We start from the raw sequence: 288,358 nt of genomic DNA on the forward strand, positions 1-288,358 counted from the left end.
ATTAGTAAAATAATTATTACTACTTTAGGTTCAGTACATATATATTATATATTTAATTAATGTAGTATTATTATATATATAATATTTAATAATTTTAAACATTATTAGATACTTTTAAGTATGTAGATTGTATTTATTAATGTTATTTACTTTATTTGACATTTATATTTTAAAAGAAAAAAAACAATATTTTTAACATCTATATTATATTTTCGATATTTTTGTACTTACCATGATGTAGATAGGATGTCGATATTCTTGCCCTTTTAGACTCGATATTCCTGTAGGTCGATATTTTGTAGGTCGATATTCTGTTAGTGACCCGTAAACTTAGACTTCTGGTCTGAGTTTAACTTTTTAAGTTTACCTTTGTGAATTGGGCTCTTAGGCTAAAGGTCTAAACTTAGACTTCAGGTCTGAGTTTAATTTTTTAAGTTTACCTTTGTGAATTGGGCCCTTAGGCTAAAGATGTAAACTTAGACTTCAGGTCTGAGTTTAACTTTTTGAGTTTACCATCGATTATTGGGCGCTTAGGCTAAACGTGTAAATTTAGACTTCAGGTCTGAGTTTAACTTTTGAAGTTTACCTTTGTGAATTGGGCCCTTAGGCTAAAGGTCTGAACTTAGACTTCAGGTCTAGGTTTACCTTTGTGAATCGGGCCCTCCGTGTGTAGGAGTAACCCTCCATAAATACATTGTTTTCTTAAAATGAAGGGAATCAGGGATTGTGTCTAGTTTATATTTAATTTTGACTTATTTATTGAAGTAAACTGAAATAAACCAACAATAAAAAAGTTAAGATTAAAAGTATCAAGTATTTCAAAGATAGGCAATTTTCCAACAGTAGTAAGACATGGGAGAAATGTTCCAGAGATAGAAATATAATGTATATTGAAATGATATAGCTTTTAATTAGTACATATCAGAAGTCTCCTTAGAACATAAAGCAAGATATCTAAGACATGCTTTATGTGAATTATTTAAAACAAACAAACAACATATAAAAAATATGCATTAATTTACATAGTATGAAGAGGCAGGTCCTACAAATGTTGCTAACAAACAGTACTTAATAGGTCATCTTTGTCTCAGTTTGCCAAACCCTGCAATACAAATTTTGTCAAGTCTTTTGTGGGAGGCTATATATGCAGCAGGATCGCTCACTACTGTATGGGATTGTTGTCAATTGAAGCGTTGGAAGGCAAAAGGGATAATGCATGGAGAAGTCCATACGCAATTTGATTCACTAACAGTTTGGTAAATTTAACTCAGTGAGAAAAGATATTGTATTTAACAGGGGTATTCTTAGAAATACCTATTTGACAGAAACGTAGGTTAGGGTGTTGTTGAAAAACATTCTTAAAATGAGATATTTGGATCACCTACTTTATTAAATTTCCTTTTGAAAACAGAAAAAAATTGCTTGAGAGGCCAGACAGGATGTTTGCAAGAACATACCGTGTGAAAGATCCATATTCATATTGGTAAGATGTGGTAGACCATTGAACAGACTGTGTGGTCTTCTAGGACTTCTGATCCCAGCATCCTCGGACAGTGGCTGTTTTGTCTTCTTTAATAAAGGCACCCACCTGGATGGTCTATTGTTTTTCCACAGGTCTTCTGAAAGACCACAGACATGTCCCGGTGAAGCTCCGTCATGGTGATCATGGAGGATTTCCAAGAAGGCTTCACTTGACTGATGTCGCTCTCCAATGGTTTCGGTCCTTTCTGGCTGACCGTACTTTTAAAGTGGCTATACCACCTGGCCAATCCACCACTTACCCCCTGAAGATGGGGGTTCCACAGGGATCTTCGTTGAGCCCTACAATATTTAACCTCTATGTGAAACCGTTGGCTGGTGTCGTCAAACAGTGGGGTCTTACGATGGCCTCATATGCGGACGACACACAGCTAGCGGTGACACTTAGCGGAGACCCCGAGGTAGCAGCTCCGAGATTCCGTGCGGGTCTTTTGGCAGTAGCCAGCTGGCTTCGCACCAACTGCCTCCAGTTGAATGCCACCAAAACTGAGGTATTGGTTCTAGGGAAGCACGCTGAGCTATGGGGTAACCAGTGGTGGCCGTCAGAGCTTGGTGTCACTCCTATTCCAGTGGCTGGAGTGAGAAATCTAGGAGTCTGGGTGGATTCTGCGCTCACCTTCAGGGACCACACCAAGAAGGTGGCTGCCACGTGCTACGGAATATTGCGTGGTATTAGGCCAGTCTTGAAGTACTTTGATCCCCCTACCAGACAGCTTGTAGTTCAGGCCTCAATACTATCTAGGCTGGACTACGGCAGTTCACTGTTGTTAGGGGTGAATCAAGCGGAGGCCTCTAGGCTCCAAAGAGTACAAAACGCCGCGGCACGAGCCATTGTGGGCCTTCCCAGACACTGTTCAGTGTCTGGTACCATCACGGCCTTGCATTGGCTCCCGGTCAGACAGCGAATCATGTTCAAGGCGCTGTGTCTGGCCTTCAAAATTTTGAAAACTTCTTTGCCACCTGCACTTGTCACTCTACTCACGCCCTATGTGCCGTCGAGATCTTTAAGATCTGAGGGGCTTCATCTGGCTGTCTGTCCACGCTTTAGGTTGAGCAGGATGGGTGGCCGTTCTTTCAGGGTGCTAGCGGCAGGCCTATGGAACTCGCTCCCAGTTCACATTCGAGCTCTTGAGGATATGTTCGCCTTCAGGCAGGCGATCAAAACTTTCCTCTTTCCAGTTTCTAGCTAATTTCTTTTGTGTGTTATGTTACAGCATCTGTCAAAGCGCCAGGACGCCCCTTTGCTGGGGCAGCTGTGCGCTATAGAAATTTTAATAACATAACATAACATAACTTGATCCTAGGGCTTAGGGGATGTTGCTGGGTTTAGATTTCTTAGACTAAAGCATTTTAGGGGAAGACCACCTGATGACCTGCGAGTCCATTTCCATTCACTGAATAAAAAGTACAATTTTCAGATCAAGTCTTTGGGTCCTTCGATGGCTTGTTGAAGACAAGTCAATTGATGGCATGGCAAAAGAAATAGCTTTTGATCCTGAGCACCTGGGCGCTTTTTGCCCAGTTACTTATTTGCTTTGATTGGAGAAACCCATGCAGTGCTGAGTTTGTGTCTAGTCAAAGAGGAATGTGGGCTGATAACTTTCTGTGAGCTCTTGTGATTTCTTGCAGATGCATCCTAAAGATCAGGTTGCGGCTCAATGAACCTTGGATTCCTCTGCTTTCTAATTGATGGCTTCCACTTTTTGAAGATAAGTGAATTTGGCTGATCTGTGCCCACACTAAAGTCTCTTAGGATTTAATTTTATCTCTTTTCATTTATACTTTTAGGAAATTGTTATGAAACCATGCACATCAAGGCCAGCAGCATGCAATGTATATCCAACAATCTTTTAAGGTATCATCTGTTGGGGGCACCAGACACCTGGGGTTGCTTTATCTGAACCATTGGTGACTTCAAGGTCATTTTTCACATACAACAATATCCTTAAAGAGTTACTGTTACTCCTATTTCCATCTTTCTCTGTTACTGTTCATCAATATTTGATCTGCTGGCTATAGATGGCATTTCTTGCAAGCTGGAGCCTCCGGCCAAACCACTGTTTTCACCATGGATCCATGTTAGTAGAGTCTCAGATCAGAGGTCCTAGATGAGTTTTCAAGCCATTGACCTTCTCACACCAGAATACTGTGAACTCAGTCATGATGGAGTGGCTCAAGTTCTCTGAGGCCAATTTGATATATTGCCATCAGTCACCAGGTAGGTTGAAGGAACCAGTGCGTGAAATCATCCATCTCCTATTTCACACTAGTTTCACTGGCTTTCAGGTTCTGCAAATCATCTGTTTATGCTGCTTTGGCTAACACAGAAGACAATACATCTGGGACATCAGTCCCAGGATGTTTGTTTCCGGTCCAGGGAGGATCTGGCCTGGCAGTTCGGTCTGGACTGTTCCCAGGAGGCACAGGGTCAAGACTGATTTGCATATGGCTGGGTCCAGACTGGGGTGGCGTAGTGGGCAAAATAACAATGGATTTAACCTAGATCTTTTGACTGGGGGATAATGTTTGCATTGTCAGCATTCCATCCTTCATTTGTTTGCTGTAACACTTTTCACCCTAAGTGGAATGGGTATACCTAGACGTGGGTCCCTTGCTCACTGCCAATGGATTCAAGCTAGACTGGCTGAAGAATGGTGACATACCCTGAAACCGATCCCAGGATGCTTGTTTCCGGCTCAGGGAGGTCCTGGCAGTTCGGCATGGACTGTTCCCATGAGGCACAGGGTCAAGACTGATTTGCATATGGCTGGGTCCAAAGTGGTGTGGTGTAGTGGGCAAAAGAATGATGGATTCAACCCAGATCTTTTGACTGGGGGAGAATGTTTGCTGGAACACTTTTAGAAAGTTGGCATTTTCTTCACTTAGTCATTTGAGGCTAGATGTACAACCGTTTTTGCAGTCGCAAATGGGAACTCAGCCCGTTTTCGACTGCAAATAAGGGTGATGGTATTTACAAATCCTATTTTGCAAGTTGGTGACTCGCAATATAGTCTTTGTGAGTCGCTATTAGGAAGGGGCATGCCAAGGGCGTCCCTTCTTAATTCCAAGTCAGAATGGTATGTACCATTGTTTTGCAACTGCATTTGCGGTTGCAAAACAATTGCAGTTCACCACCGACTTCAAGTAGTTGGTAAGCCACTGGCAAACAGGAAGGGGTCCCCAGGTGACCTCTTCCCCTTTGTGAATAGATGCAAAAATATTTTTTTTATAAAATGAAACAGAAACGTTTAATTTTCTTTTTTAAATGCAACCCGTTTTCCTTTAAGGAAAACAGACTGCATTTTTTTTTAAAACCTGCTTTATTAAAAAGGAGCCACAGATATGGTGCTCTGCTGACGCCAGCAGGCCACGATCCCTGAGGGTGCTGGCCACTCCTAATTGGTCACACAGTGCAATCTGCCTCATGAATATCGATGAGACAGGTTATTTGCGACCTCATTAGGAATCGCAAACAGTGTCTGAGACACTGTTGAACATTCCATTATGCAAGTCTCAAATTGCGAGTCGCAAAATGTCACAATTTGCGACTCGCAAAATGGAATGGTCGTACATCTGGCCTTTGGTGCCTGCGCGCACACAAATAAGAAGTAGGAGCAATTGGATTCACACTGTTATATGTGGTGGCACGTGCTCAGTATTTGAAAAACTTCCCTCACCCTCCAATTGTGGCATTCCTCATCATAGGGCTCGCTAAACAACACCCCTGCGCAGACCAACTCCTGGAGTGGAGCAAAAGGGAGTGGGGAAGACAATCCAAACAACAAATCATAGGGATCCAAAATAGAAATATTTGTGCAGAACATAGAATTTAAAACTGGCTCAACTGCCAATATACTTTATTCTGGATTTCCGGATAAGGATTAAAATAAAGATAGGATGGATGGGGTTGGGGGTTTCTAGTACCCCCTCGCCCCTCCTAACTACATATTTGTCTATATGTTTCATCCAATTGGATGTGACCCTAACACAGGTTTTTATGGCTTTTGTCAGGACTTAAGCTCCCCAATATTCCCCCTCTTTCCTTCCTTACTTATGTAGGTTGAGGATAGACCCACTCTGGTTTGGGGCTGCTTAAACACATTGCGGTAGTACCTGTGGATAAAAATGTGGCCGTCTTAATCAAAGATTCATGACGAAGGAACTGTCTGTCTGTGTTGTTCAGACAGATATCATGCATAGGTTCTATCATGATGCACTCATGCCACTCAATAATTATTTCCAACCGTGGTTTCCACCAGGTCTAGTACACATATCCCCCCCGGTAGCATAACTAGAGGATCTTCATATTGATCTGTATGCTACAGTACTACTGATGGCTTTTCTATTTAATAATATTGGTTTATTTTCTGTAAAAAAACAGAGACCCATAGAAATCAGCATCCCATGATGTAGTTACAAAGTAGGTGGGGCATCCACACCATCAATGTTTTGTAAAACTTCCTTTTTTTCACAGTAGTTGAAGCACGAAAAGTCGCGGGAGTGATGGCAGCTTCCTGAAGACAAACACTAGTTAAATTAGGAGATAATATACACAATTTAAATTTTTTATCCAGTGACCCCGCTTGGGACTGTATATTTGTCCATGTATTCTTAAGATGAGTCATTGCGACATGCGTACACCATTGCCGGTGTGTTTAGTGTTCTAACAGTTATCTGAAAGACCCGCCCATATCCATGTTTGTTTTTATAGTTAGAATTTAAAGGGGGGAGCCGTGAGGGTTGTGTGTTTTTATTCTCTATCAACTCTGGTTGCCCATCCCCTCCCCACCCTCTCCTTTTATCGCCAAGGTGAGGCCACCATCCCTGCACATCCCTCCTTGCCCCATGTAGATGCTTGTCATTTGACTCGGTTATCCTATTTGACGCGTTGATTCATGTCACGTGGTCTATGATTGCGGTCACGTGATCGTGATGGTTTTGGGGTTAGCTCAGCATGTCATTGCTGGCCTGGCCCTTTCCCGCCCACATTCTTGAAAGGATACGACTTCATTTCTGACAGTAATTTACTCACCAATGTTCCACTGGTTTTAATCTAATGAAAGCACTGTTGTTTTATTAGATTAGATCTGTTGCATATTGCCAATATCGGCAACACTCCTCAGTTGTCATACAGCAACATACATAAATAAACCACAAGACACCTTGTTAGTGGAGAATATTGCTGCAGGTTTATTTGCATAACAAATATGCCAACATGGTGGGTTATTTTAAGGGCGATCCAAGGGCAGGCCAGCCCCCTATGCTGTCTTCCTGCCTGATGAGCTAAATTGCACCGTGGCCGTCTCCAATCGGTGGTTACCAATTTTTGGAGGGGCCACCCCTCCCATTAGCGGACCGTCAGTCCACGCACTTACTCATGCCCCCCAAAAGGGGGGCGGAGCGTTCCAGGCAGCCCCCGGTTGCTCAGGCCCACAACCACCCGTAGGACAAACGGGGCGCCGTCGTACTTCCAGGGGACACGCTAAGACATCCCTGGGTATCCTTGGCTTAGCACCTTTTTATGTGCTGCTGCATGTAGTACCCTTCTGTACCTTGCAGACCCTGGATCGCCCTGTAACTCCTCCTGCAAAACAAAACAATAAGTTAGATTCTTCCCCTCCCCTTACCACCCTCTGGCCGTCTGCAGGGTAAGCGGTCGAGCAGGAAACAGCTAGACGGGCAGCAGACCATCAGACAAGAAGCTGCACGGTGGGCCGGGGAGGGTATTTGTACCCTTGTCCTCCCCCCACCACGGCCGGAAGTGTCACAGCCGACAGAAGCTGTTCCAGTGCCTGCACAATTACACCACCCCTCACGGGGTGGCTTACAGCTGGCTGTCCCATTAAATGCTTTGGGATTCCCATCCCCCCACCTGTTAGCATGTCCTGCTGAGTGTTCAACTGGGAAGTGGACACAGTATCCGTGGTACCCGCCTCGCCCAGCCCTTCATGCATATGTGCCCAGGATGACTGTTAGAACCGGCTGTCTCTAGTTGGCAGAGGTATACACTTCTAACAAATAGGGACACGCCTTTTCTAGTCAGGGCAAGGGGATCACACCCTTTGATAACCCCTGCTCACCCCCTCGGTAGCTTGGCAGAGCAGAACAGGCTTATCTCAGAGGCTGTGCGTTAAGCAATTATGACCACATACAGTAACACAGTGAATACACTACAAATGGACCCGACACCGTAGTATTATAAAAATAAGTATCTTTATATAAGACTTAGCACAAGACCAAATAACGGCAAAACTGTACACAATCGGAATAAATACGTTCAGGAAGGAAAAAGGATAGTTCAAAGGTAGTTTCTTCTGTAGCACAAAAGTCTTTTAGTATCAAGCAAATCTTCTTCTTGGAAACACAGTTCTTAGCAACAGGGTAACTCACACGGGAGTTACACAACGTCGAGGCAAAGTTAATCCACAGGTTCGGCGTCGACCGCGAGGAGCGCTACGTCGGGCCTGGAGTCACACGGACCCCCCAACAACACAGTACCTTAGGAAAATGAAGCACACGATGATCAGCGGCGTCGAGCACTCCGGCGTCGCGTCTTCGGTGTCGATCAGGCCTCAGCAGGCGTTGTCGATGATGTAGTTGCACAGAGTGAGCAGCGCTCACGGCGTCGAAGGGCACACGGTTGATGCGATCAGCAGCGGTGCAGACACGAGGTCCTCTGGAGCTAGAGCCGTACTCCCACTCACTGGCGTTGCTGCTGGCGTCGGTCGGGCCCAGCGTCAGGTCGTCGTGATTGCTGTTCTTTTCAGAGGTGCTGGACTCACACTTCCAGCGGATAGCACGTTGAGCAGATGAAGTCTTTTGGCCCTGTGACTTCGGCAGGAGACTGGCACTCTTCCAGTCCTTGGAGATTTTCTTAGCAAGCGTGAGAGTACACACACAGTTCCTCTCTCCTGGTTCCTTGGCAAAAATAAAGAAGCACTGCAGGATTCCCCCAACAACAGCACACTGGCAGAAGGGGTAGGCAGTCCTGTAGATCAGCAGGCCTCTTGTCCTTGGTTACAGGGTTCCTTGTCAGAAGTGATCTGATTTCCTAGTTCAGGGGCCCTTCTCTTATACCCCTTTTCGTCTTTGATCCCTTTGTCCATGCCGGGGGTTTCCCAACATCCTGGGTCCGTTGTGGGTGGAGCCAGGCAGAAGCACCTGGCCTATTCACTGAGCAGGGCTGGGTCCTCAGACGCCCAGCAGGAGGTGGAGCCAGCATTGACACTGGCAGGGGTAGAGCTATCGGCCACCTGGCAGGAGGTGGGGCTAGGATCGTCCATGGCAGGCACAGGACCATCAGTCGCTTGGCAGGAGGTGGAGCCAGCATTGTATCAGGCAAGGTAGGCTATCAACAACTACTCTCCCCCTACTCTCAACGTAATGTCCCACTCATCCACACTGACTCATCCAGACCTCTTGGAGCCACCCAGCTCCTGTCACACACACGCAAGACCAGCAGAGACCAGATATGGTTAGACAAGAAAATAGATACTTTCTGAAAGTACCATTTTCGAACCCAGAGTCCAAAAACCATCCACACCACCGGATGCGTAATTAAACCCCGAGTTCAGGGATACCAAACTCGACATTGCACCGTACTCTCCGAGCCAGCTAGGATCATAGCATTAATAATCCCGGCGGCCCATTCTATCCAACGGAGAGCAGGCTACCTCGCAATAGTGAAGCACTTAGATGGCGGCACTTCACTATCAGGACATGCCAACTTGGTCGGGCTTGTCCTACCTTACGCTTACAATGCACCCTGCCCACGGGCCTACCATAGGGGTGACTAACATGAAGTTAAGGGAAGGTTGGAGGGGCTGGCAAGTAGGTATACCTGCGCAGCCGGCGTGATAGTACAGGACTGCATGTGGGTCTCGCAATGACCGACCCGTAGACATTCTTTTACAAGGCCGCTCCTGTGGGTGGCACAACACGTGCTGCAAGCCCACGAGCGGCATTTGTATTTACAAGCCCCGGCACTCCTGGTGCACTAGACTAGGGACTGACAGTAAACCAAATAAGCCAAACATGGATACAATAGACACATCAATTTAACATAGGGAGCACTTGCGCTATGGCACTGATCAGCAGTGACACAGCGCCCAAAGCATATACCAGCAAAACATCGTAAAACAGTAGAGGCAAACAGAAAAAATGGAGGAGAGACTCGAGCCAATGATGTCAGGTCTAACACGTGTCCCCTCCAGCTGAAATGTGGGGAGAACTACCCTTAACCTAGGGAGTCCTCATCACTAAGGCGGAAAAATCTGGACAGACCATCAGCATTGGCGTGATCTGTACCAGGGCGGTGTTCCACCGTAAAGTCCATCCCCTGTAGAGCAATGGACCACCTCAACAGTTTTGGATTCTCACCCCTCATTTGCATCAACCATCTGAGGGGCCTGTGGTCTGTCTGAACCCGGAAGTGAGTCCCAAACAGGTAGGGTCTTAGCTTCTTCAGCGCCCAGACCACAGCAAATGCTTCTCTCTCTATCGCACTCCACCTCGTTTCCCTGGGAAGTAACCTCCTACTGATGAAGGCTACGGGCAAGTCTCGGCCCTCTTCATTCACCTGAGCTAGAACAGCCCCCACGCCATGCTCTGAAGCGTCCGCATGAACAATGAATTCTTTCGAAAAGTCGGGTGCCTGGAGTATGGGTGCTGTACACATTGCAGTTTTCAGGGTGTCAAAGGCCGTTTGACAGGCATCAGTCCAGATCACGTTTCGTGGCTGCTTCCAGGAAGTCAGCGACGTCAAGGGGTGCACGATGTTACCGTAATCCTTGACGAACCTCCTGTAGTAACCCGTGAGTCCTAGGAAGGCTCTCACCTGAGTTTGGGTTTTGGGCGGTGCCCAAGCCAGGATGGTATCAATCTTGGGTTGCAGGGGGGCAACCTTGCCGCTCCCTACTTGGTGCCCCAAGTACACCACAGAACCCTACCCAATCTGGCACTTACTGGCTTTGATTGTGAGGCCTGCTCCGCGCAGGGCCAACAACACTTCCTGGAGGTGGCGCAAGTGTTCCTCCCAGCTGGCGCTGAACACTGCAATGTCGTCCAGGTAGGCGGCGCTGAATTCCTCCAGCCCAGCCAAGACCTGGTTAACCAACCTCTGGAAGGTGGCGGAGGCATTCTTCATCCCAAAGGGCATCACCCGGAACTGGTATAGCCCATCTGGTGTGGAGAACGCTGACCTCTCTTTTGCCCCATCAGTCAAGGCAATCTGCCAGTACCCAGACGTTAAGTCAAACGTACTAAGGTACCGGGCAGCTCCCAACCGATCGATGAGCTCATCAGCTCTGGGGATGGGGTGCGCGTCAGTCTTCGTGACCGAATTGAGTCCTCGGTAATCCACGCAGAACCGGAGTTCTGGTGAAGCACCAGGTGCTGCAGCCTTCGGGACCAAGACCACTGGGCTGGCCCAAGGACTGCTAGAGGACTCAATCACCCCTAACGCGAACATTTTGGAGACCTCCTCCTTAATGTACGCTCTGACCTTGTCAGTCACCCTGTAAGCCTTGTGCTTCACAGGAGGGCTGTCTCCGGTGTCAACGTCATGGACACACCAATGCGTGACACCCGGAACCAAGGAAAACAGATCCGGGAATTGTCCCAACAGGTGGCGACAATCCTGTTTCTGCTCAAGGGTCAGTGTGTCAGAGAGGACCACACCATCCACTGACCCGTCTTGCTCTTTAGCATACAGGAGGTCAGGAAGAGGCTCACTCTCCTCCTCCGTTCCAGCATCTATAGCCAAGAGCATGCCCACTTCGGACCTTTCTAAGTGGGGCTTCAAACGGTTGACATGCAGGACCCGCAAGGGGTTCCTGGGAGATTTCAAGTCCACCAAGTAGGTGACATCGCTCTTCTTCTCCACAACCTTAAACGGTCCAGTCCACCTGTCCTTGAGCGCACAAGGTTCCACAGGGGACATGACCCACACTTCCTGACCAGGCTGAAGCTCTACCAGAGTGGCATTCCGGTCGTACCATCGCTTCATCTCCTCCTGGCTGGCCTCCAGATTTGCCTGAGCAAGTTCTCTGAAGCGCCGAGTCTGGTTCCGAAAGGCCAGCATGTAACTGTATACATCCTGGGGAGGTTTCCTGGGAGATTGCTCCCAGCCTTCCTTGACCAGACTCAGAGGTCCTCTTACCGGGTGACCGTATAAGAGCTCAAAGGGGCTGAACCCTAGAGACTTCTGCGGCACCTCACGGTAAGCAAACAACAGGCATGGCAAGAGGACGTCCCATTTCCGCCTCATTGGTTCTTCAAGACCCATAATCATGCCTTTCAGGGTCCGGTTGAATCTCTCAACCAGCCCGTTTCCTTGAGGGTGGTAAGGAGTGGTGAACCGGTAGGTTACCCCACACTCCTTCCACAGAGACTTCATATAGTTCGAAATGAAGTTGGTGCCTCGGTCGGACACCACCTCTCTGGGGAACCCCATCCGGGAGAAAACACCCATCAGTGCCCGTCCCACCACGGGGGCTGTCACTGTGCTGAGAGGGATGGCTTCCGGGTACCTTGTGGCATGGTCCACCAAGACCAGGATGAACCTGTTGCCCAGGGCTGTCTTGGGGTCCAGGGGCCCAACAATGTCAATACCCACCCGGTCAAAGGGGGTGCTGACCACCGGAAAAGGTTGGAGGGGAGCCTTCTGCTTCCTTCCGCTTTTCCCACTTGCCTGGCAAGTGTGACAAGTCTTGCAATGGATGTCTACATCCCTACGCATCTGAGGCCAATAGAAATGGGTGACAAGCCTGTCATAGGTCTTGTCCTGCCCCAGATGTCCAGCTAACGGTACGTCATGAGCCAAACCCAGTAGGAAGGCTCTGAAGCGCTGGGGTACCACCAGCACACGGGCTGACCCAGGTTCAGCAGCCTTAGGCTCGCTATACAGGAGATCGTTCTCCCAGTACACAAAATGTGATCCTGACTGATCACCTGAGGATTGGGCTGAGGCCTGCTGCCTCATGCCCACAAGAGAAGGGCACACTTTCTGTTCCGCACAGAATTCCTCCCTGGAGGGACCACCATCCTGCTGCCAGTGGGTCAGCTCGGGCAGATCTCACAGTTCGGCAATTTGTTCCCCGGTGGGCTCCAGGGCATCCCCCTCAGGGTCTACCTCCTTCTGGACCACGGGAACGACGGGGGCCGGTTTCCCGCGCCTCCTGCCTCTTCTCTTCACAGCTGGGTCATGGGCCGTACTTTCAGGCTCCGGGACCCCATTAACACCCTTACTCGCTGTCATGGATCGAGTGGTTGCACACACCCACTCTGGCACACCCAACATTTTCAAGTGCGCCGCTCGCTCCACCTTAGCCCAAGGGGAGTCTTCCAAATCATTGCCCAGGAGACAGTCGACAGGCATGGCGGGCCTCACAGCAACCTGAAGAGTACCTGAAACTCCCCCCCATTCAAAGGAAACCTGAGCCACCTCACACTCTTTCTGGGAGTTATCGGCAGCTATCACGGGGTAGAATGCGTTGGGAACCACCTGCTCTCGGGACACCAAGTGACACTTGACAGCTGTCACACTCGCTCCGGTGTCTCTGAGGGCTTCCACTCTATGGCCATTAATGGTCACCCACTGCCTATATTTACTAGTGTTACTAGGCAGAGGGGGTGGAGGGACCATTTGCATGTCTCCTAGCGAGACCAGGGACATTTCTGCGGGACCCCTCCCACCATGGACAACCATCTCCTCCCCTCCCAAGGCTACACTTGCCAACTGACGAGGGGGTGCACGCGGCGGTGCATTCGAATCCTTTTTGGGACACTGGGGGTCATAAAACCGGTGTCCCACCTGCCCACAACCGTAGCAGGTTAGGGGGCCCCTATGAACAGGTTTACCCGTCGGGGCCCCTGACTTCTTCTTAGGGGGAGGCTGGGAACCTTTCCCTTGGTTCCCTTGGGGATTACTTTGGGGCCCTTTCTGAGACTCCTTCTGTTTACCCTTGTCCCCCCCACTCTTCTGCTGGGGACCCTGCCCACCTTTGGCTGAGTCTCCCACTGGACCCTTGTGGACCCTGGTACTGACCCAGCGGTCCGCCTCCTCAGCAAGTTTTCTAGGGTTAGATATCTTGCTATCAATCAGGTGCTGGCGCAGCTCTGGAAAACAGTTATTGGACAAGTGCTCCCACGCAAACAAATCATATAGAGCTTCATAACTTTCCACTTTGCTGCCCTTTACCCAACCATCCATGGCTCTGCAAAAATAAGACACATATTCAACCCACGTCGTACCAGGCAACTTCTTACATTCTCTAAAAGCTTGTCTGTACTGCTCGGGGGTTAAGCCATATCGCAACATTAAAGCATCTTTCATATGAGCATACGACATCCTATCTGCAACAGGCATGTCTAACAGGGTATCTCTTCCCTCATTCACAAAGCGGCCCCACAACCCCGCTCCCCAATTCTTCTCAGGGACCTGGTGGGCCAACAATGCTAACTCATATGCTTTAAACCACTGACCAATATCTTCATTCTTATTGTAATCTTTGATCACATCTTTCGGGAAGTAAAACTTACTTTCTGCAGGCTCGGATGGAATGCTGCCACCAGAGGGATTCAACTCTAACTTTTTAGCTTGGATATCCAGTTCCCTCAACCTGGCTTCACGCTCCAAAGCTAACTTTTCTCGTTCAAACTCCAACTTTTTGATCTCTAAATCAGCTTCCCTTCTACCTCTTGCATTTTCTAACTCCAACTGCCCATTTATCTTTAGCCTTGCCATCTCCATGTTGTAAGCTCGCTCTTTCGCCCTTTCTTCTCTTTCTTCAGGGGAAAGACCTTTGGAGGAAACACTGCTTCCGGGAGAGGGCACAGGTCCATTCACTGGCACCTCCTCATCCCCTTCCTCTGTGGGTACCACCACCACATCAGAGGGATTTCTCGATTCCCACCAGGCCTGCAATGCTTTATAAAAATCATCTTTTCTCGAGAGGCCGGTGGTAGGAACTTCAAACTGGCTGCAAAAGTGTTTCAGCTCATCTTTCTTGTATTTCTTTAGCTTACTCCTCTCGAACTCTTCCACAACAACGATAGCAGGGGCAGTGACTCCGTTGTCACTCATGGCTAAAACTGGCAGTGTTCAGAAAATCAAGTCTCAGAAAAGCGGAGAGCAAAAATAGGATCCTTCCGAATCGGATTGTGACTGCGCTATGGTCTGCTTTCACTATGTAGCGTACACTAATCACTGTACATGGGTCATAAATGCAAAGTCCAAATCCTCACCGCTGACCCACCAATGTTAGAACCGGCTGTCTCTAGTTGGCAGAGGTATACACTTCTGACAAATAGGGACACGCCTTTTCTAGTCAGGGCAAGGGGATCACACCCTTTGATAACCCCTGCTCACCCCCTCGGTAGCTTGGCAGAGCAGAACAGGCTTATCTCAGAGGCTGTGCGTTAAGCAATTATGACCACATACAGTAACACAGTGAATACACTACAAATGGACCCGACACCGTAGTATTATAAAAATAAGTATCTTTATATAAGACTTAGCACAAGACCAAATAACGGCAAAACTGTACACAATCGGAATAAATACGTTCAGGAAGGAAAAAGGATAGTTCAAAGGTAGTTTCTTCTGTAGCACAAAAGTCTTTTAGTATCAAGCAAATCTTCTTCTTGGAAACACAGTTCTTAGCAACAGGGTAACTCACACGGGAGTTACACAACGTCGAGGCAAAGTTAATCCACAGGTTCGGCGTCGACCGCGAGGAGCGCTACGTCGGGCCTGGAGTCACACGGACCCCCCAACAACACAGTACCTTAGGAAAATGAAGCACACGATGATCAGCGGCGTCGAGCACTCCGGCGTCGCGTCTTCGGTGTCGATCAGGCCTCAGCAGGCGTTGTCGATGATGTAGTTGCACAGAGTGAGCAGCGCTCACGGCGTCGAAGGGCACACGGTTGATGCGATCAGCAGCGGTGCAGACACGAGGTCCTCTGGAGCTAGAGCCGTACTCCCACTCACTGGCGTTGCTGCTGGCGTCGGTCGGGCCCAGCGTCAGGTCGTCGTGATTGCTGTTCTTTTCAGAGGTGCTGGACTCACACTTCCAGCGGATAGCACGTTGAGCAGATGAAGTCTTTTGGCCCTGTGACTTCGGCAGGAGACTGGCACTCTTCCAGTCCTTGGAGATTTTCTTAGCAAGCGTGAGAGTACACACACAGTTCCTCTCTCCTGGTTCCTTGGCAAAAATAAAGAAGCACTGCAGGATTCCCCCAACAACAGCACACTGGCAGAAGGGGTAGGCAGTCCTGTAGATCAGCAGGCCTCTTGTCCTTGGTTACAGGGTTCCTTGTCAGAAGTGATCTGATTTCCTAGTTCAGGGGCCCTTCTCTTATACCCCTTTTCGTCTTTGATCCCTTTGTCCATGCCGGGGGTTTCCCAACATCCTGGGTCCGTTGTGGGTGGAGCCAGGCAGAAGCACCTGGCCTATTCACTGAGCAGGGCTGGGTCCTCAGACGCCCAGCAGGAGGTGGAGCCAGCATTGACACTGGCAGGGGTAGAGCTATCGGCCACCTGGCAGGAGGTGGGGCTAGGATCGTCCATGGCAGGCACAGGACCATCAGTCGCTTGGCAGGAGGTGGAGCCAGCATTGTATCAGGCAAGGTAGGCTATCAACAACTACTCTCCCCCTACTCTCAACGTAATGTCCCACTCATCCACACTGACTCATCCAGACCTCTTGGAGCCACCCAGCTCCTGTCACACACACGCAAGACCAGCAGAGACCAGATATGGTTAGACAAGAAAATAGATACTTTCTGAAAGTACCATTTTCGAACCCAGAGTCCAAAAACCATCCACACCACCGGATGCGTAATTAAACCCCGAGTTCAGGGATACCAAACTCGACATTGCACCGTACTCTCCGAGCCAGCTAGGATCATAGCATTAATAATCCCGGCGGCCCATTCTATCCAACGGAGAGCAGGCTACCTCGCAATAGTGAAGCACTTAGATGGCGGCACTTCACTATCAGGACATGCCAACTTGGTCGGGCTTGTCCTACCTTACGCTTACAATGCACCCTGCCCACGGGCCTACCATAGGGGTGACTAACATGAAGTTAAGGGAAGGTTGGAGGGGCTGGCAAGTAGGTATACCTGCGCAGCCGGCGTGATAGTACAGGACTGCATGTGGGTCTCGCAATGACCGACCCGTAGACATTCTTTTACAAGGCCGCTCCTGTGGGTGGCACAACACGTGCTGCAAGCCCACGAGCGGCATTTGTATTTACAAGCCCCGGCACTCCTGGTGCACTAGACTAGGGACTGACAGTAAACCAAATAAGCCAAACATGGATACAATAGACACATCAATTTAACATAGGGAGCACTTGCGCTATGGCACTGATCAGCAGTGACACAGCGCCCAAAGCATATACCAGCAAAACATCGTAAAACAGTAGAGGCAAACAGAAAAAATGGAGGAGAGACTCGAGCCAATGATGTCAGGTCTAACACGTGTCCCCTCCAGCTGAAATGTGGGGAGAACTACCCTTAACCTAGGGAGTCCTCATCACTAAGGCGGAAAAATCTGGACAGACCATCAGCATTGGCGTGATCTGTACCAGGGCGGTGTTCCACCGTAAAGTCCATCCCCTGTAGAGCAATGGACCACCTCAACAGTTTTGGATTCTCACCCCTCATTTGCATCAACCATCTGAGGGGCCTGTGGTCTGTCTGAACCCGGAAGTGAGTCCCAAACAGGTAGGGTCTTAGCTTCTTCAGCGCCCAGACCACAGCAAATGCTTCTCTCTCTATCGCACTCCACCTCGTTTCCCTGGGAAGTAACCTCCTACTGATGAAGGCTACGGGCAAGTCTCGGCCCTCTTCATTCACCTGAGCTAGAACAGCCCCCACGCCATGCTCTGAAGCGTCCGCATGAACAATGAATTCTTTCGAAAAGTCGGGTGCCTGGAGTATGGGTGCTGTACACATTGCAGTTTTCAGGGTGTCAAAGGCCGTTTGACAGGCATCAGTCCAGATCACGTTTCGTGGCTGCTTCCAGGAAGTCAGCGACGTCAAGGGGTGCACGATGTTACCGTAATCCTTGACGAACCTCCTGTAGTAACCCGTGAGTCCTAGGAAGGCTCTCACCTGAGTTTGGGTTTTGGGCGGTGCCCAAGCCAGGATGGTATCAATCTTGGGTTGCAGGGGGGCAACCTTGCCGCTCCCTACTTGGTGCCCCAAGTACACCACAGAACCCTACCCAATCTGGCACTTACTGGCTTTGATTGTGAGGCCTGCTCCGCGCAGGGCCAACAACACTTCCTGGAGGTGGCGCAAGTGTTCCTCCCAGCTGGCGCTGAACACTGCAATGTCGTCCAGGTAGGCGGCGCTGAATTCCTCCAGCCCAGCCAAGACCTGGTTAACCAACCTCTGGAAGGTGGCGGAGGCATTCTTCATCCCAAAGGGCATCACCCGGAACTGGTATAGCCCATCTGGTGTGGAGAACGCTGACCTCTCTTTTGCCCCATCAGTCAAGGCAATCTGCCAGTACCCAGACGTTAAGTCAAACGTACTAAGGTACCGGGCAGCTCCCAACCGATCGATGAGCTCATCAGCTCTGGGGATGGGGTGCGCGTCAGTCTTCGTGACCGAATTGAGTCCTCGGTAATCCACGCAGAACCGGAGTTCTGGTGAAGCACCAGGTGCTGCAGCCTTCGGGACCAAGACCACTGGGCTGGCCCAAGGACTGCTAGAGGACTCAATCACCCCTAACGCGAACATTTTGGAGACCTCCTCCTTAATGTACGCTCTGACCTTGTCAGTCACCCTGTAAGCCTTGTGCTTCACAGGAGGGCTGTCTCCGGTGTCAACGTCATGGACACACCAATGCGTGACACCCGGAACCAAGGAAAACAGATCCGGGAATTGTCCCAACAGGTGGCGACAATCCTGTTTCTGCTCAAGGGTCAGTGTGTCAGAGAGGACCACACCATCCACTGACCCGTCTTGCTCTTTAGCATACAGGAGGTCAGGAAGAGGCTCACTCTCCTCCTCCGTTCCAGCATCTATAGCCAAGAGCATGCCCACTTCGGACCTTTCTAAGTGGGGCTTCAAACGGTTGACATGCAGGACCCGCAAGGGGTTCCTGGGAGATTTCAAGTCCACCAAGTAGGTGACATCGCTCTTCTTCTCCACAACCTTAAACGGTCCAGTCCACCTGTCCTTGAGCGCACAAGGTTCCACAGGGGACATGACCCACACTTCCTGACCAGGCTGAAGCTCTACCAGAGTGGCATTCCGGTCGTACCATCGCTTCATCTCCTCCTGGCTGGCCTCCAGATTTGCCTGAGCAAGTTCTCTGAAGCGCCGAGTCTGGTTCCGAAAGGCCAGCATGTAACTGTATACATCCTGGGGAGGTTTCCTGGGAGATTGCTCCCAGCCTTCCTTGACCAGACTCAGAGGTCCTCTTACCGGGTGACCGTATAAGAGCTCAAAGGGGCTGAACCCTAGAGACTTCTGCGGCACCTCACGGTAAGCAAACAACAGGCATGGCAAGAGGACGTCCCATTTCCGCCTCATTGGTTCTTCAAGACCCATAATCATGCCTTTCAGGGTCCGGTTGAATCTCTCAACCAGCCCGTTTCCTTGAGGGTGGTAAGGAGTGGTGAACCGGTAGGTTACCCCACACTCCTTCCACAGAGACTTCATATAGTTCGAAATGAAGTTGGTGCCTCGGTCGGACACCACCTCTCTGGGGAACCCCATCCGGGAGAAAACACCCATCAGTGCCCGTCCCACCACGGGGGCTGTCACTGTGCTGAGAGGGATGGCTTCCGGGTACCTTGTGGCATGGTCCACCAAGACCAGGATGAACCTGTTGCCCAGGGCTGTCTTGGGGTCCAGGGGCCCAACAATGTCAATACCCACCCGGTCAAAGGGGGTGCTGACCACCGGAAAAGGTTGGAGGGGAGCCTTCTGCTTCCTTCCGCTTTTCCCACTTGCCTGGCAAGTGTGACAAGTCTTGCAATGGATGTCTACATCCCTACGCATCTGAGGCCAATAGAAATGGGTGACAAGCCTGTCATAGGTCTTGTCCTGCCCCAGATGTCCAGCTAACGGTACGTCATGAGCCAAACCCAGTAGGAAGGCTCTGAAGCGCTGGGGTACCACCAGCACACGGGCTGACCCAGGTTCAGCAGCCTTAGGCTCGCTATACAGGAGATCGTTCTCCCAGTACACAAAATGTGATCCTGACTGATCACCTGAGGATTGGGCTGAGGCCTGCTGCCTCATGCCCACAAGAGAAGGGCACACTTTCTGTTCCGCACAGAATTCCTCCCTGGAGGGACCACCATCCTGCTGCCAGTGGGTCAGCTCGGGCAGATCTCACAGTTCGGCAATTTGTTCCCCGGTGGGCTCCAGGGCATCCCCCTCAGGGTCTACCTCCTTCTGGACCACGGGAACGACGGGGGCCGGTTTCCCGCGCCTCCTGCCTCTTCTCTTCACAGCTGGGTCATGGGCCGTACTTTCAGGCTCCGGGACCCCATTAACACCCTTACTCGCTGTCATGGATCGAGTGGTTGCACACACCCACTCTGGCACACCCAACATTTTCAAGTGCGCCGCTCGCTCCACCTTAGCCCAAGGGGAGTCTTCCAAATCATTGCCCAGGAGACAGTCGACAGGCATGGCGGGCCTCACAGCAACCTGAAGAGTACCTGAAACTCCCCCCCATTCAAAGGAAACCTGAGCCACCTCACACTCTTTCTGGGAGTTATCGGCAGCTATCACGGGGTAGAATGCGTTGGGAACCACCTGCTCTCGGGACACCAAGTGACACTTGACAGCTGTCACACTCGCTCCGGTGTCTCTGAGGGCTTCCACTCTATGGCCATTAATGGTCACCCACTGCCTATATTTACTAGTGTTACTAGGCAGAGGGGGTGGAGGGACCATTTGCATGTCTCCTAGCGAGACCAGGGACATTTCTGCGGGACCCCTCCCACCATGGACAACCATCTCCTCCCCTCCCAAGGCTACACTTGCCAACTGACGAGGGGGTGCACGCGGCGGTGCATTCGAATCCTTTTTGGGACACTGGGGGTCATAAAACCGGTGTCCCACCTGCCCACAACCGTAGCAGGTTAGGGGGCCCCTATGAACAGGTTTACCCGTCGGGGCCCCTGACTTCTTCTTAGGGGGAGGCTGGGAACCTTTCCCTTGGTTCCCTTGGGGATTACTTTGGGGCCCTTTCTGAGACTCCTTCTGTTTACCCTTGTCCCCCCCACTCTTCTGCTGGGGACCCTGCCCACCTTTGGCTGAGTCTCCCACTGGACCCTTGTGGACCCTGGTACTGACCCAGCGGTCCGCCTCCTCAGCAAGTTTTCTAGGGTTAGATATCTTGCTATCAATCAGGTGCTGGCGCAGCTCTGGAAAACAGTTATTGGACAAGTGCTCCCACGCAAACAAATCATATAGAGCTTCATAACTTTCCACTTTGCTGCCCTTTACCCAACCATCCATGGCTCTGCAAAAATAAGACACATATTCAACCCACGTCGTACCAGGCAACTTCTTACATTCTCTAAAAGCTTGTCTGTACTGCTCGGGGGTTAAGCCATATCGCAACATTAAAGCATCTTTCATATGAGCATACGACATCCTATCTGCAACAGGCATGTCTAACAGGGTATCTCTTCCCTCATTCACAAAGCGGCCCCACAACCCCGCTCCCCAATTCTTCTCAGGGACCTGGTGGGCCAACAATGCTAACTCATATGCTTTAAACCACTGACCAATATCTTCATTCTTATTGTAATCTTTGATCACATCTTTCGGGAAGTAAAACTTACTTTCTGCAGGCTCGGATGGAATGCTGCCACCAGAGGGATTCAACTCTAACTTTTTAGCTTGGATATCCAGTTCCCTCAACCTGGCTTCACGCTCCAAAGCTAACTTTTCTCGTTCAAACTCCAACTTTTTGATCTCTAAATCAGCTTCCCTTCTACCTCTTGCATTTTCTAACTCCAACTGCCCATTTATCTTTAGCCTTGCCATCTCCATGTTGTAAGCTCGCTCTTTCGCCCTTTCTTCTCTTTCTTCAGGGGAAAGACCTTTGGAGGAAACACTGCTTCCGGGAGAGGGCACAGGTCCATTCACTGGCACCTCCTCATCCCCTTCCTCTGTGGGTACCACCACCACATCAGAGGGATTTCTCGATTCCCACCAGGCCTGCAATGCTTTATAAAAATCATCTTTTCTCGAGAGGCCGGTGGTAGGAACTTCAAACTGGCTGCAAAAGTGTTTCAGCTCATCTTTCTTGTATTTCTTTAGCTTACTCCTCTCGAACTCTTCCACAACAACGATAGCAGGGGCAGTGACTCCGTTGTCACTCATGGCTAAAACTGGCAGTGTTCAGAAAATCAAGTCTCAGAAAAGCGGAGAGCAAAAATAGGATCCTTCCGAATCGGATTGTGACTGCGCTATGGTCTGCTTTCACTATGTAGCGTACACTAATCACTGTACATGGGTCATAAATGCAAAGTCCAAATCCTCACCGCTGACCCACCAATGTTAGAACCGGCTGTCTCTAGTTGGCAGAGGTATACACTTCTGACAAATAGGGACACGCCTTTTCTAGTCAGGGCAAGGGGATCACACCCTTTGATAACCCCTGCTCACCCCCTCGGTAGCTTGGCAGAGCAGAACAGGCTTATCTCAGAGGCTGTGCGTTAAGCAATTATGACCACATACAGTAACACAGTGAATACACTACAAATGGACCCGACACCGTAGTATTATAAAAATAAGTATCTTTATATAAGACTTAGCACAAGACCAAATAACGGCAAAACTGTACACAATCGGAATAAATACGTTCAGGAAGGAAAAAGGATAGTTCAAAGGTAGTTTCTTCTGTAGCACAAAAGTCTTTTAGTATCAAGCAAATCTTCTTCTTGGAAACACAGTTCTTAGCAACAGGGTAACTCACACGGGAGTTACACAACGTCGAGGCAAAGTTAATCCACAGGTTCGGCGTCGACCGCGAGGAGCGCTACGTCGGGCCTGGAGTCACACGGACCCCCCAACAACACAGTACCTTAGGAAAATGAAGCACACGATGATCAGCGGCGTCGAGCACTCCGGCGTCGCGTCTTCGGTGTCGATCAGGCCTCAGCAGGCGTTGTCGATGATGTAGTTGCACAGAGTGAGCAGCGCTCACGGCGTCGAAGGGCACACGGTTGATGCGATCAGCAGCGGTGCAGACACGAGGTCCTCTGGATCTAGAGCCGTACTCCCACTCACTGGCGTTGCTGCTGGCGTCGGTCGGGCCCAGCGTCCGGTCGTCGTGATTGCTGTTCTTTTCAGAGGTGCTGGACTCACACTTCCAGCGGATAGCACGTTGAGCAGATGAAGTCTTTTGGCCCTGTGACTTCGGCAGGAGACTGGCACTCTTCCAGTCCTTGGAGATTTTCTTAGCAAGCGTGAGAGTACACACACAGTTCCTCTCTCCTGGTTCCTTGGCAAAAATAAAGAAGCACTGCAGGATTCCCCCAACAACAGCACACTGGCAGAAGGGGTAGGCAGTCCTGTAGATCAGCAGGCCTCTTGTCCTTGGTTACAGGGTTCCTTGTCAGAAGTGATCTGATTTCCTAGTTCAGGGGCCCTTCTCTTATACCCCTTTTCGTCTTTGATCCCTTTGTCCATGCCGGGGGTTTCCCAACATCCTGGGTCCGTTGTGGGTGGAGCCAGGCAGAAGCACCTGGCCTATTCACTGAGCAGGGCTGGGTCCTCAGACGCCCAGCAGGAGGTGGAGCCAGCATTGACACTGGCAGGGGTAGAGCTATCGGCCACCTGGCAGGAGGTGGGGCTAGGATCGTCCATGGCAGGCACAGGACCATCAGTCGCTTGGCAGGAGGTGGAGCCAGCATTGTATCAGGCAAGGCAGGCTATCAACAACTACTCTCCCCCTACTCTCAACGTAATGTCCCACTCATCCACACTGACTCATCCAGACCTCTTGGAGCCACCCAGCTCCTGTCACACACACGCAAGACCAGCAGAGACCAGATATGGTTAGACAAGAAAATAGATACTTTCTGAAAGTACCATTTTCGAACCCAGAGTCCAAAAACCATCCACACCACCGGATGCGTAATTAAACCCCGAGTTCAGGGATACCAAACTCGACATTGCACCGTACTCTCCGAGCCAGCTAGGATCATAGCATTAATAATCCCGGCAGCCCATTCTATCCAACGGAGAGCAGGCTACCTCGCAATAGTGAAGCACTTAGATGGCGGCACTTCACTATCAGGACATGCCAACTTGGTCGGGCTTGTCCTACCTTACGCTTACAATGCACCCTGCCCACGGGCCTACCATAGGGGTGACTAACATGAAGTTAAGGGAAGGTTGGAGGGGCTGGCAAGTAGGTATACCTGCGCAGCCGGCGTGACAGTACAGGACTGCACGTGGGTCTCGCAATGACCGACCCGTAGACATTCTTTTACAAGGCCGCTCCTGTGGGTGGCACAACACGTGCTGCAAGCCCACGAGCGGCATTTGTATTTACAAGCCCCGGCACTCCTGGTGCACTAGACTAGGGACTGACAGTAAACCAAATAAGCCAAACATGGATACAATAGACACATCAATTTAACATAGGGAGCACTTGCGCTATGGCACTGATCAGCAGTGACACGGCGCCCAAAGCATATACCAGCAAAACATCGTAAAACAGTAGAGGCAAACAGAAAAAATGGAGGAGAGACTCGAGCCAATGATGTCAGGTCTAACAATGACGTAAAACCAATAGATTGGTGTTCGTTCACTGTTAACTTTGCCTGGCTGAAGAGATATACCTTTGACAAGCCACTTCTGACAAGTGGCAATGAGGGTGGAAGACTTCACAAGCCCGCCTTACTTCCTCTTTTACCCAGTTATCTGTATATAGCTCTTGTCGAAGTATATCCATCGCATTCAGTCAGTCACCACTCTAGGTGATGCCTTGCCCTCCCAAACGTCAGCTAGTATACCAGGGACCCAACAGGACAGTGTGAACCAGAGGGAAACCAAGTATAAATACCTGCCCTTTCTTGAATACTAGGAATGCCAAGTGTTCTATCATACTATGTAGCCCATTTGTGTTTAACCCAGGGGTTTCCCCAATATTATGGACCATAGCCCACTTGCTGGATGACAACTTCCACAACCTGAATGGCTCCCAGCCAAGGCTATAGGGCGGGAGAATTTGCACCTGATATTGTTACTCAACCTAATGGTACTTGTTTAATTGACCTCAGAGGATGAACTGCTTAGTGGACCTACCCGGATCTGAACCTGGGATCAGCGCTCAACCCAAGCCCCTTTCAGTTCCGCTGCGCCACCTGCCTGTGAATTTGAATCCCAAGGCAGACTTCAGGCACTATAACCCATACTTGGACCTGCCTGAGCTATAAACCCACAACTAAACGGCCTGCCAACCGCCTAACCACCACGGCCAGAAGGGTCATGACCGACTGACCCCCTGGTCCCTAGACCGGAGGCACTAGTGTGCTGGCTAGTGTGCCTTCCTGTGGCACTAAGGCGGCCGCCCTGTTGGAGGGTCCACTACGTGCCCCCCCGGGCAGCCTTTGCAAGGTTATGGTTTATAATGTGGATAGAGAAAAGGGGAAACCAGAGGGATGCACTACCTAAGTCAAAATCTTATCTAGAGTGTATAGGTGGTATTCAATCCATATCAGATCATTGTGGGTGACTGCAACCGCCTCTGGTAAAATGACTGGGTGTAGTATGTTGTTGTGCTTTGTGTATTCCTCATAGTATTTGTTAGTCTGGAGCCGGAGCTGGAAAGGCAGGACACCTGTACACATCAAAGGCATGCCTCTAGAAGCTTCTCTGCAATTTGAAGGCAGAACTAGGTATAAAAGAAGGACTTCAGACACCACCACTTCTGTGCCTGCGGATGCTCTGCCAAGAATAAGTACGGCTATGCTTCTGAAGGACTCCCACTCTGCTGTGCTGCACGGCACTCTGCTGGACTCCTGCTTTGGTGCACTGACCTGCTTCCTGCTACCCTCTTGCCTGGGTGAGAAGGACTGGAACTGTATCACTTGAATCAAAAGTAACTCCAAGGGCTGGAAAAAGCCTTTTGGGATGTATCATCCCAAAATGCCCTAGCAAAATAGTGAATTGCAAAAATTGCGCTTCCCTATTTTGCTAATGCATTTAAGGAATCGCAAAATTGCGATACCTTAAATGGGCTGTAGAAAGAACCCAAGTTGTGCGATTTCTCCTTAAGAAATCGCAAATTACCACCAACTTCAAGTTGGTGGTAATTTGCGATTTCTTTGAGAAATTAACTTTTTGGCGTTCTTCAAAGTGCAATGTGGCACACACACATGCCCTTAGGGCATTTATGTGCATCATATGTGCACACATGCTCATTTCAGGGATGCAACAGGGCGCCCTTATGACACCCTGGCACCCTTGAAATTGCATTCACAATTTTTCGAGTACCTAATGGGTACTCGCAAAGTGCGAATGTCTTCCCATTCATTCCTATGGGCCTCTAGGCAACTCACAATTTGTGGGTCCCAATTCAGGCATCCCAAGAAATCGCAAAATATTTGCACATTTTTAATTACATCTCGTTTTGTGATTCTCAAAAAGAGATTCTCCAAAAATCGTTATTTGAGAATTGCAAAAACAAAATTTGATACATATTTTTATTTTTAATTTATTTTTTATTTTATGAGTTTTCTATAGCGCTAGCCAGACCCAAAGGTATCGGAGTGCTTTACAGCATGAATCACTCGTAGGATACATTGAGCCAATAAGTATATACAATGTCCCAAGACGCATCACATAATATCGACGTAGAGTGCAAAATGTTACTCATAAAGTAAGTTATCGCAGTAGAATGTACAGGGAGCATATGACCGTTATCACAGTAGAATGTACGGGGAACAAATGACGCCTCACTTAGGTGGTCGTAGAGAATCCAGTGACTCATGGAGGGGTTCAACCGGTTAGGGGGAGGGGCGGGAGGTAGTCATGTCAGGGGTGAGGTAGAGGTCTTTGATGACCGAGTGTCCATGTGCTACTGTGGTTTGTCTTCGTCGACTGGTTTGTAGCTATCCGTTTGGGCGAGATTGGGTGAGGAGGAGGTCCTTGAGCTGCCTTTTGAATTTTATGTAGGAGGGGTTAATCCTGATATGGACTGGAAGGGAGTTCCATAATTTCGGCGCACTTCGTGCGAAGCATCGAGATGCGTTGTTTTGTCTGCGAGATTTCGGTGGAGAAGTGTGGCTCACTGGTTAGAGCAGGCAGACCCTGAAGCAGAGGTCAGACCCGGGACCAGGGTTCGATTCCCGACGCGGCAGGGTGTTGAGCTCAAATGTCCACGGACTCGATAATTCTCGCTTCGGTGCCTGACCTAATCATGGGTTCACACTCTGCAACTCTGGGCATTAAGCTTGCTTAATCTCCACAACGGCCCCCCCGCGGCGGGATGCCTGGCTTTCACCTTGGGGATGCCCTGTAGGGGCTATCTCACAGGTAAAAACCAGGACGGGTTCCCAAGGCAAGCGCGGAGATACCCCTTTGGGGGTCGATTCTGGCGCTATATAAGAAATACAATAATAATAATAATAATAATAAGGAGTAGAGTGTTTGAGCTCCTTAGGGTTCTTGACTGAAGTTTACCAGCCAGGTAGGTGGGTTTCCCTGTGTGCAACACTTTGTGCGTGAGGCAGGCGGTTCTGAAATTGGCACGCATTTCAACTATCTTAGTGTAGGCTAGATGTGATCATTATTCTGGTGACCATTCTGGCTGCTGCGTTCAGAGTTGATCTGAGTGGAGCTAGGTGGGATTTTGCTGCTCCTGTGAGGGTTGCAATCCCATAGCCAAGACTGGACAGTACCAGGGGATGTGTAATTTGTTTGAGGTCACTCGTAGGAATGAATGGTTTTATTTTTTTGAATAGTTTAAGGATGAGTAAGACGCTCTTTGCGGTGTTTTTGACGTGTTTGTTCATATCTAGTTTGGGGTCCAGAGTAATCCCCAATGATTTTGCAGAATCAGCTAGGTTGAGGTTGTGGTTGAGAACCTCAATGGCTTATATCCATTCTGTGATTTGGGGGTTCTCCTCTTTGTTGGAGATTAGGAGTACTTCCATCTTGCCCTGATTTAGTTTTAAGTTGTTGCGAGAGAGCCAGTGCTGGACTTCTCTTAGAGTGTTCAGTCTCTTGATAACTTCGATGGAGGCGGTTTCCAGATAGATTTGTGTATCGTCTGCATAGAGGTGGAAGGGAATGTTGTGTTTTTTTAGTATGGAGGTAAGGAGCTCCATATAGATTTTGAAAAGTTGTGGGGAGAGTACTGATCCTTGGGGGACACCCTACCCACGGGAAGTGGGTCAGATGAAAAGTTCTTGATTTTTATACTCTGTGTGCGGTTCTGTAGGAAAGAAGTGAACAACTGTAGGAGCACCTCCTCTGCTCCTGCTCTTTCTTGAAGTGCTTTGATGAGTAGTTTGTGGTCAACCATGTCGAAGGCTGCTAGTTGGGTCGGTAAGGGATCCATGACGTGTGCTGAGGGTTTGGTGTTGGAGATCAATTTGATGACCTCTGCTTCAGAGATGGGGTTGAAGCATTTCCATAAGTTAGGAGGGCACTTGGGTGTGAAATCTTCTAACTCAGTGGACGATTTACTGTCATGTTGACTGCTTTGTATGTCCAAGGAGAGTTCTATCTTGGAGATTTTGTTAATGAAGAAATTGGCAAAGTTGTCACGTAGGTCTTTGGAGGCCATAACTTGTTTCATGGGGGGTTTGGAAGTTAGTTGCCTGATGAGGCTGAAAAGTTCCTTAGGTCTGTTCTTTGCTTTGTCAAGGGCATTGAAAAAGAAGGACTTTTTTCATTTTTTACTTGTTTATTGTATCTCCCTCTTACTGCTTTGAGTCTACCTCATAGGATTGTGGATGGGTTTTTGTGCCGCTGTTAGTTCTCTTCATTCTGAGTTTAAGTCTGTATTGAACCATGATCTGGACGGAATGTTTCTGGCTCTTTTTAGTTTCAGGGGGGCTATTTGGTCCATAATGGAGGTCATAGTGGTGTTGTACCGAGAAGTGAGCTATGCTACTGAGAGTTCACTCGTGAGGGTGGAGAAGAGGGAGCTTACTCCAGGTCTACAAGTGGAATTTGACTTAGATTTCTCACCCAGCGCGGAGGGTGCCCCTTTATCTGTTGTCGGGTTTTTTGTGGTGTGTTTTCAATGATTTGCTCTTTGAAGTATTACACAAATACTTTGCACATTGCCTCCAAGTTCAACCTGACTTCTCTGTGCCAAGCTCCGAATGGGGAGAACACAGGTTAGCTTGGGGTTTCTTGTGCCTTACCCTGACAGAATTGTGGTTGATGCTTGACCAGTGCTCACAACTCACTCACTAACAACCCAATTTCCTACACTAATGTTCAGCGTTGGGATTGGATTTGTGTTTGTGCAGTGCTATACAATAATTGTTTTTTACACTACCACCTCACATAAATAAATTAACACCAATTTGTTTTGTTCTTAAAATTCTACCTGATTGGCAATGTTTAGCTTTTTCTAAATACTTCCTCTGACTGTTATGCTTCAGACCACCCCTGCAAAAATGGAGTTAGAGCTGCCCAACATGGATGTCAACACTGTGGTCAAGATCAAGGAGTTCTGCAAGGAAAGGGGATGCCCTGCCAAGAGCACCACCAAATGTAAATTTAAATGTAAATGTACTTATATAGTGCAAATCACCCACATCGCAGGTATCTAAGCGCTTGCTTGCAAAAGGTGCCGAGGGCCTTGGCGGAAATCCACCAAACACTAGTTGAAGCCGCAGGAGAGGATAATGGGTTGGAGGGGCCTGGAGAGGACCTTCCTGAGGAGTCATCTGCGGTGGAAGGGAATGACTTGCCCCCTAGAATGAAGCCTCCTGCCATGGCAGCAGGGTCAGTGTCTCTTCCCACAACCTGTTCCCAGAGAAGCTACTGGAGAGGGAATTCAAACTGCTTATGGCCCAGCTAATGATGGAGGAAGGAAAACTGCCCATGGAGGAGAAAAAGGCTGGTATTAGCTCATGAGATAAGTTTGAAGAAACTGGGCATCAATGCCAGGCAGGCAGAGTCCAGCAGTTATGGTGGATGCATACTTGCAGTGACTAAGAGAGGCAAAAAGGGTTTGCATCCCAAGGATCTGGTCCCCAGTTATGTGGTAGGGAATGATACTCACACATGGAATTCAGCCTATGAGGTATCCCTGAGAGTGCACAAGAACCCAGAAGACCATTAGGGGTGGTTTGTGGAACCACATGCCTACAGTGGGGCAGGACCCACTTCTCACTTTAGAGGTTGGGGACCACTCCCATGAAAGCCATTTTGATTGCCAAGTTTGTACTGATCCCTGAAAAGTACCGTCAAACGTTCAAGGACAGTCACAAGTTCCCCAACCATTCCTGGGTAGATTTTGTAGATTGCCTAAGCAAGGTACTGAATGGTTGTAGGCAGGGCAGTAAAGTTAATAATTACAATGTGCTGTACAATCTGATAATGAGAGAGCACATGCTCAGTATTTGTTTTCCAGAGACGTGCCAGCACGTAGTTGATAGCAAGTTGACTGATCGCAGGAATCTTGCTGAGGAAGAGGACCTCTGGGCTACCACCAGAGTGTCCAAAAAGGTACCCGGGGTGGACTCCAAAAGGGTGGTAAGGAGCCCCATCAGTAGAAAGAAGGGGGAGAAAAATGTAAAAATAAGGATCACTAAAGGCCCCCAAAATTATTCCCAATGGAGTTGTGCTAACCAATCCCAGTCTGAGACTGGGAAGAAGGGGTTCTTTGACAAGCAGACCGGGAGGTTTGCACCCCAATGCACAGAGTACTACAAGTATGGCCACTACAATGGTGACTTTAAATGTCCGAAGAAAGCACAGCCCGTCACCAGTGGGCAGACACCTGGGTTGGTGAGTGTAGCGCTCAGGGATGAGGCAGTCCCAGCTAGCTTTCGGGGGCAGAAAGAGGTGACCCTAGTGTTCCCGGGGGATACGGATATGGTGCCAGAAGCTCATATGCCTGCCAAAACCTCCAAGCACAGGCAGTGGATCAACATCAAAGGGCAATGGGTGGATGCTCTGAGGGACAAAAGAGCCAGCATGACTGCAGTGAAGTGTCAGCTGATGTCCTCGGAGCAGGCCTCCCTAACACATTCCACCAAGTCATAGTCGCCAACAATCATGACAGTCGCCGACCAGTGGCTCTGATTCCCTTTGAGTTTGGGACTCCCAGGACCTCAAAAAGTAGCTGTGAGCCCGGCCATGCCCGTAGATTGGCTGTTAGGCAACGACCTGGAACACACTATCTGGAGTGGATCAGGGGTCACTTGAAGATGTTGGGATTGCCTGAATGGGTCTGTATGACAAGACATTCTGTGGCTGCTCAGGAAGGGAGTGAGGTGTCACCTCTGGAGATCACCTAATCTATTGGAACAATTACTTCCTATATAGTGAGCCTAAGGCTCCTGGATCTGGGCAGCCCATGTGCTGGTGGTCCCCTAGTGTTATAGAACCTCTTTGGGGTCCCCAACATTGGCCGCCTCAAATGGGTGATCTCCCCCAACCGTCACAATCAGTCCGAAATCTTGGCATAATCATAGACGACCAACTTTCTATGAGGTAGCAGGCGGTTAAGGTCGCCTCAACCTGTTTCACCATCCTAAGATGGCTCCGAAAAATACTTATATGCTGGCAAAGTCAACGCAAAGAACAGTTATTATTCAGGCCTTGATTGTATCCAGACTGGACTATGGCAACGTTCTATATTTGGGAGCCAACAAGGAGGTGGTTCGAAAGCTACAAGTAATCCAGAATTCTGCGGCCAGACTACTATGCCAGTTACCTAGAAAGGCCTCTATCTCAGGTTCCCTCTGTGACCGTCATTGGTTTAGGATGGAGAATTGCACTAAATTTAAAGCCATATGCTATATACATAGGATGAAATTACGTGTAGCACCACAGTATCTCAGTACTTTGGTACGCCCTTACCTCCCCATGCATCTTCTTCGATCCTCTACTCAGGCAAAGTTTCAAGTCCCCAGGAACAAACAAGTACATATGGGTGGTCAGTCTTTTGCTTGCTTAGCTCCTTCATTGTGGAATTCTCATCCCTTACAGCTCCGGCATGAACCTATTTATTACAAGAACTAAAAACATGGTTGTTTAACCAATAGGGTAGCTCTTTTTTCTTGCGTGGGTTTGATGGCGCCGGGAAACCTCTGGGTAGCTGTGCACCTTAGAAATGTAATAAAAATAATTTCTTCTGATTTTGGCTCAGGACATACCCCTGGCAGGATACTGGGGGCAGGACGATACCTTTGCCAAGCTTGATGCCCAATTGTATTGACCCCCGATTAAGAGGGCCTCAGATGCATTCTGTAAGTCTTGTCCAGGCCAGACGGAAGCCAGGGAAAGCAATTTATATTCACAAAACATTTAAACAAGATAATTCAACTTTTTTTAAAAATAATAATTATAATTATGTCATTTAAAAATTAAAAACTTACATATAAATATATGAAATAATATAACTATTAAAATAAAAAATATACAAACAAACCAATTGTGACAAAAACATTTCCCACCCACAATATTAAAACATAATTTAAAGTTATGTTGCAGTAAACTGCCCTCAAAAACAAACAAATCCATGGTAGATAAATCTAAAAACAAATTCATCCAAACAAAAGCCCCCAAAAAATTGCAAAAATACAACGGTAGAAAAAAGGCTCCAATGACGCAATCCTCTCAATAACAAAACCCTCAAAAACCCGAAAATGAGTTAGAATAGAAGGATACAACAAACCTGTAGAAAAGGAAATGTAAATTAGTAACTTGTTTCAAAAAAACAAAATACATTTTCCTTTTTTTTAAAAAAGAAACGTGTTGTCAGCACCATCCATTCACGGAATGGGGAACCTGTAAAGAAAAAAAAACGCAGTAAAATGTAAAAACCCACATACATTAAGTTCAACATTAAATACAACATAACTTAATTAGACAACACAACTAACACTACATAACACTCTACTTCTCTTCAACACTACGTCAAACACAAAAAACAATAAACTAGTAAAACAACACCTAACTACCCCAAAAACGAACAATTAACACCCTGACAAATCTAACTACACTACTACTACCTCATCCCTACCCTAAAACAACCTTAAAAGTAACTTAAATCAAACTTACCTTAACCGGCAAAACACAGCCAGGGCCGGACTGGGAACCAAAACCAGCATTGGCAAAGTGCTCTGCCGACCCCCCCCCGCCCCTCCCAAGGGGTTTGTGGGTGCCACTGAGCTCTTTGCCGGGGACGGTTTTTGGCCGATTTTGTTACAGGGCCAATTTCTGCAGCTATGCTGGAAAAAAGGCCCTGTAACAAGAACGGCCCCTAGGGGCCCCAAACCGTCCCCCCACCCGTGCAGCACACTAGGGGATTGCCTGGTGCCCGCTACGGCCAGTCCGGCCCTGAACACAGCTCCCAACCGAGAGGTTCCGTCTTGCAAAATGACCTAATAAAAAAAACACAGAAAAGTGAGAAAAAGGGGAAAAAAATTGTGCGTAATAAAAATGAAAAAAATACTGACTCCTCATAAATAAGAAGGGAGCAATAATAAAAAATATATAAAAAAATTAAATATCTTTTTGTGTATCAGTTTTATTTTTTTTAAATGTTAAAAAGATTGTTAAATATATACGTTTACATGTTTTAAATAATGATATGATTGTTCATCTCTGGGCTTTATTTCTCTAGAACTTTACATCTTTTGTAAAGCAATCGTATGTATGTGCCTTGGTCCCAATGTTTGAGTGTAGTAAAAAAAATAAAAAATACAATGGTGTCCCCGCAGCCCTCAACCGATTTTCTTTCATTGCTTTGAGCATATTGTTGAAGTGTCCCCTGATGTTTCATCTACCTCTGATCTTTTGCAGCCTGCATCACTCAAGCGTACAGTGATACAAATTTTCTAGGAAATGGCGAGCGCACTCTTCCCACAGCGACCTTTGAGTTGTGCAGGGATGCGTGTACACAGGATCCTTCCTGCCAGTTTTTCTCCTATGCCACTACTGGCTACGCTGATGCCTCTAAGTGGTAAGAACATTTTCCATCCTGACCTTTTCCATTCAGTAAATAATATTGATCTTTTTTCAGACATTAAGGGGCCGATTACGATGCCGGATGGATTAGGTCTGTCCGCTAATCTTTCCGGGATTGGGACCACCCACCTATATGAAAATGGTCCCACACCTAAAAATTACAATGCACCCCAAAGGCAATCCACCACCAATCTAGGGATGCGGGGTGGGTCTGACTGGCAATCGTAATGATTGCCTCTGTTGGACCCTTGGTGGATGGGCTTTCTGTCTGCCAGGCACACCACCCACTATCCTGATCTGGTGGGCAGAAAATGGCCTTACGATGGCAGGCTGCCGGTGGCGGGTTCACCGCCATCGTAAGCAGGCCCTATGCTCTCTGTTAATGTTCTCTGTTAGAATGTCATGAGGATAGTAGAAAAACAAATTAGGTCCATTGATGCATTTCATGAGAGAAGTGCTCCAAACAATCAATCAAGAGCCTTTTAAAGTGCGACTCCTCACCTGTAAGGGTCTCAAAGCGCTGGGGTGTAGGCGCGACGTGGAAAAGAGATTAAGAGTTCAGTAGCCACAAAGTTTCCCCTGTCTTTCATAAACACAGCACCTGAAGTATGGCTACAAGCAGGGATGGCCCATGCAAGTTCCATCTTGTAGGAACGAGGGGGAAGAAGAGTAGTTATCTAGTGTTAACAAATGTTATAGAGCACTCTATACCAGAAAGTGTCTACGCGCTTTGGGAGGCAGTACATAGCACCCTGTAGTAGTGCAGGGGTCTAGGAAGAAAAAAAAACATGTTTTCAGAGGTTTTTGAAAAACAGAACAAGCAAAAACCCAGAGATGGGTAAAGAGCAGCCGAAAGTATTGTTCGCTGTCCTGTTTGACAAAATAGCAGCCGTATAAGTAAAGTATATACGGTACATCAGTGTTGGAGCAGAGTCACAAACATGGACCGGTTGCAGGAGAGATGCTGAAATATGGAGTTTAGGCTTAAAGACCCACTATGTTACACAGGAAGGATTTACATGACTTGGCGTGTTCCTACTAACTGGCTATAACCTAGGTGGGGTTACAACTAGTGATTAGGAATGGGTAATGAAATGTGACTCTGGATTCTCTAGCCTTTGCCCTAATGTGGACAGCACTGGGTGAGATGTTTATAATATTATCATTTCTATAAATTCCCCAAAATAAAAAATATAAATAAATGCAAACCTAATTAAAAAACATTGAATTTCCCACAAATAATAAGATTATGAAACAGTGACATTACACTATAAAATACCTTTATGGGCAATGGTTGAGATGTAGTTTCAATAGACAGATACGAATAGCACACAGATCACACTGTGACAGTGGCAGCTAATTTTTTAGACCCTAGATCCATTGTAATAAATTTTACGTAAGTTTCCTGCTGATTACAAATAGTAATTTTAAAACATAGTGATATGGGATATTTAATGATAGTCATGAATCCGAATACCTACTATGTGCCGGATCCACTAGTATCTTTATTTAAAAAGATATATTTAAAATTTAAACTTAGAAGCCTATCATCAGGCTTTTAAAATAAGCTGCCTTTCTGGCTACATTTCCATCATTTAAAAAACAAAATTCTTGCTTTTAAATGAAAAGTAATGTCAAATATAGGAAAATATCCTGCCGGTCATTTTTCAAGGTTCTATATATTTTAAAAGCCCACAGAGTTCACACACCCTGATGGAGAATTTGGTGTTTCAGTAAGTTGTCTTTTCAGTTCATTAACTTAACTTGTCAGCTTCTATCCTATTATTAAAATCTAAATCACGATAAACAATATTGCTTGCCCGTATCAAACAGATGTAATTCCATTATTTAATTTCAAACATGTCAGATGAGGTATTAAGAAGAATAAAATATTATGCTAGAATGTTTGCAAGGTCTTGTGAAATATTAAACAACCCAATTTTCAATAAACAGAAATGGTCAGTAATTAACTTAAACATTCAATTAAAATCGGAGTAAGTTATGATCATATTTAAATGTCATTCGCATTAACTAATATAAACAGGATTCTTGGTGCCATAGAAATAATAAGCATTGGCAAAGCCAATAGGTCTTTGCAATCCAAGAGCTATTGGCGTGGTCATGGGTAATGTCTTTTAGCGATGTCGAATAACAGCACGTCTGCTGTTCAGCATGGCTGAATGCGAAGTAAAAAAGCATGAAACCTGAGCCTGTAGATATGTAGATTGACTGTTGGTTTGAGTGTGTGAATTAACTTAGAGCGTAATAATTTTTTTATTCCAAAATCGTAACCATTCCAGAGTTTTCAGCAGGAAATCACTTGTCTTTTTGCAATTTTATTTAGCACAAACTCGACCCGAAGGTATTAGAGTGCCGTACATGAGCACCAGTTGCATTCATTTTTATAAACAGAGAAAATGATTTGCCATGAATTACAGGATGTTGATCCTGCTGCCAAGACTCAAACCTGGTTCCCCAGCTTCAAAGTCAGGTGATCAAGCAGTTTTGCCACATCCTCTCCCAGTGCTTATAAAAGGAAGCATTGGGTAACAGTAAAAAGGAATGTTTTTAACAAATTACAATGCAAGCTTTTCCACTGCACACACTTATAAAAAATCACATCAACAAAGCGTGTTGTTTTGTAACCCATGATGGAAGTTTGAATTGTTGATGCAATCATACTTGGTCATAGATCAGACTTAAATAGTGTACATTGAAATCTGACTCGTGTTGTAGAGGCGCAGCGCCGTTATGCTCCCCTCATATGTGCAGCTGATATCAGAGAGGGCGAGCAAGTAAAGGGGGCAGTAACGTGCACACCGAATATCACAGAAGCAATATTCCAGTGGTATGCTTGATCATAAATAAAACAAGCAAGTCAAGGAAGCAGTAAAGCACGCTGTACTGTTGGAACAATACGTGGGGGTGTGAGCTGGTAAAAAGCATGAGCACTGTGTAGAGTGCTGAAAAACAAAGAAAAAAGTAGGCCATAAAATAGTCCTAAAAACAGGAGCAGTGGACCTGGGAGTGTACAAGTACTTGGTTCATGCTCTGGGGGAGAGCTAAACACAAGACGAGGCATGACTGTCCATGCCATGGACAAATAGTGACAAAGAATATAAGACAGACAATGGAGCGAGCAAATGGGAAGCCTGTCTGGAAGAGTTGAAGCCCACAGATTAAACACAACACATCACTTCAAGACAGTGCACGTGCTGTCTAGCCAAGACCTAAAAAACACACCTTTGTGTTTAAGAGTCCTGGAAAACAAAGATTGCGTAGACAGAAACTTTAATCCATCATAGTTCCCGCTTTCTGAACCCCTGAGCACCAATAAATTATGCATATGTATGCAAGTAAAATCTTTTCGCTGAAGCAAATTCAAATGCTATCAAATGCTATATATAAATAATGATTTCCTTAATTGCAATATAATTTGATATGGGACTTGATACTTTTCGTAAACCTTTTGTAGGTTTATTCATAGAAGATCTATGAGTACGAAAAAGGTGCTTGCAGGCATAGTGGCTTCCAATGTCAAGTAAACTATATATTCCAAATACACCTGTAAACATTCCAAGGAAAATAGTTGTTTATCTAAGTATATTAAGTGCCACAGACAAGGCATAATATGAGACAAATTGACCAGACTAATCATGACTGTTAGTAAAATAATTTACGATGCTGGAAAAATTGGGTGAATACCTAGCTAATCTTAAATGAAGATGAAAACAGACTCAAAAAGGCTAGAGCGGATATAACCTCTACATTTTCAACACTAATCTGGATTTATCTCATTAGTCCATACACAACCTCGTATGAATACCATAGGTTCACATGCATTAAACTGCTAATTCCATTAGATACAGATGTCAGCAAGAGATTCAATCTTCAACACAATTACTTATTTATGAGGTATTAATGAAAGGAAAGTATGCTTTATATCAGCTGGCCTAGTGTGTTTTGCATGGTTTGGTTCCACACAGCAAGATCTTGCTGCCAAATTTGCAGCATCAAGGAGATAGGCTAATGTCACACAGACAACTTACTAAAAATCCCCTGAACAGATCTTTGCGCATGGTAAGTCATTCGATGTGTCCTTTCAAACCATGCAGAAAATGTTTAAGACAAATCATTTGTGTCAGAAAGATAAAAACTACATCAGAACATACATAAAATATTTTGTTTGATTAATTTCAAAATGTATTCACTATACTTGTATATGTACATGTTTTCTGATTGTTCATTTTGAATGCTGATATGGATGTGGTGTGTATGTGGTTTGCTTCTTTTTTAATGTTTGAACAAGGGAAACTTTATTATCAATAAATAACTATTTTGGTACCTCTCTACGTATATCGGTTTGTGTGTCTCCTGATATTCAACTTGTTCTCTTGTTTTCTCCCTGGCTTTTAGAAGTCATCTTTTTTTTCCTATCACATTCTTGCATAACTTGATATGAGAGTTGTATACAATTATGTCCCCTGTATTCTATTCCTGCCAGTGATCTGACTTTGTTAAACTGCTCCCAAAGGCCCTTTGTTCATTAATAGGATTTGCTCATATCTTTTATCTGGGCTGGGGAAATCGGATTACTGCCAACCCAGGAGGAGGAGACTGGCAGAACTCATTCAGGCATCAGACATAGTAAATAAACAATGTTCTTTCATAAATTCTTTTTGGCAAATCTATGTCAATGTCTACCAAAAAAATCATTTTTTTGGTACACAGCACAATGACTTAAATATACTTTTTGGGCTTTTCCTGGCATATGAAATTATGAGTTTTAGTTTTGAAGCAGGTCTTCACCACATGGAGATCTGTCTGTTCAGTAAAACACTCTTTGTATCTTGTTCTTGTAAAGACTTCCAAACTTAGTATGTGGCATGTCTCATTTTCACACAGCCTTGTAAGCTCCAAGCCAGTACTTATACGTGACTTAGCTAATGTGTGGAACAGACTCTTAGACATATCTAAAAGGTGTATGTTGGCATTTGAATTTTGTAGCATTTCTGGTCTACAGTGTCTGCACACACTGAATTCCACATATTACATCTGACTTTGGGGGCAATGGTGCAATTTCCCTGCTCCAAAATTTGGTTTTACCTAAAAGTCGTATATGACAATCACGATTAGCCAATTATTTACCATGTTTAATGGTCAAAGCTTGTGCTGTGGTTGGTATTTAGCAGCCTACCAGTACCTAGAATCCAAATTTGCATCCAATGCCAACTAAACCAAAATAATCAGGGAGAACATGCCGTAGGGTCAATTTCCTTATATCAATCACATGAGCTTGTGGACTTATTCTTTGTATGTATAAGAACAAGAGAGAGAGGGAGCAAGGCACTCTTATCCCCCCGTGAGTCAATATATAACAACAAAAGAGTGACTAATGATGCAACCTGGGAATGGTTGCTCTAAACAGACAGACAAAACCAGTGTTTGTAAAAGGAACCCTCACTCACCGACCTGATTGATGACATGCTTCATCATAGGGTTCCACCAGAGAAGCTGAATACTTCCCTGGTGCACTTCTCCGCCTGGTTTACAGTGGAGCAGGATGTTCAAAGGCGTATGTGCATGGGTGATGATAGTGAGAAGGTGAGATTAAAAGGTGTTTGGTACTGGCCTCTCAACTATTTTATTAAAGGCTGACGAAAGACCATTAAAAGGAGTGAGACGGATGTGGGCTAGTTCTGTAAAGTAGTTAGCAACATCCGATTTAGGTGCTTAGAAAATGGTCAACATGTTTCAGCAAAGCATTCGTAAGGACCTATATGAAATTCCACAGCGGTATGCGCTCTCTAAGGCGCACCCTAACCTGTGGAACAATTCATTGTGGTACAACTCACGGTTATACCAAGAAGGTCTTGCATAGATTTGTAGACCTTTAGAACGTGAACTCGTGAAGCCAATTACTTCATGGGACCGGCAGGGAGGGGGAACAAACACCCGGGCATTTCCCGACTTGTTTGTTCCTGTGATACACCTGATCTGGTCCTCCCTGGCCCGAATATTCTTTGCACATATGGTCCAGACTTTCTTGCTAAACTAAATTTGCTGCAAACCCTGACCCTCTTCACTGCCGCCCTAGCATAATGACTCCATTGCATTCGGTTGTGGTCTGCTTCTAGATTCTCAATCATGGGCTTAGGTGTATCTATGGGGCGCCCATCATGTACAATGCTCTGACCTACCTACGCCTTGTCACCAAGTACGTTTTACCATATCTCTGGTGCTGTCCAGTGCAAGCAGTTTGTTCTCTTGCTGTCCCAGCTGTTCACTATGGCATGACCTACTCAAGAAGGGATGGACATCCACTAAAGTTTGACTTGTTGTGTCTTCTATCAGCCTTACCTGGTTGTCCAAGTTACCCTGTATTAGTTTCTCCATATACAATGCTCTGGTATGGAGGCACATGAGTAATAGCGTCATAAATGTCACGTCCAGCTCTCCTTTTCACATCTGCTAATAACACCTCAAAGATTGCCTTACATTTCAATGTTTAGCTGATATTGCAGGTAACACTTTTTTTTCTTTTCCAGGGGTATGTGCTATCCAAAGAATGTCATGAGCCTCCCAAAGCCTGATAAGCTGGATCTTGTTCCAAATGTCACATCTGGATTCCCTCTCAGGAAATGTGAGGGGGATATTCAAGGTAATGAGAGTCCTTTGGATCACTTTGATTGGCCCTCCCTTTCCTTCCATTCTACCTATGCCTCTTCTCACTGTGCAAGACCTTCCAACAATTTTTTTCTAATACAACCTCTTGTTCCTTGAAAATCAGGCCCCCGCAATCTAATAATACCTATTCTCTAGCGCATCTATAAACCAAACCACCCATATTCATCAAAAGCATCCAGCTATAACATCAGGATCAAAACACAAAGGCAACACTAAAGTAATTATAAAATAAAATTAAAAACACTGGCACTGAAGGGAGCTTCCTTGTGTGTTGAAGTTTTCTTTGTGAAAGAGCAAAATGCAGTCACTCAAAATGAAGTTGACCAGTGGCTTAAGTAGGCTAACCCACTGCCCCATGCTATATGCTGTAGTCTGTGGAAGCAAAATATGAATGACATAATAACAGATCCTTTTAAGTAAGTATATTATGCTTATAATTTTAGTAAAATCAAAAGGACTTGGCTAATGCTAGACCTAAAAAAATTATATTTCTTAAAAAGACATTATAGAAACAGACATATGTAAGTAGTAGGTAGGGATACCTTCACTTGAAACTCTGGCCTTAAAAGTGACAGGTCTGGTCTTACACTGCTGGTCATACAATTGACAGGTCTGGTCTTAAGCTGCTGGTCTTAAAATTGACAGGTCTGGTCTTAAAATTGACAGGTCTGGCAGCAAACTGCTGGTCTTAAAATTGACAGGTCTGGTCTTAAAATTGACAGGTCTGGCAGCAAACTGCTGGTCTTAAAAGTGTCAGGTCTGGTCTTAAAATTGACGGGTCTGGTCTTAAACTGCTGGTCTTAAAAATTGACAGGTCTGGTCTTAAAATTGGTGACCGCATGCACAGATGGAGGCTGCAGAGAACCACGCCTCTGCGTAGTCTCCCGTGACCCGGAATCTGGACTCCACCCCCTCAATGGCGATAGCGGGACGCTAGCTGCTCTTGTCCGGAGCTCCCCGCTCGAAATCCAGGCAGAGTAATCTTTTACATAAAGTCATCGGAAATGGATAAGAAGCAACGCCGAGAAAACGCAGAGAAAAGCTGCTGCCGATCCAGTTTCTGTCATCACGCGTGTCTGGACCAGAGCTCTCTGTTTAAGGTTAGACAGAGTAATTGCTCAGCAAAACGCTTTGGACACTAGGAGGAGGTAAAAATTATACAAAGTTGCTGCTGCTGCAGCTTTTTGTCACCCCGTGTATTGGATGGACTGTGGATGGTCTATGGAGCAGTGTCTATGTTTTACAGGAGGTGCCTCATAATTTTTTTTAGCTATCAGCTGGGAAACTCGAGCACATTTTTCTGTCTTCTTTATGTCTTTGAGATGAGCAGCTGTCTGGGGTGGTAGTTACTTGGACTGTGGATTGTTATGGACATCGGTCACCCCCGAACCAGCTAGACCAATAGATCTCTGGATCAGGACCAGAGTGCACCACCCGGATTCCGTCAAAACCCGGTGCGGATTTCTTTTTTTTTTTTTGTATGAAATGCCCAATAACAATAAAAAACCTGAAATAACCTTGGAATCCTGCAGTGAAGGAGAGAAGAGGGTGAAAGGAAGGTGTAAAGGCAAAGAAAAGGAGAGACCACAATGGGCAAGCCCATGAAAGAGGGAGAGGATGTGGTAAAATTAAGTAAAGTCGAAATGGCCGCCCGTTCAAAGGCAAGGACCCGACTTGTTCAAGCCAAAAAAGCTGCACGTAAGGCAGCCAAAGAAGAGAAAGGTAAAGATAAGATTAGAAAGGAGAACTCAGCTGAGGACACTACACCGGTGTCCTCGGAGGATGAACTTTCTCCCTCCTCTCCCTCCCTCCCTCCCTCCAAGATGAAGGACATATGAGAATAGCCGTAGAGGGGTGTAAAAGTTTGGGTTCTCTGGATCAACCTGAGGCAGGGGTTCAAGCACAGAACCCCACTCCTACCCCTACCCGGGTCTCAGTCTCAGTCTTAACACCATTCCAGACAACGGAGGAAAAAGGAAGAGTGATAATGGAGCAAAGGAACTGAGACACTTCCCTCTATTTGCCAAAAAAGTTTCCCCGAAATCTCTAGCGCCACCACCTCCTCCACAATCTTCTATTGTCTCTATTGACATTGTTGATCCCAGAGACTCTGTTTTAATGGAGGGGGAGGATCAAAGCTCTGAGGCTCTATTGATATCTGGACCCCAAACCCACCACATGGCAATGAAGGAGACAGCCATGAAAGGGGAGACTCGACAGAATGAAGCATCAGGAGCAGAAGAGGCAGAAGATTCTAGTATACCCACGGAAGCAAGATATCAGTTAGATGTCCGTGAGATGTTAAACCTGATCCTAGACAAAATCCGGGAAATAAAGAACAACCAGCAAACCGAGATAGCTGCTCTCCATGCTAGGATGGATAAATTTGAAGAGCTATACATGGTGCTCTCGAGCAGAATTCAAGAGGAAGAGGGAAGGATTTCTGTCCTCGAGGATCGTATGAATCTAGCCTCGGGGGAGGCCAAGGAAGCAGCAAAGAAGAGGATCTCTATGGAGAACAAGCTGGAGGAGCTCGAAAATCACTCACGAAGATCGAATTTAAGGATTGTGGGGGTTCCGGAAGGAACAGAAGGCTCTGATACTGTCCAGTGGGTCAACTCCTTCATCCAGAAATCAGTTCTACCCGATTTTGAAGGAGACCTGACCATAACTAGGGCCCATCGAGTTCCAGCACAGAGGTTCGCAAATTCAACATTCCCAAGAACTATTTTACTGAACTTTGCGGATTACAGGATCAAGGAAAGGATTCTTTCAAAGGCCTATCAGCAACGCCAATTTGCAGTGACTGAAACTACAAAATGTAGGATCTTTTCCGATATGACAGCGGCAGCTGCAAAAAGAAGGAAAGAATTTGTAAAACTTCTGCAGTTATTCAAAGCAAACGGTGCTCAAGCCTCGATTGCTCAGCAATCAAAGCTGAAAGTCTTGGTCAGGGGGAAGTGTTTCTTATTTTCGGATTTAGATGAGGCGCAGTCTCTTTTGAAGTATATATCAGGGGGTAGGGAGTGAAAAGGAGGGAGAGGAATTTACTTTTTTTTTTTTTCTCTTTGTGCGTTCACCTTCTTCTTCCCCTTTCCCCTCCCAGCCCAATGGTTTTTTCTCTTCGTCTTCTCCTGGTATCTTGTGGGTAACTTGCGGGGAAAGAAGAGGCATAGGGTGAGCTAGCGTTCTATAAAAGGGGAACATTTTTTTTTGTAAAAAACAGGGTGGGTCCAGTCAGACGGGCCACTAAGGGTGTAGGAAGAAGACACCCAGTTGAGAAGGAAAGGAGGGAGGAATGTGGTCAGCGTGGAAGTACAGGGTGTTACCACATTCCTGTGGTGGGGGGCGCAGGGGGAGGGAAATGCAGTAAAAAGGTACATAAGCAATGGATGTAATAGTTATTTTCTCAGTATTTGGTACTTAACAAGGACAAGGCACTTCATTCAAGATTAATCATGATATATGTAAGATACTGTCAATGAATGCTAATGGTATGTTGAACAAACAAAAGTATGGGGCTCTCTTGAAGTGGGCAATCTCACTAAATCCTCAAGTAGTCTACTTTCAAGAGACACATCTGAAAACGAATGACCCTAATTTATTTATTCTGAGATATTTTAGTCAAGGTGTTTTCTCATCTGCAGGGGTTGCCCAGAGAGGGGTAGCAATTTATTTCTCTAGGAATCTACCCTGGGAGTTTATTCAGACCAAAAGGGACTCCAAAGGAAGGTGGCTTTGGGTTACAGTTAAACTTCATGGGAAGGCTCTAAATTTTGTGAACTATTACGGCCCAATTCTTGATGATGTTTCTGCTTTGAAAGAAATTCATAAGGCGTTAAGAGGTGTCCCAGGACAAATTATTTGTGGAAGGGATTTTAATTTTATCCAAGACCTGAAAAGGGACACTTCAAATAAAAATAAAAAACAGTCGAAGCCCAGAACTAAAGGCTCTCTCGAAGCATTCGTAGTTGAATACCAACTACGGGATCCCTGGCGCTCCAAGAATGTAGAGAGGGAGCTGTTCACATGTTATTCTCATCGTTTCCGGACTGCATCCAGAATAGATTTTTTCTTGATATCTAGATCTCTGCAGATCTCAAATAATCTGATTGGATGCAATCCTTTCTCCGATCACGGCAGAATCAAATTGGATCTTGTTCTGGGAGGGGCCGATAGGGAGCGCCCAAGATGGCAGTTAGATCGTACTTTGCTTCAAAACCAAACCTGGGTATCTGGATTTAGATCATGGATTGTGGAATATTTTGAAATAAATCAAGATTCAGCGGAACCCTTCTCAGTCTGGGGCGGGTTTAAAGCAGCAGCACGGGGCAAGATAATCGCTTTCACAAGCGCCCAGGCGAAGGAAAGGAAACTAAAAATAGCTAAATTACAATCTACTGTCGAGGAGCAGTATTTATTACAGCTTCAGTCTCAACCAAACCATTTGGAACAAGCTAAAGCATGCTTAAGGGATTTTTTTATTCTCGAAGAAATAAATAACTCAAAAACTTTCCAGCAAAAAATCTACGAAGACAGTCAGATGGTTGGGAAATTACTAGCCAACTCTGCAAGAAAAAAACAGGAGTCTTCTCATATACTGAAAATTCAGGACCCTCTGAGTGGGATTGAAGTGGTAGAAAATGAGAAGATCTCTGGGATTTTCCTAGACCACTTTAAGAGAATCTATTCCACAAACTACCAGGTAGAGGAAGAAAAGATTCACGAGTATTTCGCGAATTTAGAGATTCCTAAAATCTCGGAATTTCGGAAGACACAAATAGATAGTGAATTAACTGTTTCAGAAATTCGTACAAGTGTTAAGGCAACGGCTGGGGCAAAGGCTTGTGGTCAGGATGGGTACCCTATAGAATTTTATAAAGTATTTCTTGCGGAATTAGAACAACCTCTATTAAAATTATTTAACCATATTAAATTAGGAGGTACCGTTCCTGGGGTTTTCAAAGAATCGACAATTATATGCTTTATAAAAAAAGATAAAAAAAAGGATGATGTAAATTCATATAGGCCAATCAGCCTTTTGAACTCTGATTATAAAATTTTTATGAAGATATGGACAGAAAGATTTGTTCTGGCAGCTCAGGAAGTAATCCGTTATGACCAGACCAGGTTTATTGCAGGACGTTATATGGCCACAAATACGGAAAATCTAATTCAGGCATCGGACTATCTGAATACCAATTCGGTGCCAGCTTGTATTTTAATGGTCGATGCTGAAAAGGCATTCGACTTGGTGAACTGGGACGCCCTATTTTATTCTCTCAGCCAATTTGGATTCCCGGCTCAAATAATTAAGATGTTACATAATATATATTCTGGAGCCTCTGCTCAGGTAATAATTAATGCACAACAGGCCGGGAGGATCAACGTAACTAGGGGCACTAGGCAGGGCTGTCCCTTATCTCCCTTGCTTTTTACCTTTTTTATTGAGCCCTTAGTGGCAAGGATTAGGGATAATGCAGCTATCATGCCCCCCATCATTGGCATGTCTAAACTAAAACTATTTGCCGACGACATTATTCTTTATCTTGCTCCTGAAAAGGAGGTAGTTGAGAACTTACTGAAAGAGTTTAAAGCCTATGAAAAGATTGGGGGATATAAGATAAATGCCAAAAAAACTGAAGTCCTTGCTTTAAATACAGATACAGGATTTCTCCCTAATTTCTTGCAAGTCCAAGCTGCGAGAAGAGACCCAATAAGATATCTGGGTATTTTTGTAACTGCAGAGTATGATATGCTTTTAGATCTAAATTACATTAGAATGAAAAATAAAATCAAGCATATGTTAGATAAATGGCTCTTGCTACCTTTGACAGTGATTGGTAGGGTGTCAATGGTTAAAATGTCAGTTTTGCCTTTACTTATATTTTTGTTTACTAATATACCGATAAAAATTAATCTGTCTTTTTTTAAAGAATTAGAAACAATGTTAAGAGGATTTATCTGGGGTAATAAAACTCCTAGAATTAAGCTCCCGGCGGTACAACTCTCAATAGATCAGGGAGGGTTAGCGTTACCCCACTTAAAAACATACTACGAAGCTGCTTTTTTTGATATAGTGGCAGGTCTTTTGAGGGTGTATCAGACAAGAGACAATTTTTTTTTGTTGAGAAGATGGTTCAAGAAGCAGATTCGCAAAATCCCAAATTTTTTAAAGACCGCAAAACTTCCCAAAAAATCGAGGTATAAGACGTTGAAAGAATATACAACGCGCTTATTGCTGCTTTTTAAAAAACATGGTTCTGATGGTTCCTAATATTTAAGTTTGTCCGAATGTAGTAGAATAGGCCTTCCGTTAAGTTTGTCGAAGATTAAAAAATGGGATTTGTGTGGGTTTCGGGAATTGAGAGACTTGTTAGTCCAAAATAGGGTTATTAGTTGGCAAGAGGTGACAACTAGAACCAACATTTTAAGGCGACCGTCCTTTTTTGAATATCTTCAGGTTATTCATTTTATTAAAAAGGAAGTAAGTGGTCTGTTGAATAACCCTAATAACTTACTAAATACCCTTTATGGAAGGAAGAGCAGCTGGATAGGGCAGTGGTATAAATTGCTCCATTGCTCTGGTCAATCCCCACTCATTGTTAAACATTTGAATAAAGTAAGTCTCTCGACCCAGTGCTTTTTTTCCTTGAAAGATTGGGAGGCTCTCTGTTTACTGGGAAACAAATCCTTGCGCGCTGTCAACTATAAGAGGATGGCCTTCCTGTCTCGTTGGCAAGCCTATTATACACCTGAGGCTATGGAAAGAATGTTTCCTGAAACAGAAAACAAGTGTTTTAGATGCTTAGCACACGGTCAGGGAGAATGGTATCATATCTTTTTTGCCTGCCCGATGTTGGAGTCTTTCTGGAAAGAGATATTCGCGGAAATTGAATTGGCCATTGGAAAATCATTTCCGCCTATGGTAGAAGTAGCCTTGTTTGGCATAAGCAAGGATAGAAGCAATATCAATAAATCAGAAGAGGTATTTATATTTATATCATGTGCGGTCGCTCGCTCTTTAATACTACAAAACTGGAAATCAAGGGAAATTCCATCTCTGATAAAATGGTTTAATTAGATGAGGAGAACCTGTCTCTTTGAAAAAGCATATGCGGGCAGAGTAGGTTCTATTAGGAGGTTTGAAAGGAATTGGAAATATTTTGGGGATTTGGAACAACTGAAGGAGGGATGAGCAGCAAAAGAAGGATGAAGATAAGGAAAGGGTCAATACATTTGGCTGCACTAGCACTTTTTTAGATATCACTTTATCATAGTTTTTTGCACATGCAGTAGCACTTTATTGCAGGTTTTTGCACTTTTTTGCAGTGCCACTTTATAAATTGCGGATTTTGCACAGACCCTTCTTGATAAAATTGTTGTTTGTATTCCTTTTTTGTGCTTGATGAATCTCTTCCCCCTTTCCTAATTCTCATGTCTGATATATATATGTATATAATTTTTTTTTTTTATTTAATGTTTTTTAAGCCTGTTTAACCATTGAAATGATTATTGAAAAAGAAAAATTGAAAAGATGCGTTGTACCATTGATCATTCATTGCTATGTTCAATAAAAAATTTATAAAAAAAAAAAGGTCTGGTCTTAAAATTGATAGGTCTGGCAGCAAACTGCTGGTCTTAAAATTGACAGGTCTGGTCTTAAAATTGACACGTCTGGCAGCAAACTGCTGGTCTTAAAATTGTCAGGTCTGGTCTTAAAATTGACAGGTCTGGTATTAAACTGCTGGTCTTAAAATTGACAGGTCTCGTCTTCAAATTGACAGGTCTGACAGCAAATTGCTGGTCTTAAAATTGACAGGTCTGGTCTTAAAATTGACAGGTCTGGTAGAAAACTGCTGGTCTTAAAAATGAAAGGTCTGGCAGCAAACTAGTGGCAGCAATCACTCTAAAAAAAAAGGTGACATGTAGGACTAGTCCCATACGTGACAGGTCTGGCTGCAAACAGGGGTAATTGTGTATGTGCTTAAAAGTGTGTAGAAAAGTGCATGCATGTAGGAGAGAAATGTCTGGGCATGTTTAAAACTGGGGGTTGCAGACAGCTGGTAACTTGACAGCTGCGGAGCAGTCCTGAGTACCCAGCCCAGGGCCTGGGAGGAAGGCTATGGCATGTAGGTGTCAAGGTGATAAAGGGTCCTCACAAACCTCCCTATGGCAATTCTCAGCTTAATACAAACCCCTTATAAAATAATAAACCACAGGCACCCAGGAGCTTTGAGATGTGAAATAAAAGACAGGTAGCATGTAGAGCCAAAGCTTGCCATGAGACCCTGAAACAGGGTGACAGATGGTAGGATGTAATTCACACACACCGCAAAGCCCAGGGTTCCCAAAAGTGACATGCCTGGCAGGAAAAGTGACAGGCTGGTCCCAGAAATGACAGGTCTGGCAGGAAAAACTCTGCCCTTCAAAATGACAGGTGATGGGGCTTGGATGTCTCAAACAAAAATAGGTGTGCTAGGCCAGTCGTGACTGGATTAGAAAAAACAAAATGTGTCAGGAAATTGGAGAATAGCAGCACAGTTAAGAGGGGAGATAAAGAGATTTGCTCTGACTGCAAAATGTTTTATCTAGTGCAGAAGTGACATTTAAAACCCCGGGGTCCAGGTCAAAAGGCATTAACATTTTACAGACATGTAGCATTGCATATAGATATAATTCGGTTTTGTGGAAAATACTAATGATTCTATGTGTCTGAATGCCCAGACTTCTTGTAACACACTGTTTTGGTTTATCACAGTCATCACTGATTTATTAGACCCTTAAACATTCCCCATTTTCAACTGGATTCAGTATTAATGACAAAAAATTGGCAACATCATAGATTGTGGAAAAAGAAGGTCTCGATTGAGAAATCTATTTTATCATCAAGCATAAAAATTGCCTTCACATTGTGCTTTAAATGGTGCACTTGCTGTCCATTTGTTGAACACCTGTCTCTGAATTACGCTGATTATTTTCGTTAAGTAGAAGAAAGTTAAAGAAATACTGTGCTATTGCAATTTATGGAAAGCGTGTTTTGTGCACTAATTGCTCCTACTGACTCACTTCGATCTCCTCTCCCCACATCTACATTCCTGTAGTGCAGAGTTTGCCATGAGTAGCTTGCTGCCTATCAAACACTTATTGCTGCCAGGGTGTGAAGCAGGCCGAGATGTAGCTGGGAGGGTCAGGCTCTCGGGCCTTTGTTATGCTGAACCTGGGAGAGGCACATTCACACCTGATTCGCAGCCGTGGCCATGACAACGGAGGCTCTCACCAGCTACTTCACCGTGTGATTGGGGAGGGCTGCCACAGAGGATGGGGCATTGAAGGTGTTCTTACCTTCAAAGAAAAAAGTCTCCGTGGCGGTACATTAAATGAATGTGTTCTACTCATATGTCATCCTTTCCCTGCAAGTTATCAGGTTAGCAGAGCTAGCAGACACTTCCATTCCCAGATTTAGAAAACGGGAATTTGGGCACTTTTATGTATGTGCTTCAAAAAACAGTATAAAATCAACTACTAACTGTAATGCACTTTTAGCAATGTAAACCAGTTTACATCCCTAATTGAAATAGAAATTGCTGGTGAAAGGAAACTTCTTTGACATCAAATCAGTGCGTAAAATTAATGTTACTTTTGCACATGCATTAATGAGAGGATAGATTTTTCATTAGATGCTTTAACCATGTCTTCTTGGCATAAACGAAAAACTGCAATCAGCTCCTCAAATGATGGTGTTGGTTTGAAACTTGTCCCTTTGCTTTTCACATTACGAATATGGGGCTGGAGGCAGCAGAATGCAAAAAGAAGTTCATGTCGATACTGAATATCCTAATCTCAATATGTGTGTGTACCCAACCGCGAAGGGCATAAGGTGCAAACTGGAACTGAAGTAATTTATGTGTGTATATATGTTATGTATGTATGTATGCAGGTATTTATACATTCAAAGGCAATGCATTTAAGCGCAGATCACTTACAGGGTGGGAGGATGGGCAGATGTGTAATGAGAGGAGATACATTTTGGTCTAGTCCTCAATGCCCAGAGCTCTAACAATTTGGCACATATTTTTAAAGCACCTAAAAGCAATCTTTCACCCATCCATAATCCCATGGTTTCATGATCCGTATGGTCATCAAACAAAAGTGCTAATCTGCCCCCATATTCAGTTGCCTGTAGATCATTGCATCTCAAAACACCCTCAGACTCCTGGCATATAAGACATCTATGTTGTAGTTATCTCTGGACTAGAAGCCCACCACTCCGTCTTTTTGGATGCTTGAGATCTCTGTAGCATGAAGGAGGTTATTATTGGGTTTCATAATCAGTTAAACATGTGTTCCATATGCAAGAGTCTTTCTACCAGCTTCTCAGGACTCAGCAACCTCAATGCTCTCTGCAGCATTAGTTTTAATATCAGGATTTGGGCCTACAGAACAAGGACAGGATCATATGTGTCTAATTTGGCCCAGATGGCTCTTCACGTACAATCGGTCACTCATGAAGGGGGGCATTGTTTAGATCTGGTATATTCCAACTTTAACATTTCTACCGATACACCATGCCCCATCTCACGGACAGACCACTTTCCGGTACACTTTTCCTGGCTCATTAACAAAACCTGTGTGGTTCCCACACCTAAAACTGAGGAACGTCCCAGAAAAATTAATATTCCGGATTTAGTGAAGGCCCTCTCCCATTCCACCCCAATGAAAGCTCACAACCTAGACGAAGCTGTAGACAACTTCTCATCCTGGATAAACTCCTCCATCGAGTCACTACCAAAAAGCAAGGGTAATAACAACCATAGGATCACCCCCACCTCCCCCTGGTATACTGATCAACTAAAAATTTTAAAAACAGGATGTAAGGCACTAGAGCGAGTATGGAGAAAGAACTATTGTCCCGCTGCTAAAACGGAACTTCGCGCAGCCCAAAAAAGTTACTACGCAGCAATAAAAACCGCTAAAGGGGAATTCTATGCTTCTAGAATTCAAAAGGCCAAAAACAACAGCCGAGAAATCTTCTCCATAGTTAAAAGCTTTACTGCCCCGGTAGCAGAGAAGACAGCAATTCCATCCTCCACAGACTGGTGCGAACAACTCTCTACTTTCTTCATCGAAAAAATCCCAAAAATTCAAGACAGTCTGAGTATCCCTGACCACCCCCTTGCCCCACAATCAGACCTAGCCTTAACTGGCCAACCTCTTTCTCCTTTACGTCCCCTACTATCAAGGGTTAAAGCAGAACTGACCAAATTTACTCAGGTAGAAAGTACAGATGTAATGGCCATATTAAAAACTCTGAAATCTGGGTCACCTATAGATCCTTGCCCTGCAAGGGTCCTGAATGGAATAGCTGATATAATCACCCCCATGGTCACCACACTGGTTAATGAATCCCTATCCTCAGGAACTGTGCCCACCAAGTGGAAACAAGCCAAACTTCTCCCTCTAATAAAAAACCTTCCGCAGATCCGTCGATCACCTCTAACTACAGACCCATATCACTCCTACCAGCCCTTGCCAAAGTCTGTGAAAAGGCGGCATTCCGGCAACTAGAGAGATTCGTGGAATCCTCTGAAGCTCTCCATCCTGCCCAATCAGGGTTCCGCACCTCTTTCAGTACGGAAACTGCATTGGTGGAAGTGGCTGAGGCCATCAGGGAATGCCTTGACGGAGGCGGCAGAGCGGCAATTATTCTTTTGGACCTCTCTGCCGCATTCGACACGGTGCCCCACCTCCAGCTCTTTGCTAGACTGGAGGACATAGGCATCTCTGGCACGGTCTTAGATTGGATTAGGTCTGTTCTATCGGACCGTACCCAACAGATTTGGCTTCCCCCATATCATTCCTCTAACAGAAGGGTGGAAACTGGCGTACCACAGGGGTCGACCTTAAGTCCCCTTTTATTTAATATTTATTTAACTCCTCTTGTCCGGCTAGCAGAGAGCTGGGGTGCCAAGATAATGGCTTACGCCGACGACACCCAGCTTCTCTTCACTTGGAAAAAAGAGAACTTGTGCACCTCTGGAGTACGCCAATGCCTTTCCTCTGTATTCGCCTGGCTAGCCAAATCATGCCTCAAATGCAACGAGGTTAAAACAGAAATCCTGCTCTACGGCCAATTCCCCAGTGACTTTAAGGAGTCCATCTAGCCCGGTGAATCAACGTGCCCCAAGGGAGAGAACGGGATTGCCAAGAACCTGGGAATTTGGTTCGGAGCCGACTTATGTTTCCGCGACCAGATTTCACGCTTGGCGGGAACGTGCTTTGAAACTCTGACCACTCTTCGCAAGTTCTTTCCCCTCCTTCCTCAATCGGCGAAAGAAACGGTTGCCAGGGCTCTGGTACTCTCCCGGCTGGACTACTCAAACGCCCTCTATTTATGGGCTCCTGACTATATGATCAGGAAGCTACAGGTTGTCCAGAATGCCACGGTGAGACTCATTTTTAACATCCCCAGGAGACTCAGCATTCGCAAACAGCTGAAGGATCTTCACTGGCTCCCTGTGGCACAACGAGTGCGCTTTAAAACTTTGGTCATCGTCTACAAAGCCCTCAATGGACTGTGCCCTTCTTATCTAGCCAAAAGGTTCACACCCTACCTCCCAACCCGTCAGCTGCGATCCACCTCCAAAGAGCAGGTGGTCATCCCCAGATTTAGAAGAGTCCGCCTGGGCGGACAATCCCTCATGGTAAAGGGAGCTCAAATGTGGAACGCCCTGCCAGACGCTCTTAGACACGCTCCCAATCTGACCAATTTTAAAAAACTGCTTAAAACTCACCTCTTTCAAACTCATGAATAGCATACTTCTTTCCCACTCTGTTTCAGTTTCTCTCCCGCGCCAGGACAGTCTTGACTATCGGAGCGCGTTACAAAACCACTTATAACATAACATAACATGTGTAGGTGTCAATAAGAGATGCAAAATTGTGTCCGGACTAAATGAAGCAGATATGTTGCTGGTGCCAGTAGGCCTAATATTATTGTTTTGGTGCATCACTCCACAACACATCAACTTGCTTGTATGATTCTCCCTGGAACCTCCACTCAATTAGGTTCCAACCTTGGACACCCCAACTTCCTAGCCAGGATAGTGTTCACCTCTTTGCAGCCTCTCTAACATTGCTCCAACTATGTATTGTCCATTTTTTGTTACACTGTCCTACCATAGTGATGGAGGTCATGACCATCCTGGGGGATGACCTCCAAAAATATTTGGAGGCCTTCACCTACCTGTCAGATCTGTGTGCCTCCAGAGATTTTAAAAACCAACTGCCAAAGCTTGAGCTTGTTTGTGGGTAACAAAGTAAATTAACCTGGACTCGCTGGGCACTAGGGTTCATTTTTATTTTATCCTGTTTGAGGCCTCAAGGCTTTTTCCCAACTCATTATATAGAAGCTGACGGATGGTATGGCGAACATGATGCTCCTTCATGTTTGTGGTGGAGTAGAATATCCACCAGACTCAAAATAAGGCCTTAAGTGTTTTCAGGATAATAGTATCTGGATAATAGTATCTGGATAAATCACTCAAAAGGTGTGGGAGCTCTTATGAAGTACAAGATGTAGAGCACAATATTTCAGTTGTGAATAGGGGAAACGTTCTGTGTCCGGAATCCCATAGTGTCTCTTGACTTTGTCAAAGGACCATCTTATTACCTTTATGAAGCACGCCTGATGACTCCAAATCTGAAATCAGTACGGGCCCTATTACTAGTCTGGCGGACCGCAGACCGTTAGACTCGTGATGTTGCGGCACTGGCGATCCAGCCACCGCCGCACCTGTGCTCCAACTGATCGGACCGCCCTGGGAATAGGTATAATAATGGACATATTCCAACATGATAAAAAAATCATATTAGTTCTGGCTACATTGAACACGCTGGTGAGGATGGGGCCCCACAGGTCTATTGCTGATTTAAAGACACCTACTGTGACCCCATTGGGTCCTGGGGCTTTACCCCCTACACTTTCTTTCAGGGCTAACAAACCCTTATCAATCATGTTCATTGGAAAAGGAGTCCAGCAACAAGGCATCTCACTATGTTTATGCACAATAGTCCCATCACAGTGTTTGAAGATATCTGAAAACGGGGCCACCCCCATAGGATAGCATCTCTAAGATTGAGTCACTCTTTCGGAATGTTCACTGTGTCGCAAAATAGTTTATTACCCAAGGTTTCTGCAGCCTGGAACAATTTAAACCAAGCTTCCTCTTGAAGCTCTTTTTTTTCTGGGCGAATAGGAATGTTTTGCAGCTAAATCAGAGGGCCTTAATCAACACGATATCTCTAGGTTGGTGGTGGAGTGCCAATTTCAGTTGTTGGGAGGCATTAGTACATGGATGATTGAACAAACCTCTGCGCTTTCCATATTCTGAATTACAGGAGCAGGTCAATAAAGAATTAATATTACAGGTGACATGAGTAGAGCTGGCTAGTGACTGATTAGGAATAACTTCAATAGGAGATATCAATGAAGTTCCTAGAGATTATATCATGGGGTAATCTGGGGGTTCAAGGCCAGCCCACTTAATACAAAACCCTTTTGGTCTAGTAGGGATAAAAGTAATGATGATACTAAATGGGACTTTGCTTTTCGTTCTCCAGAAAAAACATAAATATAATACAGTTATGGTCACTTAATACAGACTGAGCGACACTTGGGGTACTATACATATTACTAGCATGGGTGGTAATCAGGATATGATTGAGGATAGTTGAAGCATTTCTTCCTGTAAAAGTTAGAATCGGACCTCCATTATTATCACAATCACATTTACGTAATTGTAAATCAAACTTGGTAATCATAGAATTCAGTTTACCCTCACACTCATTATTACAAATGTCTAAACCTAGAGCATTAGACATATTACAAGTATTATTATATATGGGATGAATGTTCTGTATGTGCCCATAAAAGAAACCCAGAGGCTGGAGAGACATATTCGAATTCATCTGGAAAAGAGGTATGTCTCTGGCTAGAACTTCCCTTGCTCCGGTTAGGATCCCTGAAATTAATAATAATACAGTCTCCTTTGAGACTCTTCCTCAAAGGACCAACCCATCCCACTCTTGTGGTTAGTAAAAATTGGTGTGCTCTTCCAACGGGGTATTGACAATTCCTAAAGAGCAAGTGTATCACTCTATTTTTCAAAGATTCAGGGGTTTCTGTTTGACCTAGCCGCAAGGGGCGGGGGACATTAACTAAAACGGCCACATATGGGCAACACGCCAGGGGCAAATTGATTGTAACATGATCCCCTACAGAATTTACAGCATTGTCACTCACTGAATCTTAAATTTTTAAACTGCAACTCCGTACAATGTACATGGATTAATGTTGAATGTGCTTTAATCATTGAACCTGGCTGAGGAATAGACTGTATTTTGTCCTCTGGTACGAGTACACTTGCAGGGTCCATTTGGGTTGGTCCAGAAACAGAGGTAGCCTTGTAGGGCTTTTCCACAAGATGATGGGTTGCCCTAGAATTAGTTTCTAGTGAAGAGGGTACTATGACTTGTGGTGATGACATATCTGTATCACCGGCCCTTAAATCACCAAGAGGAACATTTTGACAAAAGGATCTGATCCTATCAACTTTTCCAATTAGACACTCCAACTTCTCTCTGATTGGGAATAATTGATATTTCATTTTAGTTGTTATTCTAGTCATAAATGGTGCCCATTGTGTCATCTTAAAAAAATACTGGGCCATTAACAGCCTCTGGATCATCGGGGTGGCAGGCACACAAACCTGCATTCTACCGGCTACCACTGGAGACTTCTTACACTTTCTTTTCCTCTTTGGTGTAGGAGGGCAGGCCATAGAAGTAGGGTCCTCAAGTAAGGAATCTAGCATGGCCTCTTTTGGCAAATGGGGAGGTGTAGAAAAATCCAAACTGTCAGCAATGCTAGAACATTTTGACACCCCGTTGCTGCAACTCACATACAGAGTGCAAAGCAACATCAATGATAGGTGCCCCAGCCTCTTCTACACCCAATGAAAGATGTTGTTCTGTCATTCAAAAGAGGTGCGGGAGTATCGGCCGTGGGTGTAGCATTTGCGGCCTAACGCCTGCCCATGCTGTTGCGTAAGACCTAAAATGACTAGAAAATCAGCGAAAGGCAAAATAGATTTGATCCTGCTCGACAAAACGGATAATCAACCTGGCCCTGTGCACAAACGGGTACTAATAAAAGGGAATCAACAGTATCTCCAGTATCATATCAATGGGCCAAGCAGCACCTACAACTAAACCACATAAAACTCAATAAAACAAATGAATGAGACAAATGAAGAGAGTGAAAAGATTTATTGAGAAAATGAATTTCGCTGGCAGCTTGCATTAACAAAAATAAATAAATAAAAGTTGACTGTTAGATCAGTCCATTGTGTGCCCCTCAAACCTAACCAACCAGGGTCTGGGCCTAGCTCGCCAATGCCCATGGCTGGCCCTGCTCAGCTCAAGGTGCTGTTGGAACCTCAAGCCCATAACAAGCTGAGCTTTCATGTGGATTCTGCCTGCCACCCTCCGCTCTACTCAGAATGGGGCATTATGGCCAGAGCTGCAAACTTTGGAACTGGGGGACCAGATTCATGTCACAGGCTGGCTCAACCTCCTTGATTCTGGGCAAATCACTTAATCTCCCATTACCTATAAAAAATTAATGTGAACTTCTGTACTGTAACAGGTGCTCATGTAAAGCACTCCTATAATTTTGGGTTGATTTCACGGTATATAAAAACTGCAGAAAAATGCACTAAGAGGTAACAAAAAAAGCATTAACAAAAAGGAAAGACAACATATTTTAAATAGTGAAACCGCAAATCGGGGCTGAATCGCTAATTCCCTGCATAAAATTGTATGATTTTAGGCAAGTATTGTATTTCACCCAAACTCCTTTTTCTTCATTGCTGAGTATAAAAGTACTTTTAAATATGTGAGTTCAGAATACCAGTACAAAAATCTATTGTGTTTGGTTTAATAGACCATAATGTTGATCTTTAATAATCAGGGCAACAAATATTTTACAGGACAACTGTCTTGCCTCTTGTTTAAAATCAATCACTTTTAATAAGTAATTTTCAGCGCAGTGTTATAATGTGCTGTATTAATGTCAAAGTTTCCACATGTTAAAGAAACGGTCTGTTTTGAACTTTGAAGAGAATGTTTTATATTTTACATGAAGTTTGTTCTATAACTTACATGTCAAACGTTTTCATTGCTTGTGCTTGTGCACAGGCGCTATGAGCCAAGCAAGACCATTGCCTCTTGTGTAAAAACTCATCTCTCCCAGTTAGTTTTTTGGCTAATCCACCTCTAATCTCACACAAGACAATGCTACGTCGTCTTTGTGGTGTTGCGCAAAGTTTAGCCTCTGACGAGAACAGCTTTTTAGTGTAAACATGTGTTGACATTAGCGCCTGACTCTTACTACTTAAGATGCAGCCATTTTTTCTGTACCATTCATGCAATGCAGTTTTGCTCTGCGTGAAATATAGTAAATCGGACCAATATTTGCTTCTAAAGAAAACTGGTAGTACCTTGACTTATTCTGTCGAAATATTGCAGGAAGAGGAAAACAGCAACCAAAATTGCAAATTCAAACACTATTCCTTCATTAAATTAAACAAAAGTGGAAATTCAGCCCATACCTTTACTTTACTTGGAAAGGTACCTTCTAAAGAAGCTGTGCTCATCATCGCTGTGTCCTTAAAGTACAAAATATCAAAATATGTAGCACACGGGGATACATATGAATTGGAGGGTTACATATGAATTCTGGTCCACTTTTTGTATCTATTTTAGCATTTTTAGGTTTAAAGTATTTTATTGCAGCAGTGATAGAAAAAGGTAACAATACAAACAAGTAACCACAGGTGCCCCTCGTGAAATAGTGCATACAGTTTGTCACAGACGTGAATTCCGTTCGAGCAGTACAATGGGCACATCCTGTTCCAGAGTCTCATGGCTAGTGCACCTGGGGTGGGACAAATCGAAAGGGAAGAGAAAAACAATACCCCCCCAACCAACCGCCACCCTCCCATCCACCCCGATCCCCCCCACCCCCTCCACCCCCTGTACTGTGCCAGCAGTCTTTCTCCTCTTCGCCATGGCAGCATAGTCATCCATTCCTCCCTCCAGCCCTTATCCCTGGCAACTCAGGTGGATGGGGCTGATTGGGACGTCAGCCGTAGCAATCTAAGGTATCTAGGGCAAGTCATTTCTTTAAATTCAGACCGTAGCAGCGTATGGAATGGTAACCACAGCTCCTCAAATGTGTCCACATCGCCCGCCACCACCAGGGACATCTTCTCCATGCCTAAGACATGCCACAACCTATGCAGCCAACCAACAACAGTAGGAAGCGTGGTGGTGCGCCAGTGAATGAGTATGTTCTGAATCGCCGATCCCAAGGCAATCGCTATCTGCCTACCCTTCTTAGAGCGTAGGGGGTACATCAAGCCGTTTGGCAAGCCTAGCAGAACATAGGCAGGAAAGCGGGGTAATTCAATCTCGAAGCATCGGTCTATCTCATTCAGCACCTCCTCCCAGTAGGGATTCAGTAGGGGGCATTCCCATAGTATGTGAGTGAGTGTGCCCGTCTGTCCGCAGTCTCTCCAACAGGTCCGGTGTATAGAGTGGTTCATTTCGTGAAGTTTCTCGGGGGTGCGATACCAGTAAGTGGAAATTTTGGTGAATGTCTCAGTGAGCCCAGTGTGGTAAGCAGAGTGTCGTGCCCGGTAGGAGATGTGGTCCCAGTCAGTGTGGCTCAGTGATCGTCCTAGCTCCCGCTCCCAGCGTTCTCGTCCAGGATTGTAGATATGAAAAGGTGGGGGGGGGGGCTGTAATAGTTTATAGAGGTCAGAGATAAGCTTGGCATCTGAGGAGCGTGTCACCAGCCATCGTTCATATGGCGTGAGCTTCCGGTCCGCCGATGCTCGTACCTGCGGCTGGAGCGCCCAATGACGCGCTTGCATGTATCTCATGCGCTCCGTCTCTGGCAGGCCGAAGTCCCGCCGAAGATCCTGGAAGGAGACGGCACCCTCCGGGCCATACATATGGAATAGGGCTGAGCATCGGGCTGCCCGCTAAAGCTCGAAGGCTCCAGGTTCCATACCAGGGCTAAAGTACGGGTTTCCGAGTATTGGTGTAAAGGGGGAAGGAAAGGTGGTAAGGTCGTGTTTGGCAGCCACGGAGTCCCATACTTGGAGCGGAACCCGCGTGATAAAGGACGCATAGAGGTTGGGGGGACGGTGGGCTCTGCGTAGGAAGGGCACTTCCTGCAGTGTCCTGCCCGCCACCGCCTGGTCCTGAAACAACCAATGTTTATCTGATTCCCACCGACTCCACTCTACTAGGTAACTTAGTTGCGCAGCTTGGAAATACTTGTGCAAGTCCGGTATGCCGAGCCCCCCGGACTCAGGCGCCAGCGTGGATATAGTTCTTTTGAGCCTGGGTTTGCGACCTTGCCATACAAAGCGAGTTATATCAGACTGGGTCTGTCTGAGCCACCCCTTGGGGGGTTGTAACGGGAGGGCCCGAAAGAGATACAGGACTTGCGGTAGAAGGGTCATTTTCACAGCGGCTATTCTGCCCAGCAAAGACAGCGTGCCTTTGTCCCAGCGGGCCAGTTCTGCCTTAATTTTCTTACTTAAGGCAGTGTAGTTGGCAGTGACCATGGCAGGAAGAGAGGGCGCCAATATAATCCCCAGGTAGGGCACTTGGTCTTTAGACCAGCTCAGTGGAAAAAGCCTCTGTAAGTCAGCTCTGGTGGTGTCGGACAGCGAGATGTCGAGGGCCGCCGATTTCCCAAAGTTTACTTTGAAACCCGCCACAATCGCGAAGGTTTCCAGCTCCTCGATACAAGCAGGCAACGACCTCCTAGGGTCGTCGAGCGTCAAGATCACGTCATCTGCGTAAAGACTAATGGCGTGGATAAACTCCCCCATGCGGACGCCCGTAACATCAGGGTTCTGGCGAACCCTTTGAGCAAACGGCTCCATATAGAGGGCGAAAAGTAGTGGCGATAACGGGCACCCCTGCCTGGTGCCCCTCTCTATCGCGAACTTCTGGGAGCTGCAACCGCTCACTCTCACCACTGCGGATGGGGAGCGATAGCAATTGAATATCAGGTGCCTAAACCTTTCCCCTATGCCAAATTTACTCAGCACTTTCTCTAGTTAAGGCCAGTGCACCCTATCGAACGCTTTCTCCGCGTCGATAGAGAGGAGCATGCGTTCCCCGGGAATCCGGGAGGCCTTCTCCAGTATATGGGTCACCCTTTTAGTATTAGCGACTGTCTGCCTGCCCGGGACAAACCCGGCCTGGTCCGGGTCAACCAGACCCGGTAGGTGGAGCGCCAGACGAGCCGCAAGGATACTGGTGAATATCTTCAGGTCCGAATTTACGAGCGAGATCGGGCGGTAGGATCCGCACTCAGTCCGGTCCTTGCCCGGTTTAGGGATCACCGACACCGTCGCTTGAAGGAACTCTGGAGGGATAGCACCCGGTTCAGAGAATGAGTTAAACAGGCGCGTCAGCAGTGGTGCCAGGTCCTGGCAAAAGGTCTTATAGAAGAGAGGGATAAAGCCATCGGGCCCCGGAGCTTTCCCGTGTTTGAGTCGGGAAATGGCCGTAACCACCTCCTCAATCCGGATCTCTCGCTCAAGATGTTGGGCCTGGTCCGGCGTGAGGGATGGGAGAGCCACCGACTCCAAATAGTCAGTCTCGGCTTGCGCTGAGGGGGGAACACCGGCGTAGAGATCGGCATAGTATCCCCGGAAGCCCTCCGCAATCTGGTCATCCTCCGTGACTGTTCCCCCAGTGGGGACCGCCAGTTCTTTCACCCGATGCTGCTGATGTTGTACGCGGAGTTTATGCGCAAGAAGCCGGCCACACCTGTCTCCGCCAGTGTAGTATTTGTGTTTCAGGCGTAGTACGGCGTACTCTGCTCTGTCCATGTCGAGCGCCGACAGGAGCTTTCTAGCAGCCTTAAGTTGCCTCCAGACTCGGGGGGCACCTGTCCGTTGATGCACCTGTTCTAGCTCCCTCACTTTGCGTGTAAGTTCGTCCTTTTTTAGCTGACGGTCTCTATTCTCAGCTGAGGAGACTGCAATAAACTCTCCGCGGAGCACAGCCTTTAAGGCGGCCCATTGCGTCGCGCGGGTGGTGTCATCATTGTCATTGTGACGCTTGTACTCCTCTATGGTCTCGCGTATGTGCTTCACTACGGATTGTTTGTGCAGTAAAGTGTCCCTGAGACGCCAGACCCCTCGTGAGGGAGACACAGGAGGTAATTGGAAAGTGCCCTCTACCGGGGCATGATCAGAGAGAGACAGGACTCCTATGTCGGCGGTTGAGGCCAGCTCATACATCGGACCCGTCACCAGGAGATGGTCCAGTCTTGCATAGGATTTGTGGGCATGGGAATAGTATGAATAGGCACGGGTCGTAGGGTAGAGGCGGCGCCACAGATCATGCATGTCTAGATCCTCCAGACGGGACCGTGTCGAGCTCGAGAGCTCTCCCGATTGTAGGCGTCTTTGCGCTGATCTGTCCAAGGACGCATCAAAAACCATATTCAAGTCCCCCCCAATGACGATGTGTCTGTCAGGAGTGGATGTCACATCTTCCAGCGCCCTGTGCAAAAACTGTTCCTGATGGTCATTGGGGCTATATATCGAGCCTACAGTGAACACCAGACCTCCCGCCCTGACTCTGTATGCTAAGAGCCTCCCTTTTTGTTCTGCTACCTTTTGCATTATCTCCCCCTTGAACCTCCTAGACAGCATGATCGCTACACCTGCTGTTTTGGAAGCGCAGGAAGAGAAGAGCTGCGTGGGGAATTTCGGGGTTCGCAGCCTGTGGCAGTCTTTAGCTAAAAGATGAGTCTCCTGTAGAAGACAGATGTCTGCCTGTGAGTCTTCCAGAAGGGACAGTGCAGCTTTCCATTTGACCGGATTATTCAGCCCCTTCACATTCAGGGTGACAATCTTAAGGGTCATCAGTGAGGGGAATACCAGTATCGCTCAGCAAGTCGGGCACGATCCGCCGGACTAAACTCAAAAGCAACAAAACACAGCCACAGCACACAGTGATAGTAAACGACATCATAGCACAGTACAGTCCCCTGGCCCCCACCCCCCCAACCGTGAGGACCCCCCTCCCTGGAACCCAACGCCCCCCCCTCACCCACCGCCCTGTGAACGCCCCAAACCTCAAACTCACCCATTCAACTCCCCCGCCTCCCCCCTCACCCCCAGCCATGCAAAGCACTTCATTGTCCCAGTCTGGTCCTCAACGGACAAGGCCGTGGAAAGTTGTTCAAGTGGACGTCCAGCCACCACCTCCAGTGCCCCCGCCACCCCCCACCCCCGGAACCCCCGCACCTGCAATGAAGATTAGGCTACTGTAGTCTCCCCCCGGAGTATGTTCAGGCCGTCAAGGCCATATCACCAGTCGCCGTAGTCCTGGAAGCCTCCTGTATGGCGCTGGACATTTCCGCTCGGATTGTAGGCGAGTCGGGTCTCGTGGGTGGCTGTGGGGATCGCCGTCCCCCGACTAGCTGCCAGCCATCTCGCGTGCTCCGCCTGCGGCGAGGCGCTGGAGTGTCCGTTTCCGTCGCAGTGATTCCCAGCACTCCGCAAACGTCCTGGAGGGATCGGAGCTGGTGTAGAGCCCCATTCCAGTGGAAGATGAGTCTAAAGGGATGCCCCCACGAATACTGGGTGCCATGTTCCCTCAAAAAGTCTGTAGCAATTTTAAAGGCCTTCCTTTTCTGCAGCGTTATTGCGAACAGATCCTGATACAGAGCCACTTAGTGATCTCGGAAACGCAAAGGTTGTTGTCGTCTGGCCTCACGGAGAATCCGTTCCTTCAGGGGAAAGTCCGGCAGGAAGGCCAATATGTCCGGGGGGGGCGCCGAGGCCCTACGGGGGCGACCAACTCTATGTGCCCTGTCGATTCGGATCGGGAAGTCTACAGATTCTCCCAGAATTTCACGAAACAGGGCCCCTAAGTAGGCGGCCACGTCCTCACCCTCCTCGTTGGACGGAACGCCTCGGACCCTTATGTTGTTACGTCTAGATCTGTTTTCAAGGTCCTCGGCATGGGCCTGTAGGTCAATCTGCTGATCTCTCAGCCGCAGGACCTCCTGCTGCAAATGAGTGATTTCTTCATCTCTGGAGTGACCAGCCGTCTCTACCGTGTTCACTCTTTCTGAAGGACTGGGCTATTCTAAGACCCAGCGGTGCCAGGGGACAACACCTGAAACCTTCGTGGGTTACCTGTTCCGGCGTACAAATGACAGAGACACAGGACACTTCCTTCGGCGTCAAAGATCGAGATTTATTTACTGCAGGGAACACAGAAGTCACAAGAAGTACAACGCATGTAGGTTCTAGGAGACTGCTTCAAATTGCAACTGTGGATCGCTCCTTTTATACAGTTTTAGGTCATAGCACAATATGGCGAACAAAAGGTTACGATTCAGTTCCCACAGTCAACTTCAAAAGGGTTGCTTTCATGTATCCAGAGTCCCGGAACATAATTACAGTAGCATCGCCGGTTCCCAACTGTAAAAGTACATTATCCCACCATTAAGTACATTCCATTCCGGCTGTAAACGAGTTAGGGAAGAAGTCAAAAACAGATGCAAGGGAAGACAAAGATAGTCAACAAATTGAGAAGAGTGTAAGGAGGGTGATATCGGAAACACGATTGCAGGATCAAAGGAGACATGCCTAATGAATGCACGGCTGAAACAATAGACCGGCACGACAAGATGAGCCTTGAGCAGGGCCATCTGCCTTTGCAGTGTCATCCCCCTCGTCATAAAGACACCCTCAAAGGAACACGTGTCTTCCGCGAGAGCTTGGGAATCCCAGGGTCACGAAGCAGACAGTGTCCGTTCGCTGGCTACTTGAGGGCAAGAGACAAAATGGCTGCTGTATCTAAAATAGGCTTGTGGTACGGGCCAGGACCATGATCTGCAGTGCGTGGCTCTCGATGGGGGTAGGAATCTAGTGCGCTACGAAACATAGTTTGGAATGCTCGAGCTGACCCCTGGGAACTGTAAGGAAGGACCAAATACGGAATTCCCCTATCCATGGTATGTGGCATTAACCCACACACCCAACAGTTGGTAGTGTTCATCACCAACTGATGTTGATGAAGAAGCTGAACAAAGGAGTTATTCATGAATTCCGCACGTCTAACCTGTTCGTGTTGGGGTAGAGGATGAAAGGAATGTGGAGAAACAGTGGAAGTAGGTTTTGGTTCAGAAGAAGAAGTAGGTAAGGCAGAAGGCAATAACGACTGTAATCCAAAATATACTCCACCCACCAATAGCATGGAAACAGTTAAGAACAGCAGGAACACCTGAAACAGAAAGCATTTAGTTCGTACAACCCTGTGTAGTGTTGATCTTTGTGCTAGAGTCTTCTCCACTTCCGACAACTTTGAGAATTCCATCCTCTAAAAACCGTCCGCAACGTTCTTGACGCACTTCGTTCTGGGTAGCGATTATCAATTCCCAGGAGTTCCCTGGAATCGACAAAAGTACCGACCTAGTGTCAGGAACCTGCTAAACAGAAGGAAGTACCCGCACGGCCCTACGGTCAACCCGGATGTAAGGTTCTCTTTAATTTAGCATTCAAAGTTAATACAAAATCTCCTAGCTGTGGAAAAACACACGTGGAAAAGAACTCAAAAATTAATAGAGGCTACAATTGTTCATAGTGTTCAAAATGACAATGAGGGGTAATTTCAAAAAGGGGAAAAAAGGCAAAAAGTGCTTTATTAGTCTTTGTTGTGAGAACGAAGAAAATATCTGCTTCTCCCAGGACGAGTCTGCTCTTCGAATAATTGTTCAGGTTGCGAAACAGAGTCCTGTCGATCAGATGATAGTTCAAGTCTTGAGTTTTCCAATGACAAAGGTTCAACTAATGTGTCCGACTGCAATGAAGTATCTCCTACAGGTTGAGCATCACTGAACGGCACAAATTTCACTGGAGTTTCTGTTTCCGTTGCGGCGATGCCAGTCCTCACCCACGAATCTGCTGGTAAAGGTATAGGCACCTTTTTGGTGTGGGTGGCATGCACCCAATTTTTCCGGCCTTCCAGACGAACTGCAGTTCTTGTGGCAAGAAGAACCTGAAACGGGCCCACGAATCTCGGCTCCAAATTTCGCTTCCTGCCGAAATTACGGGTAACCACCCAGTCACCCGGTTGGAGCCGATGTCCAGGACCCTCTGTCTGTGCCGGCAGTGCTTCAAAGACCTGTTGATGAATTAACCTCAGTTTAGCAGTCAGATCATGAAGATAATCAATTAACATTGGGTACTCAAGACTATCGAAGGCCTTAGGCCTAGGGACTCCCCAAACATTCGCAGGATGGCCGAACACAATCTCATATGGGCTAAGCCCTACTCGAGAGTGTACAGTCGCCCTGGTTGACAAGAGAGCCAGAGGCAAGGCATCAGGCCATGACAAACCAGTCGTAGCTTGGATTTTAGCAAGTTTCAGTTTTAGAGTACCATTGTACCCTTCAACTAAACCTGCTGACTGGGGATGGTTGGCACTGTGGAATTTTTGTCTAATTCCAAGGCCCTTACACACACTCTTCATCACACTCCCCACAAACTCACTTCCGTTATCTGACCATACAATCCGTGGCATTCCATACCGAGGAAAGTATTCCTTCAGTAGGACTTTCGCTGTGGACAGGGCAGTATTGTCTTTGAGAGGATAGGCTTCGATCCACCTGGAGAATGCGCAAACCACAACTAAAACGTACTTCAGATTATTGCATCTCTCCATATGGATGAAGTCCAGTTGGATAACCTCAAAGGGACATGTAGGAGGAGCAAAATGGCCAGGTAGGGTAGGGGTGCCCTTGCCAGGATTGTACATCACGCACACCATACAATTCTTAACCACTCTCTCCGCACACTTAGCGATACCATCATTCTTCCATACAGGGGACAGTAACTTGCAGATACCTTTCGCACTAATATGTGACAAGCCGTGTGCCATAGTCACAACAGCTAGCACATATGCATCCGGCAACATCCATCTCTGATTTTCCGACAAATCAATCCAACATCCCTGCGCATCTAACTTTCCTGTGCTTTCTTTCCACTTAGTCTTTTCAGTTTTGTTGGCCTCATTCTGAATCGCTTTCACGCTCTCAACAGTGTCCTCACACATACCAGTCTCTACCGGCCACCTCACTGAACTCGTAACATACATTCGGGTTGCAAGGTTTCTATCTGTCTCTTTAGCGATCTCGTCCGCAAACGCGTTTCCACGACCAACATCATCCGTAACTTTTCGGTGAACACTACATTTAATAATCGCCACCTGCTTAGGCAATGTAAGTGCGTCCAAAAGGTCGCTCACGAGCTGTCCGTGTTGGATCTTCGTGCCATGCGATGTCATAAACCCTCTTTCTCTCCACAGACGACCAAAGCTATGTGCAACGCCAAAAGCATATTGACTATCAGTAAACACATTCACTCGCTTTCCCTTCGACAAAACACACGCTCTCGTCAACGCAATCAACTCTGCCGCCTGCGCGGAATTCTGATTCAATCTCGCCGTTTCCACAACCGTACTCAACGTCACCACAGCATACGCAGTCGTCACATCACCATTCGGCAACTTAAAACACGAACCATCAACATACAAGGTACCATCGGGATCTGCCAATGGAGTGTTTTTTAGGTCAACACGAACCTTCGTTTCTTCCTCAGTTCGCAAATAACAATCATGTGGTGGTACATCATCTAATTTCATATTAGTTGGCAACAACGTCGCCGGGTTTAAGACATTACAGCGCTTTATTTGTATATGACTTGCCAAAAGCGTCAACTCATAACCAGACAACCTTGCGCTCGTCAAGTGTTGAGTCTTTGTACGATTTAAGAGAGTGTCAACTGCATGCGGAACCATTACCGTAAGCATGTTATCCATGACCAATCCTGCAGATTGTCAAATGGGCACCGCAGCCGCCGCTGTCGCTCTTAGACAACTCGGCAATGCTCTAGCTACTGGGTCCAAGGTCGAGGAAAAATATGCACATGGACGCTGCTTGCCACCAAATTGCTGCGTCAAAACACTCAACGCGCAACCCTCTCTCTCGTGAACGTATAGTGTAAACGGCTTGCTGTAGTCAGGAGTACCTAACACAGGAGCCGAACACAACGCATCACACAATTCAGAAAAACTTTTCTGACACTCTTCAGTCCATGGCAAAGGAGTTGGAACATCCTTGCACGTGGGTGCTACCAATGGCTTCGCTAGCAATGAAAAATTTGGAATCCATTACCTGCAGTATGACGTGATACCTAGGAAGGCACGCACATCTCTCTGAGTTGTTGGCACAGTCATTCGAGCGATCGCTGCAATTCTCTCTGGGGTCAACCTTCTTCCCTCCTTTGACAATAAGTGACCTAAATAGGTTACTTCTTGACAACAATATTGCAGTTTAGAAGGTGACACCTTGTGATGTAAGTCACAGAGATGCTGTAACAGCGATACCGTAGCAGTTTTGCAGATCTCTTTCGTGTCAGCAGCCACCAGCAAGTCATCAACATATTGGATCAAGGCCGCACCAGCCGGTAACACAAACGCATCAAGTTGACTCTTCAGGGCTTGACTGTAGATCAATGGACTCTCACAGTAGCCCTGAGGAGCGCGTTTAAACCTAAAGCTGTGACCACCTAATGAGAAACGCAATAGATCTCTGCTTTCCTCAGCAATCGGGATGCTAAAGAAAGCATTCTTCAGATCGATCACTGAGAACCAAGAAGCGGAGGCTGGAATCAGAGTCAGTAAGGCCGTAATGTCAGGCATCACAGGAAATTGTGGAATCACAATTTTGTTCACCTCCCGTAAATCAATGACAAAACGATACACAGGAGGCTTGGATGGATCCGTGCGTTTCAGAATAGGTAACACAGGACTATTACACACGTTTCCTCGAGTCTCCTCAATAACATCTTTCTTGATCAAGTCATAGATGATCGCTAACAACGCTCGTTCACCATCGAGAGAGATACGATACTGGGGAATACGTGGTAATCGCACATTAGATTTCAATTGAACAACATAAGGTGATATGTCCAGCAGGCCCACATCATTGGGACCTGTAGCCCACAAAGACTTAGGAAGGGAACTCAATTCCGGTGGGAGCTTATCAGTTGACAAATACATAGGAGAGATCACTCTCTGACCCAAAGCAAGCTCCACTCCCGCAGGAGAACAGTACAGGGTCGCATATAACCGTTTCAGCAAATCCAGACCCAAAAGATTCTCACCACAGCCAGTAGTCAAAATCAAAGTAGCTTCCAGCTCACGAGGCCCGATTGTGAGGGGCAAAGGGCTAGAAACCGGATTGCTAACGGGGGCGCCAGAGAATCCAACGGAAACATTCGTTAAGCCAGACAAAGGTGCGCCAGGGAGTTTCGAATGCATGATGGAACTTTTCGCTGCACCAGTGTCCAACAGAAAAGGCTCAACTACGCCCGATGTGGCAACTGCGACGTAAGGCCCTCTCTGATCAACCGGAACTGATACTACTCCCTCTCTTTGTCTGTGGCTGTCCTAGTAGTTACTGTCATCAATATCATGTTCTACGTAACAGTCGTCCACATGATACTGTGCAGATCTACCTGACGAGGAACCACGCTGATCAAAGCAATTATTCGAATCAGACGAATTGTTAGAACGCTCATTTTGAGTTTGCGTAATGCCACGACCTCTACCACGTGAAGCCTGTTGAGGACCACTACGACCTCCTCGAGCCGAACCACCACTATGTCGGTCGCGCAAAACCGGACAATCAAACTTTAAATGGCCCTCACCTCTACAGTATGCACATTGATTATATCCGAGCATAGATCTCGGCGTGGAAGAGTCGTTACGCGCCTGCGACCTAAAAGATTGCAATTGCGATCTATTCTGTTGTTGAGGGGCATTCTGATTTGAGCGCGGAGGATACGCTTGCTGTAACAGAACTTTGGTCTTGAGCTCCTTTGTTTTCTTATCCGCACGATCATTTTCCTCCTTCTCTCTATTTTCGTAATATTGAGCCATAGCTAATATCTGAGCAGAAGTAGAAACAGCCCACAAACTCTCAGAATTCTTTAATTTGTTGCTAAGGTCAGGCAACAAATTCGATACAAATTTATCTACAAACAACCGCTGACCTCCCTCAGTGCTCATATCCTGACCACTATGATCGATGAATGCCTCCTCAAATCTCGTAAAGAAATCGGAGACACTCTCGTCCTTCTTTTGCTTGCACGCAGACAGTTTATCCCAATTAACTTTCATTGCTGGCATAAGTGTCTTCATAAGTGTAATGATTCTTTGGGGCAGAGCCGTAATTAACTGCTCGGGCTTAGCCCCACCAACCTGTAATGCGTCAGCCGCTACAAGTGCAGCCCAATCATCGCCTAACTCAGCTGCGTGATTCTCTTGACGTATTTTCGCCCAAACCGGTTGCGGAACCACGTTACCAAACAACATGTCAATGTCGGCGAGGTTCATGATAGTAGCATTCACTAATTGGGACAACTCTTTATAGTATCCTGCCGGATTTTTGCGGGGGTCAGGCAAAGACTGTTTCACCTGCAAAACTTCCGATCGCTTCCATGGGAGGTGTATCCAAACTCTCTGGAAGTGTGGCAAAATAGCAGGATTGACAGTAGCATCACCTGGCATCCACACTGGGGGAACTTCTCGCATAGGATACTGACCAGGTGTTGCCATCCACTCCTCAGTTTCATCTTTAAACAATGCTTGAGGTATGACAGTAGGCCGAAAGGATAGAAGATGTTCTACAGCACGTCGAGCATTACTGCCCACAATCATACCACTCGAAAACTGATGCTGAAGTTCAGTCACTTCAGGCGGCACATTGCCTACCCCATCATTATCCATCACTTCCCGTAAATATTTACACATTTCCTTAAACACAAATCTCTGTGTTGGCTCATTGAATTGAGAAAATGTCTCAAAAATTATGCGCGGGGTGTTTTTAACGGGATACCTAATCCAATTACGCGCCATTTTTATTAACGTATCACTCTCCCTACCACCAGGGATTTGACTTCGACGTTGAGGGACATCAGGAACTTCGGACCCAAAGATCGGTCCCAACGGAGAATAAAGATTAGCAACAGCATTAGGTATGCGACGACGAACAGACGGAGAAGAGGAGAGAAGTACAGGGGCAACAACATGGGGACTAAACACAGGAGCAGTAGGAGCAGTAGGAGTAGCCAAAAGAGTAGAAGTAGCAGAAACGGTAGACTGAGAAGGTATAGGCAGTGGAGCAGTAGGAACAGGAGCAGGTAAGGGAATAGGAACAAGAGGATTCGCAAGAACAGGACCAGCGACAGGCTGACCAGCAGCTGCCGGAACAACAGGTTGAGGAACAGGAGGAACCACAAGGGCTGTATTATCCTGCGCATATGGAGGTGGTGACTTCAGTAGGTAGGACAACAAAGGGTCCTCCACTGCTTCCTCTCCCTTCTTATCAGTACTCGACGGTAAAACGGGATAACACTTATCCACCGCCATACGTTGTAGTCTATCAAAAACTTCCTTTTCCTTCTCTTCTTTGTCTCGCTGAAACTGCTCTGCATTTCTCATCGTCGTAACGATACCTTCCCTCTTATTTCTTTTAAGCTGTTTGATTTCTTTCTGCTTGGCCTCTTTTCGCCATAACCGAAAGGAATCAAACATGGCCGGCCTAGACTTCTTTTTGAACAATTTTATTTCTAGATTATCCAAAATTGCCGTTTCGAAACTACCATGAGGTGACCAACTAAGGACACTGTCATCTTTAGTGTAGCGGACCCGGCAATCATTATATGCGATAGGACCCACTCCATGGCGACTATATAGCTCATACACCGGAGTTCCAACTGGAGGTATCGGACATGAGTCCTCCAATTGGGAATCCGCACCACAACTTTTAAAGCAACTAAACAAAGTACTACGGCCAGGCATCGTGCACACTGACCGAGTTTCACAAACGTCAAGGGTTATCGGATTACGATGTTCTCACAAAAATGCAAAACCCTCGGTTTTTGGCAATTGCAATCGTCAAAAAAAAACCAACAACTAAGAACCAGATACTAAGAACCACAAATGCAATGGAACCATGCAAACAACCATGCACCAACAACAACCAAGGACTCTGGGAGCGACCCACAAATACTTAACTGAAAGAACAATGGCGTCACCAGGAAGGCCCGTCTATCGTCTCGCTATACAAAGGACTACGCCAGGCGCCAAAACAGGTCGACAGTCAGGGCATCAGTCCGTCGCAACCGTCAGGAGGCGGGGATCTTCGCGGTAAAAGTCTTCGGGCCACTTGTTTCGACAACAGGATCGATGAAGCGGGGTGCACCTTCCCTCGGAGATTTCACACGAAGTTCCTCACGATCGTCGGGCTTTGGACCGGTACCGCTGATGTCTCCCCACGTTGGGCGCCAACTGAAGGACTGGGCTATTCTAAGACCCAGCGGTGCCAGGGGACAACACCTGAAACCTTCGTGGGTTACCTGTTCCGGTGTACAAATGACAGAGACACAGGACACTTCCTTCGGCGTCAAAGATCGAGATTTATTTACTGCAGGGAACACAGAAGTCACAAGAAGTACAACGCATGTAGGTTCTAGGAGACTGCTTCAAATTGCAACTGTGGATTGCTCCTTTTATACAGTTTTAGGTCATAGCACAATATGGTGAACAAAAGGTAACGATTCAGTTCCCACAGTAAACTTCAAAAGGGTTGCTTTCATGTATCCAGAGTCCCGGAACATAATTACAGTAGCATCGCAGGTTCCCAACTGTAAAAGTACATTATCCCACCATTAAGTACATTCCATTCCGGCTGTAAACGAGTTAGGGAAGAAGTCAAAAACAGATGCAATCGAAGACAAAGATAGTCAACAGATTGAGAAGAGTGTAAGGAGGGTGATATCGGAAACACGATTGCAGGATCAAAGGAGACATGCCTAATGAATGCACGGCTGAAACAATAGACCGGCACGGCAAGATGAGCCTTGAGCAGGGCCATCTGCCTTTGCAGTGTCATCCCCCTCGTCATAAAGACACCCTCAAAGGAACACGTGTCTTCCGCAAGAGCTTGGGAATACCAGGGTCACGAAGCGGACAGTGTCCGTTCGCTGGCTACTTGAGGGCAAGAGACAAAATGGCTGCTGTATCTAAAATGGAACCCGTGGGTTCAGATGAAGAAACCCACGAATAAGACGAACGGTTCAAGCTAGTGTAGCGAAAACATGTACACCCACTAAACTCATCATTTGCGGTTCATAGATACCAAACTCGTCCATATTCGAACGAGTCGAAAACACCACTTATAATTGTCACGGAACCTCATTTCTCCCAGGGAGTCAACCTCTCTCCGAACTTCTCGAACCTCACCGGCCACCTCCTGTTTTAGGGCTTGAAAGTCCTCCCTCAAAGAGCTGAACAGTGACTCCAGAAAAGATCTGGTTACCGGGGGTTCCCCGCCTTCCGCACCCCGAGAGCTGGACGGGGGGCTCGGGCTGGCTGGGTCCTGTCTTGCCTCGGGGCGCCTCTTCCCAGCATGTCCGGCAAGTTCCGGTCTCCCTTCTTTGACCCTCTGGCATTCGACATCGTGGGGGAGGGGAATCGCCAAGGCCCACGTGCTATGGCGAGGAAGGAGTCCGGGCCTGTACAGCAGGTCGTCCGAAGGTGGCAATCCTCACCTCCCGCGGAATCTTCGGGCACCGGAGCGCCGATGCAGGCCCAATCCCGGTGAGGCGCTTCCAATTGCCTCGTGCGAAGGCAGCTCCACAAGGCCGGTGTGATCATTCCGCTCTCGTCCAAGATGGCAGTCCGCCTCGGCCTGGGGGACCAGCGTCGGTGCGGCGCAGTCACGTCTCCTGGGCTACATGTATGCTGCTCCTCTCCGACCAGGGCCTAGGTCGAGATCTTCCGAGACAAGGAGAGCACTACGGGACAGTCCTCCCAATGAACGTCTCACCACACCACATCCAGCGACTCCGTCCAGGCCCGCTCTCGGGGATTGCAGCACTCTTCCCCCGCCGGCCCACTCGATTACCACGTGGCCGGAGGCCAGCCGAGCAGATCGTTCCGTGGCTGGGACCGGAGAAGGGTCAGGTCCTGCGGGCAGCGGAGGCGACTGTGAGTGTTCAGGGGGTTGGAATCACCCGGTAGTGGCGCGGGGCGGGGATCGGGGCCGGGCCATGTGGTACAGGCCTCGCGGCCTACCCGATCCCCGGGCTTGCGTAGCTGCTTCCTGTCGGCTCCGCCTCTCCACTCTCCGCTAATGCAGCTCCGCTGCGCCGAGGAGGGTCGCTTCTAGGCCACGGCGGGGTCCCAGGGTCAGAGCACCCGCCAGCCGATTGTCTACTCCGTGCTCCGAGCCTTCCTCGCCGGATGTCCGGTGGTCTGTGATCGAAGGGCCTCCGGCCCCTCTGCGGTTCCTCGGGCGTCTCTCGCCGCGGCCGGCTCCAGAGGGGCTCTGCCGCCGCAGCAGGGAAATTGAGGGCTACGGACTGCTCCACACCACCGCGGGGTGCACTGGGTGCGTTTTCCGCTCGATCCGGGGGAGATCAGCGGTGGAAAACGGTGCAGGGTTTCCAGGGGCTCGGGAGCTCACGGCAAGGAACTTCAAAGAAAAAAGTCTCCGTGGCGGAACATGAAATGAATGTGTTCTACTCATATGTCATCCTTTCCCTGCAAGTTATCAGGTTAGCAGAGCTAGCAGACACTTCCATTCCCAGACTTACATAAAAGTGCCCAAATGCCCGTTTTCTATGTGCTTCGAAATACAGCGTAAAATCAACTACTAACTGTAAGGCACTTTTAGCAATGTAAACCAGTTTACATCCCTAATTGAAATCGACATCGCTGGTGAAAGGAAACTTCTTTAATATCAAATCAGTGCGTAAAATTAATGTTACTTTTGCACATGCATTAATGAGAGGAGAGATTTTTCATTAGATGCTTTAACCATGTCTTCTTGGCATAAACGAAAAACTGCAATCAGCTCCTCAAATGATGGTGTTGGTTTGAAACTTGTCCCTTTGCTTTTCACATTACGAATATGGGGCTGGAGGCAGCAGAATGCAAAAAGAAGTTCATGTCGATACTAAATATCTTAATCTCAGTATGTGTGTGTACCCAACCACGTAGGGCATAAGGTGCAAACTGGAACTGAAGTAATTTGTACTGTATGTTATGAATGTATGTATATGGTATTTATGTATGTATATATGTTATGTATGTATGTATATATGTATGTTTATATATGATATGTATGTATGTATGCAGGTATTTATATATTCAAAGGCAATGCATTTAAGCGCAGATCACTTACATGGTGGGAGGATGGGCAGATGTGGAATGAGAGGAGATAAATGTAGGTCTAGTCCTCAATGCCCAGAGCTCTAACTATTTGGCACATATTTTTAAAAGCACCTAAAAGCAATCTTTCACCCATCCATAATCCTATGGTTTCATGATCCGTATGGTCATCAAACAAAAGTGCTTTCCTGCCCCCATATTCAGTTGCCTGTAGATCCTTGCATCTCAAAACACCCGCAGACTCCTGGCATATAGGACATCTTTGTTGTAGTTATCTCTGGACTAGAAGCCCACCACTCCGTCTTTTTGGATGCTTGAGATCTCTGTAGCTTGAAGGAGGTTATTATTGGGTTTCATAATCAGTTAAACATGTGTTCCATATGCAAGAGTCTTTCTACCAGCTTCTCAGGACTCAGCAACCTCAATGCTTTCTGCAGCATTAGTTTTAATATCAGGATTTGGGCCTACAGAACAAGGACAGGATCATATGTGTAGGTGTCAATAAGAGATGCAAAATTGTGTCCGGACAAAATGAAGCAGATATGTTGCTGGTGCCAGTAGGCCTAATATTATTGTTTTGGTGCATCACTCCACAACACATCAACTTGCTTGTATGATTCTCCCTGGAACCTCCAATCAATTAGGTTCCAACCTTGGACACCCCAACTTCCTAGCCAGGATAGTGTTCACCTCTTTGCAGCTTCTCTAACATTGCTCCAACTATGTATTGTCCATTTTTTGTTACACTGTCCTACCATAGTGATGGAGGTCATGACCATCCTGGGGGATGACCTCCAAAAATATTTGGAGGCCTTCACCTACCTGTCAGATCTGTGTGCCTCCAGAGATTTTAAAAAGCCAACTGCCAAAGCTTGAGCTTGTTTGTGGGTAACAAAGTAAATTAACCTGGACTCGCTGGGCACTAGGGTTCATTTTTATTTTATCCTGTTTGAGGCCTCAAGGCTTTTTCCCAACTCATTAAATAGAAGCTGACGGATGGTATGGCGAACATGGTGCTCCTTCATGTTTGTGGTGGAGTATCATATCCACCAAACTCAAAATAAGGCCTTAAGTGTTTTCAGGATAATGGTATCTGGATAAATCACTCAAAAGGCGTGGGAGCTCTTATGAAGTACAAGATATAGAGCACAATATTTCATTTGTGAATAGGGGAAACGTTCTGTGTCCGGATTCCCATAATGTCTCTTGAATTTGTCAAAGGACCATCTTATTACCTTTATAAAGCACGCCTGATGACTCCAAATCTGAAATCAGTACGGGCCCTATTACAAGTCTGGCGGACCGCAGACCGCCAGACTCGTGATGTTGCGGCACTGGCGATCCAGCCACCGCCGCACCTGTGCTCCAACCACCCCATGAGGAGCTGGCTGATCGGACTGGCCTGGGAATAGGTATAATAATGGACATATTCCAAGATGATGAAATCATATTAGTTCTGGCTACATTGAACACGCTGGTGAGGAAGGGGCCCCACAGGTCTATTGCTGCTTTAAAGACGCCAACTGTGACCCCATTGGGTCCTGGGGCTTTTCCCCCTACACTTTCTTTCAGGGCTAACAAACCCTTATCAATCATAATGTTCATTGGAAAAGGAGTCCAGCAACAAGGCATCTCGCTATGTTTATGCCCAATCGTCCTATCAGAGTGTTTGAAGATATCTGAAAACGGGCCACCCCCATAGGATAGCATCTCTAAGATTGAGTCACTCTTTCAGAATATTGAGTTCACTGTGTCCCAAAAGAGTTTATTACCCAATATTTCTGCAGCCTGGAAAAATTTAAACTAAGCTTCCTCTTGAAGCTCTTTTTTTTCCGGGCGAATAGGAATGTTTTGCAGCTAAATCAGAGGGCCTTAATCAACAGTGCCACGGTGTTATGAACTTACACCTGAATCACTTACATGTAAGAGGTGCTACACATATGAAAAAGGGCACAGGGCATATCATAAATTGTTTTCCATGTTAAGATAAAGTTCACATCTTCAATATATTCTTTAATGTGAACACCCCAGGCTTAGTGGGTTTTGGAATGCATGTCATTTTAATTATTTTGGGGATACTGGGTGACATTTTTTGGTGCCCATATAAATAAATTAGAATATTATTCATGGTGGCCTGCTAATAGGAGCCTGCTTGATTCCAAACAATGCTAATGCATATGGTAAACAAGGTCACAAAAATCTGTTGAAATATGTGTTGCCCAGGACTCAAAAAAATCCTTACGATGACACTGAGTGGAGGGGTGGGTTGTAGTTGGAAATTCCACTGATTGTAGGCATACACCCACCTGTTATAGGATTAACAGCCCTCTGTTGAGTCCATGGAGTGATGCGTGTTTCAGTCTTTCTAAATTTTGTTGCATTGTTGTGTCTTCAACAGGGTATGTGCCACCCCTCCCGACAGAGATCCCGGACTCTACTTGTAAGTAAATGTTGGTCATAGCAGTCCTACCTATCAAGCAGCCCGAGCCACTGCCTCTTCCCCTCCTCAGAGCCCTTCCATCCAGGGGTCCCACATTCAGCTCAAAGCCAATGAATGTCTGTGAGATATGGGAGACTCAGGGACCCTCGTTAGATTCTGTAGAGGGGGCTGCCATTTTGCATCACCCAGCAGCTTCCATGTTACTATCCCACCCCTCTCACATCTGTCTGGGTCCTCTCTCCGGCACATTGCCAGTTGTGTTCACACATCAGACACTCTTGTCTGTGGATTGTGAATCAACTCACATGGGCGACTCATTTCATGTTTGACATTTTAAGGGTATTTCATAACAACAGCACTGCATGGTGTCTGGGACGTTATAGCTGTAAACACATGTTTACAGGGAAAGTAGAGCTGTAGCTACGCTGTGGGGGGGAGGGGTGGGGGTGGCAGTGTGGCAGGAAGGGTTTAGCAAGGGGAAGGGCGGGAAGGAAGTGAGAACCCATTATCTCAAGCTAGCAACAGGTGGTTTTACTGCTAAAACAAAGAAAGTTGAGAAATGCTGAGTGGCAAGCATAGCCCTGATCACAGAAAACAATGATAGGAAAGGTCCTTGGAAGAAGATTCAGGTCTGGTGCAGGAGTATTTTATCTTGTCAAAAGCTAATGGCATGTTCATTGTTCAATAGACTAGGCACAGTATCTCATTTGCAAATGAGTTTTGCCAATCAGAAATAACTTTGTGAAATATAACTGGTGAAACCTGACTGATTAAAGGCTTTCTTGGAAAAAGTTGAAACCACAATGACGAAATATGGCAAAAAATGTAAATGTAAAACAAATTCAATAAGCAACAGAGCCCACAGTAAAATCCCTTGTGTAACTTAAAAAAATAAGAAGGAACAATACGTAAATTAATAGGAACTGAAAAACAAATGGTGAGAAAATTAAGATCAATCTATAAAGGAATTGGGCACATCTAAAAATAAGAACCACCTAGGAAGGAAGTGGGCATCCCGGGGGAAACCAATCATAGGCAAAGTAAATAGGTCTGGCTATAATGTGCTGCACTCAGCATTCTTACAGCCACACTGCTCACTTTCGCTGAAATTCCAGAGTACTTTTTTACCTTTTGATTACTGGGAATAGTATTAAAAATTAAGTAGAGACTGACCTTGAGCTCAACAAAGAGTGCATAAGAAGAGGAACCAAGCATTTGAGAGACAATATAGAGTGGGATCACTCAGGACAATTGCCAGCAAGTGCAGTGTCCTAAACAAGACCCATTTACTCACCCGTAACGTGTGGAGGAGGTAAAACTTGGATTTAACTGATGTGAACTGAAATAAATTAAGCATTAAACGGGCATCTGTAAGCCACCCTGCGCCCTCCTAGGGAGTCCCAATTACCACGAAAGGTATGGCAGCTGTAGGTAGAATATCACAGTTTGCAACTAACCTTGTAACAGTCTGCTCTAATTTTTGTAAAGTACAATGCCACAATTTTCCCAATAGCAGCCTTTATTAAAACATACAGATTTTCACAAAAAGGTTAAATCCATTCTTCGTCAAGTCTTCTACAACTTACAGTGAGAGGAATAATACCTTTGTCACCATATTTAATAATCAATAAAGCATGATATATAAACTAGACCTGCTGTCTCTTCTTTAAAAACCCATCAAACAATTAGGAGAAACTATGCACTGATTTTAACATTTTATGGTTTATACACAAGTTGCCTTTTGTAGTATGTGAAGTAACACTACTCGTATTGCAAAATTCTATTAACAAATCTACATGCAGATGCTTTTTCCTCAGCTTCGCCTATATTTTTATGCAAAGATATTCTTCACACTCATAAGTATATGATTTAGGTGAAAATGCAGGAGGGATCTGGTGAGCGGTAAGAAAATGGGCACTCATTACTCAAAAATGGTAGGGGTTTAGGGAAATGTGAGGAAAGTTTTACAAACTAATACTGGTAATAGAAACACATACCCTCAAAAGACCATTTCTACTCACAAACTACACTTCTAAAGTTCCTGCAGCCCTAAAGGTCACACAGAAGTCATAAATGTACTCAAGTCTGGCCTTGAAGTTAGTCTAGCAGCAGACACGGTCATTTAGAGGTATTGCAACAGATTTCCGTAGAAAATAAAGAAGCAGGGACTTATGATAACATTCCATAGGAAATTCCATACACAATGGCTAAATGTGGAAATATTGACATTAATTAATCAAATACGTTTTTTGTAAATTTACTAAATACTAATTGAAATAAAAAATGCTAGTGTGGGTGCTTTTATTTTGTTTTAAAATTAATATATATATAAAATTATGTGACATAGTTAAATTATTTAACTATTAAATATGTATTGATTTTGAAAGGTAGGTAACGAACGCAGCATTGTTTTCTATTCGTTTTAGGTTTAAATATTACTTTAATTGGTTTTACATTTATATTTCACATTAAAATACTTTTTACCTTTTTTTAAAAATAAAAACTTTAATAAGTTTTCCTACACATTCCCATAGTAAGCTCGCGGACACGTTGTGAAAATCTGCATCTTTTTTCAAAAACAAACATTTTTTGTTAGGTTTTCCAACTTTAGGTAAAGCATCTGAAGCTCTAAAAAATCAGCCCGGCTCCAATAGTGAATATATGCATAAATGTATCGTATACATAAGTTAGTGACATTACTTATGCTTAACAAGGCATTATCATGTTCCAGCATCCACTGATGACACTTGTATCTTTGTAGAACTAAGTTTTCTTCTTTTCCGAATCTATTCTCAAGTCTTGCAACAGCTTCTTTGAACTCATCTAAGGGCTGTGAACTAGAAGACAAGACTTGCGGTAGATATTTAAATAAACGCTGTCCTTCCTTTCCTAAGGTCGTCATCAAAAGCGCTTTTTTTCTTTTGGGTGAAAAGTCTTCTCCATCTAGAGCCTCAATGTAATTGTTGAACATTATAATCCAATCCTCCCAGGCAGTGGAAGGATTACCCGGTTCACTCAAAAATTGCGGGGGAAGAGCAACATTAATGGACTGTGCCATGTCTATCCTTCCAATAGGAGAACACAGGAGGGAAAAATAAAAATATAGTTGCACAGTCTTGAAATAAACAGTCTTGAAGTAATTATTACAGTTGGATTACTGGGAGATAGAAGAGACAAGTCACTAATAAGCGCTATTATTGATGAGTGTTAGTGTAACCAAGTTATGTGTTAAGCGCTAAATCTCTACTCTTTTAAACATTGAAGAGATATAAATAAATCAACATTAATAGAAGCGCGCGCTTACTTCACTTGGTTGAAGAAAGTTAATGGTTTAACTTGAAATAGTCTATTTCCTTGGACTCGACAGCGTCAGTTACGTTTCTATAGCTGTCACAGCTGAGGACTGAAAGGCTTCGTAAATTTACTCAAAATGGCCGTCAGCGTCAGACGTCATCGAGGTCACGCGTTCAACCTCACGTCTATGACAGTCACAATCACGCGTTTACTTCACGTCTTTGACGCTCACACAAAGACGTACCAGAATTCAGCTCGAGGAATGAGATAATCACGTGAGATGCTTAAGGCGGCTTACGACGTCCTCCGTTGCTAGGGATACAGCGTCCTTCGTTGTCCTCTGTTGTTAGGGAGATAGTTACCCAGGAGACAGATTAAATTCAGCGAAAAGGAAACGATCAATCAATGACGTCAGACCTTTAGCATAACCGGAACACCAAAAAGTGAAGAAAAAGGTCTAAACTCGGCTGCAATCGTCTCTTTTGGGCGCCGCTCGTCGTTCGAAGCAGAAGAAATATAAAACCAAAGTGCTTCTCACAGTGGATTCGTTGGGAACAGAGCGCTGTTCCTTCTGTTAATTTTGACACCGCTGTAAATCTTCAAGAATGGCCAGATACATCCCATCAACAAGTCGCCAAATGATGTAAAGTAGAAAGATGGTCTGACACGCAGATAGCTGGCAGGTAAGTTATTTATTACAGCACAGAAGTAAACAGGACTGTCGCCCATCTGGCCAAGCTCTAACTGCCACAATATGGAACATGCAGAAGCATCACAGGGAGAATCTACAGGCAATCTAGAAGGTTGACAGGAAAGAAAAGCTAAGGAAGATTAAGCAATATACAACACAACCCTTTCTCAAATGACTACTCAAGTGGTCTATCCACAGGGTGGCGATCGACACCTACATGCGAAACATTGCTCTAATATCTTTACACTTGTAAAATTCATTTTGCATGTCTTCACTCCCTGAACGTAGGGTTAGAGAAATGTAAGTATACACGTTGGTGTAAAGCCACACTCTAAACTAGTGAGTATCACACATGTGTAGACTTACACCTAGGAGCAGGAGTAGGTTGACAGTGACTATATCTACACTTGTAGATGCACCTTTGTTAATATGCAGGATGCTCCCTCTGGAGATGCCAGCCAGTTACTGTGGCCTGACATGAAAAGTGACCTCTGCACTAAATGTACATTGTATGCATCACATAGTTAAGTTGCTTTCTATTGGATTTGAGGCGTCTGTTTCAGGAGGTCTCAGGACAGTCAGAAGTTAGTAAGCCTAATTGTGCCTATGGGGTGTTTTGCCTCTGGTGTCCTGGGATCCCGTAATCCAGACTGTCAAACTGAGGAACTGGTTCCCACTTTAACTAGGCAGAGCAATCCAACGCAGAGTTGTGGACTCTATGCAGGTTAGAAACTTAGGGGCAGATTTACAACCCCCCTGCGCCACCTGTACGTCACTTTTTGTGACGTACTGGTGGCGCAGGGGGCTCCTCCATATTTTCAAGGAGGGGAAAAGCCACCCTGCGTGACTTTTCCTCTCCTTGTAAATACGGCCCTTTCACATGCAGCACTTTGCGTTGAAGGGGCGTTCCATGGGTGCTGCTGTGGGTGCTCCCATGCAAAACACATGGAACCAGAGACATCTCCTGATTTACTAGAAATTGTACATCTGGAGATGCGTCTGAATGCTACGCCACCCTATGGGTGGTGTAGCGATGCGCACCGGGAAGAAAGGTTTTCATTTCTGTACGTTTTTCCTCTTTCAATGCGTGCTGCATTCTACAGCACGCACGTTATTCGCTATGTAACGTGAAAGGTCCACCTCATCGCCACTATATCTAATACACATATTTCAAGCCTCACGACTTCAAGTTGAACTGAATATAACCATGACCTGTGCATAGAGAGATCAAGCAACTAATGTAGCAGACTCAAGCCTACATTAACATGAACAACAACTATTCTTCAGGCAAATGAATCTACAGAGGCTGAGCTTAAACAGGGACATGTCTGCTATTCATATTGAGTCTGTCAGAGAGCTGACAGTATATGACAGTTTCCTTTGTGTTTGTGAAATACTTTAACATGTAAAGGCTCTTTTTATGGAGATCACAAAGTGAAGCTCCCTCCTAGGTATTTGTCAGAGGGTTCTTAATGTAAACCCCTATCGATGGCACTTGGCAAGGAGTTCACTGAGCTACTTCAGATGTTTTTTGGTAAACAGTTGAATGTAAAACTCCTTTCTGGAGTATTTGCCAGAGAGTTCCCATTGTGAAATCCCTTCCTATTGTATTGGCCAGGGGGTTTCACCATGCAAAGCCCCTTAAAAATATATTTTACCTGGGGTCAGCATTAGCATTCCTCCTATCAGATGTCAGCAATGGCATTACTTCTTTGGTGACCAGCACAACTATTGCTGAATCAAATGCTTGTCGAGAAGATCAAGGGGTGGGTGGAGCCACAGCCTCTTTTCAGTACATACTGGGCATACGTTGGATGGGATTTTTTCAAACTATGCACTTTCTTGTGGTCCCTAGGTTTGCAAAATGAGAACAACTTTTCTTGCGTCGAACACTGGAAACCCTCAGTTAATCTTTCCAGGTGGCAAGCATGTATTAGAAAACACGGAGAACAGCTCTCACTCATACCGTTAATCATCACCAAGTCACTTGCAATTTTCACAGTAGCACAAATGAGTATTTTATTGTGTTACAGTTTGTCGAAACTAAAAAATGCAGTCATGCCTAGTAGTGTCTAATGAAATCTCTCTGTTTATGTTTCTTTCTCCCCAATTTCACTCTCTTTTTCCCTCGATATTATGTAAATTGCCATAGAGGCTATGTAATAATGGAAATAGTCTCAAGACAAACATGACTTAAAGTTTTTGTCCTGATGATGATGCATGTATTTCTGAATTGCATCGAAACGTCGTCGACCTTAGAAGCACCATATGTTGTTATGAAATCACAAAATGCCTTTAACAATGGTTTGCTTAAAATGAATCCCAGTCTGTCAAACTGAATAATAGTACAGATCGCCTTGTGCGCTTTTACATAAATTCCTGTCACTTGTTTTGTCTTGTCTCCTGTGGGTCACAGGCTGTGCCCACTTTTGTATAAATGTTGAAATACTTGAACCATTACAAAATATTTAACTTGTGGTAAATTTAAATTACCTATACTTAATTTATGCAGTAAAATTCAATAAGAATAACTCAGTCAAAAATAAGAGACAGAATCCGTGGTATTTGAGATTTTAAAAGGGTTTTTATTCCTTAAAAAGGAATTGGTTCGAACCAGGCAATCGGATTCCGTCACCACGAAGGTTCGGGAAGGGATAGACAATACTTTATTGACAGGTTATCATATATATAGTCAATGCATTACAGTAAAGACATATGCAGGAGGCGTAACAGCTGAGAGAAACGAGATAAAGACATATGTGCGTAACAGAAGGCGTGCATGAAGGCGTACACAGAGGTGTGTGCTAGACAACGTCACATGAAACGTATTACAAGTGGGTGGATCAATAAGTGAATCCTGCAGTGTCAGCAGAAAATATGTGGCAGAGATGCGCGCGCAGCAGCATGACGTATGCTTGACGTGGAACTGGAGGGTGAAGGGGACTTGACATTTAGCCCTACATGAGGAGACAGAAGTCTGGTGTGTCAAAACAACCTAGTCCCAAATCATATCTAATATCTTGTGTTTGAGGAACTGTATTATCTAGAAGGAAAGGTCTCTCGGGCAGAGGCTATTCTATACTGACTGCTAGTGCGTGCATATGCGACTATGTGTCTACATGAGATGTGAGGGGCCATGGGCCTACCATGGTAACGGAAGCTATGAATTACTTGCATGGAGACAGTGAGGCCGGGCCCTTTGCTCTGCAGCTGGGAAGGATGTTTTCGTAACTACTAGACAGGAATGTATTTTTCGAGGAGCGGAGCAGATAACTTGAAGGTTGAATTCAGTCTTGGCAGGCAAGGCAGGCCGAGCCTGGCACAGCTCGCCGCGCAGGGAGTAAGTCAAGGGTCAGGAAGCAGCAGGCTGCGGCTTTCAGAGACAGAAGGCAGAAAGAGGCTCGATGGCAGAAATCAGGGCCTAACTCGCCAGAGCTAGAAATCATGAAAGTGCACCACATAAAGACGTTGGCAAGGTACACTTAGGAACAGAATATCTGACCCATTCATGGTGGATCTGAAAGAGGACATGTTAACGTTGGACGCAAATGTATTTGCGTCTTCATAGCTGGAAGTGGAGGGAACATACATGTACTTAAAGCACGTACATGGAGCTGGTGGGGTCTACGATAGGGGACACAACTGACCATAAAATTCATATTACCTCATTCCCTCCTTGTCCCCTACGGACCCTTCATGATATATCAATCCTCATTAATCTATCAATCTGTTCATGTAACATCATTTGCTCTTCTTTCTTCTTACGGCGTTTTGAATGAGGACTTGAATGAGGAATACATGATGTGGCGCACAGGCCGCAAATCGCTGGCCCACATTGCAGACATAGGCAGCAACTGAATACTATGAGAAGGCCAATACCTAGGAAAGATAGGATTTTCCATCCCCAGGCTGACAACGTGGTCCAGAACCAACCGGACCAAGTCCAGGTGCCTGGATTCTGGTGTATCAGACTTGCAAATTTGTGAAGACGAGTGATGGCTTTATATACTGATGGCGCGTTTTCTGGAATGAAAACACAGCAGCTCGACCCGATGACCTTACAGGCTCCGCCCCTATCGGCCAGGATGACGTCAAGGACGAGACGATTTTGAAGATCAACAATCCGCATAGCAGACTGCTCCTCTGTTAAGTTACCTAGGGCGGAAGTAGTTTCATTCACTACTGCTTCGAGGATTCTGGTTAATTTTCGTATCAGTTTACTATTAAAGACAGCACCTAAGTAGGGAAAGAAACCTTTATTGAAGTCTGTATATTGTTCCCATGCCGTTTCAGTATAGTCGACAATCGGGAGATCTCTCTGTGGTCTATTGTGTACTCGATGGGTGTTCCTATGATAATCAGGAGGGGCTAGGAAAACAGGTGGCAGAAGGAATGCAATGTAACAGGTGCCATCCCAATCTAGAGGTAAGCGTATATATGCGGTATGACCACAAACGAAGTAGGAATGACATGAAGCTTTAAACGCAGACTTGCCCTTATCACTGAATTCTATCACAGTAGTACATTTACTATGACCCAGGTGTACTGAACCATTCTTTCTGACACATAATTCACCTTTGACTGGTAGTACGGACATAGCAGGCAAGACTGGTTCGGATTCGGATTCAACATTCAGAATCATGAGGTTAAGTGTAAAGTTACCTAATTCATATACTTCATTTTCTAGATCAGTTCCTGTTCTTTTTGGTAGACCCTCCTTGTCAGGAAAACATACTTTATGCGGAACTGTGTTCAGGTTACCCCATACCCAGTTGCCCTGGTAAACTACAGAATTGGAATCTAGAGAGTTCATTAAACTAAACCATGCCCCACAGGAACCATTGTGTGTAAACGGGTACGGGAAGAGGGGCAAAACTCCCTTGTATTTCTGATAGGGAGGGAGTCGGCCACATATCCAACAATTGGTAGCATTGCTGGTCTGATGGGAATGATGTAACATACTAATGAATGTGTTGTTGCGCAGCGCAAGTCGGTAAGACAATTCATGCGGGGGTAATTCACTGAAAGAATGCTCGGCAGTGACATTGAAAGGAGAATGTGCACGCTTGAAAATAGGGTAGTAGATGTGTAACAATATACTTGCAGCAATAATCAGAAGACTTAGAAAAAACATAATCAATAGTGTCACGATGCAATGGCTGTGAAGAGATTTACAATATTCACGTTTCTTGAGCTGTTTCTGTCTATCTCTCTCTCTATTGGGGTCTAGGGGATACATGTCAGAAAACTCGTTCAACCGATTCACCTAGGGGAGGACTTAAACAATTAAACTGTCTGACTTGCTAGACCTCAATTTAAGTCTGTAATTCTGGGAAGAAGTTTTCTCGACCAGGGGGAGTTTTGAGTCAGTCTGTGGAGGAGGGCCGGGCGGCTGAGAGTTCAGATCTGGAAGCAGTCCATGAAATTTCTTAATATGACTCGAGTGAAGCCAGCCCTTGCGGCCCTCGACTTTCACTGCAGTCCTTGTGGTTAAAAGTACTAATTTAGGCGTCTGCCAACGCGGCTCCAGCGGACTTCTTCGGTCGAAGTTCCTGATGAACACGTAATCGCCGGGAACCACTTCATGGGGCTTCACCTCGGTGTTGTCGGGAAAGGCTGCAGCTACCTGTGAACGACAAGATTGTAGTGCAGACATCAAGGAGGCAAGGTAATCGGTCAGCATAATACAGTCAACATCAGTGATTTTTCTAGGCAAAGGCGTCCCCCACATATTCGGTGGCCTACCAAAGACCACCTCATACGGGGATAGCCCTGTTCTGGAGTGTGCGACCATTCTTATGTAAAAGAGCGCAACTGGCAAAGCTACTATCCAGTCGACTCCTTTCTCTCTACAGATCTTGGCAAGGCGAATTTTCAGAGTCTGATTATGACGCTCCACGAGGCCTGCTGCCTCGGGATGTCGGACACAATGGAACTTCCATTGGTAGCCGAGCAGGAGAGATACTTGCTTCATTAACTCGGACGAGAATGGCTGACCGTTATCGGAGTATACGACGCGGGGCAAACCATATCTGGGGAAAAATTCACGAACCAGCTGCTTGGCAGTGGTCGGAGCAGTGTAATCTGGGACTGGATATGCTTCTGTCCAACGGGAGAGTGCACATACAACTACAAGGACATATTTGAATCCTCGACAACGTTCCATCTGAATATAATCCATCTGGAGGACTTCAAAAGGGTGATCAGGAGGATGGAATCCACCTTGCTCTACAGGAATGCTTTTACCTGGGTTGAACTGACAACAAATCATGCAAGTACGCACTTTCTGTTTGGCTGCTGCTCGTAAATGTTTATTGAACCAGATGTTTTGAATACTGTCTAACATGGCTTTTTCTCCTAAATGTGCAGGACTATGTACTGTGTTAATGATTACTTGGACCATAGAGTCAGGGAGAAACCATGTAGATTTTCCCTTCGTCATCCATCCTTGATCTGTCTGGATCCCTCCTAATTCAGTCCATTTCTTGATTTCATCTGGTGTAGCATGTGTCTGTATGTCAATTACATCTAGGGCGGGATCCCTAACTGTCATGCAATGTGTCGGTGTCTGGACTATTGTCTTTGTCAAGTCAGTTGCGTGAGTCTGAGCTGTATGCTTGGCTGTTCGGTCCGCCAGGTCGTTACCCTGGGAAATGATATCAGTGACTTTTGTATGTGCCTTACACTTCATGATGGATATTGCTGTAGGCAGATGTATTGCATCTAACAGAGTTTGAATAAGGGGACCGTGCTGAATTTTGGCCCCGTGAGAAGTCAGATAACCTCTCTCTCGCCACAGGACACCGAAGTCGTGTCCGATAGCGTGAATCTGTGTATATGTTAACTCTCTCGTTTTTAGCTTGAATACAGGCTTGAGTCAGAGCGATGAGCTCTGCTGCTTGAGCTGACAGGGTGTCAATACAATTTGTTTCTATGACTTCAGTTTCTGTCGTGACTGCATAAGCGGCCACTAATTCTCCTGTACTTGTTCTCATGCATGAACCATCCACATAAAGTGTCAGGTCTGGATCTGGTAATGGAGTGTCTGTCAAGTCTTGTCTGGGTTTCGTCGTAATAGTAATGACTTCGATACAATCATGTGCCAATGGATCTGTCCCACTTAATGGCAAAAGTGTAGCAGGGTTTAATGTGTTGCAACGTCTGATTTCTATGTGTGGCTGAAACAATGTCAATTCATAACCTGTCAGTCGTGCTATAGTCAAGTGCTGGGTCTGTGTTCGGTTTAAAAGAACTTCCACGGAGTGTGGAACTTGCACTGTCAACTGGTGTCCTAACACTATAGAATCACTTTGTCTGATTGCTAGAGCTGTTGCTGCTACTGATTTCAAACACGCAGGCAGAGCCAGGGCTACTCTATCTAATGTACTAGAAAAATAAGCACATGGTTTGTGTGATCCTGCTTGTTCTTGCGTCAGCACTGACAATGCAGTACCTTCGCGTTCTGTGACAAAAAGTGTAAAAGGCTTGCTGTAACATGGTGTCGGTAAAACTGGTGCTTGACATAAGGCTTTCTTTAAGTCGTCAAAAGCTTGTGTATGTTCCTGAGTCCAAGGGAGGGCAGTCTAAGACGCTGCCTCCTGAGTTGTCAACTGTATGAGTGGTTTTGCTAGAAATGCGTACTGAGGAATCCATTGTCTGCAGTAAGAAGTGAGGCCTATAAAGGCTCGTACCTCCTTTTGTGTCTTGGGCTGTGACATGTGTACAATTAACTGAATGCGGTCAGGTGTTAGCTGTCTCCCCCCTTTGGACAGCAAGTGCCCAAGGTAAACAACTTGCTGAACACAGAATTGCAGCTTCGAAGGGGACACCTTGTGTCCCTTGTCAGCCAAGAAATGCAAAACCGTCAGTGACGCTTGTTCACATTCAGGTTCGCTGCGGGCGGTGATCAATAGATCATCAACGTACTGTAACAGGGCAGTATTATCAGGCATGTGTATACTGTCTAGTTGTATTTTCAGTGCTTGGCTATAGATGCTGGGGCTTTCTGTGAATCCTTGAGGTGCGCGTGCAAATTTGAAGCTTCGTCCATTTAAACAGAATCCGAAAAGGTATTGGCTTTCCGGGTCTATGGGGACACTAAAGAAGGCGTTCTTCAGGTCAATTACACTAAAGAACGTTGCTTCGGAATCAATGGCAGTCAATAGAGACGAGATATCTGGGACCACGGGGTATTGTGGTACAATGCATTTATTCAATTCACGCAAATCGATAACTAATCGATAAACAGGAGGTGCATTTGGATCAGTACGTTTAAGAACTGGAATGATGGGGGAATTACATACATTGGAGTCGGTTTCTACAACCACTCCTTGTGCAATGAGCTTGTCAATGATTTTCAGTAAAGCCGCTACAGCATCTGGAGGTAACTTGTATTGTCGAATTCGTGGCAAGACTACTCCTGGTCTGAGTGTGACTCGATACGGTGTAATGTGCATACAACCTACATCAGTGGGGCCTTGTGCCCATAAATGTGCAGGAACATTCTGTAATCTGGGATCAATATCTCTCAACATATAGTGACCTTTAAAGTCACGTAGAAACAGTCTTACTCCTTCCGGAGAACAGCAAATAACAGCTCCTAGAGCTTTCAATGTCTTTATACCTAACAAGTTTTCTGGACATGATTTCATAGTAATAGATCTGTAGTACGTGTCAATGGTCCAACTGCAAGGGGAAGTGGTTGAGATACTTCATTAATAATAGGCTTTCCTGAAAATCCAAGGGAAACATTCTGTGAGCCTGAGAGGGGTGCCCCTGGAACCTCATCGTGACTGATAGTTGTCCTGCTTGCCCCTGTATCAATTAAAAACTTTCTGTCTTTCCCTAATACTTGACTGTGTACATAAGGACCTTCTTGGTCTACAGGAACCTCAATAAGAGGCAAGCCAACTTCCCTCTCTAGGCTGTTTCATGTGTATCGCTGATAGTCGGGATAATCATTTTGTGCATACTGGTACATCTGCTGTGTCGTGTTTTGTGTTGTGGCAATGGGTTGTGGTTGTGGGACTGCTACGGTCTGTACTGTCTGTTGTGAAGCTTGCATAGGCTGGATATTCTGTGGTACTTGTTGTTGGACCTGGTCCTGTCTAGGAGGACGCGGTCGTTCTTTAGTTTTTCCTGTAGAGATATTGTGTTTCAAAACTGCGCAATCGTTTATATAGTGACCTGGCTGTTTACAATAGTTGCATATCCCTTTAACAGGAGCTGCTGAATTATGGGACTGTGTCTGACCCTTTTTCTGACCGTCAGCTGGAACTGACTGAGCAACTAACATTTTCATTTTCGTGTCTTTCATACGTCTTTGTTCGTGTTCTTGTTCCTCTCTAATTCTATTCTGGTGGTACTGTAACATTTGTAACATTTGTGAAGGCGTATTAGCTTGCCATGTGCTCTCGACTTTCAGTACACGATTCTTAACCTGGGGCAAGGAATTCTCGACTAATTTGGTTACAAAAAGATGTGGATATGACTCGCTACTTGCTTTTAGGCCACTATTAATACCAAAACATTTCTCAAATCGGGAATAAAAATCACTAGTGTCTTCATCGGGTTTCTGTTTGCAGGCTGAGATTGCACCCCAGTCTTCCTTTTTCGTTGACAACAATCGTGGCAATACTTGTACTAGTAATCCTGGTAATGCTTTAGTTTTCTCCCCAAGTCCTAGGCCTGCAGTTCGAGTATTTTCTTCGTTCTCTAATTCAGCCCAAATAATCTTTTGCTCTCCCACCTCCCATTCTTTTTCTTTGAGTTTCTCATAAATACCGGCAGGCAATAATACTTTTAATATTTTCATAATATCGGGATAGGTGTAATCACCCATGAGTAACATGTCTTTTATTTCACGATGAAAACCTGCTGGATCTTTGTCATGGCTGGGCACTAATTTCTTCATTTCCAATAGTTCTATTTTAGTTATGGGCGTGTACACAAACACGCGTCTAAGGGTATTATCATCATTCCTGACTGGATGTACTTCTCGCAAGGGATTCTGTCTGTCTATGTAATACATTTTTCTGTCTACGGGTGGAGCTGGATCAAACTGTGGACACAGGAAGGCACTATATCTGTGCCTATGTTCTAGAATTATTTTAATTAAGTCGGTACCTAGACCTCTCCATCTATTCATGAGTAGTTCTATTAATATATCAGGTAGGGGACCTGGATCAGAATGTTGGCTTTTATACAATATAAGGAGGTGTTGTATCATGTAGACACCAGCTAAACGCTGTTCGTCTGGAGAAAGATTCAGAAACGTTTGTGCTAATGCGTCATCACCATATTTATCAGAACTGTCAGCCCATTGTACTGCTGACCTGGCTAATTCTTGTTCATCCATAGAATTGAGTACATGGTACCCCATTCGTTCTTGAAGTATTTTATCGGTAGCCTGAAATAAGTGTTCAGGCGTCTTCGGATTTGACATGGCAGTTCGAAAAAGTCTCTTACTTTCTGGACGTACCGGACGTGTTGAATTATTAAAGGGTCTTCCCTTACCTACATATGCTATCATTTCTCTGGCTGGTAACTGTAATGGTCCTGTTGTCGTTTCTTGTTGTTCCTCCTCCTCCGAGGATTCAGTCTTATCTGCGTCTGTTTCTCTTTCAGGCTGTTCTCTTTCATGTATTTGTTCTACTGCTTTTCGGATCCTTCGGTACATATTTTCTATACTATTCTGTTTATCGTGTTTTCCGTCTGCTATATTCTGACCCCATTTGTTGAGTGCTTTCATTTCTTCCTGGTCTACACCAGGCCTATCTCGGTTCCTTATCAAGCAGTTTATGAAGAAACGTAATAACAGTTTTTGAGTGTCAACTTTCTGGTATGCCATGGCCTCGCCAATACTTTCAGGACCTTCCCCCGTCTGGACAAAATGATATATTTTGTCTAGATGATCAATCATTCCTGGTAGTATCATTAAATAGTTTGCAACTTGTCGTAGACGTACTGATGATAGCATCATTCTGTCATCTTTACCGGGTACCGGATCATATCTACAGTCTGTAAGAGGCTCATTAAGTATGTCGTAACTCGCTGTTTGAGGTGTACGTTGGTGTGCTAAGTCCCTATAAGTCAATCGATGTGCTGGTGGTGGCATTTGAAAACCTCCTGTGGAACCTCCTGAGGTGCCAGGTCCAAAAGGGTTTGTTGGGTGAATGGCAGGGAGAATAGGCGCGGGAAGAAGCGGAGGGACAGGCGGAAGAGGTGGAATGGGAGGAGGAGTATGTCGTTGCAGAGGTGGCGGTAGATTATCTCGGGGTGGAGTGCCGTCAGCAGGTGGTGTGCGTGGCGGCGGAATATTAACATATTCGGGGGCTACATCGTCTAAATAGGAAGAGAGGAAAATGTCCTTTGCGGTCTTGTGGTGTAATTTTGACGGGAGTAATGGAGGTGGCAGGTCTTTTGGTACTTCCGGGGTGGCCTTAGGTAAACCCTCGGCCAGGAGAGGATACATACCATTCATAAGAGTGTTTCGTTGTCTGTCTACTTGTTCTGCTTTTACTCGTATACCTTCCTCAACTAATACGTTTTCTCGGGCTTTGTCTGAATCCTCTCTACTTTTCTCTGCTTTCCTGAGTGCCTTCTCTGTGCGTCTATGCGATTCTTTACGCCATAATTCAATGGCATCTTTCTGTGACTGTCTGGCTTTCTTTTTCCATAATGCTTCTTCTACTCTCATGATGCAATCGGCATCCCATGTCCCAGCAGCGGGCCATCTCTGATTCTCTGCTAAATCTTTGGTGTAGTCCACCCACAAATCGAGATATAATACGGCATCTAGGCCATGTTTGTGGTACATAAAGTACCCGGGAGTGTCCCTAGGTGGAATGGGAACAGCTTCCTCTAGTATCCCTTTTCTAGTTTTTATCTGTCTTAGTTTAGAGAATAACGGCATCTTGAACCTTACTACTCGATACTTACTTGGACTTGGACACCATTAATACAATAACCACGATAATGCAGATCGAACAATCATTCATACCACAACATTAAAACACATTTGAAACATTTAAAAATGAACAATAATAATTAGAATAAAACTAACTACCTTCATACTCGATATACTGCTAAACAGTACAGATACACCGCTAAACAGTGCAGACCGGATATACTGCTAAACAGTACAGATACACCGCTAAAACAGTGCAGACCGGGTCTGTGTACCCAAACCCATCTTGACCGGCACAAATTAATGCGCTCGTCTAGATGCGTCCCCAGCAACGGTACTCACCGGGAAGCACGGAACAGAAGGCCTCGGAAACTCGACACTGGACTGGACCGGACTGGACTCGACTCGACTCGTGACGTAGATACTTCGGAACTTCGGAACCTGGTGGGCCTCTGAATACCTCGGATTTTGTTCTCTCAGCTAGGCTCTGGTCGGGATCTGCTGGCCTGAGGGAGATACAGGAAATCCTGCGGGTACGCGTAGTTGTCCGTCCGGCTGTGGCAGGGCACCGGGCCTGCAACGCACCTCCGGCGCGTGGGGTGGGGGAGGGGTCCCTGTTGGGCGCCAATTATGTGGTAAATTTAAATTACCTATACTTAATTTATGCGGTAAAGTTCAATAAGAATAACTCAGTCAAAAATAAGAGACAGAATCCGTGGTATTTGAGGTTTTAAAAGGGGTTTTATTCCTTAAAAAGGAATTGGTTCGAACCAGGCAATCGGATTCCGTCACCACAAAGGTTCGGGAAGGGATAGACAATACTTTATTGACAGGTTATCATATATATAGTCAATGCATTACAGTAAAGACATATGCAGGAGGCGTAACAGCTGAGAGAAACGAGATAAAGACATATGTGCGTAACAGAAGGCGTGCATGAAGGCGTACACGGAGGTGTGTGCTAGACAACGTCACATGAAACGTATTACAAGTGGGTGGATCCATAAGTGAATCCTGCAGTGTCAGCAGAAAATATGTGGCAGAGATGCGCGCGCAGCAGCATGACGTATGCTTGACGTGGAACTGGAGGGTGAAGGGGACTTGACATTTAGCCCTACATGAGGAGACAGAAGTCTGGTGTGTCAGAACAACCTAGTCCCAAATCATATCTAATATCTTGTGTTTGAGGAACTGTATTATCTAGAAGGAAAGGTCTCTCGGGCAGAGGCTATTCTATACTGACTGCTAGTGCGTGCATATGCGACTACGTGTCTACATGAGATGTGAGGGGCCATGGGCCTACCATGGTAACGGAAGCTATGAATTACTTGCATGGAGACAGTGAGGCCAGGCCCTTTGCTCTGCAGCTGGGAAGGATGTTTTCGTAACTACTAGACAGGAATGTATTTTTCGAGGAGCGGAGCAGATAACTTGAAGGTTGAATTCAGTCTTGGCAGGCAAGGCAGGCCGAGCCTGGCACAGCTCGCCACGCAGGGAGTAAGTCAAGGGTCAGGAAGCAGCAGGCTGCGGCTTTCAGAGACAGAAGGCAGAAAGAGGCTCGATGGCAGAAATCAGGGCCTAACTCGCCGAGCTAGAAATCATGAAAGTGCACCACATAAAGACGTTGGCAAGGTACACTTAGGAACAGAATATCTGACCCATTCATGGTGGATCTGAAAGAAGACATGTTAACGTTGGACGCAAATGTATTTGCGTATTCATAGCTGGAAGTGGAGGGAACATACATGTACTTAAAGCACGTACATGGAGCCGGTGGGGTCTACGATAGGGGACACAACTGACCATAAAATTCATATTACCTCAAACTAATAAATTCCTGTCCGGCTGGACAGAGGTCATATATACTATCCAGTATATGTCTATCTCTTTCATGATCCTAAATAACTAGGCTCCTCTGTCTTGTGTAATAGATTACTGCCCAAGGACCCTAGTGCTATTCCTTTTGGGTTTTCCCTTGTCTTGTCAAAGGCAAAATGGGGCGGCAGAGCGTTCTCCATTGTGGCGCCCAGATTGTGGAACTCTTTCCCTCCTGAGCTAACAGGGCATCTGTCTCTGTTCCCTGAGGCCTTGAAAACCTGGCTTTTCTCATTTGTAAAGCTGACCCCTCTGACTGTGTGTTGGATGACCCATGTTAGCACCTTGATGCCCTTGGGCTAAGTTGGACTTTATAAGACTCTAATCATTCATTCATATGTCGGTCTTAGAGGTGCGGCCTGTAGCCTGGTCAGACCACATAGCAATAATATTTAAGGTTGCTTACCCTGACAGTCAGAAGCATTACAAGCCCCTGACGAGGATTAGACACATTCGGACATAGAATAGCATTGACGGTAAAGACTTGTCAGATCTTCTGGAGCCTAGTTTGCCCTCTCTAATCTGTGATGTGGAAGAGGCCACAACTAGATTTAATGCCTGGGTCATTAATGCTTGTGATAAGCTTGCCCCAAAGAAATCCATATACCCTAGAAGGGCCCACCAATCCATCCCATGGTATACTCCTAAATTAAAAACTCAAAGGTATTTACAAGCATCTCGAGCGGGACTGGAGGAAGGAGTATAAGGTGGAGGATACATTTAAGTATGAAGAGAGCATTCAGGTTTACAAACAATTATTGTTTGTAACTAAACAAGATTTCTTTGCTGACCAAATTAAACAAGCTGAAAACTCAGCCAAAGAACTATTTAAAATTGTTTGTAAAGTAACATGAGTGGCAGAGAGTCAGGAACTATGCAACAAGATCGCTGGCTTCTTCCTGGACAAACTGGAGGACATTTTTTCAACGTTTAATAGAGCCAATAACAGCTCTCCACTTAAGTCCTGTGTTGATAACAAGACCGTCCCTCAAACTCAGAACTCTCTGATAGAATTCCCACTTTTAACCGATACTGATACACTTAAACTCCTTTAAAAAATGAAGTCAGGATCCCCCTACGACCCGTGTCCGGTCAAAACAGCTAAACTGGCCCGTGGATCTTCGCGGCAGCCCTTACACCTTTTTTTAATTCAATAATTGAGGCAGGTAGGATTCCCATTAGCTGGAAAACAGCATCATTGATTCCTCTGCTAAAAAAACCTAACCTCGATCATAAAGATGTCCATAATTTTAGACCGATTTCTCGCCGCCCCTTTCCCTCTAAAATGCTTGAAAAATGGATTAACAGTCATTTGAGTACTTACCTTCAAGATGCTGAACTACTTGATTGTACCCAATATCGCTTTCGAGAGGGCCATAGCACTGAAACTGCCCTCCTGAAGTCCACTAATGAGATTAGGAAAACTTTGGATCCGGGGGTAGAGCGGCGATGATTATGTTGGACCTCTCCGCAGCGTTTGACACGGTCCATCATGGTATTTTGATGGACCGATTGTCAGCCTGCGGAGTGGAGAAGGCGGCCTGGAGGGTTTTAAAATCATTTCTCTACAATCGTCAGCAAATAATGGCGCTCGGCGATTTTTGTTCGCCTTCTTTCTCCCTACCATGTGGGGTACCACAGTGGTCATCGTTAAGTCCTACCCTATTGAATGTCTACGTATCGTCTTTGGCTCCATTGATTAGATCTTTTGGTTTCCATCTTACCTCCTACGCAGACCATACACAGATAGTGGTATCACTTCTTCCAGGATTAGAAAGGAATACAGGCCACAGGCTACACAACTGTATGGAGGCAGTCGGTAGCTGGATGGCCAGTAATTGCCTAACATTAAATTCAGGCAAGATTGAAGTGGGAATGACCTCAACCTGTGGACTTCTGAATGCTGGCTGGCTTGATTCTCTGGGGCCCCTCGCAGCACCTTCCAAGCAAGTGAAAAATTTGGGAGTGTACTTAGATGATAAATTGGACATGAAAAGGCAAGTTAACACCATTGTATCATCTACTATGTTCACTCTCAGGACCACCAAGAAAAATCTTTCTTTTCTGCCGAAGGAGAGTCGGCAGACGGTGGCTACTGCATTGATCATGTCACGTCTGGACTATTGTAACAGCCTCAATTTAAACATACAAGAAAGGCTGGTGCACAGAATGCAGATATTGCAGAACACCGCTGCTAGGCTGTTATCTGGCCTACCAAAATTTGCCCCGATTTATAATGAAATTCGTACACTTCTTTGGTTGCCTGTGAAGCAACGAGTGCAATTTAAGTGCCTTTGTCTAGTTTTTAAATCGCTTCACAATCAGGGACCACGCTACCTGTGAGAACAATTTCAATGGTACTCCCCTACTAGACCGCTATGCTCATTGGCTCAAAAACTGGTTAAAGTTCCACTCGTAAAAAGAGCACGCTGGGGCGGGAAAAGTTTTGTGGTAGGTGCTGCAAAGGCGTTTAACCAGCTTCCTTTGCATCTGAGGAACAGCACTGACTTGCTGTTATTCAGGAAAATGCTCAAGACCTGGTTGTTTTAGTTTTCTTCCTCAATTTTTTGGCATCAGGACAGCAGTTAGCGCCAGGACATCCGCGGGTAACAGTTGCGCTTAGCAAAAATATATAACATAACATACAACTTCTTACTCTGTTTCTGGTGATCTCGTAAGCCTCACTGATGGCTTTACTATGCATTTCATACAAAAAGGGATGATTGGAATGCGTAAATTATTCTCAGCCACTGGTAATCACCCGAGGCCGCATCCCAGTGCATCGTTATTTTGTACACCATGCCACCTCAGTTTGGACCCAGCTATATGTAATCAGTCTTGGCCCTGCTCCAATGGGAACAGTCCAGCCCGACCTGCCAAGCTAGGGCCTCCCTGAACCAGAACACAAGCAACCCAGGACTGGTTTTTTCTTAGTTTGGGGTTCATCAGCCGGGTATAACTTGATTCCAGTGGTACAGTGAGCACAGAACCCACGTCTGGGCACATCCATCCCTCTTAGGGTGACATACTAAAATATAGGAGAAGTGATGGATAGAATGATTGAATTATTCTCAGCAACAGGTAATCAAACGGAATGCGTTATTATCCTGCACAGCACGCCACCTCAGCTTAGACCCATTTTTTTATATTTCACTATCAAAAGAGGCCTAAAAATCCCATGGAATTCCTTAAAAATATGGTTTGTCCTAAGGATGCTAACCAAAACCCTTACCTACTAAAGTCCTATGCATCAATACATGTTACAAAATGCTTGCCTACATGCTTTAACAATCTACTAACAATGGAACCATAAAGGTGTCTTGTGTTTACCATATTCCTTGCACAATAAGTAATGCAGGCCTACTGCCTTTGTCATCATTTTCATAAGAAACTGATCAGACCTACGGCATCTGACATTATTTTTTCAAATGAACTAATTAGGCTTAAACCTTTAACACTGCCTGGGGTCCCTAATCAACCCAGGCCTACCTTACTGAGCATAGTCTGTGAAATACACACACTCTTTTCAAGGGAAGTAAACAACTTCGGGGCATATTACCAAGGGCCTTATCGCCGCTTTAGCTGCACTTTTTGCTGCTAAATCGGCGATTTTATTATCGCCCTATCAGCAAGCTGTCGCTAACAGGCGTTAGCGACAGCTTTCTGGCGATAGCGGACGTTTTTCCTGTCGCCTTGCATGCCAGTGATAATTATCGCTAATGACATGCAAGGTAGGCTTTCCCAACTAAAAGTGACTGAAAACAGTCGCTAACACAACTTCCTCCTATTAGCAGCGCAGTCGAAGCAATGAAAAAAGTTGCGCTAAGCACGATTATCGCTAGAATTTAAAACCTGCTAAAAACATGACTTACCTGTTCCTTCAATGGGAGGTGGATTGCCAGGCTAAGTCCACCATGGCGTTAATGCGTGAATATCGCTGGATTTCCAGCAATATTCACGCATTTTGCCGCTATCAATGGACATTGGAGATAAACGTTGCTAATAGTGTGTTATCGCCGCAATAATATCCAGGAGGTGATAAAAAAAATTTCGCTAAGCGCGGTTTGAGATAATTATCGCAAGTTGTTGCTAATATGCCCCATCATGACCAATCAAATCCAATCGAGAGGAGGCTCACCATGTGGGCCTCTTAGTAGAGTGTCTTAACCCCTTAAGCGCTGCGCCCGTCCAGCGGCCGACCGCACCACTACCTCGGGAGTGCTGCCGTCGGCCGTTGGACGTTCCAACTGCACCTGCGCAATGGAACGTTCAGCACTGGAGCTGGACGTTCCAAAGCAGCTAAGGTGTTAAAGCTCTGGGGCCTCATTTATGAGGCCCCTTGCGCCATCGGAACTTCACTTTTCATGAAGTTCCGTGGCGCAGAAACCAGCGTGGTATTTATCAGGCAGCAGTACGCCAGTTTTTGTGGCGTACTGCTGCCTGATAAATATCAGTCCCTTTAACGCAGTGTACTGCGTTAAAGGGGCGTGCAATGGGTGTTGCTGGGGGCGTTCCCAGCAACATCCATGGCCTTTTGACACTGCCCCAGATTTACGAGAAATCGTAACTCTGAAGCAGTGCCAAAAGCTTACGCTTCCCCAGGGGAGGCGTAAGGGAGGCGCAACAGGGAGAAATGTCTTTATTTCTCCTCGTATTTCCTTTTTCTATGTGTTGCCTTCTGCAGCACACATAGAAAGAGGAAAAGCCTCTTGTGATTATTTTTGTACGGGGAGGTTTCCCTTCCTGTACAAAAATAATCTTCCCCGCAACGCAGGCACCCTTGCACCATTGTGCAAGGGTGCGTGCGCTGGCGCACGGCTGCCCATTGTGCGCCGGCGCAGGGGAAAAGGACAGGAATGCGCCGTATCTTATAGATACGGCGCATTTCTGCCCTTTTCTTTTGCCGTAGGGAAGCGCAGCAGGAAGGCCTGCTGCGCTTCCCTGCGGCAAAAAGTCATAAATGAGGCCCCAGGTTCTGTTGACCACACAAGGTGTGGCGACAACTGTGCTGTTAACACACACATAAAGAAGAAGTGTTACTTGGTCTTTCCTCTCTAGGTCGACTATGCCAAGGACAACACAAAGAAGTGGCGGCAGAATGGAGGACAGAGGAATTGAACACTAATGAATAAAACGTGATGATGCATATTAAAGCGATAAGAATGTCCTTTAGTGCCTGAACACAGAAACAGGGACTGGGAGGAGGGGGTAGGGGAAACGATATTAGGGAATTCATTTCCCCAATGAGGCAAGCATTTGTTACTTGTGATTTTGCTAAAATAAGCAGTTTTAAAACAAAAGACAAGATCTTCGGAAAAATCCCTTTCAAGTTGTAAACTTGAAGTGCTGTGCTTTGTTTAAAAAGGCAAAAGTCGTAAAAATGTATTTTATTCTTCCTATCAGCAAACGTTCAGACATGCGGCAGTGAAATATGGTATGGGGCAGATTTATGAAGGGCTTGCGCCACGTTTACGCCGCCGTTGCGTGACGCAATGGCGCGGAAACGTGGTGCATCCCTGCGCCCTATTTACAACGTGACGCATCTAGGAGATGCGTCACGTTGTACAGCACTGCGCCATGAGGAGGCGTTCCTGCGCAGGGGGAGGCGTTCCTGCGCAGGAACGCCTCGCAAAAGTGGCTGAGTGAAATCTATGAGATTTCACTCAGTCACTTTTAAGCCAATGCTGGGTCAAAACCCTGCGCCTGCTTGAAGCAGGCGTAAGGCTTGAGGCAGCATTGAAAGAATAGGGCCCCCCAGAACATTGCTGGAGCTGCGTCGCGCTTGCGACGCAACTCCAGCAATGCGCCACATTTCCGGCACAGATGCGTCACGCATCTGTGCCGTTTTTGCACCATGGTGCGCCGCATTATAAATGCGGCGCACCATGGCTGGCGGAGCTGTGGCGCATGTTAACTGGCGCATCCCTGGGGATGCGCCAGTTAACATAAATCTGCCCCCTATGGGGCAGATTTATGTTAACTGACGCATCCCCAGGGATGCGCCAGTTAACATGCGCCACAGTGCGCCACAGCTCCGCCAGCCATGATGCGCCGCATTTATAATGCGGCGCACCATGGTGCAAAAACGGCACAGATGCGTGACGCATCTGTGCCGGAAATGTGGCGCATTGCTGGAGTTGCGTCGCAAGCACGACGCAGCTCCAGCAAGGCTCGGGTGTGCCCCATTTGAACAATGCTGCGTCAAGACCTACGCCTGCTTCAAGCAGGCCCAGGCTTTTGACGCAGCATTGCCCTGAAAGTGACTGAGTGAAATCTCATAGATTTCACTCAGCCACTTTTGCGAGGCGCACCTGCCCCGGAACGCCCACCCTGCGCCGGAACGCCCACAAGCGGCGCAGGGCTTTACAACGTGACGCATCTGCCTAGATGCGTCACGTTGTAAATCGTTCGTAGGGATGCGCCACGTTTAAGCCACCTTGCGTGACGCAACAGCGGCGTAAACGTGGCGCAAGGGCCTCATAAATCTGCCCCTATGTGTCTACCTATTCTGTCCACGTCTGCACATTCAGGCCCACAACTCATTTATTTATTCATTTATGTAATGGGGAATTCTTTAGGTTTATGTCTCACGTGCTATAACAATCAAGGAATTAAAATGATATATTTTTGCAGTTTGAGAATGAAGATCACTGGGCGTATCAAAGTTTTCTGACAACAAATTATGTGGAACTAAAAATGCAATTAGTGAACAATTCTGGCTGGTTGGAGGAGTCCTATCAGATTTGCGGTCCCAACCATCTCTTACAGCCATTGTGATTTGCAGCCTTTGAACCAATTAGAAATGACCCATGTTAGGCAGCCAAACAGAATAGATTGTGCAACATTGCACTGCTCTGAACTGGCTCAGCCTCCACCATGGTGCTGGTTGTCTGAAGTCAAGCTTCATTCTGAGCACAGAGGACCCTGACATTTATTTTACTCCACATGCCGAAGAGATTTTTGCTGATTTTTGGTTCCCTTAGGTGACATTTTAGCTGAAGATTTCAAACGCCCCAAGCCATCAGTATTCTGCAATGCAAGTGCAACATGTTAAGTATTTTCTTTTGAATACATTGTGTAAAATGCAGAGATTTGAGTCTCTCTTTGAATGTGTGTGTCTTTCTTGTCTCATAGGCTACTTCAACTGACATGTTTGATCCACGGACTTACCTGGCCTCGAGCAGAGCTCGGCTCCCAGAAGCATGCTTTCCTGCAAGACTTGCACTGATGTGGGCGAGTGCATCAAACCTACCTTTGGAATCAGAAACGTGTGGTGTTAACTTCTAATGTATGGGAGTCTGACAGCAGCCAGACTTAAAAGTGCCTGATTGTGTGAAGGTCACTGCACCACTCCTATGTTAATATGTTAATGTTATTATATTTTTAGAATAAAGATGGTGTTTAAGGTTCATGCATGTGACAATAAAGGCATGGGTGAAGTGAGTCTCTCCAGCCAAGTCAATAAATAAGCAATAATTTTGTAACACTGGGAAGTAAAGTCATTTATCCTAAGCTCGAGGCAAAACAGCGCCATCCAGAGGAAGGGAAGAGAAACTGCATCAGCCATTACAACGCATTTGGCAAAGGCGACACTTCCATTATGGCTCAATCATTGATTGATTTACTGAGTACCTTCAGATCCAGATGGATCCAAAGGGAGAAACCAAAGAAAAGAAAAGGAATAGACATTGGAGTAAACATTGGGAACACGATGAATTCACATCACCATCATCAGTGAGCAATACAGGACACTGAAAATAACTGAGAGGTGGGGAGAACAGGTGACACGTTCACGGGATCAGGATGGAACTGTAGACTTTGCAAAGTTCACATGTGAGCATTGATGCAAAGTCAATCAGCAAAACGGGCACGTGTGACAGGCTCCGCAATGCTTTCCTCCTGGGCGTAGCTTAGCTAGACCTGGGGGCATATTTAGAAGCCCTTAACCCCACCACAACGTCTCTTTTAATGCTGCGATCCATCACTTCTTAGTAAACATGCCTCCAGGTGTCCTTAGCTCTGTTTCCCACTTACTAGCTCATTGGAAGTGGCCTATAAATGTGTTCTGTCTTTTGGTGCTGATCGATCAAAGGCGGACAAAGTCAAAGATGCCTGGGGTTCATGCCCAATAACAAAGAGAATGTATTGCCAATGATAGCACCAAAATGGTGATGTGATCAATGGGCCATTTGACATGAGTTCACACAGCTTGGAATAAATATTCCCTTTGATTGCCTGGTACTATAAACACGTGTTCTCATTATTTGAGGGTGGCCATTCATGAGAATTGTTTAGATCCACCGTTGTTTAGTCTTCGTCTGGGTTTTTGCTGCTGTTTATGTGACAGAGCAACATCCGGAATCAGCACCTTTAAAAATCCCATTGTTTCCTACAAAGGTGTTTTTGAAACCTCTCTGGGGCTTGCATTTCAGCAATTTCATTTTCAAGTAGCATTATGTTAGAGAAGCCGTCATCATAGGAAATATCAGCTGCCACAGATCACAAGGCTTAGAGGTGATAAACGCTGGCCAAGTTCAACTTTGAGGCCGCGTACCACGTTTCATTATGATCCACCTGCTGGGAGTCCTTTTCCATGAAAGGTGCCAGCCATCACCTGAGGTGTCGCTTCACCAGCGGCAGGTTCTCTTTCCTCCAGTTAGTATCAGGTTTTCACAGAGTCTCAAATCCCTTAAGGATCTGTCCTGTGCTCCAAAACGTTGGTAAATATTGTGTCACTTCTTACAACTTTCTACCTGGTTATTGCACAGTGGGATGGGTTGAATGGCAAGTGTGTGTTAACCCTTTGTGTTGGGGGGTCACCTAAAACATCATCTCCTGTGCTTTGCAAGGTGGAAGGGTTTGGATGGCGAGTGTGCTTGGAAGCTGGGGAGCTACAGGTTAAAGTTACCTAGGACATCACTTCCTTTACCTTGCATGGTGTGATGCATTGAAGGGCGAATGTGCTTGGACCCCTGGGGATCCAGCTGGTGAAAGTCATCATAAATGTAATTTCCTTCTATGACACTTCCTATGTATTGCATGGTGAGATGGTTGAAGGGTGATTGTGTTGTGACCTTTGGAACCCAAATGATTGGGTCACTCTTGATATGTCACTTCCTGCTCAGGTCTTAACCACAAAGGAGGCCACAGGAAATAGGATTCCAATGTGTGTATCCTCCCTAGAATAAAGACTCCCTCCATCTGACTTCCAGCAGGCCAGAAACTAACTGTCCTACCTGGAATCCTTCAGCTTCATCATCAGTAAACACTCTCAGAACTGTATGACGCAGAGCCAAAGAACATATAGAGTGCTAAACAACAAACAGACCGGTCACTAGGGATGCCCCAGAGGATCACTTCTGTGGTGAGATTTTGTCCATAAGTGATTAATGGTCTGGGTAGGCTTCCGTAGCTGATGTCACTTTTGAGTCAGAGTTCATGGGTATTACCACTTCCAGGTCAGGGTTAGTGAATGACATCACAGGTGCGTCAGGGGCAGAGGAAATATCACTCCAGTCAGGACTTCCGGATCAACTCCTCAGATAATGTCACTTCCACATCAGGGGACACGCGTGATGTCACTCTTGGGGCAGAACTTCTAGGACATGTCGAAGGAGCTGCCATAGGTTGCAAACAACACCTACTGTTGAGTTTAATGTAGGAGTTTGATGTCAGCCATACCATTGCATATTGCCCGTGCTTTTAGTAATGTTTGCGTTTTCTTCTCCACGTGTGGCTTCGAGGCACAGCCTGTCTGTCTGTAAAGCCCACACTGAGCTGCAAAACATGGTCATGTTCAGTCATTGTGTGTTGAGCTTACGAGGTTAAGAAATGACCCCTGCCCAGTCAGCCACCTGCTTCTCCCCCTCCCCCAGTTATGCTGCTCTTATACTACCCCTGGTTTCTGACACTAAGCTCTATGTTCAAACATTGGTAGACGGGGTTTTGCATCACAACATCGGGCATATGTACAAGGAAATGAAGCAGCCTGGTGGAAAATGGAACATTTTGCAGCGCAGCGCCATTGACAAAATGCAGGGATGCACCATATTTACAAGAATACAGCGCACCCCTGTGTTTCCCCTAGCGCTGGCACTAAACATAGCTGCTTAGCGCCAACACAGACACCCTTGTGTCATAGTGCAAGGGTGCAGGCGTTGCAGGGATGATTGTTTATGTGCAGGAAGGTGTCCCTCACTGCACATAAATAAACAATCCATACTGGTGATTTGCTACTTCTGTGTGTACTTCATTCTGCAGCGCACATTGAAGTAGCAAATTGTTATTATTTAATGATTGTTTAGATGCAGGAAAGGACACCTGCCTGCACATAAACAACCATTAATGGCTTTTTGTTCTTTCTATCCGTGCTGCAGAATGCGGCGCACATAGAAAAGCAAAAGTGAGGAGAAATAAAAACATGTCTCTTCGTTACGCCAATCTAACGCCTGCTTTTTCATGAGGTTAGTTTTTGTTGCTGCATCAGATATACAGATTCTTGTAAGTCTGGGGCAGCGTCAAAAAGCGATGGGTGTTGCAGTGGAACGCCGACAGCAACACCCCTTGCTCGCCCCTTTCAAGCAGATATCTGCCTGAAAGGGTACCATATTTACAAAGCAGTGTTAAGCCACAAAAGTTTCTTAATGCCCCTTTGGAATTATGGAACAGGGCATTGCGCCACCGAAACGTCAGCAAAAGTGACTTCCAGTTGCGTAATCCCCTTGTAGATATGCCCCACAAGGTCTTCTTGAGGTAGGCTTTAACTAGGAGAAATGTTTTTAATTTCTCCAAACCTTTCAGACTTTTGCATGCATAGTTCTTGGTACAGCACACAATGCAATGTTTGAAACGTTTTAAAGTAAATCTAAGCACAGGTTTTCGTACTGGAAGGATTCTGTACTGGAAGGGCACCCCTCAGTACAAAAACAATTTAAATTATGCGTACATCAGGGTAAAAGGTGTGCATGGCGTAAAGTTGGCACAAAGAGCACCATTCTCGAGACGACCTTGTTGGTCAAGTGGCGGCATTTGAGCGTGAAACTAATTGTTGAACAACATCTGATCCACAACAAATCATACTGTCATAGATGTAACTATAAAATGATCTAAACAAAAATAAAAAAAATAATTCAACTTACTACATGGACATCCTACTATACTTTCTCTCTATTTATATATATACATGGAACAATATATGTTATGGAGACATAGTGGTAAAATGCATTTTAAATGCCAGTGACACTGATTGAGAATATTTTTAAAGACTAAGGGCCCAATCCACAAAGGTAAACGTACACTTTTGTGTAAGTTTACTTTTTTCAGTATTCACAAAGGTAAAATTAGTCCAAAATTCTAACTTTACTACTTTTAGGTATTCAAAAAGATAAACTTAGACCAAAAGTCTAACTTTGCTACTTTTCGTTGTTTGCAAAGGTAAGGGACTACTAGTAAAGTTAGACTTTTGTAGGTAGCCTAATACCGGTCGGTAACAGCCGAAAATCGGTAATTTTGGCCGTTACCGACCGGTATCCATGAAATGAGATGTAGGAGCATATTATTTACCGAATCGGAAAACATGAGCCGGTAAAATTCCGACTCGGTAAATATGAGTCAGTATTTTTACCGAGGCGGAAAATACCAAATTCATAATTACCGATTTCTTATTTTCCGAATCGGTAAATAAGAAACTGTAAAAAATGGTCATGGAGATGTAGGAAAGCTCAAAAATACCGAATTCATGGAAATTCGGTATTTATGAGTCGGTATTTACCACGGATTGAATGCAGGTGGTAACCAGGTGAAGGCCATAAAAAGAGTCCCAAAATGCACCTGTGGAACCATAATGGCGGCTTTCTACGTCATAGCAAGGCGGCAAAAATTACAGGCAGCAGAAGAGAGAGAATGGCAAAGGGAGGAACATGTGTACAGGCAGAGGATAACACTGTTCCAACTGACAGAGCCTGAAATACTCCAGAGGTACAGGCTACACCCTGACACCATCCAGGACTTGATCAGGGACCTAAACCCACTCCTGGATCACCCAACACCCAGGGCCCACGCCATCCCAACCCATGTGCAGGTGCTGTGTAGCTTACACCTGCTTGCCTCCGGGAGCTACCAGAGTGTGATTGCTGCAGTGGGCGGTGTGTCCCAGAGCTGCCTGTCCCGCTTCTTTAGGAGGTTTCTTGACGCCATGATGCAGAGGATGGAGCATTACATTTCATTCCCTGATACACCAGCGGAACTAGCAAAAACCAAGACAGACTTCTATCACCTGGCACACTTCCCTCACGTGATAGGCTGCATTGATGGCACCCACGTACCACTCTGTCCACCTGCAGCCACAGAGCACATATACAGAAACCGCAAGTCAACGCACTCCATCAACACACAGGTCATATGCAACGCAGGGAACATCATCACAGACATCGTTGCGAAGTTCCCTGGAAGTACCCATGATTCGTACATATTCCAGAATAGTGGAATATACACACGCCTACTTGCCAAGGAATTTGTAAATGGATACCTGCTAGGTAAATCACATTTACACACCATGACACTCACAGCAGATCTATGTATCATGTACATGCAATTAATGTCATTCTTTCTCCCCCCTAGGCGACAGTGCATATGCCCTGCAGTCCTTTGTGCTCACCCTCTACCTCAACCCATCCACCAGGAGTGAAAGGCGGTACAATGTGGCTCACAGATCTACACGCAACGTTGAGGAGCGCACATTTGGACTCCTTAAGAGCAGGTTTCGCTGCCTCCACAAGAGTGGAGGGGCACGCCAGTACACCCCAATCGTCTGCGGCAAAATCATTGCGACCTGTGCAAAGCTACATAATCTCGCCACCAAGGAAGGCACAGAGGTGGAGATCACACATCATGAGGACATTGATGATATCACAGAACTGGCAGAGCCCCATGGTACAGTAGCAGCAGCAGCTACAGATGGGAGACTGAGACGGGCAGAGGTCACACAGCAATATTTCTGAGTGAGTAATGAGACACAGACAGGCAAAGTTCATGACATACGTAGTTTAATATTCACTACGCAAGTGCATTGATAGCACACATTGGTCACACGATATATAAATGTCCATGACTGTGTTGTCACGGTTAACACCACCGTGACCTGTTCCTTGGGTGGAGGGCATAGTCAATGTTTACGGCCACGGACCACAGGGCGGCACTGCTGTGGCTGTGTGTCAATGTTCTCGGTGTGGCCTGTCTCAGTTGCCTGACGCCTGCCGCTCCTACGTACTTCTTGTAAAGGAGTGCTTGCGCCACTCCTGCTGGTGGACTCCTCACTTTACCCCACACATGTGTCGCCTCGAGTGGCAGTCTGTTGTGCGAGCATGAGCTCCATTGCAGAGGTCACTCTGGCCATTCCCACTGATAAATTGGTGCAGCACTGCACAACGGCATCCTGCATCGCCACTGACCGTCTGCACAGCACGGTGGTAGCAGTAGCAAATCTGTGCAGGGCTTTTGTCTGCTGACGCACATCAACATGAGCCTTGTGTCTCTCCAAATGGTCCCTGTCCAACTTGTCACACAGGACAGTCATGCACTGTGTTATGTTGGAAATGCCAGACGCCATTGACTGCATGCTCTCGGATATGTCTCCAATGCCCTTGCCTATTACATCAAGCTTGTAATTTGTTGTGCGTGCCTGCCTCTGAACCGCCATCGGTACTTTGACCATGGTGGCCTTTAGTCCGCAGAAGACCCCCTGAACCTGACGCACATCATCTGCCTCCCGTGGCCTTCGTCCTCGGACACTGGCCCGCAAAGCTCTGGGAGTGGGCAGCTGCTCAGTGTTGGCTGTATCCTGTGTGTTGATGGCCATGTCACCCTCCTCCTCCTCCTCCTCCTCCTCCTCAGATGTTTCCAGTATTCGGCGAGGGGGCACATTAAGGCGCCTTGCTCTTTCCAGCGCTGGGGATGGTGTTGCGGGGGTGGGGGACTGTGCAGCCACTCCTGACTCCTGACTCCCAAATAACAGAGGGGACTGTGGCTGTGGTGCTGTTGGATCCTCAGGTGACTTGGCTGACTTGGCTGCCTGCTCTTTGTCCTTCTCTCCGTGTAATGTGCTGGGTCCAGCTTCTAACCTCCTCTTCTCCCTATCCTTTGCTGTGCTGCGCATTGACTTTCCTGTGGACAGACATGGACATTGTGTCAATGGAGTGGTTCACCTGTGTCTCATGATTAAACGCACTGCTATTGCACATTTGCCTGTCTCTCAATTTGCCTATGCTAGTAGTCTGTTGCTTCCCTTGCTGCATGGCATGCAGACTGCTTAGAGGTATCTACCCATGACTACATTTCCCATGATGCATTGCAGGACATTGGTAAAACCTGTTCTGGAGTATGATGTAGGCACACAGAGTGTGTGAGGGGAATAGGTAAATGGGTAAATGACAATGTACTTGCATCTTACCTTGTTTCTTTGCAGCTCTTGCAGAGCTGTCAGCGTCCCCGATGCCGTGGATGCATTCAGGCTCAAGGGTGGATTCCACCAGCTCCTCTATGTCGGTTTCTTCCTCCCCCTGTTACAGCACATTCCTTGCGGTGGGCAGCTAGTTTCTTTTTAGTGATGATGCGGATGTCATACCACCGTTTTTTCAAATCTTCTAGTTCACGGTGGGTGACACCAATGGCATTTACCTTGCCTTGTATGTCAATCCAGGTGGTGGGCTTGATGGACTCAGCTACATGCAGTGATTGCTTCCCAAATATCTTGCTGTAATGTCTCACAACCTCTGCAACAAGCACCTGTAGTTCTTCAGGGCTAAACTTCTGCTTCCTTTTGCGCTCTGCAGCATCCCTCTGTGCATCCTGACACTCCATGGTGCTGTGAAGGTTAGCTCAGGGAAGCCTGCTCCTCACTCTGTCCTCCTGCTCTCCTGACTGTTGGTTTCTGCACCTGCATGGGCGTGGCCAGTCCCAGATACTGGGGGGGGGGTCCTTGATTCTGATTGGTTGATTCCCCAGTACCTTTGGGATTGGGTGTGGTTGGAGTTCCTGATTGGTTCACAGGCTCACATGTTTGTCAGTTTCAAATTTCCGAATCGGAATTTACTGAGTCGGTATTTACCGATTCGGTAAATTCCGATTCGGTATTACCCATTCATTCCTATGGGCCATGGGCCCGTTGGAATGTATGGGTTTCACCGAATCGGATTTTACCGAGTCGGTATATACCGATTCGGTAAATACCGATTTCAGATACCGAGTGAATCCGATTCGGTAATTTTTACCGATTTTTTTACCTACATCTCATTTACCGATTCTGAAATACCGATTCGGTATGACTCGGTATTTTAGAATCGGTAAATTACATTTACCTACATCTGGCCCTTGGTGCGCTCCAGGTCTAATCCACACAGCAGTGGAGATGCATCAGTTCTGCCAAAGGATGTCCTCTCAGTTGAGGAGATGCATTGGTTCGGCTTGAGGATGCGCTGCTGAGCCGAGGAGATGTGTCCGTTCAGCTCGGGGATGCACCGCTTAGTAGAGAAGATGGATCTGTTCCCCTGGTAAGCACCCTGGGCCCACTTTCAAGAGTCCAGGACTGGGGTGGCACCACTTGGCAGGGTAGATTCACAGAAGGCAGGGTCCTGGTGCTAATACAAGGTTGTTGGAAGCCAATTATGTCTCTGAGGCTTCAGATTAGGAGGCCGGCCAACCAGCCCTTGGAGTCACTCTGGGTACAAGAGATGCAGGTACAGTCTTTCTCACCCAGACAAGAGGACAGTGGGCAGCAGGTCAGCACAGCAAAGCAGGAGTCTAGCAGAGCAGCAGTCTAGCAGAGTGGCATTCTTTTCAGGAGCACAACAGTCCATCTTCCTGGTAGTGTCCACAGGTCCAGAAGTTTGCTGAAGTGGTGGGGTCTGAGGTCCTTCTTTTATGCACAGTTGTGCCTTTGAAGTGGGGAGAAGCTACTAGAGGCATGCCTTCAAAGTACACAGATGCCTTGCCTTGCTAGCCCTGTCTCCAGACTAACTACTGGGGATATGCAGCCCTTGTTTTAAGTGATGTTTAGTCCAGCTTCTCCTCTCCAATCCTGTCAGTGAAAACCTCCCATTGTATGTTGCGGTATAGGAGGCATACACAACCCCAACTGCCGACTACACCCAGTCATGTGACCAGAAACAGGCTGCAGGTACCAAATGGCTGATGCAAGAATATAACACCTTACTAAAAGTGGCATTTTTGGATTTGTTAAATTTTAAATTAGGATTTCAAAGGCACCAAACATGAACCAGTCATATCTTCCCATTTCAGTATTGCACTTATAAATTGTAATAAGGTAATCCCAATGTGAATCCTATGGGTGCTATAGGGCTTGAAATAGTGAACAAGTAATTTAAGTGCTTTTCACTACCAGGATATGTTAAACTACAAAGTAAATGCCCAACATTATAAATACACAGCACCCTACCCTTGGGACTGTCCAGGACCTACCCTAGAGGTGACCTATCTGTATTAAAAAGGACAGTTGGGGACTGGCAAGAAGGTCAGCATGATAGTTTAAAACTGCACACACAGGCTCTTCAATGGCTGGCCGCAGACATGTTTAAGGAGGTACTTTACAGGAAGGCACAATCAATGGTTCAAGTCCACTGGGAGCATTTAATATACAAACCCTGGCCACCTATATTGAGGTTTACTAGGGACTTATAAGTAAATTAACTATATGCCAGCTGCGGATAAGCCAATGTTACCACATTTTAGGGTGAAAGCACAAGCACTTTATGACTGTGCTTGGCAGTTTGGGCTGGACTGTTTACATGAGGCACAGTGTTAAGACTGATTTTCATATGGCCAGCTCCAAACTGGGGTGGCATGGTGAGCAAAAGAATGATGGATTTAACCCTGGTCTTTTGATTGGAGGTGAATGATTTGATTCTTATCTTATCTTATCTTAAGCAAAATTTATAACGCGCACTGACACCATAAGTTTCCTGGCGCTGGCAAAGTACAGAGATTGCAGCGAGGTAGGCTAACCAGAAGTGGAAAAGAGCCAGGTTTTTAATGTTTTTCTAAAGTTGAGTAGGGAACCGCAAGTCTTAATGGACAGAGGGAGGGCGTTCCAAAGCTTGGGTGCCAGATGGGCAAATCTGCGTCCCCCAATTTTTTTTACTTTAAAGGTGGGGGCGGCCAGCAGGTGGAGATGGGCCAACCGAAGATTGCGAGCCGGAAGATGTTTCATAATAAGGACTTTCAAGAAGTCTGGGCAATTGCCATGCAGGGCTTTATAAATCAAGCAACCAGTCTTAAAGGCTGCCCCTATGCAACAAAGGTCTTGTGGATTGCCACTTCGGGGTTTTATGGATGATTCTCGCTGCCTGGTTTTGCACAATTTGGAGGCGGTGAAGCAGCACTACTGGTAGGCCTAGGTAGAGGGAATTGGAAAAGTCGAGGCAGGATAGTACCAGCAAAATCACGACTTGTACCAGCGCCGCATGAGACAACAGGTGGGAGATCTCACGGATTTTACGTAGCTGGACCATGCTGGATGAGACCACCGCCCCTACCTGCCTTTTATGGGAGAGGTCAGCATCAATAAATACTCCGAGACTCTTTACCGAGCTAACAAGTGTAGGAGGAGAACCCAGCTCACTTGGCCAAAACTGAGGGCCCCAGTGTGCCGAGCTATTTCCTGGCAGGATAAGCTCAGTTTTACCTGAGTTCAACTTTAGTTGGTTCTGGTTCATCCACTGCTGTATATGGAGCATTGTTGCTTGGAATACAGATACGGCGTCGGGGGAGTCCAGGGGGAAGATGATCTGCAAATCATTGGCGTAATTGAAGATAGTAATCTTCCACCTCTTTAGCGAATGGATTGAAGGGCGGAGATACAAGTTAAATAGTAAAGGCGAGAGAGAGGAACCCTGGGGGACCCCGCATGCGGTCACTACCCTAGTCGCGGTGAAGGGACCTAGGCAAACCGCCTGTGCTCTGCCCATGAGGAAGGACTTGACCCACTCGAGGGCGTGGCCCTGGACGCCGGCCTGCTCGACACGGTGAAGAAGAATGTTATGGTCCACCCTGTCGAACGCTGCCGACAAGTCCTGGAGCACGAGTGCCTGCGGAGCTCCCCTGTCTGCGTTCCCTCTCAGAGCATCCATCACAGCCAGGATAACGGACTCAGTGGAGTGAGCCGGCCTAAAGCCAGCTTGATTGGGTTCCAGGTTACTAGAGTTCTCAATGAATTTTGAGAGGCAGGTGGTTACATGGGCCTCAAGGATTTTAGACAGGTAGGACAGGAGGGAAATAGGGCGATAATTAGAGGAAATGGCCGGGTCTGCTCCTGGCTTTTTTAGAAGGGGGACTAATATAGCCTCCTTAAAGGCACTGGGGACCGTGCCGGTGCTAAGGGAGGCGTTCAAGAGGGGGAGGATGCTATCTGGTAGGGAAAGACAAATTTCCCTAAGAACAGAGGGAGGACAACAGTCGTTGGGGACCCCGACTTGATGCGGGTAGAGAGCTCAGAGAGAATACTAGGATTAAGAGCCGGAAAGTGGGTCAGGGACAGAGAGTTAAGGGAGGAAACATCCAGTGACCCGCTGGGCGTGGGGGGCGGGATAGTATTCTTAATGTTTGCGGTATCTCGATAAAGAAGGTATTTAGTGCATTGCAGGACTCTGGTGTAGGAATCTGAGTGGGGAGAATTCTGTCATCGGTGGTGAAGTCGTTCATTATTTTAAAGATTTCTTTTGGCTTATTGTTGGCTGAGAGGATCCTGTCAGAGACATGTGCAGCTTTGGCCCTGAGAATCGCGCCTTTGTAATCTTTGCGGGCCGCTATATAAAACAGTCTGTCGGCGTTTGCATAATCACGTCTCCAATTTCGCTCTGACTGGCGGAGCTTCAGTTTCTGTGCCTTAAAGTCGTTCGAGAACCATCTTTGCACATTGCCATGCCTGGTACGTGCAAATTTGGCGAGGGGGCGAACCGATCGCTAGCTATCTGCAACCAGTTGGCAATTTCTCCCTCCATCGAATAGATGCTTGAGTCGGGATAGGTAATGGGATAGGTGTTGGTCAAAAAATCTAAGAAGCCTTGGGAATCATAGGAGCTCCATTTGCGAGACATCCCGCCTGCCAAAGTGGGGGCTTTGACCCTGCCTTTGACTATGATGGTAACATCATCAGATGGTTGTCTGACCAGATACAAGGGGAGATGACTAGGTTGGCAAGTGCTAAATCATATGTCCAGATGTGGTCAAGAGTATGACCCTTAATGTGAGTGGGAACAGAGACATGTTGAGTCAAATTAAGGCTGGATAAGGCTTCAAATAGTTCTGTTTTTTCTGACACTAAGGAGTTAGGTCCTTAACCATGAAGTCAGCTGGACCATCAATTAAATGTGTACAAACAAATTGCCAACTTCACCTTACTTGACACCTCCCAATTGAGGAAAACAAACCAGTATTACTATATGGTATGTTTGGTATATTTACTTAATACCTTTTTGCTTTTTATTTCATTATATTCAAAAAAGTTTAGGTACATTCAACAATTCCAACATAAATTTTCAAAGCAAATTACATTCCACATTGCATATATAAACACCACATAAATTACATTACATATATAGACACCATATTCATTTTGATCAACAATTAGACTCACATAAATGATATCTAACTAAACAAAGGACAAAGTGAACATTTAGATACTATTATTCAACAAGTAGCAAATTAGTGCATATTAAATCTGTCAAAGTCATTAAATGTACTGCAAATTAATGCATTCCTGATTCAAAAGCTGACGTGTTTCGAACCCATTCTTGTCACTTTATGGGTTCTCATCAGGGCTCTGTCTCTTTTATTTATCTACAGGATATATGTAAAAAAGAAAAAATGAGATTCTATTTCAGTATTGTTATGTTATGTTATGTTATTTATTTTTTGTATAGCGCACGGATGCCGCAGCTAAGAGGCGTCCCGGCGCTTGGAGAACTGAATAACACAACACATATGAGAAGGCGAAGGCAAGAAGACAGACTAAACTGTGGAAAAGAGGAAGGTCTTCAAGGCCTTCCTAAAAAGAAACAGGTCTGGGATTGAACGGAGTGGAGCTGGTAGAGAGTTCCAGAGGGCAGCCGCCAGCACTGAGAACGAGCGTCCACCCATTCTAGCTTGTTTAAAACGGGGCACCGTGGCGAGGTTCAATCCAGCAGAGCGAAGAGCTCTAGCAGGGACATAGCGCAGGATAGTCTGTGAAAGAATAGGAGGGGAAGCTAGTTTAAGAATTTTAAAAGTTAAGCAGAGGGCTTTGAACTTAACTCTTTGCTCGATCGGTAGCCAGTGGAGATTCCGGATAGTTTGGCGAGCTGAGACAAATTTCGGGAGGCCGACAAGCATCCTAGCCGCCGCATTCTGGACCCTCTGGAGACGGGATCGTTCGGCCTGATTTAAGCCCAAAAACAGAGAGTTGGCATAGTCCAATCTGGTAAGAACCAGAGCCTGGACCATAATCTGTCTTGTCTCAGCATCAAAAAATTTAAAAATGGGTCTCAGACATTGCATAGTACCTAGACATACGCCAGCCACGCGTTTAGTATGGGAGGTAAATGAAAGCTTATCATCAAACCACACCCCGAGGTTTCTGACTTCACTCACGGGGGTGGGTGCAGGGCCAAGATCAGTAGGCCACCATTGATCTCCCCATAGGCCACTTTCCTTACCAAAAATAATGACCTCGGTCTTAGAGGCATTAAGTTGAAGTCGGTTGTTCGCCATCCAGCCAGAGACAGCTTTTAACGCTGACTGGAAGGTGGGGGCGTCCATGTTGGAGTCACCATTAAGTGCCACCGCCAGCTGCGTGTCATCGGCGTACGACACTAAGGAAAGACCAAAACTGTGGGCTACCTCCAACAACGACTGAACATATAAATTAAATAAAGTGGGGCTAAGAGCCGAACCTTGGGGAACGCCCTGAAGAATAGGGCGTGAAGCAAAGACAAAAGGGGGTGTAGACACTTTGAAACCTCGATCCTCAAGAAAAGAGCGGAACCACTCAAGTGCCGTCTCTCCAACTCCAGCCTCCATCAGACGATGTAATAAAATCTGATGGGACACCGTATCAAAGGCGGCACTAAGATCCAAAAGGATCAGCGCCGCCGTCTGACCCTGATCCAACATCTTCCTGATATGTTCCACCACAGCCAAAAGAGCAGTTTCGGTGCTATGACCTGCACGGAATCCGTTCTGGGAAATGTCCAGTAGATTCGTTTCTTGCAGGTGAGCAGATAGAATACGGTTAGCATGTGCTTCCGCTAGCTTGGCTGGCCAAGGAAGAAGGGAAATGGGCCGATAGTGTTCTGGCGTAGTCGGATCGAGGGCAGGTTTTTTAAGGATCGGAATGACCATCGCCTGTTTCCAGGCCTTGGGAACACTGCCCGTACTAAAGGACAGATTGATGAGATCGTGTAGGGCAGGATAGCAGCATTCAGCAAATTCCCGGAATTGAGCGGGTCGCATGGGATCGTCCGGAGAGCCGGATTTGACTTTTGTTGTCAGAGCTAAAAACTCATCCCGGGTCGGACTAGGGATAGTTAGCAGTGGTTTGAGAGCCAAAGATGTAGACATTTTCTCCCTGATGGGAAGCTGAGAGAATGATCTATAAATGGCCTCCACCTTTTCAACAAAAAACGAGGCTTGATCCTCGCAGTGTGCCATGGAGGGTTCAATAGTAGAAATGTCCGTCCTCTTGCTTGTGAGGTCCTTACATACCCTGAAGATGACTTTAGAGGGGTTTGTACTATTCTTAATCTCCTGAGCGTAAAAAGCAGCCCTAGCTGCACATATGGCCCGATGATACACTCTAGTGCAGGCCCTATAGGCCGCCTTGAGGTCAGTATCATAAGTTTTACGCCATGCGCGTTCTGCTTTTTTACAGGAGACTTTAAGTGTTTTGAGGGATTCATCGTACCAAGGACTAGAAGGACTGGATCTAGTCTTACTCCACTTGGCCGGAATGAGCATATCTAGAGACTGATTGAGCCATTCACAGAAAGTATCATAGCCACGGGAAACTTCAGTAGGAGGTGAAGGATGGTATTTCATCAATAGCTGGTGGAAATGCTCTAAATTCAAATTTCTCCAGGGGCGTCTGAAACTGGCTGAGGTGTTGTTTCTCGGGGGAGGTAGAGTAGTGACGATACGGATCTCGATCAAATGGTGATCAGTCCAGGCAATAGGTCTGGGAGGCAGCACTGAAATATTAGTCGTAAGATTCGTCAAGACGGGATCTAATATGTGGCCACCCGTATGGGTCGGTAGTTGTACCATTTGGGTCATTTGAAGCGCTTCAAGATCAGCCAACAAGCTATGTACCGAGTTGGAGAGTGGAGCGTCCATATGGAGGTTGAGGTCGCCTAGGATTGTAAATTTAGCAGTTTTCAAAACTAGGGAGGAGATCACCTCCGGGAGGCTTTGGCGAAAAGCGCCATCAGGACCAGGGGGCCTGTAAATTAGGAGTCCCGTATAAGTGAAGTGGGGATTCACTGAGATGTTGAAAAGAGCACTCTCACATCCTGCTAGGGTGATGGGTTTCCAAATGCAGGGGTAACATGATTTCACCGCAACTGCTATACCTCCACCTCTAGCATTACGGGGAAGGGAATGCATGGTGTATCCCACGGGCAAGGCTAAATTCATGACCGCCATAGACTGGTCATGCAGCCAAGTTTCCGTGAAGAAAAAGATATCCGGAGCATCGTCAGTTATCAAGGAAAAAACTTCTTGAGAGTGGCAGGACAATGATCTGACATTCAGATGAAAGATTTTCAGAGAAGATTGGGTGGAAGAGACTACAGCAGTATCCAGTTTACTGTCAACTGGAGGCCTAGATTGCAGACCCTTAATAGGCAGAGGTAAAAGTAATTTAAAAGAACAGGAGGGGCACTGAAACGGCCCACTGAGAGGATCCAGTGTGCCATGTCGGCAGTCTCGTACCTGGCGACGCAGTAGACGGAGATTCTCAGCAGATATCATCGTGAGTGGGCCAGAGTCCCCTGCCCTAGCCCTGCCTTAGCGCTGACGGGCGCAGGCGGGCAGGACTCTGGCGAGACTCAGGCGAAGTGAAGGCGCGACCGCTACGCTAGACCGCTACGCTACGAGCGAGCATTATATAGGCGAGTGGCGGTAACAAGCGCTAGCGCGCTAACCCCCGGTAAGGAAGGAACCAGCCTTCCCAAGATGGCGTCGTCGTCACGTCGAGAACCATGTGATGCAGGAACCCAGGAGCCCGGACCCGCTAAGCAGCGGTGCTGGAATTTGTAATTATATGCGGTAAGGGGCCAGGGGGGGTCGCGGCAATGGCGAGTTAAAATCAGGGCAAAATGCAACTCAAGACAACAAATATACAAAACAGGTTTTTTAAAATATGAAACGCGATCCACAGCACAGCGCTCTTCAAGGTATCGCTCTAAGCGCTTCTGTAACGCGGTGGTCACCTTCTTTATTTGGATAGAATTCTTGTCAATCACCTCTCTACCATTCGCGGAAAGACGAAACCAGTACCTGAATCGTTGCTGGTCATATGCTCTAGTATTCACTTTCTAGATCGTGTGTTTCTTTATCTATAATGTAAAGTATCATTATCAGGATTTTTATTTTCGTTGAGAGCTCGGGAGTTCGTATGCAAAAGCATTGCTACACAGCCTACCTTTTACGATCTTTGTCTTTGTGTTTGCACCCTTATCGATTTTTTTCGTAATATTAACAATTACTGTGAAGAAATGGAAACATTTAATTTTATATAAGTTTTTCCATTGGGTTTGTTTGTCTGCTAGTTTTCCCATAAAGGCGATTTTAAAGGCATACCTCTTTTTGCTTCATCGCCTTCATGCGCGGGGTGCTGCACGTCTCGGATTTATTTTATACAATGGAAGGAGTAGTCCTCGTGTTCCTCCAAATTATTCAAAGACAAACGGGGGAGAGTTCTATCACCCGTGTGCACTCATTTTATATATATGTTTCCGCATTGCTTCTAAATCGGTTAGGCATACCTGCTTTCTTTAGATGCGCGGTCCCGCGCTGTATTTAAAAAAACATCTTGTTTTACTTCGCAATTGCAGTGTTCCCCTCCATCGCTGGTCTCCTGTGATTACACGGAAACAGAAATTAAGTGTCTGATGCATGTAACTTAGTATCTATTTGCATAAATGTATCGCGCATCTTACCTCTTTATGTGTATGCCGAGTATAAATCTGCTGTGTCCATTGACCTCGCGGCCATCTTGTAACGTGTTATTTATATGCATGCCTACAATGGATGGGGGCCATCTTGGAACGGACTAGTTTCCAAGTTTGATGGGGGCCATCTTAGAACGGACTAATTTCCAAGTTTGCTAGTGTGTTGTATTGCTGTACCCACTTTTTATTATTCAGTATTCCAGTAATACCCCATACTTTTCAATGTACATATGGCAGTCTACAGAAGTTGATTTATCAGATTAGTTCGTGGGTCAGTCATTCATTATAATCGCGAAACCTCAGACAATGTATTCAGCCCGGTTAAAGCGCTGTTAAATTTCAAAATCAGATAGGCTTCTTTATGCAGAAGTAGCTTTTCTGAGTCAATGGGGCATTTTAACTGATTTACAGTGTTCAAGACCGACCATTTAAAATCTGTCTCCCCATGCTGCTTATCAATAAAGTGTTCAACCATAGGGGCTGATATCACCTTGTTTTTAATGTGTGACCTGTGCTGTGTTATTCTCACATTTATTTGTTGATTAGTCTTCCCTATGTAAATATTTGGACAGGGACATGTGACTACGTACACAACATTTTTTGTTCGACAATTGGAAAAACCATCATGTTTCCATTTGATGTTATTATGTTCGAATTCCTTCCCCTCGATCGTGTTAGCACAGGACACGCAATTTCCACACTTGTGGTGCTCTGCAATAGGTTTCAACCCCCATTTAGATAAAAGGTCGCTTTTAGGTTTAGCTAAAGCGATTTCAGCACGGACTACAGTTTGGCCAATGCTTCTGTTTTTTTTTATATGCAAACAGTGGGCGAGGGAAGGGGCATTCCAAGTTCTCTAGGAGATGCCAATTTTTTAAAACCATTTGTCTGATCTTATGGGTGTCGGGACCAAACGTAGTCACACAGACTAGTCGATTCAGTTCTCGTTTTTCTTTAACTTCCAACAGGCATTCGCGTGGTGTACAGCGAGCCCTTTTATAGGAATGTTTTAACATTTTGCGTGGATAGCATTTCCTCACAGAATGTTCCTGCATAATGGTCATACTCTCCAATTTGCGTACAATTCCTCCTGATTCGGAGTAGCTGACCATAAGGCAGGTTAGCCTTCAGGCTCCCGGGGTGAGCACTCTGATGATGTAGCATCGTATTTTTGTCAGTTTTCTTCTTATATAGTGACGATTGCAGGCAGCCGTCGACACATACAATTTGTACATCCAAAAAGGTCATTCTTGTACCACTTGACTCGACAGAGAATTTTATGTCTGGGTGCCTTGAGTTGAGCCATTCCTGAAACTGCATCAACTCAGTGTGGCTCCCCTGCCACAGGAGCCACACGTGGTCGATATAGCGCAGCCACTGAATTATATGTCCCATGTGTGGATTATTGTTATCCACAAACTTCTTTTCATATTCGGCCATGAATAATACGGCCATTTCTGGGGCATAAGGACATCCCATGGCTGTACCTTTTGTCTGCATAAAAAACTTGTCATCAAATTTAAAATAGTTTCTTTTCAGGGCGATTTCAGCTAACTTCAGGATAAATTGACTGGGGACTCTATGCGGTCTTTCTCGAGCATCTAAATAGAGCTCCATCACTTCTAGCGCTTCCTCCTGGGGAATCTGAGTATATGAGGACGTTACGTCCATGGTTACCATCAGTTGTTTTTCCGGATCAAAGAGGTTCCTTCCACCTTATTTAAAAAATCTACGGTGTCTCTTAAATATGACTTTACCTGATTTGTGAAGGGTTTTAAAAAGAAATCTACATATTTAGCTAGTGGTTCTAAACATGAGTCACATCCGGAGACGATTGGACGCCCCAGGGGCTCATGTAAGTTTTTATGAATTTTTGGGAGTAAATAAAGGAGGGGGATCAATCAGGAATTTCTTCACCAAGTACTCACCCTCCTTTAGTCCTACAAAACCACTTTCTATACCTTTTTGAATGATTGGCGCTATAATGCCTTGTATCTCTTTTGTGGGATCTTCATTTAGCTGCCTATACCACATTCGGTTGTTTATTTGTGAAAAAGCTTCAGCTAGATATTTATCCCTTTGCCAGATGACTACCGCTCCGCCCTTGTCGGCCTGCTTTAGCACGATTGAGGCATCATCTTTTAGATTTTTTATTGCAGTTCTTTGGCCCTTCGTGATGTTTTGTTGAATGTATTTTCTGCTTTTTTCTAGTTTATTTATTGAGGACAGCATGGTTTGCTCAAAAGCAAGTACCTGTTTGGGTATATTTTGATTTGGTACAAAGGTTGATCGATTTGGCAAACCAGTGGTTTCAATCCCTATGCTAGGCGGTTGATTGGCAAAAAAGACCTTAAGTCTGTTTTTGCGACAAAACTCAATGGTTTCAAGCTTAATTTTAGTAAAATCTGTTTGTTGGCTTGGGACGAATTTTAGTCCAAGATTCAGGACAGACTCCTCCTCTCTCGTTAATTCTCTGGATGACAGATTAACTATAGTTGAGGGAACTTTTACGATTTGTAAAAGTTTTTCCGTGTCCTCATTTCCCACGGAGTCTTGAATCTTGCTTTTGGTTGCTGTCCTTTCTCTAAAAAAGAGTCCTGTTTTTATTGGAATTACCCCGAGAGTCAGTTCCTGATCCAGATGAATCGGACGATGACGTCTCTGAAAATTTCTTAAATCTATTTTTAGACCTGCCTTGGTAGTTGTATAGAGCACCCCTTGAGTCAGCTTGTGTGTAAAAGTCATCCTTCAAAAAAGGCTATGCCTTCTCGAGTGAAAACAATTTTGAGTCCCTCTCGTATTGTGCGGTTTTACTTGTGATTTTAATGTCTTTAAAAGAAAGGATTTCCTTCTCTATCTTTTTAAGCACTGCTTTTGCATCCGTTATCACCTCGCTGTTTTTAATTGCTTGTGATAGCTCTTCTATTTCCTGATGTTCTTTAGCACAGAGCCTTTGAGCTGTCTCTATGGTGTGGACCATTAGGTCTCTGCTACATTTGGTGTTTATGCAGCTAAATCCTTTTCTACACTCACCATCTTCTGTGAATATGACTGGTATATTTTTAACCTGGAGTCCCCTGGGTATCGTTCCTCCCCTTAAATGTTTCAACAGGAAGTGTCCGTGGAGCTCAGTACGAATATGTTTTTTACTCAGTCTGATCAGTCTATCTGTTTCATTTTGCTGTTGTGCACTGGTACTTAGTTTCACATTCGCGAATGGGTCGGAGGCAATTAGATTCTGTATACGACTTTCGGTAAAAGACAGAGTGTCTTTTTCAGCCATTACACGGAAGGGACAATCTGCCCCTTCTCTAGTTACTTGTCTCTCTAGTTCTAGAACTGGACTAACTTATGTCCTCCTGGCACTCTCGCAGGAGTTCCCCCGCTCTATGATTTCTGACACTAAGGAGTTAGGTCCTTAACCATGAAGTCAGCTGGACCATCAATTAAATGTGTACAAAAAATAGTTCTGTGGCATGTGGTCCAGCTTGGGCGTCATTGAACCAATAATTAAAGTCCCCAAAGAGAGCGACTCTGGTGTGGTGCAACATTAAGTTTGCCATCTGTTCACTTAGAGAGATGGGAAGCATGGGCATGGGGTAGGGGGGTCGATAAATGAGTATAAGCAAGAGGGCACCTATCTCTGTTTCGAGGTGAATAACCAAGTTGTCCACATCTGGCAGAACTAGCGAGGCAGTGGCAATACATTTAAATTGTTTATGTATAATGGCTGCCACCCCGCCCCCAGGGCGGCTCGATGAACGGTTGGCATTGAGGATGTAGTAGTCTTGGGGGAGAGCCGCAAGGATGTCTGGAAGGGAGTCTGCAGTGAGCCAGGTTTCCGTAACTAATAATACATCATGCTTTTCAGTGGTCAGGAGTATAAATATATCTAGCTGGTGCTTTACCATAGAGCGTGTATTGAGGTATATCAGGCTAGAGCGAGGTATCATTCCTAGGTGATGGTAGCGGGTTGCTAGGGGAAGAGAGGCGGGCTTCATGTTCCCTCCCGCCAAAGGAGCAGTGAGAGATACCTGCCGCTCGAATTTGCTCGTCCGCACCTGGGGAGGGTGATGTGATCAGATATTGTAGCTCTCTAAGAATATTCGCTGGGTAGGAAAGGGGCTGAGCAACGTTCCTGGCTCCTGGGCCAGACCTGGCGTGGACGGGCACAGACGGGCTTGCCTTTGGCGCGCCGTCGGCGCGCCCGCTGCGCCCGTCTGCTGCGCTCCCATGGGAGGGATTGCATTTGGCCCGTGTGCCCCACCTCCAGGCTCCGCCCCTAGAAGACCGATTGGCTAAGGCCTAAGGGGAGAGAGCAGGGGGAGGACTGGAAGTGCTCAGGGATCGCGGTTCGAAAAAGGAGTACGTTTTAGGTTTTTTAAAACAGAACACAATTTGGGAAATAAACAACAAATTTTTACTCAATCTGTTAAAAGACGCGCTCTTTCTTAATCAAAGCAGCGCGGTGGCGACAGGCAGTGCTGACAACAATACAACATGTACAATTGCCGGTTTGCTGCGGTAAGGGAGCTTTTAACCAGTGCCCCACCACCAGGCTCCGCCCCTAGAAGACCGATCGGCTAAGGCCTAAGGGGAGAGAGCAGGGGGGAGGACTGGAAGTGCTCAGGGATCGCGGTTCAAAAAAGGAGTACGTTTTAAGTTTTTTAAAACAGAACAATAAACAACAAATTTTTATTCAATCTGTTAAAAGACGTGCGCTTTCTTAATCAAAGCAGCGCGGTGGCGACAGGCAGCGCTAACAACAATACAACATGTACAATTGATTGGTTCTGCACTCCATCCATCAATTGTGTCTTGCTTTCTCGCCCTAAGTGCGCCGGGTATGCCCAGACGTAGATCCGGGGCTCACTGTGTCAATGGATTCAATCTACCCTGCTGATGAGGGGTGAAACCCATAAACTGGTTCTAGCATGCTTGTTTCCGGTCTTGACTGGGGGTGAATGTTTTGATTGGTTCTGCATTCCGTCCATCAATTGTGTGTCTTTTGCGAGTCCACAGATAGCATTTAATTTACAAATCCTGGCCACCTATAGTGCCGTTTACTAGGGACTTATAAGGAAATTAAATATATGCCAGCCGGGGATAAGCCAATGTTACCACATTTTAGGGTGAGAGCACAAACACCTTATCACTTGCCATCAGTGGTCAAGTGTACAGAATCCTAAGGCCAGCATAAACAAAGTCAGCAAAAACGGGAGGCCTGAAGGCAAAACGTTAGTTGAAACCACGCCAAGAATACCAGGTCTAACACACAGGAAATCTTGCAGTATTATAAATATTTTAAATGCTTTCTATTTTTTTCAAAATGTCTTTGTTGGTTGACTGCTAAGGAAGATTATCAGTAAGTTGTGCACAGTCAGCAGCATATGTGGTAAATCCTAGATGTCGGTCGCATGTGCACACCTTGGTATGATTGAGTCACCCTTTCTTTCATATATGTTAGGTAAAATGAGTAACATTAAACATTGGTCATAAGAGCACTCTTTATTAAAGAGACATTTGAGTCCTTCGGATGCACCAAGTAAGTGGTTACTACAGAGTTGTATTTCCTCCCTAGAGCGGTGCACATTTTCCATAAATCCTGTTGGTAATTACCCTGTTTACTGCCGGTCTTGTCTATTATGTGTGCTCTTAAGCACTGCCCGGCTCTAGATGGCATCATACACTCATCTCCAGTGATAGCTTTAGTTTCTGAGGAGTGATCCGCCCAAAGGAGATATTCTTATCACTTGTCTTGATCCAGCTCAGACCTGGAGAGCTGAAGACAACAGGCTTGAGAAGAGTATTTGTTCCAGAGTCCAGCTCCATACAGGATTCACCACCTTAAACACAAAGCATCCACTTAAAGGGAACTTGTGATGATCAACCCCTTGTGTTATCATGGTGCAGTCACTCAAAGATTGCTGTTGTAAGGATCTGGGGTTGTTGTGTTGGATGTACAAGTGAACTGCGTTGTGTCTACGACAATCACTGTAGGCTTTGAGGTTTAGAAAGAAAGACACCATTTATTCTTATAGGTGACTGCATTATAATGATTCAAGTGCCGACATGAACATCATGCCAAAAGAGATGACAATATAAATGAAGCACAGGCCAGGGACACCTTCCAGTCAGTCCTTCTTCTGCACCCACCAGCTCCACACATGCTCAAACCTGTAGATCAAGACCTTTAATGGGAAAGGTGTGTACATGAGTCAAACCTTGGGAAACACCATCTGAAAAATACAGCGCTGCATGAAAGTTGTCTTTCTAACATGGGGCCAGGTAAGAGCTAAGTGAAGTGTGATGGCTGCCGCTTGTTTGGTGCATAAGGCATAGTTACGATAAATCCATCATGCTCAACATCCAAACATGTGTGCCTCGGTGTTCCCCCTTCAGCCAATGCTACCTCTGGGGGTAAGTAATGGAATGGCACAAGTGTTAGCACCTGGGTACCTGGTAGGGTGTTGTCATGATGGTCTTAGACCAGCTAGGCATAGGGGAAGAGTATCTACCATTATAATAGGCCTACCAGAAGTAAGAGAACACAACCCATATTTGACCACAGTGGGACTTACACTTAGCTGTTAGCAGCCATGGACATCATTATCAAGTCCTGGCTTTGGTATCCCATAGCTCTGTAAATTTAGGGATTGGGATACAGTGCACTTTCGCAGGTTTATTTTTTAATGGGTTGGGCGATGGATGGTATTTTTAGATCAAAGGTCATATGTGGTGGAGCCAAATATTCATCCGGCATGTGTCTGTTACTGAGAAACTAACCTAAACTAGCAGCAACGGTTAGTTGAGTCACTGGCGTAACGAAACCTGAGGGGGCCCCCCTGCAAGGCACGTGGAGGGGTTCCCTCCAGACTCAAACAGGAGCTCTCCGGCTAGAGTATTGTGCTGAGGATCCCCCCTGGAGCTTGGGGGCCGGACACTGAGTCTAGGGAATGAAAGTCAAACCTAACAGCTCCAACTCAAGGAACTGCACCGAACACTGGGGTAGAGGTTTCAACAAACATTTATTGGAATGAAAGTCAACTGTGGACATGAGTGGATAGAGAAAAATATATGCTGCATTTGGAACTGGATGGAAAACAAAAAACAGCCCTGTACGTCCCGTACTTTACTTGGTTTTGGTCCGCAGTGATACACTCAGAAGTAAGTCCAGCTTGACCTTGATGTGCCCACTGGGAAGAGCATCTGTTTAATGCAGCACAGTGTTCTAAGTCTATGTCGAGTCTCCACTACAGGTCTGTAGTTCAGTCTTTTATCGGCAAAAAGCTGCCAACTGTAAATTTGAGAACCATGCAAGTAATGTTCCATGTTATAACCTAACTATCTTCTTGTTCCTTCTGGACAGTGTCATGTTCTTGCTGTGCGCAGGGGTGTACAACACACACAGGACGCAGGTTAGTTTAACTTTTCTTTATTCACGCATCATGTAGCTGCTCGTCCCCACGTCCGTCCACGTCCCTGTCCTGGTCATCGTTTGTCCCCTTCCTGTCCCGTCACCGGATCTGGTGTCCGGTGACCTGGTCACTCTGCCTGAGGACCCACAGGGTCCTACTGCCCTACTGTCAGTCGCCCACACTGTCGGATCCCAACCTCTCCGTCACGACAGACAGTTATAGGGACTGGTTCTGGAGATAGTCTCTAGTCAAAAGAGTAGGTCGCTCTGGTACTTTGTTTATGAATAGTTCCAGTTTCTGCTGCTCCACTGGCACATTTAATCTAAAGAACTGAGACCATCCTACAAGACGCACCAGGAGCACCTCAGCCGTGCTTCACTGCGGCATCATAACATAACACATAACATGAGTATTTGTAAAGCGCACGTTCACCACTACGGGCATCTTGGCGCTGAAATAACAGATGTTTCTAAACAATTAGATAAACCTGTTTTGGGAAACTGCCGAATTCTAAACTACTCTTAGCTATCCCCACTAGTTATAACGGCTCGCCCTGTCTCTAGGCGCTGCTCTAAGGCCCTTTTTACAGAGGTTTGGCATTGGGCAGCACAGTGAGGTACCTTTCTATGCAGCTCTACATCAATGTGAAAAGGCAATCCGGCATTCCTGTCCTTTCCCTGTGCTCTGGCTCCGTTTCAGCAGCCTAGCGCCAGCATAGGCACCCTTGCACCATGGTGCACGGGTGCTACTTTTGCATGCAGGATTCTTTTTGTGCAGGAAGAGGCACCTTCCTGCATAGAAACAATCCTGAGAGGTGTTGTTGCTCCTTGTATGTGTGCTGCAGAATGCAGCACACTTAGAAAGAGGAAAAAACGAGGAGAACATTTTTCTCCTCAATACACCTGCTCTGGGGAGATGTAAGGTTTCACCACTTTCCCAGGTTATGTGATTAAGTAAATCTGGGGAAGCCTCAAAACCCATGGGTTTTGCGTGTCAAATCCCACCGAAATGCCCATAGAACACCTCCCTGGCACAGAGTAAGACAACGCAGCGACTTGCCCTGTTTTGTCTAACTCCATATCTATGAGGCCATTCACAGCCACGCAGAGTGACCTTCTGCCACCTCATAGGTATGGTTGAGAGGTTTGCATAGCCGGAGCATCAGAAAAAGTGACGCTCCAGCAGCACCAGCCTCCCATAAATAAGCCCCTAGGTGTACAAAACCATCAGTCAATGGCAGTTTCAAGGTGGAAATAGAAATGCAAGGGACATGTTAACGAACTACAATCTTTCCAGTATGTTGGTCTTCCGTGTATTCTCAGGATGTCTCTTGCATTTATGAATGTCGCATATCCATAGTGTCAGGGTTATTCGTGCATCCCAAGTAGTATGCCCTACATTATCAACATAATTATACTTGAAATAACATAGTAATAAACACTTGAAAGCAGACTGCGAGCAATGTGTCCCTAATATGAGACAAATGCAGTATCTATTTCCCATGAGACTTTGTGAAAACCTTACAATAAAAAGGATTTCATAAAAACGTGCAGATCTTTGTACTACCCTTACTTTTTCTCTGCTTTTCTCTCTTCTTGCTTTTGTATTTTTCTTTTTCTCACACCATATGTGATATTTTGGATTTCATTGTAAATCTTTGATGTTTGGTATTGTATTGTTTGAGATTGATTAAATATTGTTTATCTTTTTTAAATCAATGTACGCCGTGATAAAGCTGAAGGAGCCAATAGGGTAAATCCTTTGAGAAGGGCAAGGGGCCTGTGTACAAATATTACAAAAATACAAAAAAAGGCCTCATGAAGCGACATTTAGAGGAAAAAAATAACGTATTGGCTATCTGTGTTTTCAATATAGCTCTACATAGGTCTGCAATCTTTTATGAAACCCTCCCAAGAAGATTGAATAAAGAACACTAGTGTTGGTAATATTCTCCTGATAACCCGAATTCATCCTTTTTGTTATATACAGAGCTGAGTTAAGAGGGAGGCTCAGCAACACGAAGTCATAAAAATCAGTCCTCCTTTAGAACCTTGTTTTTCTAAAGTAAATAAAACAAGGTTTGCTAATGCATGGCCTGAAATCAAAATGGAGCCAGTTATAGAAAGGGTGCACTTTTAATCAGTCTTAATAATCAAAACATAGTGAATTCTTTAATGAATTGGCTGGAGAAAAAGGAGTCGTCAAACATATTTGGATTACAAAAATGTCAGCAATACCCCTATGTTAAATATCTTTTTTTTAATATATATATATATATCTGTTAGGTTTTGTTTGGAATATAGCTTATGTTTTAGAACACTGAAGAAGCATAAATGTTGTAGTTTTCCAAAATGCAGGGCTTTATTGACAAGGACACATACGGTGAATATAGAAATCGGGGTGATATTCATTTTAAGATCAGCTGCACCCTATCTTGTTTGTTTGTTTTTGAGCTTCCGAAGAGTAATCCTGGAAGTCTAATAAATGAACAAAAAATTGTACTTTACACCCTAACGTAGATGCAAAGCTACAGGTATGTATATTATATTGTAAATCAAATCTTGTCTTCTTCTAGTTGGGTTTCACAAACTTTTACAATCTGTCAGAAACCCAAGCATCGTATTATTCATTAAAAAAAAATCATTTTTACTTATCGACTATGTAGGACATTTGAAAACAATCCCAAGTAAACACACAAACAGTTTTATAAAAAAGTCACATAAAATCAACAAAGACAGTGCTCGTGAACTACAAGAAATGATAAGAAAAAATGAGAACATAAGAAGCAGCTACAAGCTAAAAAGCTCAGCCGGAGTAACACAACTAAAATCCATACTTGCTGTGGTTTGATGGTGACCAAAAATCATGTGAGCCTGCATCCCATACTCAACTACTCCAGACAAACGTAATCCGGAATAACAAAAAAGCACATATCTGACAATCATAATAATAAAAGTTGCAAATCATCTATCCAGTAGTCAAGGCACAGTCTGAGAAGTGATAAAGAGGCCAGACATCACCTAAAATAGGTGGTAATTTAAGCAAAATATGCACTTCTTCAGTTATCACTTTAATTTAATATAAAATTTGATGATTTTGTAAATATGAATGCCGAAAAATAATACAAGAGAAAAAAGTCTGCTGTGTGTAGTATTCTCCTATTACTATTTATCTCTTATGATAACTTGTCCCTAGCTGCTTAGCCTGTGTGAATGTTCTGAGTGGAATGTTTTGTGTTTGGGCCGTGAGTGGAATGCTTGGGTGACTGGAGCAGAGTGATAGTTGGATGGATGGGGCTGAGCAGCTGGCAGGCTTCTCCCGGTGGGACAGTTGAGGGACCATTGATGGAGCTTACAGAGACCTACTTACCTGCTTTATCTACTCTTCAATAAACCTACATTGACTTCATCATAACTGTGTTGTCCTGATTACTACACAACAGTGGGTACAAGTGGCCAGAGAAACCTCATCATGCCTTCTACAAGATGCTGGAGAATAGACACTTCAAGAAACGGATGATTGGTTAAAGCAAAAGGAAAAAGATACTACAGAAGAGATTACAAGAGGACTCATTGGTATCTCTCTTTAAAGACATTCAGCTTCAAATGAATGTTAAGAAACTAGCACAAATACAGCACGGTGTGCTGTCCCGCCAGTGTCCATCACACTGGACATCCCCCAGACAAGTGTGCTGTTCACTGTCCAAACAAGCTACTAGCTATGCGAAGTCTATAGTTTGCACTAACTATATATCGCGCACCCGCAATCCACTGCTGATGATGTCACATATTACATCATTCATGACATGGTCAGTGACATCACTGATGACATCACTGATGACATCTCAAATGGCATCACTGATGACATCTCAAATGACATCACTGATGACATCACTGATGACATCTCATTTGACATTACTGATCACATCACTGATGATATCATTCATGTGATAATACGATGAACCTCTTCAGACTCTAATATAACCTTAGATACAATCAGTGTAAACAGACACTCACAGACTGTCACTCATCCATGGAGTTACTCACACACCTAGTCAGTCATGCAAAGAATCAATCACACCTCCATTTCCTCAACTATACAGTTATACAAACTTTACTTATTCAAACATATACTAACACATATTTACTCTCTTATACAATCCCTGATACAAGTTCACAATGATCCATACAGCCACTCACACATTCACTGGCTCTTATGCACAGTTATTTATATATGTCAACTCTCACATGTACTGTGTTTTACATATGTACTTACTTTGACATGTAGCACTGAGATATCCATTCACTCACCAATACACTCATGCACACAGTCAACCGCCCATACAGCTGTTTCCACATGCACTTTTGAAACCATACATCTAGTGAATCAACTGCTCACACATCTATGCACAGAGTCATACACCTCCCAGCCACCCACACACACACTCAGTCTCCCATACAAATACTTGGGCAACCAATCAATAACCCATATAGTTACTCATATAGCTACTTATCAACACATGCAACAGTTTACAGAACAACAGACATAATGATGCACAAATTAAGACAGTTTAGTCACTAACCAATGCACTCAGTGAGACACATTTAATCACTCACTCATACAGTCAGTCATGCACCTACTAAATCCTTCATCCAGACACTTATACATCCACTCATTCTTCAATATGTAAGACATATTTTAACTTTACAGAAACATACAGTCACTGGATGTTGTCATCAGTGATGTCATCAGTGATGTCATTTGAGATGTCATCAGTGATGTCATCAGTGATGTCACTGACCATGTCATGAATGATGTAATATGTGACATCATCAGCAGTGGATTGCGGGTGCGCGATATATAGTTAGTGCAACTAACTATATATGGAATTTCAAAGGTTTTGTGTGAGTAAAATAAGGTTTTGTAAATGCGAATTCCTAACTATATATGGTCTATAACCTATGGTTTTTTCAGTGAATTTTCAAGGTTTTGTAAATGCTAATTCCTAACTATATATGGTCTATAACCTATGGTTTTTTCAGTGAATATATATATATACATACATATATAAACATATATCATCTGTATATCTACATAAATACAAACATAAATGCATGCATACATATACTTATATGCATTCAGATGCATGTTATTTACATGAAAGTTGAAAAAACACTAATAAAAGCAAAGCTAAAAAGCCACCTCATTACAAACAGAATGGCTTTAACTTAAACGAGGGCGAGATCTATTGCATTTTCAATGCTTGTTTACTTTGGTTCCATCAAGAAGGCATTCAGATGTGTCACACATTTGCCATAAATTCTGAATGTTAGCACTCTAGTTGCACATCAGATCACAGTAGTAAAGCTACTGCTCACCAGGGACGTCTGCTGCTGGTATTCAAAGTGCATGTTTCAGTCTGCATGTCAGAATTTTTTTAATGAAATAGAAGAGGATTTGAGAAGTTACTCAAAATGATCCCTAATTTTTCTTTCTGAAGCACTAATCATACTTTCTATGGCAAAATTAACCCCCTCATGTTGTTCCTTTTTAAATTGAGTGTTTTCAGACTTACCACTTCATTCCAATCAAGATGGCTTCTGGTGTGCCATACTTTTGTCATAAGTAAGACTGTTAGCGCTCTAGTTGTTCTTTAGAACACTCTGGGACATTCTGTCATTGGGCTATACTTGGGGTACATCTGGGTGATATTTGGGCTACATTTAGGCTCTTTTGTCTCTGGTGGCCATCTTGGGAGACTGTATGTCAGAATTTTTTAATGAAATTGAAGAGGGTTTGAGAAGTCACTCAAAATGTGCCCTAATTTTTCTTTCTGCAGCACTAATCATAATTCATATGGCAAAATATACCCCCTCATGTTGTTCCTTTTTAAATTAAATGTTTTAAGAGTTACCACTTTATTCCAATCAAGATGGCTTCAGGTGTGCCATACCTTTGTAATAAGTAGGACTGTTAGCGCTCTAGTTGTTCTTTAGAACACTCTGGGACATTCTGTCATTGGGCTATACTTGGGCTACATCTGGGTGATATTTGGGCTACATTTGGGCTCCTTTGTCTCTGGTGGCCTTTTTGGGAGACTGCATGTCAGAATTTTTTAATGAAATAGAAGAGGATTTGAAAAGTCACTCAAAATGTGCCCTAATTTTTCTTTCTGCAGCACTAATAATACCTTCTATTGCATAATATACCCCCTCATTTTCTTCCTTTTTAAATTAAATGTTTTAAGAGTTACCACTTTATTCCCATCACGATGGCTCCAGGTGTGCTATACCTTTGTAATAAGTAGGACTGTTAGCGCTCTAGTTGTTCTTTAGAACACTCTGGGACATTCTGTCATTGGGCTATACTTGGGCTACATCTGGGTGATATTTGGGCTACATTTGGGCTCTTTTGTCTCTGGTGGCCATTTTGGGAGACTGCATGTCAGAATGTTTTAATGAAATAGAAAAGGATTTGAGAAGTCACTCAAAATGTGCCCTAATTTTTCATTCTGCAGCACTAATCATACTTTCTATGGCAAAATATACCCCCTCATGTTGTTTCTTTTTAAATTAAATGTTTTAAGAGTTACCACTTTATTCCAATCAAGATGGCTTCAGGTGTGCCATACCTTTGTAATAAGTAGGACTGTTAGCGCTCTAGTTGTTCTTTAGAACACTCTAGGAGGCTGCAGTAGAACACAAAGGAATCAACTGACAGTCTCTGTCCTTGTTGGATGTACATGTTTTACTGAGAATGTCAGACTTCATTCTCACATGACTGAGAAAGATAATGTGAATTTACAGAAAATATGCTTTCAGTTTAGCTTATAGATCCCCTTCCAAACCACTGTGGGAAAATCATGAGATATTAGTTTTCTTTCAAACAATATTCATGATATCACAGCAGAAGGTTTTTTCACATGGTAAAATCACCTTAGAACCCACCACAATTCCTAAAACGAGTATGGTACCATCAACAAATGATTTATACATATATATATATATATATTTATATATATATATATATATATATATATATATATATATATATATATATATATATATATATATATATATATATATATATATATATATATATATACATATACCCATATAGCTTCAACTATAGACTTCGTGCTGTGTTGTCTGTTAAATACAATATTTGTGCCAACAAGGGAAGCTTTAACCTTTAGAGTGACTTTAGACATGTGTACATGTATGTTTAGGAATTTGCTTTGGAACGTGGGCAATTGTGCAGACATTGTGGGTGAGACGTGTTTCAATCTTTTATTTGTTTGTGATTCTTTGAGCCAGCTATATTTTAGTAGCAGCTAAGCATCTCTTCATGATTTGAAACAAATGCACGAGTCACAAGCAGTGCGCTCACACAGAGCGCACACACGCTTACCTGCGTCATGTTTGTTGGTGTTTGGTTGTGGAATCTTCTCTAATGATGCAGGGGGGGCATCCTCGGTGTCTTCGACTGCTGCTCATGGATGCTCTGTTGCCCAAGCATGCTGTGAGCCACCCAGCATCGCGTCATTCAACGTACCTACATTTTGATGTTGGCAGAGTTTGCTGTTTTGCCAACCATGCCCACAAACAACAATATGCCAACCAATTTCATTTTTCTGAAGTAACTCGTTCAGAGACTGTCGTTTGCCATCATCCATCAATTCATTTTAACGTCAAGAGCTGAAGACATCGAGGGTATTATTCAATTTAAGCGAGGCATTCTGTTGTGCTCATCTGTTCAAACTAAAAAAAGAGTTTTCCTACCGTGTTAGTGTACCATAACATTGATCCCTGTAAATGCACAGATAATCTTTCAGAGGCCATGATGCTGTTTCGGGACACTGGTGGTGAGTGGCATCCTTTACACTTGTGGACATGAACAATACTTAACATGAAGATGTTTAACTAATGGAGGATGGCAGAACAAGTTTGTAAGGATTATTGGAGCGCCGGTTTCTTTTTTAAAAGAGAACAGTGTCTTGTTTTAACCCATTGTTTTGCTGCAACCTAGTGTCAAGTTGAAATGAGATTTTCATATGGTAAAAATGAATTTCCAGTACGTTTAACTTAAATCTAGCAACTCAGGTGAGAGGTCGCTCACCAGAGGGTTGTATGTTTATTATCTTGAAAATAATTTATGCAGTTGTCTTTTTGAAAGCTTTTTGATGCATAACAATTTGTGATACATTTGTGATGCTATATTTAGTCAAATTTGAAGCAATGTAGTTGTGTTTCTCATATATTTGAGTTTATTTGTGTTGCATTGTGGTTTCAGTATAGTTTGGGGTACATTTTTTACTTATATGTCTTCTTTTTGAACATGTTATAGTGGGTTTGCTCCACAGCAATCGTTTTCTTATGCCATGCTTACGTGATATTCTTCCCTTACACGAGGATTAGGTCCATATTCACATTTTTACCGTTATACGCGGGTGGTCTTTTTGATTTGGTTGCAGGGGTGGGTCCCTCCGTTCTTAAGACGCCTTGCGCTGTACGAGTTTTGTTTACAGAGATTTGACCTGGCCTGCCTCCTCACATGGGAGAGCATTCACGTTTTTACTTCGCAAAGTTGTCCCTTGTAGTTTCTGGGGACAGGACATTGGGTGCAAGCCCCTTTGTTCTCATGACATTATATTCTTTACGTACTGTGATTCTTTTTTCTCCGAATCACAGGTTGTCCCTTTTGGTTAATGGGGGCAGGGCATTGGGCATTAGTCCCTCTTGTCCACAGTCACATTCCCGTTGTCCCCTGTTCCGGTTGGGGCAGGAATTTGGGTCCCAGTCCCTCTTTTCACACTTTTACACTGAGTGTTCCCTGGTTGGGAATGTACACGTTGTTCTTATCAATTTATTTCATTTATTAAGGGAGGGAGATGGTTAATCTCACATGTAATGTAACTTTCCCTTCCTCTTTAATCTCACTGAGTCACTACCCCTCTCGTGATGTCTTTCTCCGTCATCCCTGGGTTACTGACTTCTTACTTATCCTTTGCTTGGTTGTACCATTTATCCATCTTGTACTTTTATGCTTAGCTAAGCTGTCTGCACATCTTTTAACTTTGTACTTGTAGCTTATAGTTTTAGATCGTTTGTAATGTCTTTTATTTATAAGGTGGTTCTGTCTTTTATTTATAAGGAAAGAGATATTTAGTATTCTCCTATTACTATCTATCTCTTATGATAACTTGCTGCCGTTCACTTCATCATACCTGTGTTGTCCTGATTACTACACTTATATTAGCATCTGTAATAAACTATATGCCTTTTCATCATATGGTGCCAACTCTGAAGCAACATTCCCTCCAAAGACAGAACAGCACCAGTACTTCTACGATTCAGGATGAAACTGTGGGGCTGTAGAGAGTTGTATATTTACTACTGTGTTTTAACTGCTCATTAATAAAGTTATGTGTATATTGAATGTGGGGTAACTAGAATGCATTAGGTCACTGTGCTCTGTATTCTAGAATCTTAACTGTGGTTGATTCATTCTTTGCCTTTCTCCTTACTGGAGCTGTCGTGGGTTTCTCCCTGTGGAATAAATATTCTTTTATTTGAAACAACTTGGAGTCTCTTTTGCAATTTGTAATTGAGACCCTTGCTACAGGGGTAGATTTACAAGCCCCTTGCAACACTATTGCACCTCCGTTACGTCACTTTTGTGACACAGAAGCGGTGTAAACAATGCAGCCAATTTACAACGTGACGCAACGGGAGATGTGTCACCTTGTACGGCCTGCACCACATTATACCTGCGTCAGGTAAATGTATGCAGGGTGGATGTTCCCATGCAGGAAAGTCTCGTAGAAGTGACACAGTGAAATCTACAAAATGTCACTGCGCCACTTCTAGGACGCTATGAGCATATGGGACAAGAGGGCCATACAATGCCGAGTTCCTGTCAGGCAGTTAGAGATGTGTGATTGAAGATTTGAAGCTGGACCTCCCTAATCCGCCATGACTCTTGATGCAGTCTCGTCACTGTAGCTGCACCCCTTTCCCCCCACCCTAGCATTACTATATGTGAGCTTTGTCTGAATGAACCATTTCCCTGTCCTCTCTACTCTGCCTGGTAGATTAGTTTTGTCTTCCCTCTCTTCTTTTCCCTCCTGTCTTTTTTCCTTTCTTTTCTTCTCTTCTCCAATCTATGGCTTGTTTTCTCACTCCTTTCTATCATTTTTCTTCTTTCATTATATTCTATTTACGTTTGTTATTGGAACATGCATTGCAGACTGCATTTGTATCTTACTATGGATGTATGCTGGACTTGCATCTCATTGAATTTGCTGATATTTTTTTAGGTACTTAATTTATGGCAATAAAATAATCGATCTAGAAAAACGAAGAGCGAAAGTGGGAATCTACTGGAGTCCTACAGCACTGAGATAAGGAGGACGAAAACAAGCGAAGCATTGGAGGAAACACAGTAGTGTGGGGTGAGCGTCGGGGGTTAAAATGAATGAGGGCGGAAGAGAGGGGTCTGTGGTGAGCAGAGCAGATGAGGGGGGGATGTGGGAGAGTCCTGTTTCCTCTGAGTGAACGTCATGGAAGCCAGATTGAAATGAGATGAGAAAACTTTTAATAAATAGATGGGTAGTGATTCCATGGAAGACTACGTGCTCCAACACCTTGGTGAAAAAGGGAGGGAATAGCTGGAGGGGGAGAAAGGGTTGGCAGTGTTTTATTGCTTAGTTGAAGAAAAATCTAGATCTATTTAGTAAGGAAGTGATTGAAAGTGCTGTTAGGCGGCAAAGGTACTTTAGAGGAAAGTAGAATAGCTTGAGGACTATGAGGATCTGAGTGTGCAGATGATGAGGTAGCAGATTTCAGCCTAGGGCTGAGTCCCACAGGTGAAGATTTAGAGAGTGGAGGGATTAGGACAGAGGAGTGAAAGATGGCGGCGTGGAGCGGTGTCGCAAGTGAATTTCTGAAGCTTATGACCTCAGAATCAAAGGATGATGTAATGCATTGAACTGCAACTGTGGAGTGCGTGGTAGAGGCCCATGGTGGGAAGGTTAAGCTGCTGATCATACAATTGTGTATGTGGGCATTGTGATGACATGATGTTTTCAAAATAAGCATTTTTGTCGCTGCAATATTTAGAGTTTGAGGGTTCATGGCAAGTCTGTAGGTGTCAAGCTGTTTGGTCATTTGATGTTTACACCATGTGCACAGGTGCACTCCTACCTTTTTTAGTGTGCGAACTTCAGGTGTGAGCCAGTGTTGTGGACGAAGAGTCACTACAGAGTCATCAGAGGGGTCACTGTGCATCAACCGCCTGTTGAATTGTTTTGATAAACGTGACAAAGGATGTGGTGTGCTGGAGGTGTGTGCCTTCATTTTGAATTTTGATTACGGTTGTGAATGTGGTGTAGTAAACAGTAATGAATGAATGAATGAATGAATGAATGAATGTTTTTTTTTGAATGAATAAAACGTTATTTGTGGTTACTCAAAACCATTAAATAAGACATCAAACTATAATAAAACATTATTGTCAAACAAAGGGAAAGGAGTAATCTTAAAATGGATAAAAACGTAAACATAGTTAAAAACTGCGTTTGTTAGTCCATTTCTACGTGGACTGGTTAGTCTCGATGGTTTGAGAGTCATTGTTCCAGGCCAGTGGCCTAGCTGTGAGGGGCCGTCAGTTTCTGGCGTGACTGTTGGATGAATTTGCTAAACACAGCCATATCTTTCACTGGTTCCGTTGTGAATAGATGGTAGACGGCCTCCTTTATAGATCTAATACCATGTCTAAGTAGGATTGGCTTTAGGTAAAGATTGCGCTCAGAGGACAGCCCCGGGCAACAAAATAGGATGTGTGCAAAGCTCTCTTGTTTGTATTTGAATAGCCGACACTCCGAGTGCCTTATCTAAGATGACCTCGTGGGGTAAATGTCTTTAAGGGGGAGAGGATGTAATCTGAGCGCTAAAATCCTATTTACTGCTTGTTTACCCACATCTTGGGTAAGGTGGAGTTTCGAAGTCTGTACTATCAGCGGAACTGTTAGGGACTCATGAAAGCCTCTTGCTTCCAATGCTTCCAGGTCAGTGGTGCGCGAACAGAGTCGAACCTGTCTTTTTGTCGCGCTTTTAAGGGCAGCGTAGTTGATTAACTCGGGATCCCAGTTATCCACTGCGAGATTCAAAGCTTCTTTGGCGGAGGACAGGCTATTTGACCACGGGTTTCCTGCTTCCAGAAAAATATTCTTCATACTAGATTTCAGAGAATTCTCTGGTGCCGTGGTGGTGAGGTAGAAGTATTTGCTCATAGAGGCCAGTTCTTCGAATTTTTGTTGTGTCAGGCCGAATTCGAGACGCACTAAGGTGTTTCTGGTGAAGGTAGGTAAATGGAATAGCTTTTTATAAGCAGAGCAATGGATTTTTTCCAGGTGGCTAGATAGTTTTCCTGGGAAAGCCTGTTGTGCATAGTTCAATGATGGCATTATCTTCGCCCTTAATACTCTTTGAATTGCTGTTGTTGTGGGTCTGTGTAAGGTTGCATGCAGCTTCCCGAGGGCGTATGAGATGCATTTCCCTTTTGCCCGTATTTTGTCCAGGTGTACTCCTGGGCGCCCTGCCTCGCTAAGCCAAACTCCCAGATAGTTGTGTTGTTGTGTACAGTCCAAAGTCAGCTTTCCTATCCTCCAATTTGTCAGTTTTTTTTTCGTAAAAGGCCCAAATATTAATATTTTTGATTTGGCTGGATTCACGATCAGTTTGTTCTTTGCGTTGTAATTGCCCTGAGACGTTAGAGCATTTTGAAGCCCGATTTTGGTATGATCTAATAGTACCAGATCGTCGGCATTCTGCAGTAATTGAATCTTAGTGTGACCGAGCCGGGGTGTTGCTAGTGATGCTCCGGTCAGAGCTTTGCCCATATCTGCGGTGTATAAGTTGAATTGCAGCGGAGCTAAAACGCATCCTTGCTTCAGTCCGCGATTGATGTAAACAGTAGTATGTGAGCAAACGTGAAATACACGTTGTGAACTACCCCTTAGGGAATATTGCACTGTTCTTTATTCCTGATGTTTGGACTTAGACAGGATGTTGCGTAGACCATTAGTGTGCATAAATGCCTAACATGTAAATGTTAGGTGAAAGGGAGTGTGTGAGAATGATTGAGGAATATGAGAATAAACAGCAAACATAGCTTACTGTATCTGACAATATGAGTCTGCATTCCTCTGGCCATTTTGTTGAGAACCTGCCGGGCTCTGGGTATTTTTGTCAGCGCTTGATGGCCCTAGGCATTTTTACATAGTTTCCCTTTCCTAAAGCCTATCCTCTTCAACCTGTACCTGCGGCCTGCGGCCCCTAGTTGCGCTAATTAGATCCTTTGGCATAGCGGTGACGAACTACGCAGACGACACTCAACTTGTCTTCTCACTTGAGGGCAAGGAAGCAGTGACTCTTGACACCTTCCACCGCTGTATGCTCGCAACGGCGGACTGGCTGAATCAGAATTCGCTGCAGTTTAACAGCTCTAAGACTGAAGTCTTACACTGCATCACTGATCGCATCCCTAGACCTCTTCCACCGGATTTCTGGCCACCCTCCTTCCAAAGTACGACTGGGCCTACCACCTCGGTCCGCAATTTGGGAGTGATGTTTGGGTCCAATCTCCAATTGGATGCAGCTGTTAATAAAACAGTGAGTACTTGCATGGGACTGCTTTGCATGTTGAGAAAGGTTCTCCCGATGCTTCTTAAGGACAGCAGGCCAGAAGTGGTGAGGAGCATTATCGTAAGCCATCTGGATTACTGCAATGCTCTATTTCTTGGAGCACCAGCCACCTTGATAGGAAAATTGCAACGGGTGCAAAATCTTGCAGCCAAATTGGCGCTTGCTCGCCGCCGCTATGACTCCTCATCCCAGGCATTAAGAGACCTTCATTGGCTACCGATCCTTCAACGGATCGATTTTAAATCTGTATGTATCGTATTCAAGGCCCTCCACGGACACGGCCCAGTACCACTTCAGAACATGTTTCATTGGTACACTCCGTCGAGATCCCTTCGCTCGGCTTCCGCTCATCTTGCTGTGGTGCCTAAAGTTTTGAGAGCTCGGCTGGGCGGCCGATCTTTCAGCTTTACGGAAGCCAGATTATGGAACACTCTTCCGTTGGGATTGAGAAGTACGCAAGACCTTGTCTCTTTCAAGAAAATCTTAAAAACACATCTTTTTCCTAGGACTGCATCTTATTAATTCCTAAATTCCAGTAGGATGTATAGCAGGATTTTCATCAGTCAAAGCGCCAGGATACCCGTGGGGTGACAGATACGCGCTATAAAAGATTATAAATACATACATACATACATACATACATATGAGCAATGGCCCTTTCCTTCATGGCCATTAGTAACTTGACGCGCTCTGTGCAGCCCGGCTTGGCCTCCTCCTTCTTTTGCAGGTCGATATACTCTGGGGTTAAGAGCGGGGTTAGTTTCAGGGCGATTTCTTTCAGTCTCTGAATGCACTTCGATGACTGCTCTATGAAACACTTTCCTGCACAAACCCGACAATAATAGTGGCTGTCCATGGCCAAACACTCATACTTCTTACCATCATCTGCAATCTGACATGGAGAGTGACAGGTGTAGTGACAGTTCTGACAGTTGGTACAAGTTTAAGTTCATAAAGCTTTATTCGATTTTGACAATCATAAAAGCATGTGCAACACAGCAAATACATCAGAATCCCACTTTATAACAGATGTCAAGGTGTAAAATTAAACACAGCCCCAGAGATAAAAACATCCATTAAAACCTTCAAACCAAAAGTTAAAAGAATAAAAGATTAAAACATGTGCACATATTACAGCATAAAAATTATTAAGTCTGATCAAGGACACTGAGCAATTAGGCGCGCCCTCAGGATCCATACCCAGCCTAAATATTTCGCCAGAGCTGTTGCAATGGGCAGTGATATGTCGGTACGCAATATATGTTCGGCCTCCGCAGCCTCCCTAGTGCCTAGAAGCCTACAGATTGGTATCAGCCATGCCCGACGTGGGGCAGCATAGGAATCGCAAACCCAAAGGATGTGTGCCATAGACTCAATAGTGGCACTACATCCCGGACACCCAGCCAACGAGTGAGATGACTATTTCATCGTAAAGTATCTTACAGGCAGAGTCCCCACCCTGTACTGAAAGTACAATTTGCGATCCATCGGTTTAGTAATTGCATCCCAATATAATTCCAACCTAGGGGCCACCTTGTGATCCATAAACTGACTAGTAAGGGAAGTAGACACTTTTTGTTTTGCACCTTTCACTAGGAACAGTTCCCAGTACTTAGCCTTCAGCAAAGATTTCGATGAAAAAATAGAATTTACGGGATCTGTCCACAGTGCTATCAATCCTAGCTCCCCTAAGAGGGTTCGGACTGCCCCTAGCCATTTAATATGATGCAGTGTGTCTGCCTTAATGATATCTGAAAAACCCTGGGCATAGCCAACGAGTTCTGACAGTTGGTACTGAAATGTAGTGCTTCCTCTTTTCTTGCTACAGTTTTTGGCACTTTATACTCAAAGATCTTTTTCCTGGTCTGCTGTAAGATTGCATTTGTTTTCCTGATCTCCTCTTCTTTCGTCGGACCAATACTAATCTTGGGTTGCAGACATTCCACGACTACTTCAAGATGCTTACGCTCCTTTACAACTTCCTTGGTTAAGGTCAAGCTTTTGATCTAAAGTTTGTCAAGAGCAATAAAAAGGTTGTTCCAAATTATCTTCTCAAGGGTATCATCATCTTCTTCTTCTGCGCTCTTGGTGCATTTATCAGTTACGTTACCACCAATGAAGGCGGAGACGGTCAGCTTGTAATGAACAGGGATGCCATTAACATTAGGGCCAGGCACTTCTGCCATCTTGATCGCTTCCAGCACAGCAAACTTTTGATCATCTGCCTAAGTGACCTGTACGAGAATGTTATCAGCTAGATCCTATATCCTTTCCAAAATGAGAGAAAGTCAAATATACATTTTGTGGAGGGGTTTTTCTGGCAAGTGAGGACTGGACTGTAAAGCATGCTGCATTAGCATGATCAACAGTATTTGGTGTAGAAAAGAACTCCGATTTGATCAATAATATGCATGTCTCTCTTGATGCCCCGGGTGTCTCCAAATCCAGAAGTGTTACAAAGGTGACATTGTTTGGTACCTGTAAACCCTCTTAAGGGAACAGATGATAAAAAATGATGGAAAAGGTTTGACTCTCTGCCTGTTACAAGTTGCTTTCTTCATCTATTAGTTGGAATCTGAAATCATGCTCCCACTTAACTCCTAGGATGTAGTTGGTCATCACATTGATTAAAGTGCTTTTTCCTGACCTCCTTCCCCTAAGTAGCATGATCACCTGGTCATTAACGGGTTTGTTCCATCCCCCAAAAGGCACGTCTGATGATTGCCATCTGAGTCTAACTTCCTTCTTTGAAGCTTAAGTTTGTGAATTGAGGGTTTGCTCTTCTCCTTCTCGATCTGTACTCTTTGGTTTAGAAATCCTTTTGCAGATGATAGTCAATAATCTGTTGACAAAGTTTAACAAAAGTGTTAAACACAATTAAAACGGTCAGAGACTCTTACTATAAACTATAGACTTTAATTTTTCACTAATGCTCAACAGGTAAATCTGTAATATGTTTCTAAATATTTTATATATTTTTTTACAACAATTTTTTTTCTTTTCCAGATCTGTTTTCTGTGAAACCTTAAAAAAAATTGAGAAAAGAAAGATAGCAAGTCATATTTGGAGACTTGATCGGCAATATTATCAGCACAACCTAAACAAACATTGGCAATGCCAATAGTTCTGGTCTACACAAGAAAGTGCCTCTTCAGTAATTGATGAGTTTAATCACTTAATAGGTCATCATACATTTGCTCTGTCACTAATCCTTGCACTCATGCATCCATACATGCTGCAGCTCGTCTAGCTTCCTGGGCTGACCACCTTCACTGCATCACTGCTCTCATTTCTTCCTTATGCTGGCCACCTATTGAAGGGATGTCTGGTTCTGCCCACCCACCTTGTTTAAGAAATCTGCAGCAGGCATGCACAGTGGGCATCCTGTGGTTGGTAGAAATAATCCCAAGCATCCAGCACCGCTCATTTTACTGGGTCAATTACAGATAGCAAGTTAAGCCATCCTTGTCTCTTCCTCTTTTGCAGAACCTCTTTGCTTAAACCCATGCTCCCCTAAGCCATATCATCCTACCCTTACCTCACAACATTGTCTCTTTTCAGAATCAAGCCCCGCTCACCCCTCACCTGTTGTGTTTGCCAGTTAATGGGCTGTTTCTCCACCAGCACGGTCAGGACATCTATACTCTTATTTAAGGGAAACGGTCTGCATCTTTGACTCAATACTGAATTTCGAACTCTTGATACCTCCACTCTTGACCCTATCATCACCGCTTAGCTGTAGCAATGTACCGTCCTTGCCAAGATAAAAGAGGGAGTCACTAAGCCATAATTGTATGCTCTCCAACAGAAAAAGGTAGGGCTATTTATACATTTCTACAAGCTGACCTGTTGGGTGTAAAGATCTCAGGGGCATATTATCAACAAATAGCAATATTTATCGCTAAGTAGGGTTAGCGTCAATTTCAAAAGCGATAAAATTTCTGGCGATAGCGGCGAAATCCGTGAATATCACTGAGAATACAGCGATATTCACCCATTATCGCTAACAGGGTCTTAGCCAATATATCCACCTCCAATAGGATATAATGGCTAAGAACTGGTCTGAGCAGGTGTTAGTTTTTGGAGATATTCGCGCTTAGCGCGTATATTTCCATCGCTACGCCTGTGTTGGTAATAGGGGATAGCGATGTTAGCAATGCTTTCAGTCACTAACAGGTTCGGTACGCCCACTTTGCATGTCATTAGCAATAAATATCGCTGACATGCAAAGCGGGCCCCAAACAGCTCGCTATCGCCTACAAGCTGTCGCTAACTGCTGTTAGCGAGAGTTTGCTAATAGGGCAATAGAATTATCGGCGCTTAGCGGCCGAAAATGGCCGCTAAAGCGGCGATCATTTCCTATCGCCCCCCTTGATAATATGACCCTTAATTTTTACCATTGGCTCGTTAACTTACATGATACCTTAGCTCCCTCTATGCTCCACTAGCATTTTTGGTAATCGCCGAACGGAGTTTCTGTATCCATTCCTACTTACTTTCACTTACTGCCTTCTCTTAATGGACTTTAATATCTGATCAGAATCTTCTGCCCACCAACAACTTCCTCCCTAATTAATTGATGTGCAGCTTTGGGGCTAGTCGAACACATGATTGCCCCATCCAGGCCAAATGCCACATGTTAGAAATTGGGCATCTATTGTCTATAAACCTGTGCTCACTCTCTGGTAGCCTGGAACAGAGTAGTCAGGCTTAACTTAGGAGGCAATGCGTAAAGTATTTGTGCAATACACACACACAAAGTAACACAATAAAAACACGGCAAGAATACTCCACATAGGTTTAGAAAAATAGACATTTAATGTGTACATCAAGCCCAGCATCCAATAAATAGAACTGAAGTTATGAATTTTTAAAGAATACATTAAAAAAAATAGTGCTTCGAAACAAATAGCATTTAGTGGTAACTTGAGGTTGCGCTTGACCATGGTAAAGCAAGAGTTCAAGAGGACCGTGATAGAGATCAGGCTAGCAACAGGACTCACACAGGTTCCGCTGAAAAGTACCTTGGATGGAGCAAGACTCGATGCATTGGTTCCGATCCGTGTAGGTGATGAAGGCTTCATCGACAGACCCCTTTACCATTCATGTGCTGAGCCATATTGTCCGTCACCTTCAAGCTGCTCAGTCCGGCTCCGATGTTGGAGTTGAAGGGCAATGCATTGGCTCAGATCTGCGCAAAGTCATCACTATGCCGATTTTGATGGTTCGGTACAGCAGAACTCACCTTTATATGGCCCAGGAGTCAATTGGCACCACTTGGAAGGGCCGGACTCACAGATGGCAGATTCAAGGTGCTGTTACAGGGTTGAACGAAGTTGTTGGTGACCCTGAGACTCAGAACAGCGGGCAAGCTAGCAAACCCTTGAAGTCACTCTGGAGCCACGTGAGATGGGCCCAGTCCTTGCCCTCAGCAGGGCAGAGAAGATCAAGCAGAAGGGCAGCACAGCAGAGCAGAAAAGCAGTTTTTCCAGAGCAGCAGTCAAACAGAGTAGCAATCTTTGTAGCATAGCAGTCTATACTCCTCGCAGAGGTCTTCACAGGTCCAGTAGTGTACTGTCTTGCTAGGGTCAAAGCCACCATGTATATATACCTAGTTATGCCTTTGAAGTGGGGGTGACTTTAAAGCAGGAAACAGCATTAACAACTCTGTCATTACATCGCAATTACAACACGGTTGTTACAATGACCGCGTTATTAGTACGTGATGCATTTACATCGCAAGTCATTACAACGACTTGCTGTAGGGGGTGCTGTGCTATTGGAAATGCATTCCAACACTTTCCCTACTGTTGAGCAAACTGGAGTAGGAATAGTAAATAATACTATTCCTAAGTCCAGCACGCCCCCTAAAGCAAGTCATTCTAACGACTTGTGATGTTTGTGCTTCGCGTACTAACAACGCGGTTGTTGTAATGACTGCGTTGTAAAAGCATGCGATGTGATATATTGCATTGTGATGCACTGCATTCCTTCGAAGCAGGCCCTTGAAGTGCAAAGATCCCCCTTTCTTCCCATCTCTGGCTCCACACTATCAGTAGGGGGTAATCATAACACTGCCTATTCAGATGTGCTAGCCCCCGTCTCCTTTCCTGTCGAGGAAGAGCTATCTAAATGCAGATGAGGTATCTGCGTACGTAGTTTGCATGTACCGTGTATGTATTTCATGTGTGTGTGGTTTATGTATATATAAGGTGCACATATAGATTTGTCTCTATGTATGTGCATGTATATGTGTGTGGGAGTGACTAATGCCTGTTCATTCATCTGTGGTAGGAGTGCAGGAACATTGTTGTGTAGTGGATGGTGTGTATCATCTGATTGTGTGCATGTGTGTTTGAGTGCCTCCTGTGAATGTAGGTGTTGTCTGTCTTTTTAAGATGTGATAGAAAATTGCACATGAGGAGTTCTTTAGGAAAGAATTATATAGATGCCACTCGGATAATACAATTAAAAAATGAAACTTTTATATTGCAAAAACGCAAAGTAAAAATGAAAAGGTAGCGTGAGGTGGGTGGGCAATGGAGAAGCTGGGGAGAGCATGTGGTGGCTGAAGGGGAAAAGGAGCACATGCGGCAGACAACTATATGGTGGGGGGAGAAGCACACAACGGGGAGCAGGCCCTAGGCCCAGCTCTCCTGGTACTGCTGCACTGCTCTGCTTCCTCCCCATTTTTCTGAGTGCTTTCTCCTGCTTCTCCATCTTTTTTTTCTGCTTTTTCCTTCCTCCCCTGCCATTTCTCTGACTGCTTTCTCCTAGTTTTTCCCTTTTTTCACTGCTTACATGGCTGTTCGAAGGAACAGAGCACAGCGCAGCAGGTAGCAATTCCAGCTCCTTGAGACCCTCACGGGGGATTTTCAGCGCTTTTTAAATCCTGATTGATTGATTGACAGTGGAGAGAACAACATGAAGCACAAGGACAGAGGGAAGAGTAAACGACAGAGCGAGCAGCACGTGTGGAGAGAGCAGCATGGGGAAGAAGCATGTGAGGGAGAGAGCAACAGGGAGCACAGGGGAGTTCAGGGTGAGAAGCGCTCAAGAGCAAGTGAATAGTGCGTAAGGGAGAAATCAACATAGCGGCAGGAGGCTAGTATTTGTTTGGAAGAGAAGTATAGCAGCGAGAGAACTGAAAAACACACGCACTCTCGTGGAGTGCTCAAACAAAAAGATAAAAGCAGTACCTTGAAAGTGAGCAGAGGAAGATTTTACGTGATCCAACCAAAAGCATGGAGATGAGTCCATGCTCCAGGAGAGGGACAAACACAAGAGGAGGCAAGTCATCGAATAAGATGAAAATTTGAGTTTCAGTAAAGCCAACCAATGGCAAAGAATGGGCAGGCTGTGAGCCCACCGCAGGTACACAATAGGCCTTTCAGAGCCAGACAGCTTATGCTGTCTGGTAGCAAAACCTAAAAATCAAATGGGCGGATGCTTCAGCAACCATTTGAACCAGTAGGAAACAATTTCAACTGGGTGTGAGAGGCCAACAGGTGCAACCGGTGGATGGCGCGGGTTGGGGGAAGTCCCAAGATGCCACCACATCCCTTGCCCCATTCATCCTCTTAAATTGGTCTTTAGCATGTTACGACCTCCCACTGAGTTCCCCAGCGGTGATCTCCACCAGCCTTCCCCTACTGACGCCTGAGTAAGGTCCTTGACTGCAGTAATGCGTCCCCAGCCCTGTTCCCTGCCACAACCTTTCCAGTCCCGGGATATCCTGAGATTAAAGGGCGGGACATCTTGCAGTGGGACAGCAGCCAAGTGGTGCGGGCTGCGTGGTTTGGAAAACGTTGCACCAGCAAAGTCTGCAGCTACGACAGGCTGCAGTAGTCACCAATGAGGTTTCTGGTTAGATCCCTGTGCACTGGGCCAATTCTTCTGTGTCATACTGCGGGGGGCAAGGGACACTCCATGCGTCTTCGGGCCACTGCCCTATGTGCAGATTTATACAGTCCCTGGGGACAGCTCAATTAACTGGAGAGATGTAGTGTTCCTCCCTGGAAGGTCTCTGAGTGGCATCTCTATTGAGTGGCTAATGCAAGCTCCATCCATCAGCCTCGCTCCAGCAGACGTCATTGATGGGTGGGGGCCCTGGGGGCTGGCTGCTGGGGTCATTCACCACTGAATCTAGTTTCCATTTGTTTCCCTGCACCACAAAGGGAGAGGACAGAGGAAGAGACCTGTGACGTCACGCCTCCCCCTCCACAACTGCTCGACTTCCTGAAACACAACATCACACACACATACAAAGGATTGTATGTGTGGACCTCGAGACAGTAAGCTTGCTACTCCAGATGTTACATAAAAAACAAGGTGGAACAAATCCCCCGTGAGGGTCTCAAGGTGCTGGGGTTGACAACTGCTTCCTGCTGCTAATGTTCCGACTGCGAGTGGTCCAGTCTAAGCCCAGCCCATCCATAACAAGAGTGGAATTGTAAAATAATGCAAGGTCCAAAATATGGTATTTCTGTGCTCATGGACCTTTCCGGAATAGAACACTTGCTGAAGTTCGTGCTCCACTTTTGTGCCCTGGGGTGTTTCAATGTATCCAACCCCTCAACATACCTTTTGGGCTTTCAGTCGGTCATGCCAGGGGTCCCTTGGTCCTCTCACCCAGTGGCGGCTGGCACAGATCGGGGGTGGCAGGAAAGGGAGGCGGGGCAGTTCAAATAAAAAATACAATATAACTTACCGCCTCGACGCTTCCTTGTCGCTGGGTCCTCCTCAACACTCCGGCCGGCACAACAGGAAGCACCCAGGCTGAGGCTTCCCTGAGCAAATCACAATGCTGCATTGGTTCGTGCGCCGAGGTGCGGCACTCAACCAGGGAATGGGGGCCTTCGCATTTTCTCCATGCAGGCTGTAATGCAGCCTGTGCGGAGAACAGCGGAAGTGCGCATGACTGTTTGGCTGGCCCGAGAGTGCACTTAGGAAATGAAAGCCACTCCCCCCCCCTCCCTATGCTCTGTCAGCAGAGCAGCTCCGCCCGAACTGCCTATCAAAGCAGTCGCGTCCACAAACAGGAATAATAAAATGATAATAACTTCCAGTTATTATCATTTTATTTTTATTTACTCTGCTGAAAAGCAGAGGGGCGACGCTCCTCGGCTAAGGGCCCTGCTCTCACTGATGCTTTACCCAGTCTTTTAATTTTGGTTGTCCGTGGGGGCGCGCTGGCACTCATTTTCGGGAACCAGAGATATTTTTCAGCTTCTTCAGACATTTACCGAGAGCAAGAGAGGGAAAAATAAACAACGTGGGAAGAAAGAGGAAGAGAAAGGCAGACAAAACATAAATAGAGAAACAGGAACCCATAGAAGTCATAGGAAGGGACAGAAAGTGTCTGCTAAAGGATTAAAGAGGCATGAGGTGGGTTTAGGACTGGCAGCCTTGGTGCTGGGCGTGCCAACATTCAATTGTGCCGGCCGTGGGTTTCTGAGCAGAGCTGTGGGCACCGGCACTCATTTTTATTTACAAATTAAGCACTGGTTTTCCCCTTCCTCCTGTCTTCAATATCCCTAGTGATGGTCTCCCTCAAGCTTCAGTCAATGAATCAAAGATTTATTAAGCGCAACAAATCACCCGTGAGGATCTCAAGGTGCTGGAGTTGAAAACTACTTCCTGCTGATCATTTTATTCGAACAGCCAAGTCTTGAGACCTTTCCTGGCAAGAAGAAAGCATCAGCAAACTGGGGGAAAAGCAAGGAGAAAGCAGTGAGAATGAGGGAAAAGCAAGGAGAAAGAATCCCCCAAAAAACGAGGAACAAGCAAGGAAAAGACTTGAGCAAGAGCGATGCAGCAGCTCACGGGGATAGCTGAGCCGGGGATTTGCAGTGTTTTTAGGTCTCGCCTGGTGATAGCGCATGCGCTGCATATCGCCAGAGAGGACCTTTTGCAATCGATTCTACGAAAGCCTTTCAGGCACGTGCAGGGATGGACAAAGATTGCTGCTCTCGCCATTTGTCCAAACCTAACAGCATGCGCGTGCATGTAAGGATAGTGGACATTCCGCCAGCATCTTGTTGAACACGCCGTCTTCCTTCAAGTCTGGCTCCAGAGATGTGCTTAGCGCGCGCATGGCGTTGTGCCAAGCGCGCGTGCTTTCACTTTAAACACGCTGCAAGCCACTTATCTGTGCTGAAGTTTCCATTTTGGTTTAGGGTGTCATGCATTAACTCGAACGGCAACAACATCATAGTGAAGTAGTGTGGCTCACTGGTTAGAGGCGGCAGACCCGAGAGCAGAGGACGGCCCGGGACCAGGGTTCGATTCCCGGCGCGGCAGGTTTCTGGACCAGGGTCAGCGGACTCGATAATTCTCTCGCCTCGGTGCCCACTCTGATCAGCGATCACACTCGGCAACTCTGGGCATTAGCTTGCCTCATCTTCACTAACGGCCCCACCAGACCGCCGGGGATGCCTGGTCTCACCCTGGAGATATCCATTAAGGGACCATCTCTCAGGGAAGCCAGGAAGGGTTTCGCAGCGGTCGAAGCGCCTTGGGACCCTACGGGTAAGTAGTGCGCTATATAAATGCCTATACATACATACATTCCTTTCGTTATGTGGGCGCGACTTGTTCTAGTTAAATTTGCGTTTAAAAATCGACAGCAACGAAACTACAGTGTGCGTGGTGATCAGGCTTATAATTTCAGTAAACTGCAGCAGCGCCAAACTACTGTACAATCCCGCACTCCAGCCAGGCACGCGCCAAACGGGACAATCGAGACTCATGTTGCGACAATGAAGAGGGAATGATGTGTAATGATATTTATCTATTAAAACACCACTGACAGCAATATCAGCGAGTAGCTGCTTGCGCCACGTCACCGGGGTCAGGCGAGCGCCGCTCTCTTCCCCAGCCTAGCAAGCGCTTCCTTTATTACAGTTCTACAAAGGAACTAAAACAATTGCTGCACAAATTGCGCTGCCACCTTTGGTACCCCCATCGCTGCAGAGCGGCCCCCTTAGAAGATGGGAGAACCCTGACACAATGTCTAAGAAGGCCCCAATTACGGGCCTCTCTACGGGTAGCTCTTCCTTTGCATAATAATAATGGCTCTAGTTCTCCTGAGGTCCTGGACTGCTTATTCCAGCATTACAGGCGAGCTCCTAGAGACTTGCTAGGCGTTTAGCTGCCCGCCTGTGGAATACTGCAATATTCTCCTCATCCCGGGGGTGGGCGTGCCTCCAGTTCACCCACAGTACAGAGCATGTGTATGTACAATCTGAGCAGCGTAATCATGTATGAAACAGGGAGTATCAACTGGCAGCCATAAGAAACATGTTAATCACTTGGTAAACAATACCCCACCCCATTTCATACACAATAGTCATGTCTACACACACCATTTCAATACCCTATATCAGACCTGAACATTGCCTGTTTTGACCTCTTAAGACCCTAATACACACCAGCCTCAGAGAATGTCTATACAAGTCTCGTCGGCTGTTTACAGCTGCGCATCCCCAGCGGTTGAACGTGAGGGGAGGCGTATTAGTCTCTCTACAGAGTGTACATGGTGACTTTTAACCTCTCGCATGCCATTGCATAGCTGCAGATCAGAGCCCTGAACTCAGGTATGAGGTCTGAGTTTAACATGTGTCTCTCCTTGCTGCCGGATGAGAAGCAAGGCTTCTGCAGCTCAGCGCCCATCACTCAACATAACACTGCAGACCCCTCAGGCTGCAAGCACCAGCCCTCCAAGTCTCCTCCAGTCTGGGGGACCAGAGATGCTCTAGTCCTGGTGCCAACAGTACTTTGCACAGTGGAATACGCAAGACAAGCGGAAAGCATTCCAAGGGACGCCAGCAGCAGACAACCATACCAAGCCAAACAGTAGCCTGCCACATCTAGGGTGTTGTGTAGTTAGGATTCACATTGGAATTAATCTGGAGGACTGAAAAATATTGAAAAACATGTCCTAAAAGAAACTGGTTTTATAACCCTTGATGCTCATTATGATTATATAGTTATATATGAAAAATTCCACCACTATGATCACTGCACCGTCTGCACTTAAAATATTTACCTGTTGCCTGCTTTTCATTGATTTGATGAGAGGCCTTGTTTCCGTTTTTTGATACGCTGATTTTCGAATTTATAGCATGATGTATTCATTTTCAAGGCAGAATTTCTCTATGTTAATCTTTGAATTAATTTCCCCGACCAGCTGTCTACATATGTATCAACATTACCCCAGTCCTAGATAGTTATATGGGGTTTGGTCCATGTTTGAAAGTATCCCTTGCCTGGATCAGCACCAAGTTTAGCATGAATGTCAAACGTTAGTTTCTTGGTTTTGTGTAAATTCACATACTACTTTTTGAGATAACTGAATTTAACAAGCATTAAAAATGCAATAGGTCTCGCTTTTAATTAAGTTAAAGCCATTTGCTTTGCTATACAGTACCATTAGCAAAGCAAATGGTTTTAACTTAATAAAAGGCGAGAACTATTGCATTTTTAATGCTTGTTTTAATTCCTTTTAACAACCTCCCCACCCCATCCATGCCACCCCCATCTTTTATACGTGCCCACTTTTCCCTTCTGGCCTTCATCTCACTGCTCTCTTATTTCTTTATGCGTCATCTTCATTTTGTTTTTTTATTACCAAGTCATGGCAGACTTGAAAGAAAGTTTACTGCACCCCTTTTTTTAAAAAAAAAATTTAAAAAAAATCTTTTGTACGAAAACAATTGAATTCCACAGAAAAGCTATCATGTCATTTTTATATTTTTCCAAAATTTTGTTTTGTCAGTGTCATTTTGTGAAAGTGACTTCCTTCATTTTGGAAACTTGTCATACTGATATAATTCTGTTGTGTTCTGAGTTCTGTTTCTGCCACTCTGATGCTGAAAGGCGTGTACACGCTGCTTGCTCTTAGCCTGCATGCGCAGTGCCTATTTCTGAGCTCTGTGATTTAACAGTGAGGCTCTTCTAGTCTGAAAAATGAACCCCATTTCATCAGACCTGGGGATGTGACTAGGCCATATGCATCAAGCACTAATGCGTTCACAAACGCCAAATTTTGCAGAATTTCGGCGTTTGCGAATGCATTAGTGCTAAATGGTATGTATGAAAGAAAACTGCGTGCAAAATAAGGAATCGCAAAATTTGGATTCCTTAAATGTAAGAAGCAAAAAAAATGCAAATTGGCCTTAAGGAATCGCAAAATACCACCAACTTCAAGTTGGTGGTAATTTGCGAATTCCTTAAAAAATTCACTTTTTTACATTTTTCAAAGTGCCATGTGAAGCACATACATGCCCTTAGGGCATGTATGTGCACCACATGTGCACCCATGCTAATTTCAGGGGTGCAAAAGGGTGTCCTTTGGCACCCCTGCACCCCTGAAATTATTCTCAATTGCGATTCTCAAATTGCGAATCGCAAATTGAGAATAACTTCCCATTCATTCCTATGAGCCTCCTGTCCCATAGAAATGAATGGGAAAGTATTACATAGTTGCGATTCGCAATTTGCTATTCGCAACTAAGAAATACTAAGTAATCGCTAAAAAATTGCGATTTTGTACATACATCCCTATTTGCGATTCTCAAATAGCGATTTCTAAAAATACGCTATTTGATCATCGCAAATTAGGTTGTTGATACATATGGCCCTATGTGGATATGGAGTATTGGGCCAGGTTTCCACCCTTTCCTGAATCCTTTGTGTGGCCTTAGAAGTCAGAGCTGGACTCCTCAGCCCAGGGAAGGTTAGATGGGAGGAGTGAAGCCCCTTTGCTGCCATATTTCAGGCATGTCATACTCCAACATATCAAACATTTATCAGGAGTCTAAGCAATAAAGCTTGCAGCTTTTTCCGATCAGAAGTTTCAAATTCTATTTAGTTAGTCATGTCTCGCTTGTAATAGCAATCATTTGTAGCCTCTTGTAGAGACCGTCATATTTTGAAGCCGTTTTAGACGCTAGCGGGTAAAACATTAACTTCATCCTTCCAACCCATGGCTGAAAACAAAATGTTTGTGCAAAATGATGTTCAACTTTACAGCAAAAGTGTTTTTCTTGCTCAAACTGGAGCACGTGTCTGGGGCCAGGTCTGCAGGCCTCAGCTACTCAAAAAGTCAAATATGAGATGTTGAGAATTGGAAGTAAGATAATATGAATGTCCTTTCTTTTTGGGCAGCAGTTTGGTAATGCATATAACAATGCTCAGGACCCATAGTTAAACAGACTATATATTGTGATTTACACTCTGTTTTGGAGAATACATGTAGGTTTGCAAATGGGTGTTTTTAGCAGTATATGTTGTTGTAGTGGCCTCTATAGCCGACCCACATACTCCCACTCCAAGGTCCTTCTTTTATCACGTGCACACGAAAAGTTGCCTTCCCTTCGCCACATTAATGTTTGACACACATGTTGCATTTGTGACGCTTGGATTGGTTTAGCAGAATCATCAACCTTGTTGACGCAGAACACTTTGGGGCAGATTTACAAGGAACTTACCCATCTGCACAGATGCAGCAGTTTCCTTGCTCCAGTGCCAAATTTCCTTACGTCACCATGGATGCGCTGTATTTACAGTACAGTGCTCAGTGACACAAGGATTAACAGATGCGTCAGAAATACTGACGCGTCTGTTGGCACAAAAGGGACGCGTTGTTGGAGTTGCTCATGAAAGTGACTCAACTCCAGCACTGCCCCACAACAGATAGGTGAGTCCCATACAAAAAGCCCTGTGTCATTCCCTATGCCTGGTCTGAGCAGGCATAGGGATTTTGATGCATAGAAGATGTAGAGTGAAGCAATGAAATGTTGAACATTTCACTGCATCAGTTCTACATGGCTTTTTGCATGGGAATGCCCAGCCTGCATACATCATGCCTGTTGCAGGTATGATGTGACGCAGGGCTTTACAACGTGAGGCATCTCCCTAGATGCCTCACGTTGTAAATTGGCTGCATTATTTGTGAAGCTGTTGCGTAAAACAAAAAGTGCCGCAATAGTAGGGCAAGGAGGCGCAAGGGGCTTGTAAATCTGCCCCTTTGTGAGAATATTATCATACTGACTTGACTTTAGTGCAAGGCCTCTCACATGTGTAATACAAAAGTTTTGTTATTACATCCATATGGTGACACCACTATCTGTAGAACACAAACAATGTTTGCCTGATCACAATCTCGGTCCGAGACGAGGATGAAAATGTTATATATAGCCTTTTATTTCCTAGCATAATCATAGGAGATACTTCTGCTGACTTCCAGGGGTCCCTGCATGCTGAAACTTTCGCCTAGCAGCTGACCTACATCTCTGTGAAGGGTGTCCAGTTTGTGACCAAGACGGGGTCATACTCTCTTATCCACCAGGTAAAGGTGTTGGATCATCCAGACAGGGTTTTTATTGGTAACCATACATTCACACCCTAGACATGTAGGTTAAGGTTAGCATTGTAGGGGTGCGCTCGATTGTTATAGCCCTTTATATGTATTCATAGATATCCTGTCTCAACAAGATGGTGGAACTCTTTGTTTTATTATCTGTGTTGACACTCATTATAACTTTTATCTGCTTCTATTATTAATTGCAGCTCATATATTCTATACAAGTATTTTTACACACTAATAAACATTGAAAACACCCATCCATGCATTCTTTGTTATGTTATGTTACTGTCCATTTATAAAGTGCACGTACACCAGAAAGTCTCTTGACGCTGGTAGACATCAAACTTTGACCTCACTTAGTGGTAGGCCTGTCTGAAAAGCAGTGTTTTCAGGAGTTTCCTAAACGTAGCAAGAACCAAGGAGGACCTACTTGAGGGATGATAACGGCAAACCTACGCCCTCCGATACTTTTTTTTTCCAAGGGGGAATCGTCAAAAAGTGCAAGTTGCTAGATCTTAAAGCTCTTATTGGGCAGTATTTAGTGATCCTAGACTTAACGAAAGCAGGGTTAGTTAGGTAGAGGGATTTAAAAACCATACATCATGCTTTAAACATAGATCTCTGGACAACTGGCAGCCAATGAAGGACCATTGTTACCTGGGAGATGTGGAATGTTTGGGCAAGGTGTATATCAGCCGAGCAACCTGGTTTTGAATTAGCTGGAGCCTGCGCTGGAGGATTTAGGAAGGCCCAAGTAAATTGAGTTAGCATAATCTAATCTAGACATAACTTGAGCTATGATTACTTGGATCAAAGTCTCTCTAGTAAGGAATGTTTTTATCTTTTTTATGCGACGTAGCTGGCAGAAGCTAGCTGAAGTCACTGCTCCTACCTACTGCTTAAAGGAGAGTTCCGCATTTATTATGACACCAAAGCATTTTACATTGTTTTAGGTGTGGAGGGAGAGCCCATCTCGCTAGGCCAGAACGATGGGGACCAATAATTTGTCTTACTTTTTGTGATAATTATCCCTGTTTTATCAGGGATAACTTCAGATGATTGCTGTTCATGCAATCTCGGATGAACAGCATAGTAACCTGAAACAACTGGCGAGACAAGGGGCTGTCATTAATCATGAATAACAGTTGCATGTCGACCACATAATTGAAAATTTTGATTTTTTTTTTTTTGAGGGCATTAATCAGGGGGGAAATATAGATGTTGAAAAAATGGGGAGACAGTGAATTGCCTTGAGGAACCCCACAATTCAGTTGCACCTCTGTATATGAGAAAGGAGGAAGCCTGACTGTTTGAGACCTAGCCCTCAACAGGGAGATAAGCCAGTTCAGTGCTGAGTCTTGGAAACCTGCGGCCCTAATCCAGTCGGTCAGAATGATATGGTTGGCCGTGCCAAAGGCCGGAGACAGGTCCAATAACACCAAGACTTGGGTATTGCCATTATCTACCTCTTTACACATGTCATCGACAACAGACATGATCACTGCTTCTGTAGAGTCTGCTGGTCGAAATCCTACCTGTGCAGGATCCAAGAAGTCTGACTCTCCAATAAATAGACATAGATGAGGGGCTGTGTGGGCCTCGAGTAGTTTTTCAAAATAGGGTAGAAGTGAAATAGGCCGGAAATGTTTCATATCCATGGGTCAGAACCAACTTTCTTTATGATTGGAGCAATAATAGCTTTTTTAAAGGACCTAGGGACCACCCCCAAGTTGATAGATTGATTAAGAAATGACAGGAAACCATGGACATACTGCTTTTAGGAACTTCTAGGGCAGATATCAGTTGGTGAATCAGATTTACCTTTGTCAATAGGAGGGCTAGGTCCTCTTGCACTAATTTGGGGAAGCAGGTAAGCATTTGACTATTCACCATGTCCGCGGATAGATTATTAAGTGGTGGACAGGGAGGAATACTGTTCATAATGGCCTTAATCTTATTTACAAAGAAGGCATTCAGAGAATCGTACAGATCTTGAGTGGGTGAGACCGGCAGAGTAACTCGGTCAGGGTTAAAAAGATCAGAGACAATCTTGAATATCTCTTTAGATTTATTAGAGGCATTAATAATTCTGCCTGTGAAATAGCTTACTTTAGTTTGCTGCAAAAGATTTTTGTAATTTCTAAGTTGTTGAGTGTACCCTATTTTCAGGTCTGGCGAATATCTTGACTGCCATTTCCTTTCAGCTTGCCAGAGGTTAAGTTTGGCATTTGTATCTTTCTCTGAGCGAAAGAAAGCACAAGTGACTGAGCCAAAATTTGAAGTTTGTCACAATGTTTCTAGAGGGCACAGAGTTGTCATGTTCAGTGGTTGCCAGAACTATTCTCTCCCTTTAGGGAGACTAACAGTGGCACTGAGAGCTATCTGTTCCAAGGGACATCAGATCGTATGGGATGCATGTGATTCCATGGCACAATCCTAAATTATGCCCCCTCCCATTTCTTTTCAATAAGCCCTGGGGAGTTGGGGGTCCCCGAGGCACAAGAAGTGGGGTCCCCATGCACCCCCTCCTATATTATTTCATTTATGCTCGCATGCCCCCAGGACCTAGCCCACCCAGGGGCTAAATAACAGAGAGGCATGGCTCCAGTACGGCTTCCAATGAAATTTAAAATAAAAAAATATGTTTGTTTGCCCTGGAGGGGTCCCTCTGGAATCACCCCCTCCCCAGGAGGCCTAGGTGGTCAGGGTATTCCTACCCTCCCCCCTTTTTTAAATGTTTTTGTGGGACTTGGCTGAAGGTGAGTCCTAAGATGGCTGCCAACACTTCCTGGTTGAAGTATTGGCAGCCAATCACATTTAAGCTCGGGACTGTTAGAACCTCAGAGCATCCGAGCCCCTAGATATACAAATGTGATTGTTTTTTAATTTCTCCAAAACTACTGAATGGATTAACACCAAATAATAAAAAACACTTTTTTTCTTGCACAAGAACTAGCTTTGTGCCAAGTTTGGTGTAATTCCGTCCAGCAGTTCAGGCTGAAGTTGTGTTCAAATTTTCCTATGGAGATTAACAATAGATAAACACTTTTTTGATCCCCTTTTTCATGGCCACTGCTTAACGGATCGTCCCAAAACGTTCCATGCTCAACAAGACTTACTATGATACTTTTTTAAACAATTTGAAGAAGTATTGACAAACGGTGCCAAAGATGAAGGAAACTAAAAAAAATCATCTAATATAAACATTGTCCTACCTATAACTACCTACCCTTAACCGCCAATAGGTAATATTATCTCTTTTGGATGGTACTCTGGAGAGTTTTTGGATGTCATGATTAACCACTTCATGAAACACATCAATATTGTCTCTGGCTATTTGTGGTACATATTTTGAGGTGGTTGTAAACATGGTCTCACTGGGTAAACTAGGATCCAAGCCAAAAACCTGCTCCACCGTATCAATGTATTTAGGATCAAAAGGGTCCCTAGAAGTATGGGTGGTTTCACCCAAAGATTGTTCATCCATATCATGGAGTAGGCTTAAAGTGTCTATGTCTTCTGTTAGTAGAGGTGATACTAGTCCTGTATCTGATGTACCTTGTGTGACCTTCTTCTGCATACTATGTATTTTAAACAGTTTCATTTAAGTACAAACTTATACATATCTGTTGGAAGGGGGGTCCTAATCCCTCACCACCACCACCAAATGCTGGAGGCGGAAGTCCCCGACCCCTCGTTTCAACTTTAGGCCAAGTAAGGACACCGTCTGAGATAGCCCTGCTCACCCCCTTAGAAGCTTGGCATGAGCAGCCAGGCTTATCTCTAAGGCACAAGTGTATAGTATGTGCAACCAAGCCCACAGCAATCCAATGATGTCACCACAAATGGACTCCACACGAGTTTTTATAAAGCGTGTATAAGCTTTATATAAGCAGATATACGAAATGACCACACAATACAAAATCAACATATAATAATGGGTAGTATTCTTTCCGGTGGGTCTGTAGGTTCTAATTCCAACCACCGTTTCTAACCAACAGTTAATATCACTTCTAACTGTTTCCAAAAGGTTAGGCCAGTCGTATTGCTCGAATCACAATCGTTGCAAAAGAAAGAAATACTGCAATGCGTAACAATATTCTCTTGTACTGTGCAACAGAGAAACAATGCCCTATGTGGCGCCACAGCCATGTACTTTGCAATAGAAAGAATAATGCAATGCGTATCACTACCAGCATGCCCGGTACCAGGAAGAAACAAAGCAATGCGTCATGCTACAATCATGTACTCTGCAATGAAGAAATAATGCACTGTGCCACATTATAATCAGGTAATGTGCGATGAAGAGAAGAAATAATGCAATGCGCCATATTACAATCATATACTCTGCAAAGGAAAAATGTGTGCGTCCGAGTCTCACCTCTTCTCCCAGTGCACACGATGACCAGGCACTCCTCACCAACGCCCTGGCTGAACCCCAACACGCACTTTGCACGTCCGAGACTCACTTCTTCTTTCGGTGCACACAACAACCAGGCGTTCCTCTCCAATGCCCTGGCTGCACCACGACACACACTCTGCGCGTCCGAGTCTCTCCTCTTCTCCCGGTGCACACGATGTCCAGGCGCTCTTCACCAATGCCCTAGCTGCACCATGACACGCACTCTGCACGTCCGAGTCTCACCTATTCTCCCAGTGCACACGATGACCAGGCGCTCCTCACCAACACCCTGATGGCACAACGTCACACACTATGTGTGTCTCAGACTCACTTCTTCTTTCTGTGCACACAATGACCAGGCGCTCCTCTCCAAGGCCCTGGCTTGCACCATGACATGCACCCTGCACGTCCGAGTCTCACGTCATCCCCACCTGCACACAATGACCAGGCGCTCCTCACCAACGCCTTGGCCTGCACCATGACAAGCAACTTGTGTGTCCGAGACTCAGCTTACTCTTGCGTGCCCACGATCACAAGGCACAACTTCTGAGGGTCTTAAGCTGCAAAAGCAGGAGAACACCACATTGCTTGGGACTTCGCAAGTAACTTGTATGTTCCTGTGTTTCCAAACTGGGAGCCAGCTCACCTCGGGCCCTTGGTGTTACAAGACACAGCACAAAGCACAGTCTTCTTCAAGCAAGGGGACCTAGCGCCTCCAAACACAGTCCCAACAGCCTCTCCCTTGGTTAGAACTGCAGAACAGCCCCAGATCACGAAGCAAGGATTGGTCTTTCCACAGCAGTCTCTTCAGTTCCCCCTTCTTTAGCAGAGGTTCCTCTTGACCACAGAATAGGTCTAAGCCTTTTCAGTCTCAATACATCTCGGTGTCATTCCCACCTTCAGGGGTTTCAGCTCTCATAGTTATACCCTTTAATGTCTCTGAAGTTTGATTGTGCCCAAGGGTCCCTGACCCCTCCCTAAATCAGTGCTGGGTATCTCCCTCCCAGTGTCAACTTTCTCGCTTTGATACTGAAGGTCTGCATCCTTAAACACTCAGCAGGAGATGGGTCAATTGGTTTATAGCACCAGCCCAGGCTTTTTCACTTCCCGGGCTTCTCCTCGCCCTACCCTCCAGATGCAGGGCAGCCTGGTGCAATCTCAACCCTTCCCTGGGTCAAGACCTCTCCCAGCTCCTCTCACCTCTCAGATCCAGACAGACAATCCACATTTCAGCAGAGACACACAGAAATGCCTATAGCAAAAAACTCAGCCACTTTCTAAAAGAGTGGTTTCTGAACACACAATGACAAAACCACCTTCACAGAAAGATGTGTTATGACACTGTGAGTTCATACATACTAAACTTCACCTCTCCATTATAAACTGACAGGAAACTAGGCTAACAAACACAACACCCAGCCTCCCCCCTTATGTCCTTTGGGTAGGATGGCCTTTCAGCAGTGAAAAACGAAATGGAGTGTTTTTCACTGTTAGGACATAACACACACCTTTATTATATGTCCTGCCTTTTACCTACACTGCACCCCGTCTAGACATTACCCAGGACCGACCACAGGGGGGCCCAATGTGTATGCAAAAGGGAAAGGAAGGCCTGACAAGTGATTGCACTTGTCAGGACAATATGCTAACTTAGCAAACTGCGCGCAGGCCCTACACTGCAGGCCTGAGTTCCCTTCTCCACGCGCCTTTGCATTACTAGCCATGGCACACACAGTGCACACCACTAGGGTCTTTACTAGTAAGGCAAACATACCAATCATGGCCAACCAATTACCATTACATTTTACATAAGAAATACTTGTTCTTTGACACTGATCAGCAGTGGAAAAGTACCAAAAGCATCTAAATTGGCAACTCTATATCAGGAAAGCTGTCTGGGGGAAAGCAAAAGGTTTAGGGAACTTTAGCCAAAAAGGCCAAGTCCTACAATATCTATGCATGTTTTTGCATAGTCAAAAGATGTCTTAAGACAAAAATGTAAACCAAGCATTAAAACTTCTTCCTCAGTTTTGGTAATGAGTCTATGTGAGAGATTTATTACCGTTAGCTGTTGTCTATCCATCATTGTTTCTTCTGAACCTGGCCTCTCGGTCCCATGCCAGTATTGCCGTTCTTCCCTGCGACGTTTCCCCCTGAGTATTGTTTGTTGTTCCTTTGCAGGAGGTGCAGTTCCTCAGAAAAAGACATTACTTCTATGGGATTTGATAAGTTACCATGCAAGGATTCGAGATCCGAGGTCAGGCTTGTTCCTGATTCCCATCTTCCTTTGTCGGCCATTCCCAATGCTCTATCTTTCGTGAGATACGCTTGTGCTTTGTTGAACGTTCTCGCAAAGGTTAGGATTCTTACTGTCATATATGATCTCTCTCATCACGCTTGAACTTCCTCTGTTTTCTCTCGATGATTTATTTTTCAAATATTTTTATTCTGTCATTGACTGTTGTGAGAATGTTTGTTGCCTCAGTTTGATCTGGTTCTTTTAGAATTTCATCCATCAAAGCTCTTATTTGGTTTATTATTTCAAGGTGCTCCTCCATGCATTTTTGATAAGCATTCGTAACATGTTTTTTGAACATGCAGTGAAGTTGTCCACCCATGCCTTCAGTAACTGAGGTTTCGAGTTGTTTAGGGTTGGTACGATAAAAATTCTCAGTCCTCTCGGAATCTGATCAACTTCTAGATAGCTCTGTAATGATGTTGCTTCCCACCACCTACTGAGTTCCTTACGACGTAATATTTCCAAGACATTTCCTTTATGCTTTAGAATGGTGGTGGTTTGTTGCTGACCAGTGCTATTTCCTTGTTGGCCGTGTTCTATTGTTCTTCTTTTGAAAACTTGCAGTGCCGAGGCCTCGCGGCCCTTTAAGAACTCCATTGCCCAATGGCTTTGAGAGAGCGCAATTTGAGTAAAATATATAAGTACACCATATTTACAATTTAGATGCACAAATTTGGTTAAAGCATTTAGAAGTGTCGAAAATATATAGAAATACATATGCTTATGAGTGTTTAATCAATGTAGAATGCATATTTTAGAGTGTGAAGCTAGTGTAGTAATGTTTAGAAATGCTAGAGTGCTGTCAAGACTCCATGTTATGTGGTTGTTGCAGAAGAGGATCTAATGCTGTTAAACGTAGAAATGTGCAGGCCTCATGGCAATGTATGAAGAACGGAAACTTGCCTTTACAGTTTCACATAAGATGGATTATTATTATTTAGAATATTATTGATCATACGTTAGAAATCATGTTTTGTAGAAGTGTTTCATATAATCAGAGTGTAATAGGTAGAACTTGTTTTAGTTTAAGAAATAAAGGTTCACAGAGTGCAGGCCTCATGCAAAGTAATTTAGTAGGCCTGGAGAGATAAAGTCGCTTCTTTGATCTGCATGTGCTAGTTAAATTCAGGTCTCGTTAAGCATAAATTGCTGACCATGTTCGAAGTTTTATGACTTGAGAGATAAACTGGAGGTCAGAATTTGGGGCCCAATTCATGGGTGTCTGTTTGCAGGTGTGAGGGGGTTCCAATCAAGAGAGTGATGAATAGAGCTCTGTCCGGGGAGACAGGCACAGGCCTGGAGGAGGCTCCAGGAATTTGCTGGGGGGTACCGGCGAGCCGAGAAGAAGCCTGGGAAGCAAGGTCAACGCTAACAAGAAGCCCAGAGGAGTATCAGTATGGAAAAAGCCAGAACCGAAACCACGTGAGAGGTGTACGTGAGGGGCGTCTCTGAGGGGCGTTTAAACTGTAATTGTGATTTTGTATTAGGGACAGTACCCTGGGGTGGAGTTAGAGCAGATGGCCTGAGGACCCTTAGAGAGCGGATGGGTAGGCAGAGAGGGCATAACTGCGATGCACAGATTTACAACAAAGACTAAGGGAAAGTGAGTGAACTTCTTTGGAAGTCACCACGGCTGACACCTTTTTAGGTTAAGATTCTTCTAAGTAGGGATGTCACTTAGTCTAGTGTAGGGACAGTCTAACCTGACTTTTCTCTTTTTGTAAATGACGCTTAAGTTACAACTTGTGTCTATTCTTGCAAACCTGCTAATATTCGAGCTGGCTTTGGTGGTATTTTTCTGTCGCCTAAGATCGTTCAGGGAATTCATGTTTGTGTTGGTGCCAGTATACCTGCTGAACCTTATATTGAGATGTTTGTATCTCCAGTTATCTTTGGCTTTATAATAAAACTTGAAAACTGATTCGTGGTAAGTGGTTCTTCAGAGTCTTGCCAATTTTTGGTTTGCTTAACCTAGTAGTGGATTGCTTTTACTCTATGACAGGCAACAAAGATTCAGTCGACCTAAGTGGGGATTTAGATCTAGAGTAATCAGATACGAGATCAAAAATCCAGCCTTCTCAGCTTCCATAGGAAGATTTTATTCTCCCTCTACAACTGCGTCTTAGACCAAAGTGTCTTGGCGTACCCTGGCAACTGCTTTCATTGAGCCGTTCCGGCTCCCTCCGTCGACCGGTAGGGTGACACGGATTATTTTACATTTATTGAATTCCGCTTCGAAAGTGTTTGTCTCACCTGCCTGTGTCACCGTGCATACACGGTATCTGCGTTCTTTCATGCTTGGTTGCTGGCGGGCGTTCACTTATAAAATGTCCTACAGGGAGATGGCACCTCCGAACTCACCTCCAACCAGGTCGGGGCTCGTTGAAGCAGACGCCATAGCTTTTTGGATAAACAAGAATCCTCACCCAACTTCTGGTAAAGAAAAACAAGCCATTCCTGTCTAAGATGCAAATAAATCCGATTTATTGGGCACAAAGAGGCGTTTCAACTCCTCTCTGGGTCTTGGTCACATGACCATACGTGGAGTTACCAAACAGTAAATAATCATCATCACATCCCACATAACGTGGAACGGACATAAAGGAAATACTTTTTGTTAGTGTAAATACAAGGACGAGCAGGTTCACTTTTCATCAGTGCTCATTTAGTTCAACAGAATGGCATTGCCATTCTATTTCATATTATATAGTACAATGTAATATTGGAGTAGAGAAATACATTCATTAGGTTACTGTTATGAGAAAAATGAAAACTCCAAAGAAGCAAAGTCCTTTATTCACTGGTTCTCAAGCACCAACTGACAAGCAGTGTGCCAACATTATAAGTTGAGCTTCACATCCAAAGTTTGAAAGAAAGTGGACGTATGGGCTATCAGTTCACTCCTGATGACGGTCTTTGCCACATCTCAGACTGGGGTCCATGCCCGCTTGTATTTTCCAACGCTCTTTAAATTTAATGGCATACAGCCGGGTTGCAAAAAAGCAATGATATCCATGCTCCAGTGTTGGGTGTGTACGTTGAATGCAGCATTGTTGAAGGATACTGTTACTGGGGCATGGGCAGAGTACATCTGGGTGTCAGTCCCACTGTCTGTAGGTACATGCATTGTAAACAAAGATGCTCTATTTCAATCGATGTTCTATGGACATTTGGGTAAAAGATTTGCTTCTTGTCGTTTGGGTGGAAATGTCTGTAAATGTCCACTGGATTCAGATCGTCCACACTTTGTAGAAAGGATGAGGGCAGATGAGTGGTTCAGAGAGACAGGACAATAAGCTCAACGTCAGCATTTAATATAGAGTTAATATCACCCGCATTATCAGCAAACCACTGGGCAAAACTCCAAACGTGGGAAAAAAGATGTCGGTAAAAAAAAAAGCCTCCATGTTTTTTTTCAGGCATAAATACATGATGCCAGGGTTACTTGTCATTTCTCCAGTCTGCCACTGAAGAGCAAGCTAAGTCCCTCGACCGCATGGCAGGCCCCGAGTCTTCAGCTGTGCACCCCTCCTGGAGATGAGTGCTACCCCCTGGCTTTGTGGCAGCTGTAGAGTGAAATGTAGGGTGCAGGGGAGACTGCCGTCTATGAGCACCTTGCTTCAGTGAATGTAACTCGTTACCACGCGAGTCAAAACTTCGCATGGCATTACAACGCGGTCCTTGGAACAACTGCGTTGTTGCCACGCAATGCCATTACTGCGCAAGTCATTACATCGACTTGCAGTAGATGGCGCGCTGACATTAGTAATTTATCATTCACTATTCCAACTCCAGCCCACGCAACAGTAGGGAAGGTGCTGGAATAGTAAACTATACTATTTCTAATATTAGCACGCCATCTACTGCAAGTGTATGTAATGACTTGCGTAGTAATGGCATTGCTTGCTAACAACGCAGTTGATGTAACGAGCGCGTTGTAATAGCATCGCAGTGTAATCACTGCGATGTAAAGTCGTTTTCCTGTTTGGAATATGGCTCGTTACGTTTCCCTGTTTGAGTAGCTGTAAGAACCCCGTTCTCTTTCCTTTGCTTCGAGCCATATACAAAGTGTTCTAAGTTTCATCGAAGAGTCCAAGCCCTGAATGCTGAAGGATGTGATTGCCAAAGGAGCCGTCGCAGGTTGTAGAGCCAATGTAGGTAAGGTGTGCCGGGATGTCCGTCAGTGCATACCCCCATGTGATAGAAGGAAATGCTGTGAAGGTTAAGCTGACAAGAGGTGTCCTCAAAATGGTCTGTACCTTGATTATAATATTTAAGCAAGCAATAGTTCTGCCAATCAGCACTGTAGAAATGGCTGAGGATTACTGTATTGGTCAGGTAGCTTTGTCTTGGAATCCTGACAGTTAAGGGCTTGTGGGGGTTACTCATAACATTGCTGTTGAGTGGACATAGCAGTTAGTGGAGCATGACCAGCATTAAAGTAAATCAGTCTCCCGGGTTTCCATAGATCATGGGCTCCGGAAGGGGCTGGCTATCCATTATCGCTGTATATATCGGTTGTTAAAGCCCCTGAACCAAACGTATAGCTCTGAGAAGCATGCAAGGGCATATAATGAGGGAGAGGGCCTTTAACAACCAGCATAGCCTGAGGCAGGAGGGCTAAAAGGCTATTAGAACATTCCACCCACCAAGGGACGAATGTTATATATTAAAAAGGAAGACACATGAAGACAAACATTGGAATGTTATATCTCTGGGCTTATACCATCCATTATCCTCCCAGAGCTACTCCTTGTCTTCAATGGAGCGCTCAACACTCCAATGTTTTAATATAGTTCCGCTCAAGCGTTAAAGGCCCGAGCCAAAGGCTTATTAGCATATTAAATTAGGCTCATTAGCATATTAAATTATGGATGGCAACTGGCTCTGAACACATAAATATTTATCAAGGAGCCAATCTCAAAAGGGGGATGGAGTGCACAGCCTGGCATGCCAGGACCCATTTGGCCCAGATGCATTGTGGTAAATACAGTCCACAATAACACTCACTTCAGTGAAAAGTCTTCAGTATTCACCACTGTTGGTGCAGCTGGTGCTGTGTATCTGCAGACACGTGTTTCAGGATTATTGTCCTTCTTCAGTAGGCAGTGAAATTTTGGGGTGCTTCAACGCTGCTCGCAGTCTTCTGTAAATACATCAAGCACCACACAGGGACTCGGAAGTACAAGCCACACATCATGTTGCGCCTGCACAAATCCCCACACTAATAGGACGCTGTAGGAATCCACAAAAAGACACTCAAGCAACGGCAAACCATGAGCACCCCATGGCAGCCCATGGACGAGGCGGGCTGACCCAAAGCCCACTCTCTTTGTACCCCTTCTTACAGGTGCTTTTCTTAAAGTATTTGAAGGACGTGGCCTCTAAGACTGCTAAAGCTGTCTGCAGTTAGACCTAAAACTGTTTTTTTTGTTGATGCATATTTATAGAGCGCAAACTCGGCCCGAAGGTATTGGAGAGCTTTACATGAGCACCGTATTTACATTACACTTTCAGGCACGGGAGATTAAATAATTTGCCCAGAATCACAGGATGTGGACGCGACCCCGAGGCTCCAACCCTGGTTTCCAGCACCAAAGTTGGCAGTCTAGCCGACGGACCACATCTTCTCCCCATTAGCTTGGTTGTGCTAAGCAGGGCACAGGTCCTAAAAAAAGAAGTGGGGGGCGCTGACATCATGACAGGAAGTGACGTCATGAAAGGTGGCTTGCACCATCAGACTCATTGCCTTCCCTCGCTCACTCCTTAAATGCTATTGCATCAGAGAAGCCAGCGTGTGAGCAGTGTCTCAAATGGGCTCTGATCTCGCCCCAGAGAGGCCAAAGAGTGAATGTGTGGCTCCATTTGCTCTAGTTATCGAGCTCCCGATAAAATAAGTGGGGGGACGCCGTCCACCCGCGTGGTACCCCGACTCGAGCCCTGGTGCTAAGGCCCCTTGAGAAGGGCACAGCACTCTTCGGGCACATTGCCCTGGGTTCCTGCTCTCAGCCCCCCATTCCTGCCTGCTGCTCAGCATCCCAGAGCCCACACCTGCAGGAGTAAACCACCGACTCCCTTCCACCTTGACGCCATCACGTGATCACCGACCTAATGACGTCACCGGCCTGGCGGCATCCATATGCATGAGGCATGAAATAACCGGAATAAATCCTGCGCCGGCTGCACCATTACCTCTGATTTATGGCGGGAGCGGGGCTTCTCGCGGAGATAAAAGCCATGACAATATCGTGGTTTGAATTTCAGAGGAGTAAGAAGCCGAAGGACTGAATACATTTTACTGCTGCAGCCTGGATGGAAGAATTAGAAAAAAAGACTTTGAAGGTCAGATGCGCCCGATTCTGTTTTATTCTGATTGGGAGAGTAAAATATAATGCACCTTCAGTTGAGTGGGGTCACACGAGGCTGTGGCCCTGCTTCCGCTCTAGAGAGGGGGGGGGGCAGTTACTGAGGGTACCCACCCCAGGGGGGCCATCCATGGCTTAATGTACATAAAGCCTCATACAGACATGCACGCCAGGGGGCCAGGGCAGGGATCCGGTGACCGCTCCAAAGATGGTGGCCACGAATGACCTGGTACTTCAGATGCACAGGTACTTGTCAATTAATCTGCCTTTGCAAATGCAAACGAGCACTTTGAAGTGCAGAAGCGAGCATTTCTGTTTGGAGGCGCAGTGCAAATGTATTGCTTAACTACAGTGCATTCCTACCCTTTCACCTTGGAGTAAGGCAGCACAGCAAGGTGCCATGCTGTGCTATCCTAAGCCTAAATCTCGTGAGCCCTTCAGTTTCACAAGCTGAGTATACTACACTTGGCACCAAGAACAAAGCACAGCCCATGCATTGCATTGAAATGCTGCAAACTGTAATTGTGAATATCAAAACTAGAAAAATTTACTAACCTCCAAATTGAAAATGTTAGCACACTTTCCCCATTATAAAAAAAGTGCAAGCTGCCCACCTTATTTGCTATTATGAAAATGGTAAACAATATTCCCTAAAATAGATGCAGTTATAACAGGATATTTGCACATATATTAATTAGAGGTGGGTGTAGTGGGCGTAGCTGGGCTATGCAGAGGGCCAATCTCCACACACTCCTCGTAGCTCCGCTACGCGCTGCCTGCCTCCTGCCCGCATTATTTAACCGTTAAAAAATACAAATTTAAAACACCTACCTTATCTGCGGCGTCCCCGGGCTTCCCTCTTCCTCCATCGCGCCTTCTTCTTGAAAACTGTGCATGCGCGGACGCCCGCTCATGCGCATTCCTCGCGAGACTTTAAAACTAAGATAGAATGTCCTGCACAGGTCTGTACACTAACACAAACTACACACACTTAATATTACTCTCTTGTGCATGTGTTTGAGGGGCCTGCTAGGAGGGTGCCTCTGCAGCCTTTGTAGCCAGAATCCTTAAGTACCTAGACAGCCAGCACTTGTCATGCAGGCTCTGTTAACACGACACCTTCAGGTTTAACCCCACATATTACCCTTTTCTAAGAAAAAGAAGCGAACAAATGCAGGATGAACATTTCTGTATCCAACAATCAAGTGGTTGAGATTCTTAAAGAAAAATATAAAACATTAGGGGAACTTTAAAATCCCTAAAAGGTTTAAATATATAAAGTAGTTGAGTTCAAAATGCTTGTATTCGGTTTGTCAAAACACAACCATGTAAGCAGGACAGTTAAAACATACATCCATAAAAAAACATTAATATAGAGTTAAAAAACATCAGAGTTACAAATTCTCAATTACAACTCCTGATAAAAAACAACACTAGGTACCATGGAATAATTATCATTAATATGCTATACATCCCTCCTTGATATTATACATATATACCATACCATACCCCTTATGTGCAAATTAGGCAGAAAATTAATAGTTAAAAAAATGCTATGCAAATTCTACGAGAATTAATTAAAGTGCAACAGTATAAAAAGTGCTTCATTCTCCAGTATTTGTACATGTACAGACAAGATGAAATAGGTCTCAACTTATAACTTTGTGTAATTAACTAGATGGTTACATCAAAGAATTATAGATTTCCTTGCGGCTATACATTTCGTATATGTACATTGCAACGAAGAAACAAATGTCTGGGCTTTCTAAGGACAACATTAATTTCATAGCTGATTTTGTGGAATGAACATTAAGTTTTAAAAAGATAGGTTTTAGGTAAAATTTCCTTAAAAAATGATAACATTTACAAAACAGTAAAACGTGACAGCAGCTTTGTCTTGAGGTGTGATCGCAAGAGCATACAGAGTTTGTACTAGATTTCATGTGCGGAAATGCCACCAAATGATGCACAATTCCTAGCCTGAGACGAGTTAAAACAAACCGATGAGAATTGCGTGTGTGGATAGATAAGCCTGGAAGCCTTTGTTTAAATTTAGTCCCAAATAAAAGACAACAGGGGGTAGCTTCCTGGACTGCCTTTCTCTAACCTCCTTCTTATATGATAAAAACCTTTCTTTTAGTTCCTTCCAAGTGATTGAAGCTGCAAACTCTGGTGCAGAAAGGATATTACAATCGAATAGGAGGTTGTACCAGTAATGAATATATTTAAGCCACAAGATATGGCAAAAGTGATCGATCCTCAAGCAATCTCTGATAATTTTTTGTGTAAATAGCGTTTCAGTTTTCGACCATATAGATCGCCAGAGTGTCAAAGGGCGTAATGCTGCTAAATTCAAGAGGTAATTTATACCTACTTCCTCATGCACAAGTTCGGTTGTTGCTGAGGGAGGGACGCACAACAATTTCTTAAGGACCTTGTTTTCGTCATGTCATGTTGTAGCGATTTCTCACATTGATGGCCCCATATTCCTGCCCCATATAATGCAGATGACACACATCTAGCGTTGTAAATGGTTATCATGTCTTTAATTCTTCTGACCCCCAATCTGCTAGAAAAACTGAATATGCTATTAGTATTCCTGCTCATTTTCAGGCGTATATTATCATGCTCATTTATCCATTTCCCATCACCGGCAAATGTTATGCCAAGATAACAAAACGTTTTCACTGATTGCATCTTGTCCTTTTCTATAAAAAATGAACTAACTGGCTTGGCTTTCTTCCCGCATGTCATGACAACGGTCTTAGTTGTGTTAATGTTAAGTTTCCTGCTCTTTATGAATGTTGTAAAGTTATCTATGAGACGCTGTAGTCCAAATTGGGTGCGCGATATTAAAACAGCGTCATCCGCATATACTAAGATTGGGACCGCTTCCCCAATCTATAAGCGGGGCATCTGCTGAGATCTGACCTAGGGTTGAGTCTATTTGGTTAATAAATGATGAAAATAAAAGTGGTGCCAAGACACAACCCTGGCGTATGCCTCTCGTAACCTTAAAAAATGGGGTACACTCACCAGCTGAGCCATAGCGTACTTTACAAGATAACATCTCATAGAGCCTCGCTATAAAATACACTATTTCCTTGGGAGCACCCAGGTTAAGTAAAATTTGCCATAGTATGGTATGATCTACGAGATCAAAGGCGCTGCGCAAGTCCGCGAAGCAGAGGAACACATTTCCTTCCTTAGCAACAGTGTATTTATCAATCAACAGGTCGAGATTAACACACTGTTCTAAGGTTTCTAAACCTTTTCTGAAACCATATTGTGCTTTAGATAAATATCATTCTCTTCTGCCCATGTTTTCAGCCTCTTTAACATAATTCTGCTCATTATTTTGATAGAGGCGTCTAGCAGAGAAATTGGGCGATAATTACACGGCTCAGATTTAGACCCTTTCTTAAAAAGGGGAATAATTAGCGATTGACCCCACGATATCGGTAATTGGCCCTCCGCTGCCCCATTAAAAAACCTTACTAAAATGGGGGCCCAGAGGTTCATTTCTGTTTTATATAGATCTACAGGGACCCCGTCCGGGCCCGGTGCTTTGCCTTCTTTACTATTGGTTAAGCCCTCATATACCTCATCTAGACTTATTGATAGTGGTAATGGATGCCAGATGGAAGCATTACAAATAGTTGAATATAAATTAGACCTATCTGGGTTAAAAATGTTCGTGAAATGTTCAATCCATGCGTTACATTCTAAATAAGAAGTTATTTTAGGCACATTATCATTCTTTAGGAAAGGACTGTTTATAGTCTCCCAATAAAGTTTACTATTATTTGTGTCCGCTGCTAAGTTAAGATTAGTCCAAGCCTCATCTTTTAAAACTCTTTTCCTGGTTATTTTATAATCAATGCGTAACATTTTAATAGTTACATTATTACGGGGTTTGGTACTCAACGCTTGTTTTAATTCTTGTAAAGCCCGGTACAATTTTTGTCAAAGCAACCTGAGTTCGCTGCCCTTTTCCCACTAGTTCTTTTAGTGAAAAGGCCTTCTATGATTTCATTTATCTTTACAAAGCTATCAAACAGAATGGTAGAATTGACTTTGTCCCTAAGGCAATTCTCTATCTCTATGCGACATTTCTTCACCACCTCCATATGCTCTTCTTGAGGGTCAATGCCGGCCCATTTGATCCTCATGCCATTTGGGCTGAGGGCTACAAATTGTTAATACAGTTGGTATTATTAGGTTGTTTATTTCCCCAGCACAAGAATGAGATGGATATGCTATTATGGTCGCTTAGAGGCTGCTCCATAACCCAAAGGTTGGAGTATTCAGGGTTGCTAGAGGGCAATTAATATTGTCCGTATTCTTAGTGTAGCTCAACATATCTAGGTTGAACTTAGCTAGTAATTTATTTAAATCGTACCATATTTGCAGTGTGGGAAAATGTAAGTCGTCACCGACCTCCCCAATACCAGTCTCCTTCTAAGGCCACCTAAATTACTCATGGCCAGTGGGCAGGGTTTGATGTTAAAGTCACCTGCCCCGAGGATAATGACCTGTTTTCAAGACACTCCAAGAGCCTTATTAATTTAATTCTCTAGTGGGTAAAGAATGTTCCCTCTATTGATATCAAAAACATTATTATAATAGTTAATCAATATTAAATCTTTACCTTTGCTGAATTTTATTGGTAACACCTGGCTATTTGTGTCAACTGCGGTATAACTTCTAATTTTACAGGTAACTGGTTTATTAGATATTAGCTGAAGGAGACCACCTTTTGTTCTTCCAGCTGCAAAATTAACCACATTTAATCAGTGTGAGGTATAACCCTCTATAAAAATGGGCTCCTTACACCATGTCTCCTGGAGACGAACTATGTCATAACCTGCAGTAATAAAGTCCCTCCAAAATGGTGTATCCAGCTTTCTTTTGAGGCCTGCTATATTCCAGGTAACTAGGCCATATCCGGTCTGGGCCTGAATTAGCAATTACTAGATCAACTTGGGGTAGAGCAGATTTTCCTACCAGAGTGGTTATAGGCACTTCTGAATTTGTTTGTGCTAGGGTGATTAGTGCCTTCTTTGGTTTGATGGATAACTCGTCCTGATTCTTAGTGTGGTCAGTGGATCTGTACAATTCAGATACTACTGTGTCTAGCTGTGGGTGGTTAGCTGATGGCTCATTGCCTAATTCATCTAGATCTTTCTGTTGTAACCATATGGGAGATTTTGCTCGTGTTATGCCTTTGGACGGTGTAAGTCAATCATTGTCCTCTAAAGAATCAAATGCCTGGAATCTATTAAATGTTGGAATTGTGTAGCAGGAACGAGGCATAGATAGAGCTGTTGTTCTACTGGTAATAAGATTATTACTGGTATGATGTTTGGGGTCCAGTAAATGTCTGTAAAAATATCCTAAAGGGAGGAGGGTCATTTTAAACTCCGAGGCTTATGGAGGTGGAGCATTGGCAAGGGTGCTCTTTGCCCAATGGGGGATCAGAAATGTATAATTATACAGTCCCCCTCAAACTTTTTCCTGAGGGGGCCCACCCAACCCACCCTTTGTGTTAGTATAATCTGATTAGCTCCCACCTCTAGAAAATTACAGTTGTTAGATAGCAAGTAGAGAGTTTTGTTTTTAAGTGTATCTTGAGTTTCCTTTTGCCTCTTCCTTAATTTAGGGAGGTTTACGAGTACCGTAACATAAGCACCACATTCTGGCGGAAGATTGATAAAGGCTGGAATTTGTCTAACAGTATCTTTAATTAGATCTTTATTATCTCTGCTAATTTGTTCTGCAGGTAATGGTTTTTCTTTTCCTAGGATACCCTGATCAACAATTAGGGGTTTGTTCTTTAACTGGTCTCCTGCATTCTGGTTATTCGCTGGAACTTTACTCATGTTTGGCACCATAATAGGACTATTGTTGGTCGCAACTGTGGCTCCATTAATTGTATTACTTTTATCTTTATTTCCATTGTTCACCTCTGTAGTAAGTCCTCCTTCTTGATAGGGCCTCATGATTACTTTCTCCATTTTATTACTTAATTTGTGAGCCTCCCAGGCCAAGTTGTCCACTTTCTCGTGTAAGGGCCTAATCAGTTCAATCATTTTATCAAAGATTGTTTCTAAACTATAATTTCCAAGTAGTGTCTCTGGTTTTAACTTAGCCCTTGTACGTGTGGTAACCATGTTCCCCGCTACATTAATTATTTTATCCCTTTTCCCCTTTGGATTACCCTGTCCTGATGTTTTCTTATTCCTACACTTCTGTTTAACATGGGGGGGGGGGGGGATGAGGGGCATGGACTAATATCCGTAGCAGACAATCTGGGTGAGTTGGAAATACAGGAATTACTGGTGCCATTATTATTCGTATCCTCTAGCATAACCATGTCTACATCAACTTCACTATATATATAAAGTAAAATATTGAACAGAGTGGTGAACTGATCATTTAGCTTTTTGAGCGAAAAGTCTACTACTGCAAAGCCCTATGTGTACCACACATATTTGTCGGACCGAACAGAGGCCAAGGCATGGGACACAAAGTAAGCCCCATCTTTGCCGTGTTTGGAGTCCATCCAGCGTCCTTGCAGCAATTGTGAAGCGGACTATGATGCCAGGGGCCTCATATATGAGGCTTTGCGTCAGTTTTGCGCTTCCGATGCGTCACTTTTTGTGGCTCATTGGCAGCGTAAAACATGCCTCCTGTTGCGCACTATTTACAAAGTGACGCATCTAAGCAGATGCATCACTTTGTAAACCCCTGCGCTACATTATATCTGCGCCAGGTATAATGTATGCAAGGGGGGGGGCGTTCCCCAGCAAAAAGCCTCGTAGAAGTGACGCAATGAAATCTATGAGATTTCACTGCTTCACTTCTAGGACGCCATTGCGTCAAAATCTTGCGCCTGCCTCACAGCAGGCGTAAGACTGACGCTGGCCCTTTCACATGGGCTTGCCCCATGTGAAAGGACACATTGCTGGAGTTTGGTCACTTTTGTGACACACTCCAGCAATGCGGCACTTTTGTGCTTACAAGTACGTCAGAAATACTGATGTATCTGTAACTCCTTGCGACATGATGTGTCATACATTAAATATGACCCACCCAATATGTCCCAAGGAGTGCGCAGTGAGAAGTGACGCATCGCTGCTTTCACGCAGCAATGCATCATTTCTCATAAATGAGGCCCCAAGAGACAAGAAGTATATATGCCAAAACCCCTGATTTAGGCAGAAGACTCACACTGTTATAAGTTCAACATCAAACAATGTTGGCTTTTGTCAGTGTAAAACTTTCATTACCCAGTGGCATAGCGAAACTTCAGTACATGGAGGGGCCCCACTCCAGATCTAGTGTACAGACTTGACTGTAGAAAATAAAATGACAAATATGAATATTGCCGACGCCATCTTCCTTAGCGAAGGCCTTTACGTGCGCGTAAGCAGAAACCTTTTTAGAAATCGCGGCCATTTCATACTCTGCTGATCACCTGTGAGTCACCCCGACCTCGCTATCACCCCCCCGCACTCTGACTAAGCCTGAACACATGTACCAGGGTCGGAAAACCTTGGCAGCATGACAATGCCCCGGAGTCACTTCTCGCACCCAACATGTTCATCCTTTTATCCTCCACGCACGGGCAATAACCTCCTTCCCTGCACCTGGCCACTCAATCCGGTCCCAGGCACTAACCAACCCCTGTGGACATAGTTTATTACGCACATACGACAGAACTTGCTTCACCAACAAAGGGGCCGGAATTTAATCAGTGACACGACCCCTTAGATCTGACCGATCCCACATGTTTTAGATCCTGTCGGAATGTCCAGCTGCGAAATAGTGATCATCAGTTAGATCTGGGTGGAGAGACGATTGCAGCAAGGTCTGTGTGGGAACTAGCTTAAGGCGGGGATTCCAAGGATGTTTGACTATGCAATAATCTGATGCCAGGAATGTTTGACCATGTAATAAACTGACAAAAAAGCATATAAAAGGCCATGCTACAGAGATGCAGTTAGAGCACCTCCTGACGATAGCCGCGGTGTCTTATGTGATGTGTTCGCCTCTGGAGAAATAAACCTGTTCTTCGCCTTCCAATTCTCAGCGCCTGCCTCGTTATTTACATCGCTAATCTTAGGGTGAATTAGAGGTGGTTTGCACCAAGCAGCATCGAAAGTCTTGGGAGTCTCGCTGCTTTTCATCAATAGGCAACAATGATACCAACATCACATATTTTCAACAATAAATTAAACAATATACATGAAAAGCCAAAGAAGAACCAACAGTATCTGTTTTTCTTCACAAGATAGAAAATATGTTTATTAATGGCCGATTAAATACTGAAAAAATCATTTCATGCTAAAACAGCACCCCATTTATACTCATTCATTTATCTTCATTTATGCAATATAAAACTGACATACAATAAAAATAAAAAATTTCTTTGCTTTTGATATGAACAATAATAACAATTAGTGTCTGATTTTCATAATTGTGGAGAAGCAATGTGGCACAATTGAAATGGACTGTTGTGTTCGACGCACGTTTCGGCACAGAACAGTGCATACGTCAGGAAAAGGGGCAACAATTGATCAAAGTTGATTTCTTATATCTCTCACATTGATGATCAAGTATTGTCTGTAACTGCTGCAGGCTGTATGGCATTTGTTACATCTAGCCAAGAGTGAGGATGAACTTAAACAATAAGTCTCCAATTCAAAAGGTGTTTAACACCACCGACCCAGGATTATGATAAAACTGGCGCCCAACTCGATATAAATAGTCCATTTTATTTTAATTCCGATATGCTTATCCGTTAATCAAGGAATTTATTTGGTTGATAAAATCTGATTACCGGATAGAGGATTCTGCCGCACCCCACGATAGCCACACGCCACGATACCTGCATGAAGACTCCGTAGTCAGTCAGGAGCTCTCAAGCCAGGGTAGTGTGCTGAGGGGGCCCCCTGAACCTCAGGCTCACTCACACCAGGGGGGCTGCAGAGGCCTATGTTGCGCCACTGACTTTACCGAACGATTAAATACACTTACCCTCCCCCACCTACCCACTCCACTAGGTGTACTAGTCCATGTGCAGCACAATTCTATGTTGATGTAATTGCTTTAGACGATTGCCTTCTCCAGAGGTGGAACCACGCTCCTATGTGAAGTGCGCTTACCCAGCAGTACTCACCACTTCATCTACTAGAATGTTGTTCCAGGTATAATAAGAATCTAGGCCATTCATAGGGTGCACATGACAATTTACTTGCATGTGGCTGCTGCCTGCCACCCATGCTCCAACCTCATCCACCAAGAATAAAAGAAAAAGCATTGACCTTTGATGCAAAATGGAAGAAATAAGGAGATGCCCAGTGAGTGGCAGTATAACACAATGAGAAAGCAGAACACCTGGTATCTATTCCGGCTTCCTTGCTTGTATGGGCCTAGGCAAATCTATTGCTTTTGTTTGATGTAATAACATGTAATGTTGCTCTAGGTATAATAACAATTTAGGCCACATATAGGGCGCACAAGACAATTTTATTGCTTGTGACTTTTGCCTGCCACCCATATTCTAACCTCATGCATCATGAATTAAAAAAAGCATGAACCATTGATGTAAAACTGGAGAAACAAGGAGATGCGCATCTAGTGGCAGAATTACACACCTTGGATACAGAAAGCCTGGGATCAATTCTGGATTCGTTGCTTGACCAAACTGTGTGATCCTATGCAAATATATCTCTTGTGTTTGATTTAATAGACTCTAATGTTGCTCCATGTACAATAAAAATCTAGGCCGCATACAGGGTGCCCATGAGAACTGACTTGCTCCTTAGTTCATTAATAGTATTGCTGTCAGAGTCAGTCAATCAATCAGGAGTTTGTTAAAGCGTGACTACTCACCCGTGAGGGTCTCAAAGCCTCTCGTTCCGCCCACCCCAACTACTAGACTGCACCTCTATCAGTCAAATGGGTCACTGAATGTTTTGTCGCGGTCTACGGACCACAACTCCGTCGTCAGGATCACCCCCTGCTTGAACTTCCGATTTCTGCCCTGCCGCTGTATGATCAAACCTCTCAGCATACGGTTGCTCCTTTGTCTTGTTGAGAGCCTCTTCCATAGTATGAGTACACCGTCAGCCACACGGGTCTACAGTTATCCCATTTAAGCTATTGGGACACCTATCCATTTCCGTGGCGTGACTTTCCCTTGCCTTGACAATAGTCTCCTTGACAACACAAATGCATCCTTGAAACTGCACAATGTCTCGTGTGACCTTCTTGTCCACCAATTCATGGCAAATTCCAATGTGCTTCCGGGTTGTCCACTCATCTTCATCTTCTGGGGCGGTCCTAATTGCCCCTCGTGAGGTGTCGGGCTCTTGTTCGATTAACACTCGCTCTCCTTCATGAGCAGATGTCGTTTCTGGTTCTCTTCCGAGCACCCATGTGTGATTTTGTGTCTCTTTGTCTGGTCCAGTCCAAGGCACCGCTGTCCTCTTGTGCAAAGTCATGTGCGCCAGTCGGCAAGGTAATATCTGAACGGGTCATCCTCATCTGGTCCGGGGAGTCCTTTGTAGCTTCTGGTTGTCTCACCCACTCCCCTTTGCGTCTAAGGCTGATGAACCCTTTAGCTATCTGGGTAGGTGCATATTCCTCTCTCCTTCGACGTGTAGTGTCTTTTATGTTTGTTTTCCTTCGGCATGTCCTTTGAGTCAACCTCGCTGACCCCATCAGGGGTGATGGCACATTCTTTATGTTATGAGTTACCTGCGACCACCATGCCAGGTTATCTTGTGAGGTGATTGAGTCTTCAGGCACATTGGTGTGGGATAGGGTGCGCTTGATGGGTAGGGTGTCCTTTGGTTCTATGGTATGTTCGGGTGCTTGACACCATGGCCATTGTTGGGACCATGACTCAGCCGACTCACAGGATTGGACAGACATGCTTTATGAGTCAGAGAAGTCTTTTGTCGACTTCCAGGATCGGACAGACGCGCTCTCTCAATCAGAGGAGTTCTTTGCCACATTCTTTTTAGAACGTCCCTTTGAGAGTGTCTCGAGTAATGGATTTCTGAAATGAATAGGCCGTGACAAGTTACTCTTTAACTCAGGGTTGTCTTTGAGACGCTTCTCCGGGTGCCTTTGTCGACTTGTCTTCGGTGTTGTTTCATTTGAGAGGTTGTTCGATAACCACGTGTTTGTTCCTTGTGTTTGATCTCGAGGTTTTTCATCTTTGCCCTTCTTGCATGATGTTAACGACCTCTTCTCAGTTTCTTCGTTGTTGCGGGTGCCATTGATGCGTTGGTCTTTTCCTGTTCGTTGTTGGAGAGAATCAGTCCGTCTTCTGCGATCTGTTTCTTCTTCCCACTTGTTTGGTGCTTGGACACCTATGATACGGGTGTGATGTGTTCTCCTGCTGGATGTTCCCTCAGACTCATTTTCACAACTTGGCGAATAGTGTTCCTGCGCCGATTTCCAGTGTTGACCATTGTGATCTCTTCTTCTATAGTTTGTCTTCCTTACCCTCTTGTTGTTCAGGTCGCCATCTTGTCCAGGGGTGCGATCTGTCCCACTTGACACTCCCTCCTCGTCAGAGTAGGGTGTGTCAGACTTTGAATGACACCTTGAGGGTGAATAACTCCTTGGGGTTGTCCTTTGAATGGTTGACTCGGAGTAATCCTTGTCACTTTCCTTGTCACTTTGTCTCTCCCGTTGTCTTTTCACTGGTCTGCCTGCCCCCTCTCTACTTTTCGTTTTGTTTGTTTTCCGAGTTTTATCTGTCCAGGTATCTTGACTTTTTGCCTTCAGATGCAAGTCCTTTGATCTGTCTCTTGCCTTGACGTGCATTCCAATTTCAGCCTTCCTGATGATTTCCTCTAGCGACCAATGCCCTCGCAGGATCTTGCGCGTTGTGTCGGGGTTTGCGCAGCCTTCGATTATCCGGAGTCGAACTGCGTCCTCATTTGTAAAGGTGTTGAAATGGCAGCCTTGTACCAGATTTTGCAACCGAATGATGACATTTGGCAATGGTTCGCCTGGTTCCTGCCGTGCTGTGTTGAAAACGATGCGATCATGATCCACATCTGCCTGTGCGTTGAGATGGGCACATAGTTTCTCTTGGAGTCTTTCATAGATTTCTGTGTCTTCTTTGGAAAATGTCTTGATTGGGCATTGGCCCTCAGGACCCACCAGATGGAGGAGTAGTATCAGACATTTTCTCTCTCTTTGCTCACCATTGGCTTCCAGGAAGTCATCCAATGCTTCCAGCCATCGGTTCCGTTTGAAACTCAGTCTCCAAGCATCAGTCTGCACCGCTGGGGGCGGTACTTCAATGCAGGGGGTGAACCGTTGTGCTACTTCTCAGCCCGCCATGAGAGGAAGATTCTGATCTATTATACTCGCGGGGCACAGGGCTGTTCACTTTGCTTCTCGTCTTCTTAGCTGACTCTCTTTAGTCAAGGTCTTTGGTCTGGTCATTTGCTTGGACGTTGATAATCTTTGCAACCATCACAGTATGCGCCAGTGAATAAAACTTAGGTTTCTTGAGTTCAGAATGTCCACCACTCAGCTGCACTGTACTAGACACAGGGCTCCCTCTCTTTAGAGTCGCATGCTAGTTGCAGGTGATTGAGGACTCTTCTGCGGTGATGCTGGGCACATTTGACATCTTTGTTCGTTCAGGCGTTTCCTTTACACTAGTGTAAGTCCTCCAGTCACTTCATTGATGCGAGAAGTCTAGGGTATGTTGTGCTTGTTTATTTGGTCTTGTCAATGCTTATTTGTTTACTCTTGTCAATGCTTGTTTGCTTATTTTCACCACTGCTTGTTGATTTGATCTTGTCAATGCTTGTTTACCTGTTGCTTGCATTTGCCTATGCTTGTTTGCTTCTTCTCTCCAGTGCTTGTTTATTTGGTCTTGTCATTGCTTATTTGTTTACTCTCGTCAATGCTTGTTTGCTTATTTTTCACCACCGCTTGTTGATTTGATCTTGTCAATGCTTGTCTACTTATTCTCGCCAATGCTTGTTTGTTTATTATTACTGATGCTTGTTTGCTGGCTACCGCCAATGCTTGTTGATTTGTTCTTGTCAATGCTTGTTTATTCTTTCTCGCCAATGCTTGTTTATTTGTTCTTGCCAATGCTTGTTTGCCTGTTATCACCAATGCTTGTTTAATTGCTTCTGCCAATGCTTGTTTATTTGACTTTGTCAATGCTTGTTGATTTGTTCTTGTCAATGCTTGTTTATTCTTTCTCGCCAATGCTTGTTTATTTGTTCTTGCCAATGCTTGTTTGCTTGTCATCACCAATGCTTGTTTAATTGCTTCTGCCACTGTGTGTTTATTTGACTTTGTCAATGCTTCTTGATATTGCGTTCTTGCCAATGCTTGTTTGCTTGCTATCACCAATGCTTGTTTAATTGCTTCTGCCAATGCTTCTTTTTTTGACTTAGTCAATGCTTCTTGATATTGCTGTATGCCTGACTTCAAAATGGCCGCTTCACAATTGCACTGGGATGTCCTTCCCAGTTGCCTGACTCTAAGATGGCCGCCCCACTGGAACTCTCATTCACCACGAGGTTTGGGTTCCATGCATTCTTCAGCTCGCTCGGTCTCACAGGGCACTCACCGAGGATCTCTTCTTCAACACCAGGGGCCTTATTTATGAAGGACTTGCGCCACTTTTACGTGACTTTTAAAATGGGAAAAAGACACGCACCGGTGGCGCAAGTCCTTCATAAATAAGGCCCCAGGACTTTTGCAGTACCGCTACCACTTCTAGGCCACTTTCCACCCTTAAGGTAGGCCACATGACAAGTTCCGATTTTCTTCGTCAGCCGCGTGCCGTTCCTCACGCATCGGGAGTGAGACCAGATGCCGGCAGAATCGGCGCTTTTCTTCTCGCGCTCCCGCAGGAGTCACAGGCTTCTCCAGACGCTCCCCAGCTTTCAGAGCACTTCTGAAGGACTGGGGTGGGCTCCCAGTTTCTTCTTTATTGGCACATCTCCCTCGGGGCACACTCACAATTTTCAGCGCGAAGGAGCGCTTCAGGGGCCGGAGACACAGCGCTTCACACACGCTGTCCTAAAAGGCTTCACACGATCGCCCGATCGTCAAAACAGCTCGGCTACCACGGGCTCAAGGTTGTAGGCGGCGGTATCTCGAGGCACAGACGGTGCAGCAGCAACCACGTCCTACCTGGTGCCCAGGACAGGATGCTCCTCGATGCAGCAGGGATGGCAGGTCACTTGATCCCATCCTCGTCGCCAGCTGTCATGTCTTGCTTGCAATAAAGACAGACAAATATCTCAGTTAACACGGAGCTTTATTTCACATGTGCTCTCTGATCCCTGTCCTTACTCTCACTGCCCTCTTTGCTGTCGTTCCTCCTCCTCTTCCCTTGGCCCCTCTCGTTCCGCCCACCCCAACTACTAGACTGCACAGCATAACAGCAAATCTCTACACACTTCGCAGCAGAGCGGAGTTGTCCAGCCCCACCTCCACCTCCACCCCCTAATTAAGAAGTAAGAAAACAGTAAAAATAAACTTAAAACCACATACCTCTTTACCGCTGCGTCCCCGGGCTGCCCTCCTCCTCTTCTTCGCCGTACTGGTAATGCATAAGAAAACTGCACATTTTTCAAGCCTTAGTGGATGACAATTGAAGGGCTTCATTCTAAATTCTTATCCTTTTCTATGAATATAATTGGGGGGTGCTTTTTGTGACATAGAGTTTAATTCAGGAGTACGTATCCCCACCAGGAACCCCTCTCCACTCTTTCAGCTCTGGAGAAGTTTTCTTCCTTCTTTAGCTATAGTTTATAGATACAAAAAATATAGTCACAGCAATACGGATACTGAGAAACAGAAATTCCTTTAAAAAAACTGATATATCTTCCTTTCGAAACATGAACATATTTAATTAAAGCTCTAAGCTAGAAAGAGGATGGTTTGGAATATAGGGTCTCAAAGGATTCAGGAATAAAGAAAGAAAGGTGTAGGCATAGGCAAGACCCAAGTAGAAGTCTTAGAGAAAGGAAAACTAGTGTTTAGCTTTAGCATGAAGCAACACACTCAGATGGACAAGGGAAGTAGAGAACTCTGAACCTCTCAAAGTCAAAAGGGATCTGCCAATTGTCTTCCAGTGTGTATGCAAATTAAAACTAGAAAGTTCCAGGAGTATCCATATGTCTTAACACATTACCAGAAACCCCAATTATTTTGTTCTCTCCACGCACATAAACACCCCCCATTGATTTTCCTATCCCACAGAGCTCAAACAACCAAGTTAACCTTATGCACCCTCGTACCTGATACACACCCTCTTCTGCTCCTTAAATGAGCTTGTGCTTGCCAAGAATTCTCTTCTCAGTCCTCACTATGTCTAATACACAATACTCCTTTCTAAAGCTACGAAATCACGAGAACACGCCTGCAATGGCAGAGTTCATGCAAGGGGAGGAAAAATACATTTCAGCTTAAGAAATAAAGGTCTAGTCAAGCTAACTTCAGTTAATCATTTTCAATGTGCACTTCGATTACATGATTATATGTGCATGCATAATGTCAGAATAAATGCAAAGCATGAATAATTAATTTGTGATTACATATGCAATATACTTTCAAGAAATGCAGTGTAACATGACATACACGTGTAAATGTGAATGAGATCTACAAATGATCATGTTAAGATAAACATTAGAAGAGACACGAATATAAATTTCAAGTTTCTACAGTGAATACACCTCAGAAATATGTTTTAGTGATTCACTTTACATTAATAAAGTTAAGGCACACAGAGATTATAGTGACAGGTACACATATATATTTTGCTTCTGTGACGAGTAGGGTTGGAGCCTGAATTACTCTGCTCCAGAACTCACAAGTAAAGGAGGGAGCATAAGCACTTTAACACTGCTTAGCGATGGTAAAGTGCAGAGGGTCCTAAGGGCGACAAAAACAAAGTCACTAAAAACAAGAGGATGGCAGGCAAAAAGGCGGGGCCAACTATGCCAAGGATGTCATGTCTGGCATAGTTATGAGGACCTTGCATCATGCTGGCACCACTCAGTGTGGTACATGCACGACGCAAAGCCCCAAGTCCTATTTATGAAGCACAGCAAAGCCACTTTGAAAGGCTTCATAAATATGGAGCATCACTCTGAGGAAGGGAGGCGTTCCATGGGGGCGGTGGTGGGTTTTCCCACGCAAATCCCTTGTTTTTTTACTCATTCCCAGATTTAAAAACTTAGTAAACCTGGGAATTTGCCAAAAAGATGCACCTCCCAGGTGAGGCGTAACGAGAAGAAATATCTCTATTTCTCCTCGCTTTTCCTCTTTTTATGTGTGCCGCATTCTGCAGCACACATAGAAAGAAGACAACGCCTCTATAGAATGTTTTTGTGCAGGGCGTTGTCCCTTCCTGCACAAAAACAATCCTGCACACAACACAAGCACCCTTGCACCAATGGTGCAATGGTGCCTGTGTTGGTGCTCGGCTGCTAATTGTGCACCGGCACTGGCTGAAAGGACAGGAATGCACCCTATCATGTAAATATAATGCATTCCGGCTTTTCAAATTGGAGTAGGGTAGCACAGCAAGAAGCCTTGTCGCGCTGCCCTACACCAAGTTCTTGTAAATAAACCCTGTGTGTCCACTTTTATGCACGACACCCAGGACCAATGCAACATGCAACAGGGTGCAAGGTTTGTCTTTCACCTTTTCATACTATATTACATTGGTTCTCCACACATAAGGCTACTTGCGTCAGTACTGATGCATCGTCACTGTTTTCTAATGCATTGATGTAGTTGCTTCAGTTTTAAGGACAACCACAGCAATACGCCACTTTTGGGGCTGATGTGTTATTGCATCATTCCTACAGATGTGTCAGTATTTCTGACGCATCCGTGGGCCCCTATGCCATGTGTAACAACAGGTAGGGGAAGAGATGGATCAATTATGATCCAGAAGGGCTAAGATTACCATTCAGGGGAAGGAGAATGGAAGGTCCAGCCACAGTCAGAGCCCCAACAAAGTGAACAACAAATTGACTGAGCTGTTCCTAAAGAGAAGGAGAAGGGAAAGGAAACGGTCACTAAGGTAGGAGGGATAGTGCTCGTAGGAGGACCACCCCTGGGTATCCAATTAGTTGGAGCATTGCCGATGATGAAGCATGACACTCGCAAGTGTGTGTGAGGCCATTATATCCAACTAATTTGGATACCCAGGGGTGGTCCTCCTACGAGCACTATCCCTCCTACCTTAGTGACCGTTTCCTTTCCCTTCTCCTTCTCTTTAGGAACAGCTCAGTCAATTTGTTGTTCACCCTGTGCCATGTGCCATGCACTGTTTTGACGCAGCGGTGTGACATTTCTTTGAAATAAAGCCCTAAGGGGCAGATTTACAAGCTCCTTGCGCCACTTTTGCATCACTTTTCCCATGTTAAAAATGACGCAGCACGTGGTGCAAGGGGGCTTTTAAATCTGCCCCTAAGTCTTGAACCCTATTGGTGCGTCTTTTTTTCCTTCTCCTTGAGCCTTTTTTTTTTTTGATTCACAATGTGGTGCCTCTTTTGATTGAGTGGGTTTGTTAGACATCCGATTTAGCCATTGCAGATATTTCTGTAGATTGTTTTTGTGTTGATTGTGCACATGGGAGTGCGTTGTTAACCTGGGGCTCGTCTTCCCTTGTATTTTAGTGCAGAGGTGCAGTCACCGCCTCCAGGCCTATGTGCTGACTTGTTGATAGTTTTAGTCACCTATATGGGGGCATTTTGTAATACTGTGCGTCATTGCCGCTGCACCCTTTTTCTTATTTTTTGATAGTGTAGCCTTCCTTCTTCTGGCCCTCTAAAGTATATCTACCAGAATCCATTTTTTTTAAACAAAATCTTATCATTTTCCTTCATGCTGTAAGCAGTGATTTGATTTTACTATTTATATTTTTTTCTTTTTAGATGAATTTGCGAAAATACATATTATTCTCTGTGTTTATTCTGCAGTATTTAGTTTGAATGCCACTCACTGTCTCCCAGGGATGTATGAATGGCCAGCAACTGACGACAGCATGACCTTTGCGTGAGCAGCAATCGTGACCTTGTGTCGAACTGTGTGAGGTGTGTTGCTGCGTTGTCAGGCACGTTTTTTCTTACAGTATTTGTCCACTAGAGCGCGCCAAAGGCTTTCTTTTAGAGTGCAATGACACTCTTGCTCCATGCATAACACTGTTAAGCACTGCAGTCGCTCGGTGGCATAAATCCGTGCGTTCAGAGAATACTGCTGTTTATTTCAACAGCGAGGGAAAGATCTAAAAATTACGGGGCATATTTATAAGGGCCATATCTCCGCTTATTTGGCTTTTAAAGCCAAAAAAGCGGAGATAAAAATATTGCCCTATTTGCAAGAGGGTGAAGAGGGTGATAACATGCATTAGCGCATGTTAGCAACCTTTTACCTCCCTTTGAATCCCTAACGAGATGCAAAGTGGGCGTCACTGGGCAGTACTCCTTGTAAATTATCGCTGATATGCACATCGCAATATTTACAAGGAGGCCCAGGCATTTTTGCAGCCAAAAAACTAACGGCTGCAAAAATGCTGACTTACCTATACTTTACATAGGAGGTGGATTCAGCCGCGGCCGGTAGTGAGAGTACCTGCCGGGCGGTGACATGGGGAGGGGGCGGGGGAGGGGCAGTGTGAGGGGGTCGTAATGCATGGGTTATGAAGCTCTACAGATAAGTAAACATATAAATAAATAAAACGAATTCCATTGCGGGCACTGCATCGCATTTGGTGATGCAGTGCACGCAACAAAATTTGTTTTATTTATTTATATGTTAATTTACCTGTAAAGCTCTATAATCCATACATTACTACCCCCCACCCTGCCGCTCCTCCTCCCCACATCACCAACCGGAAGGTACTTTCATCTACCGGCCGCGGCTGGGTGGATTATGCTGATACGACCACGGGTTGTATCAGCAAGGTTATCGCCATTTTCCATTGAACATCGCTGGAAAACGAGCGATGTTCCATGGAAAACACAGCTATCGCTGGAATAATTATCGCTATTGCGCTATGCATTGCTGATACAGCGCTAGCATGGTGATCATTTCCAGCAATAGCCGGCGATAACAATTCTCACGCTAAGCGCAGCCAGCGATAATTATCGCTGCCACTTGATAATATGCCCCAAAACTTTTCTGAAAAAATCAGTTATTAGAGCTCAAATAGCAAATTATCTCGCCCTGCAACATATAGGCTTATTTCTATCATTCAAGCAAGCGCCGAAATACCGGGTTTGTCTTTCTTGCAGCGTTTTTCCTTCTTCGATTAGCTTTACGTATCTCTTTGCTGCATTCACATTTGGTAATTTTTATTTTTTTACTATTTGCTTGATACGAGGTTATTTTCTATGTCACTGGTTACTGGTAACCTCCTTCCGTTTCTTCAAGATCCGCTTTCAGAAATGGAATGGGTGATATTTTGCTGTTTCTGGTTCTTTCCCTCTGCTAAGGTTACGTGTATGCAACCTGAGCTGAGAACATAAGTGCAGGGAGTGCGGAGTCGTAGAAATCCACACCTAGGTCCCGATTCACAAAAGTAATCTGAGACAAAATCCTAACTTTACGACTTTCGGTATTCACAAAAGGCTTTTAGGAGTAGTAAAGTTAGGAATCCTAACTTGACTACTCCTAATCTGAGACAAATGCCTTTCGTGAATACCGAAAGTTGTAAAGTTAGGATTTTGTCTCAGTTTAGAGTGGTACAGTTAGGAATCCTAACTTTATTACTCCTAAATGCCGTTTGTGAATACCGAAAGTCGTAATTTAGAATTTTGTCTCAGATTACTTTAGTGAATCAGGCCCCTAGTTTGTGAGCACTGAAAAGTAGTAAACTTCTAAAAAAGAGAGCATATATGCTATGTTGATAGGCCTGTTGGTTGATTCAGTTTGGTGGATTGTAAATTCTGAGCTGGAATATTCCTGCTTTGATTAGTTCTTTGCAAAGAATCTTGACCGAGCAGAAAATGGTGAAACCCCAGTGGGGATATTAATAGAGTTATTAACGACAAACGCTGCTGCTGGAAGCAGAGAATCCCAGTTATCTTTAGAGGCTGAGATGTAACATCATAGAAATTCCTCCAGGATACGATTCAACCTCTCTGTCTGCCCATCCGCCTGAGGGTGGAAACCAGAATGGAAAGCTCTTTGAGTGCTCATTTTATTGCAGAGCGATTTCCAAATTTAGAACTGTGTTTGGACTTCAGTCAGGAAGGATTTTGACTGGTGGTCCACGGAGTATAAAGATGTGTGAATAGAAGACCTTTGCCATTTCAGATGCTGGAGGAATCATTGACAAGGCAGAATAATGTGCCATCTTGGTAAAATAATCCACTGTGCCTTTATAATGAAACAACCTTCTGATGAAGGTAAAGCCACAATAAAATCTGTACAAATCATTTTGCACGAGTTCACATGCATCTCAGGACTCATTCTTAGTCCAGCTTTCTTCTGGGTTTCACTCTTACTCTGAGCACAACTTTCACAAGCAGTGAGATACTTGGAGACTGAGGGCTCATTTAGATTTCGGGGACAGGCTACTCCATCACAACAGTGACGGGTATCCTGTCAGCCGAAATATAAATCCCATAGGATATCATAGAATTAAAGTTTCGGCAGACAGGATATCGATCACCATTGTGACGGAGTAACTCGTCCGACGAAATCTAAATCAGGTGAATATTTGTGAGGAGAAGGCCACCAACATTTTCTACTCAATAACTCCTTCGTTAGTCCTCGATTTATGCCCAAAAAGGAGAACGTTATCGAACCTTTGCATGATCGTTTTTAATATTTCTTTATCTAGAACAAATAATTTTTTGTTATAGAAAATGAATCCATTGATGGTTGGTGGTCTCGGCTCATGATTGCAGGAATCGGCTACTAAGTCATGGGGCCTCATTTATGAGGCTGTGCGTCACTTTTACGCCGCCGGTGTGTCACTTTTTGTGATGCACCAGTGGCGTAAAAAATGCGCCTTGTTGCGCCATATTTACAAAGTGACGCACCTAGGTAGATGCGTCACTTTCTAAACCCCTGTGCCACATTATACCTGCGCCATGTATAATGTATGCAAGGGGGGTGTATTGACGCAAGGAAGGGTCGTAGAAGTGACGCGGTGAAATCTATGAGATTTCACTGCGTCACTATTAGGACGCAGTTGCATCAAAATCTTGCACCTGCCTCACAGCAGGCGTAAGACTGATGCAGGCCCTTTCATATGGGGCTTACCCCATGTGAAAGGATGCATTGCTGGAGTTGCGTCACTCTTGTGACACACTCCAGCAATGCGTCACTTTTGCGCTTACAGATACGTCAGAAATACTGACGTATCTGTAACTCCTTGCGACATGATGCGTCATACATTAAATATGACACATCAGGAATGTCGCAAGGAGTGCGCACTGAGAAGTGACGCATCGCTGCTTTCACGCAGCGATGCGTCATTTCTCATAAATGAGGCCCATGATGTTGAATCCTTTGCTTTTCTGGCAGACTTGATTCTCGAAAGATGAGGTCAAAACTCCAAGGAAGATTTGAGGTAGAAGACTTTTTCCTTAACATGAGCAAATGTTCTTTCTGAATGTCTCCCGGATACAATGTCAGCAACTGCACTGCAAATTTCAGGAATATAAGATTCTGAAAAATCACACTGCTGGATAAAAGCCCATAGCTTGCTATCAGTTTGAATATTTACTTTAAACATTCTGGTCTTCTTTCAAAAGAACTGCTTCAATTGCCTCATAAGAGAAATCAATTTCAAGAATGAATGGTCTGCGGACATCTGATAGCAACAACATGGGAGTATAGACAATGCCTTCCTATAATTTATTGAAAGGTATGGCAACTTCATGATTCCATTCGATATGTTCTTCTTTAAGAGATCAGTGATGGGAGCCACAATATCAGAAAGGTTCAGATACGTTTTCGGTGATAGTTTGCCAGGCAATGAAACTTTGAGTCACTTTAACAGAAGTTTCAATTGGCCGTTCTGATTGGCAATCACTTTCCGGGGTGCCATTGCTATTGCTTCAGCAGAAAAGACATTAGCCATATATATTCAACAGAAGTTTTTTTATAAAGACACTTTTCAGGGTTTACTAATAATTTATGTACTCTTCTTACCCGTTTGTAATGGTATCCTTGTGTTTCCATTGGATCCAAGTGACCATTCAGGACAAACGTTGAAAAGCATGCCTTTATATTTATGATGTATACATATACACATATAAAAACACCAAAGACGTAAACCCTCAGTTAAGAGGGCAGGCCATACAACTTTATTCCTGTACCTGGAATAACTATCCACTGGGTATCAATGTTACCCGCGTCAGTGCTTTTTTGCACTGAAATGGCTGATTGGAGGATCGGGCTGTGTGTGTGTCTTTAAAGAGGCGCGCCCTAAACAAACATTTATATAAATCCAGAGAATTCACATGGGAAAATCCACTTGAGACAAGGTTCACAGTACAAATCAAGGTTTATTAATATTTAGGATTATTGCAGAAGGCAACAAGGTTCTACTTTGTCAATTAATCCAAAATGCAAATAAAGGTAAATTATCACTGACTGTGGAAGCTGAGCCCTTATCTAGTCAATAGGCGGAACCAAGTACGCTCTAACACACTGCATGTAATACATCAAAGAACATTCTACCACAAGGACTGCTCAGTTAGTAGGAGCGACCGAACATGAAAAGTATTCGATCAGTATACAGACTGACATGGAGTCTGCTCTGTAAGAGGAAGAGGGAGTAACCCGGCTTCCCTCCCAATCGGAGACTTTTTATACATTCTTTGACGTAGAAATCATACAGTCACTGTGGCATGGTGCAAAACCATTACCAGCATTAAGTAACTATCCAAACACCCGTGTCACAAAAAACAAGCATTTACAATGCAATGGTTTTGCCTTTGTTAAAGTTAGAGCTATTGGCATTGCTCTTGACATTATTTTTATTTATGTTTTTTTTAACATAAATAAATGGCATTGTCATTTACAATGCCACTAGCTTTATCTCTCGCAAATGACACCCACACAGAGCCCCCCACACACACAGCCACACAGAGCCCCCCACACACACAGCCACACAAAGCTTCCCACACACACAGAGCCCTCCACACACACCCACACAGCACAAGCAGGCAACAGGGGCACACGGAGGCACAAGCAGGCAACAGGGGCACACAGAGGCACAAGCAGGCAACAGGGGCACACAGAGGCACAAGCAGGCAACAGGGGCACACAGAGGCACAAGCAGGCAACAGGGGCACACAGAGGCACAAGCAGGCAACAGGGGCACACAGAGGCACACACAGGCAACAGGGGCACACAGAGGCACACGCAGGCAACAGGGGCACACAGAGGCACAAGCAGGCAACAGGGGCACACAGAGGCACAAGCAGGCAACAGGGGCACACATGAATGCTAGGGAAATTATTCTATAATGAACTTCAAACGCGAAAAAAAGGCAATGCAAGTTCACTCTGAGGCGGTAAGTGAACCCTCAAGATGCACTAAACGAATATGCATTTTAAAACAAGATTCATATCACAAAGTTATCCAAGGATGCAAATACATGCTTGTGAGTCAAACAGCAGCCTCGTTTTTACATCATGGGAACAAAAACGGTCACGTTCTTACTTCGCACATCTGGTAAAATACTAGATTAAAAAGTAATCATGGGCAGATGATGCTCCTGAACTAAGTAAAACACTAATGTACACGTGAGACTGTCCATTAGAAGTCATCCCTTCGCACACCATTAAGAGTGACAGACTACCAATACAGACTGGCCTCAGAAACGGATTCGTATTCCCCGACTGAAAAAAACCTTCAAGATGCGGTACAGGAGGCCTGGGCATTTCCAATGAGCCATGCGTAGGTGGGTTTTGCACATCGCTGGAACCATCAAAGCGTTCATGAAGCATCACCTAAAACTCGCGATTTCATCTGATTTACATCAGTTCGGAGATTGCTACCGCATACCTTGAGTAAAGCAACTTGCTGACTGGACAAATGTTGTATACGATTATTGCCTTCCCAAAAGCGACTCACGTCCGTTGAATTTAAAGTGAAAGTATGACGTGAATGAACGCCTCCTCTCTGATGGGAATCAATTACTATTTGAATTACAGGAGACACCAATAAGGCATAGAATATCCGCCCTCCTTCGTCAGCCTAGACAACCACCTGCAGATTGAATTAGAAATACCAATTTCGCCCGCCTATACTCCCAGTCACTACATCGCACTGTTTAGTTCTTGATCTATCCTTTAACCACGTTTGCTCTATCACGTCTAAATAGCTGGTAGACGGAGACCTGGAAGAGGCTAACCTGGCATTATACACCATCAAAAGCGAGGGGCCAGGTGGTATTTCTTTTCACTAAGCAGACACTGGGTCTAATTTTCCTCTCTACCGAGGCGACTTCACCCACTTTTCTCGAACAGACTCTGCATTCAGCTGACTGAAGAAATGCGCCTATTAAGAGTACAGCTTAGCACGGGTATTACGGCCAGCAACAGCCAAGTCGTGTTAGGTAAGCTGCGGTGAGGAAGAAACACATCCAAAACACTACACATGGAGTAAACAACCTCCCTCTGTCCGGGATGATACCCCATTCACAAAGCTCATTGGGCATGGAACACAAGTTGCGCCCCCGCGGCCGTCGCCATTTTAACGGAGGGGGGCGCCTCGCACACTTCCAAGCAGTAAGATGGCGGCGGCCGCTTGTGGCGTCGTTTGTTTTTCCGGCGGCTGGTGCGCGGTGCTCCTGCCGCTCGTTACCTGTATGCGTTCCGCGATGCCCTGTTCTGTACTCGGCGGGCCTGTGCAGCGCAGTCCCTGGCTCTCACAGGAACAGCAAGACTCAGTGTTGCGAAACCGGTTGCAGCTCTCGTTTCAGGAAAGTGGGTGCGGCCCCTGGCGCGGATAGCTGTAAATGGATGCGTGAGGCGGGCCACGAGGAAAAGTGTGAAGAAGCTATTGAGGGTAGTATGGGTCTTTTGAAAGGGAGGTAACGGGTTCGGTGACACGGAGAGCGGGAGAGGGGGTGGGAAAGGGCAAAAAAAAATGCACAAAAAAAAGCAAGCAGACCGGCAACGTCCTCCGCATCTCCCGGGGTTCCCTCCAGGCCACGGGAGCCCCGCGGGCGCCGCCATACTTCTTGCCGTCTTCCTTCTTCTGCGGGGGGCGGGCACTTCCGGCCGGCCGCGCTAGGATTGGCCGGCCGGCCAGTCACGGGGCGGGAAACGGGGGAGAAGAGACGCAGAAGTGCCGGCAATGCCGGACCAGACTCGGGGGCGTTCCCGGCGTCGCGTGACGTCGGCAAAAGCCAAAGAATGTCGGGAACGCCCCCGTGTCTGGTCCGGCATTGACGGACAGGCCCCTCGTCCAATGGCAAGGCTCCGTTTACGGAGCCAGCCAATCAATGACGAGGGCCGAACAAAGCCACCCTACAGTTCTCATCAGGCTTTCGCCTGCGCGAAAAAGCTGCGCAGAAAGCGCAGCTTTCGCCAGGCAAAACCTAAAAATGAACGTGGCCTTGTTTCTTGTAAGAGGTGCACATGTAAAGTGCTTCTTTTGCCTTGGCCCGAGTTTGCGCTGTATACAAAAAACTGCAAAAAATAAAGACATGCTATCTTCGTGGGTCAATTTCCTCGGGTCTGATTTCTTGAACTGAGCAACGCACGTGCATATTGTGGAAACGCCATTTACCACTGCCGAGGGGTGAGCAAGTCATCGCTGATTCTGATTACAGGGCCCGGGATTCGAAATATTGTACATTGTTCAGATGATTTCACTCTCTTTTTAATGTAATGGAATGAATCTACATTGTTCAATTAATTAAAATTGTTACAATATTGTATCAATTAACAAAATCTTGTTTAAAATCTCACACAGTTAGATAAGAATAAAAAGACGTTTAAAACGATAAAAATAGTAAAAAGGACTATTGCTAGAACTATTGTCCTATCCAACAGTAAGATGCGGTACATGGGACTTGAGGAAAAGTGTTATCATAGTCGCTCTTGCTTAATGGCCGACTGAATGCTTTTATGACTCAGTTTCAGTGTGGCTCAGATTGAGTTTGTGAATTTCCCTGGTCGGGCCGCAATTTGAGGTGTTTTAGCAGAGATCACAGGTCTGAAATTTCCCTGCAACTTTGAAAGCCAAGCTACCTACAGATGGGGAGAACCAAGTGCTGCCACTCACTGACTAACTTTGGGCAGCAGCACAACAGCTGGAGCCAGGATTTACGGTGGTAGGTGCAGAGTCGGCAAGCCACTGAATTGTCCTGCCGGGCCCAGGTTGAGTTAGAATCCTTGATGGGCAGAACAAGAAGTCTCATGTTGGTGATTCCTCCCCGAGCCACGACTGTCAGAGCGTGCTCAAGGTGGGGCTGCGGATTTCCCATGGTGTGTGAGGAGTCCAATGTGGAAAGATTGGATTGGTGATGCAGGCTTTCCAGGTCCCTTTCAAAAGATATTCTCTTTTCCTGAGTATTCACCGTTTTCCTCCAGGCTGTTATTGGGATGTCGGGGTTGTGCCGATAGTGGATGTCAATGTCCAGTAATCTAGTGGCTGCTGCCAAGTGCACCTGCCATGGGGAACCCTCCTCTTCAAAGAAAGTTTTAATTTGTCTTTTTAATGACAATTCTGGAGCTCATGTGTTCCTGATATAGTATTTTATTAAATCACCTGATCAAGTAATATCGGGACTGGTGAGACCCAGCTCCAGCCGTACTCTTGCTCTCCTGGCCTGTCTAGGGAGAGCAAGAGATGATTTCACTCGATCTGGGTGGGGTGTACCGGATTTTGCAGCCTTTTGCCACATATTGCGGGGCCAACTGTACATCCAGCACAATCTGTGCCGGATTTGTGTTGCCTGCTTTACATTAATCAGCGCCTTAGTGTCTGTACACCAATCTGTAGGCGCTTTGCTTTCGCCATTATAAACCCCTCGCGCAGCAGCGTTGAGCTCGCCGGGGGCCGGAGCCAGGCGAGCCTCAATCTATTACAGGGGCGAACATGACAGCTACAGTATGTGAAATAGAGTCACTTATCTGCCGCCGCCTGATAAGTCCTAACTCAGTAACTAATATTGCCAGGGCTGCCTCCGTCAATGTCCCCACGCGCTGCACGCTGTGGAGGATTTAATTAGCCTGACAGAATCTATTTGCCTGGCACCCTGGCTAAGAAGCTGAGGGGAAGCCATTAACACGGCTAAGTGCCTCGTAATTTCTATCTGTTATTGATTGGAGGACGGTGCCAAGATGGCGCCGCGTCAGCTCCTCTGCTCTGAAGTCCCAGGGATCCCTCTATCTACTTGTTCTGAGTAAAAACCACCTCAGAGGGCCAGGAAGTGCAAGTCGCAAGAGGGAGGGAGCTCAAGCGTGCAGAAAGGCGAGAGAACCAACAGGGTGAGGGAGCACCAGGGTGCTAGAGGGCGAGCAAACAGGGTGAGGAAGTACAAGCGTGCACGAGGGCGAGAGAAACAAACAGGGTGAGGGAGTGCAATCGCGCAGGCAGGAGATTGAACTAACAGGGTGAGGGAGTACAAGCGCGCAGGAGGGAGATAGAACAACAGGGTGAGGGAGTACAAGCACGCAGGAGGGAGATAGAACAACAGGGTGAGGGAGTACAAGTGCGCAAGAGGGCGAGAGAACTAACAGGGTGAGGGAGTACAAGCACGCAGGAGGGAGAGCAACAAACAGGGTGAGGGAGTACAAGCTCACAGGAGGGAGAACGAGCATGCTGGGTGAGGGAGTAAAAGCATGCAGGAGGTAGAACAAACACACAGGGGGAAGTATTACTTGCGTGCAGGAGGGAGAGCAACAAACAGGGTAAGGGAGTGCAAGCACGCAGGAGGGAGAGCAACAAACAGGGTGAGGGAGTACAAGCGTGCAGGAGGGAGAACGAGCATACAGGGTGAGGGAGTACAAGCATGCATGAAGGAGAAAGAACACACAGGGTGGAGTATTACACGCGTGCAGGAGGGAGAGCAACAAACAGGGTGAGGTAGTTCAAGCAAGCAGGAGGGAGAACGAACACACAGGGTGAAGTATTACACATGTGCAGGAGCGAAAGCAACAAACAGGCGTGAGGGAGGGAGTATAGGCGCGCAGGAGGGAGAGCAACAAACAGGGTGAGGGAGCACAAGCGTGCAGGAGGGAGAACGAGCATACAGGTTGAGGGAGTACAAGCATGCAGGAGGGAGAACGAACACACAGGGTGAAGTATTACACGTGTGCAGGAGGGAGAGCAACAAACAGGGTGAGGGAGTACAAGCATGCAGGAGGGAGAGCAACAAACAGACGGAGGGAGTACAAGTGTGCAGGAGGGAGTACGAACACACTGGGTGAAGTATTTCACGCGTGCAGGAGGGAGAGCAACAAACAGGGTTAGGGAGTACAAGCATGCAGGAGGGAGAACGAGCAAACAGGGTGACGGAGTACAAGCACGCAGGAGGGACAGCAACAAACAGGGTGAGAGAGTACAAGCAGGCAGGAGGGACAGCAACAAACAGGGTGACGGGGTACAAGCGTGCAGGAGGGATAAGGAGCATACAGGGTGAGGGAGTACAAGCTTGCAGGGTGAAGTATTACAAACGTGCAGGAGGGAGAGCAACATTCAGGGTGAGGAAGTACAAGCATGCCGGAGGGAGAAGGAGCATACAGGGTGAGGGAGTACAAGCAAGCAGGAGGGAGTACGAACACACAGGGTAAATTATTACAAACGTGCTGTAGGGAGAGCAACAAACAGGGTGAGGGAGTACAAGCGCGCAGGAGGGAGAGCAACAAACAGGATGAGGGAGTACAAGCACACAGGAGGGAGAGCAACAAACAGGCGGAGAGAGTACAACTGTGCAGGAGGGAGAACGAGAATACAGGGTGAGGAAGTACAAGCATGCAGGAGGGAGAACAAACACACAGGGTGAAGTATTACACGCGTGCAGGAGGGAGAGCAACAACCAGGGTGAGGGAGTACAAATGTGCAGGAGGGACAGCAACAAACAGGGTGAGGGAGTACAAGCACGCAGGAGGGAGAAGGAGCATACAGGGTGAGGGAGTACAAGCATGCAGGAGGGAGAATGAACACACAGGGTGAAGTATTACACGCGTGCTGGAGGGAGAGCAACAAACAGGGTGAGGGAGTACAAGCGTGCAGGAGGGAGAGCAACAAACAGGGTGAGGGAGTACCAGCACACAGGAGGGCAAGAGAACAAACAGGGTGAGGGAGTACAAGCACGCAGTAGGGAGAGAAAACAAACAGGGTGAGGGAGTATAAGCGCGCAGGAAGGAAAGAGAAAAAACAGGGTAAGGGAGGACAAGCGTGCAGAAGGGAGAGAGAACTAACAGGGTGAGGAAGTACAAGCGTACAGGAGGGAGAGAGAGCAAACAGGGTGAGGGAATATAAGCTCACCAGATGCAGGTGGAACAAACACTGTGAAGTAGTACAAGCATGCAGAAGGGAGAGAGAGGAAACAGGGTGAGGAAGCGCAAGCATGCAGGAGGGACAGTGAACAAACATGGTGAAGTAGTACAAGTGCGCAGGATGTAGAGCAAACAAACAGGGTGAGGGAGTACAAACTCCCAGGATGGAGGGTGAACAAACACAGTGAGTTAGTATAAGCGTGCAGCAGGGAGATTGAGTAAACAGGGTGAGGAAGTACAAGCGTGCAGGAGGGCAAGAGAACAAACAGAGTAAAGGAGTACAAGTGTGCAGGAGGGAGAGAGAACTAACAGGGTGAGGGAGTACAAGCACGCAGGAGGGAGAGCGAACAAACAGGGTAAGGGAGTACAAGTGCACAGGAGGACAAAAGTAGAAATAGGGTGAGGGAGAACAAGCGCGCCAGTGGGAGAGAGAACAAACAGGGTAAGGTAGTACAAGTGCACAGGAGGGACAGAGAACAAACAGGGTGAGGGAGTACAAGAGTACAGGATGGAGCGGACAAACACAATGAGCATGTAAAAGCGTGCAGCATGGAGAGCAAACAAACACAGTGGGGTGGTGTAAGCACATAGTATGGAGAGCGAACAAACAGTAAGTTAGTTTAAGCACGCATGATGGGGAGCGAACAAACACAGTGGGTAAGTTTAAGCGTGCAGGAGAGAAAGTGAGCAAACAGGGTGAGGGAGTACAAGTGTGCAGAAGGGAGAACGAATAAACAGGGTGAGGGAGTACAAGCACACAGGATGGAGTACAAACAAAGACAGTGGGGAAATATAAGGGCGCAGGATAGAAAGCGAACAAACACAGTGAGGGAGTCCATGTGCGTAGGATGGAGAGCGAACAAATACTGTGAGAGAGTATAAGCGCGCAGGATGGAGAGCGAACAAATACAGTGAGAAAGTATAAGCGTGCAGGTTCGAGAGTGAACAAACACGGTGAGGAAGTACAAGCTCTCAGGAAGAAGAGCAAGCATGCAGGAATGTGGGACCACAATCACACAGGATGAGGGAGTGTGAGCACACAAGGAAGGAATGCAAGCACACAGGAGTGAGCATGAGCAAATAGGGTGAGAGAGTACAAGAGCACAGGATGGAAAAAGCAAGCACGCAGGAGGGAGGAGCACAACAACACAGCATGAGGGAGTGTGAATGCACAAGAAGGAAGGAGCACAAGCACGCAGGACTGAGCACAAGCAAACAGGATGAGGGAGTACAAAACATGCAGGATGGAAGAAGAGCAAGTGCACAAGAGTAAGCACAAATCAATCAGGGGTTTATATAGCACGCTACTCACTCGTGAGGGTCTCAAGTCTCTGGCGGGGGAGTGAAGCGGCTCGGGATCAGTCGAAGAGCCAGGTCTTGAGATACTTCCTGAACGTGTGCAGGGTAAGGGAGCATCTGATGTTCAGGGGGAGCTTGTTCCAGGTCTTGGCTGCGATGTAAGAGAAGGCCCCATTTGGTTTTGTTTCAGCAGATGCGGGAGACCTCTGCCAGTGGGAGGTCGGCGGAGCGGATGTTCCTCTTGGGTAAGTGGAAGGATACTCTCTCGTTGAGGTATTTGGGTCTAATGTTGTTGAGGGCTTTGTAGGCCCGAGTGAGGAGTTTGAAGGTAACCCTCTTCTCGACGGGGAGCCAGTGGAGGCCGCGTAGGTGTTGGGTCATGTGCTCGTGCCGCGGTGTCCTGAGGACGAGTCTGGCTGCGGCGTTCTGGATGTTTTGGAGTTTGTGTAAAAGAGTTCTGTTGATTTCTGTGTAGACGGTGTTGCCGTAGTCCAGTCTGCGGGTTATGAGTGCATGGGTGATGGTCCTTCTGCAGTTGGAGGGGATCCATTTGGAGGTCTTTTGGCGGATACAAAGGCAGTTGAAACCAGTGGAAGTGACTGCGTTGATCTGGCGGTTCATGGAAAGGGAGGAATTGAGGATGTTGAAGAGGGTCCGAGCGTGGTCTGTAGAGGTGGGTTGGCTCCCAAGGGTGGAGGGCCACCAGGTGTTGTTCCAGGCGGTGGTGCAGGGTCCAAGGATGAGGACCTCAGTCTTCTCTGACTTGAGTTTCAAGCAGCTGTCTTTCATCTTGGCTGCCATATTCTTCATTCCTTCCTGGAAGCAGAGTCTGGGGTCTTTGGGATTCTTCGTGAGTGATAGGAAGAGCTGTGTGTCATCGCTGCAGGATATGATGCTGGACACACAGGACAAAGGTAGCAACAATGAGGGAGGGAGCGAGATAACACAAGAGCAAAGAAGCACAAACACACAGGAGGGACCACGAGTAAACAGGGTGAGGGATTACAACCACACAGTGCTCTGAAACACCATCTGGCACATGATAAGGATCGTGAACCACGAGGAGGTACAGGTACCTGTCATGGGGGATGCACTAGTGATGGAGCAGATTTCATCTGCAGTCAGGCATTGTTTTATTTTTGTGCTTCAGACAGACTGCATTTAAATTGAATTAACATGTGTTTTTGCAATGTAGAGAAAAGTGGCCTTTTTAGCTTTGAAGATTAATAGAATATGTTTCTCTCTTCCCAGCTCATCCCTAAATCCACTATTTCTGTCTTAAGAGACTTTGACTTGTTGCATATTTTGATAAATATTTTCAGTTAATAACACCTCTTTTTCTTTGTTGCACATTGCACATTTATTTTGCATGTGGTCATAAATAATAGAAAAGCTGCTTTACACTAGTAGCTTGGCTAGGTAAACATTTATAAGAGGTATTAGTATAGAGTCGGGAAACATAATGGGCTGATTTACATGAAATTAATATTATCTTTGTGTTTCTTTTATTTTGGGGCCTACCATTAAATGGCTGCCTGTGAAACCAGGAAGGCTATGGCTTGCTTTGAAAGAGAAGAGAGCATGCGCAGACTGTGGCAGCTTGACTCAAACTGCGGAAGGAGTCAGGGACAGCTTGAACTGTACATTCTTGTGATTGTGCCAATGTACCAGCTAACTAAAGTATCCGTCCTACTGCGCTGTGAAAGGAAGGAAGAATTAGAATGAAACATTTTTCCAAGTAAATGTTGCAAATGTTTATAAATGAATTATTCATGTATGCTTCTTTTGTTAAAACTGGTAAAGTCAGGTTTTTTAGAATGAGTCAGGGTTGTGAGAACTCATGCCATCATGACTGACCAATCACGTACAGGTTTTCCTGAAGTTGAAACATTTTGTGTAGTTTGCCAAAATTTTGTGTATAAATTCTGACCTCTCCGGAGGAGGGCTTGCTTTCGTAGCTCAGCTGGCTTCTTGCTGATTTTGGCTTAGGCTTTGCTTCATTCTATGGGTTGGGTACGAGAAACGTTACGGGAGATTGCTGAAGGGAAGAGTGGCGTCCGAGGGGGAGGTTTCTTGCTTCCACGTCATATTTTGGCACTGCAGGCCACATTCCTTTGAGGTCTGGTGAAGGGCGGGCTGTCTCGCTTCTTTTTGCTTTTTAGACACAGAGATGCACAGGGCACCAAACAGATAGAAAGGCTTTTTAGATTTAGATGCTCAACTATAAGTTTATGCTTTGACTAAGTAATTAGGTCTGAAAAGATGTATTTGTCTTATGCATTTATTTCTCTTTATGGGAGATTTTTGCAAACTATTTGATTTTTGATTAGCCTTGCAAGACTATATTTTTCTTAGAAACTCTTTAAGAGTTTTGAATGACATTTTTCGCCACATTCCTATATGTAATGCTTATATGCAGACTGTAATATGTTCTGTATTAATGCTATTTTTCCTGTTTTCCAAATTCTGTAACCTGATTGATATTTTACTAATGAATAAAGGGTCAGAGAAAATTAACTTTTTACTAGAAAATAAAACCCTTAAAATACTCAACAACTCTGTTTATTGGCTTAAAATAATAATTGCATTTTGACTGTTCATCCTTATTTAAAGTCTCCTGAAGGTAATACATGGTGTGAAGGGCCCAACACCTTTTGAGCGGTAAATTAGAGGTAGCATGAAGGTTTTGCATTGAGAAACTACCAGAAGAAATCACCGCTCCATCACTAGCACACAGGTTTTGGGGTCCATGTCACGATCCTATTACTTACCGGTAATCTTCAATACCCTTAGTCTAAGACCTCCTCTTCACAATAATATATATTGATGTAGAGCCACCCATTGGGAGCCTTGAGACTGCGCTCCCTGGAAAGGATTTCAAATATGGGTTTGAAATCAACAAAGAACTCAGTTCCCCTAAACACCTTGCACACTTTGATGCCAATAAGAAAGCAACTGCAGCCACGATCCAAGATATTGGAGGATATTCTGAAAACTCAAAAGCTTATTTTTGTAGCGCCTCTAAAACTATGGAGCGATCCCAAGAAGGGGTAGGAGAAGGAATCTCAGCTTTTCTCAAACTAAAACTTTTTAAAACTCTAGCTGCCAACAGATCAACCTCGGAAATATTATCTTTTGCTTCCCTGAGGTACTTGGTTGCTGTTCCCTGTGTTTTTAGGATAGAAAGGGGTCATTCATTTCAGGAATAACTCCCTTAGGAAAACTAGAATCTGAAAGAATCACCTTGAATCGAATCTAAGGCTTGATTTCATGGCTGCCAATGTTTCCAGAGTCTGACATACAGCAGCAAAGATAACTCTGTTTTAGAAGCTTGTATGCCATATGCTACCTCCCCCAGACAACCCAGGTGCTGCAACCCAATCTAATTAAAGTCCAAACCGTCAGCCTGAGCTGGCGCAACTGGTGAGTTGAAAGGATATGATAATGAAAGGGTGCTGGATGGAGGGGAAGAGGAAAGTACTGATCTACAGTGACTGGGTCAGTAATGGGAACCATGGCCTTCGTGGCCAGATTGGTGCAGCCAAGATCGACACCATCAGCTCTCTCAAAATCCTCTGGAGGACCTTCGGGAGGAGAGGAATCGGTGGGAAAGCACATAGAATGTCCTGTAGCCATGGTACTGCCACAACATCCATCACCTATGCTTCCCAACACCAAGTCTTAATACAGAAATAGAGAAGAAGGGTGTTGGATGTTGACAGGAAGCGATCTATGGTTGTTTGGCCAAAACGGTCTTCAAGCAACTGAAAAAACTTTTGGCTGAGATGAAAATTCATTGATCACGGGATATTCCTGCGGAGACTGTTTACCTGCTTGTTGTTTCTGCCCAAAATATACATCGCGTTTATCGACAACATATTTCTCCTGACCAGACAGATATCACCTTGGCTAGGTCGGCTACAGAAGGACGTCTTTCCCCCCGTGCCTGCTTATGTAGGACTTTGCCACCTGATGCGCTGTCTGTATGAGAACTGACCCGTTGACCACATCCTTTGCAACGTGCTGTATGACATTCCTGGTTGCAGTAAGATCCCTCCAATTAGAAGACTGCAGTTTGTCTGGGTAGGACCATCTCAACTCTCATGCCGTGAGGTTTAGTGATGCACCCAAACCCTCCTGACATACATCCTTTGTCAGGACCATCAGAAGGGGCGCTTACATTCAAACCCGCCTTCTGTAAGTTCTCTGGAAGAACCACCACTGAAGTTCCTGTGCTGCTTGGAATATATCTGCGGTGTCTCTGATACTGGAGAACAATAACTCTGGACATGTTGGACTAAGGGTATTAAGTGATGGTGACACCAGGGCCCTCCTCTTGTGCAGAAGGCCATTCACCGTTATATATACTTAGCCAAACTGTGCTCTGTCTTTTTGCCAATCACTTGCTTGTAGCAGATATGATTTGGGAATCCATCTTTTTGACTCCAGTCGATAAACTTGAGGTTTCTTAGTCTTTAGCACAGTTCCAAATAACATTTTCTACTGACTTGGACATAACTGTGACTTTTACAAGACCAGACCAAACCCTAGGATTGAAGACAGTTTTACACCAACGTTGCCCTGTATTTGACCTTTGACAAAGAAGATGCAACAGTGAGCCAGCCATCCAAAAATGGAAAAAGTTGGCTAGTTTGCATTTATAGAGGATGCAACTGGTGCCAAGAACTTTGTAAAGAGCCTCAGGGATGCTGAGAGGCCGGAATGTAGAACCTTGACCTGGTCATGAGAGCCCACAACGGGGTAACATAGGTACTTCTGAGATTCTTCATGCATTGGGATGTGTAAGTATGATCCTACAGGACAATAGTTATTAGAAAACCTTCTTTTGATATCAACGTTTCCTCCATCCGTAATGTTATCCTCTTGTAAGGCATTCATCTGACAAAATTGTTGACCTTTTTGAGACCTAGAACCATCCAAAATGTGCTGCTTGGCTTTGGAACTAACGTGAAGACCCGGGTGAAATTTACAATATGCTGGGCCAGTATGCCCGTTCCCATAATTACGTGCCATTCACAGTAAACGCAGCGAACGTTCCATTTGCAGTAAAAATGTACCACAAACGCGCAGGAACAACACACGAGTGCCCATTGTTCGTGGTACTCGAGTGTAAATTAGCCGTGTGCCACAAAATTGACGCAAGAATGCATTCTGCACTAAAGTGATGTGTAATTTTGTGCAATTTTGTGGAAATTTTGTGCAAGTACACAAAAAACAATTATGTGAATTTGGTATACTCCTACCAAAAAGAAAATTGAATATAAGCCTTGTGCCCACTGGGGCTTGTGAACTGGCATTATGACCCCCCCCCCCCCCCCCCCCCCAACACACCCGGCAACGATGATTGAATACCCACTTTGTTGGCTTCGCTGCAGATAGGTTTTCGCGAGGAGTTACAACTGATACTAGAGGGGGTTCAGTGAACTCTATCAAGCACCCCTCCTTTTGCAATGGATTGGCACGTTCTCCTGAAGTTGTTACTTGCCATCCACTGAAAAGGCCTCTCTTTCTTCCTCCCCCGTATTCTAGTAATTGTCATTGATTTGGAGGCTGCTGCTGAGCGAGCCCTGGCTGAGGTCAGCATCTCTCTGCAGCAGCAGCAGCTTCTCTGACCATGAGCTGGGCTTCGGAAGGGTTGTCTGCCTCGCTGCATTCCTGAAATGGACGCCTCTGAATAAGCAATTTTCTCGCCACAAAAGGCCTGAAGGGTTTGGAGCATTGTCTTCTCCTCTGCTGACTTCTGATCCAAATCATTAAGCTGAAGAAATAACAGTGTATATCCAAGAAATATAGAAGATGATGAATGTAAGGCTTTTGTGAGAGATCGCATTTCCAAAGCTTTAGCCACAACAAATGTCGGGCAGCAATGGACGCCCCGCTGATGTCACCAACACGACGACCATATCGGATGACAGCAACAGCCAAAGCTAAACCAAAGGGGATGATGGACGGAGTGTTGAACATTGCAAGCACTCACCCCCAGTCAACTGATCTGGGTTTAATCCATTATCATTCTTTAGCTCACTCTGCCACCCCAGTTCAGACATGGCCATATGCAAGTCAGTCTGACCCTGTGCCTCATGGGAACAGTCCAGCCCGAACTGCCAAGCAATGTCATCCCGGGGCCGGAAACTAGCATCCTAGGACCGATTTCTGGCATTCCAGCCGGCATCAGTCAGGCTAGCTTGAATCCAATGGCAAAGTGAGCAAGGAACCACGTCTGGGCATACCCTGACAACTTAAGGAAAACAAAGCAATAACAATGCCAATAACACCGATGACCCTCAAATCTGGAAGTGTCAGATGCCCCTGCCGATGACACCGACGACCATAACGTCTGGCAGCAACAGACACCCCTGCTGATGTCACAGACACGACGACCATAACACCTGGAAGTAACAGACGTGCCTGCTGATGTCCCCGATGACCATGACGTCTGGCAACAACAGATGGCCCAGCCGATGTCACCAACGACCATAACGTCTGGCAGTAACACATGCCCCTGCTGATGTCACCAACAACCATAAGGTCTGGCAGCAACAGACACCCCTGCTGATGTCACCGACGACCATAACCTCTGGCACCAACAGATGCCCCTGCTGATGTCACCGATGATCATAACGTCTGGCAGCAACAGACGTCCCTGCAGATGTCACAATGACCATAACGTCTAACAGCAACAGATGCCCCTGCTGATGGTACCGACAACCAAAACCTCTGGCAGCAACAGACGTCCCTGCAGATGTCACAACGACCATAACGTCTAACAGCAACAGATGCCCCTGCTGATGGTACCGACAACCAAAACCTGTGGCAGCAGCAGACGTTCCTGCTGATGTCACTGATGACCATAACGTCTGGAAATAACAGATGCCCCTGCTGATGTCACCAACGACCATAACATCTGACAGCAACAGACGCCCCTGCTGATGGCACCGACAACCAAAACCTCTGGCAGCAACAGACACCCCTGCTGATGTCACCGACGACCATAACCTCTGGTAGTAACACATACCCCTGCTGATGTCACAAACAACCATAACGTCTGGCAGCAACAGATGCCCCTGCTGATGTCATAGACAACCAGAACCTCTGGCAGCAACAGACGCTGCTGTCGATGTCACCAGCAACCATAACGTCTGCCAGCAACAGACACCCCTGCTGCTGTCACTGATGACCATAATGTTTGGCAGCAACAGACGCCCCTGCTGATGTCACCAACGACCAAAACCTCTAACAGCAACAGACGGCCCCTGCTGATGTCACCGATGACCCTAACGTCTGGCAGGAACAGATGCCCCTGCCGATGTCACCGATGACCCAAACATCTGGCAGCAACAGATGGCCCCTGCCGATGTCACCAACGTCCATAACGTCTGGCAGCAACAGACGCCCCTGCTGATGTCACCAACAACCGTAAGGTCTGTTAGCAACAGACGCCCCTGCTGATGTCACCGACAACCATAACCTCTGGCAGCAAACAGACGCCTCTGCTGATGTCACCGACGACCATAACCTCTGGCAGCAACAGACGTCCCTGCAGATGTCACCGACGACCATAACGTCTGACAGCAACAGACGCCCCTGCTGATGTCACTGATGACCCTAACGTCTGGAAATAAGAGATGCCCCTCCTGATGTCACCAGCGCCCATAACACCTGGCAGCAACAGACGCCCCTGCTGATGTCACAGATGACCCTAACGTCTGGCAGCAACAGACGCCCCTGCTGATGTCACCGATGACCCTAACGTCTGACAGCAACAGACGGCTCTGCTGATGTCACTGATGACCCTAACGTCTGACAGCAACAGACGGCCCTGCTGATGTCACCGATGACCCTAACGTCTGGCAGCAACAGACACCACTGCTGATGTCAGCGATGACCCTAACGTCTGGCAGCAACAGAAGCCCCTGCTGATGTCACCGATGACCCTATCGTCTGACAGCAACAGACTGCCCTGCTGATGTCACTGATGACCCTAACGTCTCGCAGCAACAGACGGCCCCTGCTGATGTCACCGATGACCCTAACGTCTGGCAGCAAGTTCAAGTTAAAGTTCAAGTTCAGGAATTTGTATAGCGCACTACTCACCCAGAGGGTCTCAAGGCGCTTGGGGAGGGGGTTCATTATTTATCGAATAGCCAGGTTTTAAGTTCTTTTCTGACGGAGATGTCGTTCTGAGTGAGGCGGAGGTGAGTGGGGAGTGAGTTCAAGGTCTTGGCCGCTAAGTAGGAGAAGGATCTACCTCCCATGGTGGACCTTTGGATACGCGGGACTGCGGCGAGGCCTTGATTGGAGGATCTTAGTTGGCGGGTGGGTGTATGGAAGGATAGTCGAGTGTTGAGGCATTCGGGTCCTAGTTTAGAGAGGGCCTTGTGTGCGTGGGTGAGGAGTAAGCATGAGCGAATTTTGCGGATCTCGCGTTCGCGAATTTTGCGGATTTGCGGATTCGCAATCCGCAAAATCCGCGAATTCCCGCGAATTTGCGGATTTTTTTTTTTTGGTGTTCGCCCGTGTTTCTGCCAGTTCGCGAGGGTTTTGTACACTTTCGCAAATTGCGAACTTACCTGTCGGGTCGCAAGTTTCGCGAACTTGTTGTTTCTACGTGTCCAGCCTGTTTGGGACACTCTTCTTCATCACTGCCACTCTCTGTCACCACTGCCACTCTCTGACTACTCATGCCACCCTCTGGCCCACCCATGCCACCCTCTGTTTCATCACCACACCCTCTGGTTGTCCAGTGTACATTATTTTCGGCAAAGCAAAGCACACCTTCCCTGCCTCAAGTGACCTGAATTAATTTGGGGCTGATTCATGTGTCACAGAATATTTTTTTAGCTGGCACCTGCTTCCTTAGTGCGCCCTGATTAGTGATCTTTTGCACTTGCTAAGTGCTTTCATTGTTGCAAAATTAGTTACAACACCTGCCCTGCCCCAACTGACAATAATGAATTAGGGGCTGATTAATGGATTTTAACTTCCAGCCTGGCTCCTGCTTGTCTCCCTTAGCTGTAATTCAGGACCTTTGTGGCATATGTGTAACTATTCTGAGGTTCAGAGCAGGGTCACATACTAGTTTCAACTGGCAACTGAACTCTGGAGGGGCCCCTCAGGAAGCACTCCAGGAAATGGCTACTAATGATGAGCCTGAACTTTTGAACCTGGTAAGTAGTTACTTTCAGTTTTGCTAAAATCGTATTTCTGCAATTTTGCACTTATTCGCGGGGCGCGAACTCACGCGAACAGTGCGAGCAGTGCGAGCAAAATCCGCTGCTCGCGGATTTGCGGATTTTGCGGGAAATTCGCAAATCTCGCGGATTGCGGATTTCCCGAAAATCCGCAAAATCCGCGAGCGGAACGGATTTTCCGCCCACGCCTAGTGAGGAGACGGAATGTTATTCTCTTGTTGACAGGAAGCCAGTGGAGGTCTTTCAGGTGGTCGGTAATGTGATCTTGGCGAGGGATGTCCAAAATGAGTCTCGCCGATGCGTTTTGGATGCGTTGGAGTTTTTCCTGTAGTTTGGCTGTAATTCCGGTGTAGAGGGTGTTTCCGTAGTCTAGTCGACTTGTAACCAGTGCGTGGGTGACAGTCTTTCTTGTCTCGGTGGGGATCCAATGGAAGATTTTTTTGAGCATACGAAGTACGTTGAAGCAGGAGGATGAGACGGCGTTGACTTGTCTGGTCATCGAGAGGGAGGAGTCTAGGATGAAGCCTAGGTTACGTGCGTGGTCTGTGGGTATGGGTGCGGAGCCCAGATCCGAAGGCCACCATGAGTCGTCCCAGGCAGAGGGGGATGTTCCTAGGATCAGCACTTCCGTTTTGTCTGAGTTAAGTTTTAGGCGGCTGTTTTTCATCCATATGGCTACTTCTTTCATGCCTTCGTGAAGGTTGGTTTTGGCGGTGTTGGGGTCTTTGGTGAGGGAAAGGATCAGCTGGGTGTCGTCAGCGTAGGAGATGATGTTGAGGCTGTGTTGGCGCGCGATGGAAGCGAGTGGACTCATGTAAATGTTGAAGAGGGTGGGACTAAGTGATGATCCTTGTGGTACACCGCAGACGACGTCGGTGGCCTCTGATTTGAATGGGGGGAGGCGGACTCTCTGGGTTCTTCCGGCGAGGAACGAGATGATCCAGTCCAAGGCTTTACCTTTTATGCCGATGTTGCTGAGGCGTTGTATGAGGGTGCTGTGACAGACAGTGTCGAAGGCGGCGGAGAGGTCGAGTAGAATGAGGGCCACTGTTTCTCTGTTGTCCAGTAGTATTCGGATGTCGTCTGTTGCTGCGATGAGGGCGGTTTCGGTGCTGTGTTTGGCTCGAAAGCCGGAGTGTGATGGATCGAGGGAGTTGTTGAATTCCAGGAAGGTGGCGAGTTGGCTATTGACGGCTTTCTCAATGACTTTGGCCGGGAATGGGAGGAGGGATATGGGGCGGTAGTTTTTAAGTTCAGCGGGGTCTGCTGTGGGTTTCTTCAGGAGGGCGCTGACTTTGGCATGTTTCCAACTTTCTGGGAAGATAGCAGAGTTGAAGGAGCAGTTGATGACATCACGGAGATGGAGTGCAATGATGGAGTCTGCTTTGTTGTAGATGTGGTGGGGACATGGGTCGGTTGGCGAGCCAGAGTGGATGGAATTCATTAGGCGGATGGTGTCTTCAGTGGTGATTGGGTTCCAGGCGTTGAGGTAGTTGGAGGGCGGTTTAGGTTCTGAGGGCGGTGGAGAGGATTGTTCGTTGAAACTGTTTTCGAAGCTGTTATGTATGTCAGCAATTTGTAGAAGAAGGAGGATAACGAGTCGCAGAGGTCTTGGGAGGGAGTGTTGTCGTTTGAGGCTGCGGTGGGGTTGGTGAATTCCTTGATGATGTTGAATAATTCCTTGCTGTTGTGGGCTTTGTTGTCGAGTCGATTCTTGAATGCTGATTTCTTGGTGGATCGAATCAGCTGGTGGTGTTTGCGGGTGGCTGACTTAAAGGTGGTCATGTTGTCAGCAACAGACGGCCCCTGCTGATGTCACCGATGACCCTAACGTCTGACAGCAACAGACGGCCCTGCTGAGGTCACCGATGACCCTAACGTCTGGCAGCAACAGACACCCCTGTCGATGTCTCGATGACCCTAACGTCTGGCAGCAACAGACACCCCTGTCGATGTCACCGATGACCCGAATGTCTGGCCGCAACAGACGCCCCTGCCGATGTCACAAACCCTAACATCTGGCCTAGGGCTGACAGGGAGGCAATAAAGAGTTACGCTGGCTCAGCAATGGCATTATATAAGGGGAATTTATTTAAGCCAATATATCTCTGAGTTAGTGCATTAATATAGAAAGCAGGGTTCAGAAACAGAAAGAGACTAACCTTGCTCACAGTCTTTGCACTCTGATGTCTGCAACTATAATGTATGAAAATCAGCTCAAATTAATATCAAGTTAAATAAACTCAGTTTTCACACTGCAGGCGCATAACAACAAATGCTCGGCTCTGTGCTGAGTCGGCAAGATAGAGCCAGGGTGGCTATGCAGGAGGATAGAAGCATATGCACAGAATAAATAAATGAATGAATGAGTTAATGAAGGAATCAATTAACCATATATAGAGCAAACATCTGCCAAAAAGGCATCCCAGTGCTAAATAGCATAGAAGTGAACATTAACAGAAAGCTTTGGTTGAAACAAAAATGACAAGTTTTCATCTGTTTTTGAAACCTTGTTCAGTCTGAGAAATGCAGATGTGGTACGGAGGTGCATTCCACAGTTTAGGGGCAAACAGATTTTTAGCTTGAGCCAGAGGTTTCCAGTGCTCAGCACCAGCACTTAATTGTCAGCACTGGCGCTTGTGATAGTCTGGTACAAGGTGGCGCTGTCTGGGTAATGTAGAGATGACCACAACAGTTAATTATTAATTCACTGTACATTAAAAATAACTAATACTTGCCACCCAAGCCATTCTTATAGCTTTGGGGGCCTGGTATAGTCTGGATTTCACACTTGTAGGAGTGTGAAGGTAAGTAGGGGTGTTTGCATTGTCACCAGCAGCTTTGGCAGGGGCAATAAGTGATGCAAGCGACTCTTGCTTCTCTTCGAGAGCCCTGACACTTATTTTATTACGAATTAAGCACGGCCGGGCCAGGAACGAGACACAGCATCCACCCAAGTGGGTGCAGAGCTCTCCGGAAGGCTGCAACAGAAACTGGCAACATGATCTCCAAGGTTTTATGGTGGAAAAGGATAAAATATTTCCCTCAGACACTTGGGACCTCCATTGTGATAGACCTGGTACGTCAACAGCAAACATTTAAACCAAATAAATGTATGCACCCGATTCCTTATATATGAGTTTGTGGATCCAACCTGAGCGAACCAAGATATAGAATATTTGCTTAGTCCAGAAGTAGTCATGGCATGAACAGTAGTCTTACTATAGCACTCAGGAGCTATTTTAAAACCCTTCTTCAAACCTTTTAATAGAGCACAGCAGGAATTGGTTACTGCCCTCCATGGGCGCCAAAGGAAAGAGCTTTGTCGAACTTGAGTGCCAGATGTTTGGCTGTGTTCGCTGTGGCTGGGGTGGTCCTTGTTTGGAAGTCACCAGACACTGGATCAAATAGATGGTGAGCATTTGAAGAAGAGTATTTTGGTTTGGTCCAAATTAAGGTTTAAACAGCTGCCCTTCATCCTTTCGGATAATCTCACAAGGCAGGACGTAGGTTTCCTCTGTAGCTCACTTCTGACCTTCTGGAAGGATCCCATGAGCTGGGTCTTGTCTGCATATGAAACCACTTTAAGCCGCATGTCTGGATGATGTCAAGGCAGACAGACAGACATTGAACGAGGCTGGGCTCAAGGCAGAGCCCTGGGGCACACTGTGTCTCAAGAACATGATGGAGAAGTGAACAGTGGAAGAGAAACAGTTTGCTGGTGACCTGATAAAACAAGCATTTGCAATGCAATCGGTCTTGCCTTTGGGACCTTATATGTATTTAGCTATGCAGCTCATTAGGCTGGGTGCTGAAACATCTACTGTTCTTTAACATGGAGGGAAAGTAAGCACCAAACTGCGTGACACACCAGGTATGGGAACACATGGAGAGAAATATTACCTTTTAGCAGGAAATGGTATAGTCGAAAGCTCTGTTTTTAATATAAAATCAGAGCCTTCGGTGGTCATATCACTTAAAATACAAGATTTGAAAAAAATATTATTGTCCACGGGTGCGCATGGAAGACAATTTCTATGGACTGGAATCTAGAGGATGCTAAAGTGATTCTGGTATTTTACTGACCTCTACTGGTCGTTTTCTATCAAGAAAGTTAAATAGAGGCAGCTGGTAGAATTTTTTTTCAAAAAAGAAAGTCCTTCAGGAGAAAGCAATTCTGGTATTTTACTGACCTCTACAGGTCGTTTTCTATCAAAACAGTTAAATAGAGGCAGTTGAACAGAAAAAAGTCCCTAAGTGGAAGCAGATAAGTGCTTGGGTTGATCTACAGAGCCCACAAAGTACATACACATATAGGTATATACCAAAGTATGTAAACATATACTAAAGTATACACAAGAGGTCTCGAATGCTCGTCCTAAAAAAGACGTAGGGCCTGATTGAGATCTCGGTCGACGGGTAACTCCTCGAAACGGTGATGGATATCCTGCCTGACAAAATGTAAATCCCATTGTTTCATACGGGATTTATATTTCGGCGGATGGGCTGTCCATCACTGGTGTGATAGAGTAACCCATTCGCCACCTTCTGAATCAGGGCAGAACCACATACACCGCTCTTGACCAACGAGTCTAAAAGAATAGAATATGACACAGTGTTGAAAACTGCAGAAAAATCTAACACCACCACTGCCCGTCCCTCGTCCAGGCGCATCTTAGTAAATTCTGTTATCTCCAGCAGAGCTGGTATGTTGCTTTGGCGTGAACTGAAGCCTGACTGCGCACTGTGAACCAGAGTGCTGTCTCCTAGACTCGGATCGATCTGTCCATTGACTATTTTCTCAAGCATCTCTGAGAAACCTGGTAATGGAGGAATTTTTCTAAAATTGGCCAAAGCCTTAGAGTCAGCGGTGTATTTTTCTATAAAGGAATCAACTGAGTATGTTTCCAAGACTTTAGGACCACAACATGGCACAAAGATAGGTTACTCAGGTTGATACGAACTGGATTTAAGATGTCCACTGCCTTTGCTAAGATATGAGGCGGACAAGGGTCCAATGAGGCCTGACCTACACCTCAGTTTTAGCCTAGCTGACCCATCTAGAGGAATACCCTCAAAGTGGGCCAAGACTGTCCAGAGGAAGAGCTAACGGATGGAATAAAATCAACTGGAGGGTCTTAATCCTCATTAAATTCAGCGTTTTTCAATTTTCTCATGAAAGAACAGGCACAGTTTACAGAACATTCAGCTGAGGGTGAAATATCCCAGCTACAAGATTGGGGGGCCAGGAAAGATGGAACTATTTTGCAAATCTCACTATTGGTGTATTAGAGGCTGATGAAATCTGATTAGAAAAGAAATCACCTTTCGCCGTACGGAGTGCTCGGTGATGAGTTTTTAAAAGCAGATTTGTATTTCTATTTCTCCACCAGGTCGTCTTTTTTTCTCCGTAGAGTCTCTAGTCTTTTACGCTAGTGTTTTTTCAACCATTAAATTGGCTGAAAACCAGGGACGTAATGGATGGGATCTGGAAGATTAATCGGGTTTAATTGGAGCGAACTGATTGGTTGTGTAAAGAAGCCAGTCTTTTGTCCGGGTCGCCTCCTCCTCCACAACCCCCGCAGACCCTTGCAAGACTTCTTGACAGGTTTGGTTAGCTTCCTTTGTGGGAACAGCAGAAGGAGCTCAGAAGATAAGATAAGCCTTCCTTGCATGCAGTATTATTCGTGTGCAGGAAGGAGCACCTTCTTGCACAAGAACAATCCTAAGAAGCATTATTCTTTTTCCATGTGTGCTGCAAAGAGCAGAAAATGAGGAGAACTGTCTCCTCAATATGCCTCACCTCAGAGGGGTACGGATTTCACGCTTCCCCAGGTTTACATCACTTTGTAAATCAGGATAGCGTCAAATTCCACGGGCGCTGTGTGAGAAAACCCACCGCAGCGCCCGTGGAACGCCTCCCGGGCTCAGAGTGATACAACGCAGCGATTTGAGCTGCACCGTCTACTCATGATTTATGAGCCCACTGGGTTCATGCATCTTTATGAGAGCCCCGTACCAATTTACGTGGTGCAAAAGTGATGCAGGGATCTCATAAATAAGGCCCTAAATCTTTGTCCATTTTCCCGGTGGAAATGGATCTAAAAGATGTGGAAACAAACAAAGATGTTGAATGTCTAGAGAGACGGGTGGAAGATTTGTAGTTCCTTCAGCTTCTTTCCTGCTCCAGATCAGCGTATCTGATTTTATTGAGAGACATCAGCGATTACAGATGTGAATCACTGCTGCTCCAAGAAGCCGTGGTCAGGGTCAGGTCTTTGTCCAACCCCTGCTGACCACTGGCACCCACAACTCAGACAGCTTTGTGACTTTTCAATTGTCCCCGTAGACTAGACGCCATGCTTGGCCCCTTTGACTTGCATTAAAAAGGCACCACGCTCACAGACTCACTCTTATAGTTTGGAGTTACTTAGCTGCAGATTTTTTATTTTTTATTTTGGACAATAATTGTATTTTCATGTTTAACTGCGTTGTTGATCCCTGCCCCCCTCTGGCTCAGTGGCTCCCCCAAAGTCCACCACCTGCTACAAACCTGCTCTATGTGATACACACAGACAATTGCCTTGTTTGGGACGTTCCTGGCACTGACGTGGTGTCAGTGTTGACACAGCTTTTATAAAAGTATTTTTACCATTTGCGGTGGATTCCTGTGAAGGGCCCCACTTGCTGGATCACTCATAGGAAGATGTTTGCGGCTCTTCTGAGTTGGGTGGGATTGTCCCTCCAACCAGGCCGGCCTGCCCTCAACACACCTCCTTCTGCCTCTGGTCTTACTTCTTATGCCACTCTGTCTGGACTATTGGATATCTAAACACCTTGAGTTTGAGTTTGAGTTTAAAAGTTCTTCTTAAGCGCACGTATACCAGCGGCTTCTTGGCGCTATAGCTAACGGGGACTGAGGGTGGAGGTAGGGAGGTCAAAACGGGCAATTAGTCAAAGGATTTAGTAAAAAGATGGGTTTTGAGGCTTTTGCGGAATTGTGAATAGAGGGGGATGGAGCGAAGTTCAAGGGGAAGGGAATTCCAGAGGGTAGGGGCGAGGACAGCAAATTTAGATCCACCCCACTTCTTTCTCCGGAAGCGTGGGATGGTAAGGAGGGACTGGGTGGAGGATCGTAGAGCCCTAGTAGGGACATAAGGGACGATCTCCGAGGAGATGAAAGCTGGCGCCGAACTGGAGCGGGCCAGGAAGGTAATGCATGCGAGCTTGAATTGAATTCTAGCTCGCACGGGGAGCCAGTGCAGTTGTTTCAGGAGAGGGGTAGAGTGGTGGAATTTGGGAAGATTGAAGGCCAGGCGGGCCGCCTGGTTCTGTATTTGTTGAAGGCGACGCAGACTGTATGCGGGAATACCGGCATACAGGGCGTTCCCGTAGTCCAGGCGGGACACCACCATGGCCAGGATGATGAGTTTTAGTGCGGAGAAAGTGAAAAATCGGGACACCCTGCGGATTGTGCGCAGTGAGAGAAAGGAAGAAGATACCACAGAGCTAACCTGGGAGTGAAGGGTGAGTTGCGAATTGAGTTTAATGCCTAAGGTTTTGACTGAGGGATAGGGAACAGGAGAGGGACCAAGAGAGGGGGGCCAGAAGAGAGGGGACCAGGGGCTGGATGAACCACCCGTCAACACCAGTTCTGTTTTATCGGGGTTGAGTTTAAGGTGGTTGTGGTTCATCCAGTCCCTGATATGAAGCATAACAGTTTGAAAATTTAGTGTAGCGGAAGGAGAAGAAAGATTGAAGACCAGCTGGAGGTCATCCGCATAATTAAATACGGTGACCTCCATCTGTTGAAGAGAGAAAATAAGAGGGGCAATATACAGATTGAATAGGAGGGGAGAGAGAGAGGAACCCTGGGGAACCCCGCACTGAACTCTTCGGGTGTCCGCTGTATAGTCACCCAGGCGGACAGCCTGGGTACGGTCACTCAAGAAGGAGGACAACCAGACCAGGGCACTCCCCCCGATCCCCGCCGCCGCGATACGGGTGAGTAAGGTGTTATGGTCCACCGTATCGAAGGCGGCTGAGAGATCGAGGAGCACAAGCGCCTGGTGCTGATTGGTGTCCATACCCTCCCTGAGGGTGTCAAGGACCGACATAACAACAGACTCCGTGGAGTGTGCGGGGCGAAAACCGGCTTGACGGGGGGCAAGGGCACCGTGTTTCTCCACAAAGGAACTCAGAGCGCTTCCCCATTGGACCTATTTATAGCGTTCACACGGGAGAGGTTCCTAGCGCCTGGAAGGGTAGTATCATCCTATCACTACAGAAAAAAAGGCACTTTAAACATACCAAGCAACTATAGGCAGATGGCCTTGTTGGACGCCACACTAGAGAGTTTTATAAAATTTGTGTTTCAAAAGTTTCAAAAGACCCCATGGGGTCTTTTGAATCTTTTTACTGCCCTTCATACCGCTTCACTTTTTGTTAGGAGGTATGAGGGGTATGACCCTGAAACTCCCCACCAGAAAGGAATTGAAACCAGGATGTCTGCTGCCACTCTTCAGTACTCATCATTTATGGAGGATCTCCCTGAAGTGATGAGTAGGACAGTGATGCCCCAAAGCTAGGCTCTTACCCTTTTGAGACACTTCTATATGTAGACGACACCAAAGGGTCTCCAGAAACCTCGCAATACCTTATTAGCATACTCAGAAGGTCATTTCCTGAAGGTGAATATGAATAGACGTAAAGTTATGAGTTTTCGACCAAAGGGGTGTCTGATAAATACAGAGTATAAGTGGTTTATTAGTAAATCAGCCATAAAAGTAGTAAACTCTTATCCTTATCCCAGAAGAATTATTTGGGGAAATCTGATTGACAGTAAATATATATAACAAATGGCTAAGAAGATGTTTGTCCATGGAAATACACTAAAGGCACTCTATGGAGCAACTGCACATAGGCACTTTAGTCATCTTACAACGGTATTAAAAATAAAGATCCCTCCAGCACGTTTGTGTGCTGTAGAAACAATAAAAATTGATAAGTTGCATTTTATGCACAAGGTGGAGGGGAAAATTATTTTAAATATTTGCACTTTAAATAGCATGTTGTCAATAGAAGCTCTCAGTTTGGAGTTAAAGTTGGTGAGCACAATTAAAAGAGGATTGGAAGCTATGTTATGTATGTATGTATGTATGTATGTATGTATGTATGTATGTAGCCGATTTATAAAGCACAGGAATCGCCCCCGAGGGGCATCAGCACCCTGCCGAAGAGCGAGAGTCAAACAGGCACCAGCTACCACAGCTTAGACTTTGAATAATTCTGTCTTAAGGAGTTTCCTGAAGCGGATGTGGCTGGGCCATTTGCGGCATTTGCGTACGTCCTCCGGTAGGGTGTTCCAGTATTTCGGACCCACATAGGCTACAGTTTTGCCTCTTAATCGGATTTTCCTAAAGCGAGGGACCACTAACAACCACTTGCCTTTCGCCCTGAGAAGGCAAGTGGTTATTAATTTTATTTATTTTATTTTAAAGGTTTTATATAGCGCTGGCTAGACCCGGAGGTATCAGAGCACTCTACATGAGCATCAGATCGTAGTTACAGGCTACATCGTTACAAAGGTTACACAGTTATTAGAGCATGGCAACATAGTTACTTGTAAGGTCAAGATAAACAATAAGCACAAATACGAAAAGGGAAAAAAAAGCAAGGGGAAAGATTCAGGGGAGGGGGGGAGGAGCTGGGGAAGTAGACAGGTAATGAAGGCGGGAAAGAGGAGGGGAGGGTGAAGGACATCGCAAGGAAAGAGGAGGGTAAGGGCGCCGGGGACACAAACCGGTAGACGAGTCAAAGCAACGTCCAAATTCCAGTAAACTTTTATCCCAGGGGAAGTGTTATCACTTCCCTATCTCTGTTGCAGGAGGCTCCCTTTAGGCAGTGGACTCTCTCAGAGGGGTCTCTGAGACTCCAGGCCTACATACTAGATCCTTCCCCAAAAAGGGGAGAGGGAGTGCTTTGGCAAGGGGTGCCATACCATACCTCAGCTGTGAGTGGCTCCCTTGGCGCAGTGGACTCTCTCAGCGGGTTCGCTGAGACTCCAGAGTATAAATATTGGATCTTTCCACAACAAGGGGAGAAGAAGTGCTTAGTCAAAGGGCACAAAGGACAGGGGACTAGGCAGGCTAGCAGGTAAGATGAGAGATTCAGGGGAGAGAGGATAGGTTCTAGGAGCTAGGGAGGTAGACAAAGGGAGAAAGAGTACTAAATGGGAACACATTTAATTAATGAGTTATTATATAGCCCTGGCTAGACCCAATGGAATCAGAGCACTTTACATGAGGGATAATAATGTTGCAAATTACATCAGTTAAAAGTTACATAAGTATCAACAAAAGCATTTAAAGAACATAGAGGAAGAAGGTGAATGGAGCAGGAAGGGTAAGGGGACAGGGTAAAGGGGTAGGAAGAAGACAGGACGTAGAGACGAGGGGAAAATAGTTACAAAAGATACCAGAAAAAACTTTTTAGGAGCATAGAAGAAAAGAAAAATGGGGTGAGGAATGGAAAGGGGGTGAGGGCCAAAGGGGTAGTGTATAGATACAGCAGAGAGACGAAGGGAAAGTTTGTCCAAGGTCCGGATGGGTAGGTGATGGCCGAGGGGGAATCCTCGGTCGATCTCCTCTTCAGCTATCAGGTAGGTCCACCGGGCATCGTTCAAATGGCTATGTCTCAACAAAAAAACATTAAAGGGGAAGAGGGCGAGAAGAAGGTAGTGTAGAGGGGGAGGGGGTGGGATGAAAGGGTAGGAGGGGGAAACAACAGAGAGACGAAGGAAAGACTGCCCAAAATCCGGTTGAGTAGGTGACGGCCGAGGGGGAATCCACAACCCATCTCCCCTTCAGCGAACAGGTAGCTCCACCGGACATCGGGCAAATAGCAGGGTCTCTACGGTCGAGGGAAGGTTCAGAGTACATGTCCAGGAGGGAGAGCAGGAGCAAGGTCAGGTGAGGGATGTGGTTAAGCTCAGGACGCTGACCAGTTCTATTGTCCGGGAGTTTTAGAGCATCGTGGAGAGATCAACTGAGGCTGCCAACTTGAGGTCACGCAGGGGGGTTGAGACCTTGGTGTTAAGTTCAGTCGGTCCCCAAAATTCCCAAAGCATAGGGGGTGTAATCTATGCCGTGAAACGGCAGGAGGACAGGGCCAGTGTCCGCATGTCTTCAGAGGGGGTGAGTGGCAGGTCTGGGGTGGCGTCTCCAGAGTCATTCTGCAATAATCAGGGAGCCCTCCCGTTCTGCAGCCCCATCGAGCATACAAGCTCCTCGGTTACACAATTATGTCAAAGAACAGGCACAGTAGCACGTAAGGCGAGAACTCTATTCTGCTCCAACCTCATAAGCCTAAATCTAGTAGACCACAACTCCTAAACATTACTTGTATTAGGAAATAAACTTAAACCTAATAACATAACCTGCAGTAGGGAATGAATCAAACCTAGACCACAGTAGAAAACATAAGACAGAAGGTAAAACCTAGTAAGCATAAAAGCACATCTATAAGCATACATCAAGGTGCATAAATCACACTACAAACATTTCATTTCCTAGCGCCTATAAAAAGTACACTAGGGCCTTGCGCCCTACAAACCTAATAGTCCCCTGGGCCAACTGGCCATCTTTAAGGGGCTCAAATGCCCTCTGTCCAAAAAGTCAGGGCGTGCTGCAATGCAGCGACGGTCATGGGTGGCGAACTTGGCACAAACCTAAACGTTGCAGCTGCCCACTACTAGCTGGGCAGCTGGGAATCTTCAATGAAGTGCTTAAACGTTGCAGCTGGCACTAAGTGATGCGCAGCTGTGCAGGCCAAGGTAGGGATGGGCAAAAGAGTGTGTCTCACTCCTGAAGTAAAAAGACATGTCCCCTGAAATAAAGAAGAACCTAAACGGTGCAGCTGCCCTCTAATTGCTGGGCAGCTGTGAAAGTGAAAATGCAGCATGGGCTCTCACTGGCTCTCAGGACAAATGTGTCCCCCTTTGTTGGAGCCACTCGGGGCTCAGTAAATAATTTTTAAAACGCTGGAGTCATCTGGCTCTGACACTAATGTTGCCAAACGTTGGAGCCACCTGGGCTCTGTAGAACAAATCATGTCCCCAAGAACATGGAGTGCACTAGCGCATTTTAAAATGAAGTATGCCCGAGGCTGGGGCAATTACGGGAGAAAATCATGGGCCCCTCTGCGCCAGCCATAAGATAATAGTGCCATCGTTGGAGCCACTTGGGCTCTAAAAGCGATTGTACCCCACGTTGGACCCTTCGGGGGCTCTGTCACCAACTACGCCCCCATGCACAATGAAAGAATGGGCTCCTCGGGGCCTGGGTAAGAGGGGGCTAACCAACAGTGGAGCGGCCCGCTCTCGTGGCGGGCCCGCTCGGAATCTGTCCCTTCATCGGAACCACCCCGTCCCCTTGAGCCCTCACTCACCGGCTCTGGGGGCAGTTTCTCCTTCCCCAGTCTCTTCACCTGCGGCAGCGCTTGTGGGGCTCTCTCTCCTCACGAGAGCCCCACCTTACCCAAAGGTGTCAGAGCGCTTCACCATAGAAACAGTAATGATACATGAGGAGAAGATTACAAGTGAACAAATTACAAAAGCAAACGTTAAGTTACATGAGGCAAAAGGGACAATTGTGAGGTAGCAAACAGTGCATTACAGGAGGAAAAAGTGACATGTGTGCAGGTTACAAAAGTGTACTAAGTACAAGTAGAGGTGTAGTACTGCAATATATGGCAGACACTCAAACACAAGAACAAACGTTACGTAGGCAAGGGTGGCTGTAAAAAAGATGAAATAGATCAAGATAGTAAGTCCAAGGTTTATTGAATTGCAGCACAGGGTAATGAAGTGGCAGGCACTCTGACACCCTAACCAGCTACCGATCACTTGCCCAGCCGCTTTTCAGCCGATACTCGGCGGCGGTGGGCGCCATCTTGAGTGAGGCGGGGACAGCGCTCTAGTCGCGCCGTCCTCCCAACCTCTTCCCTCCCTATATCATGTGTAAGGTGGCCAGACGACGCAGCTGGCTGGCGCAGCGGGCGCGCCGGATGCGCGCCGAAGCCGCGCCTAAGCCAAGCCCGTCTGCGCCCGTCCGTGGCCAACCGGGGACAGGGGCCACGACCCCTGCCTAAACTATTAGTGAGGCACCAGACTCGAGTGGAAACATTACCTATACAAGCCGCGAACTGCTGGATTTGATTGGTAAGACGACCATTAATACATTCGATTGTGCTCACATGGGTCCGATGGACACTTTCGGCCCATTTAGCTGTTACAATTGTAGATGGGAAAGTACCCTTAAACTGAACCCTGTGAAATTAAATCTACCCACATTTCCTCTTAAATGCATCTATACGAACGTAAGATCACTACCCAAACATTCCACGTACATCTGGGACCTTCTTAATGAACATCAACCTGATTTAGTGTGTTTATCTGAAACATGGCTTGATGACCACAATATCCCAGACATAGTCACAGCCCTTCCCCCAGACTATAAGATATAGAATGTTAACAGAGTTAAGAAAAAGGGTGGAGGTGTAGCTCTACTGTTCAGAGACCACCTTTCATGCAGGCAAGAGAGTATCGTGCCGGTTGAAAACTATGAAGTTCTGGCATTTACGGTGTCCATAAACACCAATGTGCTATTCGGAGGCATTTTAATCTATAATCCCCCAGGCTGCACACTAAATTTTAGTACACAATTACTCACACAAATCATGCCTGTCTGTTTAAAGAACAAGAACATCCTCCTCCTTGGAGATTTTAATATACATCTGGACAACAGCAGCAGCTCCTTGACGAACCTACTAGTGGAAGACATGGCTATCCTGCAGTTATCTCAGAGAGTCCACCAACCAACACACATTGCAGGACATACATTAGATTTGATATTTTCTCATATCGAATCCATTGACATTGACCCTTTAACACCATTGTTATGGACCGATCATTATATGATCACCTTCCGCATTAATCTCCCCATCCCCCAGACCAAAAAACACAGTGCATTCACAGCAAACACGAGAAATTGGAAATCTTTCACACCTGATAAATTCAGAAATCATTTCTCACACCCCTCTTGTACAAGTACTAATATCCATGAGGAAATAGACCTCTTTCATAAAAACATTAAAAATGCACTTGAACATTGTTCGACCACCCAATCCCGTCACATACCAGGCAACAAAAAATCAGAGAGATGGTATGGACCTGAGCTTAAACTCTTAAAAAGAAATTGCACCTCCCTTGAGCATAAATGGAGAGTATCCAAGACAGATGAGACCAAAGACAGCTTCAGGAAAGCACAAACACTCTATCATAGAGCGATCAGAAATGCAAAAAAGGACTACTTCACAAGCAGAGTATCCGAGAATAAAAATTCCTCAAAATAACTTTTTAAAATTGTCAGAGAATTATGCAACCCAACCAATCTCTCCTTACATCTTACTCCCTCACAGGAGAACTGTAACAAGCTCAATGACTTTTTCTGCGAAAAAATTGATACCATCTATGCCTCCTTTCCAAAACCAGGGACTGTAAAAAACGAACAATATGTACCAGCCGTTGCACATACCATCTGCCACAGTTTTGGCCCTTTTACAGAAGAGGAGGTAGAAAAAGTCATGCTTGAGGTCAAGTATGGTTCACCACTTGACCCATGCCCACATCACATTTTCTCCCAGCTAACCCCTGTAATATGTCCAGTAGTCACTAGAGCACTTAATCTCTCCCTTAGTTCTGCCGAATTCCCAAAATCATGGAAACAGGCCCTAGTTACCCCTTTAGTAAAGAAAGCTGGGGCAGACATAAACAATCCGGCCAATTACAGACCAATATCCCAGTTACCTTATTTATCAAAGGTCCTGGAGAAGTTGGTCAACAGACGACTTTCCACATTTTTGGAAGTCAGCGGTTTGCTGGACGCTTCACAGACAGGGTTCCGGACAAACAATAGCACCAAAACTACACTCTTAGCTGTGACAGACAGTATTAGAACCAAGGTGGATCAAGGTAGAACAGTCGCTCTGATACTCCTTGATTTATCAGCGGCTTTTGATACCGTACCCCACGATCAATTATTGAACACCCTGGCAGAGAAAGGAATTCAAGACAAAGCATTAGGATGGTTACAATCGTTCCTAGCGGATCGAACCCAATCAGTTCGCTTGGGTGACTACACATCCCCTCCGCGACCTATAAAATACGGAGTTCCCCAGGGGGCGTCATTGAGCCCAACCCTGTTCAACGTGTTCGTCTCCTCATTGGCAACCATCAGCAAAAAGTGGGGTGTCGAAATGTGCTCCTATGCGGATGACACCCAGCTGATGGTCACCATTGATGAAAAGGATGACTCTAAAACTAGATTGACGAACTGCTTGACTGAGCTGGCAATTTGGATGCAGGACCACTGTCTCAGACTAAATGCTGACAAATCAGAAATTCTATTGTTCGGCAGAGGCACACAGGCCTGGGACAACAGCTGGTGGCCGAGCGACTTGGGCTTGCCTCCCAATCCTACTGCAAAAGCCAAAAATCTAGGAATAACACTGGATAGGGACTTATCCATGAAATCCCATGTTTCCATAGTTTGCGGCAGAGGCTTCGGCCTTCTGAAGATGCTTAGACGAGTCTTCCCTTGGGTTCCGACAGATTGCAGGAAAACACTAGTCCAATCACTATTGATGAGTAGGTTGGACTACGGTAATTCACTGTTTGTGGGAATGGCAGATTACCTTTTCTCCAAATTACAGATGGTTCAGAATGCCGCTGCCAAAGCCATCTGTAATAAAAGAAAATACGACTCAGCCAAAAACTGCATGCGTGAGCTTCATTGGCTTCCAATGCGACAACGAGCCATTTTTAAACTGTTGTGTATTTCACACAAAGTACTCCACGATACAGGCCCCATCATCATACATGACATGATCAGATTTCATAAACTCTCTAGAAACCTACGATCTATGACATCAGGAAGAGCATCCATCACCCGAGCTCGGACTGTCAGGATGGGAGAACGGGCCTTTTCTCACATTGCCACAACAAAGTGGAATGAGTTACCCCCCAAAGTCATAACAACTACCTGCTTCCTCTCATTTAGGAAACAACTAAAAACATTCCTCTTCCCCAGGTCAGATCAATAATTCTCAACTAGTGCTGCCGTCAAATCACCTGCAACTTTTCCTCAGCGCCGTGATGTCCTTTCAGGATGAATGTTAGCGCTTTACAAATAAAATAAATACAAAATAAATAGAAATACAAATACTTCCACTCTCCAGGTTACATCCAGTTTATCTAACTCCAGTACATTTCATATCAACACAATTCCAAATGGAATTACTCCACAGAGTGCATGTTCAACAACAAAGATACATTCTATTAAAAGGGAAATATGCAGATAGATAGAATATAATATTAAAAGGGCAATATTTACAAACAAGAATACAACATATTTTCCCCCTAAAAGAAAATAAGTAAGAACTCAAATTATCCAAAACCAACTAGCATAATAGAATACACAATTGAACACTTTAAAATAGTTGCTCAACATTATTTAGATCCACTATTAGACACCAAGATACACATTTGGATACACATTTGGATACCATCTTGTGTAACAATGCTATTGTGATAAACATTCACAACCTTCATAGGTTTGCCAAACTTTGCCTCACCTTTGGTAACATACCCAGGTTTACGAATCCTAACAACGTCACCCACCATAAATGCAGGTTGTTTGACTTTCATTTGAGAATCGTAATCACATTTGTATTTGCTTTGTTTAAGCTCCACTTTTTCAGCAACATCCTTGACATTCAAATCAACCATGCGATAACCAACACTCTTCTTAAACCACCAAGGACACAAATTTGACACAGGACCTTTAACAAACGGAAAGGTGAAACTTCCGTCATGGCATGAGGCGTTATTCCGTACAACCATAACTTTTCCCTCAATTTTTCTTTCCACATTCCCCCAAACTTCCGTGCCCATAAGATATCTTGTTTGAGAACCCTGTTGTATCTCTCAACTTGTCCATTTCCTTGCGGTTCATACAAAGCAGTAGTACAATGTTTTATGCCATATGAAAGTAAGAATTCTGACATCTCCAAAGATTTAAACTGTACCCGGTTATCAGATACAACACTTTCTGGGAAACGTTCTCTTGAAAAAATCTCTCTCAAAAAGAGAATAACACTTTCAGTGTTAGGATGAGGTACAAGTTTGACCTTGGGCCACTTGGAGTGATAATCTACAGCAACAGTCGCAAATCTACACCCCTGCGGCAAAAAATTAAATGGACCAGCAATATCAATCCCTAATTTCTGCCAAGGATGATCTGGCCACTTCACAGGAGTCAAAGGTGCTGGATCACACTTGCACATCTTATCACTTTCAAGTGTAGGAGCTGACACCATGTCAAGCTTAATACTGTCAAAAGCATTTTGTTGCCTAGTACCCCACAAAAATTCTACATCCTTCCTAGTTAACTCCCTTAACGGTTCCATTTTAGTTGCAAAACCAATGATGAACTTACTGTAATACTCATAGAGTCCTAAGAATGATAGCAATTTATATTTGCAATCTGGTGCGGGAGCTTTCAAAATAGCATCAACCAATGATTTCTTTGGAGCAACACCATTCTCAGATACAGTATGTCCTAAATACTCTACAGTCTTTTGAAATAACTTGCACTTCTTACTCTTAATGGTAAGTCCAAACTTAGTCAACAACTTACACACACTTCTAAGATGTTCCATATGTATCTCATCACTCTTAGAAAAAACAAGGATGTCATCCTGAAAACACTTTTCATAATTTCCCATGTCCTTAAAAATATGATACATCGATATCTGGAAAACTGAGGCTGCCGATGCTAATCCAAGCGGCATCCGTTTGAACTGATACAAACCTTGAGGCGTAGTAAATGCCATCAGATGACGTGATTCCTTTGCCAACACAACCTGGTGGTACACGGACCTCAGATCCAAAGTAGAAAACACTACAGCTTCACCAAGCATACTCACCACTTCATTGATATTCGGCAGTGGATGACAATCTACCACAATGTTAGCATTCAGAGCCCTCAAATCTATGCAAAGTCTCGGGGATTTATCAGGCTTACGTGCCAAAACTACTGGTGAAACCCATTCTGAAGACTCTATCTCCTCTATGACATCATTTTTTAACATTTCATCAAGTGCACCACTTAACTCTTCTCTAACATTAAGCGGTACAGGTCTAAGCTTTTGCACAAGGGGTTCAGCTCGTTGTTTGAGCTTGATAACATGAGTGAAACCCCTTAGCCTACCTAACTCTTCTGAACATACACCAGGGAACTCACTGGATAACAGCTTCCAAGCATTATCCTCCTCCACAAACATAACTCTCTTTTCTGAAACACAATCATCTTTCAACACCATAACAGGATCTTTGCTACGTGGATTCAACACAATGTTAAGTTTGAATTGATCACACCAACTCAGAAACATTTACACCCTTTACAACAACATATCATTTTATGTAAGCAGATTTATCCTTAAAATAACTAGTGGAAGCGATGTAACCAATGAAATCTATGTTTGAACCATTGAATCCCTGTGCCATTATGTCAGGAGGACATAACTCACTCTTAGCAATTTTGGATTGATACTTCTCATCAAAATACTCTTCTGTTATAATGGTCCAAGGAGACCCTGAATCAGCCATAAGCTCAAGTTCAACATCCTTAAATCTGACTACACATTTAGGAGAGTCTAAAACATCTTCCTCAAGTGACCCTAAATTCACTAATGATACCATCATTCCTCCCTCTTTAAGAGATTCGTCAGACACAACATGCTCACACCTGGATAAAGTAGACCCAAAATCCGTGTCTTCTCTCACACAAGAAACTTCCCCCTTTTTAAAATAACTACTTTTGTCCCCAACTTTCTTCTTGTCTTCTCTGCAAGTTTTTGAAAAATGACCAATTCTGCCACACTTATTGCACTCTTTTCCCAATGCAGGACAAAACCTGAAAGAAGCTACGTGATTGTAACTCCCACATCTAAAACATACAACACGATTCCGCGATACATTTCTATAAGTTTGAAAACTTTTTGTAACATTGTTCATGGCACACACATCTTCAGTCAGTTTATCATTCTTTCCACCTTTATTACTCGTTTCCTCAATAGTTTTCATCCATTTGTTAGACTGCTCGAAAGCTTTAGCAGTGGAAATGCTTTCTAGCAAAGTAGGTTTACCTAAAATCCACAACTGTTCTTGTTGTTTTTTGCTTTTAACATTAACGATGATCTGATCTCTAATCATCTTGTCTGTCATTGCCACACGGAGCATAGCTTCATTAAACACGCCAGAGTCACGAGGTACAGGCGGCAAAATTCTAAAAATAGCTTGCCCCTCGGATCCCAAACAGTGAAGAAAAATATTTTTCTTTCTTTCATTTCCCATTCTTTCTCCATCAATAGCCTTTAAATATGTTAAAAACTCCTCTTTCCATCTGTTCCAGGGAATGGCAGGATCACCTTTGCTTTGCAAAAATTTTGAAGGAGGATCAAACTGCATAGTGTAAAATAGCAACGTTAAGAAAACATATAATGAAGTTAAATGAAAAAACAATGGAAATACAGAACAAAATAGTGCACCAAAAAGCAATTAATGACAGTTGAAAAACGACCACATTAAAATTCTAATGAAAACGATTCTTGAGTACACAATCTGTGTACATCAGCGATGCTATACCCGAACTGCAGACGTTAAAATCATGAACCAAATCCACAAATGATTAGAAGCAATCGTTAATGTTCCAAAAAGATGAAATGCGATTGTGGAACAGAATTTAAACAGATCGTTGTACAATATCTTCTTTTAAAAATTAAATATGTGCAGTACTCTCTTCACAAAGTACGAAAAACAGTACCTTTCAGTGAAAATCGCATCCAAATTCCAGATGCGGGTGAAAAAAGGAAGTGCTGGTGCTTCACAACGCGATACAAAACAAATATGGTTGCTTTCACGTTACGCGATGTGACGTTGTATGCGTGCAATATCATCACGCACGGCAGCAACAACGGCAACCATGGAAACTCCACGCTCCGATCAGTTGCATGGAAACTCCGTTGCATGGAAACTCTTCATTTGTCGCATGTGTATTGAAGACGTTGAAATGGCAATCAAAGGTAAACATTTGCCAAAGTACATGAAATAACATAAATCCCTTTCAGAAACAGTCAGGAGAATTATTTCAGTAAACGCACAGCACTTCTCAGCACAGTCTTCTTGCCAAAAGCGCCACCAATCCTAAGTAGTATCCCAGCTTTTGGTACTTCAGCAGAATATTAAAGTATTACAAACTTCTCCTTACATCGAAAGTTTGTAAAGAAATGTTCTTTCCTTGTAGGGATAGGAAATCTTCAATCTTCAATAAAATTGTAGAAACTTCCAAAAAACGAATTTGAAACAAAAAAATAATCCAAATCTTTTCCAAGGTACACAGTCAGAATAGCGAGTTGTAAATATCTACCTACCATAATATCGTGTTTGAAATTTCGAAGGTGCAGAATATCGATGTCAAGAATATCGTTGGACAGAATATCGACCCTAAGGTAAGTAATATCGAAATTCTTTATATCGATGTAAGTAATATCGAAGTTAGTAATATCGATAGAATATATATCGATGTTACAAATTTCGATGACACTAATATCGATATTTGTATAATTTATTTGTTTTTTATTATGTATGTGTTATATGTTTTACTTAAGTATTTAAAATTATTAATATTATATGTGTATTAATTATATATATTAATAAATTTATTTATAAGCACATTATATGTTTTAGTACCGGAGAGGGTTGTGGGTTTATAGGGGAATAGGGTGGGAAGTAATTTAATTATGTTAAATTGATTATTAATTAGTAGGATTTATTACTAAATTGTAATTAATTGGTAATTAATTTTAATTAATTGGAAATTAATTATAATTAATTGATTAATTTATAAATATGTAAATATGTTCTGTAGCGGTTATGGGTTTATAGTGAAATAGGGTGGGAAGTAATATAATTAGGTTAAATTAATTAATAATTAGTAGTTAATATTAATTCATTTTAAATATTTGGTAATTATATTTAATTAATTGGTAAATCATTTTAATTAATTGATTAATTGATAATATGTTCTATAGCGGGTTGTGGGTTTATAGGGGAATAGGGTGGGAAGTAATTTAAATATGTTAAAATTAAAATTAATTAGTAGTTATAATTAAATAATTTTAAATAATTGGTAAATACATTTAATTAATTGGTATTTCATTTTAATTAATTGATTAATTGATATATATGTTATGTAGCGGGTTGTGGGTTTATAGGGGAATAGGGTGGGAAGTATTTAATTATGTTTAATTAATTATTAATTAGTAGGAATTATAAATAAATTTTAATTAATTGGTAAATAATTGTAATTAATTGGTAATGCATTTTAATTGATTGGTAAATAATTTTAATTAATTCATAAATAGATAAATGTGTTCTGTTGCGGGTAGTGGGTTTATAGGGGAATATGGTGGGAAGTAATTTAAATGTAATTAAGTAATAATGTTTTTAAAATAACTGTTTTGTTAATAATATAATTGTAAAATAATTAATAATTGGTAATTAAATATTATAAAATGGTATTTTTTATTATTTCTTTTAGGTTAAATATATTTAGTTAATCATGTTTTTTATTATGTATAGGAATTGTATATGGTTTATATATATTTAATTGTTTATATTATTTTTATAAAAAAAAGTTATTATTTATATGTATGTTATTTTAACCCCTACGCTATCCAACACTTTCCCTACTGTTGCACTCTCTGGAGTTGGAATAGTTATTGTTACTCCTACACTATCCAAAGCTTTCCCTACTGTTACACTCTCTGGAGTGGGAATAGTAATTTGTATCCCTACGCTATCCAACGCTTTCCCTACTGTTGCACTCTCTGGAGTGGGAATTATAATTTGTACTCCTACGCTATCCAACGCTTTCCCTACTGTTGCACTCTGTGGAGTGGGAATAGTAATTTATGCTCCTACGCTATCCAACGCTTTCCCTACTGTTGCATTCTCTGGAGTGGGAATAGTAATTTTTACCCCTACGCTATCCAAAGCTTTCCCAACTGTTGCACTCTCTGGAGTGGGAATAGTAATTTTTACCCCTATGCTATCCAACACTTTCCCTACTGTTGCACTCTCTGGAGTGGGAATAGTAATTTTTACTCCTACGCTATCCAACGCTTTCCCTACTGTTGCATTCTCTGGAGTGGGAATAGTAATTCTTACCCCTACTCTATCCATCGCTTTCCCTACTGTTGCACTCTCTGGAGTGGGAATAGTAATTTTTACTCCTACGCTATCCAACGCTTTCCCTACTGTTGCATTCTCTGGAGTGGGAATAGTAATTTTTACCCCTACTCTATCCATCGCTTTCCCTACTGTTGCACTCTCTGGAGTGGGAATAGTAATTTTTACTCCTACGCTATCCAACACTTTCCCTACTGTTGCATTCTCTGGAGTGGGAATAGTAATTTTTACCCCTACGCTATCCAAAGCTTTCCCTACTGTTGCACTCTCTGGAGTTGGAATAGTAATTGTTACTCCTACGCTATCCAAAGCTTTCCCTACTGTTGCACTCTCTGGAGTGGGAATAGTAATTTTTACCCCTACGCTATCCAACACTTTCCCTACTGTTGCACTCTATGGAGTTGGAATAGTAATTGTTACCCCTACGCTATGCAACGCTTTCCCTACTGTTGCACTCTCTGGAGTGGGAATAGTAATTTTTATTCCTTCGCTATCCAACGCTTTCCCTACTGTTGCACTCTCTGGAGTGGGAATAGTAATTTGTATCGCTACGCTATCCAACGCTTTCCCTACTGTTGCACTCTCTGGAGTGGGAATAGTAATTTGTATCGCTACGCTATCCAACGCTTTCCCTACTTTTGCACTCTCTGGAGTGGGAATAGTAATTTGTACTCCTACGCTATCCAACGCTTTCCCTACTGTTGCACTCTGTGGAGTGGGAATAGTAATTTATACTCCTACGCTTTCCAACGCTTTCGCTACTGTTGCACTCTCTGGAGTGGGAATAGTAATTTTTACCCCTACGCTATCCAAAGCTTTCCCTACTGTTGCACTCTCTGGAGTGGGAATAGTAATTTTTACCCCTATGCTATCCAACGCTTTCCCTACTGTTGCACTCTCTGGAGTGGGAATAGTAGTTTGTTTCGCTACGCTATCCAACGCTTTCCCTACTGTTGCACTCTCTGGAGTGGGAATAGTAATTTGTACTCCTACGCTATCCAACGCTTTCCCTACTGTTGCACTCTGTGGAGTGGGAATAGTAATTTATACTCCTACGCTTTCCAACGCTTTCGCTACTGTTGCACTCTCTGGAGTGGGAATAGTAATTTTTACCCCTACGCTATCCAACGCTATCCCTACTGTTGCACTCTCTGGAGTGGGGATAGTAATTTTTACCCTTACACAATCCAATATTTTATATAATTAATTGTAAAAATATTAAAAGTATATTTAATTTTGTATGTTTTTTACATTTTATTTATGTTATTGTTTAATGTTTGTAAATGTATTTGTAATTTAGAATATATTTTATTAATGTATAAATTAGTAAAATAATTATTACAACTTATTGGTCAGTACATATATATTATATATTTACTGTATATATTTAAATAATGTTTTATTATTATATATGTATTATTTATTAATTTTAAACATTTTTAGATACTTTTAACTATGTAGAATTTATTTATTAGTGTTATTTACTTTATTTTACATTTATATGTAAAAAAAACCAGATATTTTTAACATCGATATTTTTAACATCTATATTATTTTTTCGATATTTTTGTACTTACCATTTTGTAGATTGGATGTCGATATTCTTGCCCTCGATATTTTTGGCTCGATATTCCTGTAGGTCGATATTTTGGTGGTCGAAATTTTGTCAGTGATTCCTTTTCCAATTGGGTGTACCACACCTGTGCTGTAGTAGTAGGTACCAGACACCCTCGTCGCCAAATTTGTAAAAAAGATGAAATAGATCCAGATAGTAAGTCCGAGGTTTTTTGAATTGCAGCACAGTACTTCCACTCTTCAGGTTACATCCAGATTATCTAACTCCAGTACATTTCATATCAACACAATTCCAAATGGAATTACTCCACAGAGTGCATGTGCAACAACAAAGATACATTCTATTAAAAGGGAAGTATGCAGATAGATAGAATATAATATTAGAAGGGAAATATTTACAAACAAGAATACAACAGTGGCACTTGTGCAAGTGTCTAAAGCAAACAAAATGTAAGAGGTAGCAAACAGTGTGTTACAAGAGAAAAGTGATCCGTGCATGTTACAAAAGAGTACCAGACACAGGTAGAAGGGTAATGCTGCAATAACTGGTAGAACACACTGGGAAGGCACTTCCATAGTCATGGAGAAAAGGATTCTCTATAATGGAGGATCTTCCTTCAGACAGCAGAGAGGGAGTGAATTAAATTTGGAAATGTCTTTGAAGGAGGAGAGCTTTGATGTCAGATTTCTTTCTTTAGTTCACCAAGGCGGACTCCAACAGGCCGGGGGCAGTGAGCGGCTCCACCTGTGAGTCATCAGTGCAGGTGGTACGGTCTTCTTGCAGGGACACAAAGAAGCCCAACAATGACAGTGTCTGCGTGGTGCCACAATGAGTAAGATGCAACAACTGGCTCGCGCCACAGCAACACTATACAAAGAAAACGGCCAATACCATGACAGGACAAACCATGCTATACTATGGCACGCCATACCGTATCATACCATACCATACAACAGGTCATATAATAGAATACAAGCCACACCATACAATGATAGGCTATACTACACAATAGCATACTATATAATGACAAGTCATACCATATTACACAATGACTAGCCGTACCATAGTATACGATAGGCCATAGCACACCATGCTATACAATGAAAGGCCACACCGTACCTTACAATGATAGGCCATGCTACACCTTATGTACAGCAGTCACACTATTGTGCAACATGGCAAAAAAAAACATAGACACATCCAAAAAACGTCAAGAAAGCTCCACTATTGGTTTTGCCAATGATTGTTTAGCTATTTGATTCGCTGACGGGGGTGGGGCCTTGGGTGTTCACTTATTTTTTTGCTGCTTGGGCATATACCGCAGCTAGCCGAGTGGGGCCAACCTTATTTTCCCCCACCTCCTCCATCGCCCTCCCTTCCTCTCCGGTCCATTGCCTTTTGCATGCGAAAGAAAAAGCTTTGAGGAGACTTATTACATCGGAATGCCTTGCTCCCACAATCAACGCTGGAGCACTTTTAACTAATATTTTATTGCACTTCAGCACTTTTCTCCGACTAGAACAGATATTCAATATACGAGTTAAAAAACTCCTTAAAATATACTATGAAAAATTGCTCCATGGAAAATGATGTAGAGATGTGTAGAGCAAAACATGATTTCCGTTACATAGTACAGGCCTTTCAGGCAGCCGATCCTCAAGTCTATTTGAGTTGGAATGTGGAACATAGGGTGTGAATATGTGTACTGCTTTGTAGATTTAAATGTTTATCATTAAAATCCGTGACGGACGCATGGCAGAATATAGTTTTGGAGCAGAGAATACGCACCTTCTGTTATAATAATGCATAGACCGTTGGACATGTTGTATTTGGATTTATTTGACCTGCCTTAAACATTTACCAACAGAAACCACTTTTCAAAAACGATGGTATTACAAAGGCAATAGTTGCAATGGAGTTGACAAACTGTCCAGTTAATGAACTAATGTGGTACAAATGTCTTTAGCGACTTTTTGCAGTTGTATTAATGGATGTCATTTTGATTATTTTATGGTAGATCTCATTGTTAGGTGTAAAGGGCTAAGAAAAACGTGAACTTGAAACTCCTTCCCTGAAATGTGTGCCTGTCTCTAGTTTGGGTGCTCCTGTCTCTATGTTGGGTGCGCCTGTCTCTATGTTGGATGCTCCTGTCTCTCAACGTTCACCGGGATGTCTGGTCGCCCACATTTGACCCAATTTAGACTGGCAATCGGATGGGGGTATTTTAATCTCTCCTGCCAACTGTCATAACGGGTCTGAATCCATCTGGTTACAGGTGTTGGTTTCTCCAACAGGCATCTGGGTGACGCTGATTCACAATTGCACAGTTCCCACTGATGTATGAGTGCAGCCTGCTGTGCACGTGGACACAGAAGTGCCAGTGACAAAAGGTGCAGAACCCCTGATCTCAAAAGTCACCTTAGAATAGTTTACCAGAGTGAAACCTCCACCCCGACAGGACCATCGGTGCTGGACCTTGAGATGCCTGGCAGAATTATCGGCCAAGACCAGCCGTCAGGAAGGGTGGACAATATACAAACTCAGAACCAGCCTCTGGATGGCCCAGAGACTCTGCCGAAGGTATTCTGGAGCCCCAGACAGAGGGCGCATCAGGACCCGAGCCTGGATCCCACCAGAGCCACTGGACACTGTTACATCCTGAGCTGGAGTGGGTTCATCCCACCTCATGAAAGTGAGCCACGTCATTTGGACAGTTTTGCGCAGGCTTTGCGCAGGCGATGAGTCCGCTGGTTGCTGGCTGGCGGGGAAGGACTGCGTTGAGGCCGTTTCCTTGGAATAAACTAAAGTGTTCACACTACACCTTGAGGGGCTTCTTATTTTGCAAGAGCTTGGAAAGGAGCCCCCAGCAAAGCTCGTGCAACGGCCTGCAGTCCAGAGAACTCATACCTCACCCAGCAAGGACCCTTTGGAGGCTGCCAAGTTTCCAAGAGGTATTGTTTAGGTGTGACTGCCTTTTGTTTTTCAGGCGATCTGGTCTCCTTTTGTGAGTGACTGCGGAGGCGCATTGTTATTGCCTTGGTAACGCATCTCAACTAGTCCTGCCTCCGTGTGCTCATCGTGAGTGACGTCGCATCAGGACGTCGACTGTGAACAACAGCAGCACACTAATCCCGCCACTCCATCCCTCGTGCACATCTCACCTGTCGTTTTCAGGAAACGTCGTTCAGATCCGACCTGCTGCTCGACGTCACTTCCGGTGCTGCGGGACACAGGAATGTGCTGTGGGATTTTCTTTTTAAAGAAACAAGGAAAGGACTAAAGCCTCCTTGTCCCCACCTTATAGAGGAAAGTAATATTCGCTTCTCGGCTGGAAACCTCCTCTGCTCCGCCTTCTACAAAATATTTTAAGAAAACCATAAACATTGAAATAGGACTAAAGAGTTACTACAAATAGAATAAAGATGATTCAGGCTACTAAACAAAATTGTCAATCATTATAGTCTACAAACTCTTCAGGAATTATACCTCCACCACTACTGAGTGTTAACGCAAACAGGGTTTCCACCTATTGAACAGGAAGAGGGAATAGATTTATTTGAGAACTATTTGGAATCACTAGATGGCCAGGATTTTGGGCTACTTAGGAAGAAGGCCATTCTTTTAAGCAGACTTGGCCACGAGGGTTAGCGTGTCTTTAAGTACTTAGCTGTTGCCAGTGGTGGCGGCAACTTGACGAGGGGGTTGAGGCGGGCGGAGTTGGGGCAAGGAGGAGATAGGTAAACAAAAGATCAGTTTGCTGCTTCTCTGTACTCTTCGCCTGCTTCTAGGGGCAGGAAACAGGAACAGGAAGCACACAGGCTTCCAGACTCCCCTAGCCAACCACGACGCTGCTATGGCCATATTCGGCGCACAGAGGGGGACTGGGGCCTGGGCATGTTCTTCAGGCCAGGTTGTAGTATAGCCTGGGTGAAGAACATGCCAAGTGCATTTAAGAGAGAGCCTACCACTCATCCCCTGTTTCTGTTATTGCCAGCCCGTCCCTAACCAGCAGACCCACGGAAAAATTAAATGATAATATTGTTTGTTGATCATTATTTTTTTCCTTTTTCAACTGCTCACTGAGCAGTGGGGCCGTGGGGCAATGCTCCTCCGCCTTAGCAGAGGAGCCGCCCCTGCCTGTTGCTATGGATCAGAATGGGGAACAATTCACTGATGTTTACAAAGAGACAAAGACAAGATTGGAAAATATATTAGCCAAGGATACTAATATGGTTATGAGTGGGTTTGCAATTTATATGAAAACACAAAAATTGGGCAAATCAGAGGATATTTGTTTTTTACGACTGTGGGAACTGTCTATCAAATGTCAGTTTGGTGGATTGCCTGATGGGTTGATATGTGATCAATTAATCGTGCAGTGTAAAAGCAAAAAGATGCAAGAAAGGCTGTGGGCAGCTTAAAGTCCATCTTTGAAGGACACCATTGAAATAGGTAAAGTAGCGGGATAGTCGAAACTCTGCATGAAAGAGATGGAGAAGAGATACAATCGGACTGGGGAAGTTACTTGTGTAGAGAAAGATGGCACAGAAGTTTTGGTAGCAACAAATCATCATAATGTCTCTATCAAAACTGCATTCTCTCGTTGAGTAATAAATGTTGTTCTAATTGTGAGACTAACTTTCACAATTCAGAGTCTAAAGTGTGTTTCTCAGTGAGAAAGGACTGCAGGAAATGTGGTCGCAAAGGTCACTTTCATGAATGTGTGAAGTTAATCCCAAACCTAAAAATCCTGTGGTAAAAGAAGAGTGTAAAAGGAATCTGAATACGATGTATGAAAAGAAAGATAGAATCTTATGTATTGATGACATAAAAGAACATCTTGGAAGACTCTTTAGACCAAAAGTGGTTTTCAGGATCGAAGGCAGAATAATTCAGTGCATGGTAGACTTAGGTTAGCTATATTCTATAATACCTAAGAGTATGTTGGTGCAAGAGGGGCAAAATGTTTGTTTGCTGCCAAAGGACATAAACCCTGGTGGACACCAAGGGGAAAAAAATGATATCATTGGGCACATGTCGACTAAAATTGAGTATCAAGACAGACTTATTGAGGGAAAGGTATATGTGGTAGAAAGGGGACCTCAATTTTGTGGTGGAAGCACCAGTAGTACAATCGCCACATAATTATCAATCCACAAGCTCCTAACTAGTTTATGTTAGTAGATGACATTTCGGTGGAAAGAATTATTGAAGGGGCCAAATTGGCCTTTGCTGGTATGTTGGAAGAATTGAAGTGGTATGTGCATAAGATTGTACTGAAACTTGATGCAGTCTCAGTACAACATACATTAAGGGGGTTCCCATTGTTGCAAGAAGTGAGATCAATAAAATGCTGTGTCATATGGTGAGGGAGAGAATCATTGAGTCATTGAGTGTTCTGAGTGGTTTTTCCGGTTGTAATTACAGAAAAATCGGATGGTTGGCTGTGGTTCTGCGTCGATCTGCGCAGTGTTAATCGTAATACTTTGGCTGATAACTATCCTTGCGGGTAATGTGGTGCGACACTGTCACACCAACCCAGTCGCACAGCTAAACAGTGCAATTACACCAATATTTAATTTCAACCGATTAAACTTCGTGTTCAAACAATATTACTCCGAATTTTATCTTTTCTTCATTTTAACATGAATGGTGTCATACTGTTTCACTAGTTTCAAATGTTCAAGGTGTGCCCATTCCAGGCCTTGTACAAGAACACGATGAAAACGTATGCTGACTTCAAAGCAGTGTTGTTTTTATTAAAACCCAATACATTTCGGGCATCTCAAGCCCTTCTTCAGGGGTAACTGTAAATTAACAAATAAATCACTCTCCTTACATATGCATATGCGCTTTGCAAAATTTATGCTAAATGCTAACTTTTAAATTAACTATAACCACTAAATATAATACATTCATTGTATCGTGAGTCTTTTCTTTTATATTCTGTGTGTTCTGTCCCACCACAAAATATGTCACAGAAAATGCCACCCCCTAGGAATCGCAAAAATCACTTTTGAGTATTGGAGAATGGAAAACAATGGAAATGAAAAAGAGTGTCGCAGATGGTGAAGCAAGTCATGGATATGGGTGAGGAGGAGGATTGTAGTGGCTTCATGTTAATATTGAATGACAAGGTCTTGGGTAGTTATGGTAGAGAGGTTCTCGGGCAGTTGGGTTTATAATTAATGAAAGTGGAGGGAAAAATAGAAAATGTGGAAGTAGTGAGGAGCAAGGGGAGGTGGTGCTCGTAAGGGAAACACAGGAACCAAGAAGGGCACATAGATTCTGTAGGGCTCGTGAATATTTGAGAGATTTTGACAAATAATGTTCTGTATTTTGATTGTATTATACAATTTTAATTGTTGTGTATTGCTTTGTGTTTCTTGGTCAACAAGGGGGGAAGATATGTTATATCCTGAGCTCAAGTAGGTTCATTTCATTCAAGAATGTTATTTATGTCATATGTAATGTTTTGTGCAGACTTTGCACAGGAGTTTCACGTGAGTCAGTTGGTTGGATGGCTAGTGGGGAAGGACTGCTTTGAGGCCGTTTCCTTGGAAAAACTAAAGCTTTCAAACAGCACCATGAGGAGCATCATTTTCACAACAAGCGGCTGATAGTCAAGGCAGGACCAAGTTCAGAAGCCTCAGCTGGTGGAAACAAGCAGAGACTGCTGAAAGCAGTGCCCAGATTAAACAGGAGTGGCACCACAACCAAGATGAAGGCCAGTTGGCACCCATTAAAAACCACCATACATACAGCCCGTATGGAGGTGGATCAGAGACATTGATGTTCTTGTCTCCGATCCAACCAGAAGACATGAGCATCATTTCAAACCTTTTAAACCAAAGTCGTGGAGCAGGATGAGATGAACAAGTGGCTGAATATAAAAGCTGAACAAACCAGGCGACAGTGACAAGTGAGGTAGCCCTAGAGAGATCCTTGAGGAAAGAGCTCAACCACCTGAGGGCTGCAACCCTCAAACCAAGAGCCTGATGATGTGTTTTCAAGATGGGCGAGATGACAGTGTGTTAGCTTTAAAGGAATCAGGGCTTGGAGACCATTCTGGATCACTGAGGACACCAGCCAGAAATGACCTTAAGTCTAACCTGATCGCTAATGCAAACTCTGACAATCTCTAGCATGAGATCAGTGGCACTTCGGTGTTCAGAAGGACTGTGACTGTCATTGTGGGACTGTTATACAATATTTCATCTGGTCGCCAAGCACAGCTGTTGCCACGTGTGGATATGTGTTCCTTATTATAGTCTTGTAGCCCGCCGTAGCGGGCTATACAGGCTATTAAAGGCCCGCACCTGTGTTAAAGACTTTAACAAGGGAGCGGAACTTTAATAGCCGGTATAGCCCTGCTACGAAGGGCCGTAAGGCTATTAGAACATTCTGCTGTTAGAGGGCAGAATTTTCTAACAAATCAAACACAGGCTTCTTGAAGCTTGGGGGGATTTAAATCCCCTCCAGCTCCGAGAGGCCTATGTGAAACATTGGAATGTTGTTCTGCGGGCCTTTACCGGCACGTAGAAGCATAGAGCACTCCATTGTCCTCGATGGAGCTCCCAATATTTCAATGTTCTAATACACTTTAAAAGCTTTTGTTAATAGTGTTGTTTGACCTACATTCTGGTAATATGTTTATATATGCATGGATCACTACAAGAAGTACTTCTCTCCACAGTTCTGGACCTTTCTTCAAACTTTATGAAGTTCAGGATTGACTTCATGTTACCCGTGGAAGAACAGGGCAGGCCTTCCAGGCTCATCTACATTGCTGGGCACCTTATTCAATTTGCCTGCAGCCTCATGATGACAGAGAGAGTTTTAAGAAGGCATGGGTTTAAATTAAGTTTGCATAATTTGGGACATTTTGTGATACACTTGTTACATGAAATACCACCACCACGCAAAAGTATATGCCATTTTACTGAGAACGCGTGAAAATAATGCGAACTGCTAGAATGCGAGCAGCTGTTGCTCAAACCACTTGTCTTTTTGTACTATTTTTACCATTAAATGTTGCCTGACATAAAAAAATTATGTAGAGACTAATGTCATGTTAAAATATTGCACTAAAGGATTATCTGCATTTTGCACAATTGCACGTAGTTTTCCATAACATTTTTACAAATGTGCAAAATTACACCAAATCAAATTAAGTGAATATCGCACACCTCTAGTTTTTAGGTTCATAAAGTTCTTCCAGAACAATAGGGACTTTAGTTGAGCGATTGAAGTGCATTAAAAAAAAGTATAGGAACTGTGATGCTGGATGCAATGGGGGCAGGGTCAGTGAGCGTGGGGCCAGAGTCAAAGGTGTGGCTAAATACAAAATATTGTGCAAATTAATTTGATCTTTCACAGTCAAGTAGCTACATATAAAATAACATGCAACTTAAATTAAAAATAAATAAAAAAAGTTTTTAGTCTTGGAAATGCACTATAGTACATTACACAGACTATACGATAGACTGCTACAAGATGCGCAAAAAAGTTTAAGATAAAATAGTGCTTCAAAAATATAGATTTTAGTAATACACAAACTGTCATTAATTCAATTTGTTTTACATAACTGTCTCTTCGACACCTCATCAGGGTGAGTAAGCGCTATATAAATACAATTAAAAGCATGCATTTCACAGCTTAGTTGTTAACTCTTTGCACTATAGTGCTTAATTTTAGCCAGTGGTTTACTTTGCTAGACACTGGCACTTAATTATCAACACTGGCACTTATCACAACTGTCACTTGTTGACGCGGTTTGTGTAATTCAGGGATAACCAGAACAACAGTTGTTTATTAATTTATATACATTAAAAACAATTAATACCTGCTCCCTTATAGTTTTGGGGTCTCTGAAGAGTCTGAAATGTCACACCTGTAACATTAAGATGGTTAATAGATGTATTGGTACTGTCATTGGCAGTGCTACCAGGGGCAATGGTTGGTGCAAGCTGAGGTGGCCTCTAGTCGAGGGCCTGGCACTTTTTTATTTACATTATAAGCACTGTTTCACTATCACCCGAAAATAATACCTTTTTTTCATTAGAAAGCTTTGAGTAATTCGATCAATAATTTGCAGATTAACTCGTTGCGTAGATTTGCATTTCTTTCAGGCAAGCAAACATCCTGGCAGGCAGGCTTGTTTAGCTCTTCTGCCCGTCTTCTGTTTCACAGCACAGCAAGCTATCGGAATTAAACGTCCTGGGACGGTTGTCTTTTTATAAAAAGTAGGGGAACGGATTTTCATAAATGAGGCATATAATCAAGAGATATATCGCAGCGTTTTTGGCACATACCACCGAAAAAGTTGTGATTTTATTATCTCAATATCAGCAAGGCGTCGCTAACATGCATTAGCGTATGTTAGCGGCTGAATCTGCAACTAATCTCAAGACAGCGATAGATATCGCTAATGAGATGCAAAGTAGGCGTTCCCTCCTAGGGTAACATGTGAAATGATCGCAAAACCAACATTGCGGTATTAACAACGCTGCCTCTGAACAGCAAAGACATACCAAAAGGCATGCTAATCCCCCATTGCCGAATGATTCTAGGGTTTAAATTAAAGCTGACTTAGCATTATTGCCTATGGGAGGTGGACTGTATGCCTAAGTACACGCTCCCCTATTACCAAGCTTTTCGTTAGAGCTGTCAAATCATCGCTGGATTTCACAGGCTAATGGTCATTATCGCAGTCTATCACTGGATTGTACTTCGCCTGTTAGCAAAGCGTTGCTAATACGCCGCTAACACAGCGATGTAATTCAGCGATAGAGGGCGATAATGAAAAACGCGCTAAGCCCGATTTGCGATATTTATAGCGTGTTCTTAATAATATGCCCCAGAGTGTCACTTGATGACAATATACTGGACTTCGTCCATTTACAGAACTCTGTTGACTTTCAGCTAGGTTTGTGCTACACTAACACCACACACACACTTACGGGCACATGCATCAAAGGAAATTGCATTTGCAAATGATGCGAATCGCAAAATTCGGCCGTTTGCAAATGCAATTCCCATTTTTGAGATGCATTAACATTTTTGTAATTTTTGCAATTTTAGAAATCGCAAAATTACGATTTCTTAAATTGCGATTGCATTTAAGGAATCTCAAATTGAGATTCCTTAAATGCAATGCATCAAACTCTAAAAATTTGCGAATTCCTAAATAAGGGGAGCAAATTACCATGAAGTTGACCTTCATGGTAATTTGCGAAAACTTTGAAAAATTCACTAAAGTGCATTTTTCAAAGTTCCATTTTACACACACGCATGCCCTTGGGGCATGTGAGTGTGCAAAATGTACTTCTAAGCAGATTTCAGGGGTGCAACAGGGTGTCCTTCGGACACCCCTGCACCCTTGAAATTGCATTCTTAATTTGCGAATTTCTAATGGTGAATTGCAAATTAAGAATGTCTGTCCATTCATTCCTATGGGCCTGTAGGCCCATAGGAATGGATGGGGAGGTATTCCTTAATTGCGATTCTCAATTAGAGAATCGCAATTAAGGAATTTTAAGAAATCACTATTTTTATAGCGATTTCTTCATGCATTGAAGTTTGCAATTCCTTAATTGCGATTCCTTATTTTTCGCAATTAAGGAATCGCAAAATGCAATATTGATGGATGTGCCCATTTGTGTCAGGGTTGCAACTAGACATGAACTTCAGTGGGGGCTAGGATCCCAGCCAGGGCAGACTTGAGCGGCAGTGGAGGCCGTTATGTCAGCCTTTTTGGTACATCCCTGTATCCTCGTTCTCCATGAATTCTCTCACTATCAGTCTCCAACAGTGCACCTCATCTCTCCGTAGCCTCTCTCTAATGTACATTTCATTTTTTTAAAGTGCTATTCATAGTTCGCTCACATTCAGTTCTGTGATCTGGATGGTACACATTCTTTGCAGCAGACACATTAACACTCGTGCTACTTTACGATGAGCCAAACCTGCAACTCTCATTAGTAGAAACATTAATCACCAGAGTTATCTTCATATTTTTATTGTTGTCCAAAAACGACCTCATGCACAAGCACGTTTATGTGCTTTTACACCACAAATTATTTTTAAACACAGTGCTCCCCACCAAAGTCACCGCCAGGTGCAGCTGCACCAGTCACACCGCCCTAGAGCTAGTCCTGCTCTCAGCAATGGGACAGGACAAGCATTTCCAGAAATGGGGTGAGAGCAAACCTCATAACCATTATATGAGTAAATGGATCTATGGAAGTGGTGGGGTGTGATACTTCCCCCAAATTCAAGCAAGCAAAAAGAATTTAACAGATTTCTTGTAGGTGATTTAATGGAGAATAGACCTTTCGCCTGAGAATTGTTTGAAACCTTTTGGATGAAAGTTGATGAAACACCGCAGACCCTTTCGGGCATTCATGAAATATTCCAGTACTTTCATGGTGCACCAGGGAAGCCTGGCCTTTCCTAGGAGTAGATCTCATTATTTTCAAATTTCTTAAGTCTGAAATGACTTCAACTATACCAAGGTCATCATTTTTTCCATGGTTGGGCCCCTTATGGCAAGGAATACATTCAAAGTGACAGTGACAGAAATTCACCATGGATACTGCAGGCAGTCATGGGTACCTCTAAAAAGTCTCTCCGGTTTTCAAGGGTCAGCAATTTGCCATTGACACCCCCCCTATAAATGAGTACAGGAAATTTTATGACAAGAGTTACCTCCAATACCAGTTCCAACATTTTGCTATGGATCCACCCAATATGCTAAGAATCACGTGCACCGTGCCGGGCCTTCGGCTAGGTGTGGTGGCGTGTGTTCGATGTCCCTGGTGCTGGGTAGGACTGGGTTAGAGGCTTTTTCAGTTATACAGTCTGGGTCCTCACAGCCAATGATAGTGTGTTCATAGAAGCATGTCTGGGGCTGCAGTTTGCCATAGGTAACACATTTCATCCATATTCTGTTAGTACACTTGTCCATAAGGCAAGAACAACCTCCAGTATGCCAGACCTGCAGCACACTTATAAGCGTAACACACATACACTCACACACACACATTCTCTCACACACATTTTCACTATATCTCTTTCATACATTTGTACTCTGTCACACACACACACACACACACACACTGCCACTCACACTTCCTTTAGTCAATCTGCTTTTATTGTGTTAGAAAAGCTTGCCCTGCTGCCTCTGTGTTAGACGGACCGGGAGGGTCGGCCGAGATTACGGGGAGAGGTCTCCAGGGAGAGCCGTCTCCAACGACTGTACAGACAAGTAGCTTCCCCCCCACAGACGGACACCACACAAGATTGAAGGTTAACGAGACTTTATATGCAATTCTTAGGTTACGTTGGTATGATACAAGGAGGTCTGGACTCAGGGGTCCCCTCGATTCTAGTCTTTGGTGGAGGAAAGGGGTAGCGGGACAGTCTTAGTTACCAATGAGTACAAAATAGCTCTCAATCCTCGAGCTCGGCGTTCTAGATGATCGGGCCGTGGAGGAGCCAAGCAGGTCCCGAGATGGATGAAGGAAGGACGACGGTCCGCGGCGGAGCCTGCAGGTCCCGGTGAAAGATGACGGTTACAACGGTCCGCGGCCACGCCAGCAGATCCCGACGACGATGAAGGATGAAGGTTACGACGGCTGTGGCAGCGCCAACAGGCAGGACGATGGTGCACAGGACAGAGCTATGGCAGCGCCAGTAGTCCGTCCAGGATGAGTTCCTCTTTACGTCTCTCGACTCCAAGATACAACTGCCTTCCTGCTCTGGAGCTGCCCCAGTTATAGGGCTGGTGTGCTTTGATGTCCGGACCCTCGCACTTGGAGGTCGGGAGGTCCGGGATGAGGGAGTCCAGACACCCAGCAGGGGGGTGGAGCCAGCGCCCGGGGAGGCGATGGGCGAGCGGCACTTGGCGGGGGAGAGCCATCGGCACCTCTTTCTCCCATTGACTTGCCAAGTAGCCCGCTCACCTCCTGGGTGGAGGGTGGTGCCGGAATGTCTGAGGCCGGGCTAAGCCCCGGGTTGAGGTTGATCGGGGGCCAGGCGGCCTCGTGGTGAAGTGTCCAAGATGGCGGCCCGGGCTGGGCGCGTGGGCCGGCAGTGGATCGGATCCACGAGGTTCACGTGCTCGGGGGCAGGGGTCCCTGAGGGGACGGAGGACGTGCAATGGTGGTGTGTGGTACTTGCGTGACCGGGCTCGGGCCTGGTTGAGCCGGGGGAGAGCGGCCCTTCATGTGGCCTGTCCAACATGCGTCCCCCCCAGCTGAAGGCGGGGAGAGTTACCCATCCTCTTGGGGACTCTCCTCGTCGAGGCGGAAAAACCGGGACAGGCCATCCGCGTTGGCGTGGTCTGACCCAGGCCGGTGTTCGACTGTGAAGTCCATACCTTGCAAGGAGATGGACCAGCGTAGCAACTTTGGGTTTTCCCCCCGCATATGCATCAGCCACTGCAGGGGTCGGTGGTCGGTCTGCACCCGAAAGTGGGTGCCAAAAAGGTAGGGCCGGAGCTTCTTGAGGGCCCATACCACAGCGAAGGCTTCCCTCTCTATGGTGCTCCAGCGTTGCTCCCGTGGGAGGAGTCTCCGGCTGATGAAGGCCACCGGTTGATCAAGGCCTTCGGTGTTCACTTGAGACAGGACCGCCCCAATGCCCTGGTCGGAGGCGTCCGTCTGGACGACGAACTCCCGGCTGTAGTCTGGGGCCTGGAGCACAGGAGCGGAACACATGGCGGCCTTCAACTGTTCGAATGCCGCTTGACACTCTGGGGTCCAGTTCACCTTCTTGGGCTGATTTTTTGACGTGAGTTCGGTGAGAGGCCCCACTATGGTACCATAGTCTTTCACGAACCTTCGGTAATAGCCCGTGAGGCCCAGGAAGGCTCGTACCTCGGTTTGGGTGATAGGGGGCTGCCAGTCCTGGATGGCGGCAATTTTCAGCTGTAGAGGGGCCACTAGGCCGCTTCCCACCTGGTGTCCGAGGAAGGTCACAGACCCTTGTCCAATTTGACACTTGCTGGCCTTGATCGTGAGGCCAGCTCGCTGAAGGGCTTGCAGCACTGCTCGGAGGTGGTGGAGGTGCTCGGTCCAATGGTGGCTGTACACAGCGATGTCGTCTAGGTAGGCGGCGCTGAACCCTTCGAGCCCCGCCAGGACCTGATTGACGAGCCGTTGGAAAGTCGCTGGGGCATTCTTCATGCCGAAGGGCATGACCGTAAAATGGTAGTGGCCATCGGGGGTGGAGAAGGCAGAACGTTCTTGTGCTCGGGGTGTGAGGCCGATCTGCCAATAACCTGCTGTCAGGTCGAAGATGCTAAGGTAGCGGGCAGCTCCCATTCGGTCGACCAGTTCATCTGCCCGGGGGATGGGATGTGCGTCCGTTCTGGTGACTTCATTCAGGCCCCGGTAGTCGACGCAGAACCGGAGTTCTGGTGTGGTTCCGGGGGCGGCTGCTTTGGGGACCAGTACGACCGGGCTGGCCCATGGACTGTCTGAGGGCTCGATGACCCCAAGCGTGAGCATCTTAGCCACTTCCGCCTGGATGCAGGCCCGTACCCGATCAGGTACGCGGTAGGCCCGGTGGCGGATAGGAGGGCTGTCTCCGGTGTCCACATCGTGCACACACCAGGAAGTGACACCTGGGGTGAGGGAGAACAGACTGGCGAACCGTGACAGGAGGGCTTGGCACTCTTGGCGTTGTTCTCTGGTGAGGGTCTCCGAGAGTCGGACCCCATCCACGGAGCCGTCTTGCTCCTGGGTCCGCAGGAGGTCAGGGAGAGGCTCGGAGTCGTCTTCAACCCCATTGTCTGTGGCCATCAGTAGGCTGAGTTCTGTTCGTGCAAAGTGGGGTTTCAGTCTGTTGGTGTGGAGGACTCGGAGTGGGTTCCGGGAGGACTCCATATCGATCAGATAGGTGGCAGGACCCTTGCGCTCGATTACCTTGAAGGGTCCCGTCCATTTGTCTTGGAGAGCGCATGGCTCCGTGGGGGACATTACCCATACCTGTTGCCCCGGCTCGAATTCAATGGATGAGGCGTTCTGGTCATACCATTTTTTCATGTCCTCTTGACTGGCCTCTAGGTTGGCTTTTGCTAGGTCTCTGAACCGCCGGGACTGGTTGCGGAGGGTGAGGAGGTACCGGAAGACATCTGGAGGGCTCTTGGCCGGAGGCATCTCCCAGCCTTCTTTGATCAGGCTGAGCGGCCCCCGCACGGGGTGCCCATAGAGCAGTTCGAATGGGCTGAAGCCTAGGGATTTCTGTGGGACCTCTCGGTAGGCGAAGAGGAGGCACGGCAGCAGCACATCCCACTGGCGACGGAGGGGCTCTTCCAATCCCCCGATCATCCCTTTTAGCGTGCGGTTGAACCGCTCAACAAGTCCGTTCCCTTGGGGGTGATAGGGGGTCGTGAATCGGTAGGTGACCCCACACTGTTGCCAGAGGGATTTCATGTATTTAGAGATGAAGTTCGTGCCTCTGTCGCTGACGACTTCTCGGGGGAACCCCACACGGGAGAAGATCCCCATCAGGGCCCGGCCGACCACTGGGGCTGTCACGGTCCGGAGAGGAACAGCCTCAGGGTAGCGGGTGGCGTGGTCCACTAGCACCAGAATGAAGCGATGGCCTTGTTTCGTACGCGGGTCCAGGGGTCCCACAATGTCTATTCCGACCCTCTCAAATGGGGTCGTGACTACTGGAAAAGGTTGCAAGGGGGCCTTTAGTTTGCGGCCGCTCTCCCCACTGGCTTGGCACGTGGGGCAAGATCGGCAATGCTGGTGCACATCGTTTCTCATTTTGGGCCAGAAGAAGTGGGTCACTAGGCGACTGTAGGTTTTATCTTGTCCCAGGTGCCCTGCCAGGGGGACATCGTGGGCCAGGTTTAGCAGGAAGTCTCTAAAGCGGAGGGGCACTACTAGTACTCGGTTGGCCCCCAGCTCGGCGATTCGTTGCTCGCTGTACAACAGATCATTGTCCCAGTAGACCCAATGAGTTCCGGAGGTATCACCTGCGCTTTGGGCGAGCGCTTGTTGGCGGAGTCCCTCGAGGGAGGGACAGGTCTTCTGTTCCTGGCGAAATTGTTCTTGTGTGGGTCCCCCCTCTTGGGCCCACTGGTCAAGGTTAGCGAGGTCGGAAGGTTGAGCAGGTTCGAGGGGGGTGTCATGGTCGGGGGTCTCGGCTGGGGCGACCGGAGGCGGTGGCGCCGGCCATTCTGGTTCTTCCGGGTGATGGTTGGCACGGGCGGCCATGGACCGGGTGGTGACGCACGCCCAGTCCGGGACGCCCAACATCCCCAAGTGTTCTTTTCGCTCCACGGCTGCCCACGGGGAGCTCTCCAGGTCATTTCCGAGGAGGCAGTCCACGGGGGCGTCGTCTCGGACCGTCACCTTCAACATGCCGGAGACCCCTCCCCACTCAAAGGGGACGCAGGCCATCCGACACAGACTTTCCGAGTTGTCGGCTGATCGCACAGGGCAGAGAATGTTCGGTAGATATTGTTCTGGGGTCACCAGGTGACAGCGGACGGCTGTCACACTGGCCCCGGTGTCCCGAAGGGCTTCGGCCCGTTGTCCATTGATGCTCACCCATTGGCTGTACTTCTGGGTGTTAGCGGGTAGGGGGACCCGCGGGACCATGTCTCTTCCCCCTAAGCACGCGAGAGTCATGGCGGCTGGCTCCCACTCTTGATACTCTTGCTCGTCTGTTTCTTGTTCCTCGGAGATCTGTTCTTCCCCTAGTGCCGCGGCGGCCACATGGCGGGGTTTTGGACTCTGATACTGCGGGCAGCTTGGGTCGTTTGCATAGTGGCCGACTCGTTGGCATCGGTGACACGTGACATTGGCTCTGTACCCCGGTCGCGCCGGGGTGCTGCCCCGGTTGGCCGGGGGGGTGGTGCTGGTAACGGGGGCGGCCGGAGTGTTGTCTCTTCCTCGTCCTTGGCCCCCTCCTCCTCCTCTGGGTCGGTGGTGACCATTGTTGTTCCTGTTCTGCTCGTAGGACCCATTCCGGCCCACTCTGGTGATCTCCCACCGGTCAGCTTCGGCTGCGAGCTGCCGGGGATCGGTTAACTTGCTGTCGAGGAGGTGTTGGCGTAGTTCAATGAAGCAATTGTTGGACAGATGCTCCCATACCATCAGATTGAACAGCTGCTCGTAGGTCGTGACGTTGTTCCCTCTGATCCAGCCTTCGAAAGCTCGGCTAAAGTACGTTACATAGTCCACCCAAGTTGTACCCGGGATGCGTGTGCAGTCTCGGAACCTCTGACGGTACATCTCGGGCGTGAGGCCATAGCGGGTGAGGAGGGCCGCTTTCATATGGTCGTAGGAGGTCATCTGGTGGTCTGGGAGCTGTAACAGGGTATCGCGGCCCTCATTGAGGAATCTGCCCCATAGGCCACTCCCCAATCGTTTCTATCGATCCGGTGCGCAGTCATAGCGATTTCATAGGCCTTAAACCATTGCTGGATGTCGTCCTCTCGAAAATATTCTCGGACAACATCCTTGGGGATGTGTACTTTTTTCTCCGTGGTCCCTGGGGTGTGTGGTCTCTCGGGCACCCCTAACTCTTTATTCTGCTTGCGCAGGTTGATCTCGGCTAGGTTCCGTTCGTGCTCGTACGCTAGTTTCTTTTCCTCGAGCTCCCTTTGTCTCTGTTTCTCCTCTCTTTCTTCTCGGAGACGTAGGTGCTCTAAGTTTATTTTTTGTTCGGCCAACTTGAGTTCTACGTCCATCTTGAGTCGGGCCATTTCTAGCTCGTGTAGTCGGGTTTTTTCTCTTTCTTGGATCTCGTCTTGCGAGAGACCGGTTCTTTGCCCTTCAGGTGAAGGACTGGGTTCTTTTGGACCCAGCGGTGCCAGGGCACAACACCTGAAACCTTCGTGGGTAACCTGCTCCGGCGTACAAGTCACAGAGACACGGGACACTTCCTTCGGCGTCAAAGAGTCAAGGTTTATTTACTGCAGGGAACACAGAAGTCACGACAAGTACAACACGTGCAACTTGGGGAGACTGCTTCAAATTGGTTTTGTGGATCGCTCCTTTTATACAGTTTTTACCCATAGGCTAACATTGAACACAAAGGTTTACAACTCAGTTCCCACATCTAGCTCCCAGAGGGGTCGCTTTGGTCGCTTTGAGACATACAAGGTCCGGAACATAAGTGCGGAAACATTTGGCGGTTCCCAACTGTAAAAACCCATCTTCCCACCATTAGCAAATTCCAATCAGCAGTAAAGTGGATCGAAACAGGAACGAAGACAGGTGCAGAGGAAGACGGAGACAGTGGGGAGATCGGAAAGGGTGTAAAAGGGGAGGTGTCGGGAGGCACGAGATACAGGCATCAAAGGGACGTGCCTAATGAGATGCACGGCTGAGACAATAAGTCCGTGCGGCAAGATGAGCCTCGAGCGGCGCCATCTGCCTTACAGTAGCAACCCCCTCGTCATAAAGACACTTTCAAAGGACATGTGTCTTCCGCAAATATCTTGGGAGTCCCAGGGTCGCGAAGCGGACAGCGTCCGTTCGCTGACTACTTGAGGGCAAGAGACAAAATGGATGCCGTATCTAAGATGGAACCCGTGGGTACAGATGAGAAGCCCACATAACAAACGAACGGTTTAAGTTAGCACAGCGAAACTGCGCACACTTACTAAACTCGTGATTTGCGGTTCATAGATACTAGACTCGACCATATTCGTGCGAGTCGAAAACACCACTTACGATTGTCACGGAACCTCAGACGCTCCTTTTGCCCTCATGTAGGCAAGCACTAGTCGGAATCATATTCGATATTCATCAGACCATCAAGATGTCGTTGTAGCATAGCTCTGTCCGACCGAGTCCCCTTGGTAACAGGTGGTTGTCTCATACACGTTGTAGCACAGAGGCCACATAAGGCAGGACCACACTGCACACAAAGGCAACACGTGAACAGGAACACTACCACAACCCCGATGATCATCAGAATCTTCCAACCCCAAGTCGATACCAGGCCCCAAAACCAACCGAGTAACGTCCAATCCCCTACATCCACGTGTATGGATTCGGAGATCTTATGCAACTTCGAGATGGCTTGATAGACAGTAGGAGCATTATCAGGTATGAAAATGCAACAGCTCGAATGGATCACTTTACATACCCCACCGCGATCTGCCAAGACGACATCTAAAACCATACGGTTTTGCAACGTCATAAGTCTCTCCGCCTGAAGTTCTGTGGTGATATTACCAAGGGCACTGGCAGTAATGTTAGCTGTCGATTCTACCACTCGAGTCAAATGTCTCAGGTTCCTACTATTAACCATAGGTCCCCAAAACGGGAGGAAACCCTTGAAAAAGTCTCCTGCCTCTTGACCGGCAGTATCCTCTTCGCTAATTACGCCTCGTACAACTCTAGTCTTGTGGTAATCGGCATCTACAGTGAACGTCGGAGGCAACAGATTTGCAACAAAACATGAGCCCATGAAGTCTGAGGGCAACCATGTATATGCACGATCATGACAGATGAAGTACGTACCCTTGGCAGCCAGAAACACAGGGGTCGGGGACATTGGCAGAAGGTAACTTTCAGTGCAAGCACTTACTCCAAGTGAGGCTTGCGAACCACGACCCACAAGACAAAAATTACCAGTGTGGGGTACGACCCATATTGGAGACGAGCTTTTAAGCTGCTTTTCATTAGTGAACATACTATATTCCCCTCTACTCAGGACCCTATAGGCTTGTACCTCTTCCTTAGGGATGAGAAAAGCATCATGGATCTCATCTTCCAAATCCTGTATTGCCATCGATAGCACCCACTGATACGAGGTAGGACCAGGTTTGGGGGAACGTTCTGGAGAGGGGTGGAAACCCAGTGCGCTTCGAAGCATTATTTGGTATGCTCGAGCTGACCCTTGGGAACTATACGGCAGTACCAGATATGGAATTCCCTTACCCGTAGTGTGTGGCATCAAGCCACACACCCAACAATTAGTAGTGTTAACCACTAACTGATGCTGATGGAGGAGCTGGATAAAGGAATTGTTGCGGAATTCTACACGTCTAGCCTGTTCGTGTTCCGGTAAAATATGAAAGGAATGGGGAGAAGCAGTAGTAGCAGTAAAAGTAAGGTTAGGGTAAGAAGTAGGAGTAGGGGTAGCAAGTAAGAAGTAAGACATAGCATAATACACCCCACCCGCCAAGAATGCAGAAGCAGTTAAAAACAGTACAAACAATTGGAATACAACACATTTAGTACGACTGAGTTTCTGCAGTTTGACTCTGTACGCCTGAGCTCCTTCCAAATCGTTCAGCTTCGAAAATGCCATTTCCCTACGACCGTCCGCAACGTTTCTTGACGCACTTCGTTCTGTGCAGCAATAGTCAATTCCCAGGAGTTCCTAGGAACCGACGGCCTTTAACCTAGCGTCAAGACCTACTGTCCAGAAGGAAGTACGCGCGCGGCCCTACGGCCCTCAATACACAATATGTATTTTATTTAGCACAAATAGTTCAGCTGTGGAAGGAAAAAGATACAAGAAAAAATCTTAATACATGTACAAAACAATTTTCAATGATACGAATTGTTCACAGTTGATCAGGGGAAACGAGGATATTGCAGTTATCAGTTTCAGCAAAACAAGAAAAAAATTTATTTGTCCTTAGTATGAGAACGCAAAGAATATCGATGTTTCCCGGGACGTGTCTGCTCGTCGAACAAAGGATCCGTTGAAGAGACAGCGTCCTGTTGATCAATTGGTTGATTTGATCTTGAGTCTTTTGCTGACAATTGTTCAACAGTGGCTTTCTGCTGCGCTGAGTGTTCACCAACAAGCTGTGCGTCGCTAAAAGGTACAAACGCCGGCAATGTCTCTGCTTCTGTTGACGCAATGCCTTTCCTCACCCACGGGTCTGCCGGCAAAGGAATAGGGACTCGTTTACAATGGGTAGCATGTACCCAATTCTTCCGCCCCTCGAGACGAACGGCAGTCCTCGTGGCCAGGAGCACCTGGTAAGGTCCAACAAAACGGGGGTCCAGATTCTTCTTGCGTGAGAAGTTACGGGTGACTACCCAATCACCCGGCTGGAGCTGGTGGCCTGGACCCTCCGTCTGCGTCGGCAAGGCGTCGTAAACCTGTTGATGAATTAATCTCAGTTTAGCAGTCAAGTCATGTAAGTAGTCAATCAACATCGGATACTCAAGATCAACGAATATTCCTGGCCTAGGAACCCCCCAAACATTCGCAGGACGGCCGAACACTATTTCATAGGGACTAAGCCCTAGTCGGGAGTGTACAGTCGCCCTAGTTGACAGTAATGCTAGAGGCAAAGCGTCAGGCCACGAAAGTCCAGTCGTAGCCTGAATCTTCGCTAGTTTTAGTTTAAGGGTACCATTGTAACCTTCAACCAATCCAGCTGACTGGGGATGATTGGCGCTGTGGAATTTTTGATTAATTCCAAGGCCCTTACACACACTCTTCATCACACTTCCAACAAACTCACTTCCGTTATCTGACCACACGACTCTAGGCATTCCATACCGAGGGAAGTATTCCTTCAGTAGGATTTTCGCAGTAGACAAAGCAGTATTATCTTTGAGGGGATAGGCCTCGATCCATCGGGAGAATGCGCAAACCACAACCAAGACGTATTTCAGGTTATTGCATCGCTCCATATGGATGAAGTCCAATTGGATCACCTCAAAGGGATACGAAGGAGGAGCAAAACTGCCAGGGGGAGTTGGGGTTCCTTTGCCAGGATTGTACATTATACACACCATACAATTCTTCACCAAGCGTTCAGCACACTTCGTAATGCCATCATTCTTCCACACAGCAGCCAACAACTTGCAAATACCTTTCGCGCTAACATGTGCTAACCCGTGTGCCATTGTCACAACGGCCAGTACATACGCATCAGGCAACATCCATCTTTTCTGATCTGACAAGTCAATCCAGCAACCATTCGCATCCAACCTTCCCGTACTTTCTTTCCATTTCATCTTTTCAGTGTCGGTGGCCTCATTCTGAATTGCTTTCACGCTCTCTATAGTATTCTCACACATACTTGATTCTGTAGGCCACCTAACCGAACTCGTCACATACATTCGAGTGCTAAGGTTCCGGGCAGTCTCCTTAGCAATCTCGTCTGCAAACGCATTACCACGACCAACATCATCCGTCACTTTACGATGCGCACTACACTTAACAATTGCAACTTGAGCAGGCAAAGTCAATGCATCCAAAAGATCGTTCACGAGCTGGCCATGCTGTATTTTCGTGCCATGCGACGTGAAGAAACCACGCTCTCGCCACAACCGTCCAAAGTTATGCGCTACACCGAAAGCATACTGGCTATCGGTGTACACATTCACACGTTTACCTTTTGCTAATACACATGCTCTAGTAAGAGCAATCAGCTCTGCGGCTTGGGCAGAATTCTGATTCAATCTCGCAGTCTCAACAACAGTATTCAACGTCACAACAGCATAAGCAGTAGTCACATCACCATTCGGTAATTTAAAACATGACCCATCCACATACAGGGTGCCGTCAGGGTCTTCCAATGGAGTGTTTTTAAGGTCCACTCGACCTTTTGTTTATTGATTGTACCCTAACGAAGATCTTTGGAAAGAGGAATCATTACGCGACTGCGATCGATTCGATTGCGACTGTGATCTATTCTGCTGAGACGCATTCTGATTAGAACGCGGCGGATATGCTTGTTGCAACAACACTTTAGTTTTCAGCTCTTTTGTCTTTTTATCAGCGCGGTCAGTTTCCTCTTTTTCTCTATTTTCGTAATATTGTGCCGTAGCCAATATCTGAGCTGAGGTAGAAACGGCCCACGCACTTTCTGAATTCTTCAATTTATTGCACAAGTCGGGCAATAAGTTCGATACAAATTTATCCACAAACAGCCGTTGTCCACCCTCAGTACCCATATCCTGTCCACTATGATCAACGAATGTTTCCTCAAACCTCGTAAAGAAGTCTGAAACACTCTCATCTTTCTTCTGCTTACAGGCTGACAACTTGTCCCAATTTACCCTCATAGCTGGCATGAGCGTTTTCATTAACGTAATGATCCGCTGGGGAAGAAGTTCAATCAGCTGATCGGGTTTAGTAGCAGCCGCTTGTCCAGCGTCTGCCGCTGTAATAGCAGCCCAATCACCACCTAACTCATTTGTGTGATCTTGGTGACGAATCTTGGCCCATACCGGTTGCGGTACGACATTGCCAAACAACATGTCGATATCGGCAAGATTCATCACCGTAGCATCTACGAGCTGCGATAATTCCTTATAATACCCAGCAGGATTTTTGCGAGGATCGGGCAAAGTTTGTTTCACCTGAAGCACTTCCGATCGTTTCCATGGGAGATGTATCCATATTCTCTGGAAATGTGCCGGAACTGGATGGGCAGCATTAGTATTATCAGCGGGTACCCAAACCGGCGGAACTTCACGCATAGGATATTGGCCAGACTCAGATTGTTGGCGTTCAAGATCCTCAACAAACAGTGCGTGAGGAATAGGAGCTAGACGAAAAGACAGCAACTGCTCGATAGCACGTCGGACATTAGTATCGACTATCAGTCCAGTAGCGAACTGAAGCCGAAGATTAGACAGGGCGGTCAGCACCTCGTCAGGCGCAACGGCCGCTATCTGATCATGTAAAAGTTTACACATTTCGTCAAACACATATCTCTGAGTCGGTATGTTGAATTGACTAAATGTTTCAAGAACAACTCGGGGTGGATTTCTCTGTGGATTGTCCATCCAACCCATCGCCATATTGTAGAGCGCAGCGCGTTCTCTATTAGCAGGAAGCTGGCTACGTCTCTGAGGACCATCAGAACCAGCAGACCCAAAAACAGGTCCGAGCGACTGAAAGAAGTTTGTCGCAATGGGAGAATTACGATTACGGGTAGAGGGACAAGAATAAGACACAGGACTAACAAGAGAAGGAGTAGAAGCAGTAGCAACAACAGGGGTTAACAACACAGGAGCAGTAGTGTGAGCAGGAGTATGTGGAAGCGGAGGAGCAGTAGGAATAGAAACAGGCACAGGAGCAGGAACAGTCGGAAAAGCGGGTGCAGGTTGAGGAACTGGTGGAGGAACAACAGGTGGAAGAACAGGTACGGCAGGGACCACAGGAGCTGCGGTACCCTGTACGTACGGAGGTGGCGACTTCATAAGATAGGACATTAAAGGATCCTCAACTGCCTCTTCCTTCTTATCTGACTCCGTAGGCAAAGCAGGATAGCATTTATCTATGGTCATACGTTGCAGCCTCTCAAACACTTCCTTATCCTTATCCTCCTTATCACGCTGAAACTGCTCAGCTTTCTTCACAATAGTAGCAACATTATCTCGCTCACTACGTTTATTCTGTCTGATCTCTTTCTGTCGGGCTTCTTTGCGCCACAACCGAAAGGCATCAAACATGGCCGGCCTAGATTTGCGTTCGAACAACTTTATTTCCAAATTATCTAAGATCGACGCTTCGAAGCTACCATGAGGTGGCCAACGAAGATCGCCGTCTTTCTTTGTATATTTTATCCAGTAATCGTTAAAAGCAATCGGGCCTAGCCCATGTTTGCTATATAGGTCATAAGTAGGAGTTCCTACCGGAGGTATCGGACACGAGTCCTCCAGCAGGGAATCCGCACCACAAGGTCTAAAGCAACTGAACAAAGTACTGCGACCAGGCATCTTGCACGCTAGCCGAGTTTCACAAACTTCAAGGGTTACGGGATTTACCAAGTCCCAGCAAGAACAAAACCCTCGGTCTTTGGCGGCTGCAGTCGTCAAACAAATACAACAACAAAGTACGCTTAGCAAAGTGTCACCGACAAAAACACTCACACAGCGTGTACAACAAAAACACTAGTGTTTACAACAAAGACACTCGCTAAAGTGTCTACAACAAAAACACTCGCTAAAGTGTTTACAACCAAGGATTCTGGGAGCGACCCACAAATACTTAACTCAAAGATCAATGGCGTCCTCAGGAAGGCCCGTCAATCGTCTCGCTATACCAAGGTCTACGCCAGGCGCCAAAACAGGTCTACAGTCAGGGCAGCAGTCCGTCGCAGCCGTTAGGAGGCGGGAATCTTCGCGGGAAAAGTCTTCGGGCCACTTATTTCGACAACAGGATCGATGAAGCGGGGTGCACCTTCCCTCGGAGATTTCACACGAAGTTCCTCACGATCGTCGGGCTTGGACCGGTACCACTGATGCAGCCCCACGTTGGGCGCCAACTGAAGGACTGGGTTCTTTTGGACCCAGCGGTGCCAGGGCACAACACCTGAAACCTTCGTGGGTAACCTGCTCCGGCGTACAAGTCACAGAGACACGGGACACTTCCTTCGGCGTCAAAGAGTCAAGGTTTATTTACTGCAGGGAACACAGAAGTCACGACAAGTACAACACGTGCAACTTGGGGAGACTGCTTCAAATTGGTTTTGTGGATCGCTCCTTTTATACAGTTTTTACCCATAGGCTAACATTGAACACAAAGGTTTACAACTCAGTTCCCACATCTAGCTCCCAGAGGGGTCGCTTTGGTCGCTTTGAGACATACAAGGTCCGGAACATAAGTGCGGAAACATTTGGCGGTTCCCAACTGTAAAAACCCATCTTCCCACCATTAGCAAATTCCAATCAGCAGTAAAGTGGATCGAAACAGGAACGAAGACAGGTGCAGAGGAAGACGGAGACAGTGGGGAGATCGGAAAGGGTGTAAAAGGGGAGGTGTCGGGAGGCACGAGATACAGGCATCAAAGGGACGTGCCTAATGAGATGCACGGCTGAGACAATAAGTCCGTGCGGCAAGATGAGCCTCGAGCGGCGCCATCTGCCTTACAGTAGCAACCCCCTCGTCATAAAGACACTTTCAAAGGACATGTGTCTTCCGCAAATATCTTGGGAGTCCCAGGGTCGCGAAGCGGACAGCGTCCGTTCGCTGACTACTTGAGGGCAAGAGACAAAATGGATGCCGTATCTAAGATGGAACCCGTGGGTACAGATGAGAAGCCCACATAACAAACGAACGGTTTAAGTTAGCACAGCGAAACTGCGCACACTTACTAAACTCGTGATTTGCGGTTCATAGATACTAGACTCGACCATATTCGTGCGAGTCGAAAACACCACTTACGATTGTCACGGAACCTCACAGGGGCCGTGTTGGTTTTTTTCGCGGTGCTTTGCTCAGGGGCTTCGGCATCCCCGGTCTCTGCCCAAGATTCTAGGGCATGCTTAAAATCGTCCTTGGTGCTTAGTCCGGTGGTAGCGATACCTAGTTCGATGCAGAACTGCTTTAGTTCACGATGGCTGTACTCCTCTAGTTTTTCCATTTGGAACTTCTCAGTTGATCCGCTCTCTTTAGTTGTCATTGTGGTTCGTTGTGGGGTGAGCTACTCTCTGTACGTTATGCGGTGATTCGGATCGCGCCGCTGGCCACCAATGTTAGACGGACCGGGAGGGTCGGCCGAGATTACGGGGAGAGGTCTCCAGGGAGAGCCGTCTCCAACGACTGTACAGACAAGTAGCTTCCCCCCCACAGACGGACACCACACAAGATTGAAGGTTAACGAGACTTTATATGCAATTCTTAGGTTACGTTGGTATGATACAAGGAGGTCTGGACTCAGGGGTCCCCTCGATTCTAGTCTTTGGTGGAGGAAAGGGGTAACGGGACAGTCTTAGTTACCAATGAGTACAAAATAGCTCTCAATCCTCGAGCTCGGCGTTCTAGATGATCGGGCCGTGGAGGAGCCAAGCAGGTCCCGAGATGGATGAAGGAAGGACGACGGTCCGCGGCGGAGCCTGCAGGTCCCGGTGAAAGATGACGGTTACAACGGTCCGCGGCCACGCCAGCAGATCCCGACGACGATGAAGGATGAAGGTTACGACGGCTGTGGCAGCGCCAACAGGCAGGACGATGGTGCACAGGACAGAGCTATGGCAGCGCCAGTAGTCCGTCCAGGATGAGTTCCTCTTTACGTCTCTCGACTCCAAGATACAACTGCCTTCCTGCTCTGGAGCTGCCCCAGTTATAGGGCTGGTGTGCTTTGATGTCCGGACCCTCGCACTTGGAGGTCGGGAGGTCCGGGATGAGGGAGTCCAGACACCCAGCAGGGGGGTGGAGCCAGCGCCCGGGGAGGCGATGGGCGAGCGGCACTTGGCGGGGGAGAGCCATCGGCACCTCTTTCTCCCATTGACTTGCCAAGTAGCCCGCTCACCTCCTGGGTGGAGGGTGGTGCCGGAATGTCTGAGGCCGGGCTAAGCCCCGGGTTGAGGTCGATCGGGGGCCAGGCGGCCTCGTGGTGAAGTGTCCAAGATGGCGGCCCGGGCTGGGCGCGTGGGCCGGCAGTGGATCGGATCCACGAGGTTCACGTGCTCGGGGGCAGGGGTCCCTGAGGGGACGGAGGACGTGCAATGGTGGTGTGGGGTACTTGCGTGACCGGGCTCGGGCCTGGTTGAGCCGGGGGAGAGCGGCCCTTCATGTGGCCTGTCCAACACTCTGGTTCACCTGCCTTGCCTTTCAGCGAAGCTTAATAAAAACATATTCTCAATATGCTATTCAAAAATAATAATATATTGCCTGGTCAATGTTTGTTACAAATATGATGTGAATGAGGAGTGCACTTCCTTAAAATAGGCGAACAGGGCTTACGTTTGTTTTCATGTGTGGATCATTCAGTTACAGTATTGAAAATAAACTAATTTACGCTCTAACATTTAATATCACAGCCTCTGCTCTCTTCGACAACTAGGGATTTCATCCAGTAACACTTTTCATTTTGGCGTTTTTGAGACCCAACTTACAATGTAAAGGAAAACAAAAAAGACATGTCTCGGAATGAAGAATTGTGGTGAATGGAAATCCAGGAATAGCTGAAGGTGTCACACGATCTTCAATCCAACACCATACCCCAAAGCATCAGACCTAGTCTCCCTCCTCGCGCCGTCCCACATTCTTGGTTTACTCTCCCCTCTTGTATGAGCGCTGTTGTTGCTGATGGAATTAAGTAGTCATCTAGTACTATGGAAAGAGCAGGTATTCTGTGGGTGCCGTTGTAGAAATGTGTAGATATTCATGAGAGTTGTGTATTTTTTCTGTGTGCAGATTAAGAGGTGTGCTCATGTAAGTGCTGGTGAATAGTGTGAGTGAGTGCAGAGGGAGTGGTGTGAGTGTAAGGTGAATAATGTGCTGATTTGAGTGTCAGGTGAGCTGCATCAATTCAGTGTGAGGGGAGAGCCCATGTGAGTGTTGGGTGAGAGGACTGTGTGCAGAGAGGAGTGAGTGCAGGGTGGTGTGAGCGTTGTGAATGCAGGATGAGTGGTGTGCCTGTAGGGTGAGCGGCAGGAATAAAGGGTGAGCTGTGAGAGTGACTGGTGAGAGCAGTCAGTGACTGGTGTGTCCCTAAAGTTCCAGCAGAAAACTGTCCCTGTGTGCAGGCAGGATGAACAGAGTGCCTGTATGAATGCCGGCTGAGAGATTTGTTTGTGTAAGTGCAGGGTGAGAGGAGAAAGTGAGGGTGAGTGGTGTGACTCCATGGTGAGTGCTGGGTTTGTTTGTGTGGTGTGAGTGCAGGGTGAGTGCTAGGCCATAGTGAATGAAGGGTGAGCTGTGTGAGTGACAGTAGTGGGTATGTGAGTATACAGTGAGCGATGTAACAGTGTAAGAGTAAGGTGAGAGGAGTAACTGCCAGGTGAGTTTCGGTGCGGGCGAAAGTGTACAGTAGGACTAATGAATACATGGTGAGTGATGTGCTTGTTTGTGTGAAATTGCAGTTAGCAATGAGAGTGACAGGTGAGTGAAGTGTCACACGAGTGGCAGGTGAATAGTGTGTTCATTTAAGTGCAGGGTGAAAAGCATGAGTGAGTGGTGTGAGTCCAGTGTGATCAATTGGAGTGCAGGGTGAACGGTGTGCTCATGTGACCGCAGGGTAAGTGGAGGGAGGTTGGTTTGAGTTCATGGCAAGGGGGATAAGTGCAGTGTGGTTGCTTTGAGTGCAGGTGTGGTATTGTTGGTTTTACCTGTGCTTAATGTGTATTGTTAACGTGCTTACAGGCACATGCATCAATGTTATGTTGGCTTTTGCGATTCCTTAATTGCGATTTTTAAGGAATCGCAATTAAGGAATCGCAAAAGCCTATGCATGTAGAAATTGCTTAAAAAATAGCGATTTCTAAACATTCCTCAATTGCGACTCGCAAATTGCGAATTGCAATTAAGGAATACCTCCCCATTCATTCCTATAGGCCTAGAGACCCATAGGAATGAATGGGAAGACATTCTCAATTTGCGATTCTCAATTAGAGAATCGCAAATTGAGAATGCAATTTCAAGGGTGCCAGGGTGTCAAAAGGACACCTTGTGGCACCCCTGAAATAGATCTGTGCACATATGTTGCGCACACACATGCCCTAAGGGCATGTGTGTGTGCAACATGAAACTTTGAAAAATGCACAAAAGTGAATTTTTCAAAGTTTTTGCTAATTACCATAAAGTTCAACTTCATGGTAATTTGCTACTCCTATTAGCGAAATCGCTATTTTTTTTACTTTGATGCATTGAATTTAAGGAATCTCAATTTGGGATTCCTTAAATGCAATCGCAATTTAAGGAATCTCAATTTAGAGATTCCTTAAATTGGGATTTTTGCATTTGGGATGATGCGTCCCAATTGCAAAAATATCGGTCGCAAAGGGGCAGATTCTGAGAATCTGCCCGTTTGCGACCGGTTTTTAGCTTGATGCATGTGGCTGGTAATGTGTATTCTTAAGTAGCTACCAAATCAATTACCAATACGCCCAGGCTCTTTCTAACAGACAAAGAGTTTTTACGGGACTGGTCACTTATCGCGTGGCGGTGTACCCGCGATTGGCTCATCCTAATAATTAGCACGTCCAAAAGATTGGCAGATGCCATTCTCATAGAAATCCAGGTCCTTGAGGAACAGATCAAAACAACCATTAGTAGCACCCTCTATCAAAAACATATGGATGAAACCAACAAAACCAACAAAGAGTATAGAGATAACATCCTAATCAACAAGATCGACAAATGTAGTGAAGAACATGGCGGCGGCAAGTTAGCTCGCCGCGGTGCTCCGCGTTGATTCCCCTGCAGGATCGTCTTCCGTGGTGAAGAATGAGTGTCCAGGAGGCGTGTGAGGATTCCCTTATATGATTCAAGCTTCTCTGTCTGGGTTTTGAGGTTTTTGCGGATTTCCAGCTTAGATCGTGACAATTACGGACGGATGGTGTGTTTTACACAGAGTAACGGCCGGAGCTACGACGTCCCCTTTCTCTCTCCATGCTGCCTCGGACGAGGTGAGAGCAGTATCGAAGACGCCGGTCGCCGTGCCAAACACAGAGGTAGCGAAGGCTGTAAGAGGTTTCAAGTGGAATTCTTCAATGCAGGCAAGTGGGCTTACTACGATTACAATGTTTTCTATGAAATAACTTTGGGGGATTGTGCTTCTCGAACCCTGATTAAAGGGGTGGAGTTGGATATTAAAGTGCCTACTAGCCTGCCAGTCCTTGTAGAGAGCAAGCAATTATCCCACATCTCTCCCCCTCTGGAAAGCCTCTCTTTGCTACCAGTCATTTCCCTTGTCAGCCCGAGGATCTGTATAGCCGCGCTGGAGCTAAGGAAGGGCAAAAAATTAAGGTACTTGTTTTTCCCTTCGAGACAAATTAAATTTTGAGAGCCCCACTAGCATAGTTATAACAGCAAAACTCAATCAAGATTTACAAGGTTCTCAAGGTCAGCTCCCTGTTTCCTTAGCCGCAGTGGAGGGGTACTCTGCGTATGTATCGGGCAATGGTTGTCCCACAGACCTCTCATCTGCAGAAGCCATCCCTATCCATTCTGTTTCCGCAATTGATGCTGGAGTTAATTTACGAGCTTCTCCCAGTAAAAATATTCCCAACACCCCGACACACTAAATCCTACATGCAGCTCTACTAATACTGCTGATACTCTTAATACTCCTAAAAGCGAGCTTAAAAGAGGTCGAGGTCGTGGGTGCAAAAAGAAACCTAGGGTAAGCAAGCTTGGAGTCCCAGAAGAAGAGATTGAGGTTGAGAAAGGAGTTAATAAATTCTCAAAGAAAAAATCTTCTTCCTTTTTTAACACTGAATTTAAGTCCCAAAACACGACTTTGAAGAGTAAAATCAAGGAGAAAACTAAAGATACTAAATCAGTGTATCCAGCAGGCTCAAAAATTACGCCTTCACTTCGCTCCTACTTTAAAGTAGTCCCTCAGATTTTACATCTTCCTGAAGTCACAGAACAAGATATAGGTATGGCTTCAAAAGAAATAGAAACTGATGTAACTGTTGCAGCTGTTGATTTAGCAACAAGCTCACAAAAAATGCCTGATCCAGTTCCAGTAACAGAGCAGTTAACGCAGTCTGCACAGGCTCCTTTACTAGAACAATCTTTGCCTCAAACTCCGTCTCAGCTTTTATCCATCCAAGAACAGGGCTCACCTCAACTCCACACAACAGTAAACTTGATAGAGACTGAAGAATCAGATCTTACTGAGTTGGGAGGCGCATCTGGGGGTGTAGATGTAGAAGCAGATGACTCTGCTATCCATGCCCTATGTGACCCGAACTCATTGTTGGCCCCTTTCACCTATACATCTTCCTCCTCTTCCTCTCCCCCCCCCAATGACGGCAGCCTCAGTTCTGGAGATGTTCTCAGCTCTTACTCTGGAGATAAGAAAGGGCTTTGCGAAATCATCTGCCAATCAACTAGAGTTCAAAAATTATTGTGAATCACTCGACAATAAAATTGAAAGCCTCACTATAAGAACTGGAGTGTTAGAAGAGACTATAGGTACTCACTCAATTTATTTGGATCAAGCAAAGGAGGATATACAGGAGCTCACAAGGGAGGATCAGGCTCTCAGCGAGAGGATGGAGTCTCTTGAAAATAATGCGAGAAGGGGGAACATCCGTATTTTGAATGTCCCAGAAGGGTCTGAAGGTTCAGATATTAAACAATATATTGTTTCATTATTGAAGGATGCACTGTCTCTAGAGTATACTACCGCTGAATTGTCGGCCGACATTCAGAGGGTTCACAGGGATCCCTTCAAACTGAACCCTCAGAGGTCTAAACCTCCCAAAATTTTAGTCAACTTTCACACATATGTCCTAAAGGAACTCATCATAAATATGGCCTTAAAACAAAAGTCCCTGTCAGGGAAAGGCTTCACTTTTCTGATAAGATCGGGTCTGTCAAGAATAACACTGGAAAAGCAATGGGAATTTGGGAGGCGCTTGGATGCCTTCAGAAAATTAGGAGCAACAGCTCAGCTCATGTTTCCGGCTGCTCTTAAAGTAATGTATAACAACAAGATGTTTAACATCAGGTGCGTGCATGCCGCCGATGAACTACTTATGGATTTGGGTAAGGGAGCCAGTAAGGTCTAACATTGGGGTCCTGTATTAAACCTGACTACCTAACAGGTCCTTCCATTTAATCCTTTTTTCTCTTTCTTTCTTAATAAGAAAATTGAGAGGCTGATGCACCAATATATTCAAACACTATACATGCACTAATTAAGAAGACTTATACTTTCAACTAATTATCTTTTTTACTATAAAAAAAGAAATGTTTGCAATTTTTCACTCTTTATTATTTACCTGAATACTTAGAGGTTGAACTTTTTCTGCAGGGGATCAACTGGTGGGGCACTATCTACTGGACATTGTTCCGGTTACATAATGCAAGGGTTCCTCACGGGGGGGGGGCTCTCACTCCGAGTGGGTGAGTGCGAGGGGGTGGCAAAAATATAAAAAAGTCCTCAATAACCTCAACAACCTAAATAGTAGTTTCTGGAAACAAGCTATCAACTTAGCTTTTAATACCCTTATGGTTATAATGTTTATTTATCTCGATCTATCAAAAGATGAGTAGTGTAGGCTTTCTTTCCTGGAACGTCAATGGCCTCCGCCCAAGCCCCGAGCCAATAGAATCTTTCAATATTTAAGGGACTCGGATGCGCAGGTCATGGTGCTGCAGGAAACCCATTTAACCCATTCTGAATTATCTGACTTTACTAAAAAGAATAGATGGATTGATTTTATGGTTTCTACTACTCAAACCTCTCATACAAGAGGAGTTGCGATTATTTTTAAAAAAGAAATCAAAGCTAAGTTGGTTGTAGATTCCTCCGGCAGATGGGCCATAGCCTCAGTTCTTATGGCCGGGTTTTCTGTTACAATAGTCGGCTATTATGGCCCGAATCAGGATGACTCTTCTTCTTTAGAAACAATATTTACCCAGTTACTTTCCATTTCAGGACCTATAATTTTAGCCGGCAATTTTAATATCGTGCTGGATCCTGTCTTGGACACGTCCCCTAGTAATAGATCATTGGTTCTGTCTAAGACCAGATCCTTTCTTTTAGATGCTATGAGGCAGTACGGGTTTGTTGATGTCTGGCGACAAAGGTCAGGTAAACAGCAAGGGGTCTCCTATCGGAATGTTAAGTATCATCATAAATCTAGGATCGATTATATTTTGATCACTCAAAGATTGGTTGATTCTGTCAAATTAATAGAATACTTTCCCTCGCATCTCTCAGATCATTCTGGGGTTAAACTGGTGTTAGGTATTCGTCGAAAAAAAACTCCGACTACGTGGTCCTTTGATCGCTCTCTCCTCACTAATGAGGAGGACATTTCATATCTTAAATCAGAGACTCGTAACTTTTTTCTTGTAAATAATGGTTCTGCCTCAGACAGAATAATCTGGGACTCGTTTAAGGCAACGTTGAGAGGGCTGATTGTTGCTAAAACTGCCTTTCCGAGGAAGAACTATAACGAAAAAATATTTCCTCCATTGAATCAGATATGGCTCGTGTTCAACTCGAGATAGATATTAATAGTACAACTTCAGGACCCATTTTAGATCCTCTTTATAACCAACTACAGATTCTTAAGGGCAGTTTGGCTTCGATTCTAAGTCTGAGGGTTCAACAGAGATGGGAAGCCAGTAAGTTGGCGCACTTCGAATATGGGGAGGGTGCCGGTAAGCTACTGGCTTAGAAGACCAATGTAGATCAGGTCCGGAACAACATTGCATCTATAAAAATCGGAAATATCAATATTTCTTCTGATGATGAAATAAGGAAAGCTTTTAGGGAATTCTTTTAAGAAATATATCAAGAAGACAAAATAATATCGGCCGAGGCGGTTAAGAGCTGGTTGAATAATATCACTCTACCCTCTTTCTCTCTTGAACAATCCCAAAACTTAGATAAACCCATTTCAGAGAGCGAAGTGAGATCTGCTATAAAGAGAGGTAAGAAGGGGAAGGCGTCTGGACCCGATGGGCTTCCAGCTGAGTTATATAAAATCTTGGACTCAGAGATCGTTCCCTTCCTCACAAAGCTGTTTAACCAAATACTTTTAGAAGGAATGCCCCCTCCTACATCTTGGGAAATCGCCTCTATTACCCTTATTTTAAAACCGGGTAAACCTAAGGAATTGTGTGGGTCATATAGGCCAATTTCCATTCTGAACGTGGACTATAAAATCTTCACCACAATCTTATCCTTAAGACTGGCTGATATAGCACCTTCTGTTCTTCATTCCGATCAAAAGGGGTTTTTGAAGGGCAGACAATTATATGAATTAACTTATGATTTAATTGGTGCCATAGATATCGCAACTGCTAAAAACCTCCCATTGGCGGCCCTTACGTTGGACGCAACCAAGGCTTTCGACAGGGTTAACTGGGTGTAACTGTCGGAGGCCTTGGCCAAGTTCGGTGTTGGGGAAGGGTTCCGTAGGGCGATTGGTTTGTTGTATAGTAGTCCATCTGCATCGCTTCTCGTCAATGGTGATCTATCGAGCCCTTTTCACATCACTAGGGGAACCCAACAGGGGTGCCCGCTCTCCCCGTTACTTTTTGATTTCTATATCGAGCCTTTTGCGCAATACTTAAGAGAGGACCCCTCTATCCAACCCTTTCATTATCAAGGCTGGAAAAGGAAAGTGGCACTATATGCCGATAATGTGCTTATTCTTACATCACATGTCACTACAGCTCTCCCGGCTATTATGAAATTGGCTCATACCTTTGGACAAGTGTCGGGATATGAAATCAACGCAGCCCAAACTGAAATGCTTGTCTGGAATGATGAGAACATTCCAGCAGAATTTCAACCGGGCAGTTCTATGCGATATCTTGGCTTGACGATAGTAAAAGATATTAACAAAATAGTCCAAGTTAATCTGTCTGCAGTTATTAAGGATTGCCATAAGCTTCTTGTATCGTGGTCACACCTGCCTCTTTCTTTAATAGGTAGAACTAATCTTATCAAGATGTCTATTCTTCCAAAAATTTCCTTTTTATTTAACACTATTCTTTTATACTTTGATCCATCAACCGTAGCCAAGTTTCAATCAAATATATCATCTTTTATTTGGAATAATCATCTTCCACGGATCGCCTGGAAAAAACTAAGACGGCGTCGTGATAAGGGTGGCTTGGCTGCTCCAGATTTAAAATTTTATGCTTGGGCCTTTCAATTATCTCACTCACGAATGCTGTTGAAGGGTCCCGTAACTTCAGGTGTGGGTCTTATGTACGCAGCCATGTTGGATGGGGAAAGAATTAATCATTCTGGTTTTCTTTTTAAGTTTGGTAACCCAAAGTTCTTTAAGAAAATTAAAATGAAGACTCTAAAGGGTCTGGCCAGAACATGGGCAGAAGTCATGAAATCCATAAAAGTAAATTATCTTTGTGAAAAAACTCTGTTGTGCGACTTGCCGGAAAATCCAGCCTGGCTTTAGGACATCCTAGCAACTCCTTTGAGAGAGGCCGGCCGGGAAGTATGGGGCGACCTCTTTTATGAAGGAGATTTACTTTCATGGGAACACCTGCAAGCTAGGATTGGTCCTAACTTTTCACGCTTTAAATATATACAGATCAACAGCTGGGCTGTGGCCTATAAAACATCTCCTGCCAATAAGAATAAATTTAAACTCGGAGGGTATAGTGCATTTATCTCTGAGTTATTAAGCAGCGGTCCAGCAAGGAAAGAAATATCTAAATGGTACAATTACATTTTGGAGGAGTCAGATGGGGACTTTGTTCTGCCAGAGTCATTATGGGGCTCTACCCTGGTGGATCAGAACCTATAAAATCTTTGGAAGACTTTGTTCGAACTTTTATGGAACATTGTCAAACCATCATGGCTTCGCAGAAATCATGTTTTTACCCGGCATAGGGCATACTATTCCCCCCTTAGATTATCTAAGTTTGCAGGTGGTCAGTCAGTATCTTGTACTAAATGTGGTTTGATTGCGGCTTCAGATACACACATGTTTTTTGAGTGTCCAGTATTAACTACATTCTGGATGGATATCAGCAACTCTCTCACAGAATCACTGGGAAGTCCTGTTATCTTAGATTTGCCCCTAATAATATTTGGAGTCCTAGAAGACTTACAATATACCGCCAGATGTTTAGTCTTCTACGCCATCCTGCTCGCAAGAAGAGAGATCTGCAGAAAGTGGAAAGACCCTTTACCTCCTACCTTCGGAGATTGGAAAAACTCAGTTTTGCAGACCTCGGTTACTGATCTGGCTAGACCTGGTAATCACAGTAAAAGGGCCTTCAGGTATCTACTTTCGTGGCTTCATTAACTTATCCGTTTTTTTTTTTCCCTGGGTCCAATGATTGATCTCCAGTGGTGCTTCTATATTTGGTACCAATGGAACAGCCGTTAACCGGTTCATGCCCGGTCCCCACCTGGCTGCTAAAAAAAAAAAATACCCCAAGGGTTTGCCACAGTTTGGGGAATCATAGACTCTGTGCCTTTCTGGAATACGGTTGAAAGCTGAGGGATAGTTGGCCCCCGCTAGACTCATATCCCTTCCAGTTTTTTATAAACTGAGACAGTTATTCTACATTAATTCCTTCTGGTACTTTGTCTACATGGTGGTTATGAGGACAAAAAAAAAAAAGATCGACAAATGTAAGAAAGACCTTGCCCGCTTCTCTCTGGTGAAAGTATATCCATACACCAGCGACACTTATGTAGCCCCTGAGTACAACAGCAGAGGTAGACGGAATGGTTCCAACTATTCGACATCCGGGTCAGACCCAGTGTCCAGTGATTAAGACACATCGAATCCTGGTACTTCACAGAATAGGGGAAGAGGGTCACTACGAAGATCAAATAGAAGACGTGGAATGCAGGGTTTCTACCCAAACCAGGGACAATGGTGGCCACCGGCCCCTTGGGGATATCAACAGCCACCACCATTTGCACAACATATGCCAACTTCCCAACCACATCCACAGTTATTCCCTGACCAGTCTTTTTTAGGACAGGGCCGGGGACGCAACCGCAGCAAAAGAAGGGGAGTACCCACAGTACATTGGGAGATGGACACCACGTTCCCGAACACACGTAGCAGGAGGGGGCAACAACAGGCCACCACCTCGAACACAGACGAAGTGATTTAATCATTATTCTTAGTTCACGCACCCTCACACCAGACGAACATCAGGTGATTAACGAAGGTTTGGGCTATGTCCCTACTAACAGAGGCGACCCTTTTAAACTAAGATGCGAACTTGAAAACTTCTTCAGAAAAATCCGCCTCCATTTCTTTTTTAAAAACAAAGAGGGGGATTCTGTCACACAGGACAGCAACCTGACCAACACCGGGCTGCGACCCAAATTGGCCTTCACTCCATTGATACACCAAGTCCCTTCCCAAGTGGCAACTTTCGAGAAAGCGGTTACTCATAACGTCATGACGTTATGTAATTCACACCATCGAAGTTACTAGAATCTCTCAACCAGAGACAAAACTTCCCCAGCAGGGTTGGCTAAGGATGCCTCTATCAAAATAAAGCCTGCGGACAAGGGTGGTGCAACAGTTTTGATGGACCGACGCCTATCGATCTGAGTGTTGAAGACAACTAAATGACACCAAGTCATATCAGTTGCTTTCTGTTGACCCAACATCCAGACTCACCTCCGAGATCAAACAATTGATTGAAAAGGCTAGTGTGGAGGGTTGGATCACTCCTCATGAAGCTAAATTTCTGGTTACTACGCACCCGGTTATGCCTTACTTTTATTGTTTGCCAAAAATCCACAAGAGTCAGAGACCGCCACCTGGACGTCCCATCATCTCGGGGATTGGCTCTCTCTTGGAACCGCTATTTACCTTTGTGAATTATTGTTTGAGGCCGCTGGTCAAGGAAAAGCCAACCTACCTCCAAGATACTGCAGATGTCCTCAGGCTCCTCTCGGGGATTGACTTTGACGTCACGACTGACTTGTTGGCCAGTTTTGACGTCAAGTCATTATACACCTGCATCCCCCAGGGGGAGACACTGGAATCCATCAGAGGCCTCCTTGATGCTCGAACTCTGGATACCATAACTCCAGTCAATTTTATCATGGAGTGTGCCAATTTGGCCATGATGGAAAACTTTTTTCGTTTCGAGGACCAGATTTACCTGCAGATCTCTGGGACATCGATTGGCAGTGTCTTTGCGCCCAGCCTCACCAACCTGTAGGTCCATCTGTTCGAGAAAGACCATGTCCTCAACCACAGCAACCCGTATTTCCATCAAGTGGTGCTGTGGTAGAGGTACATAGATGATATCTTAGTGGTTGGGCGAGGCATGACCGCTGAGGTCCAGGCATTTTACGGGTGGTTAAAACAACAGAACAGATTTTTGAAATTCACGGTGGAGTTTAGTAAGATCAAACTCCCTTTTTTGGATATTTTCATCTTTCCTAAGAATGGCATACTACAATGTGAATTATTCAAAAAAACTATGGCCAGGAATTCGCTGTTAGCATTTGGAAGCTACCACCCTAAAGCCCTACGTGAAAATGTACACGTGGGCCAGTTCCTACATATTCGTAGGAACTGTTCAACAAAACCTCTTTTTGGGAAAAATGCCAAAGAACTATCCTCACAACTACAAGATTGAGACTACCCGAAACACCTTGTTCATCGAGCTTGGAAAAGAGCCTCCAACAATAACCAAGAGGCCTTATTGGATGACCGCCCTGAGAAAACATCAGTAGAGAGACTCACCATGGTACACACCTTCTGTACACTTTCAAACAAAGTGAAGAAAACTGTACGCAAACATTGGAGCATTTTAAATGTGGCAACGGAGAACATTCCTCTTCCATTGTTCTCTTTTAGAAAGGGACGCAGTCTACGAGATAGACTGGTACATACAAGGCCCAAGAACCAGCCCCAGGACAATACCAGCACACTATGGAATCTCCCTCCAGTCCGTGGTCATCATCCATGCGGGTCATGTAGTGTGTGCCCTCAAACATGCAAGACAGAATTGGTGGACATTGGCATAGGGAAGCCATGGATCCTTAATACTCATACCAACTGTAACTCTGAACGAGTTATTTATATGATCACATGCCCCTGTTCATTGAGCTACATTGGCCATACCACACGGAAAATCAAACTCAGAATCAGCGAACATAAAAGCACGATTCGCTGTAATAAACAATCCACATTTCTTACCAACCATTTTTTGGCATTCAAACACAAAGTGCATGATATGCGGTGGCTTGTGTTGGAACGCCAATTCATTCCACCACATGTCAGTGACATTTCACGATTTCTTTTGATTAAAGAACAGAAGTGGATTTTCAAATAAAAATGCGACACTAACGGTCTCAACTACAATATTCTGTGGGTCTCGTTATGATTTGGCATTTACCATCTCCATGTGTACTGTAACTCCATTATGGGCTTAATACTATACAAGAGACTACCTATGACATCTCTGGTAGAGACACTACTTTGAGTAATAGGCACAATCAGCCTTACATCTCCTGATGAAACACAAAACGTTGAGTGACCATTAGTTTTACACGAACATCTTCCCATAGGAGGCATTGGTCTTATAGTTTCCACTGGGGGTTTTGTGCCATCTCGCAGGGCTCATTTTCCGAAGGGTACCCATTGAATGTATCCTTTGCAGTGTCTTGATGGGAGTGCTAGTTACATTCTTGGTACATTTTACTCACATTTGAGAGAGCCTATACAGTGGGCAATGTGGAAATATAGCCTAGGCTTATGGTATACTAGGACCATCACTTAAACGTATAGGGGCAGATTTATGTTAACTGGTGCATCCCGAGGGATGCGCCAGTTAACATGCGCCACAGCTACGCCACCCATGGTGCGCCGCATTTATGATGCGGCGCACCATGGGGCAAAAACGGCACAGATGCGTCACGCATCTGTGCCGTAAAAGTGACACATTGCTGGAGTTGCGTCGCAAGCGTGACGCAGCTCCAGCAATGCTCTGGGGGGGCCTATTCTTTCAATGCTGCCTCAAGCCTTACGCCTGCTTCAAGCAGGCGCAGGGCTTTGACGCAGCATTGCCCTGAAAGTGACTGAGTGAAATCTCATAGATTTCACTCAGCCACTTTCAGGAGGCGTTCCTGCGCAGGAACGCCCCCCCCTGAGCAGGAACGCCTCCTCATGGCGCAGTGCTGTACAACGTGACGCATCTCCTAGATGCGTCACGTTGTAAATAGGGCGCAGGGATGAGCCACGTTTCCGTGCCGTTGCGTCACGCAACGGCGGCGTAAACGTGGCGCAAGCCCTTCATAAATCTGCCCCATAGTATCCACTATTTTGGGTGTGACTATTAGTAGGGTTCGACCTAACGTACTGTTATATGTATGACGAGCCGCGATCCATGCACATGTGAGATAGAATCGACCGCTACTTGTGCATGGAGTATAGACAAGTGACCATTGGAATCATGGAACAACCTCTTGATTACGACAACCCCCCTATGTTTTGGGTAGACAGCTTGTGTGTGTGCTCTTCGCTACGGTCATATTTTCTTGTTGTGATGAGCGATTTACCCATTACTTGGGTGGACGGCTCAGTTCGCTTTAGTAGTGGTGCTGTTTGGGTCTACAGCGTGGCACTAATCTCTATCTATGCGCATGCGCGCTTTCCGGTTTCTGGAGGGTCCAGGAGTAGGCGTGGTCGACAAAGGAAGTGTGGTTGATGGCGCGCATGCTCACTGGCTATTTCGCAGTATGGGCATGCGCGCAGTCACTAGCTACAGAAACGCTGATCTAGATGCCGGTCGCGTCATGTGCCCGCTGCTACCAATGAGTATCTTAGCATTCTCGCAACTAAGCCAATCAACGGCAGTATTTAAGGAGGGCTGACCTTCCGTTCGGTACCTCCCCTTCGGCTTGGTCTTCTACCGGAGGTACCGACGGATAGGTAAGCAGCTTACTAGCTCTTTTTTCACCAGCCTGCTCCTCTAATTTCACATTAACATGCAAAATTCTGTAAAGTAGATTTGGTCTTTTAGGCTCTGGCAGGCTATGGTTTTCTTTGCAACAAACCCTTTGTTTAGAATCATTTGTTCATTCACCATGATATAGATGAGACCCTTTTGAGTGTCTATGGTGTCTATATGGACTCATGTCCACACATACTAACTACTCAGTATATCAACATCATCTCATTTACTAGCTGTCCTGGTTGTTCTCTAGCCCTCTAGCAGATCGTTAGAATCTCAAAAGCAATTAAGGTTTACTTTTAATTCAATATTTTTGTGTTGTTCAATAAGGAACATTTCTGAGCTCTTGATCTGTGTTCCTTTGCTTTACTCACAAACAGAGCGGGGCCTCATTCACCGAGCAGTTGCCGGGTGAGGTGAGGCCTACTCCCACAAAAGGCTGGGTGAGTATTAAAAATATATTTTAAATATAATCAGGTTATGCAGGACCTGTTCTGATTGGCTACTTTTTATACTTTGAGACAACAATTAAGCTGTGTATCCTGCTCTAGAGGATGTTTGTTCATTTATTATTATCACAAATTCACTTTTATACACTATTTTAGTAAAGAAGATTACATACGGACCTACCGGTTACCACGGTACACACCAGGTTCTGGTAGGGTGGTTCACAACCACTGATGTATAGTTTTTCTTAGGATTAATTTTGTTGACAATTGTGTTGAACATTGTATATATTATTGCAGTAGCATTCCATCCTTTTTAGGTCCTGACGAAAGCCGGTCATTGCGACCTTTACGGCTGAAACATGTTGACCTTCCACTTATTGCCAAAAGATAGTGATGTTTTCACACTGTCTGGTTGTTTTTAACCTTGACATTCGGACGATTTTCAATGAGCATATTTTTTGTCCTTATAGTCATTTTTAGTTATTACATTCACTTTGCACTGCACACCATCAGTACCATCGGTTTGATAGTACCTTGGCTAAACCAACTATTGGTTAGAAGTCTAGTGTTATATAGCCATTCGTTTTCTGGTCTGGGCACACAGATTTTATTCCACAATTTCCCTGGTGGGCTGATGGGATTTATTTCTGAGCCCGGTGCCACTCAAATCATTTGTGTCTGATGTTCTTATCCTCTGAGCTCATATAACAGATTTGGTAAATTGACCTATAATCTCTTATTCTATATTTTGTGTATCTGATTAGGGGTGTGCAGATTATATGGTCATTAAATATTTTCCCCTAAACCCCCTTTCTTAAATTGTGTTTTCCTATTTTTAAGTAGAACCATGGAACTTGATAAAAGGGAATGTTTGTAGCCTCAGTCAGTTACCTCCACTGGGCCTTGTTGGATGGATGGGACTTTTATACTTGCATTAAACTTACCTTTCTACCTTACATTGGATTCCTTTTTACCTGGAATAATGGAAAGGGGCGACCACTCGGTCCCCCCGCACGTATGGCGGAGTGCCTCGATCCCCCCGGGAAGCCATTTTTGGGCGGGGGGCGCATCTCGGCTGGTATGCCCGAAGCGGCGTAGCCGGGGCGCGCTTTTTTCCCGCCCTAGAGTGGGCTGGCCTAGACACCGACGTAGCCAGCCACGCCCTCGGGGCAGGCAGGGGCGGGTTTACGCCCGCCCAGAAGACGGATAAAAAGGGACGCAAGACCAGAAGACGTCCTCTTGTTCTTGTGCTCCGAAGCTGCACCTCCTCGCTACACGTGAGCTCGGGACAGAACGAAGAGCCAATTTTGAGCGTTTTGATCTTTTTCTTTGTCTTCTAGATACTTCGTCGAAGAGATGCCCAAGAAAGGCGCAAAGAGAATGTCGACCGATCAGATGGTTCGGGCCCTTTTTAAGGATATGGCCGACATAAAGAAGCGGCTGGCGGAGCGAGACGGGGAGGAGGGATCGGGCCAACCACCGGCTGGAGGGAGACCTAAGAGGCCGAAAAGGGTTCCAGCCGGGGGAGATGTCCCGGTTCCCCCTGCCCCGCTCGAGGCGCCGACCCCGCTACCGATGGAGGGGAATCCAATCCCCGTGGTCATCACCCCCACATCCAAGGAGGATATGCCCCCCGAGCTGGCAGCACAGCTAGCAGCGTGGTTGGGCGATAGTACCGAGGGCGCCACGGCTGCCGAGGCACAGGCGCTGATAAGAAAGCTGCGTAAGGAAAAAGACGCAGCCAAGGTGACCACGCCGGTGGCGGTGATAGAAAAGCCACCAGTGGTGGAAGCAGCATCCGGTTCAGGTAAGCGACCATTGCCGATCGCAAGGGATGAGTCAGCACCCTCTCGTCGAGAGAGATTGGGGCAGCATGTTCCTTTAGCAATAAAGGAAAAGATTTGGGCGGGGGAATACGTGAATATTTTCTCCTTGCTTATCGATCATTATGAGGTAGAGCATGTCAAGAGTCAGAAAGACTTAATGCATCCAAGTGTTTGGCGCGCAAAAATGGCCGCCTTTAAGGTAAATGAGAATATTGGCAACTGGGGCAACGCGTGGGGTATTTTCACATCAATTTTGGGGGAACGTAGGCCCGAGTTGCTTCCTGAGTTTCCCATTTATCAATCACGAATTATGGGTTACTCGACAGCGTATCAAGGTAACCATTGGTTTTGTTATGACAATCTGTTCAGGAAGGAAAAGGAACATAACAAGAGTTTGACGTGGGACTGTTACGATTCTGTGACATGGGATAAAATGAAAGAGTCAGGAATGTTAAAAATGCCATTAGTGGGGAGCAATGTTGTCGATTACTCCCGCCAAAATGCGGGGACGCCCTTTCGGCCAGGTACGAGCACCGACGATTATTCGAAACCTACCGGCAATACAGGAAAAAGGGGTTTCTGCTACAATTTCAACAAAGGTAAATGTACTAGGCCTCCGGGATCGTGTAAATTCAAACACGAATGTAGTACTTGTGGGTCGTCCCATCCTGAGTCCTCGTGCAGAGCCAGAACGGGTGAGAATGGGGGTAAGGGAGGCGCCAAACAGGTCTAAGATAAACCGAGGGGCGCCTTTACCAACCCCAATTGATACCTTGGCGATGATTCCCTGGCTCAGCGAATACCCGGATCGTACTTCTGCTGGGGTGCTGCGAAACGGTTTTTCACATGGTTTCCGCATCCCGGTAGGGGACTTTCAGGGTGTAGGGACGTGCAAAAATCAACTTTCCGTCTTACAGCATACATCTGTTGTGCAAGATAAGATCCAGAAAGAGGTTAGCCGGGGACGGGTCGCCGGCCCGTTTAGTGTACCCCCGGTACCGTATTTTGTCTGTTCTCCGTTAGGGGTGGTCCCCAAGAAGGACCCAGGTGAGTTTCGATTGATCCATAATCTGTCAGCTCCACATGGTCTTTCGGTGAATGATGCAATTAATCCGGAGGTTTGTTCGGTGCGGTATGCATCATTTGATGAGGCAGTAGCCATCTTGAATCGCCTGGGGCCCGGGACGTTGATGGCGAAATCAGATATCGAGTCAGCGTTTCGGTTGCTCCCGGTACACCCAGACGACCAGCGTCTTCTGGGATTCAGGTTTCAGGGATCATATTACATGGATAGGTGTATGCCAATGGGATGCTCTATATCATGTGCTTATTTTGAGAAATTCAGTACTTTCCTGCAATGGGTGTTCACCAAGAAAACAGGTTTCCGAAATGTAATGCACTACCTTGATGACTTTTTGTTTCTTGGACCCGCCGGAAACTCCGAATGTACCCAGGCCTTAGCTGAATTCTGTGAGTTGATGGGTCATTTTGGCGTGCCATTGGCACCAGGTAAAACTATGGGTCCCACGACTTGCCTCGAATTTTTGGGGATCGAGTTGGACTCTAGTGAGGGTTGTTTCCGTCTACCGGCTAGCAAAGTATCGAAATTCAGGGCAGCCCTACAAGTATGTTTAACTGCATCTAAGGTCACACTGCATCAGTTGCAACAATTGGTAGGGAAGTTGAACTTTGCCTTGAGGGTGATCCCAATGGCCCGCCCCTTTTCCCGCTCAATCGCTCAAGCGATGGTCGGCCTGAAGGAGGGTCATCATCGCACGAGGTTATCGGCCGAGGTCCGCCAAGACATGCGTATTTGGTTAGCATTTTTGGCGGACTTCAATGGTCGAGTCGTCTGGAACAGGCCAGACGTGTCCTCTGAAGAACTTGGGCTATGGACGGATTCAGCGGGAAGCATAGGCTTTGGCGCCATCTTCGGCACGAAATGGTCGGCACAAAAATGGCCCCCATGGTGGCATGAGGAGGGGCTGACGAGCAATATTGCTTTCCTTGAACTGTTTCCCATTCTGGTGGCCCTGAGAACCTGGCCCGAGGGGTTCAGAAATCATTCTGTCGTGTTCTGGTCTGACAATATGACCGTTGTAGAATGCATCAATAGTCAGGCAGCCCGTTGTAAACTGATTTTGAGGCTGCTCAAAGAAATTGTCTTACTGTGTATGCAACTGAACGTGATATTCAGGGCAAAACATGTCCCGGGGGTGATGAATCAGGCAGCTGATGCTCTGTCTCGTTTTCACATGCAGGCTTTCTCGGGTTTCCTTCCCTCAGCGGACCCAGAGCCGGCACCCTTCCCCGAAGCTCTCTGGTCTCTCGGTGCCCCGAACTTCGTCACCTCGTGGGAGAGAGTCTAGCACCCAGGACAAGGAAGGCATATGAAGGGGCGTTTCAGGCCTATTTAGCCTTTTTGGGGACTGAGAGAGGGGGACTTTGGGGTCAGGAAGAATGGGTAGTACATTTTCTAATGTCCTTACGTAGGGCCGGGAAGTCGGTGGCTACGGCCCAAAGGCATCGTGCCGCCATTTCCTTTGTGGCCAGGGCCCATAACATCCAGGACCCGACAGCGTCTTTTGCAGTACAGAAGGCGCTGCGTGGGTGGCAACGCCTAGAGGGTCGCAGAGTAGATGTGAGGCGACCGATAGGTCTGGATAGGTTATCCCAGTTGCTGGCCACACTCCCCACCACATGCTCGTCTCCTTTCGAGACGTGTTTGTTCCGGACTGCATTTACGCTGGCATTTCACGGGGCGATGAGGATAAGTGAGCTGGTTGCAAGGAACAAACAGGATGTGGTGGGGGGGTTGTGCCGGGAACACGTTCAGATCAGGGGTGATGCGATGATTGTCTCCTTTCTCAGGTCCAAGACCGACCAAGATGGGAGGGGGGACTGCACGATCATTCGCAGGGCCCCCGGGTCCTCCATGTGTCCGGTACAGTGTTTAGAAGATTACCTAGCACGAAGGGTGGCATCATGGGGAGGGACATTGTTGAGGCATGCAGACGCCACCCCACTGACGAGGTTTCAGTTTCAGCGGGTGCTTGCAATGGCCATTGCCGCAGCGGGCTTGGACCCGGGCGAATTCGGGACCCATTCCTTTCGAATAGGGGCTGCCACTGAAGCTACAGCCAGGGGTCTTAATGCAGAACAGGTGAAACGAGTGGGGCGTTGGTCCTCCAACTGTTATAAGAGATATGTGCGATTGCACATGTTGTGAGGCTGTAATGATGTACTCACGCTTCTTGTCTTTTGTTTGTTTTCAGTTGCGCAAGCCTACGAGGCAGGGCGGACTATGCAGTCGACCCAACACCAGGCCAGCGGTCAGACATCCCCGGCTGTGAGACAGGAGGTGTGGGTCGTGGGCCACTCATACGTGAGACGTGCCGCAGACGTATTCAAAGCAGGTGACATGATTCACGTACCTGGGGAATACGGGTACAGAGTGTCCTTCTACGGAAGAGGCGGTCTCTGTATTGACCAGTTTCAAACATTTTTTGAGGGTTTGTTAGGGCGGACGAGGTCACCGCCGTCTATAGTCATAGTACATTTAGGGGGCAATGATTTGGTCACCACCGGTAGACGACTTCTCCTAGAGGCAATGCTTTCCACGGTAAGTTGATTAGCGAGGAAAGTTCCGGGGTGCATAATTGCGTGGTCTCATATGATCCCACGAAAAGTGTGGCGGGGGGCTAACTCGATCCCTGCTTTGAATCATTCTGTTAGAAAATTGAATAACAAAGTGAGTAGGTTGTTCCGTTCCAAAACATTGCATTCTATCTCGCATACGTGTATTAACGATGACAGTATGTATTTGGGGGATGGTGTGCATTTGTCGAGGGCGGGAAATGAGTTACTCATAGGAGACTTCTTGGCTTGGTTAAAAACGTTAAAGCATGACCTTTAGGTAGGAGTTTTGTGGGGGGTCCGGATAGCCGGTCAACTATCCGGACCTGTGGCGGTAAGGTCATGATCGGTGAGCACTAATTGGAAGATCCCTATGAGTGGGCGTCACCCAACACGGATGGGAGCGCTCGGGAGAGGTGGCCATTGGCCCCTCAATGGGGAGGCGGTCCCGTCTAAGGATGGGTCGCCGGAAGTAAAGGAAAGGCGGTCAAGGCCCCTTCCTTTGTAGGAGGGGTTACAGCCCCCTCCTGGTGAATTTCCCGGGGCCAGTGTCATCTGCGACGGCAGATGCTGTAAGTTGTGTGGGGTGGGGGGAGGTCCACGATACCTTCTAGATACCTCACACGAGTCTTCGAACGACCTTTAAACGGCGTCGAGTCTTAAGTGCCCCCGTCAAGTCAAGGGAAATTGTTAGTAGTTGCACTTGAGGTAAGCCTCTGTGCTGTCGCCCCTCCCAAGTGGGAGGGGTAAGTCTGGTTAGGGATCTTGACACCGGTTATGACCTTGCCGTTGGCCCTTAAACGTTAGGATGTACAATTTCAGTATTTCTAGAGAATGTCTTGTAGGATGCTAGTTCGGCTAGGAGAACCTCTGTATTAGAGAATATGTTAAGGTTAGCCAAACATCGCAATGTGGTAATGAAATTGTACATAACATGAAACGTTTAATGTTTTAACTTTGTTTTAATAAATACGGCCGCGGGAGGGTCACTCCCTCCCACTTCCAAAAACTTCAAGAACTGTTTCCGGTTTCCCTCCTTTTGGGGATTGTGTTGAGAGGGGGTGGCGGGTATCTCAGCCATATGTATTTTAGACTGGGTGCGATCGAGGATCCAAGACCCCAGCATGGAATTTTTATTTGGATGTAAAAGTCTCAACATCATATACAATTCATATGAGGAACACCAGAGCTCTTTAAAAGGAATATTTTTTTTACTACTTCCTGCCAGCCTGTCTTCATGGACCTCTTTCTCAACCAAGGCATATGTGAGTTTTGTTTCAAAATTTGTTTCCTCACGTTTTCTGACTGATACTTCTGTCATCTATCATTAACTTTTGGCTATCTTACTTAAGACGTAAAATCAACATGGCTTTTGTCACTCTGAAACTGGGGTTGGGAGTCTTTTCGCCGCGTTTACTCGCCCTTTTATTAACTTTATCAGGGGTTGGGATGCGCGATGCGGGCTCATCCCAAAGGCTTAGTTTTTAAAAATAACTTTCTTCATGAAGCCACTGCAGCGCGCTCATCCTCAACGCTTTAAATTAGAAATCAAACTCTTTCTTCACGAGGCCATAGCAGCGTATGTTAAACCAATGATATTTTAAAGATAAACCTATCCCTCCACGCGGCCACAGCAGCGAACACATTCTCAATGTTTTGATTTGAAAATAAAGCTTTTCCTTCGCGAGGTCACAGCAGTGTGTGTTACACCAACACCCTACCTCACAAGACGCTGCTATTAGGCATCTTCCAAAGAATCTTCACGAGGATCGGCTGCATTGTTTTTCCTTCTTGGGCGTGAGTCCTTGTACGACGTACTCGCTGATGCAACATCAGTCTGCACGCCTTGTCACTCTTGCCATGCTGCCTACACCCCCCGTGAGGGTCACTGGGTTACCCCATTAAAATTAATGTACGCCCCCCAGCGGCCATCTTGGTTTGGTTTATAAGCATTTCTTTTGCTTCCAACCTTCGGTGACACGCACACCCTTGCGTGTTCAATTTATTGGTTTTGCGACATTAAATCTGACAAAGATAACTGCGTTGACACGATCACATTGAGTGTTGTTTACATTAACCTTATAAATACACACCATGTGTATTTATTACAGGAAGTTTAATCAGGTCTCGTTTTACTTTTCAAGGATTGTGTCATAGTGATGTGCGCACTTACTGTTCTGATGCGCATGCTACATCGTTTTGTTATTACACTGCTTTGTGCACGCTTATTTGAAATTTTGTGCTTACAGTATTAATCTTGATTGTAAATATTTTACACTAATTTTTTTACTTTGCTCTTCTCTTAAATACATTAGGGGGTTGATTCCGATTCGGGAAACAAATCTGTACGACGATTCGAATTCGTAACTCTTTCCGTACGAATCGTAAAAATCCGTCCAAATCGCATAGTACGATCCGTCGGAAAAAAATACGTCGGAATCTATGCGAACTGTACCAAAAGCAAGGGAAAATCCATACGATACGGACCCTGAAAGTGAACCGTACGTATCGTAAACATGCCGTACGACCCGACAAGTACGATCTAGAACGGGGAATCAGAATCCGATTTGTAAGGAAAACGTCGCGATTCGTACGGAAAACGTTGCGTATGAGCAAGCCACAAAAGCAAATACAAATCGAACCCACACTGAACGAAGCGCACGCAAACCCTGTAAAAACATTGCGTATGAGCAAGCCACAAAAGCAAATATGAATTGAACCCACACTGAACGAAGAGAGCGCAAACTCCTAAAAATAGCACAAGGAGGCCGAAAACGACTCACACAACACCACAAAACATGTCTCCAGTGTACAAACCATGGAAATGAATGCCCTGGGCAGATCCAAACAGGCAAACAGAAGGGATACCTCAGAACCACCCCTTATAACACACCCACCAAAAATTACAACTAAGCCCCACCCACAAATGAACCAATAAAAAGGGCCCACACACACAAACCATGATCCTTTGTAACATACCCAATTAGCAAGAGACACTGACAACACACCACCAACTGCACACATCCACCTTTACACATACCCCCATTCACATTCAGACCCACACCCCCAGTCACATTCAAACCCACACACCCACATCCATACACACTGTCACCCTACACCATGTCCGCACAGACGAATCCAAAGTTCACAAAGGAGGAGATGGAGATCCTTGTAGATGAAGTCATCAGAGTCGAGCCACAGCTGTTTGGGGCATTGGTCAGACGGACCAGCATAGCTGAGAAAACCGCCTGCGAGAGAGGATAGTCAATAGGGTGAATGCTGTTTAATGGCATCCACACCTTAAGTACAAAAAATGCCCGCACCAGCACCCAAGCACTCACCGCCCACAACTACATACAAAAACAACGCTTATGTCACTAATATGTGTATTTCGCATTGAGAAAGCAAGGCCATGCCATGTCCCATGCTACAGGAAGCAGAAACCCAAAAATGGACGTCCAGTATGCTGGGAGGGTGGGTGTCACAAAATGCTTTGTGGGACTAAAAAAAAAAAACATATTGCATGGGCGTCCGCAGGGGGGTGCAAGGCGGGCTCTTGCCCGCCTCCGGATCGCCAGTGCGTCTGGTGTGGGCCCAGTCAGGGTCAGCCCTAGTCCATCATGCTATTCAAATGGAGCCATTATTCCAGGTGGCAGCCCCATCCATTGGGTGGGAAGAGTGCAAGGGGGTGGCCGATAAGGGTGCAAGGCAGAGGGGAGAAGGGTGCAAGGCAGAGGGCGAGAAGGGTGAAAGGCAGAGGGCGGGAAGGGTGCAAGGCGGAGGGCGAGAAGGGTGCAAGGGGGAGGGTGAGAAGTGTGCAAGGCAGAGGGCGAGAAGTGTGCAAGGCAGAGGGCGAGAAGGATGCAAGGCGGAGGCCGAGAAGGGTGCAAGGGGGTGGCTGAGAAGGGTGCAAGGGGGTGGCCGAGAAGGGTGCAAGGCAGAGGGCGAGACAGGTGCAAGGCGGAGGGCGAGAAGGGGGCAAGGGGGAGGCCGAGAAGGGTGCCAGGAGGAGGGCGAGAAGGATGCAAGGCAGTGGGGAGAAGGGTGCCCGGGGGAGGGCGAGAAGTGTGCAACGGGGTGGCTGAGAAGGGTGCAAGGGGGATGGTGATGAATTCTAAAACTTGCCCACCCCTAGAAACATTTCTGTGGACGCCCATGCCCAATTGCCCTCATCCCATATGGCCCTGGTACACACCCATGCACCATGCTCAATGCACAGGGAGTGGGAAAGTACTGACAAGATAGCTGACACTGGGCTCTGATGTAGGCAGCACAAGGTCCTTCTATTACCAGTGCAAACACAAACACCAGGACAACAATGTCAGATATCTTGGACAGGAACTCACAATCACTGTCATGGCAGCATGCTCCATGGTCGGACAGCCACACTACGAGGGTGGCCAAGTGCCAACTCAGACTCCAACTACCAGCACGGCCTGTCACACCTCCCCCTTACACAAACATACTCTCCTGGGGGCGGCAGTGGAGTGCCCCACTGTCACAATGGTCATATAACACAACAAAACCAATTCAGATCTGATGAAGCATCCTAGCAACAAATGCACTTTGCAGATTCACAAGCCCCTTGCGCTCCTTTCACACCGCCATTGCGTCTCCTTAGTGACACAGCGGTGGTACTAAAGTGGTGCCATGGTGCTGGGTATTTACAAGGTGACGCAACTGGGAGATGTGTCACGTTCTAAAGCCCTGTGCCAGAAGTAGGTGTTCTGGCGCAGGGGGGGAGGGGGTTGGGGGGTTGTGCGTTACGGCACAGCCACGTCTCCAAAAAGTGGTATTTTACTCAGTCACTTTTAAGCACATGCTGCATCCAAACCCTGTGCATGCTTGAAGCAGGAGTAAGGATTGAGCAGCATTGTGCAGATAGGGCACCACAGAACATTGCTGGAGCTGCATTGCGCTGTTCACGCAACTCCAGCAATGCGCTGACTGATACGGCACAGATGCGTGACGCAGATGTGCCATTTTTCCACCATGGTGCTCCGCATTGTAAATGTGTTGCATCCATGCTGGCAAAGCTGTGGTGCACAATGACTGGTGAATCCATGCTGATATGCAGGGCTGTGCCAGTTAAAGTTAATATGCCCCCACATGTCAATGACTCTGAAGCACATATCAATCTGACCCCACAACATACCCATCCACATGTGAACATTGAGGACAATCCAAAGCATGGACAGCTACCAGGTGGAACAGTGCCAACCACAATGTGTATGAAAAATGGATGTTGCATTAAATGGCATTAACATTGTCTGTCTCTCACACCCACAGGGCAACGTGCGGAATCTTCCCCCTACAATGGGGGAGATGATTCACAGTCCCAGGCTCCGCAGGACCCTGATCCCACTGACAGCGACGCCTCTTACCACTCCACGGATGACCCCGACCAACCTAGCACCTCTGGTGCCCAAACCCCTGCAGCACCTGGATGAGGGACATTTGCACCAACCACCACCACCATTCATGCCACATCCCAGCAGACATCTCGGAGCTCTGCCTAAAGTCAACAACTGAGCCAGTCTGACAATGATGGACAAGGTTCGCCGGGCACCCAGGAGGTGGCAGACAACACCACCACTGCCATCCCTCAGGGGTCCCGTCGACCCGATGTGCCCACAACGGCAGGCCAGGCTCATGTGGGCAGGGGTTGTGGGAGTGGCACCAGGTGGAGGCGAGAACCTGACCAACCAGATGTAGGGCCCGGTATGTCTGAACTCCGCAACATCATGGAGGCATACCGGCGGGACACCAGGGAGATCAGCCAGGTCGTGGGGACCCTCACAGAGATGAAAAACTTGCAGGCCGAGCAACATGCCAGTCAACAACAACACCATGGACGGATGGAGGCAAGACTGGCTGAGCTCCTGGCGGTACAAAGGGACATAAGCCATTCACTCCGTCGGATCGCTGACAACATGGAGCACCCTCCCTTTGTCACCAGGCAAGACACTTCTAGGCGAAGACCGCCACCAGGCACAGGGAGGGAGGAGGAGGAGGAATCGTCCTACGGAGCGTCCCAAGCATCATCAAGGCCTGCATATGAGGGTCCCCCAAGGAAGGTGGGTCATCCATTGAAAAGACAGTGAGAGGCAGCGGGCCATGCCCATCTCCCAGGTTACCTGGTCTGGCACCTGGACTTTGTGTGCAACAGCATCACCTCATTGACTGTCCTACTCTGCCACATGGACTTGCTGGTTGCAGTCTGAACAATGATGCCAAGCACTGTGGTATGGACTCTGGTGACTCCAACTGCAAGGCATCACATCTCCCTCTGTGAACTTTGGATTCCCGCCATTTATGTACAGCACCTATCACTTACTCATGATTCACGCACCTGACAGATAAATAAACAAAAAAATCACAAGGAAAATTGATGTTTCATTCATTTTGCATGAGTCAACAACATACGTGTGGGGACATGTCAAAGTATGCCTGAGTGTGGAACAAACTCAAGCCATCCATACACTGGGATCTGAGTCCGGTCAAGGACACACATAGGTCACATTGTATCATCCAATACATACATGGAGTGCAAAACTCACCCATGATGTTTTCAAGCTGATGAGGGGGAGCATGTCACACTGCTCGGAAAGACAGGTTTTGAAGAATATCATGAAGGGGTAGAGGTCATGGGTCATGTGGAGGTGCCTGGGGAGGGAGTCCCAGGTCTGTTTGGGTAGGTGGGAGAACTATCTCCCGCACGCAGTTGTTCGGTGGATGTGATGAATGGTGGCCAGGGCAACGTTGGCTGGACAAGTTGGGTAAATGGTGTGTGGGATGAGAGATGTCCATGGTCTCTTTTTGGTCTGGGGTTGTGGAGTGCATCCTGAGTGTGGCTGAGGAGTCTGAAGGTGATCCTGCAGTTGACAGTGAGCCTATTTTAGGTATCTCAGGTGAACGGTCATGTGGCTGTGGCAGGGGATGTTGAGGATGAGGTGTGTGGATGTACCTTGGATGTGTACAAGTCCTCCTGGAGTCTGGCTGTTGTTCCAGCGTAGAGGGCACTGCCGTCATTGACCCGGCTGGTGTCGTGGACCTGGGTGACTGTCTGTCTTGCCTGGGAGTGGATCTATCTGAGGATCATTTGCAGCATGCGGAGGGTGTTTCAGCATGAGATAGAGATGGTGTTGAGTTGCATTGTAATTGTGAGCGAGCAGTCTACGATGAACACCAGCTTGCGTGCGTGGCCACTGCATGCTGGTGCGTTGCCAAGGCCGGTGGGACACAAGGAGCTGTCCCAGCCATAAGGGGACAAACTTAAGATGATGACCTCAGTCTTGTCCAAGTTCAGCCTTTGGTGGCTGATGTTCATCTATTCGTCAACGGACCTCATGCCTTCATGAAGGTTGGATCTGGGAGCGGCTGGGTCTTTGCTGAGGTTGAGGATCAGCTGGGTGTCAATGGCATAGGACATGATGATGAGGTAGTGTGTGCATGTGATGGTAAAGAGGGGGGTCATGGAGACATTGTAGATTGACACGCTGAGAGATGCGCTCTGGGGCATGGCCACGATGACCCCAGTGTACTACGTGCTGAAAGGGGGAGGCGGACTCTCTGGGCCTTGCTGGTGAGGTACTTGGCGATTTCATCCTGGGCCCTCCTCTGGATCCCAGTGTTGGAGATGTGTGATCTGACAGTGTGTTAGCACATGGTGTAGAATGCCGTTGAGAGGTCAAGGGAGTGAGGGTGGTGATCTCACCATTGTTGAGCAGGGTCCAAGATGTCTTTGGTGGTGACATTGAGGGTTGTTGCAGTGGGGTGATTTCTGTGGAAGATGGACTGGTGCGGGTTGCCTGGAGGTGTTTGCTTGTAGGGAGATGGTCAGTTGCTCGTTGACTGTCTTATTCATGACATTTGCTGGGTAGGGAAGCAGTGTGATGTTCCAGGTGATCCTGCGGTACTGCCGTCCATTGTTAAAGAAGGGCCTGGGTCTCTGCATGCCTCCAGCTCCCATGGAATGTGGCATACTCAAAGGAGATATTCATGATGTGCCGGAGGGGGGCTCCAAGGATGGGGTATGCTGTGATTGAGATGTAGTGTGGGAATGGTCCTGATGGAGACCCGGAGTGGATTGTGTACATGAGCCGGGTGGTTTCTTTGCTGCTGATGGGAGTCCAGGAATTGAGGGGGGTATGTCCTGTGGATAATAGTGCTATCTGCCTCTGTGTGGCAAGGCTGTCATGTTCATCCACGAGCTTGCAGTGGTTGAATGTTGCAAGGGACCCCCTTGGCCTTGCAAGGGTGTGTTGTCTTTTGGATGGAGAGCTGGGGTTAGATAGTTCACTCACGATGCTGAAGAGATCCTCTATGTTGTGTGTGTTGGTGCCTATGCCCTACCTGAAGGATGTCCTCTTGTCCGTGCTAATGATATGGTGATGTCTATGTGTGG

At 45.5% G+C, this 288,358-nt stretch overlaps 1 pseudogene; it reads right to left on the minus strand.

The window, feature by feature from the left end:
* Positions 1–142,064: 142,064 nt before the first annotated feature.
* LOC147725647 (uncharacterized) lies at positions 142,065–143,186 on the minus strand (annotated as a pseudogene).
* Between the last annotated feature and the right edge of the window lie 145,172 nt (positions 143,187–288,358).

Source organism: Lissotriton vulgaris, chromosome 3_2 (assembly GCF_964263255.1).
Source record: "Lissotriton vulgaris chromosome 3_2, aLisVul1.2, whole genome shotgun sequence".
Taxonomy (NCBI): domain Eukaryota; kingdom Metazoa; phylum Chordata; class Amphibia; order Caudata; family Salamandridae; genus Lissotriton; species Lissotriton vulgaris.